The sequence below is a fragment of the Delphinapterus leucas genome, chromosome 7, assembly GCF_059928025.1.
Source record: "Delphinapterus leucas isolate spDelLeu-1000000601 "Yukka" chromosome 7, BTC_Dleu_Yukka2, whole genome shotgun sequence".
Lineage (NCBI taxonomy): Eukaryota > Metazoa > Chordata > Mammalia > Artiodactyla > Monodontidae > Delphinapterus > Delphinapterus leucas.
The window spans coordinates 395,624-653,909 of record NC_143135.1 but is presented as its reverse complement, the minus strand read 5'-3'; the positions used below and the strand labels follow the sequence as shown (position 1 = coordinate 653,909).

General features: G+C 61.5%; 21 protein-coding genes, 1 non-coding gene and 1 pseudogene across 81 annotated transcripts; 11 read left to right on the top strand and 12 right to left on the bottom strand.

The window, feature by feature from the left end:
• Positions 1-8,008: 8,008 nt before the first annotated feature.
• Positions 8,009-30,787, top strand: CHID1 (chitinase domain containing 1). Of its 3 annotated transcripts, XM_022565333.3 has the most exons (13): positions 8,009-8,098; positions 10,688-10,841; positions 11,355-11,504; positions 11,764-11,896; positions 12,452-12,496; positions 13,272-13,378; positions 13,792-13,853; positions 16,703-16,795; positions 21,686-21,787; positions 22,319-22,474; positions 30,158-30,238; positions 30,415-30,457; positions 30,613-30,787. In XM_022565333.3, exons 2-13 carry the CDS (start codon positions 10,731-10,733, stop codon positions 30,709-30,711), a joined length of 1,182 nt encoding a protein of 393 aa, XP_022421041.1. In that variant the 5' UTR covers positions 8,009-8,098; positions 10,688-10,730; the 3' UTR covers positions 30,712-30,787. The 3 variants fall into 3 exon arrangements, 2 of the variants coding, with proteins under 2 accessions (XP_022421041.1, XP_022421042.1); XR_002643414.3 differs by lacking the exon at positions 30,613-30,787 and having other exon boundaries at positions 22,319-22,539; positions 30,415-30,431; XM_022565334.3 differs by lacking the exon at positions 12,452-12,496.
• Positions 30,788-33,167: 2,380 nt separating this feature from the next.
• TSPAN4 (tetraspanin 4) lies at positions 33,168-53,114 on the bottom strand. 6 transcript variants are annotated; one of them, XM_022565341.3, is made up of 9 exons: positions 52,999-53,114; positions 48,286-48,381; positions 44,893-44,972; positions 37,101-37,292; positions 35,748-35,822; positions 34,762-34,863; positions 34,533-34,664; positions 34,379-34,462; positions 33,168-33,642 (listed from the first exon to the last, which is right to left on the bottom strand). In XM_022565341.3, exons 3-9 carry the CDS (start codon positions 44,953-44,955, stop codon positions 33,574-33,576), a joined length of 717 nt encoding a protein of 238 aa, XP_022421049.1. In that variant the 5' UTR covers positions 44,956-44,972; positions 48,286-48,381; positions 52,999-53,114; the 3' UTR covers positions 33,168-33,573. The 6 variants fall into 6 exon arrangements, with proteins under 6 accessions (XP_022421049.1, XP_022421045.1, XP_022421046.1 ...); XM_022565337.3 differs by lacking the exon at positions 52,999-53,114 and adding an exon at positions 52,666-52,953; XM_022565338.3 differs by lacking the exon at positions 52,999-53,114 and adding an exon at positions 50,614-50,972.
• On the top strand, positions 50,757-53,096 carry LOC149748653 (uncharacterized; annotated as a pseudogene).
• POLR2L (RNA polymerase II, I and III subunit L) lies at positions 53,094-54,745 on the top strand. 2 transcript variants are annotated; one of them, XM_089914295.1, is made up of 2 exons: positions 53,094-53,362; positions 54,474-54,745. In XM_089914295.1, exons 1-2 carry the CDS (start codon positions 53,103-53,105, stop codon positions 54,580-54,582), a joined length of 369 nt encoding a protein of 122 aa, XP_089770421.1. In that variant the 5' UTR covers positions 53,094-53,102; the 3' UTR covers positions 54,583-54,745. The 2 variants fall into 2 exon arrangements, with proteins under 2 accessions (XP_089770421.1, XP_022421051.1); XM_022565343.3 differs by having other exon boundaries at positions 53,264-53,414.
• A 1,241-nt stretch (positions 54,746-55,986) lies between these two features.
• Positions 55,987-60,816, bottom strand: CD151 (CD151 molecule (Raph blood group)). 3 transcript variants are annotated; one of them, XM_022565328.3, is made up of 9 exons: positions 60,683-60,816; positions 59,661-59,729; positions 58,711-58,824; positions 58,428-58,619; positions 57,926-58,000; positions 57,349-57,453; positions 57,088-57,246; positions 56,831-56,917; positions 55,987-56,746 (listed from the first exon to the last, which is right to left on the bottom strand). In XM_022565328.3, exons 3-9 carry the CDS (start codon positions 58,792-58,794, stop codon positions 56,687-56,689), a joined length of 762 nt encoding a protein of 253 aa, XP_022421036.1. In that variant the 5' UTR covers positions 58,795-58,824; positions 59,661-59,729; positions 60,683-60,816; the 3' UTR covers positions 55,987-56,686. The 3 variants fall into 3 exon arrangements, with proteins under 3 accessions (XP_022421036.1, XP_022421035.1, XP_022421032.1); XM_022565327.3 differs by having other exon boundaries at positions 58,711-58,820; XM_022565324.3 differs by having other exon boundaries at positions 58,711-58,795; positions 60,683-60,815.
• Positions 60,817-61,283: 467 nt separating this feature from the next.
• Positions 61,284-66,026, bottom strand: CRACR2B (calcium release activated channel regulator 2B). 5 transcript variants are annotated; one of them, XM_022565322.3, is made up of 9 exons: positions 64,860-65,074; positions 64,670-64,781; positions 64,060-64,243; positions 63,450-63,596; positions 63,231-63,321; positions 62,999-63,091; positions 62,623-62,789; positions 62,347-62,418; positions 61,288-62,115 (listed from the first exon to the last, which is right to left on the bottom strand). In XM_022565322.3, the coding sequence occupies exons 1-9, from the start codon at positions 65,022-65,024 to the stop codon at positions 61,932-61,934; spliced, it is 1,215 nt and encodes a 404-aa protein (XP_022421030.1). In that variant the 5' UTR covers positions 65,025-65,074; the 3' UTR covers positions 61,288-61,931. The 5 variants fall into 5 exon arrangements, with proteins under 5 accessions (XP_089770414.1, XP_089770417.1, XP_089770416.1 ...); XM_089914291.1 differs by having other exon boundaries at positions 61,287-62,115; positions 62,347-62,789; positions 64,860-66,026; XM_089914290.1 differs by lacking the exons at positions 64,670-64,781; positions 64,860-65,074 and having other exon boundaries at positions 61,287-62,115; positions 62,623-63,321; positions 64,060-64,624.
• Positions 66,027-67,951: 1,925 nt separating this feature from the next.
• On the bottom strand, positions 67,952-73,819 carry PNPLA2 (patatin like domain 2, triacylglycerol lipase). Of its 2 annotated transcripts, none has more exons than XM_022565331.2 (10): positions 73,740-73,819; positions 72,641-72,978; positions 70,603-70,835; positions 70,455-70,520; positions 69,923-70,132; positions 69,616-69,676; positions 69,320-69,505; positions 69,083-69,215; positions 68,753-68,875; positions 67,952-68,658 (listed from the first exon to the last, which is right to left on the bottom strand). In XM_022565331.2, the coding sequence occupies exons 2-10, from the start codon at positions 72,825-72,827 to the stop codon at positions 68,388-68,390; spliced, it is 1,470 nt and encodes a 489-aa protein (XP_022421039.1). In that variant the 5' UTR covers positions 72,828-72,978; positions 73,740-73,819; the 3' UTR covers positions 67,952-68,387. The 2 variants fall into 2 exon arrangements, with proteins under 2 accessions (XP_022421039.1, XP_022421040.1); XM_022565332.3 differs by having other exon boundaries at positions 69,329-69,505; positions 73,740-73,817.
• Positions 73,820-76,222: 2,403 nt separating this feature from the next.
• On the bottom strand, positions 76,223-78,462 carry RPLP2 (ribosomal protein lateral stalk subunit P2). Its single transcript, XM_022565342.3, has 5 exons — positions 78,250-78,462; positions 77,941-78,064; positions 77,392-77,440; positions 76,440-76,538; positions 76,223-76,335 (listed from the first exon to the last, which is right to left on the bottom strand). The coding sequence occupies exons 2-5, from the start codon at positions 78,061-78,063 to the stop codon at positions 76,259-76,261; spliced, it is 348 nt and encodes a 115-aa protein (XP_022421050.1). The 5' UTR covers position 78,064; positions 78,250-78,462; the 3' UTR covers positions 76,223-76,258.
• LOC115804161 (small nucleolar RNA SNORA52) lies at positions 77,227-77,361 on the bottom strand. Its single transcript, XR_004025019.1, has one exon. It is a non-coding gene; the product is annotated as a small nucleolar RNA SNORA52 (small nucleolar RNA).
• A 2,280-nt stretch (positions 78,463-80,742) lies between the features above and the next one.
• On the top strand, positions 80,743-86,543 carry PIDD1 (p53-induced death domain protein 1). Of its 5 annotated transcripts, XM_022565311.3 has the most exons (17): positions 80,743-81,124; positions 81,468-81,847; positions 81,950-82,042; positions 82,282-82,695; positions 83,036-83,245; positions 83,332-83,386; positions 83,557-83,758; positions 83,836-83,961; positions 84,156-84,335; positions 84,414-84,561; positions 84,677-84,812; positions 84,894-85,044; positions 85,137-85,260; positions 85,338-85,456; positions 85,535-85,648; positions 85,758-85,957; positions 86,157-86,543. In XM_022565311.3, the coding sequence occupies exons 2-17, from the start codon at positions 81,544-81,546 to the stop codon at positions 86,413-86,415; spliced, it is 2,835 nt and encodes a 944-aa protein (XP_022421019.2). In that variant the 5' UTR covers positions 80,743-81,124; positions 81,468-81,543; the 3' UTR covers positions 86,416-86,543. The 5 variants fall into 5 exon arrangements, with proteins under 5 accessions (XP_022421019.2, XP_089770412.1, XP_089770413.1 ...); XM_089914286.1 differs by having other exon boundaries at positions 85,338-85,648; XM_022565313.3 differs by lacking the exon at positions 81,950-82,042 and having other exon boundaries at positions 80,744-81,124.
• Positions 86,544-89,129: 2,586 nt separating this feature from the next.
• SLC25A22 (solute carrier family 25 member 22) lies at positions 89,130-95,131 on the top strand. Its single transcript, XM_022565314.3, has 10 exons — positions 89,130-89,207; positions 90,231-90,372; positions 90,469-90,594; positions 90,803-90,858; positions 91,649-91,739; positions 92,615-92,736; positions 92,853-93,027; positions 93,110-93,264; positions 93,357-93,432; positions 93,511-95,131. The coding sequence occupies exons 2-10, from the start codon at positions 90,353-90,355 to the stop codon at positions 93,659-93,661; spliced, it is 972 nt and encodes a 323-aa protein (XP_022421022.1). The 5' UTR covers positions 89,130-89,207; positions 90,231-90,352; the 3' UTR covers positions 93,662-95,131.
• A 99-nt stretch (positions 95,132-95,230) lies between these two features.
• Positions 95,231-98,723, top strand: CEND1 (cell cycle exit and neuronal differentiation 1). Of its 2 annotated transcripts, none has more exons than XM_022565317.3 (2): positions 95,231-95,626; positions 96,995-98,723. In XM_022565317.3, the coding sequence occupies exons 1-2, from the start codon at positions 95,304-95,306 to the stop codon at positions 97,530-97,532; spliced, it is 861 nt and encodes a 286-aa protein (XP_022421025.3). In that variant the 5' UTR covers positions 95,231-95,303; the 3' UTR covers positions 97,533-98,723. The 2 variants fall into 2 exon arrangements, with proteins under 2 accessions (XP_022421025.3, XP_030618995.1); XM_030763135.2 differs by lacking the exon at positions 95,231-95,626 and adding an exon at positions 95,641-95,991 and having other exon boundaries at positions 96,995-98,720.
• Positions 98,724-105,214: 6,491 nt separating this feature from the next.
• Positions 105,215-110,470, top strand: GATD1 (glutamine amidotransferase class 1 domain containing 1). Of its 4 annotated transcripts, none has more exons than XM_022565304.3 (8): positions 105,226-105,387; positions 106,916-106,992; positions 107,448-107,553; positions 107,921-108,028; positions 109,058-109,152; positions 109,861-109,954; positions 110,123-110,234; positions 110,317-110,470. In XM_022565304.3, the coding sequence occupies exons 1-8, from the start codon at positions 105,324-105,326 to the stop codon at positions 110,321-110,323; spliced, it is 663 nt and encodes a 220-aa protein (XP_022421012.1). In that variant the 5' UTR covers positions 105,226-105,323; the 3' UTR covers positions 110,324-110,470. The 4 variants fall into 4 exon arrangements, with proteins under 4 accessions (XP_089770398.1, XP_022421013.1, XP_022421012.1 ...); XM_022565306.2 differs by lacking the exon at positions 105,226-105,387 and adding an exon at positions 105,435-105,503; XM_022565305.2 differs by lacking the exon at positions 110,317-110,470 and having other exon boundaries at positions 105,222-105,387; positions 110,123-110,238.
• Positions 110,471-113,327: 2,857 nt separating this feature from the next.
• On the bottom strand, positions 113,328-122,172 carry TALDO1 (transaldolase 1). 2 transcript variants are annotated; one of them, XM_022565302.2, is made up of 8 exons: positions 121,967-122,172; positions 118,347-118,470; positions 116,556-116,663; positions 116,196-116,327; positions 114,244-114,419; positions 113,958-114,155; positions 113,619-113,764; positions 113,328-113,534 (listed from the first exon to the last, which is right to left on the bottom strand). In XM_022565302.2, the coding sequence occupies exons 1-8, from the start codon at positions 122,130-122,132 to the stop codon at positions 113,502-113,504; spliced, it is 1,083 nt and encodes a 360-aa protein (XP_022421010.1). In that variant the 5' UTR covers positions 122,133-122,172; the 3' UTR covers positions 113,328-113,501. The 2 variants fall into 2 exon arrangements, with proteins under 2 accessions (XP_022421010.1, XP_022421011.1); XM_022565303.2 differs by having other exon boundaries at positions 122,036-122,171.
• A 16,117-nt stretch (positions 122,173-138,289) lies between these two features.
• On the bottom strand, positions 138,290-156,191 carry EPS8L2 (EPS8 signaling adaptor L2). Of its 9 annotated transcripts, none has more exons than XR_016393716.1 (22): positions 156,064-156,189; positions 153,549-153,609; positions 153,386-153,441; positions 152,521-152,585; positions 145,253-145,414; positions 144,692-144,841; positions 144,523-144,602; positions 144,267-144,409; positions 144,114-144,184; positions 143,819-143,945; positions 143,538-143,626; positions 143,364-143,438; positions 143,005-143,153; positions 142,754-142,886; positions 142,527-142,639; positions 141,093-141,198; positions 140,346-140,459; positions 140,007-140,076; positions 139,701-139,881; positions 139,456-139,588; positions 139,218-139,369; positions 138,790-138,880 (listed from the first exon to the last, which is right to left on the bottom strand). XR_016393716.1 is itself a non-coding variant. In XM_089914259.1 (21 exons), the coding sequence occupies exons 2-21, from the start codon at positions 153,590-153,592 to the stop codon at positions 138,305-138,307; spliced, it is 2,637 nt and encodes an 878-aa protein (XP_089770385.1). In that variant the 5' UTR covers positions 153,593-153,609; positions 156,064-156,191; the 3' UTR covers positions 138,290-138,304. The 9 variants fall into 9 exon arrangements, 7 of the variants coding, with proteins under 7 accessions (XP_089770385.1, XP_089770389.1, XP_089770391.1 ...); XR_016393717.1 differs by having other exon boundaries at positions 138,800-138,880; positions 139,224-139,369; XM_089914259.1 differs by lacking the exon at positions 139,218-139,369 and having other exon boundaries at positions 138,290-138,880; positions 156,064-156,191.
• Positions 156,192-158,037: 1,846 nt separating this feature from the next.
• TMEM80 (transmembrane protein 80) lies at positions 158,038-163,692 on the bottom strand. 5 transcript variants are annotated; one of them, XM_089914273.1, is made up of 6 exons: positions 163,658-163,686; positions 163,105-163,498; positions 161,585-161,604; positions 160,600-160,693; positions 160,419-160,511; positions 158,038-159,082 (listed from the first exon to the last, which is right to left on the bottom strand). In XM_089914273.1, exons 2-6 carry the CDS (start codon positions 163,328-163,330, stop codon positions 158,877-158,879), a joined length of 639 nt encoding a protein of 212 aa, XP_089770399.1. In that variant the 5' UTR covers positions 163,331-163,498; positions 163,658-163,686; the 3' UTR covers positions 158,038-158,876. The 5 variants fall into 5 exon arrangements, with proteins under 5 accessions (XP_089770399.1, XP_089770401.1, XP_089770400.1 ...); XM_089914275.1 differs by lacking the exon at positions 163,105-163,498 and having other exon boundaries at positions 163,658-163,692; XM_089914274.1 differs by lacking the exon at positions 163,658-163,686 and having other exon boundaries at positions 163,261-163,632.
• Positions 163,693-163,860: 168 nt separating this feature from the next.
• DEAF1 (DEAF1 transcription factor) lies at positions 163,861-190,628 on the top strand. 6 transcript variants are annotated; one of them, XM_022565294.3, is made up of 12 exons: positions 163,862-164,876; positions 167,039-167,136; positions 168,524-168,653; positions 168,940-169,086; positions 169,602-169,741; positions 170,628-170,693; positions 174,250-174,376; positions 175,111-175,239; positions 175,600-175,728; positions 177,384-177,631; positions 183,760-183,849; positions 187,134-188,965. In XM_022565294.3, exons 1-12 carry the CDS (start codon positions 164,588-164,590, stop codon positions 187,173-187,175), a joined length of 1,635 nt encoding a protein of 544 aa, XP_022421002.1. In that variant the 5' UTR covers positions 163,862-164,587; the 3' UTR covers positions 187,176-188,965. The 6 variants fall into 6 exon arrangements, with proteins under 6 accessions (XP_089770393.1, XP_022421002.1, XP_089770392.1 ...); XM_089914266.1 differs by lacking the exon at positions 187,134-188,965 and adding an exon at positions 186,039-187,127; XM_022565293.3 differs by lacking the exon at positions 187,134-188,965 and adding an exon at positions 190,208-190,628 and having other exon boundaries at positions 163,864-164,876.
• Positions 190,629-193,788: 3,160 nt separating this feature from the next.
• DRD4 (dopamine receptor D4) lies at positions 193,789-196,880 on the bottom strand. The gene is made up of 4 exons (XM_022565296.3): positions 196,581-196,880; positions 194,872-194,984; positions 194,195-194,799; positions 193,789-194,071 (listed from the first exon to the last, which is right to left on the bottom strand). Exons 1-4 carry the CDS (start codon positions 196,848-196,850, stop codon positions 193,869-193,871), a joined length of 1,191 nt encoding a protein of 396 aa, XP_022421004.3. The 5' UTR covers positions 196,851-196,880; the 3' UTR covers positions 193,789-193,868.
• Positions 196,881-206,763: 9,883 nt separating this feature from the next.
• Positions 206,764-208,018, top strand: SCT (secretin). Its single transcript, XM_022565393.3, has 4 exons — positions 206,764-206,931; positions 207,034-207,135; positions 207,216-207,308; positions 207,526-208,018. Exons 1-4 carry the CDS (start codon positions 206,846-206,848, stop codon positions 207,647-207,649), a joined length of 405 nt encoding a protein of 134 aa, XP_022421101.1. The 5' UTR covers positions 206,764-206,845; the 3' UTR covers positions 207,650-208,018.
• Positions 208,019-208,694: 676 nt separating this feature from the next.
• On the top strand, positions 208,695-214,920 carry CDHR5 (cadherin related family member 5). The gene is made up of 13 exons (XM_089914285.1): positions 208,695-209,435; positions 209,794-209,844; positions 210,965-211,057; positions 211,191-211,292; positions 211,378-211,761; positions 212,101-212,191; positions 212,330-212,427; positions 212,535-212,735; positions 212,840-212,953; positions 213,030-213,114; positions 213,201-213,509; positions 214,020-214,195; positions 214,467-214,920. Exons 1-13 carry the CDS (start codon positions 209,127-209,129, stop codon positions 214,902-214,904), a joined length of 2,451 nt encoding a protein of 816 aa, XP_089770411.1. The 5' UTR covers positions 208,695-209,126; the 3' UTR covers positions 214,905-214,920.
• A 1,210-nt stretch (positions 214,921-216,130) lies between these two features.
• On the top strand, positions 216,131-219,274 carry IRF7 (interferon regulatory factor 7). 4 transcript variants are annotated; one of them, XM_022565266.3, is made up of 9 exons: positions 216,131-216,226; positions 216,414-216,732; positions 216,820-216,982; positions 217,077-217,284; positions 217,603-217,664; positions 217,765-217,918; positions 218,248-218,775; positions 218,854-218,972; positions 219,062-219,274. In XM_022565266.3, the coding sequence occupies exons 2-9, from the start codon at positions 216,713-216,715 to the stop codon at positions 219,227-219,229; spliced, it is 1,422 nt and encodes a 473-aa protein (XP_022420974.1). In that variant the 5' UTR covers positions 216,131-216,226; positions 216,414-216,712; the 3' UTR covers positions 219,230-219,274. The 4 variants fall into 4 exon arrangements, with proteins under 4 accessions (XP_022420974.1, XP_022420976.1, XP_022420975.1 ...); XM_022565267.3 differs by having other exon boundaries at positions 216,146-216,164; XM_089914269.1 differs by having other exon boundaries at positions 216,156-216,226; positions 216,351-216,732.
• Positions 219,275-219,801: 527 nt separating this feature from the next.
• On the bottom strand, positions 219,802-249,447 carry PHRF1 (PHD and ring finger domains 1). 15 transcript variants are annotated; one of them, XM_022565255.3, is made up of 19 exons: positions 246,889-247,006; positions 244,884-244,964; positions 243,157-243,272; positions 242,759-242,857; positions 239,074-239,288; positions 238,015-238,098; positions 236,292-236,410; positions 231,256-231,353; positions 230,815-231,053; positions 230,157-230,283; positions 226,664-226,791; positions 226,037-226,218; positions 225,525-225,644; positions 224,840-224,994; positions 221,634-224,219; positions 221,254-221,399; positions 220,781-221,056; positions 220,563-220,691; positions 219,802-220,150 (listed from the first exon to the last, which is right to left on the bottom strand). In XM_022565255.3, exons 3-19 carry the CDS (start codon positions 243,248-243,250, stop codon positions 220,007-220,009), a joined length of 4,941 nt encoding a protein of 1,646 aa, XP_022420963.1. In that variant the 5' UTR covers positions 243,251-243,272; positions 244,884-244,964; positions 246,889-247,006; the 3' UTR covers positions 219,802-220,006. The 15 variants fall into 15 exon arrangements, 13 of the variants coding, with proteins under 13 accessions (XP_022420963.1, XP_089770378.1, XP_089770379.1 ...); XM_089914252.1 differs by lacking the exons at positions 244,884-244,964; positions 246,889-247,006 and adding an exon at positions 249,309-249,447; XM_089914253.1 differs by lacking the exons at positions 244,884-244,964; positions 246,889-247,006 and adding an exon at positions 249,309-249,447 and having other exon boundaries at positions 242,759-242,854.
• A 5,234-nt stretch (positions 249,448-254,681) lies between these two features.
• Positions 254,682-257,371, bottom strand: RASSF7 (Ras association domain family member 7). 2 transcript variants are annotated; one of them, XM_022565372.3, is made up of 6 exons: positions 257,301-257,371; positions 256,606-256,736; positions 255,734-256,446; positions 255,445-255,573; positions 255,287-255,368; positions 255,059-255,204 (listed from the first exon to the last, which is right to left on the bottom strand). In XM_022565372.3, the coding sequence occupies exons 2-6, from the start codon at positions 256,727-256,729 to the stop codon at positions 255,173-255,175; spliced, it is 1,080 nt and encodes a 359-aa protein (XP_022421080.1). In that variant the 5' UTR covers positions 256,730-256,736; positions 257,301-257,371; the 3' UTR covers positions 255,059-255,172. The 2 variants fall into 2 exon arrangements, with proteins under 2 accessions (XP_089770396.1, XP_022421080.1); XM_089914270.1 differs by having other exon boundaries at positions 254,682-255,368.
• Positions 257,372-258,286: the final 915 nt, after the last annotated feature.

Below are 258,286 nucleotides of genomic sequence, written 5' to 3'. Positions count from 1 at the left end.
ACTCTCCACCGCCATCCCTTGACAGCACCAGGTGACCAGGGCCCAGTCTTGAATCCGATTCCTCACTGACCAACCACACCCTTTGCCACTGTTGGCACCATGAACCTCTGCAGCCTGGGGAGGTGGAGGTGAGGACGGCCACTGCGGCCCACCTGCAGCACACTGCAGGGCCCTAGGCAGGCACAGAATCCAGGGAGTTTGTTTGGAGAGCAAGGGGCCCTGCCGAGCTCTCCTTCATGAAGCAGAATGGCTTTGAAGAGGATCCTTCCTCATCTGGTATCACCCAGGCCCTGTACCTGGAACCAGCCCAGACCCACCCTGGCTCACTTCCTCAGCTCCCGCTGAGAGGCCAGGCCCGGGTGGACCCTGGCCAGGAGGACGAAGCACCCAGGCTCTGGTCCTTTGGGACCCCTGGGGGGAGCCAGAAGCCATGGGGACCCGAATCCTTATAAGGCAGCAACTTCACCACCTTCCAAGACCCTCCAAAGGGCTGGCCAGCAGAGGGCTTCCTGAGGGAGAGACCCCTAGGGCCGGCATCCCCAGGCCGGGAGATTATCCTACCACAGCCAGGCCAGGGGACTCAGAGGAGGAGACTGTGACCCACCCCTGGCAGCCACTCACAGGTCAGGGCAATGCAGAGAGGCTGCAGGGGCTCATGCGGGGCATGGACAGAGGGCAAGCTCAGCCCAGGGTGCAGGGGCTTCTGGGAGGAGGAGCTTGGAGATGGGCAGGCATCCCACCTCCTCTCACTGCTGACCCTGGGCTTCCCAAGCCTCCTGGGATTGCTTCCCACCAGCGTGTGTGTATGTTGTGGGGTGGTCCCAGAGCCTGGTGAGACACACAGCTGGCTGTGCGAAAGCCCCCAGCCTCCTGCCTCCTGCCCCGCCTTCACTGCCCTGCAGATCACTTAGTCGTCAGGCTTCGGGCCTGAGTCGATGCGGCCCTCCCTGACCACGGTCACTTCTCAGCGAGGGACAGGTCACTTTCGGCAGCATGCAGTGCTTCGTTTCTTGGGGTGTGTGAACTGGACATGTGTCCCATTGTAGCCATTGCTGGTTCCCAGGCTCTCCTTCCGTGTCTAGCGGGAGGGGAGGGCCCCAACACTTGCATCGTAAAGGAGAAGAAATGAAAGCCAGGGAGGCCAGAGCCCAGAGCCATGGCGTCCAGGGGGCTCCTGTGGCGTTAGCTGGCTGTGTCTCCTCTTGTACCTGGGCCTGTCAGTTTTATGAGTGACCCAGTTTCCTTCCCATAATCTCTGGAGTGCGTTGCAGACAATAACCTTCCAGAAAATTGGGGTTGGCAGCCTGGTCCAGGCGTGGCTAGAGGCCCTGAGCAGCCATGCGTGTTCAGGGACAGGATGTGGCGTCCTGGGGCCCCAGTGGCTACCTGTGTTGACCAGGAATGATATGCCAATGATATGAACTCTGTGGTGGGTGGGGACTTCGAAGGAAGCCCAACCACCTGGCGGACAGGGACGGACTCAAGCCCCTGACCGCTCACCTTAGGGAGGTGGGAACCTGCCTATGACAGCGGGTCTCCTCTCTCGCAGCCATAAAACTGAGCCCAGAGCCACACACGGCAGATTCGGATTGTTACAAAAGAGACGCAGATGGCACAGTGGTTAAGAATCCACCTGCCAATGCAGGGCACACGGGTTCGAGCCCTGGTCCGGGAAGATCCCACATGCCGCGGAGCAACTAAGCCCACGAGCCATAACTACTGAGCCCTTGTGCTGCAACTACTGAAGCCCATGCACCTAGAGCCCGTGCTCTGCAACAAGAGAAGCCACCACAATGAGAAGCCTGCACACCACAACAAAGACCCAACACAACCAAAAATAAATAAATAAATTTATTAAAAAAAAAAGAGAGACACAGAAGGTGAATCTATGGCCTCCCCGGCTGCGCTCAGTAAAAGCTGGCACACTGGTGGGGCCCAGAGAAGGGGGGTAGGGGGAATATGGCAGACCAGGGGACCCCAACCCCTACTTTCCAGGAGCCCCCATCACCCTTCACAGCCCCTTTCCCCTCTCTGGGCAAAGTTGTCCCCATACTTGAAGACCATGTCATGACATCCCTTGAAGGGGTTACTTTGTAAGAGAAAAGTCAGCTCCCCGCAAAGCTCCCTGGCTCGGCTCCATCCCTTATGACTTGGGAGAGTCAAGTCCCAACACAAAGTCAAACCCGGGGACTTCCCTGGTGGCACCATGGTTAAGAATCCACCTGCCAATGCAGGTGACATGGGTTCAAGCCCTGGTCTGGGAAGATCCCACATGCCACAGAGCAACTAAGCTTGTGTGCCACAACTACTGAGCCCACGTGCCACAACTACTGAGCCTATGTGCCACAACTACTGAAGCCTGCATGCCTAAAGCCCGTGCTCCGCAACGAAAGAAGCCACCGCAATGAGAAGCCCACACACTGCAACAAAGAGTAACCCCTGCGCACAGCAACGAAGACCCAACCCAGCCAAAAATACATACATACATACATGCATACATACATAAATAAATAAATAAATTTATTAAAATAAAAAAAAGTCAGACCCGGATTGGAAAGGCTTAGCTGCCAGGAGAACTGCAGGAAGTTGAGTTTCTGTTGACCGAACTCTGCAGAATGTGTATAGGATGGATTCTGAGAGAGTGGACCAGTCCCACAGGGCACCCAGCGATCTGGGTCAGCTGAGTCTGCCTGGGCAGCCGACTGCCTGGAAGCTGGACTCAGTGGCCCTGTGTTAAAACAAGGTTGAGACGCCAGAAATTCCTGCTTATGATGCAGAGAAAGGAATTCAGAGATGTATTATCTCCCAGTTCTGGAGGCTGGAAGTTGTTGATCAAGGTGTCCTCAGGGCTGGTTCCTTCTGAGGCTGTAACTGAGGATCTGACCCAGACCTCTGTCCTCGGCTTGTAGACGGCCGTCTTTGCCCTGTGTCTCTTCACACCATCTTCCCTCGATGCATGTCTCTCTCTGTGTCCAAATTTCCCCTTTTAACAAAGACACCAGTCATGTTGGACCCGGGGCCCATCTTACCCAGCAGGAACTCATCTGAATTAATTACATCTGCAACGACCCCAAATAAGGTCCCATTCTGAGGAGTTCAGCATGTGAACTTTCAGGGGACACAATTCAACCCAAAACACACGTTTGGTGACATGATTTTGAACCCTTGCCCCTCCTTTTCCATCCTACCTACTTGGAGCACGGTTCTGATGGCTGGAGCTCCATTTTGGACCACACCCTGCACTGCGCTAGCTCGCAAGCTGCCCGTGTTTGTGCCACAGTGGCTGGGGGCTCTGCTACACCGGCCGAACCTAGATACTAATTAACACCTATTCCCATGCCCGAGGGTTCTGTGTCATTGGGGTTTCTGGTGCTCTAGGGGCCTAGGACATGTCGGGATGCCCCTCACCATCCTGTCCTGTGGCTTGTCATCAAGACCACTTCACGTCCATTCCCCTTGGGCTTGAAGGGGCCTTACAAGCACTGTCAGTCATCAGCCTCAGGAGCAACGCAGCTGACGCCAACCAGGGGAGGGGTGGAGCGTCCCCCCAGGATGCTGCCAGTTCAGGCATCCTGCTCACCCCCAGAGCAGGGAACCATGACCTCCAGTCTCCCTAAGGTACCTGTTGAAAAATACACCCCTTGACCTTAAAGGCCGGATCAGCCATGCTGGGCCTCATATTGTAGGGTGTTTTGTGGCATCTCAGGCCGACATTCACCCACTGCAGCTCCTTCCTCTAAGGGCCCAGCCAGGGTGGGCTGATGGAATATAACCCAATTTTAAGATTAGCCTGAGAAAAACAACTTTAAGAAAGAAAACATACCTAAAAATGTCAGTTCAGGCCTTTCAGCACCACTAGAGTAGTTTCCTGCAGCTGCTATAAGAGATAACCACGAAGCTGATGGTTTAGGAACAGCAGAAATGGATTCTCTCACGGTTCTAGAGGCCGGAAGTCCAAGATCAAGATGTGTGCAGGGTTGGTGCCCCTGGAGGCTCTGAGGGGGACTCCATTTCCCGCCTCGTCTAGCTTCTGGTGGCTGCGGGACCACTCAGCCCGTGGCCTTCTCCCCTGCGCCTGTATCTTGGACCTTCCTCTCTCTCCTCTTATAAGGATCCCAGTCATTGGACTGAGGTCTCACCCTAAATCCAAGATGAACTCCTCCCGAGATCCTAAGTCACATCCGCAGAGACTCTATTTCCAAAAAAGGTCACCATCACAGGTGCTGTGGCAGGGACGTGGACAGCCTCCCAGGGTCCACCACTCCACGTGCCCCATGACAGCCACCAAGAAACTCTGCCCATTTGGCTTCGTTGACACACATACCACCCCTCCCCTTCATTATGGGGTATTTGCACGTGGGGTGTGGGATGACGAGAAGCATTAAAACCCATGACTGACACCACAGAGCACGCAGCCCTGTGCACGGCCACTTGCCCATCGCAGAAGCCTACCTCGGGGTTTAGCACCTGCCCGGCCACTGACTGGACACCTACACGCCAGATAGCACAAGATGCCCAAGTCCCAGCAGTCACCCCGGTCCCGGCCAGATGGGCTGGTGGGGGTGGGACACAGCAGATCTGCTGTGCTGGCTCTGGAGCCATATCTGGAAGCTTCTGCTGCACGTGACACGCCCTGCTCCCTCTCCCTTCTTGCTCTGGACTTTGCTTATCCCAGCACCAAGGGAGGGTGTCTCCATCCACGAGCTCGAGAAGGGCTCGGCAGCAGGAAATCCTTGCATGCGTCCCTCTTCCTGGCCCTCCGGCCTCAAAGCTGAATGTTTCTTGGCCCAGGAGTGATAGGACAGTGATAGTGGCTTGGGCCCTGCCCTTGGCGTGACCCCCAGCCAAGCCTTCCCCATTAAAATAGGACAAGTCACGGATGGCCCCTGCCAGGAAAACAACTTACCTTGTGCTGACTTGGCAAATGAAGAGGGGCTCAGGGTTGCCCACGGGGCCAGGGACCCCATCCTCGCCCTACCCGGGAGCACTGGCCACCCCAGGGAAGACACAGGCCTGACCCCAGAAGCCCCATGGCCACCGGGCACCTCCAGCAACAAGGTATGAGTGCTCTTGGGGTGTCGACCAGGTACTGGGCTCCCCATAGTAAGACAGAGATGCCCTCCAGGCCCTCCTGGAGAGGCAGCCTCAGACTGGGGATCCTCGGCTGGCCGGGTGCCCCCGAAGTGGGGTGCTCTGGCCCTGCAGGTGTCCCCAGAACGTGGGGGAGGGGCCCAGTGGCAGCAGGAGAGCTTGCCTCTGAAGGCCCCTCCACGGGGCCTGTATCTGCCCTTGCGTGTCCTCTGGTGCCCACTGCGACAGGCGGGGGGCAAGGAGGAGGATGGAGCAAGCGTGGGCCAGACCTGGGCTCGCAGCGCAGAGCGTGGACCTGGCAGGGCAGGCAGCTCCTCAGGCTGCCAGGGCCTGAGGAAGGGCCAGGGATGGGGGCTGAGGGTTAGGGTTTCGGGCCTGAGCAAGGAGTTTATACTCAGATTTACATTAAATTTAAATAATTAGGATTCGACTTATTAAAGTTATAATTTCAAAACCTAATTTTTTAACCTGCTAAGTTCCGTTTTACAAGCCCTTATTCCCTTCATAAGCCTAGCAGATTTTATGGTTGTTTTTAAGGGGCCTCTGCATAATATTTTGTGCCATCGACATATTCAAGCATTTTCGGCATTTCAAACCGAATTTATAAATTAAGTATCTTTCACTTCCATTTATGTACTCTAGCTTGTCTGAACTGACAACAAAATCTCAGGTGCTTCAAGAACTCATACACTCAATAGATTAAATATTTAAAATGGTGAACCCCAAGTTGTCCCAAATGTTCCAGGAACACGCACTACCAAATGTGTTCAAGTTTCACTTCACCTGTAAATGCTAACACTTTGGTTCGGATTCTCTTAACCCTTCCTATGCCTCATTCTAAATCTTCCTGTGGCTGGACCCATTTAAAGAAGTCAGCTTTCAACCTAGGTGCTGGGGCCCCTTGGCACCAGCTCTGCCAGCTGGGAGGCTGACAGCTCTGTGCTCACAACTCCAAAGACCCCCAAACCCTGCCCAGTGGGGGCTCTGAAGAGGGGGTCTGGCGCCAGGTTCGCTGTCCCTCCTTCCTGCCTGCTCTCGGGGTCTGCCGTGCAGGACCAGAGTGAACCCTGAGTGGATTTTGCAATTCTTTTCTTATTTTTTTAAATTTTTATTTATTTATTTATTTTTGACTGCCCTGAGTCTTCGTAGCTGCACTTGGGCTTTCTCCAGTTGCGGCGAGTGAAGGCTACTGTTCGTTGAGGTGCACGGGCTTCTCATTGCGATGGCTTCTCTTGTTGCGGAACACGGGCTCTGGGCGCGCGGGCTTCAGTAGTTGTGGCGCATAGGCTTAGTTGCTCCGTGGCATGTGGGATCTTCCCGGACCAGGGCTCGAACCCGTGTCCCCTGCATTGGCAGGTGGATTCTTAACCACTGGACCACCAGGGAAGTCCAACTTTGCAGTCCTTTAGCTCCAAATATCTCTGCTCTCAAGGGATCCTAAGGCGACTAAATGTCTTCCTCACTAAGAGAACTTTGCCCTTGCTGGGATCTCCTTGGCATTCCTAGGGCTGCATCCAGCATTGCCTCCTGGGGCTCTCTCCGGAGCTCTGCCTGACCTGGGGTCACTACCCACAGGTCAGGCCTCAGGGCTGAGATGGGTGCCAGGAACGCAGAGATGCCCAGTGACACTTGACGGTTGGTACGTGACATGCCTCATCACACCCACCAGCCCCCAGCCCCTGGGAAGACCGTGGGGGTCGTCTGGTAGAAATAGGGGGAAGAGAAAGAAGGAAACCTGAGTAGGAAGAAAGAGAACGAAGTTCAGTTCGGGGAGTAACCTCTTGAGCAGCAGAAATGGGGAAACAGCCCTGCAGCAAGTCCCAGGGCTGGCCGAGCAGGGACGGGCTATGCGGTTTTCTGCAGGAAACTGCTGGGAACAGCTAGGGATGGGTGGAGGAGCTGTCAGCATGTATCAGGTGTAAAATGCCTTGTGATTAAAACCGCTGGCCACTGTGCCCTCAATCTGTCCCAGAGGCGCACTGACTCCCCTTGCTGGGGCTGAAAGGTTGGGGGACGGGGGCGGTTACTGTTAGCCTCTGGAGGGTTCCAGCTTTGTGGGATTTGCATGTGAGAAGTGCCACAGTTCCTGGAGGCGAGGACAGAGAGAGCACTGACTCTAGAATATGTGGGATTTACGATGTTCAGGGGCCATCCAGAGGGCCTGGAGCACGTGTCCCCGCTCCAGACAGCGTTGTGGGCACCACCGGCCCCTGGATGGTGACCAAAACCAAAGAGTGAGAAGAGCTCACCCAGGGCGACACGGGGGCTGACGGAGGAGGGCTAGGCTGGCAGGCGGCCACCAGGCGGTAGGAGGAAAGCCTGGAGAGGCGATTCCCGCGTTCAAGAGAGAACGTGGAATTCCGGATGTCTAACCTGCGCCGCCCTCCGGGCCACCTGCGGCCCTGGAACCCACGGCGCGCCCTCGTGGTCACCCACGTGGTCGCAACGCGGACGTCGCACCGGGAGCCCAGCCCTCCACCGAGCGTGCGCTGCCGGGGCGTAGGGACCGCGCGCTCCCCCGAACCCAGACCCCTGCGCCAGCTGTCGAGAGAGGGCGTTAGGTTCCCGGGCGAGTCCGGGTCACGCGGAAGGCCGGGGTCGGCGCGCGCGACCGCCTCTAGATCCTGCCATCGCCCAAGTCTGGACCCCACCCGCCCCGGGCGGGTCTCCTCCTCTTCGCCCGCTTCCCCGCCCTGCCCAGTCCGGCCCACCCCGCCCCTTTCCGCCCACATCGTCAGCCCCGCCCTGTCCACCAGGCTCCGCCCCGCCCCGGTTCCGCCCCTCGACCTCGCTCCGCCCCCATTCCCGCCCCTCTGCCCCGGCCCCGCCCTCCCCGTCTAGGCTCCTCCCCTCGGCTCACCCCCACCCTCCCTCTCGGCCCCGCCCCCAGCGTGTCTTGCGTGGCGGTGGCCCGGAAGCTGGCGTGGCGCGGCGGCGGCGGCGTGCGGGCTTTATGAGGCGGGACTTCCGACGGCGTTCGCGAGCGTCCGGTCTCCGGGACATGAAGGTGAGCGCCGCGGCGGCGTCTGGCCGGGGTGGTGTCCGTGTCCCGCGTTCCGGCGTCTGCTTCCCCGCCTCCTACGGCCTCCGTTCCTCTCCGCGGAGTGAGCGCGCGGGGGGTGCGTGTGAGAGCAGGAGGCGCGGCACGAGGGAGAACGGGTGTGACAGCGGTGTGGACGAGAGGGAGTGGTATGAGCGGGTGTGAGGGAGTGTGACAGTGGGTGTGACAGCGGGTGTGGACGAGAAAGGGGTGTGACAGCAGGTGTGGACGAGAGGCGGTGTGTGAGTGGGTGTGACAGCGGGAGTGGACGAGAGGGGATGTGAGAGCGGGTGTGAGTGCGTGTAAGAGCGGGTGTGGACGAAGGACGCGGGGCGGGAGCTTGCGGGCGCGAGCGGCAGCACGTGGCGTGGGGCCGGGACCCGGGGCACGATGGGCCGCGCCGGGCTGGCTCCTTCTTGACCTCGACCCGCTAGTATCCTCCGCTCCCCCGCTCCCCCTGCGCATGGCAGGCTGCCTCAGGGTTCCTCCGCTGAGGGAACAAGGCGGTGGCCCACAGTGTGGACAGAACCCGAGGTTAACGTCCGCCGGGGCTGGGGTCTTCCTGCTCTTACGACGCCTTCACTTCCAAGTGCACTCGGCCCTCCCCGCAGGAACACAGCTAGCTCCAAAATTTGTGCTCACGGGCGAGAATCTGTGACGGACCTTACCCGCGCTGTGGGGACGGCAGCCTTCTGTTCACGGGACAGTCAGCTCGGGGTCCTGCCAGGTGTTGGTGATGGTCGCTCAGGGCACGGTGGTCAGCATTTCTCAAATTGCACATCACTGAGCAGAGACAGGTTTGATGGATTAAAACCAGTATCTTAAGAATGAAGTGGAGGGCTTCCCTGGTGGCGCAGTGGTTAAGAATCCGCTTGGCAATGCAGGGGACACGGGTTGGAGCCCTGGTCCGGGAAGATCCCACATGCTGCAGAGCAGCTGGGCCCGTGCACCACAGCTACTGAGCCCGCGTGCCACAACTACTGAAGCCCACGAGCCACAACTACTGAGCCTGCATGCCACAACTACTGAAGCCCATGCGCCTAGAGCCCGTGCTCCGCAACAAGAGAAGCCACCGCAATGAGAAGCCTGCACACCGCAACAAAGAGCAGCCCCTAGTCGCCGCAGCTAGAGAAAGCCCGCGCACAGCACCGAAGACCCAACGCAGCCATAAATAAATAAATTTATAATAAAACAGGACCCTGCTGTGCGTGTGCACTTTGTGACGTTTGTACTAGGGGGTCATGAGCACCGTGGTGCCCTCTGTATTCTGGCGTCTGGGAGTGCAGGGTATTAAACAGCGCTGCAGTGAGCATCTTGGAGCGTTTTCGACATAAGTGGGATGTCCCCCAAAGTGGGATTTTTGAAAAAAAAGAAACACATGTTGGAAAGTATAATATTTGTGACCACGTTGTCACCCGAAAAGGTCTGATCAACATGAATTCTCAGGAACAGCTCTGAGAGTGAAGCTGCCCCAGGTCCTCAGGTCGCATCAATCTGTTAGTCCTTGCCAGTGCCTGGGGGTGGGGGGGACCAAAACGCACAGCTCGCTGTCTTACCTCAGCGTCCGTTCCTTTGGTTGCTGGTGATGGTGGAGGTGGGGTCTGTGTGTTATGGGGAGGGGTCTGTATTATGGGGTGTCTCTGTGTGTGACACCTTTTCACGTCCTTTCTGTATTTTATAGTGGGGCATTTTTCATTGGAGTGTTTTATTTTCAGTTTGTAAGAGTTCTTTGCGTGTCATGTGTAGATGAGGAATAGAAATTCATTGTCAAGTATGTTCCAAGTATTTTCTTGTTTTGCGTATTATTTCTTTAAATTTGCTTTTCGTTGGGACTTCCCCAGTGGTCCAGTGGGTAAGACTCCGTGCTCCCTGTGCCGCGGCCCGGATTCAATGGCTGGTCAGGGAACTAGATCCCACATGCCTCAACTAAGAAGTCCACATGCTGCAACTAAAAGGTCCCACATGCCACGACGAAGGTCCCACGTGCCGCAACTAAGACCGTGCACAACCTAAATAAATGTTTTTTTAAAGCAAATAAATAAATTTGCTTTTTGTTTCCTAAGTGAAAGCTTCACGTTTTTACGTAGTAAACTCTATTGATGTTTCCTATCATAACCTTTACTGTTGCTGACCTAGGTGGAAAAGCCTCCCCTCTCCAGTCCCTGTCCCTGAGTCTACGTACACAGGCACCCAAGTTTTCTTCTAGTCCTTTCCATAGCTCTGTTATTTTGCACTTAAGCCAGTAGCTCGTAGCCAGAATATTTTTGGGTTTGAGGAGGGTGGAGAGCCAATCTTTTCCTAGTTGGCCGGCTGTGGTTAGGGCGGCCCCGAGGCAGTGGGGCAGGGCTCACCGGCCTGCAGGAAGGAAGGCCCTTCCTGGGTGTCTGAGGGATGCCAGGGCCCAGCGGTGCTGACAGCTGGACTCTGGCCATTGGGGCTGGCTCAGTGCCCAGCTTAGGGCTGGGAGGCCCCAGGCACCATTAGGACCATTGCTGCAGTAGGCAGAGGGGACACCCTTCCTGCTGGGGGTCTCCACGGGCTCTGCTCTCTCTGCAGCCCCCTGGACCCCGAGGTTGGACCCTGCTGTGACACGCCCACCATGCAGGTGCTCCTCGGCACACTCTGGCTTGCCCTGGCCTGCGGCTCTGTTCACGCCACCCTGTCAAAGTCAGATGCCAAAAAGGCTGCCTCGAAGACGCTGCTGGAGAAGGTAAGGGCAGTCTGGAGATGGGCCAAAGGGCTGAGCCATCGCGCCTCCTTGCCCGCTGGGGCTGTGAGCCGAGAGCTTGGCCTCTGGGCAGCCTGCGCTGTGCTGCCCCAGGGCTCTGGCTGGCTGGCCTTGGCGGGAGCAGCTTCTGGTGCTGGGGCCCGAGGGTGCGCCTGCCCCCGCTGGGCCGACCTTCTGTGACGTGCCACGTTTCCGCCCTCACCCTGCCTCCCTCACCCTGCCTCAACCCCTGTGCTCTTCCCTGCTTCACTGAGCAGATCAGACAGGAGCCACGCCGGGTTTGGCTGTGTCTTTGTGCCTTTTTTCTGGGGCAGCCCTGGGGAGGCAGAATGAGTCTTCCGGGCCTGTCAGCTCCTCAAGGCAGGCCTTTCCCTGCGGTCTCCTGCCCAGCAGCTCCGTGTTGATCCTGGGACACACCCCTGCTGAACAAGAGGACCGCTGCTGTCCCTGGGCTTCTGCCTGCTCACAGCTTTCTCCCTGCTCCTTCTGTTTCAGACTCAGTTTTCAAGCAAGCCCGTCCACGAGCGGGGTCTGGTGGTGACAGACCTCAGAGCCGAGGATGTGGTTCTCGAGCATCGCAGCTACTGCTCAGCGAAGGCCCACAAAAGGCATTTTGCTGGGGACATCCTGGGCTACGTCACACCAGTAAGCCGGGCCCTGGGGTGGGCAGGGAGGTCCCAAGGGCAAGGTGGCTGCTCAGGTCTGTCTGCGTTCTCACCTCCCCTGGCCGCTGCCGCCATAGGGGTGTGGCGGGAGCCATGCCTCCCAGAGAAGTGGCCGGGATCGCGCCAAGCGTCCTGTTCCCCGTGGTGCGGGCAGCCTTGCGGTGCCCCCATCCCAAGGTGGCTCTCAGGCCCTCTGCCCCAGCTGCAAGCAGGCTCACCCATTCTCCGTTCTCTGCCAGTGGAACAGGCACGGCTACGATGTCGCCAAGATCTTCGGGGGCAAGTTCACCCACGTCGCGCCCGTGTGGCTGCAGCTGAAGAGGCACGGCCGTGAGATGTTTGAGGTCACGGGCCTTGACGACGTGGACCAAGGTGCTCGCCCCGCTGCTCGTCTGCGCTCACCCCAGGGGTCTGGGAGGGTGTGAGTGTGTGCGAGCGTGGTGACTACCTGGCATCGACCCACATCCCTGTTGCCCTTGGGGGTTTGTACACAGCGTCCAGGGAGGAGGCGTCCAAGACAGTGTCCAGGAGGGCGCGAGGCCTGGCTGTCCTGACAGCCATGTTTTGCACCTGTGTTTGCACAGATGTCCTCCCTTGTGGGTTCAGAGAGAGGAGGTGTTAGCTGGTGGTGGGGCTCCCCGAGCTGGGAGGGCAGTGTGTTGGAGGACACGGCTGGGCAGCGTCAGTGCCTGGCCCCTGGATTCCCCTCAGCTCTGAGAGATGGTCCCAGGCGCCTCGGAGTCGTTGCCCCCGGAGCAGCCACTTGCCCCTGGCCCTGGCGGTCCTGCAGGGGGAGGAGGGGCAGTGCAGGGCCCGCAGACTCTCCCCTGCCCCCCTCCCTTTGTTCTCCTCCTGGTGGGTAGGGCAAGTCTTCACGTGGGCAGGCGGCTGTGTCCCCACATTGACTGGCTTCTCCACGTCCCACAGGGTGGATGCGGGCAGTCAGGAAGCAGGCCAGGGGCCTGCGTGTGGGTGAGTCCAGTGGGCCTGTGGGGTCAGGGCTGTGGGCCCTTAGGCCATATGCCACGGGTGGAGGTCCTGGAGCCCCCTGTGGGTGGGTCAGTGGCCCCGGGGTCTTCACACCTGCCTGCCTGGTAACCCAGGCTGAGCTGCCTGGCACGTCGGTCACTCTCCCGACGGCTCAGAAGTGAGGCCGCCCCAGCCCGGCATTCATGACCCTCAGTCCGGCCAGAGCCCTGTGGCCCTCCCGCCCACCCAGCTCAGCCCGCCAAGGCCAGCCCGCCTTCGCCTGTGGTCCTGCCCTCCCATCGCTTCATTCACCCAGGAGTGTTTATCGAGGGTACCTGGGGGCTGAGCCCAAGGGTGATGCTCACCCTGCCCTGCCCGTCCTGGAGCTCATGGCTGGCGAGGAAGGGACCCATTGCAAAGTGCAGTGGGGCTGGGGAGGGAGGCTTGGGGGTCTAGGGGCACATAATAGCTGAGCAGGAGGAAGGGGACCTGCAGCTGGGCCAGCGGGGAGCCAGCGGAGGCTGGTCCAGCCGGAGGCAGGCAGGAGGCGGCGGGCGGGCCAGCATCCGGGCACTCGGGGGCCTGGTGTGCCGGGAGGAGAAGGTGCGCACCTCCGTCCTTCCCCAGCGCCCCCTGGTGCCCCTCCCTCACTCAGCCACCTTGCACTGGGATGACCTCACTGGGTGCCTGGCTGTGGTCACTCCGCTCTGGAGGCCAAGGGCCAGCCTGTGGGCAGGGCCGGCACAGAGGGTCACAGTCTCTGCGGGTCTGTCCCCAGTGCCTCGGCTCCGGTTCGAGGACTGGACATACGAGGACTTTCAGAATGTCCTGGACAGCGAGGACGAGATAGAGGAGCTCAGCAGGACCGTCGTCCAGGTGGCCAAGGTGACGCCCGGTGCCTGCACAGCCACCACCGGCTGCCGTGGGCTCCCTCTGGCCACCATGCGTCTCGGGGGCAGGGGCTTCCCTTGGGCAATGCCCAGCTGCTGGCTACCCTCCTGGGAGGGAACCCATCCTGGTAGCTGGTGCTGGGCTGCAGGGAGGGGAGAACCCTTCAGGACCCTGGGGTCAGGTTTGGGGGAGGCACCCCAGTGGACAGGGCACACGAGAGCCCCAGCTCCTCTGCTCCTGGCTCCTCTGGGGACCCCCACACCGCCACCTTCAAAGAGGGGCTTCCAGGCCTGCAGCCTGGCCCTCAGGCTGAGGCCTGGTTGGGTGGGAGGAAGCGGGGCTGGCTCTGCGCCTCCCTCCCACCCCTTCCTCCTGGGGCCCTCCTCACCAGCCCCCGTTCCTCTCAGAGCCAGCACTTTGACGGCCTGGTGGTGGAGGTCTGGAACCAGCTGCTCATCCAGAAGCACGCGTGAGTGGGCTGTGGGCAGCGTGCGGGCCCCCAGGTGTCAGGAAGAGGCTGGAGGAAGGATGTGGGGGGACCTCGTGTGGGAGGAGGGCCTGCTTCCCACAGTCTGCACCTGGGGGTGGGGATGGCACCCCGAGAAAGTCGGACAGTGGCTCCAAGAGGCCCGGGGGCAGCTGCGGGCAGGTGGCCAGCTGAGACACCCACACGGTTGGCCTGATGGAGCCTCCAGGGGACTTTGAGAAGAGGTGGCCGTGCAGGGCCAGGGGCCCTTGGAGCAGGTGGCCACAGAGTCCTCTGGGAAAGGGATCTGCCGCCCAGGCCCACAGGCTTTGCATCAGCCGGCCTGGGAGGATGCCGCGTGGTCCCCTCGAAGCAGCGTCCACCCTGCGCATGAGGCTCACGGCCAGAGTGACCCAGCAGGGTGGGAGAGGGGCAGGTCCCCTGCAGGAGCCGCTGCCCCTGGTTCTGTACGTGTGCCAAACCCCTGGGGTAGCCCTGGGCAGGGCTCCTCTTCTACCCTCCCGCAGCTGCAGGCGGTGCTCTGCCTGCTCGAAGACAGCGTCCGTGGGGTCTCCTGCCTCTCAATGCAGGGGGAGGCGCATTGTCAAGGGGTCTGTGCAGGGGGACAGGCCTCCTGCCCGCGGCCCAGAGGAAGCTGCACGTGGAGCCAGGCGTGCCGGGGCCTCTCTGCCTGGGTGGGGGTAGGGAGACTCCACTATTGGCCTCAGGAACGGGGGTGGCCTGGACCCAGGCCGCCAGCCACGGTGCCTGCTTCTCGGTGCTCAGATCCCCGCCCCAGTGGGTGCTCCTGAAAGGCTCCGTCTCTGTCCACTTCTGCCCTGGGAGGGCCCCAAGGCTGGAGCAGGAGGAGGATGGGTGGAGACAGCCAGGCTGAGAGCATGGAGGATACCCACGTCTGTTGGGAGCCGACGCGGCACCTGCACGTTGGGGGCCCTGGCTTTTGGCCGAGAGACAATCCCCCCACCCCCTCGGCTCTGCCTCCGTCCTTGCTGGGTGGTGGCCCTGCTGAGGAGGCCTTATGGCGCCTTCTGAGGAGGGGGTGCAGCTGGGCAAGGAGGTGCCGGAGCAGCCGGCAGCGCCTCCGTACCCCAGGGGCTCCTGGTGGGGGGCCCGGAGGAGGGCGGAGGCTGGCCAGCCTGGTAGATGGCTTTGGACACTGCTGCCTGGGAGCTGCTTCCGAGGACAGGCCTGGCCGTGGCGGGCATGACAGGGACGTCCATGCTCCTGTGCCCACCTGTCACTCTCTTTAGGCTTCTGTTTCCTACCCAAAGCGCCAGGTCACCCTGGGAAGGCCTGTTTGGTGTGATGCGAGGCAATGGCACCTTGTCCACGTGCCACCCTGGGCTGCGGGTCCCCCAGGCCCTCCCGTGAAAGCCTCCCGGGGAGGAGCGTGCAGGGCTGCCTGGCGCTGGTGAGAGGCCCGTCTCCTGCATTCACACCCGGCGAGCGGGCGGGCGGGCAGCCGAGGGGAAACCCCAGGGACTCTGTCCCAGCAGACTGCCCCCGGTCCCCGCCGAGCAGGTGCTTCCCCTGGGCCATGAAGCCACCTCCCGCCTCTCACAGAGGGGCAATCCCCTGGGTGGTCCCAGAAGCCAGGAAGGCACCCAGCAGTGACAGGTGCTGACAGCTTCTGGCCTCAGGGAGGTGCCGGCCCCCTCCAGCCCGTGTGCTCCCCCGAGGGTGCCCCTGACCACCTACAGTCAAAGCCAGGGTGGAGTGACCGGGATTGCTCCCGCTGAGTAGGGGCCACCTGGGAGGCTCTGAGAGGCTGCCACAGTTCAGTGGTCAGTGCGCACCAGGCCCCATGGCAGCCTTGGCAGTGTGACCGGCAGCTGTGCTTGCCCCACCCCCTTTGCTCTTTGCAGACTTGCTCTGGGGCTGGGGGCCGGGGCAGCCCCTCTGACCTTCCTGCACTTGGTAGTGGCGGGGGGTGCTTGCTGCCTGTTCTCCAGACGGAGGTGGCTCCTGAGGGGCTGCAGCAAAGGACCCAGGTCGGTCACTGGGCCCACAGCCTCCCAGGCACGGTGACGGTGGCCTCCGGGACTGGGGTGTCCTGACGAGTGCTCCCAGGCTGTGCCAGAGCCACTGTCCCGCCGGACATGCTGCCCGCCAGCTCTAAGATACTGCCACCTACCACACGCCTAGGGTCCAGGCGACCCCGTGACATTGCTGTCTCCTCTGTCCCCTGCCTGGTGGCCCGCTGCCCACAGAGACGCTCCCCCGCCTCCAGGCACTCCCGGTCGAGCACACGCCAGCGCCCCCTCCTTATTTCCCCCTGGGGCCAAGGCACACAGAGTTCTGCATCCCGGTGTGTGCAGGGCCGGGGGTAGCTGTGCGAGGGGGCTGGACCGGCCGCCACCCTGGGGTGGGAGGCCAGGGCCCCCTGGGCACAAGGCCTCATCAGTGGAGCCGCCCCAAAGTCCTCATCTCAAGGCACCTCCCGGGTGCAGCAGGGCTCTCAGCACGGCCTGAGGCGTTTCGTGGCCCAGGCTGACCTGGCCACCAGCAGGCCACCATGCCAGGTCCACATGGGTCCTTCCTGACTCTCTGCCCGGCTGTGTGTCTGGGAGGGTCCAGAGGTGATGGGGCACCACACTGATCCCTCTCTGCTCTCCACCCTACTCTTGTGGGGACGGAGGGGGCTTGAGTGTGAGGAAGGATGGGGGCTGGGCAGGCAGTTTAGGTGGAGGGCGATCCCCGCGGTGTCTTCCAGGCCCCCCAGTGCATCCACCCAGGAGCCCGTATCTCCAAGGCAGAACGTGGCCGTGAGGGGCGTCTGCCTGCAGCGGGTCTTGGCCCAGCTGCCCCTGACCTGTCCTCTTTCTTTGCAGGGGCCTCATTCACCTGCTCACCCACGTGGCCGAGGCACTGCACCAGGCCCGGCTGCTAGCCTTCTTGGTCATCCCGCCCGCTGTCGCCCCTGGGTAAGTGCCGTGCTTGCTTGGCCAGGGGAGGCCCTTCCTGGTCACTGCCCAGCCCCGTCCAGGTACACGCTGGCCACCGCATGTGCGGACAGGGACCCTCATCAGTACACTCGGACACCTCGGTGGCCTCAGTGCCCTCATGTCAGCGGGTCAAGGCTGCATCCTTACACCTGAGCGCTTGAAACCGTGTCGTTTAGACTCGCTCCCCACCCCCGCTGGTCCCTGGCGAGGCCCCGGGCACTGCGGTGCAGGGCCTTTGCAGCTTTAGGCCCCAGGAGGTCACGGCTCCCACCGCTGAGCCCAGCTGCTCATATCCTACCTTGAGATGAGGGCTTGGGGGCGGCTCCACTGATGAGGCCTTGTGCCCAGGGGGCCCTGACCTCCCACCCCAGGGCGGCAGCCGGCCCAGCCCCCTCGCACAGCCACCCCTGGCCCTGCACACACCGGGACGCAGAGCCGGGTGAGGCAGCTCTTCCAGAACCCCCGGGACAGGGAGGTGCGGGGCCCGAGTGCCAAGTCAGGTGGCCTGGCTCCCACGTCCAGCCTGTGCTGGGCGCGGAGGAGGCCAGATCGCACAGTGAGGACTGAGGGCAGCTCAGAGCCAAGTGGCAGGTCGATGGCGCACAGAGGCCCAGGGGTGCTGCCTGCACCCTGCCTGGCCTCCGCTGGCTCCCAGGGCAGCCTGGGCCCTCAGTGCGCTGCTCTGGAAGGACCGCTGTCCATGCATCTTGCCACCCCGGCTGTCGACTCGCTCTGCAGTGCAGGCCAGTTAACAGGAGCAGGTGGGCAGCTCTGGGACCCGAGCTCTCTGGCGACCCTGACGCTCACAGGCCGATAGCCCCACACAGAGGAGCCTGCGGGCGCTCCAAGGCCAAGGCCGCGGCCACCACAGCAGGCACCTGCCGCTCCCAGGTTGGCTGCCCGCCCTTTGCTTGGCCCTCGTGCCCCCAGAGCCCCCACGCGTCACCAGAGGCCTGGGCGGTGGTCCCACCCAAGCCCAAGGGCCTCGGCCTCCCTCCCGACTCTTCTCCCCATCTTTCCAGGGCCCTCAGCCTTGTGTGTGCTCCTGTGTGCAACACACGCGTGTGATAGGCTGGCAGCAGCAGGGGCCACCAGTCCTCCTAGGATGGGGGGCCCCGTTCTGGAAGAGCCAGGCGTGGCAGACACTCACAGAGCCTGTGGGCTCGGCTGCAGATGTGGGCACCCGTTTCCGGGGTCTGCTGGTTTCTGTGATGGTTCGGGGTGGGGTGCTGTGGCCGATGGAGCCCCGGTTGCCCTTTGTAGTCAGGGGCCGTCGGCAGAGACAAGCTCCTTGGAAGCTGGGGCAGCCCTTCAGTCTCAGCTGGGGAGAGGTTGGTTGCCTGGCTGGGGGTGGTACCCAGGGGCCTTGCTTGCAGCCCCTCCCTGCTGACACCCCGCCACTCCCCAGAGCCTCGGGCCTCGCAGCTTCTGACGGGTGCAGAGAGCAGACTCCCAGACTATGTGCTGGAGAGTGTGTGTGTGTGTTGAGGGGGGTGACTGGGCCAGACGCCCATGGAGGGGCTGGTCTCTGGGCTTGGCCTGGAAGGGCGGGAGGGCTTGGGGCAGGGTGGGGAGCAGCTTTCCGACTGGCGCCCTCTCTGCCCAGGCGTCTAGCCTGAGCTCCTGTCCCCTAGGCAGGAAGTAGATGGTGTGAGCCAGGGCCACTCTCTCACCCTGCAGTGACCAGGGGAGGAAGTGCCCTCCACCTGGCAGCCGAGGAGGTGACCGGAGGGAGGAGACCGTGGCCAGGGCTGGAGGCATGGGTCCTGGGCACTGCCGCTGAGCTGTGGCCTAGTCTGGCCTGCCCCTGCTGGCAGCCAGGGGTGTGTTTGGGGGGGCTCGGGCCTGGGCTGCACGCCCCCGGCTGGCGAGCAAGCCCTGCTCTCTCCAGAGGCTCTGGCGGCCTCGGAATTTGTCTCATCGTTGACTTGTTCTGCCGTGCTTCTGGATAGCAGCCCCAGCAGAGGAGCCTGGGAGCCGTAAACAGTCTTTCTGGGGTTTTCTGCAGCATCGGTCGCCTCACAAAGGCTGCGCTGCCCCCCACGGGAACAGCCGCCCCAGGAGGGCTCTGTGTGCGGCGCCAGGGCCGGCGTGCCTTTGCTGCTGTGCGCCTTGGTCTGGGGCCTCCCTCCAGGGGCTGCTGGCACAGCGGCCATTCTGACCTTGAGCCCTGCTCCCGAGGTCGCGGCTCGGCCCCCATTGACGTTCCAGCACCAGTCAGCTGATTTAATCAGAGCCCTGGGCCGTCCTCGCTCCGGAGGGGGCTCTGAGTTAGTTCTCACCCCGGCTTCTCAGGCTGTATCTTCTGAGAATCCAGCACTCCCGGAACCCTCAGGAAAGTACTGGCCTCAGGCATGGAGGGCTGGCTTCCTTCCCAGGACGTGCCCTGCGGTGAGCTCGCACTCTCACGGGCAGGTGCCCACCTTGACGGGTGCTGCAGCCACCCCCGTAGTTTCCCATGGTTTCGGGCAGGCCATCTCCCCACAGTCAGGAAGGAGATGGGTGGGGGTCCTTCTCTGGGCGAGCCTCCTCGTATCTGGGGGGAAACTGCCTAGAGCAGTGGTCCCCAACCTTCTTGGCACCAGGGACCGGTTTCGTGGAAGACAGTTTTTGCACGGGCAGGGGGCGGGGGTGGGCTCAGGCGGTAGTGGGAGCGACGGGGAGTGGCGGATGAAGCTCCGCTCACTTGCCCACTGCTCGCCTCCTGCTGTGTGGCCCGATCCTGACAGGCCGCGGACCAGTGGCACTCCGAGGACCGGGGGTTGGGGACCCCTGGTCTATAGGCCACGCCGTGTCCATTGTCTGTGACCACGTGGAGAGGGGAGGCCAGGCCACACGATGTCTACCAGGGCCACCTCATCCTGCAACGCCCTGAGGAGACACGGGTGCTGCCCTAGCCCCGCCTCTGGCAGCTTCAGGGTCTCGGGGGGGGGGGGGAAGGATCCCGTGGGGCAGGCGGGCCTTCTGGAGGGGAGGGGTGCCTGCAGTCAGACGGGTAGTAACTCAGTGAGAAGCACCTGGCAGCCCCGGGTGCCCAGACACGAGGCGTGGCCAGAGGCCATGAGGTGGTCAGAGCCTTGAGAAGCAGAGGGGCTGGTGGGCCAGGGCGGCCCCTGCAGCCCTTTGGACCGCGCACTTGATGTCGGCAGGAGCCGCGGCCCCCAGCACAGTGGGCGCAGGCTGCACAGGGCAGAGCCTGCCTCTGACGGGGCTGCAGCTGAAAGCAGCAAAGGTGACGGCTCGGGGAGTCGTGTGGGATGGGAGCCTGCACCAGGCTCCTCCCCGAGCAGCGGACTTCTTGGAACAGTGTGACTGGGAGAAGGGGCTTGGAAAACTCCATTCTCCCTGACCCCCGTGGCCGTTGTTGAGAGTGTTTGTCTAAGAAATAATCGGCCAGTGAAAGTGAGGCTGTTTGCTGTGCTGAGCAGGTTTGAGCAGAAGGGTTTCTTTTTATGGGGTGAGTGAGGCCAGCAGGGTAGCAGGCCTCCTGGTGCCCGCCCCCCCCGCTGAGTTCGTTGCTCCTGCCCCTCTGCCTGCCTTAGTCCTGTCCCTCGCCGGCCTCCCCTTCACACCTGGTACCAGCGCTTCCAGGACCCCTGGGGGTGGGATCCCCTCTCCCAGTTGAGCAGGGAATGTCTCCTGGAAGGCCCCGGTGCTGCAGTGACCAGGACGTGAGACACAGGGGCATACTCCCTGCTGGGCCACTGAACTGCTCCGCTCGCAACCCTGCCTCCCCTTGTGAGCCATCGAATCCAGAAACGGTAGGGCTGGTGTCCATGGGTTCCTGAGCGAACGTCCACCTGCGGACGGGTGAGCTTTTGAATTGTGGAAACATCTTCCTGGAGCTGATGGCATCCGCTCTTTGTGGGGTGCACCAGGCCCCGAGGTCCCAGGCCCTCCTCACACAGGCCTGTCTCCATCTCTGGGGCTGAGCCGGGAGGAAAACGCCGCCTGCCGGACCTGGCGCCTTCTAGCTGACTTTAGAGGGCCGGTCTGGAGTGTGGCCACAGGGAGCATGGCTGTCACTGCCCGGTGGAGCATCTGCTCCCCAGGTGTGTCCCCGAGCTCCCTGCCACGGCAGGTGCCCACCACTGAGTGTCGCTTTATCCCCCTCGGGGGCAGGCTTTGGGGTCCTGGGGTCGTTGGCTGGTGCTGCTGGTCCTTAGGTCCCACAGGTGCCTCATGTCTCGGGGGGGCCTGGGCCGGGCTGCCTGGACCCTGTGGAACCAGTGACCATGGCTGAGGTCCACACGGTGGGCCACCCCTGCCCCTGCCCAGGGATTGGAGGTGCTGGCTGAGAAGAGGGATTCTCTCTCTGCTCACATGTTGGGGGGAGCAGAGGGCCCCGACCCCCTGGGACAAGGCTACAGTCCTAGGGGCTGCTGCAGGCAGAGCGGGTGGGCTAGCAGACCAGGTGTGTCCAGCAGACAGGCCACCTGGGCTCCCGCCTGCCCCAGGCCTGAGGCCTTGGGAGGGAGGGCGCTCTGCTCATAGCACCGTGCTCGCAGCTGAGATGAAGCGGGGCTGGCCTGGGTCACCTGTGCCCACATATGGATGGGCCCTCCCGGAGCTGGGCTAATCGCAGTCTCCAGTGCACTGGGCAGGAGGGGAGCCAGGTCTCTGCTGGACCTCCAGCAGCAGGCTCTGCCCATCAGGACCCAGCTGCGGGCCATCCCCTGTAACCGAGCGCTGGGCCACTCTGCAGGGAAAGTGACCTGAGGTGTCTTCCTGGCGTGGGGGAGGAAGGCGCGTGAGCTGGGAGCCCACACGGCCGGCTTGCCGTGCCGTCTGCTGAGCCCAGGTGTCAGCTGGGGCGGGGCTGGAGGGGCTGTGCGAGCTGGGTGTGGTGACCGCGCCGTCTCACTGCAGGACCAACAAGCTGGGCATGTTCACACACAAGGAGCTTGAGCAGCTGGCCCCCGTGCTGGATGGCTTCAGCCTCATGACCTATGACTACTCCATGGCACAGCAGTGAGTGGGGGCACCCCGGGGCCCCGTGCGCTCTGGCTTGGCGCAGAGATGCTCCCATGACCGGGGGCCTGGACGCTCAGGCAAAGTCCAGCTTCCCACGAGCCTGCTCAGGGCCACGCTTTGTCAGCTCTCAGTTCCAGGCACATGAAGGGCCCGGTCTCGTATTCCCAAAGCCCGCAATTGGCCTTGCATTGGGCGACCTTCTCATTTTTGGAGTCACGTGACACAGGGCAGCGGGCAGCCCCATGGGAATGCCATCCCGGGTGTCCATCCACGCCTATGCGATCCTGGCCGCCACATGGTGGCTGTGGTGCTGGGCCTGCCTCGCTGCCCAGGAGAAGGTGCTCCCATGGCCGGGGGCGTCGTGCTGCTGCCTCTGTCCATCTCAGGCTTCACCTGAGCCTCTCAGCTGACTGCAGGGGCCCGCCTGTCTGCTGCCGTCCTTCCCACTCCGTGTGTGGGCCCCACCCCAACCTGGGGCGCCCTGAGGCCTCTGCCTGCCGCTGAACCCACTTCTCCTTGGCCCCGCAGGGCCGGCCCCAGCGCACCGCTGTCCTGGGTGCGAGCCTGCGTCCAGGTCCTGGACCCCAAGTCCAAGTGGCGGAGCAAGATCCTGCTGGGACTCAACTTCTACGGCATGGACTACTCAGCCTCCAAGGACACCCGCGAGCCTGTCATCGGGGCCAGGTGAGCCGGCGGCTGCCCCATGCCGGTGGCTTCCTGTGCCGTCTGCCGCGGCACCCTCGTGTCAGGTGTGTGTCTCCCAGAAGTGAGGGGATGCGGTGAGGAGGAGGCCTGGCAGGGTCTGACCACGTACCAGGCGCCTGCAGGGTGCTGTCCCAGTGCCCTCTCTTCCCCTGGGTCGGCGGGGGTGTGGCCCCCATCTGGCCCGAGCAGCATGCGGCCCCCCCGCCTCCTCTCCTTCAGCCTGAAGGACGCCCTTTGTGTTGCTTGCTATGCATTTCTACCAGTGTTGAATCCTCTTCCGTTTTATCTTGCTGGGTTTTGGGGAGATGTTTGTGCCGGATGTGGGGTTCTGGGTTGCCAGCTTGTTCCAGGACCTCGACGGTGTTGCTTCGCCATCTTCCCGTGCATTCTGTCCCACGAGACACTTGTCACCCGGTTACTCCACACGTATCACCACCAAGCACCACTGCGCTCTGATTACCAAGTGCCTCCATGTAGGCTTCTTTACATTTTTTCCACCTGGTTTCCGTTGAGTTTTTTAGATTTGTGTATTTATCCTTTTCATCATATGTGGGAAGGTTATAGTCTATATTTTCTAGTATATTTCTTGTCCCTCCCTTTCTCTCCTCTTCTTCCGGGCCCGTGAGTACTCGTGTGTTAGGCCAGTCTGTTTGTCCCCCCATCCGCTGACACTCATTTTATTTTTTTGGCCTCTGTTTTCTTCTGTTCAGTTTTCCTTGCGGTCTTCAAGCCCACAGACCGTTTCTTGGTCGCGTCTCATCCGGGGCTTTTCCTTCCCACGTGTCGTAGTAGCTCTCTCGTCAGGCAGTGCGTTTGGAGCTTAGCCTTTGCGTGTCCTCTCAGCACTGTGTGAGAACGGTTGCCTGGCGTTGGGCCCGCCTGGGGTCCAGTCAGCACTGTCCCCTTCCCGTGGTCCCGTCGAGCCAGCTCTCCGTGGGCCTCTGCCCCGGGCTGGACGCTGTGAGTTTCGTTCTCTTGGCTAGGTGTTGGGCATCTGGGGTTCCTGACCCTCTGCTTTCACTCTGGGTGCCGTCACGTCCCCTGGACACCAAGAGTTGTACGCTTCTCTGAGGGACCTGGTTCCGTCAGCAGAGACGGTCCCGAGGCTGTGACCTGAGCGCGTGTGCCCACTGCTCCCCACTGTTTGCAGGGTCACCTGCAGGCTTGCTTGCCGCAGGGACACGCGTGTCAGCCCAGGCAGGGGTCAGGCGCCAAATGCCAGCTGCCCGCCGGGCTGTCCGCGCCCGTCGTCCACAGTGACTCCCTCAGGTCTGCCCTGGGGGAGAGACAGAGGCTGCTGGGTTGGCCCGTGCCTGGACTCGTGGGTCCTGGAGGGCTGCTCCCGGCCTGCCCCCGCAGTGGGGCGGGGCTCCCGTTTCCTGGGTCCCCTTTGTGCTGGAGGCAGGGCCTCCAGGACGAGGAGAAGCGGATTGGGCCCCTCCAGGGGTGGGACGTCGGAGTCAGCCGTGCCTCCCCGACCCTGTCCGGTGCTCACAGCTGGTGCTAGGGCCTGGGCTCCAGCGCAGGCCTGGGAGCCCCTCCTCCCTGGGGCCTGCCCCTCTGCTGGGGGAGCCCTGTGGACGGCGGGAGCCGGGCTGGCGGGCGCTGCCCTGGAGCAGCCCAAGCCTACCCCATGTCCCCGCAGCAGAGGGGCTCTCGGCCCCCGGCGCCTGTGCCTTGGATCCGCCCCGCCCATCTGTCCTCCCTGTCATTGCTGCTGTCTGTTCCTTGTGTGCTGCCCCGTCACCACCACAGCCTTTGCAGACGTGGGGCTCCTGGGAGCGTCCCTGACAGGGTGCCCGGCTCGGGGGGCATCGGGCAGAGCTGCGTCTGGAGCTCGGGCTCCCAGCACCAGGCCCTAGGGCTTCAGGAGCTGGAGTAGGAGGGCATTTTCTCCTGCTGCAGAGGTGGGGTCAGTAGCCAGGGTCACCCGCGTGAGGCAGAGCCAGAGGGACCTGGCGCCCCACATCTGCTCCAGCCCCCGGCTTTGCTGGCCCGGGCCTACGGGCAGGGCAGGAGGTGTTGGGGCCTACAGGCAGGGCAGGAGGTGCCACCCACCTCTGCTCAGGCCGCCACACAGGTACCACGGCCGGGCTTGAGCCACAGAAGTGTCGTCTCCAGCCCTGGAGGCTGGAGTCTCAGACCCAGGTGTGGGCAGGGCTGGTCCTCCTGAGGCCTCTCTCCCCGGCGTGTAGACAGCCGTCTCCTCCCTGTGTCCTCACGGGGTCGTTGCTCTGTGTATGTCTGTCTCCTGACTTCCTCTTATAAGCACATAGTCCTGTGGGGTTAGGGCCACCCCAGGGTACCTCAGTCATCTTACATTAAACATTTCTTTAAAGGCCCCACCTCCAATTATAGTCACATTCTGAGGTTCTGGGGGTTAGGACGCAACATATGAATTGGGGGGACACGGTTCATCTCTAACACCGCCTGAGGAGTGAAGAGCTGTAATTTCCTTACTAAATGTGTAGCTCACGAGGTGGAGTTTTTGCAGCCATTAACCCAGCTCGTGGGGCCCGGCGACAAAGGCACCACGCGGCCCTTGCCAGTTCTGAGGAGGGGCTGAGAGGCAGAGGGGGGAGTCTGGTTATGAAGGTGTGTGTTTAGCAAGAGCACAGGTGCGCACGTACACACACGCATACAGGCTGCCCCCAGCCAGGGACGGAAGGCTGCATCGCCCCATCCGGGCCCCACCCCAGCTGGGCGTGTCCCCCCACCAGACGTGCCCCCACTGACGACAGCCAGGCCTGGAGGCAGAGGAGGGTGGAGAGGCTTCCCCCAGGCCCGGGGGCATGGCTGCGCTTTGTGTCAGGGACCGCCCAGCCCAGATGTCCTGGAGGCCGCCACCCACCTCACCTGGACCAAGCAGGTGCCGGCTCAGCAGGGCCGCCCAAGGGGCCGAGCAGGCTGAGTGCCGGGCGGCAGGGCTGCGGCCCCCCCTCAGGGGCGCGTGGAGGTCAGGCAGTGGCGCCTGCTTGGGTCCTACCCGCTGAGTTTGTCCTGTGGAGGGGCTGAGGGGGCCCGGGTGGAGTCGACAGGCCCATGAAGGGCTGACTGCTGTCTCCGGGGGTCGCGTCGGCGTCTGGGGGGTGCCGTGGTGTGGGGATGCCCGGAGTCCCCCCCATGCGTGGGCGGTGGGGCTGCTCCCGGCCTGAGCTGGGGAACTGGCACGTCGCCGAGCTCCTCTCCTTCCCCAGGCCTCAGCCCTCCCACGGGATGGGGCCAAGGTCGGGCGGGTGCAGTGAGACCAGGTCTGGCGGCTCCCGGACGCTCCTCATCCCATGGTGGGTGGGCCCGCAGGACCCCCCACACCCGGCGCCCGCACCGAGGCTTCACCCTCCCGTGGCCCGAGTGCCCCCACCCCACCGCTTCCTCCTCCCTCCCAGGGCCCTGGCCGGCCATCTGCCGCCTGCTGCCCGCACCCTGGGCGAGCCTTGGACAGGGGGTGGGGCCCCCAGCTGGCCCCTGGGATTGCACTTGACCTCCTTTGTCCACAGCCTGATTTCTTCCAGCCCTTTCCCGGTGGGCAGGGCAGGGTTGACCCCTGGGCTCAGGGCCTTGGGGCTCTGGGGGTCATGGGGAGAGGCCTCTCCCAGGGCTGGTCAGCAGCCCTCCCCCTCCCAGGGCCAGGTAGTTCGGATCTGGGGAACCAGATGGGCAGGCTTAACGAGGCCACCTGCAGGTGGATGCCTGTTCAGGGGAGGGAGGAGAGGGGAGGGCTGCCTCTTCAGGGGGTGAGCCGTGTTCACCCAGGTCCGGCCCCCCCAGAAACACAGCTCACCAGGATGCGCCCCTGAGCCGGTCTCCACCCTGGAACTCACTACAACAGCCTCTGTTCCCTGAGCAGATGACAGGCCAGGTGTGAGGGGCAGGTGAGCCCCATGGCCGCCGGAGTCTCTCCATCTCTTCCGCTGATAGAAGCTCAGGCCAGCCTGGCCCAGGATTATCTGCCCTCCCGTCTCAGCGTCTCCAGCGCTGAGACCCTGGCCTTCTGTGGCAGGTGTCCCTGGCCCCCTCAGGCAGTGGGGGATTAGCGGCCGCACCATCTGCTCCCTCGCCCGCGGAGCAGGGGCCGGAGGCAGGGGCGGGAGGCCGGCAGCTCTGTCAGGCCGGGGCTTGGCCTTCTGGCCTCCGTCAGCCAGGCCTGCCTTCTGTGCCTGCCGCAGGGGGAGGGGCGGAGGGCAGGCTGTGTGTGCACATTCTGGGTTCTCCACTGACCCCCCAGCCTCTGTCGGCCTTCCCTGGGTGACAGCAGACCCCATCACGACCACGGCCGGGCTTCTGTGTGCGTGGCCTCGTCACTCCCCAACTTTGAGGAGTCTGGGCAACTGTGAAACACCCCAGGAGGGGCCAGGGCTCCCCCGCCTGCAGGCTCACGTCACCCCACGTGCAGCTCTGCATGCTGATCCGTGGGTCCCAACGGCTGCCGAGCCCCCATTCTGGGAGGCTTTCCCACTGCCCTGGCGGCCAGGGTGCCCGGCTAGTCCCGTGAGCGCTCTCAAGCCAAGTGGGCACCCATACTCCTGCATCTTTGGGACCTACAGCCCCACCCCGCCTGGCCTCTCCTGCCCCTGCCTCCCAGGGACCTCAAGAAGAGCCAGCCCCAGCAGAACACGGCCAGACGGATCCCCGAGGGCAGGCCATGTCTGGCAGAACCCCTGCCCCTGCTCAGAGGCCTCTTTTTGGGCCAGGGCACCAGAGGTCAAGGGCCCAGAGGCTCGGGGAAGCTCTCCCTGTGTGTCCTGCGCCGGGGTCTTGCTCTGCCTAGGGGCGACTGGTGGTGCCTGGTCCCAGGGCTGCCTGTCGCCACTCCCCCGTGGCTCTGGGCCTTCTCCGTCCCTGCGCCGCGCTCTTTGCTGAGGTCCTTTGCTTCTCCACTGGCTTGTGTGATCTCGGAGCCTGTCCTGGTCCTCTCCAAGCATCCTGCTCTTGCTTCCCAGCCGGGGTCTCCCCATGCTCCTTTGACCCTGCCCGCTTTCACAGTGTCTCTGCTCAGGGTATCTGCCAGCCCTTGCGTCGGAGGCACAGCTGGGAACGGTCCCACTGCTTGCAGGTGGGGGCCTGGGACCCAGGGGTGGGGGCGGGGGGCACCTCCTTACGTCACCCGCAGCGGCACCCACTGGATCCCCCGTGTGGGCCTCCGGCGGGGGGGCCCTACCCCTTCCAAGCGCCCCTTTCCGGCCCAGCCTGGGAAGGCCATCACCAGGGGCCGTGGAGTCCTGGCCACATGCTGCAGGGGCTGCAGGGGAAACCAGGTCAGGGCGGACCGCCCTTCTCGGTGCCCAGGAAGGTCACCTGCCCAAAAGGTGGGCCAGCAAGTCAGGTGACCCCCCGGGGCATGCCCAACCCAGGTCCTCAGGCCGGCTCGGAAGTGGTGCCATCCGGGGCAGGCTCCAGCCGTGGGTCACAGTGCCAGCGGCCTCTCCACCCAGGGCACACAGGTGGCTTAGACTTGGCCAGGTGAGGTCAGGCTCTTCAGTTCTCGTGGGGTCACAGCGGAGAGCACAGGGCACCGCAGGCCCCGCCAGCCGAGGCAGAGGCCTCGCTAGGCTTTCTTCCTGGGGCGGGGTGTCCCCTTCCTCCTCTGCCCCCCCATCTCCCTTCTTCCCCATCACCCACATCTCACCCACACAGCCTGATCACCTCTCTTCGGGTGGTCTCTGCTCGCTCCTCTGGAAACTGGGGGACGTGCACCTCGTCTCGGTGCCCTGAATCCTCCACCCACCCGTTTGGTGTGTCTTCGTCTACGATTCTGTCTGCCATTCCTTGAACTCTTCACTCCAAAGCCCGAGAACTTTTTTGAGTGGGGGCGGTATGAGTCACGCACCGTACACCCCCCACTGCAAAGCGCACACCTGTGCGGCACTTAGTCCGTTCTCAGGGTTGTGCAGCCGCCACCTCCAATTCCAGAACGCTTGGTAGCAGCCCCCCACCCCACCCCACCCCTGGGGCACTAACCTGCGTTGCCTGTGGACTCGTCTCGTCCGGACATTTCGTGGAAACAGAGTCACCCGGCGTGTGGCCAAGGCCTTCCGCTTTAGTTCAGGGAAACGCTCAGGGCCCATTGGTACCGATTCCCTCCGTTCATCCCCACCCCGCCCCGGCTTCCTCCTCCTCCCAGGCAGGCCCCTGCCACCCCGACCCTCAGCCCCCGTGGCCCTGCTCTTCCTCCTGGACCGCCTGCCTGGGAGCCGCCTGCACAGCTGTCCCTCCGCCCCCACCCTGGCTCACACCCCACTCTGCTGCTCCACGTTCCCGGGGCTGCACCCAGGCGAGTGTGAGGGCCTGTGTGGTCCCCGCCCTGGCACCGCCAAGCCTCGGCCTTCAGAGGGGAGGGACCAGGTGCTCTCAGGGGTCTGGCTGAACCCCCAGCCTCAGCCGCCCCCGCAGCCTCACCACCTCCAGCAGGTAGCAGATTTTGAGGCGAAGCCCCGGAGGAGGAGTGCACAGCCAGAGCTCCCCAGACGTGAGGGCCCAGAGCCACCTGCCCGCCAGCATCTGCCCTGGGCCTCGGGGGCTCAGGGACAGGCTGGGTCGGGATGCCTCACCCTTCCCCACACATCCCATCCCCGCACATCCCACACCTGTCTCAGCCACGTAGCCGACGCTGGATCAGAAGCTGCAGATGACATCAAGCATCCCAAGAGCGTTGCGCTAATTAAGTATAACGCAATAATCTTGGACGATTCGAGCTGGTTGATGGGGGGCTCTGTTCAGCCCCGACCCACTGCCGATGTGCAAGGTGCAGCCTGGAGCACCGCAGCCCCCTTCCTGGGCCCAGGCTGCAGGTCTCCGGCCTGTCTGGGCATCGGCTGCGTGCCAGGAAGACACGGGGTGAGCTGGAGACCCCAGTTGTCCTGGCCATGCGGCACCTTAGGCACCGGCCTGTCCTCTGTGTGTCCTCTGTTGGGCGGGGAGGGGTTCTCAACCCCTGCTCCTGGCAGTGAGGTGGGGCCTGCCGTGGGCTTGGGGCAGCTGTGTCCACAGCAAGGAGGCAGGCCGAGGACAACTTGGCCTCTGAAAGGGCCCAGAAACCACTGCCCTGGACTGTTGTCCGCCCCCCCCCAGGGGCGGGGGGGGCAGTGCCGAGGCTGCCCCCAGTTCTCGTTCATCCTCAGGCCTGCAGCTGGCCCCAAACCTCCCCCGCAACTGCAGAAGTTGCTGCTTCTCCTGCAGCAGGTGCAGTCTCCCTCAGGCCGACCCCGGGAGCGCCTGCCCGCACCACCGGCCCAGCAGGCGCTGCGCCCACAGCGCGGGGCCCGCGCTCCACCCGCACACCATGCCGCCAGCTCAGGGCGCGGCGTGAGCTCTGAAGCACGGCCACGGCCTCTGCTCACATCTTAGCAGCCTCTCGGGGTCTCTGTCCTCCTCCTACCCCCAGTGAGGACCTGGCTGCTGCAGCCCTGGCCCGAGTGTTCCAGACCCCGTCCCATGGTCCTGCTTCCTGACTTTTCTTCGTGTCTGGGCCACACGCGTGGCCCTCCCACCTGGCCCAATGTGCTGCAGGCACTCCGCAGACCATCGGGGGATGGGATGACACCCCGCATCCTGCTGCCCTCTGGTGGCCTCACCCCTTCCGTGATGGCAGAGGCCACCTCCACCCTGTCCAGGTGCTCGGGTGGGCAGGGGAGGGCCCCCGCACCCACACCCGGCCTCCCCCAGGTACATCCAGACGCTGAAGGACCACCGGCCCCAGATGGTATGGGACAGCCAGGCCGCAGAGCACTTCTTCGAGTACAGGAAGTGAGTGTCCGGGGGCAGCCCCAGGTGATGCGGGCCTCGAGCTCGGCCTCTGCCCCTGAGGGCCGGCCTGGCCCTAGGAGGGGCACCTGAGGCTTTGGCTGGAAGGGGGTGGGGCTGGGAGGAGCAGAGGCGGGTGGGAGTCGGGCTGGCGGACTGAGGGTTCTGCTGTCTTGCAGAAGCCGCGGTGGGAGGCACGTCGTCTTCTACCCGACGCTGAAGGTGCGTGTGGGTCCTGACGCTGGTCATGGGGGCAGCAGACACAAGCCCTTCCCCAGCAACCCTGGTCCTCAGCTTGGTTGTGGTGGGCAGGGGTTGGCAGGTGGCCCACGGTGGGGCAGGCGGGCAGGGCGGGGCCGACACTCGCACTGCTTCAGTCCTTGCAGGTGCGGCTAGAGCTGGCCAGGGAGCTGGGCGTCGGGCTGTCCATCTGGGAGCTGGGCCAGGGCCTGGACTACTTCTACGACCTGCTGTAGGCCTGGCCTGGAGCCGGCCTGAGCTTTTCCAAGAGACAGAGGGAGTGACAGGCAAAATACAGACTCTTCCATTTTCCGTGCTGTGTGCGCTGCGGCCTCGGGCGGGGTCAGGGCGGCCTGGGACCCCAGGCGCCTCATCAGTGATGGGGCGGGAAGTCCGGGGGGTGGGGGCAGCAGGCTCTGAGCATGCAGGCCCCTCTGGCCCGGCCCTGGCTGTCTGCCCGCTGGTGGCCGGTGACGGCGAGACCCACAGTCCCCACCCCACAGGCTAGCAGGGAGTCCTGCACGGCCTGCAGATCGCTGTGGGTTTGGAGGCTCTGGGACAGCCCCAGGCTCCCCGACACTTGGACACTCCGGTGGGCGTCACCCCAGGGCCGTGCAGAGGGGCCCTGGCCTCCCCCTGCAGGTGCTAGCTCAGCTTGCCTGCCTGGGAGCCCGATGGGCACCACACAGCGAGGGTGGGGGCACCACGGCGGAGACCGGGGCTCCGAGAGGCTGGCCGTGTCCCACAGTGGTGCTGTGGGCTGTGTGGTCACTGTGGAACGACAGCTTGCCGCAGGCCCACTGCCCACTGGGAACGGCCATGCTCCCAGGAGGGAGCAGTGGGAGAAGTCCTGGGTTGCCAGGCGTTGAAGGACAGCGGACCCCCAGCCCTCGCCCCCTCGGTGGGCCGCTGGCTCCAAGCAGACGAATCTGCACGTGGTGGTGCTGCTGGCTGGACCCCGCCGGCCAGACACTGTGCGTGAGCCCAGGGTGCGGCGGCTGTGGGACGTGACTGGGGGAGGGTCCTAAGGGACATGTATCTGTCCTCGGGGTCAGGGCCTGGCTGGGCCCTCGGCACCTGTCCCAAGGAAGAACCCTGCTGCTCGTGGTGGGGCTGGAGGTCTGGACTCGTGGCCCCCTAGCAGAAACTAGGCTGGCTGGCGGCAGCCCACCTGGACACCCCACTTATACCAGCGTGGGCTTCAGGTGGGCACTTGGGATGGTAGGTCAGATGCCCCCCCACCTGCCTGTGCCAGCCCATCTCCCCAAGGCCCTCAGTCTCACGCTGCCTGCCGCACCCCTGGCTGTGGTCCCAAGGGCGGGGCTGTAGGCCGGTCCCCACAGCTTCAAAGGCCTGGTTGGGAGGGGAGCAGGAGGCCGTCGCACTGGGAGTGGGCGCTGGGCCGCGGTGCGGGGCGGTCTGCAGGGGTTGGGGCATGAGGGGGCAAGGCCAGTTGTGGGCCCACAGCGTGCTCGGTGTCTGGGGGTGTGGAGCCAGCTGGGTGACCGGATGCCGGGTGCCTGGGAGGCTCCTCAGCCGAAGCTTGGAGGACGGGGAACCAGCGAGGGGGGAGGGGCCTGGGACCCCACGACGCGCGGGGATGACCGAGCACAGGCGAGCAGCGGCTTTCACCGAGCAGAGCTGGCGAGGTGCGAACGGGGGCCTGGGCAGAGGGCAGAGGGCGCTGGCAGGGCGGGGGGGACAGCTTGGCTGTACTGTGCTCACTTCCTTCCTGCTTGTTTGCTGTGGTGCCTGAGGACAGTTTGGTTTCGGTGCGTGAACCGCTGACTCTGTTACTTCTGCTGGAACGGTCCCCGGCGTTCTGGTGGCTTCCGTGGAGTGAGGACCGGGGAGGCCGGTGGGGCGTGGGGTGGGGGTCCAAGGGCCAAGAGGGGCCGGGCACCCTGGTGGTCTGGGTTGTGCCGGGGTCAGTGCCTGGCTAGGCATCACCAGGCAGGTCTGCCACACAGCAAGGATGCAGAGGGGGTGGGGCCGCGGGGCCGGCAGGAGTATGGGCTGGAAACTGAGAGTATGGGGTGCCATTTGGTGGGTCAGATGCCCCACAGCTTGTGAGGCCCTTGGGAGGGGACCACCCCCCAGCCTGGACCCCCAGACCCACCACCCTCCTCACTCCCCGTCAGCTCTGTCCTCAGGAAGCCCCGCCCCACCTCTGAGGTGGTTTGACACAGTTTGACCGTTTCTCTGATTCTGGGTCTTGTGACAACTGCTTCACTGCCAACAGCCTACTTACTTGCAAAATCCGTGAGTGATACTTAAGGGACAAAGTTCCCAGGAACGAAACAGGAATAGAAAGAGAACAGGAAAGATGGAGCTGAGCTCCATTTTGGGAGGACACCCCTGGGGGAGGGGGAGGCCCTGAGGCTGGATGGGGGCCACCCCACGTTGGGAGAGGGGTGTCCGCAGCACGGGCCGTGGGCGGGTCAGTGAGGCTCAGGGCTGTCCTCTGCCACGGCTTGGAGCCAGCCTCACTGAGGTTCTCTTGCCATCCTCTGCGGGCGCAGGGGCCACCGTCTACCTGGCCAGGGAGCTCCCCCCGCTGGGCCCATGCACATCCTGGAGCCCCACTCCAGGCACCAGGCCGGTATCGGTGGCCGGAGGATCCACGGCCACACGGGGCCTGTCTGGTGTGGCCCCCCCAGGGTCAGGGCAGTGAGAGACACGGCTCGGGGGCTGCTGCCCACACACTTTATTAAGACGCACGCAGAGCCGGCCGCGGCCCCGCTGTGGAATGTGGGTGGACGGGGCTGCAGACCCGCCTCGAGCACCAGGACCAGTGGTCAGTCCCTCGCCTCCCACCCCAGCCCCCTGCCCTGCACAGGGCTGCGGGGGAGCACACTGCTCTGGAGGGTACCTGGGTGTAAGAAGCGCCAGAAGCCCCTCCCGACTGCAGCCCCGGCCGCGCGGCGGCGCTCACAGGCCTGGCTGGCAGCCCTGGGGGCTCTGGCTGCCCGGTCCTCCCGCCCCCATGCCTGGGCTGGTGAGAGGTCCTGTAGCGGGAGACGCAGGTGGGGACACGGTCATCTCCCCAGGGGCGACGTCCTTCGGCAGCGAAGCAGGGGTGGCGGGCAGCTGGCAGCCTACGCACAGTAGGTGTCAGCCTTCACCACCTGGCAGTACATTGTCATGGCAAAGGTCAGGCCCAAGATCTGTGGGGAGAGGCGGGGGCTGGGCAGGGCTGCTCCAGGGACGACAGCCCGCGGCAGGCACCCCAACCCCAAACCACAGCTTCCCAGGTGGCCTGGAGCCCCCTTCCCTGGGGAAGCCTCGGGTAGAGCCTGCCCCCCACGGGCCCACGGGCCCCTTGGGCTCAGCCCCAGACCCGCCTTCCCTTTGGGTTGGGCTTGGCCACCCTGGGCTCCGCTGGGGGTCTCAGGGCCTACGGGTTCCAGGCTAGGCCCCCGGCAGCTGCCCTCTGCCCCTCACCCCTTAGGGAGTGTCTGTCTGGGACCCCTGTCTGCACCCCCAGGGTCCTGGCACTCGGGTCTTGCATGGGGGTTGGGGAGCAGAGGCGGGCTGGCTGGACTTCACACCAGGGCCTGGGCTGCCCACTTCACTCCGCACTGGGCAGTCCTGTGACCACCAGCCACCACGGCCACTGGGTAGGGCCTGCAGGAATGGGGCTGGCACGTGGGCCCTTAGTAGAGGCGTCCGGTCTGTGCTTCTGTCCACGCGGAGACGGCAGGGCCCTCTGCTCAGGAGTCCGGGGCAGCCTGTCCTCTGAGGCGTCCAAGGTCACCTCCCTGTGGACGTCGTCCCTGACTGTCCCCCTGTGAGCCCCACCTCTGCCTGGGGACCCACACTCTGCTGCTTTGTTCCCTGGGCTCAGGGCCTTCACACACATGCTGGGGGGCCGGGGCCCGGGCCGGGCGGGTCCCCGCGCACCTGAACCAGTGCTGTGCACAGCCCGAAGACACCCACGGCCAGCAGGTTCTCTTGGAGCCACACCTTCACCGTCTCGTAACACGGCTGCGGGAAGAGCAGGCGTCACAAGGGCGCGAGGCCGGCCCTCCACCCCCAGTCCCGGGGCCAGGCTCACCGCCTTCCACCAGGTGCCGGGCGCGTGCAACCCGCAGCTCTCGCTGAACTCCAGGCAGCAGGAGTCCGGCACGCGCGTGGCGTTGTAGACCTCGAACCAATCAGTGTAGTTGGAGACCCCGCAGCAGCGGAACTGTGGGAGAGGTGAGCAGGGACGGTGCGCCGGAGGGGGACACGTCCCTGCCCCGGCCATGCCCCCCGCCTACACGCCCGGCCACACCCCGACTCACGTCTGTCTGGATGATGCTCCAGGCGTTGGTGAGGCCCACGTTACCCGGGGTGCCATACAGGTGTAGGCCCTTTTTCAGGTCCCGCTGTGCATACCTGTCGATCTGCAGGACAGCAGGGCCACCCTGTGGCCAGCTCCACCTGCCTCGTCCAGACCCCGGCCCGCCCCGGCCCCCTGTGCCTTTTGTCCCCCTCCCTGCGGTCACCTCCTCCCAGAAGTGCCACCAGGCTCTGGCCTTTGCCCCAAGGTCTCCCTGGGCCTCCCGTGGTGCCGAGCACGGGATCCAAGTCAGACACGTTAGTTAACGTACAGATGGAGACGGACGGGCACAGAAACCTTCGGGGCTGTGTCTGCGCACACCGGTTACAACCCACACGGCTCCGTGCTGCCAGCCGAGAGGGCCCAGATCTTGGTTCCTAAGAGCATTCGTTCTCCAATAAAGGAACCAGGCTCCCTGGAGAAACGGCCGATTCCAGGGCTGGGGCGGGGAATCCCCAAGATGGGCCTGGAGCGTCTTCTAGCACCAGAAAGGAGGGAGGTGCTCGGAGAGGCACGTAAGGGGCGGGAGCCGACAGAGAGCTCCAGCCGCCAAAGCCAAACCGGATGAGCAAAAAATAACAGTCTTGGCGTATAACCCAGAGGATAAAACACACGTAAATGAGCCCTCACTTGTGTAAGTGAGCAACTGAAGGGGAGTGGGGGATGGGAGCTTTTTCCCCTCCAGCTGACACGCAGCTGAGACAGTGGGGGACCCAGCCCGGGCCTCCTGGGAGCTCAGACACCTTTCTGGAGCCTCCAGGCCCGGCCTCCTGGGGCTGCAGTTAGAAGCAAACCCACGGCCCGGCTCCCAGTGTCTGTCCACGCAGAGCTGGGCGTCCCTGGCGTGGGTTCTCGGCCCTTCCTGCCTCCTTGCCGCCCACGGCGCCTGGGCCTCGCTGGGGGTGGGGGGAGCACCCACACCCACACCCGAAGCGGAGGCAGCCGTACCTTGTCGGTGTAGGCGAAGAAGAGGATGGCGAGGGAGGCCTCCAGCAGGAACACCAGCAGCAGCAGCACGAAGAACTGAAGGTTGGGAGGCCACAGCCTCAGCGGGCCAGCCCCCAACCTGAGACAGGCGCCCCCAGCCAGGTCTGCAGCCTGGGGACCGCCAGGCCCCTGGCGCCTGCCCCACCTCCCTCGGAACCCTCCCGTCTCCATCCCAGGGGCCGTCGTCTCTCGCTCGACCTTTAAGCACACGTGTGTGGCCCGCGTCTGTGTCCTTGTGATGGGCAGCCGGGTGGAGGGACTCCCCGGGAGGCCCCATCCAGGGAGTGGATCCAACTGCAGTGACCCCCCCCAGCCCCCAGGTCACGTCCCCCAGGGCAGCTGGGGGGGCAGTGCCCACTCAGGGAGGACCAAGCTGGAGGAGCCACGACCCCTGACTGCTCAGACCGCTCACAGAGTGGCAGACTCCACTCGGGCACCCACAGAGGCACAGCCCTGACGCCACAACCAGGCTGAGCAGTGGAGCCTGCCGGCACCTCCTTTCCCGCCACGTTGCTCCCCCAGAAAGGAGGGCGGGGGGCAGGGCCAGAAGCCAGGATAAGTGGGGCACACCGCTCTTTGAAGCCCCACTGGCCCCATGGGGCCCCTGAACAGAGTGGGGAGAAGGGACAGGGCCAGGGGAGCGGGCCCGGTCCTCTCCTGGGGTGCCCGATCTTGTTCCCCCTCAACCTGGGCCCACGCTGCCCCAGCAGGCACCAGCCTCCGAACTCCAAGTCACCCCGTGGGAAAGGCCAGGGTCAGGGCCCCCCCCGCGCCCCAGCTTCCTCCTTCATCCAAGGGGCCGAAGCCACACCCTACCCACTGCTCCGAGGGGTCCAAGCCCTGACGGGAACATCTGGCATGTGCTGGACACTTGCGGAAGCTGCACAGATGGGGGACGTGCCCTCTGAGACCCTCTGGAGGCCCCACCCGTGACGAAAGCCCCATTTGAAGCAGGTGATTTAGGACCTGGGTGACAGCCAGAGGCCTCTGTGCTGGGCACACTGATAGGTAGGGAGCCCGGCCCAGGGATCATTTTCCTCCATTATCTGTGATTAACATTCCCGCCTCTAAATCCGTCTCCAAAGCTGAGGGTCCTGGGGGACCAAGAGGGCTGGGACAGGAGCTGGAGAGGGAGTCGTGGGAGAGGGGGTCTTGGAGGAAACAGGCCCAGTATCAGCTGGAGGGGCCCTGCCCGGCACACGTGTGTGTGTGTGTGTCTGTGTCTGTGTCTGTGTCCCTCAGGGGAGGCCTCCCCCGAGCACCGCACCCCCCCCCACCGCGTCCTGCCCGGCATGCCCCTCCCCCCGGACTCACAGTGAGCAGAAGGCATTTGTTCTCCTTGATGGCCCCGATGCAGCCCACAAAGCCGATGGCCATCACAAAGGTGCCGGTGACAATAAGCAGGTTGGCGGCTGACAGGGACGGGAAGGAGGAGGACAGGGTGGCGAAGTTCCCCTGGGTGGCCGCCAGCCAGATGCCGACACCGAGGATGCCGCAGCCTCCCAGCTGGGCCCAGGACAGGGCGAAAGGGACAGGGGGGCAGGAGGTGAGCAGCCCACCAGATTCCTGTGGCCGAGCCCGGGCACCCTCGCTGCCCTGCTGACCTCCCAGTCTCGTCCTGTTACAGGGGCTGGATACCCCCACACACACCCTCGGCCCCAGCTCTTCCCTAGGAGATGCAGTCCCTGGAGCTCCTGCCGGCCCGCTCCCTGGCCCCCTCCCCTCGACCACTGGAGCTTTTATTGAACTCCGTAATTGCTCATTATTACAAAAATCGATTGAGACAGGAGGAAGAGGCAGAGAAGGGCAGGCGGTGATGAATCCGGGGACGGGTCTTGGCCTGGGGGGGGCGGGGGGCAGGGGCGAGCCAGCGCAGCCGCCGAGGGCGCTGTGGCTCCAGCCTCCGGGACTCTTGAGCCTCTGGGTCGTCTCCAGATGAAACGGGAGCACGTGTCCAGGGCTGGGCCGCGGGCGGGCGGCCCCCACACATGGCTGACCGACCCCTGGACCTACAGCAACCTGGGCTTTGGGAGACCACCTGGGGACTGATGCCTACGGGCTGGCAGCCCTGGGGGCCCTGCCCCACTCAAAACTGGGCATCACATGGGGCCCCGCACCCCCCGGGCCCAGAAGCCTCCTCGACATCTGGCCTTGACCCTGGCAGGGACCCCCCACCCCAGACTCAGGCCGGATGGGCCCTGAGACCCCTGCCTGAGGAGGCTTCCGCCTCCCCGTGGGCCTCCCCTCGTGTACTCACCCCACCCCCACCAGCAGGCAGCCCTGGCTACAGGGGTGGGGATGGGGGACGCTGCTCCGCTCTCACTAACCCACCGGGGAGCACACACCGTGCGTGAAGCCGGGCCGGCAAGAGACCGCAATTATGGGGCGGGGGGCGGTGGTGCAGCTCCCAGCCCAATAGCAGCAGCAGCCGCGGGGTCCCTGAGGGGTGGGCGCGCCCGCGGCTCTGGCCCAGGCCTCCCGCTGGCGTCTAAGGTCCCTCTGGGCCTCGCCCGGAGCTGGCTAAGCAGGCCAGGAGAGCCCCAGTGGGGGTCCGGTCAGCTTAGGGCAAACACAGGGCTCCTCTCTGACCCCCACCCCATCCCTCTTTGCACCTTCCACCAAAAACAAGAGCTTCTGTCTAAAAATTATAAACCACCCACTCTGAATGCTCCTGGCTGAGGGTGGGGCCTGGGTGGCAGCGCTAAGCATCCCAGACAGGACAGGGCTCTCGTGCCCTGGCCTGCATCCCATCTGAGCCCTCCTCGGGGTGGGGTGGGGGCTGCAGCTCCGGGCGTGTGCCCGGGGGTGGGGTGGGGGGCGTTGGGGGGGCCAGCAGCCGGGCTGGGGGCACTGGCAGCGGGTGACGGCCCAGAGGATCCAGCCTCACCGCAGAGCTGGGCTTGGGCACAGCTCCAGGTATGGTGGGGTCTGCTGGCTGTACGGAGATGTGTGTGCCCTCACCTGTGGGATGGGGATGACCCCCGTGTGGCAGGCCCCGGCCAGTGGTGCGGGGACAGAGCTGTCCACGGTGCTGACCGCTGGCAAGGCCACCATGAGGGAGCAAGGCTGGCCACCAGCGCCTCTGGGCACCCACACCTGCCCAGGGGGTGCCGTGATGGGACACAGAGAGGCTGGGACACGTGCTGGCTCCCTCAACCCTCCCACCCGACCTGCAGGTGAGGAACGGGGAGCTCTCCAAGGACGCCGGGGGGAAGGCTGAGCTGGGAGCAGCCAGCGGGGCCCTTGCAGACCTGCGCAGGCAGAGGGCTCCCCTGGCCTCTGGCCGGGACTGGGGCAGGGGAGGGACCCTGGGGCAGAGGCCAGGGAGGGCGAGCGTGGGGGCAGCCTCCCCTTGGAGGGAGCTGAAGTCGGGCCACTCTGGCTGCAGGAAACAGCGACCGGCCAGGCTGTCCTGGGCCCTCGCCCAGCCCACACACGTCCGTCCCCTGCAGAGCCCAGCAGCGCCCCCTCTGGGAGGGTTACGTCTCCGGGCTGAGCCCCCAGGCCAGGGCCCCAGCGGGGTGGGTGGGGCTGCCTCTGAGCAGAGAGGAGAATTGTTATTTAAAACCAAAGGGCTGCCCAGCTGGCTCTGCCTTCAAGGGCAGCGCGGATGGCTCCAGTCAGCAGGAAAATGAGCCCCTCCGAGCTCCCTGGCCCCGTGGGGACGCGTGGAAGGGCACGGGGAGGATACCACAGCAAAGTCGCTGTGGAGGCGGTGGGGGGGGGGCATCCGGGTCGGGGGTATCCTGGAGGAGCTGGGCGCTGCCCCCAGCCTTGGTGGAAACAAGATTTCTTCAATTAAGACTCCACAAAGCATCCTCACCTCCAGCTCCGAGGTGGCAGGAGAGACACCCGCCGGCTGTCACCCAGGTGCTGCTGTCACACGCACTGTGACGCGGACACACAGCCCACGTCCCTCACCATCACACAGTTTCACCCACAACACGCACACACATCACCGACACGCTGCCCCGAAGCCCCAGGCGCCCCCTTGTTCCAGCACATCCACAGTCACCAGAAGCCCAGCACTCACGGGACGCATGCACGTGGCTAATAAAACTACCTGTAATTTTGAAATCTGCGTAGGCAGCTTTTAAAACATTTTGGCAGGAAGATTACAGTCTCCAAGTACAGGAGAAGATGGGCCCTGTTGGACCCAGACAGGACATCAAACTCAGGACAAGTGGGGCTGAAGTCCGGGGAAGGCTGGGCGCTCCAGGTCCCTCCCAGGACACGGTGGCCGGGACGTCAGCAGTGGGGCCATCCCCACCCTCCCCGTGTCCCACGCTGCACATCCCCAGCCCCGCTCATCGCTGCCTGGGCCAGACAGAGGCCCAGGCGGGGCCCAGGAGCAGACCCCAAGCCCACGACAGCCTGGGAGACGAGCCCAGCCCGCCCACCGGGGTCCCCCGTCCCAGCCCTGCAGTCGCCGGGGCCTCCCTGTCTCTCTCGCACACACCTGGGGCGCACACCCTGCCCACCTGTCCCCACCGGAACCCAGCCCATTGCCTGGCATATCCTCCCCACTTCCTGCTGTCTCTCTTCTTGTCCACACATTCTGGGGGCTGGCCTAGGTCTTGACAGGTGGGGCCACTTGGTGAGGCCCATGTGGGGAGGGTGCCAGCCGGCCCTCCACTGCTGCCCCTCCAGCCACATGGCTCAGGGTGGCAGAGTGGCAGATGGCTGGGCAGCTGGCCAGGTCCTTGGAACGGGGTGGAGGGCTGGGTGCCCACAGGGGCCAAGCCTGTGTCCAGAAGCCCCTCCCCCGGCAGCCTGCACAATCTTGGGGTGGGGGCCGGGCATGGTGGGGTGACACGCCCCTCCCAGCCAAGAACAGCCACAGGAGACGGGGAGAACACCTCTCTACGAAGTTCAAGAATGGCAAAATGTATCCCCTGTGCCAGAAGTGAGGTCTGCAAGGGCCCAAGGCCGGGGCTGGGGGGACTGAATGCAAGGGCTCAGGGAGCATCCTGGCTGGATGCCGTTCCCCAGGTGACAGCTCCTCAAGCTGCCCACTGACATCTATGCAGCTGACTGTCATCGGCTTCCTTAAGCTCCAGCGAGCCCCACATCCCCCCAGGCTCCAGCCCATCAGGGAGGTGGCCCCGCGGACCAGGGACCCCCTGAGGCTGGTGTCCAAGGAGGAGGAGCGGTGCCTCAGGGCAGCCGGGGAGCAGACAGGGGGCAGGGCCTACGATGGCGAGGTGCAACCGGGCCCCCAGGCCTCTCCCCTGCCCCCGGCCCTGCTTAGTGGCTGAGGCCACACCTCTCTGCCCCAGACAGAACTCCCAGGGCCCCCGACCACCTGCTGCCAGCAACTCCCTAATGGGAGCAGGACGATTCAGAAGCGGATGCTCACGCAGGACCGACATCTTGTGGCGTACTGACCCCTGACCTGACCAGGACGGCCAAGGACCCCCGCTTCGGGCTGCCCACCCACCCCGGCTCGGGGTCCCCAGGCAGCAGGACCCCCACTGCCCTGCCCCAGCCTCTTGCAGGAAGAAACCAGAGCCAGAACACACAGACGCCCTCAGCACCTCCAAAAGGCTGGGGCCAAGGGAGTCACGGGGTCTGAGGTCTGCAGGCCCCCGGCCCTGCGCCGGGACCTCCGGCAGGGCACCCTGCACGTGCCTGTTTCCCTGACTGCGGCGGGGCTGGGGGAGGTGTTCCCACAGCCCTGCACAGCCCTTTGCCAGCATCTTCCACCAGTCTCAGGGCGTCTTGCCCAGAGGCCAGCGACAGCAGACCAGGCCTCGGTCTGTAGCTCATCAAAGGGGAAAACCAAGGCCCCCCCTGTGGTGCTGCTGGGGAAACTGAGGACCCCAGGAGGGCAGGACTTGCCCAGAAGCCTGGGCGGCAGGCAGGGCTCAACCCCCAGCCCAGCCAAATAGACAGACCCTGGCCACACTGCAGCGGGAGGCGGAGCAGGGAGGGGCCCAGATGCAAGATCAGGAGGTGCGCCTGCCAGGGAAGCAGGGAGCCGGGCCCTCAGCTGGGCAGGTGCGGGTTGGGCTGCACGGCTGAGGCCTGGGTGCGGCCCCCCGGCCAGGGGGGCCCAGAAGCACCTTCCCCTTTCAGAGCCAGCCCTACCTCTGCCCAGGACCGCCCCCAGACCAACAAGACCGCCCCTGGGGCCACAGAAACTGCCCCTGGGGGAGCCCCGAGCACCCACCCAGAGCTGGAGAGGGGGAGGGAGAGCGCCCCAGGGGGCTGCTCAGCCCCCACCCCCGCACACAGCCCTACTCACCAGGAGACACCCCTGACTCAAGGACCCTGGCCCTAAGCTGCCCACCACCTGTGCACGCCTGCAGGAGGGCAGCTGTGTCCCCAGTGGAGCTGTCCCTGCCCTGTGAGGGCCTGGATGCCGCAGGAGGGCAGGTGGAGGTCTGGGGGTCGGTCGGCACCGGGGCCTCTCCTCCCCTGGGCGCCCCCTGCTGCCCGCCGGCACCTTCTTGGCTCCCTGTCTCAGGGCACCCGAGCTGCAATCCCTGGTGACAACGGGCAAGCGTGTTTCCTCTCCCGAGATGGGCCAATGACCCACAGGCCACGCAGGACCAGGCAGATCCACCCCAGTACAGATGGGTGATGCTTTCCAGCGCCAGTGGTACCTGAGGCTGGAGGCCTCAACCCTGCCCTTCCAGTCCCCATCCAGAAGCCCCCAGGGAAAACCCCACAAAAACGGAGCACAGAGTCAACTAACTTCAGAGCCCGCCCCTCCCCCATCCTCAGCCGGGGGCGCTGCCCCGCACTGGGGACAGAGGGGGAGGGGCGGGCTGGCGTTGCTGGAGGAGGCGAGCTTAGGCCTGGGAAGGGAGACCTGCCAGGCGTGCAGGTGCCCAATGGGGCCAGGTGTGGGTGACAGGGCCTTGCGGGGGATCTGCCTATGGACAATGGGGGCTCTGAGGTGACTCCTGAAGGAGAGGGGTGCCCAGCACGGGCTGGGGGGCAGGAGGAAGCCACGGGGAGGTCACTGCCTCTTGGCCTCCAAGCAGGTCCATGGGCCGCAATCCTCACTCCCACCTCCCCTCAGCTCCTCCCAAGTGGGAGATGGTGGGGGCGGGAAACCCACCCCTCCTGCGGGGACTCCGCACCCCCAGACAGCCAACGAGCCAGGCTCTGGGGGAAGGGGTGCTCTAGCCCCACCCCACCCACCTGCAGCCTCTGTCACCAGCAGCAAGGGCCTAGTTGACAGCTGCGCAGGGCCCGGGGGAAGGATGTCCCGCCAGCCCCCCGACCATGCTCACCACCCCGGCCTCGGCGTGTTTCCCATGGGCCCCCTCTCTGACCCCCAGGCCTCGAACCCCTCTGGGCACCAAGGTGGGGTGTGGAGAGGCCAAGACAGCACACTGGCAGGGGCCCAGTTTGCTTGGCTGGGGAGTGTAATTGGATAATAAAAGGGAACTGGATTTTCTAGCCCAGGAGGGGATCCCAGGGGGTTCCTGAATTGTTCTTTCCTGCGATGAGGACGTCATCCACGGCAGGAATCAGTGGAGTGTGTCCGCCCTGCAGCTGGTACGGAGGCTCCTTCAGGGTTCACAGGGCAGATGCAGTTCAGCCTGGGGGCCCATAAGGGTGGGCTGCTCTCAGAGCACAGGCCCCCTCGAGGGGCCCCCTCTCGTTTACCAGGCAAACAGGTACCCGGGTCACTGGGGAGGTCAGGGAAGGGGAGAAGCAGGTCCTGCCCACCACCTGGGACCATCCCCCACACCCACTGCCCATCCCCCAGTCAGTCCACCACCCTCACTGCTCACCACCATCACACCTACGGCTGCCAGCTCTGGTCCCACTGTCACCTGCAGCCTTCTGTCACACTGCCTAAGGCACACTGACCCTGCCAGCAGCTCACTGCTCACTACACCTGTGCCCACTGCATCTGGTCAATGTCCCCCGCCAAGAGAAAACAGTCGCCTCTGCACATGCCTGGACACAGCTCCAGCTGTACCCACCTCTGCCTCTGGCTCCTGGCCTCTCAGGGGGCTCCTCCGCTCTGGGCCCGGGCCTTGCCCCTCCCAGGAGCCCCTTGCAGAGAACAACTCTTCGGGTGACTGCCTCGGGAGGGGGCAACTGGGGCAGGAGCCCCCCAGGCTGCCCACGCCTCCCAGCAACCCTCCCACTTCCCAGGCCAGAGTCCAGGAGAGAAGGGATGTGCAGAAATGCAGCCCCGGTTTCTGAGCATTTCGCCTTAACTGGACCTCATGCAAATGAGCTTACAATTGACAGCCTCCTTCTGGGGTCCAGAGCCCAGGCAGGCGAGAAAACCACGCCCCCTCATTCCCAGTTGTGGCAGAAGGGTGGGAGCAGAAAGTGACCTTGGCATCAGCTCTCCACCAACCCTCCCCCAACCCAGCCAGTGGGGCCCAGGCCTGGCCAGGCATGCTCTAGTTGCTCAGGTGTGACACCTGCCACAGCCCGAGCCCAACACCCTCCCTGCCCTTTGGGTCTGGGTGGCAACTGTGTCCTCCAGTTTGGGGGGACAGGGGCCACCCTGTAGCACCAATACCTCTACCCTGGACACAGGCACCTCCTCTGAGCAAACCCAACCCACCTCAGCGAAAGTTATGAAAGCCCCGGTCTCCCGCCGACTCCTCATCCCGCCCAAGATCTGGTCCAGCCGGAGAGCTCACCCACATACACCCTCTCCCTTCCCTGCTTCGGGAGGCTGGGGACCGTCTCCCCTACCCCCTGCCCAGCCCCTCCCCAAGTGCGGTCCCTGGAGCCAGGAAGGCCGGTCTGCAGGGGAGGCGAGTGCAGAAAGGACATGGTCTGCGCCCACGAAGAGGGAGGGAAGGGGCGGGAGGGGAAGGCACCAGCGGCTCAGCGCACGGACAGGAGCTCACACCCGGTAGAGGCCAGGCGCAGGGCCCCATCCCGACCTGCGGCAGGTGCGGGACACGGCCGGTCTCAGGAAGAGACAGAGAGGGGAGAGGACGCGGGGCGGCCGCCCACAGGGCAGAGGCCCGGCGGACCCCAGCGGCACCGGAAACACTCCCCAGGGGCCGGTCCAGCCCTGGCCCCCGGCGACCCCAGGCACACCCCCCAGTCCGCGTCGCGGGTGTCCCCCCCATTCCAGCGCGAGCAGCGACCCCGGGGCCCCGCCGCCACTCACCCAGAAGAGCAGGTTGAAGGCGAACATGAGGTACTTGACGCCCTGCAGGCAGCCGCGCGCCATGCTGCAGCGCTTCAGCTCTAGGAGGAAGATGAAGGACAGGTCCAAGTAGAAGACCACGTACTTGCTGCCCTTGGGCGACGTGTAGCGCGCCTGGGCCGCCTTGGGGCCAGGGTTGGCGTGCAGGCCAAAGAAGGGGCCGCCGCGCGCGAAGCCCGGCTCCTTGCCCGGCGGCGACGGGCTGCGCCGGTACGTGGACTCGTCCGTGCTCGAGCGGCGCATCGCGCGGAGCCGCCGGGGCCGTCCCACGCTCCGCGCCCCGGCCCGCGGTGGCACCGGGCGCGGCGCTCCGCTCGGACCCGCGGCGGGCCCGGGACACCGGCCGGCCCGCCGCAGCCCCGGCCCCGGCCCCGGCCCCGCCCCGCGTTCGCCCGCCCGCCCGCCTGCCCGCCAATCCTCGAAGGCCCCGCCCCCGCGCGGACCCCCTCCCCGCCTCTCCGCCCCGCCCCTCAGATCCGACCGCTCCGCCCCGCGCCGGCCAATCGCAGCCCCGGGACGGTGCCCCCGCGCCGCCCTCGGCCCTCGGTCCGCGCCTGCGTCCCTCGCTCCCCTCCCCTTCCCCGTCCGGCCCGGGAAGCGCGGTAGGGAACTGGGGTCGGGCGTCCAAGCAGCTCTCAGGCCCGGGTGCGACGGCCCGGGCCTTGCCCAGAAGCCGCAGCGCGCCAGGACCCCAATGCCGGCCGGGCTCTGAGGCCTCCGACCGCAAGCGAAACGCAAAGCGCTATACAAATGAGGGGTGACCCAGTTGCTGTCTGGTGGCGACTAGCGGCATCTCCGGCCCGGGCCCCTGGCCCAGATCGAAGTAGCGCGGGGAATGCAGCTGGAACCCACCGGGGGTGCACACTCTCCAGCGGCCCACCCTGGGCTGAGCGCTGCGCGGGGACCCCAAAGCTCCCGCAGCTCACATAGGACAGGGGTCAGCCTGGGGGATCCAACCTGGTGGGCGGTCCTGGGAGAGGGAGCAGAGTTGCGGTTTGAAGGACAAGCCCCTCAGAGGGGCCAGGGCGAGGGAGAACAAGCGGGGAGGCTGCTCTGGGGCACCCTGGGTGCCCAGAGGGTAGGTCACTCTGTAAGGCATGAGGGGAGGTTTTCAGACTTAAAGGGAGGGGCCGGACACACAGGAGTGCAGGAGTCATCACTGGGCACCCAGAGACAGGCCGCATGCAAGGCTGGCGGCCCACTCCAGGCCCAGAGCTCACGCAGGCCCCCCTGTCCTGCCATGGTCCCATCTCCCTGGGCAGGGAGCAGGCCCAGCCTCACCGGCATGTGACATGTGTCCGTGATACATGTCACACAGGACCCCTCTCTGGTTGGACGCTCTGCTGCCACTGTCGAAATTCTCCATGTTTTGTTTTTTTTTTTTTTTTGTGGTACGGGAGCTTCTTACTGTCGTGGCCTCTCCCATTGCGGAGCACAGGCTCCGGACGCGCAGGCTCAGCAGCCATGGCTCACGGGCCCAGCCGCTCCATGGTACGTGGGATCCTCCCGGACCGGGGCACGAACCTGTGTCCCCTGCATCAGCAGGCGGACCCTCAACCACTGCGCCACCAGGGAAGCCCTCTCCGTGATTTTTGACCAAGAGGCCCTGAACTTCATTTGGCACCAGGCCCTCCCAGACACATCCACACAAGCCAGGTGACAGGGACACATGATGCTCCAAGGCCCCTTGCACTGGCGGTGTGGTGTGCACACGTGCTGCCGTTTAGACAGACACACACCAGGCGCAGCCTAGAAGTCAGAGGTGGGGAGACTCCCCTCAGCTGTGCCTCCACAGCCCACCCATTGGTGGAGGCCCTGGGCTGTGTGGGGAGGACCTCAGCATGGGGCCCAGATGCCTCCTCCCCATCTGCCCTGGGCCTCTCAGCTCAGCAGGGGAGCCAGGCTTGGGGGAGAGTGGCCACAGGCCTGGATGCAGCCCGCACCCTGGACTGGGTCTTCCCAGTCACTGAGGCCGCCCACTGGTGGCGTCCACACCATCGGATGGTCCCAAAAACTAAAGTCCAAAGAGGGAAGGACTCGCCCAAGGTCAGCAGAACTCAGATGGGAGAAGAGAGGAAAAGAAGTCAGGGAATAAGAAGGAGGAGGAAGGTGGGGGTGGGGGGAGGCCCGTCAGTGACAAAGTGACAGACTGAGAGAGTGAGAGGTGCCCGAGGTAGCATGTCTGGGGGACGTCTGCTGGGCTGGGGGCCCAGTGAGGTCTGGCAGCCCTGCGGGGCCCTGAGGACCACTGCACCAGCCCTGCGCTGCCCTGGCGGGCTCTGAGGAGAACTGCAGCTCAAGCCCCAGGGCAGTGTCCTTGCAAGATCCTCCCTGAGCCCAGCTGGCCCTGGTAGGGAGTGGGGACAGGAGAGCCCCAGCATCCCTGCCCTGCCCACGTGCCAGTCAGCCTGGGGCTTCCCACAGTCCCTCCACCCTGTTCTCCGCCAAGGATTCTTTGGCGTGTCTGGACCCCTGGAAAGGGATACAACAGTGACCACGCACCAGGGGCCCAGTGGAGAAGTGAGCCTTGCAGGGCCCCCATCTGGGCCCTGTAGAGACCACTGGCCGCAGCTCTGCCCAGAGAGCAAGTGGCAGCCGGTGACCCCTGGAGATCCTGGGGAACTCCAGCAGCATCTTGCTATCTTTCCCTTGGCCCAGCTCAGCCAGCCCCACACACCCAAGCCAGGGATGGACACTCAGGGCCCCGAGAGTCGCAACGCACGAGAGGGCCTGCGCTCACTATGCACACTGGACACAGGAGAGCTGACGAGGGCTGAAGGACATGTCTGTCTCCCCAGCCTGGTCACAGGGCAGGGCCTCTGAGGACAAGGGTGGGGTCCTCCCCCCGTTGCCCGTCCTCCGCTTCATCACACTGCAGCTCAGGGCGGGGGTGGAAGGGTGGCCTGGGTTCCCACGATGGGGCCCAGCACCCAGGCTGCCCTCTCCCCAGCCTCACTCAGCCAACACCATGCCAACGCCCCCAGAACTCCTGCCAAGCCCTCTCCTGTTTCTAAAACCTGCACCCATCACCCCAGGTGAGCCTGTGAGTCTGAGCTGAGATTAAACCAGAAAACCACCAAGGATGCCAGGGACAATGGCAATGAGGACGTGAGCACATCAAGGCCACCAGTGGGGTGCTTCCCAGCCCCCAGGGACCCTGTCCTCAAAGTCCAGCCGTTCCTCCAGCAAGGGGACCCCGGTGAGACATGCTGAGAGGGTGACAGCTGGCTGGCTCAGCCTCGGTCTGTCCCGGGACCAGGAGAGTATCCAGCCAGCAAGGCCCTTGGGCCAGGCGTGGGGGAGACCAGGAGGCCACCCAGCGCTGCCCCCGCTGCCCCACGGGCCGCGACGTACCTGGGCTTGTGGCAGGGAAGAAGGTAGGTGGTGCCCGACGCCCCTGAAGGCTGGCCAGGCGGCAGGTGAGCAGTCAGCAAGGCCAAAGCCGGAGCTCTGTGGAAGGAAGACAGGCAGAATGGAGGCCGTGCTGCACCTCACTCCCAGCCTCTGAGGGGCTCTCCACTCAGGACCGGGTCCCTGCAGGGGCAGCTGGGGGCTGGGTGGCGGTGCACTCAGACTCGGGGGGCCAGAGCACCAACCAGTGGCCCAGACCAGGGGGCTGCACCCCACCCTCCGGTCACTCAGTCCTCTGAGATGCCCTGGCAGACACAGGAGTACCCACATGCGGACATGCACACAGAGAAGACACATGTTCAGAGTCAGGGACACACACACGGACTGAGGGCCGTCCAGCCCCCAGCGGTCCTGGAGCCCTGAGACCCGCCGGCATTGTCCACTCATTCTGAGGTGCCCTGCACCCCACGCCCTCCTGGGTTCCCAGCAGACAGATGCCATGAGCCACCAGCCTTACGCTCTCCCCAGGGAGCCAACAGGCGATGACTCACACGGGGCTGTGAATCTGCCGTTGGCGCTCAAAGGGGGATTCTGTCCTCCCCTACCAGCCAGGGATTGCGGCGGGGGGTGGGGGGGGGAGCAAGCTCACACGCCCAGCCCATCACACCTCACCCCTCAGACCAGAGGCTCCTTGAAGCCTGAGGGTGGAGCAGATGTCTTTCCAGCGGCCCAGGGGCAGGAGGGGACAGCCACACTGGCACATGCCCACCCCGTCACAGCCATGCCCTCGTGGGCAGCCCACTGCCAGCCGGTCCACTCAAACCCACACCTGGGGCAGACATGAAGCCACTGAGCGGATGGAGGCCCCGGCAACGTGAGACCTGTCCCTTCATTTAGGGGGACGAACAGCACCCACCACGGTGGGGCGAGGAGGCACGTGGGCCCAGGGCCCGGGACCACCCCCCCAGCAACCGCTGTGCCCGGGGAAGACACGTCCGTGGAGGGGTTTCAGGCCCAGTGATACATTGAGGGCAATGAGTGGGAGGGACGCGCCCCTCCCGTGTTCTTTGATGAACCCCCTGCCCAGGAGCTGAGGGGCCCAAAGCCCATAGCCACACCGCAGAAGCAAAAGACCACGCATCGCAGGCCACCACCCCTCCAGGCCTAAGGCTGCGTCTGCACACCCTGCACCCCCAGACCCGGGCGTCAGGCCCTACTGGGCAGCTCCACCAGCACCCCTCCTGGCCCCCACCCCAGAGGCACCCCTGGACCCTCCATGAATAACCTCCCTGCCTCCTGGCCCCCACAATGCCCCTCCATGAGTCCGGGGCCCCCAGCCCCATCCTGGGCAGCCCAGCCACAAGCCTGTGGTCAGGGTATGGGTGCAGGGCCCGACAGCACCGGGCTGGCCCTGTCCCTCACCCAGGCCCAGCCTTCTCCTCCAGGAAGCCTCCTTGCCCCACACCCTGCTCTGGGCTTCCTTAGAGCACAGGTTCAGACATGCCTGTGTCCCCCGGAATGGCACGTGCAGCCGGCAGTCAGGATGCGGGCTGAATGAGAAGCCCGTGACAGACACTCCCGCAGCCGTCCAGCCCTAGGCTGGGCCTTCTGAATTCCCCGGGGCCCCAGGGCGGGGACAGGCAGGGATCTGGGGGAGCGCGAGCCACACAGAGGTCGTGGTGCCTACCTGGCCAGACCAGGGTCTAACTCAGAGAAGGACCTCCCCGAACGCCAAAACAGAGCTTGCCCCGGAGGCCTTGGAGGCCGGGGGTGGACGGCAGCAGGGCCCGGCCCGGAGCACACACCCCAGCGGGCAGCACAAGCCGCGCGGTGTTGGCCTTCCTGCTGCCACTCCGACCCCCGCAGGCCCCAGAGCCCACCCAGGCCCGCACCCCCTCCCGCCTCCCCCCACCCAAGCTGCAGCCCCTGGGGCTGGGAGACACACCCTCCAGGGGAGGGGTCCCCGAGGAAGAGGCCGCGGAGGGGCCCCAGGCTTTCCCTGGGCCCACCGAGGCCAACCCCAAGCTCAGGGCCGTCCCCTGCCAGTCTGCTGCTCCCACCGCCCCCAGGCCCCGGGAGCACCCTTCTCCGGTGCCCACAGTGTACGTGCCCCACCTCAGCACTGACACCCCACCCGCCCCCTCCTGAGCGGTGCCCTCGGGGAGCCCCATGTGGGGCCAGGCTGGCAGAAAATCACATGACCACGTTCCCAAAGGCCATGGGCCCGGCCTGTCCACAGGGTCATTAGGCTGGGCCAGCTCAGCCTCAAGCATGCCTGCAAATACCACCACTCTCGAATACCACCCCGGGGGCTGGGGCCCAGAGGGTTACCGTAGATGCTGCAGGCGGGCGACCTCGTCGGACCCTGGGGAAGCGTCCGAGCACCCCGCTCACCCCACCGCGTGAGCACGAGTCTACCCAAGGCAGCCGGGGCTCCGGGCTGAGCCTGGGACCCCCAGGCCCACACAGCCAGTATGGGGACCCTCCAGCTGGGCAGCGTCTGGCTCCACCCACGCTTCACAGATGGGGAAGCGGAGGCTGTGATCCAGGACCAGGGGCCAGGGTCAGCTGACTCCCAGCCTGTTTCCAGGACAACACTCAGGGCCAGAGGCTGTCTGCAGCTAAAACTTCAATCGCTGATTTCCCCTTGTCCCCTGCCTGCCCTGAAGTGACCCTCCTCTAGCAGGAAACAGGGCTCTTGGGTTCCAAACCACATGTGAGCACAGCCCTCCCTCCCTGTGCCCCCGCCCCTGGGGGCAGGACACCCCATTCTCGGAAAACCAGCGCCTCACTCTCCCTGCCCCACCTCCGGCCCTTCCCAAAGGTCTGGGTCACATCTGTGCTCACACCCCACTGCCCCTGCAGGCAGGCCTGGCCCCGCTCCCCCTGACCCTGTGTGTTGGGCTCCCGGGGCACCCTCCTGCCCCTGCCCACCCTGAGGAGAGCCAGGCCCACGCCCCAGCCTGCCCCCCCAACACACACACGAGGGGGCCAGCTGAGCAGGGGGCAGGGCTGACCTCTGAGGCTCCCCTGGGTCCTCAGGTCTAGCCTGACCAGGCCTGAGCCAGGGCAGAGTGGAGACGGAGGGTCAAGTGCCCCAAGGGGCCTCTGTGCACATGTGTGTAGGGCACCTGCACACAGGCAGCCACACTGCTCCCCACAGCCTCTCCTGGGAAATCAGGGAGCTGGAGGGAGGAGACTCCCCCAATCTACACACAGCTCTCAGAATTCCAGGAATGTCAACTTGGCTCTCGGGCCCCTCAGTCTCTGGGAGTAAACAACTTCTGGGGCCAGAGCAGGATGAGGCAGACCATGGGCCCCTCCTCCAGGAAGCCTTCTGCCCACACCCGCTCCCGTTCCCGAAGAGCTACCCAGATGGCATCCCAGATCCCTCCCCTGTTTCCCTCACCTCCACAGGTGCGGCAGCCTCTACAGCTGAGCCCAGCTCCAACCCCAGGCCACTGTGACTCAAGGCCCCTGCCCCCGCCGGGGACAGGATGTGTCCTGTCAGCCTGGGAAGGGGGGGCATTGGGCAGGGAGGTGGCCTCTGCTCGTGGCTCCGCACGTGGCAGGGTGGGGGATGGCAAACGTCACTGGGGAGGCTCTCAGGGCCCAGACTTCAGGCGGGCAGAAGCTCTGATCAACCTCTTCAGGACACTGGGGACCCCCATCTCCCTGCCCCTCAACTAAATCCCGACTCCGTCACCCACCCTGAGAGGACTGTCAGGCCCCACCCACCCCAACCAGAAATCCAGATGCCCCAGACCAGCAAATGTGCCCAGACTCTGCATAGGTGCCTAAGTTACAGGGGTCACTGTGAGACACATCCACCTTCCTCAGCCCAAAGCTCACCTCCTCCAGGGAGACTTCCCTGCTTCTCATGGCACACAGCCACAGGATCAGGGGGCTCACCCCAGGCCATCTCCAGAGACACAGCCTCCCCTCCCTTTAAATCCTTCATGGCCCCTGCTCCATCACCTCCAGCTCCGACACCTACTCTGTCCCACAGGTACAGCCTCCAGGCCTCAGCCCATGGGTCCCCTTTGCCGGTATCTGTCCTGCTCCCTCACACACACTCGGGATCCCTTGTCAAGCCTCAGCTCAAAGGACACCACTTCCACGACGACCCCCTGACCACCCTCCGGTCCTCAGAGATCCGACGCTCCCAGATCGCAGGCGCCCGACTCATCAGAGCCTGGCCTGGGACGGGTGCAGCCAGCCCCATCCCGCACCCCCTCGCAGCCCCTCCCCCGGGAAGAAGGCAGGAGGGACAGGGGCGAAGCGGACCGAAGCGGCGCTGGGGGTTGGAGCGGCCGGCTGAGCCCGCCACCCGCCGGGTCACTCGCACCGCGCCCTCCCGCCGTCAGGGATACGGGCAACTACCGGGCCGGGACCGTTACTGTGCGGGCGATCGGGCTGGGCGGCGACTCCGAGGGTCCTCCAAACTCAGCGCAAAGACCCCCGGGTGTCCACGGGCAGCGGCTCCAGATGGAGAGACCCTCCCCCCTTCCTGGTCCCCACTGGCCGCCGGTCAGCCGCTCTCCTCGCCCGCAGCGGGGTCGCCGCGCCCCGGCCCGGCCCGCAACTTGTTGCTGAGACTCGGCTCGTGCTCTGCGCTCGGGGCCTGAAATTCGCGCCGGCTCGGCTTGGGCCTGGGCCCGGCTCGGGCGCGCGGGCCGCGGGACCCGGACTGCATCCCCGCCGGGGGCGCTATACCTGCGGGCAGTCAGCTCGTCGCGCAGCTGTCAGTCATGCGGACACGAGAAACGCGAACGCCGCCGCCGGGCCCTTACGGCCCCGCCCGGACGCCGTAGGCCGGGATGTACCAAAGTGGCAGGCGGGGGGCGCCGCCTGCTCCTGCCGCGGCCGCACGGGCCTCGGAAACTCGTCGCGGAGGGAAGCGGACGGCAACTGCACCAGGGCGGGCGGACGGCCGGGCACCCCCCGCGCCATGGGCGCGCCCAGGGCGGGGCCGGAGCCGAGGGCGGAAGCGCCGCAGGATCAAGGAGTTTGGCAGCTGGCTGCTCCGGTGCCGCCATGATCATCCCTGTGCGCTGCTTCACGTGCGGCAAGATCGTCGGTAACAAGTGGGAGGCCTACCTGGGGCTGCTGCAGGCCGAGTACACCGAGGGGTGAGGCGCCGGGCCGGCCTGGGAGGGCCTCCAGCGTGGTCGGGAAGCGCTCCCCGGGCCGCCAGCCTGCGGGGCATGGGGGGTGGGTCCCGGCCTGAGGGGCCTGGGGGGCCGGGGCCGGCCCGCGGGGTCGGTGTGTCGGGCCGGTGTCGGGAGGTCCCAGTCTGCAGGGCGGGGGCTACTCACATCAGATTCCAGGTGACCCTGGGCGGGGGAGCTTTCAGTCTCGGAGTCTTTTCCATCCCTGTTCTCCGGACCCGCTCTCAGGAAAGCGCCCCCACCCCCGACCTCTTAGTTTGGGGAGGGGAGGGAGTCGGGCGTCAAGCTGCTGCCGTCTGGGGACTCCTAGGTATCCTGGCGAGTCTCGCCACCTCCACGGCAAATAAGCCCTCAGCCGCCTCTGTCCACCTGCTCCCTAACGTCTCCCCGCTGTTAGGCCCACCCCCGTGTACTGCAGACTCACTGGCTTTTTTAGGACATAGGACAAGCTCCCTGGCCACACAGGCCTCATCATTAGGCTATTGTGGGGGTCCCTCTTCTGTGCTTACTAACCCTCAGCACTGCAGTTTCCACCGTGCCTGTCGGGGTCTCTACCCTGGACTAGAGTCTGACCTTGGGCCCCTGTGTGGACAGCCCCATCCTCATCACATTTGAACCTCTGGGTCCCGGGATGTGCCAGGGAGGCGTAGGCTCTTAGTGCAAGTGTGTCGGATGAACGGGGAAGCGATAGATGGCCTTAATATTTGCGCCAAGTTCCAAGGAGGCTGCTGAAATGACCAGAGTGCAAGTGAATGCTGGCAGCCTGCACGGGATCCCTCCCCAGGATGCCCCAAGCAGGGGCCACCCGACCTGGCCTCCCCTTTCCCAAGCCACCGCATTGTCTGCACACCAGAGGCCTTGAGGGTGACGGGCGGCGTCTCTGGGAAATGAGAGAGGTGTTTCCCTCCCTGACATGGGGAGCAGAGCCCGTGGCAGCTGAGCAGGGCTTGCTCCAGCCGGGGCAAGGTCCTCCATCTGCCAGGACAAACGGGCTGCAGCCAGCTTTCTCCTCGCCCTCAGGGATGCTCTGGATGCGCTGGGCCTGAAGCGCTACTGCTGCCGCCGCATGCTGCTGGCCCACGTGGACCTGATCGAGAAGCTGCTCAACTACGCACCCCTGGAGAAGTGACCCCTGCCCGGCAGGCCGCGTCTCGCCCGCGGCGCGTTCCCTGGAGGTGTGGGGAGCTGGAAGCAAGGCCCGCGCACCCGTGGCCCTGTCTGCATGGGTCTCCCTCTCTGGAAAGAACCGTCCAGTAAATGTTTTTGAGGACCACAAGGAGGTCCTGACAGTTGGCCTGGCTCCGTGAGGCTCCCCGCTGCCCGCTCGCTCCTGTGTCCTGCCTCGAGCATGAGGCCGCTTGGGGGTGGGTGCGGCCCTCACGGCCTGGGAGGAGGGAGGGCCATCCCCAGGGAAGCGCTCAGCCTGGGGCTGCTTTCCTCCAGGGCTTGCACTCGGCTCCACACAAGGCACAGATGTCGGGAGTGCTTGGGTTGGGGGCACGGGGGCGCTGGTATCCCCACAGCGGTGTTCCGGGCGCCCTTTAGGCTCAGGACAGACGCCCTTTACCTCTTCCTCCCCGGTGTCTAAAGAACCTCGAGGTTTTCTGAGCCCTGAGTAGAGTGCCCGCTGTGGTTAAAGATGCCCGTCTTGACAGTACTGCTGCCAGCAGCTTCCAGGCTGCACACAAGGCCAGCAGCCCGCTCCCCTCCACAGACAACTCTGAGATCCCCACAGTGGGTGGGAGGAGCCCTGCCGGCTGTCTGGGCTGGATGGGTTCTCGGTGCCCCAGGCACTGACATGCCATCCTGTGAACCAGCCGGAGAGCTGCCTCTCGGAGGCCTCTGTCCTGTTGTGGCTCAGGCTGAGGCTCAGAACGGGAAGCTGCCACCTTGGTGGGGGTCAGGCAGGCCCTGGTGCCCTGCAGCAGGCAGAGGGCAGGGCCGTGCAGTTAGCGAGGGAGGCACCCTTCCCCGGGGCTGGCCCAGCTGCCTGGACGCCTTAAGTGGGGTCCCCTGAACGTACGTGAGGGGACCACGGGAGGGAGATGGGGTCCGTGCAGCGGTGTGAGGAGCTGGGCGGCCCCTGGGCGACAGGGCACGATGGCCACGCCCTGGCTGCCCCTCCAGGCCCAGCACCCCTTCCAGCCCCAGCTCCCACTGCCAGCACACATCCTTCCAGACACGCCCCGGACTCGCTCCTGAGACACCAGCCCCAGCACCTTCTCCCGTTCCTGATTCCTGCGCCGTGGCCAGAAAGGCCCCTGGAAACCACAAGCAGTCCCGGCTACTCCCCGAGGTCTAGCCCCACTTCCTCTGGGGCTCTGGCCACACCACCAGCTTTGCATCAGAGAGCGGCTGAGGTGCTGCATCAAAGCCTGTCCCCAGCCACCTCTCCCTCGAGTCCCCTTGGCCCACAGCTGGCCCCCTGTCCTCCTCTGTTGTGGCCCTGGGTGGGGGGATCTGTCCACTCTGCTGGACGTGATGGCCCTGGGGACCAGAACTGTCTGTGTCACCAACATAGAAAGTTCAGCCATCCGCTCCACAGACGTTTATTGAGCACCTACCACACAGCAAGAGCAGTCCTAGGCATCGTCAGGCGGCAGTGAATAAAACCTGCAGGACGCCTGCCTCCAGGGAAGAGGTGACAGCAGTGAACTAGTGATGCAAGGCCTCTAGACGGTGGTGAGAGCAGCGGGAACACAGCGGGGGGAGCGGCAGAGGCTTGGCGCTGGGAGAACTCTTGCTTGGTTTTCTCCAGGGGCTGGAGGTGGCTTGCTTAAGGAGAAGCCCCCAGTACCTGAGGGGCCTGAGGGCAGGCACACGGGGCTCCTCACCTGCTGCCGACCGGCTCCCCGCTGGGCCAGCCCATTGCTGCCCAACTCGGCCCCTCTGACTGAACCCAGGCCTCAGGGAGCAACCCGAGGCCACAACCCCGGCCCCCACCCACCCACCCAGCCCAGCAGACAGGCAGACAGGTGGGGCCGACCCCAGGCCTTGGGACTTTGGTGTGCAGCTAAAGGCACTTGAAGCTGCCTCCGGGGTTTGGGGCTCCCCAGAGGTCACGGTGATGGCACAGTGCGGGGGGCAGGGGGGGCCCAGGCATGAGAACACCAGGGGGAGACCCTGGCACGCAAAGGGTGGGGCCCCGTGCTGGACCGCAGCTCCCTGGCCGTCAGTAGTCAACGCGTGGCAAGAAGCTGCAGTGCACATGGAGGGCCGGCCCGCGGGCAGGATCAGTAGTGCTCCAGCTTCAGGCTCTTGTACAGGCAGCACGTGAAGATCATGCCAAACACCTGAGCATGGGGCCAGCATGAGCGGACGTGGCCGTCAGCACCTCGCGTCCCAGCACCCGCCGGCCCGCCCTGCCGTGCCCGCACCTGCACGCAGGCGATGCCGAGGCCCACGGCCCCGATGATCCTCAGGTGCTCCTGGATGAACGTCTCCAGCTTAGTGATGCAGCCGCCCTGCAGGAGCGGGCCAGGGGTGCGCGCTGAAGGCAGCAAGTCGTCGGGCCCCCTCGGGTGTCGGGCCACACCAGCCCCCAGCATCCCGGGACTCCCCGGGCCCAGGCACGACAGAGCAGAGCCACTGCCCTCAGGGCCCTGGGCGGCTCAGCAAGCCCCAGCCGGCCTACCTCCACCTTGTAGATGTTGGAGGCGTGGTCGCGCTGCCCGCAGCCGGCCACCACGGTCTTGCAGCAGCTGTCAGGGACCACGCGGCCGCCTGCCTCGCCCGAGCGGATCCACTCGCTGTCCCGCCAGTCCTGCGAGTTGTTGCTGCCACAGCAGTGGAACTGCAGCGAGGACACGGCCCAGGCTGAGCCCTGACCGCCCACCCCTGCGGCTGGGGCTCCCGCACGAGTCTGCGGAGGTGCCTCCCTGCGCCACCCACCCACCTCCTGCTGCAGCTTGTCCACAGCGCTGGTCACACCCTCGTGGCCCAGCTGATGGTACCGCTTGGTCATGGTGTCCTTCAGGTTCTCCTTGAGCTCTGCGTTCAGCTGGGGTGAGGGGGTGACAACTTCAGCCACAAAATCTAAGACTCTCCAAGGTGGGGCAGAATGGCAATGGGCACAGGTGGGAGAGAGGCGCAGGGTCAGGGCTGGGGTCAGACGCATGGCTCAGATGGCCACGGGGAGGGCCGCGGGCAGGGAGGGCGCTCCAGATCCTGCGGACACCTGCCTCCCCCGCCAGGGCCCCCAAGCAGGCAACTTGGGTGCTGCAGGCAGGCTGTCCATCCCCGTGATCCACCCTCCCCCTGGGACCCAGTCTCCACCTCCTGGGCCTGATGCCACGATGCTCAGCGCTGGAGCCCGTGCGGTCCTGTGTGCATGTGCGTGCCCTGCCTGTGTATGTGTGTGTCCCGGTGTTTATGTACACGTCGCCTGCGTGTGCGCATCCATCTCGCACGTGCGTGTCCCCGTGTGTGCCCGTGCCCGTCCACGTCGACCACGGCCTGTCTGTGCCCCTCACCTGCTGGTAGTAGACGTAGGCCAGGGCTCCCGCGATGATCTCCAGCAGGAAGATAACGAGGAGCAGGGTGAAGTACTGGGGGGCGGTGCAGGGGCTCCGTGAGACAGGGCGGGTCACGGACACCCCCAGTCCGTGAGGGCTCCCCGGGCCCAGGCACAACAGAGCACAGCCACTGCCCTCAGCTCCCAAGCAGCCACACGGTGAGGGCTCCAGGCAGCAGGCGAGCGCTGGGGGGCCGCCAGGACCCCCAATGCTCACTCCCAGGTGTCTTCCCTCTGTAGGCCCAGCTGGGATGTGGGCACTCACAGGACTGGGCAGGTGGGAAGGGACGCCCCCCCAGGTGAGCACAGCAGAGTCCATCCTGCGGTGTCACACTCGATCCCCGTCAGTCCCTTCTAACTCCCTCAAGGACCCAGAGCCAGCCCCCGGCAGCCTGGCAGGGAGCCCTGGCAGGTACCCGCAGCCCCACCCCCACCCCCAGTGACAGCCACACCCTGCTGACCAGACGCAGCAGGTCCCTCCGCTCCTTGAAGGTGGCGCAGCAGCCCAGAACCCCGGTCACCATGACGACAGCGCCCGCCACCACCAGGATGTAGGCTGTGGCCAGGTAGGTACCCGAGGCCAGCAGGCTGATGTAGTCGCTCTTGAGGGCCAGTGTCCAGATGCCCACGGCCATGACGGCCAGACCAGCCAGCTGTGGGCAGTGCACACCGGTCACCACACCTGGCCCCAGGTCTGAGCCCCAGGCCAGGCTCCTTTCAAGGCTGGGGAAGGGGGTGCCTCACCCAGAAGCAGCAGTTGAAGGTGAAGAGCAAGTACTTGAGGCAGACGGTGCCACATGTCGTCGTCTTCTCGCCGAACTCGCCCATCCTGCGGCAGGGAGGCGGGGGAGGGCCTGACTGGGAGGATGGCCAGACACCAGTGGGGACAGAAGGAGGGGACACAGATGTCCAGACCAGCCCCAGGTTGGGGCTAAGCCAACTGCCTGCCAGGGTGAAGGCTCTGGGAGAAGGTCCATGGCAACCAGGATGCTTCCTGCGAAGGCCGCTCAGGAGCCTCCACCCCCACTGCAGCGAGGGCAGATGGGGTGCCCACAGCCTAGCTGAAGGCCGGGGGGCCAGGCTTCCCTGACCAGAGCCCCGGGCATGGTGAGAGGGGGCCTGGAGGACCCCCAACCATCACGGGCTGACTCACCCCTCTGGCAGCCAGGGTAGGAAGCCCCAGCAGGCACCTCGGGGTGAGCTCATGCAGGCTCCCCACCCCGTCCCAAGCATTCCCCGGGCCCCACGCCACAGGTTGGCAGGAACCCACCAGCTGCTGGGGGGAGGAGGCCGCTCCAAGACAGACCGACCTGCCCCTCGCTAGCCTAGTCCCACAGCCTTAGGAAAGCCCTTCAGGGCTCTGTGAAAGGACAGGCCTGCCTTCTTCCCAGCGGGGGCAAGTGGAGCTGGCAGACACACACCCGCCCAGACCTGGGGGGTTCTTCCTGTGCCAGTCCTCATTGCTGGAATGGGGACAGCCACACCGACCCCAGGGAGAAGTGGAGCTACCGGCTGTGCTCCTCCCCAGAGGCACCCCAGGGCCACCCCACCCACTCTGTTCTGGGGTGTCCGCACTGGGCGGGGAGTGGCTGTGGGACACAGATGGCAGCTGAGCGCCCGGGGCCATGTTTCCAGACAGACGCAGCGCCGCCCCGCCCACAGCCAAATTTATATCCACCCCGCCCAGCACTCACCTGGCTGGTGGGGATGTCTCTCTCGTCTGTAAGGCAGGCGGACGGAAGTTCCCGCCCGAGGAGCCTCCGCTAGAAGGGCAGGGACAGGTCACAGGTCTGGCTCAACCTGGATGGTCAGGATCCCGCCACCCCTCTTTCTGGCCGACCCAGGCACTGGACCCGAGCTGGCCTTCCAGAGCAGGCAGCGTCCACCCCCTGCCCGTGGCTGAGAGGGGAGCGGCCAGGCCCGGTATTTTGGTCTGGGCCAGGGCGGGGCAGGGCAGAGGACATTTCTGGACAGTCCGATCCAGGGAGGGACCGCACGCCTTCTCCAGGCGCCCACTCTGAGCCTTGGCACCAGACCTGTCACTGCCCCTTGCCCCACCAAGCAGCAGTAGCTGCAGCCTGGAAAGAAAAAGGCACAGAGCACTAGCACAGCCGGGGTGTGGAAGCCCCACGTGCCGCAGACCTGCGCCTGCCCTGGGGTCCCGGGGAGGCTGCTTCCAGACACAGATCCGGCCCCCACGGCCCGCCCGCGGGCGACCGGCTGAGGAGGGGCCCCTCTTTCCGGGAGTGCCTGGCGGAGATGATCCCCAAGGGAAAGGGCCGGCCAGAAATAGCTCCCGCGGCCCGGGACAGAGCCGCCCCACCCACGTCCCCCGCGGCCCAACCAGCCCTTCGGCGCCCCGCCCCGCAAGGTGGGGGACCCCGACTCGGCTCCAGCCAGGCCGGGTGAGGAATTCGCGATGAAGTCACCGCCGCCGCCTCCCCCACGCCGGGGCGAGGCGAACGGCCCGCCCACTCGCACCGGGCGGAGGGGAGGGCACCGGTGTCTGCGCACAGTGAGCGGGGTGCTCGGGAGGAGCCCCTGGCCGGAAGGGGCCGCCAGGCCCGTCCGGAGACCCGGGAGGCGCCTCGCCCTCGCCGCCCGGCGGACCCTCTTTCCGCCCGGCCTCCAGGCGCCCGTCTCCCTCCGGAAGCGGCCTGCACGGCCGCCAAGCGCGCGGCTTCTCCCGGCCGGCCGGGCCGGGCGGTGCACTCACCGGCCACGCGTCCGAGTCGGGCCGGCGGCGGCGGTGGCGGCGCAGGCGGCGGCGGTTCGGAGCGCGGAGAATGTGCGGCCGACCGGGGGCTTGCGAGCGCGACGCGCCGGACCGCTCAGGTCCCCGCCCCGGGCCCGGAGGCCCCGCCCACGGCCGCGACGCCGGGCAGGTCCGAACAGCGCTCGGCGCGAGCGGGCGGAACACCAACCGGGGCGGGCCCCGGGGCTCCGCCCGAGGCGGCGGGGGCCGGGCGGGCTGCGGCCCGGGGGCGCCCACAGCCCCGCTGGCCCATGCCCTCGGGAGGAGCTGCGCTGGGGGAGGGGCGGGAGGCTGCAGGAGTCGACGGAACAGATGCGGGCCTGGGGGGAGTCTCTGGAGGTGCGGTCAGATGCAGACAGGAGCCTCTCTGGGCGCCGTTGGGAGGACGGCCTGGAGGGGAGGCCTGGGGTCAGTGTGAGAGTCCAGTTTGGAGGGCATCGCCTGGGAGTGGTGGAGGGAGGTGAAGGAGAGAGGGCAGAGGCTGCCCACCCGCTGCGCTGGGGAGCTGAGAGCGGGAGTAGAAAGGGAAGGGGAGTCCCAGGTGGGCCCTGAGACGGCACAGTCGCTGGGAGCGGCTCTGCGTGGACGGTGGCAGCACTCATCCCCAGCTCCCTGCCCGAGGCTCGCGCTGGCAGGGCGGAGGGGCAGGGGGACAGCTCAGGCCTACCACCGGCGCCTCCACTCAGGACTCCAGTGGGCTGAGCTAGCCCACCCAGGACTGTGTGAGGACTGGCATGGGGAGGGGGTGGCTGACTGAGGCTGGGGGTGGGCAGGGAACCCCGCCTGCTGCTTCCTGGGAGTCAGTGGTCTCAGTCCCTTGGTTCCTACAGCTTTGACGGACAGTGAGGGCTTGGGGACATGACCAGGGACACGCGTGGATGATGGAAATCTCATGCGTGTACCTCTCAAATGTTGTGGCTCCCACACACACACAGGAGGCCGAGGAGGTCGAAGTCAGTGGACTTTATTTGGAAGAGGGAGTTTTCTGCTGGTTTTGATGGGATGGGGGTAGGGTGAGGATCGGCAGGGAGGCACGGTGAGACCCTGACCACCCAGGATTAGTTCCTTCACGTCAGCAAGTCAGGCAGGCCAGGCAGCCTACTGGGTAGAACCCACAGCCAGGATGGGCAGCCCCCAGCCACGAGGAGTCACCTTCAAGGGGCAGCTTCTCCGAGTAACCAAGTAACACCCAGTGAGTCACTCGGGCTGGTCAGCGGGCACTGGGAAGGTGGCCAGAGCCGCGTCTGGGGGGGCGAGCCCAGCTACTACAACAGCAGGAACAGCAGCAGGGGGGCCCCAGCAGGGGGGCCGTGGTCAGAGCCTTCCTGCGGCCACTGACCAGCCGCTCGGCCTCACAGACGTCCCTCTCGTCTCGTAGCCTCGTGTTCAGCTCCCTGGGGAATAGGAGTCCAGGGGTTCTGAGAGATCTGAAGAGGCAGCATTCCTAGGTGGGGAATGCAGGCACGGGCTCTGGCGCTCCCTCAAACCAGAAGAGAGGTGTCTGCCTGGAGCTGCAGCATGATGGATGGAGGGCAGACACAAGGAAGGACTTCCTCGCAGTGGGATGGGGCAGTGAGAGGGACTGTTTGGGAGCTAGGAGCTGGGCTGACCCCTTCCTGACGCACCTGAGCAGTTCCAGTTGCCGCAGGAGGCTGAGCTTCTCTTTCTGCATGTTCCTCGAGACCGCGACCACGTCTCTGCAGGACGGAGGTGGTAATTTGGATGCAAGGAGGCTCCTCGGGGTGCCCCACGACCCCCTGGAGGACCCTGCCCCACGGAGACCCTGGAGGCGGGGTTGGGACGGGGTGGGATGGAAGCCCTGGGCTCCAAACGCGACCCTTCTCGCGACCCTTCTCGGAGTCCGCCCCTGAGGGCCCAACCCCATCCCCGCCCCCCAGCACCGTTGGGTTTGCTCCCGATGGCCCAGCAAGTCGCTCTCCAGTCTGCGGAGCTGCTCTTGCACCCCTTCCAGTTGCGCCCGCAGCGCCTCGTTGGCCAGCCACAGCTGGGCGTTCTGCGCCTGCGCCTCCAGCTGCTCGGTGGTCCGGGCCTGCAGCTGCTGTTCCAACTGGGGTGTGGGGGGATCGAGGCTGGAGAGAACCCCCGCACGTCCCCGGGATGCTGCGTTTGCCCTTGACTCCCAACAATTCCGGGGCTGGGAACGTAGGCCCAAGGGCCTCAAGGACGCCGGGGAGTAGCATGGGGGACGGTGAGGATGAGGCCTGGGCTGGACCGCTGTGCACGCCTCCCGGCCGGGACCGCCGGGCAGCCGCTCACCTCTCGCTGCCGCAGTCCCGCGCGTTCCAGCTCCTGCTCGCGACTCTGCAGCTCCAGCTCTAGGCGGCCTCTCCGCTCCTCCCGGGGGACGTCCTAGGACGCGCGGGGACACCTGAGCCCCCGCGGCGGCGGAGCGGCAGGGGCGCGGGTGGTACCACTTCGGAGAAGGCGGGGCCGGGGAGACCCGCGCGTCCGGGGTTGGGCTGGGCGCGGGGCGGCGCTGCGGGCCCACCTGACTCCGCAGGCGCCGGCGCTGCTCGCCAAGCTGCCGCTCCATATCTTCGTACAGACATCGCACCGTCCTCTCGTGCTCGCTCTCCCGCCTTCGGGAAACCAGGGGTAAGACAGCTGCTTAGAACCTGCCAGCGGTACAGCCCTCGGCCCCGCCCCTACCACCTCGCAGAGCCCCTCCGCCTGGCCCTCAGGCCGCCCCCAGCCCCCCAGCCCTCACCGCCGCAGCGCCTGCTCCAGGCCCTCCCGCTCTCGGGCCGCTTCCTCCAGGCAGGCCGACGCCTGCATCAGAACGTCCTCGAAGGAGCCCAGCAGTTCGGGTCGCTCACGCTGCAGCTGGGTCCAGAGCGTCCGAATTGCCCGCTGCCTGGGGGTGGGGGTGGAGGTGGGCGTGGGGGTGGGGGGTGGGAGGGCAGAGATCGAAGCTGAAGCGGGGACTCCCCACCCCACCCTGCAGGGTAAGAAGCCCCCAGAGGCACCCGTAGTCTTGCACAAGCTGGGCATCCCTCTCCTGGGTGCTTTCACCCCTGTGGGGGTCTGTGCCTGTGCGGGGCTTGTGTGGCCAGGAGGAGTGTGTGCGTGGGGTTGTGTCCTTGTGTACACAGGGGCGTGCCTGTGCTGGGCGCAGCCCCGGCTGCTGCCTCCTGAAATGCAAACTCTGTGGGAAGTCAGGCCCGGCACGCAGTAGTCGCAGCTGGGAGAGAAGGAGCGGCCCAGACCCGGTCTAGGGACCCTGCCTGGGAACAGACATGCAGGCGACGTGGACAGGCAGCATGCAGGCGGACAGAGAGCAGGTGAGGGTGACGGGAGCCGGGCCAGTGCCGACTCACTCGCCCAGGACCCGGGCCACCCCCAGCTGCTCCAGCGCAGAGCAGAATCTCTCCTCGTCCTCCTCCTCCAGGGAGCCCCCGGGGCCTCGCACATCCGACCAGCCTGCCTCGAAGGTTTCCTCTGGAGCCTGAGGAGCCTGGGAGGGCAGAGCACCCGGGGCAGGCTCCACCCCCACCAACTTCCCTGCGGGCATGGGAGGGAGAGATCACCCGGCTTTGGGTCACCACCCCCAGCCCAGCCCACCCCCGCCCCCCGCATATCCTGCTCTTTCTCTGAGCCCAGTTTCCTGTTTTTCTTCCTTATTCTGGTCTGATTCTTGTCCTGGGAATGGGAGGTGACAGCTGGGCTCGGGCCAAAATGAGGCATGCCTGGCTCCCAGTCCCACCTGGGTTTGGGTCAGGGAGCAGGTCATCTCCACATATGCCACAGCATCTGGGGGGCTTCCCGTGGTGCCTGAGTGTACAGACACCAGCCTGTGCTCCGGAGGGAGGCCAGGGAGAAGCACGGCCTGCCACCCATGTGGGCTGTGGGCCCCAGAGAGTCCCATATGTGCCAGCGGAGGGTGTCTGAGCAGCGGGGTAGGGGGTGGGGCTCAGGGCCCGGGCTCACCCAGGCCAAGGCAGAACTCCCGAGCGGTGAGGAAGCCAGTGTGCGCCTGGTCCAGACTTTCAAACACAGTCTCCAGCTGTTCGGGCGTGAGAGGCAGGTCGCTCTGCAGGCCCTGGCCGGGCAAGGATGGCAAGGCTGAGTAGCCAAGGTCAGCCCTGGGGTGGGAGGCCTCTTGGAGCTGGGGGCTCACCTGCAGGTCGTGCCGGGTGATGAAGCCCTTGGCCTCCTTGTCGCACAGCAGAAACAGCTCCTGGGCCTGCTCTAGTGTCGCTGCCAGTGGCCCTGGGGCGTGCCCCTTGTCCCACCCCTCCTCCTCCTGGTTCTCCCCAGCCCCAGGCTTCCCGGGGCTGGCCATGGCGGGGGTCTCAGCCTTGGGCGCTGTGAAGCCAAGGAGAAGTCAGGGCCTGAGCAGAGCTGAGAAATGAGGGGAGAGGAGAAGTGTAGGCAGAAGGGTGAGGGGCAAAGGTGGCTGAGGGCTAAGTTGGAGCGGTGGGGATGGGAAGGTGGAGGCCCAGAGAGGAGGGGCAGCTGGGGGAGGTGTGGCCCAATTGCAGGTGGTGGGGCTGGCACAAGGTGGCATGGGTGGAGCCTGCAGGCTCAGGGCCACCCGGGGAGCCAGCCGGTGCACGAGAGGATGTGCTGGGGGGCGGGGGTGGGGGCGGGGGGGGCAGCTATAGATCTTGTGATGGAAAATGAGGAGGTGGGGGCTTGGGTGAGAGAATGGTCAGCCACAGAGAAGCTGAACAGGTCCTGGAGTCGGGGCCTGGAGACCGGGCGGGCCGGGCTGGGCCAGTGGGAGTGTCAGCCTATCCTGGCTGATAGAGTCCTTAGCCTCTGAGTCTGGGCCTCTGGGCCTTGCTTCCAGCCAGCTGGCAGGCGGGGAAGCTCCTCCCTCCCTGCCTGCAGCCCCGCCCACCGGCACCATGCCCCAAGGGGTGCAGGTGCAGGGTCCAGCCTGGGCCACGATGCCTTCTGTGGCCCTTGTCAGGAACAAGCTCAGAGTCTAGCTTAACAGGCTCTCCTGCTGGCACTATGCTCTCCACCAGACTGGCCTCCCTCCCCATGGGGGCGCCCTGCCCCCTAATCAGACCACCTGTCATTCCCACGACACCTGGACCCCAGAGTTCCCAAAGCTAACCCCCAGCGTGGCGACAGCCCCCCACCTGGGACCCTCTGGTCCTCGCCCCCCAGTCCAGGACTGTGATTCTCTCTCCCCACCCATTCCTGGGGGATGCGGGAGGCGACCTCCAAAGAGGGCAGGGCTGAGAAAGGCGGAGAGGAAGGGACATAGGGGCGGAGACGTCTCCGCCTCACGCCGTCGCCTTCCCCGGGCGGGCTCCACGGGACCGGGGGACCATCCCAGCCGGAAGCTGCGCTGTGGCCGGCCGGGGAGCGGGGGGGAAGGGCTGCCTGAGCCCCCGCACCCTGGGGCCTAGCCCACTCTGCCCCCGCAGCGCGTGTCCCAAGGGGCCCCGGAGCCCCTGACCACGACACGCGGGGATCGGCGCGCCTGGCGGTGACGGGGGGTGCGGGGCCAACGCGGGCAGGGGGACGGGCCGGGCGGCTACCTGCGAGCTTTGCCACCGCACCTGCTACTCACCAGGCTGTTCTCCTGCGGGCACCGGGACCCCGGCAGCGACGGCCCTGGCGGAGCCGCCGCCGCGTCCCCACCGTGTCCCCGCCTCTCGGCATTGCCCCGGTGGCCCAGCGCTCGCCTCATAGCCCGCCCCGCCCCTGCATACGGCCCGACCCCCGAGTGTCTGTCCTGGCAGAGTCCGAGCGCATAGTGGGGGGATGACCCTGGGGACCCTTCCTGCACAGGGCCAAAGTTGGGGGGCAGTCCTCAGGATCCCGATTTAAGGCGCCAAAGTGTGTGCACGAAAAAGGCAGGAAATAGACCAAAATATTTTCAACGCTTTTCTCTAGAAGTGGGGTGACTTTCCTTTCTCCTCTATACTTCTCCAATTTTCTTTTTCCATTTTTAAACAATAAACACGTACTATACAAGAAAATGGTACTTAAATCAGCGGCATAGATGCCTGTGCGTGTGAGGGTGAGTGGCTGGGGGTGGGGGAAGCAGAGGGAGGTCCTCGTCTCAGCAGGCGCCCCAAGCACTCCTTTGGGGGCATAGCCCTGACTCAGGTTCCTGTTGGGGGAGGGCTGCCAGAAGGTTCTGGGTGGGGCCTGTGTGTGACCTTCCTGAGGTGGGGAGGAGAAAAATCCCGTCATCTTCCCAGGGGTCCTCCTCCCCGGCCCCAGCCTGGCACCCACCTGGAGGGGCTGGCCTCGCAGAGCTGTCCGGACAGCGCTGGGGGGCTGGAGGCCTCTGCCTCTTCAGGGGCCTGGGATCCTGCTGAACTAGAACAGGTTGGACCTATAGGACAGGACCTTGAGACCAAGGTGGGGGTGGCCCCTGGCACAGGTGCACGGGGACTTGCTGAGCCGGCTCTCCCAGTCCTGCAGTCGCGCTACCGACCGTTATTGTTGGCTGGGGGCTACTGCCGCTGCCCCGTGCCTCGAGGAGAAAGGGCAGGAGGGCAGGTGCCGGCTGAACCCGGCAGGACTAAGCGCTCTGGACCTCCAGCCAAGTGCCCAGCTCTGCTCAGGCACCCGTCACCCCATGGGCCCTTGTGATCACCAAGGAGGGCTGGTTACATCCCCTCAGACTGCCCAGGCAGGGCAGAGAAGGCCTTCAGGAAACCTCATCCCCCCCAGAACAGGATCCAGCCCCCTTTGGCACAGACCTCGCCCCGCCCAACATTCCAGATCCCTCCTGTATACCAGCAGGAGACTGGGGACACAGTGGGGGGGGGAGGGGAACAGGGGAACGAGGTGTGTGCACCTCGCAGTGAGGCTCATGGGTGACAAGGGCAAGACCCGCACCACCCACAGAGCCTTGGGCCAAACACCCCCAGTGGAGCAGGCCCCCAGAGCTCGGTTTGGGAAATCAGCGCCACGCCCCCAGGGCACCGTGGAGCAGAGGTGCAGACACCGCCTCGGTAAGAAACTGAACAGTTCTGTTTTTATCTTGCAAGGATCTTGGTCCCCAATACTTCCACTGGCCCTTAGAAAGCTGTGCCCAAGGGTCCCAGCCAGAGGAGCAGGCTGAAGCCTAGGAAGCCCGCAGTGCTTTGAGGGGGGAGCCCCAGGCCCGGCTGGCAGGGCCGGAGTGCCAGGCTCCAGGAGAGTGGGAGCCCAGGAAGTACTGGCCTGTGGCTGGATGCTGTGGGGGTCAGCTGGGGGCGGCGGGGGTGGGGAGGCGTCACCAACGAGTGAAGGAGGTAAGGCTGAGCGGCGGCCTTTATTACATCTGCTTTGGCAAAAATAAATAATTCACACACATTCTTCAGCCAAATGAGAAAAATGTAGAGGGAGGAACAGGTGCAAAGTTCTCAGGAGTAATACTGCACTCGCGGGTGTGGGTGTTGGGCAGGGGCCGCAGGTGCAGGAGTCCCCAGCCCCAGGGCGGGGCCTGGAAGGGGAGGTTAAGGCACAGACAGGGGGCCCTCTGCGAGGGGAGGGCTACTCCACTCCCCTTCCTCCTCAGTGCAGCGAGTTAGTGGTTGGTTGACAGCAAAGCCCCCTCGGGCAGCGTGAGGGACCCCCATCTCCTCTCTCTGCTGGCCCCAGGGCCCCGCCTCACGGGGCAGGGAAGCCGCGGGGGGGGGGGGGCCCGGCCCTCGGCACCGGGGGCGGGGAAGGCCGGAGCGGGCGGCTCTCAGCAAGGGGGCGAGCCGGGCGGGTGCTGCGGGGGCACGAGGGCCGCGCCGGCAGGGGTGCGCATGCGCAGGGCGTCCTGCGGGAAGGCCACGTCGGTGCAGAAGAGGCCCAGCAGCAGCCGCCGCTGGCACTCCTCCCACTTCGCCAGCACGTCCCCCAGCGACAGGCTGTTGCGCATCCAGCTGGGCAGCGCCTCGCTGTAGACGGCACAGGACAGCGGCACGGAGGGCAGCGACCGGGTGCGGCGCAGCTCCACCTGCTCCGACAGCCTGCGGGCGGGGAAAGGACCGAGGGAGGGAGGGAGGGCTTTCGTGGGGGCCCCTGAAGCTGCAGGCGGGGTGGACAGGACAGCAAGGAGCTCACCTGGAGGGCAGGTGGCTGCCCAGCTTCCTCTTGGCGCGCATCACCAGGTACTGACAGATGCTGCCCGTCTGCTCCTTCATCCAGCGGATGTCCTCGGGAACGTCGGGCAGCCACTCCAGCAAGCTGGGGCGGGGCACAAGGCATGGCCTCAGGGGCTGTGGCCCAAACCTCACACCCGCCCCACCCCACCTCCGTCTGTGCCTGGCTTCTGGGACCCCGACGTGGCATCTCTGCAACCCCTTAAACCGGCCGCCTTTTTCTTCCCTCGAGTGCCCACCACCCGGGGATGATCCAGAGTTCGTCCCTGCACCCCTTCCCCCTGCCCCGCACCGGACGGTAAAAGACACGGCGCTCTCCAGCGGCAGAGTGTAGGGCACCATCATGGCCGTGGCCAGACGCACGGGCAGCATGTTGGAGAGCGTGGTCAGCAGGTCCGTGGGTTCCATGCAGGCGTCCAGCAGGGCTGTGGGTGCAGGAGGGAGGTTGGTGCGAGGTCGGTAGGGGAGGGAGGTGGAGCCCAGGACCCCTCTGCCCCCCGTCCCCCCAGGTCCCCCCGCTCCCGCCAACCCCACATGCCCTCGTTGAGCCTCGAGGGCAGGTGCTCGAGGATGTGATCCTCCCCAGGTGGCTGCAAGTGGTCCTTCACTCCGGTCCTCTCCGTGGCCACCTCGGCCTCCTGTGCGTCCTCATCCTCGGGGGCAGGAGGGCGGGCGGGAGGCAGCGCCAGCAAGGGGTTGGGCCGGTTCAGGAGGCCTGGAGGGGGGCGGGGGGGCCTGATAGTCGATCAGCACGGCTGAGGCCGGCTGGCCCACAGAGGACGGCCACGCAGAGCCCACCCGGCTGCCCAGGCAGCCCCCACGCACCGTTCCGCCGCAGGAAGCGCAGGCCATCCCTGTAGCCCTGCTTGCACATCTCTCGAAGCACCTGAGGCAGAGGGATGCATAAACTGGGGCAGGGGAGCCAGACGTGCCTGATAGAGTCCCCAGTGTCCCTGAACCACCACCCCACCCTGCCCCACTGCAAGCTAACTTGGATTCAGGACCAGGTCCAGGGTGGACAGAGGCTGGACGGGTTGCCCCAGTGGAGAGGCTGTGCGGGCCGTAGCCGGGAGAGGCCCCCGGGGAGCCGTCCCCGGCGCCCCCGGTGCCCGGCGGGGAGGTCTGGCCTCACCAGGGGCTCGGGCGGGAACAGGGCCTTGGAGAGACGGTAGAGGTTGCGCAGGTTGAACTGGATGCTGGTGTTGGTGACGCGCAGCTCGTGGATGTTGGTGGAGCTGTCCTGTGGGCAGATGTCACTCTCGCCCGAGAACGGGGACACTGTGATGGTGTTCTTGAGCTCGTAGAGCGGCAGGTTGTCTGAGATGCCGCCATCCACGTAGCGCTGTGGCAGGGACACGGGGTCACACGGGGACAGCTGGGCTGCCCCCCCGTGGCTATTTCATTTGGGCGTTTCACCCACTGGGCACTGGCCACTGAGCAGATGGCCAGACAGTGGGGGGTGGGGAACAGCCACAGGAAAGGTGCATCTGCGCAGGGCTGGCCTGGCTCTTGAGTAACTCTGGGGGAAGTGAGGCAACGGGCAGAGGCAGGAGTGAGGGGCCGGCGTGGGGAGGCACAGATGGCTTCCTCCCCGCCTCCCTGTCCCACAGCCCACAGAGGAGCCGACTCTTGTCACCCAGGGAAGGTGCCCAGCAGATACTCACTACCCCCTGGAGGGAAGGAGGAATGAGGCCACAGTACACAGGGATGAAAGTGCTGCAGACGTTGGCCTGTGGGGCAGGGACAGAGGGAGACAGTGAGCAGGGGCCTTGGGGTCCCTACTGAACCCCCAGTGTGGCCCCCAGGGCCCACCTGGATGAGCTCCTCCTTGGAGTTGAAGTGGGTTATAATGACGTTCTCGCCATCGGAGACGCGGGTCAGGGAGATGCCCAGGCGGCCGCTGGCGCGCTCGTGGCCGTCAGCAGGCAGGGTCTTTAGCAGGCAGCCCCGAATGATCTTCACCAGGTTGAAGGAGGGGTGCAGTGGGCCCAAGAACCGCTTCCGGGCCTCTTTCGACACCTCAATGATGTTGGCACCAGCCTCCCCTGGAGCAGCAGGGGCAAGGGTCAGGGGCCAGCACTCCTGGGCTTCGCACACTCCCCAGGGCTCCAGACCCAGGGTCCACGGCACAGACTCTCGGCACCCCTTTCTACCCTAGAGGAGTCTCAGTGTCCACCGTGGAGCCTGGCCCACAGCTGGGGCTTCTGCCACCTGCTCCTGGGGAGAGAGGGGCTGCTGGGAGGGCAGACAGCTGGGGCCACGACTTACCCTCTGCCCGTATTTCCCAACTGCCCGCCCTGATCTGTGAGTCACTGGGCCTGGCATGACATGGCACCCAGCCCCCACCCCGGGGAAGGGTAGAAAGCAGAGGCTCAGCTCTGACCAGGCTCAGCCTTCACCCGCTTGGCCGGATCCAGATGCACTGACCCCAGCGCAGCCCAGGGGCCCCACAGGCCCAGGGGCCTGAGGTGGGACGTAGCGGGGCCGCATCACTCCTGGGGAAGCACACTCGCATCCCACTGCAGCCAAGAGCAAGCAACCCCCCGACATTCCTCCTGGGGGCCCATGGGCACTGGCCTGGGACAAAGCCAGGGTGGGAGCAGGCCCAGGGCTAGTCAGGGAGTAGCAAGGCCTTGGGGAGGAGCTGAGGACCATCCCCCAGGTCAGGAGGGGGGCAGCGTGGAGCCAACACCCGCCAAGTTGTGGGGACTCCAGCTGCCCAAGACCACTCCCACCCGTGAGAAAGAGGATTCTTGGGAGTGGGGAGGGGGAGGCGCCATGGGACCATGTCCTCAACGAGGTACCACGGACCTGAGACCAGCACCGCGGTCTGGGAAGCACTGGCCTGAAAGCCTCCGTGAGGAGGAGGGGCAGGGCCACAGTGGTGAATTCCCAGGTCCCAAGAATGCAGAGCTGTGCTCCCTCCACCCCACCCTCCTCAGGGGAAAGGCCACCGGCAGGGTGCAGAGAGCACTGGACAGGCTCCTGATGGGCAGGGCATTCCGCTCCTGATGGGCAGGGCATTCCAGAAGCTCATGGCCCCTCTGTTACTTTGGCTGCCCTAGTCGGCTGGGGGCCGGGCAGCACTCCCAGGACTCCTGGGGGACTCCGTGTGCTGCAAACATCACTCGCGCTGGCCGCCGGAAGCGTGTGGGTGGAGGAAGCCGACTCCGGGGCTGCAGAGTCCTAAAGCACCTCTCACCCCACGGGGTGGGCAAAAACGTCTGGCCGCAGTCCACAGAGGGCCCCAGGCCCACAGTGGGCCGTGCGCCAGGAAGGCGAGGGCGGCAGAGAGCTTGCGCTGGCCGGGCCCAGGTCTGACCTGCCGGCTCCTCCTCTAGGCGCCCTCGGGAGGCACCAGGCCACAGTGCCCGGACGCGCTCCTCAGAGGCCAACCCTTTCCCAGCCCCGGGGCCATGGCAGTCCGGAATGCCGTAGCCCCAGGAGACAGTGACCGCTGCCACCCGGCCGGATGCCCGGGGCAGGAGGACGGCCTAGGCCTCTCCCCCGACTCTCACGGTCCCGCCCACGAACTACTTTCTCTTTCCAACGAAAGAGCTCGTGCTGCACCTGCCCGCCCCCCAACCTTTGCGCCCGAGGGGCGGGCCCTAGGCGGCAGCCTCCGCTCAGAGGCGCGCAGGGCCCTACCCCAATCCCCGGGCACCCTCGGAAGAAAACAAGGCAGGCCCCGCCCCTCGTCGGCGTCCGGCATTGGAGCCTCGGTCGGGGTCCCGGGCAGAGACCCCAAGGCCCCCACTGTCCCCGCGGCCCGGACCGCTGCTCTGTGCGGACGGAGCGGGGCGCTCCGCGCTCACGAAGACCACACGCCAGCCCCCGCCGGCCCGCTCACCCAGGCAGGCCCCGGTGACCAGCGCCGTGGCCGTGAGCGCCCCGGCCGAGGCGCCGTAGATGTGCGTGGCGTTGGCCACCAGGAAGGACGCGTGCTCGCGGAGGCAGGAGGCCACGCCGATGTGGTAGACACCGAGGAAGCCGCAGCCTGCGAACGAGATGTTCCATGTCGTCTCCCTGGGGAACATCGCGGCGGCCCGCCGGGCTTCCGGGCTCCGCGGGCGGCCGGCCTTGCTGTGCGCCGCGCGCTCGCCGCTCGCTCTGGAGCCGGGGCCAGAGCCGGCCGGCCGGCCCCGCAGTCGTTGTGGCTCGCGGTCTCAGCCGGGGGAGTTGGAGAAGCTGCCGGGGGAGGAGGCGGAGGCGGTGGCGGTGATTTTAGCGGGGGGCGGGGCGGAGCCGGCACGCGCGGCCCAATTGGGACGCGCGGGGAACGGCCGCGCCCTCGGGGCGGGCCCTGGAGCCCCGTCCCTGGCCCCGAGGGCCCACCCAGGCCGAAGCCCGGCCCCGAGACCACGCCCCTCTCCGGAAGCCCGTCTCGACCCAGAGACCCCGCCCGGAGCCCCGGCCCAGGCTCTGAGACCCCGTCCCCGCCCCACCACCACCACCACCACCTCGCCGCCCGCTGTCCAGGCCACTGGGCCCTGAGACGCGACACCTGCGGCCCCGCCAAAGACACTGGCCAGGCCCGGACGAGAGTCCACAACCTTGACCTCCCGCTGCCTCCCCACCTCCCCACCCCGCCATCGTCGACGGCGGGAGGGGACACCAAGTGGCCCAGAGGTGTGGAGATGGTCGAGCTCAGGTCCGGGACGACCGCAGTCTGAGCTGGATACCCACGAGGGGAGGGCCCTGCTGTCTGGGCAGCATCCGCCCCCTCCCTCGGGGGTCGGCCTACAACACCAACCCGGGACACTGCGGAGCTCGCCGAGGGTCAGGGACCTGAAGGACGCACCGACTTATCCACAGACTTACCCATGAACATACAGGGCGCACGCGAATCACACATAGACTTCTAGAGATAACACCGGCGTGGCAGACCCACACCGGACATCCCGACCCAGCCCTGCCCGCCACGCGCCCAGCTCCACCTTGGCACTAACCTGGGTTCGACCTGCGTCCTGCCCCAGCTCCTCAGGCTGTGGGGTCTACGTGGGTATGACTCAAGCCCTGTCCCGCCTCACTAATTGCCCCAACAGGTGGAACATTCCTGGTGATGTCACCTCCTGCCAGCTTCCGCATTTTTCTCCTGGACTGTAGGGCAGGCCTAAACTGGCTTGGATCCAGGGGCCAGCCCTGCACCTCACCCCACCTCCCAAACGAGGGGCTTGTCTGTGCTGGGCAGTGGGCAGCCAGTGTGCATCCGTCTCCCCAGGAACACTAGCTCCTCTGGCTGGAGCTTGGCTCAGGACCCAGCTTGGGGCTGCACGACCCCCAGCCCCGAGGCCCAGGTGAAGCCAGAGCAGGGCCTCCCCAGGACAGGGCCTTCTGGCGTCATGCCACCCAGTCCTCCACCTCTGTGCCCCAAGCCACCCATGCTTAGCACCATGTGCGCCTGGCATGGGGGCCAGCACTGGTGCCCGTGAGCAGTGAGCAAAGTCTACACAAACCCTGCCCCACTTGGGGGAGGGAGTGGGAGAGATGGTTTCTATTAAGTTCAGATAAGGACTGAGAAGGGCGAAGAGGTGTGTGGACACTATTAACATGGGAAAGCAAAGGGCCACCCACCTACAGGACGTTCAAAGGCCCTGGGTGGGGGAATTAGGAGAGGGGAGCCCAGGTCTGGGTGCTGTGGATGCTGGGAATGGGGAAGGCAGGGGGATGAGGGAATTTGACTTAGAACCCCAAATGCTTGGGTGGGATGGAGGCGCAGGGCAGAGGATGTGGCCCCATAAGGGTGGCTGAGCCCTTGGGGATGCTGCTGGATGCAGCAGGGGACAAGGGGTGTGACACAGTGGGGATGGAACAGACCCCCAGGGCCAGCCTGCAAAGTTCAGGGGTTCACCAGGGTGCCAAGGAGGACTGGGACGGTGCAAGCTGAGCCAAGAACCTAAGCAGGCCATCCCTGCAACCTGCTCCAAGGAGAGGCCAGAGCCCATGCCCTCCCCGTTTCCAAGGAACTGTGGGGCTTGGAGGGTGGCACTACCCCAGTGCCGGGAGACCTCTGCTCCCATTTCCACACCCTGGCTGACTTGTTTTGGGTACATATTCCTCCCTCCCACCAGGCCCCAGGAGCTCTGCAGCCAGGAACAGGGTGGATCTTCCTAGAATCCTGGCTGGGGGTGGGAGTGGACCTGCCCCCCTCCCCGTCTGCACAGAGGAGAAGCCCTGGTATCTGCTGACTGCCAGGGAGGTGTCATGCCCCCACTCCCACGGTGTCCTCTGGCCCACATAGGGCCCTTCTGCTCAGCCTCCAAGGCTGGGATTGTGAGCTCTGCCCCTGGACCCTGCGTCACTCCTCTGGTGGGCCGTCTCTACCCTAACCTTGGACCATGGCCCCTTGCCACCTGTGTCTCTGGGTATCCACAGCCCCACCTCTCACCCCACTCATACTTTCCCCTTGCAGCCCACACTGCTAGGACTCCTCATTCCCCCTTAGCCCCATGTCCCACACCCCCTCCCCCGAGGCCCTCTTCTAATCCCCACTTCTCTGGGTAGCAAAAAGGCCCTCAGCCCTCTCCCTCCACCCATGAACACCCCTGCCCTGGGGCCTCTTCCTGAGGGAGGGCCCCCCACGCACCCGGCCCTGCTGTCTCGTGCCACCCTCATTTCTCTCCTCCAGAACTACAAGCCCATAGAAGCGATTCCTTCCCACCGGCCTACCATGTGGTGGGCACACGGCAGGTGCCCACCACACCACAGCCTTCAGAAAGCAAAGCTGAGAATCTACTGGGTGGCCTGGCACTGGTGGGCGACTGCCAATAGCTGCACTGCAGGGCCAGGATGGTGCTTGGGTGGGCAGTGGGAGGGCCTCTCCCCTATGCCCCACATTCTAGGCCAGAGCCTGGCAGAAAGAGCATGGGCAGGCCCGACAAGCAAGCACGCAGCCCAACACTGCTGCCCACAAACCACTTCTGAATCTACCCAGCCAAGGTACTGGCCCACCAGACAGCTGGGGACACAGGCTCAGAGGAGCTAAGTCCAAGTTGCTCAGGGGAGAGGTGGAGCCGGGGCACTGACCCCCACACTGACATCTGGGGACCACACACCCACCAGCACATCTCCTGTGCGTTAACTGAGGCTCTATCAGCCTTGCGGGAGCTGCTGACCTCAACTAGCCTGACCCACCTCACAGAGCAGAAACCACCCACCCCGGCTTTTCAAGTGTTCATGGGTGTCCCCCTGAAGGCCTCATTTCCTAGGAAGGCCCTGGCAGTCCACAGGAGCCAGGACCATGCCCAAGAAGGGGACTCAAGGCTTGGCCACACTCAAGACACACAGAAAGTGCCCCCCGTCCAGGCACTCCACTCCTGGCTCTTCAGGCAACCCGCTCCACCTCATCGCGCAAGGGCCTTGGTTCGTCCCGGGATGAGACTAGGATGCAGACACCACACTCTGACGAAGGGCTCACAGGCAGCTCAAGAAATACGTCAACAGATTTTTATTTGCAGAGGTGTGGGCTCTAGTCAAACAAGCCGAACCCCATGTCGTCATCTGACTCTTCTGACTCCTCCTTCTTCTCCTCCTTCTTCTCCTCTGCTGTGGGGAGAAAGAGCATGGTGAGAAATGCCCGCGGTGCAGGCCACACTCCCAGCAAAGACCCCAGGGTGTCTGCAGAGACAGCTGCCTGAGCCTCCACTTACCTGCGGCTGGGGCAGAACCCACAGCAGGAGCTGCAGCTCCTGGGGCAGCAGAGACGGCCACAGCCCCGCCAGCTGGCACGCTGGCCAGCTTGCCAATACCTACAGAAATCAGAAGGGAGAGGTGAGACCACAGCAGGAGCCCGGCCTCAATGTTACTCAAGAGTAACGAGGGCTTCCCTGGTGGCGCAGTGGCTGAGAGTCCGCCTGCAGATGCAGGGGACACGGGTTCGTGCCCTGGTTCGGGAACATCCCACATGCCGCAGAGCGGCTGGGCCCGTGAGCCATGGCCGCTGAGCCTGCGCTCCGCAACGGGAGAGGCCACAACAGTGAGAGGCCCGCATACCACAAAATAAAAAAAAAAAAAAGTAACCAAACACTTAGCCCAACGTATTAGGATCCACGTCATAGGTTCCTGTTCTCCGACACAGGAGAGTCTGTTGCCACTGCCAGAAACTGGCTTCTAGGAGTCCCTCCAGCAGGGCTACAAGACCACAGCGCCCTACCCTGGAGGTAAGCTAGACAAACATGTTTACAATCAGGCAGGTAAAGTCCGCTGCCCCAGTGTCCAGCAGCGAGCTCACAGATCAGACTGTCTGCTGAACTGGTTTTGCCCCGTCACGGACCCAAGGACAGAAACAGCTCCCCAAGAGCTCAACTTCCAGACAAGTCCCACATACTCCAGTCTGATATCACAGGGCAGGGGCCTGTGGTCAGCCCTAGCACCCCAAGAAGGGGTGGAAAGACTTGTTTACAAAAGCCCAGTGAGAGCACGGGCGCCCTGTCCCGGAACTGTCTAGAAGCGCCCGCGGCTTGAGCCCATTGAAACCCCGCTCACTCCTCTGGGTAAGGCTTCTAAGGTGCTCTGGTCCACAAGCGAAACCTGGCAGGTCACAGGCTGACCGGCAGGAATTAGAATGGACCACGAAAACGAAAGCCCCGGACAGAACCTCACCCTGGGCAATGACGTCCTCGATGTTCTTTCCGTTCAGCTCACTGATGACCTAAAAGAGACGAGTGGCCTAGTTTACGAGAGGCCTACCATCACACCCCTGGACCCAGCACAGCCGTCACGACCGACGCAGGACAGGTGAACTGAGACGCCCTGCATGTAAAAACTAACACCAAAACTTACTGCTGAGAAAAGATGCAAAATGTCTCTCTTTACACTCAACACATGTCAAAATAACTTTCACCAAGTTGGGTGAAAGAAAACCAGATCAAGATGAACATCACCGCTCTCATTAAAAAAAAAATTAAGAAACCTTCAATTACACGTGACTTGTGTTTCTACTGAGCCACGCTGAGATCTGGCTTCACCCCCACTTTTTCTTCCTTCGGGCTGTACCAGTACATCAAGGCAACCCCAAAACCATATGGGCTGGCAGAAATCAACAGGAACCTACACTTTCCCAAAGGGAAACGCCGGGTCGGGTAAGGGAGGGGTCCCTCTGTACGGAGTACAGAGCAGACCGGGGGCTTCGGGCCCCAGCGAGGCGGCTACCTTGTTGAGCCGGTCGTCGTCCGCCTCGATGCCCACGCTGTCCAGGATCTTCTTGATGTCCTTGGCGTTGGGGGAGGAATTGCCCCCGAGGGCGGCCAGCAGGTAGGAGGCAACGTAGCGCATCCTGCGGCGCGAGGAGAGGGCGGCGGCGTTATGGGGAGACCTCCCGCCCCCACCCCGGCCCGTGCGCGGCCGCGCGTGGCTCGGTCCGGGGACCCCGCAGAGGCTCGGCTCGCGCCCTGCCCCGCCCGCCCTCCCTCCGCGGCACTCCCGGCCCGGCCCGCGCCCCGGCCTGCCCGCCCCACTAACTTGGCGGCGGCGGAGAAGCCTCGCGCGTGCGACTTCGGCGGCGTTAGGCACGGAAAGGAAGGCGCCGGTGCGGGGGGCGGGGATAATTCGCTACCCAGAAGCCTCCGGAACCTGCGCGCAGCGCCCCTTCAGGGCGCCTCCTAGTGATGTCAGACGGTGCCTAGCCCAGGAGGACGCAGGTGACGCCATTATCCCGTCTTGTCCCGCAGCCACCACCGCAAAGGCGAAAGGCAGTTCCGGGACGCCTTCTTGTATACAGTGGGGTGAGTGCCCCCGAGATCCCTGGGGGAAGCGGGGCAGAGCGAGACGCGAGTCCGAAGTGCAGAGTTTTTCCCTTTAGGGCTCCCAGGATGCCACGCGGCGCCTACAGCTCCCACCATGCAGCGCAGCCTTCACGCCCAGGACGCATCTCTGCGGGAGAGGCTGACGCGGCCGGCAAACTACAAGTCCCATGGTGCATGGCTACCGGAAGCGTGGTTACGCTGCTGCCTGCGCGGGCCGCACGTGGCCCGGGCGCTATTGCCCTGGTCCAGCCCGCTGCCTTTCCGGGTCTCAGGTGGTTCCCAGCCGCGGGAACAGGAGTTCGCTGTCCGGCTCGCCCAGTGGGGTGGGCGAGCTGCTCCGCGCGCTCACACCGCCGATCCGAGCTGCTGCTTCCCCCCAGCGCCTTGGTGGGAGCTCCAGCCGAAGCTGGGAGGCCCTGTCACCGCCGTCCCGAGGAGCGGAGCCAAGAGTGCCGAAGCCCACGTGACTCCCCCCACCCCCACCCCCTGCCCTGGCCTTGTGGGCTCCGGACAGACCTCAGGGTCCACACGGACGTAGCACACGTCACTCATTCACTCTCCGTGTCAGGAACCCTGCTGCAGGCTGGCGTCAGTCCTGAGAGGGAACAGGCCCGGTTCTGCCTCCGCAGAACTCAGGTTCTAGTGCGCGGACACACAAAGTAAATAAACGAGGCAGTCCCAGGCTGACACTGTCACGGGGCTGAAGGATGAGAAGGAGCCGGCCCTGCGAAGATGTGGGGCGAGCATCAGCCCCCAGGGGTCAGATGCAAAGGCCCAACTAAGGTGGCCGGAGATGGGTTCAGAGGCAGCAGCCAGCCCATGCGGGCTCTGACAGCAGGTGAACCCGCGTGTTAGCGCCAAGCACTGGTTTGTTAACGCAAGCCAAACGGTATCCTTATCGTATAGATGAAGTCAGGCGTAGAAAGGTTTTCTTGCTCAGGGTCACACAGCTGCGGTAAAGTGGGGAAACCATTTGGGAAGGATGGGACTTTACTGCAATCACACAAGCAAGTGTTGTGATTGTTTTTATTTAAATTTTTAAATGGTAAAATAATACATAACGTAAAACTTACCATTTTAACCATGCAATTTAGGGGCACTACGTGCATTGACATTGTTGTGCAATCATCACCCCCATCTAGCTCCAGAACTTCTCAAGTTCTTATACACATTAAACAATAGCTCCCCATTCCCCTCCCCCAGCCCCTGGCCCCCACCATTTTACATTCCTTTTCTATGTATTTGACTGCTCTAGAGACTTTACAGAAGTGGAGTCATACAGCATTTGTCCTTTTGTGTTTGGCTTGTTTCTTTAGAGTAATGCTCTCAAGGTTCAAACACGTTATAGCATGTGTTAGGATTTCATTTCTTTTTAAGACTGAATAATGTTCCTGTGATTGGTTTTTTGTTTGTTTGTTTTAAATTCTTCTGGCAGCTATGTGGAAACTGAAGGGGGGATAGGAGCTGGGGAGAATGGAGGCCTGGTGGGAACTGCCCATCCGGGTAGGAGGGATGGCGGTAGCTGGCGAGGGTGGAGGAAAGAGGGTGCACACGGTATCATTTGGGGCAGAACAGGCAGAAGCAGATGTGTTCATGTGTCCGTTTATAGGCACCGACTGTGCGGGGTGAGGAAGCGGGAGTGGGGAAGGTTCTCTTGAGAGTCAGACAGACCTGGTTTGAGGTTCTTGGCTTTGGCACTCACCAGCTAGTGGCCTTGGGCAACATCTGATCTCTCAGAGCCGCCTTTTCCTTCCTTGTGAGATGCGGAAAGATAGGAGGCAGCATGTGAGGAGGTCCACTGCTGGGGGCATGTGACCCACAGTGATCACCCTAAAAGGAGGCCCATTGCAGCTGGGGCCCAGGCTCTGCAGGGCTTGAGAGGAGGTCTTTGGGGCTGGCTAGGGACATTCTCAGAGCTGTCCTCTGGCAGGAGGTGGTGTGGGGCAGCAGCTTTGATCAGCACCCAATACCCCCTGCAGCTAGAGATCGCACTAGCTCATTTCAGCATGGGGCCGAGAATGCACAGCCCTAGAGCTGAGCGGGCCCAGGGCCCGAGAGAACCTCTGAAAGGTTGGGTTTGGTGGTGCGCAACGCGGGCCCTCCCACGGAAGGCTGGACGGCAGAGGCACGCAGGCCTACAGGAAGCTGAGTGCAGCAGGGCGGCGACCGGCGGAGGGCGGGCGGGCGGGCGGGGCGGGAGGGACACAGATCCCGGCCTGCGGACCCTCGCCGGATGTGAGGCGAGCTTCCGATGCGGCGGGACCCGGAAACGCGCCGCCGGGAGCAGGTGACGCGCGGGTCGCGGGCGCGCCGGGGAGGGCGCGCTCTCCCGCCCGGGACCCTACCCGAGCGGTGGGGGCCGCGACTGCGCGGTGCACCGACCTTCTCCGCGGACCGAGGTGCGAGCTGGAAGTGGCGGGGAGCCCACCTCCAGGCGCCAGGAAGTGGGGTCCGGTCCTTAGGAACCCCCTCACACTCGCTGCTCTGACATACGCGGGCACGATCACCCGGCCCTTGCCTGGAACACCGGCCCCACGTGTTAGATGAGAGCCGGGACCTCTGGTCAAAGCCGAGGAATGTGAAGGTTGGAGGTGGGGCTGGACCCAGAGGGGGTGGGGGGTGGAATAGGACCTGACACCTCTAGGAGTCCCTTGTCAAGTTTCCAGATTTGGGACGTGAAGCCTCACTTTTCCCCTCTCCCTCAAGCATGTCCCCAGGCCCCTCTGCACACAGAGGTCTCCCTGCTTGCTGCCTTCCCAGCCTTGGGGAGTCCTATTCCCCGGTCCCATTTCAGCGATTATCTGTCCAGCAGCCTAGGCTTTGGGCTCTGGACCAGCTGGCCTGGCTCAAGAGCTCTCCCCAGCCAGAGTCCCCCTTCCTCTGGCTAGAGGACGCCCAGCCCCCTCCTACCCGCTCCTCCCCCTGACTCTGCAGCCTCCCTGGGCCCTGCCTGAGCAGGCCTGCCTGGCAAGCTGGGACATGTCTGGCCCCCGAGGACAGCCGGTGGGCGATGGCTGCAGTGGCGGAGGGGCTGGAGCCCGAGACAGCGGCTGTAGAAGATGCGGCAGGAGCCGTTACAGATGCTGTGGATGCGAGGCTGGGGGCGCCCCCTCTCCTGGCTGGGAACCGGCTGAGCCTGGACCTACACCCCAGGGGCTGCCACCGGCTGCTGCACCTGTGTGCCCAGCAGGTCCGTCAGTTGCTGGAGGTGGAGTTCCTGCAGCTGAGTGGCCACGAGGACCCTCAGCTGCTGCAGGCCACCCTGGCCCGTCTGCCCTGGAGCCTGCCACGCCTCCGCTCCCTGGTCCTCAAAGGTGAGCCCCACCTGGTCCCAGCCGCATCGCTGGCTCCTGACTCTGCTTCTTGGTCCTGAAAGGCAAACCCCGGTCCCAGCCTCATCGCTGTTCTTTGCACAGCACTGCCCGACCCCTTTTACCCCGAGAGGAAGCTGGCTGAGCCTGGGCTCCTGGACCTGGCAGCTGCCAGTGGGGTCTCCAGCAGACCCCAGTGTGGGTATTTCTCCTGGGGTGGGTCACGGGTGGTGACTGTCAGCCGAGACGAGGCTGTGTTGTCTGTTGCTGCCTTTCATTTGCTGGTGACTCTCCAGTATCTGTGTCCATCTCTCGCTGTCTAAGTGGGGTTGGGGTGGAGGTCTGTGTTTCCATGCACCTATTTCCCTGGCTGGCAGGACTGAGTTGGGACCTGGGACTCTGGCTCTGAGAGCCATGTCTGCCTTTCCCCCACCCAGGTGGGCAACATCGGGATGCTCTGGGTGCCTGCCTCCGGGGATCCCTCGCCACGCTGCCCGCCAGCCTGAGTGGCCTAGCCCACTTGGCCCACCTGGACCTGAGCTTCAACAGCCTGGAGACATTGCCAGCCTGTGTCCCGCAGTTGTGTGGCCTGGATGCCCTCCTGCTCTCTCATAACTGCCTCTCAGAGCTGCCTGAGGCCCTGGGGGCCCTCGCCGCCCTCACCTTCCTCGCTGCCACCCACAATCACCTGCGAACGCTGCCCACAGCCCTGGGGTCCTTGTCCAGCCTGCAGCGCCTCGATCTCTCTGAGAACCTTCTGGATGCTCTGCCCCCTGAGATCGGAGGCCTGAGCAGCCTGGCCGAGCTCAACCTCGCCTCCAACCGGCTGCAGGGCCTCCCTGCCTCCCTTGGTGAGTCGCAGCCTTGGCTCCCCGGGCCTGATGGGCCTGATGGCCCGTCGGCCACTGCCCAGCCTGCCCTGTCCCACAGCCCTCTCTGCTGCGCAGGGCCTCGCGCGCACAGGCTGGCCCACCTTGAGCCTTCGCCCTCCTCGGCAGCCCTTGCTTGCCCCCCACTTCCCTGGCTGTTGAGGCTCCCTGTGCAGGCCTGCCCAAGCTCTCTCGTCCAGCCAAAGGGCGGAGACTGAAAGGGCTTCTCTGGGAGGCCCCAGCGCGAGCGGCCTGGCCTGGCGCTGCAGGGCTGGGGTGGCCCTGTGTGGCCTCTGCGGGCCCTAAGCTGGCACCCCTGCAGCGGGCCTGCGGTCCCTACGGTTCCTCGTTCTGCACAGCAACCTTCTGGCCTCGGTACCTGCCGGCCTGGCCCGTCTCCCGCTGCTCGCCCGGCTCGACCTGAGGGACAACCAGCTCCGGGACGTCCCCCCCGAGCTACTGGATGCCCCCTTCGTGCGACTGCAAGGAAACCCCCTGGGTGGGCCTAGCCCCGACCCCCACAGTCCTCCAGGTAGGCTCACTGGTGGGGACGGGGGCAGACCACAGACAGGACGCAGGTGTCATCACCATCCTAACAGCCCATCTGTCCTTCCACAGGGACACCCGTGGTCCCAGAAATGCCCAGGCTGTTGCTGACTTCAGATCTGGACAGGTATGGTGTGGAGGAGGGGCCGGGCTGCAAAAGCGTCTGTCCACCCTGTCACCCTGTCACCCTGTCCACCTGCCTGTGCCTTGGGGGTCTCCTAGAGTTGCCCAGGGCGCCAGACTCAGACATGTGGGACCCTGCTGCGTCTGACCCGATGTCCATCCTGTCTCCCTCAGCTTCGCCGTGACCTCCCTGGGCTGCTCTGTGACCCTGGCCTGCGGTGTCCGCCTGCAGTTCCCTGTGGGAGCCACTGCTACCCCTGTTACCATCCGCTATCGACTGTGGCTGCCAGAGCCCCGCCTCGTCCCTCTGGGTCCCCATGACTCTCTGCTCAGTGGTGTCCTGGAGCTGCAGCCCCACGGGGTGGCCTTCCAGAAGGTACGGCCGGGGCGGGTCGGGGCAGGTGAGGAGGGCCCCACCGTGGCCCTGGCACTCACAGCACCCTTGCCTGGCAGGACGTGGGCCTGTGGCTGCTCTTTGTGCCCCCACGGGCCCGGCGTTGCCGTGAGGTGGTGGTCAGGACCCTGAGTGACAATAGCTGGAGTGACCTGGAGACCCACCTGGAGGAAGAGGCGCCCAAGGTGAGGGCTGTCCAGGCCCATCTGGGAAGGGAGCATCTCTGCCCTTGCCCAACTGTCCCCCCCCAATGCCCGGCGAAGCCCCGACTCTGTCCCTCTGCCCCCCCCACGCCCGGCGAGGCCCCTGACCCTGTCCCTCTGCCCCGCCATGCCCGGCGAGGCCCCTGACCATGTCCCTCTGCCCCCCACACGCCCAGCGGCTCTGGGCTCACTGCCAGGTTCCTCACTTCTCCTGGTTCTTCGTGGTTTCGCGCCCTGTGTCTGACGCCTGCCTGGTGCCACCAGAGGGGACATTGCTCTGCTCCTCAGGACATCCTGGGGTCAAGGTCACATTCCCCCCTGGGGCCACTGAGGAGCCCCGTCATGCCCGCATGCAGGTACGGGCAGGGCAGCTGCCACGGGTGGCGGGTGGTGCCTGGGCACAGAGGTGATCGCTTGGGTGCCCTCTGCTCCAGGTGGTGCGCGTGGGCAGCAGAGAACTGCCGGCCCTGCTGGGAGAGCCTGAGGCAGCCGCCAGCCCCCTGCTCTACCTCTCCCAGAGCGGCCCCCCAAGCTTCCTTCGGCCAGTCACCGTGCAACTGCCTCTGCCCCCCGGTGTCACAGGTGAGAGGCGGCTGTGTGGCCTCCTGGACTTGTAGCCACGGGGTGGGGGGGACAGTGCTCAGAAGGGGGGCCCCGGGCAGGGAGGCCTCAGCCTGTGGCCCCCTGCCACCCACAGGCCTGAGTCTGGACCGCTCGCACCTGCACCTGCTGTACCGGGCCCCTCCCGCGGCCACCTGGGACGACATCACGGCGCAGGTGGCGCTGGAGCTCACCCACCTGTATGCTCGCTTCCAGGTCACGCGCTTCTCCTGGTCAGTGCCCCCTCCCTCCGCCTCTTCGGTCCCCCACCCCTGCCCCGGCCTGTGCACCCCGCTCACCCCCAGCCTTCCCAGGTACTGGCTCTGGTACACCACCAAGACCTGCGTGGGGGGCCTGGCGCGGAAGGCCTGGGAGCGGCTGCGGCTGCACCACGTGAGCCTCATCGCGCTGCAGAGGCGCCGGGACCCCGAGCAAGTCCTGCTGCAGTGCCTGCCCCGCAACAAGGTGGGGGCGGGGGCAGAGGGCTGGGAGGGCGGGGTGGGGGCCAGGGGCCAGGGCAGGGCAGTGGGCTCGCAGCCAGTGGGTCGCCCCTGCAGGTGGACAGCACCCTGAGGCGGCTGCTGGAGCGCTACCGTGGCCCGGAGCCCTCAGACACCGTGGAGATGTTTGAGGGGGAGAAATTCTTCGCTGCCTTCGAGAGGGGCATCAACGTGGATGCCGGTAGGCCCCCTGCACCCAGAGAAGGGACCCTGGGGTCTGCCCCTACAGTCCCTGCTGAGCCTACCCCCTGCCCCCAGACCGTCCAGACTGTGTGGAGGGCAGGGTGTGCTTCGTCTTCTACTCACACCTGAAGAACCTGAAGGAGGTGTACGTGACCACAGCGCTGGACCGGCGGGCTCAGGCCGTGAGGGGCCAGGTGGGCCAACGGGGTAGGGCCCCCCGGGCTGCCTGGGCCGAGGCCAGAGCACTGAAGCCCACCTCATCCCACCCACAGGTGTCCTTCTACCGAGGAGAGGTGCCAGAGGAGGTGCCTGAGGAGGCGGAGGCTGCTCGGCAGAAGAGGGGTGCAGACGCCCCGTGGATGGCCACTCTGCCCCTCAAGCTGCCGGTGCGGCCTGGCGGGGGGAGCGTGTGTGGAGGGGGAAGGGGATGGCCAGGGGTATGGGCTGGAGCCGGGGGCGGGGCCAGGGCTCACTGCCACTGCGTCCTCCCCACAGAGACTGCGGGGATCCAAGGGCCCAGGGCAGGGGGCTGGCCTCTCCCTGGCACCTCTGAACCTGGGCGACGCCGAGACTGGGTTCCTGACACAGAGCAACCTGCTAAATGTGGCCGGGCGCCTGGGCCCTGACTGGCCAGCCGTGGCCCTGCACCTGGGTTTGCCCTACCGTGAGCTGCAGCGAATCCGGCATGAGTTCCGGTGAGTTCTTTTGAGCCTCCCTTCCCGCTGCTGGCCTGCCTACTGGAGGCTGGCTGAAGTTCTGTCCAGGGGAGGTGGGGGCAGGGCAAACAGTCAGGAAAGGGAGGGTCTGGCCGCCCCTGGCCCAGGGAGGAAGGAACCCATCTTGGGAGGGTGGTCCTGGGCCGGGCCCCTCCCTCACCGTTCCCTGTCCCCCCAGGGACGACCTGGATGGGCAGATCCGCCATATGCTCTTCTCCTGGGCTGAGCGCCAGGCCGGGCAGCCAGGGGCTGTGGGGCTCCTCGTGGAGGCCCTGGAGCAGAGTGACCGGCGGGATGTGGCCGAAGAGGTGCGGGCTGTCTTGGAGCTTGGCCGCCGCAAGTACCAGGAGGGCATCCAGCGCACAAGCCTGGCCCCCGGGGACCTCGGCCCACCTGGCTCTTCAGCATCACAATCCCCCGAGCCTGCCCAGACCTAGAACCTACCGATTTTGGGCTGGTCTCTGACATCCTCTGGCCAATGGTTAGAGGCTCCCACTTTCAAACTTTCCCTGGGTATGGGGCCAGTGACCCTCTACTCCTTGTGTAACAAACGTGCACCATCCTGGCTGCTGTCTCAGAGCTCAGTTTATTTGCTGGGTGGAGAGGCAGGTGGAAGGCACGGGGAGGCCAGATCAGAGGCCTGGCCCCTGCTGCGAGGGGGCCTGTGCATAGGCTTCCCCACAGCCCTCGCTCCTGCCTGTCTCCGGCCCAGCGCCTCCTCTTGGTCCTGATCTCTGGGAGACAGGGGGCCCCAGCTACAAAGTAAGGGCCGCAGCCCCGATGGATACAAAGTCACCCTGTGCGGGATTGCATATCTGCCCTTTGGTGGCGGTGAGGGGCAGGGGCTTGGCCAGTTCAGTCCCCTCCCAGCACCGCTCCTCCCCTAGGACACCTCGTCCCAGCGCACCTCGCCATCCGCTGGCCCGACGGGAGTAGTCCCTGGTCACCGGCCCATGCACGGGCGCGAGGCCGGACACGCAGGGAAGACCCTTGGGGACCTAGGGTGAGGGCTTGGCGCTGGGCTGTGGCCCGCCGGGCGCAGTGGCCGCGGCGGCCAGGAGAGGGAGCCGGAGACCGCGAGCGGGCCGAGGACCGGGGGCGGAGCGCGCGCGGCGCCGAGCGGACGCGCCCCCGCGCTTAGGTGAAGCCGGGCGCGCGGCGCGGCGGGGAGGCGAGAGCGGCGGCGGCGGCGGCAGAGCGCGCGGTGAGTGCCGGCGGGGCGGCTCCCATCCGCGGCGCCCACCCGAGTGCAGCCCGGCTGCGGGGGCGAGGGGTACCACGACGGCTGTGGGAGGTGACATCTGCCCGGACGAGGCGGCTCATGCGGGGCCCGCGCCGGCGGATGCTGCGACCCGCTGCCGCTGGAGTGTGGGAGGCCGTGCTCGGCCCCGGGCGGTGCCGGGCGCGCTCCCCGCGCACACGTGTCCCCGCGGGGTAGGAGACAGGGGCCGGTGGCCAAGGAACGGAAGCCCGGCCGTAGGGGGGACACACGTGGGGCCCTGCTGGACGTATGGGGACACGTGCTTGGCTGGAGTCGCCATCGCCTGGAGGGGGACAGCGTGGCGGTCCGGGCCCCGTCCGGACCCCCTCCAGGGAGACGGGGAGTTGAGCCAGCCTCCAAGCGGAGCCCTGAACTCCCACCCCGCGCCTCCTTTGTCACCGGCTTGGCGCCCCTCCAGACGGCTGGACAGAAAGCACCTCCCCGGGGGGAAGGCGCTGGGGAAGATTGAATGGGGAGCAAATAGCCGGTCCCAGGCTCTGAGCCTCACCCCCACTGCCTTTTTTGGGGGTGGGGAGCTCAGCGGCTTCATTTGTGGGAGATTTTACCTCTGGAGGGCCTGGAAGCAGCAGCATCGTCCTGTGGGTGGTCTCTGTGAGCTGCGGTGTCCACAGCCTTGCCTGCAATCCCAGTTTACCAGGCTGCGGGGAACCGGAGGGGGTACAGAGAGGGCTGACAGCCCTGGGGCCTCAGGCCTGGCTGGGGCTGCCAGGTTTCTATGGCAACATGGGGGCGCAAGGGGAGGGCCCTCCAAGCTGTCTCATGAGCAGGGTGTGGGAACACTGAGTGAGGACAGAAAAAGGAGCATCCAGGGTCCGGAGGACCCCTTGCCAGTCGTCTCCCGGCAGAGCCCACCGCCCCCACTGTTCTCAGGTCTGCACCCGTCTTCCCCACTCCAGCCGGCAGGGTGTGATGGGGGACCCCAGGGCTGCCTGTCTTCCTGGGGCAGCTGCTCGCCTCCCCACCTTGGATAGTCTGTCTGACTTCCGGGGCCCCCATCACCCAGATGTCCCTTACCCCAGACGGGAGGCAGGGCTCATTCAGTCCCCATAGGGCAGGATGTGGACCTTGCCCGCAAGGGTCTGGGACAGCGGAGAGAGACGGCTGTGGCCAGTCTACACCTGGAGGGTGGGGGAGGGTGGGGGTGGGAAGAGAGGGTCAGGTTGAAGTGCAGAGGTCAGACTCCTCTCTGCAGGCTGGAGCACGGAGAAGCAGGTCCTGGCACTGAGGCCCTGGGCGAGTCGGGGGGGTGCAGCTTGGCAGGGCAGAGGGCTCTGGGAGTACTGGTTCCCATGCTCTCTGGACCTGCCAGGTGAACAGGCCTATGGGTGGCAACCAGTAGCCTCTGAGGCCCAGCCACCCCCTCCCTGGCCTTTCCAGCAGACAAGCATGTCTTTCTCTGCTCCAGCGTGAGTTTTCCCTGAAGTTCACCTTCCCTCAAAAGACCCACAAGTCCCACAGGCACGAGTGGACACAGACCCATCTCCACCCCATGGCACCAGATCCCCCATGCCTGGGCACAGAGAGAGCCCTATCCTTGGGGTCCCAGGGCCCTAGGCAGATCCAGCCTGCAGGCTGCAGACAGAAACCCATGGGGCAGCTGGGGGCACGGTGGTCGGGGGCTGGGGTCCCTGTGAACCGGTTGCGTGGCTTGGCTGGGTCAGCCCGAGTCTGACCCACTGCCCCACGGGCTGGCGGGGGCTCCGAGGCCAGTCCCTGCCTCCCAGAAGCTGTCACACCCCCTTCTCGTCCCTTCTCCCACAGGGGCAGGGAGCCTCATCCCGCCCAAAGTGAAAGAGAAAGTCACCACCCCCCTCAGGCCCGCCCCGCCCCGCCCCGCCCCGCCCCGCCGCCAATCCCCGCAGGCGGCACCGCCCTCGGCCGCTGGATCTCCTCCGCCCGCCCGCGGGCTGTAGTCGCGGAGGAGGAGCCGGTTCGGTGCACCTTGGGGTGAGCGGGACCGCGGCGGGGGGCGGAGGGGCTGGTGAGGAGGCAGGGGACATCCCGGCCCAGGAAAGCTGAGGTGAAGGTCACCAGTTCTCGGGGGGGCGACAGGTGTGAGCCAGCCGTGTGACCCTGGGTGGCAGCGCTTCGGGTGGGAGCCAGTGACAGCTGGCCTCTGAGGGGGCCACAGTGTGGGGGGGAGGACCCCACAGCCCAGTTTTTATGGCTGTGCCCCTGCATAGGAGGCCCCCGAGGCTGGCTCTGGCTCCCCAACCCTGCCCCTAGAGAGAGGGGCCTCTTGTCTCTGCACCCCTGGAGCAGCTGGGGGCCTGGCCCCAGGGAGCCCCGGAAGGTCAGCTATCCCCCTCCCAGAGGTCCTGGTCGCTGGGTTCCTCCGTGTGTGTGGGTGTGTTGGGTGTGAGTCTGGGGGTGAAATTCCTGGGAGGGTGGGCACAGGGCTGGCTGTGGCTGTGTTGGCGCTTCTCCGGTCACCAGGGGAGCGGATGGTCTGAGGGTCCAGCGTGGAGTTGCCACGGGAGTGGGGGCAGCACCTACCGGGCAGCTGTGAGCTGAGCCCTAGTGTGGATGCTGGGGCGCTCTCACCCCCCTCCTGAAGAGGGCAGGTGCCCGCTGCCTCTGCTCAAGGATGGGGGCCGTCACAGCCCAGTCCAGGGGCGCCCTGACCGGCGTGTTGGCCCCGTCCCCTGCTGCTGCCTCCCCAGAGGCGCCTGGCCCTTTAAAGGGCTCCGCGCACGTGAGCGAGCGAGGCCAGCTGGGAGCACGCAGCCGGTGGGGGCGCCTTGAGGGGAAGCCGGGTGGCCCAGGGATGGGGCCAAGGGCCAACGCTTCGCCGCACACTGCGCGCCCAGGACGTGCGGAGGGCCCCAGCCTGGGAGGGGGCGCTGGGGGGAGGGCTCGGTGCCCCTTCAGGAGACCTGGGAGGGAGGCTGGGGAGGCTTACTCCTCTGGGGTGCCTCTGAGCCGTGGGTCTGCCCACCCCCGCTGATCCCAGTTCCCTGTTTCTTCTAGGACAGAAGTGTTGGTTTTCAAGCTCCCCTGGAAGTAGAGGACCGCCCCTCCTCCTCCTCCAGCACCACCTCCGCTGTCTGGCATCCACCTCTGCGGCTCCTACCTGAGTGCTCCCGAGTTAAATGGCCGATAAGCAGATCAGGTCAGAACCCCACCCAGCCTCACCCCACCCCTGCCCTCCCCTCCCCGCCGACCTATGGCCCAGGAGGTCGTCCTGACACTCCCTCTGCCCACACAGTCTGCCAGCCAAGCTCATCAATGGCGGCATCGCTGGGCTGATCGGGGTCACCTGCGTGTTCCCCATCGACCTGGCCAAGACGAGGCTGCAGAACCAGCAGAATGGCCAGCGCCTGTACACCAGCATGTGAGCCTGCGGGGAGGCGGGTAGCAGGCGTGGAGCCATGGGTGTGGGGCAGACTTCTGCGCTCGGCTCCTGGGTCCCCCCCATCCCCTTAAACCAAAGGGGAAACTGAGGGGGGGCAGGCCTGGGGGAGCGCCTCCCTGGGTCAGGGCTGGGGCCGTTGCTGGATGCCAGACTGATCCCCTGCTCGCTCCCACCCCCTGGGCTGTAGGTCTGACTGCCTCATCAAGACCATCCGCTCAGAGGGCTACTTCGGGATGTACCGCGGTGAGGCTGGGGATGGGGCAGGCCTGGGTAGCACCCTCCTGCAGCCCCAGAGGGGTCCTACCGTAGCGGCGGGGAGGCAGGTGGGAAGCCAGGGCAGGGCGGCGTACCTGTGCCGGGTGTGACGGTGTGGACCTGTCCCATGGGGGCTGGCTGCACTTGCACCAGGGGTCATCAGCCGGGCCCTGGGTGCTGGGGGGACGGGAGGTGGGATCTCTGGGGCACGGCAGTTCTCAGCCCCGTCCCCCACTCACTACCAGTGCACAGCATGGCAGGACACTGTCTCTACCACAGTGGCTGCAGCCCCCTCCCCTGCCTCCCGGGACGGGTGGGACCCTGTCTGTGCCAGGAGATTGGGAGGGATGGGGTTGTTACTGCAAAGCAGCTTAGGAGACAATCTCCAAGCCTGGATTTGCCCAGATGCTGTGCAGCCCTGAGTCCTCGCCGCTGAGAGGGGCTCGCCCCTGCCTCCCCATCTCTGACCCGCGCCAGGCCGGACTGTGGCCTTACCCAGAACCCCAACGCGAGCACGTCTGTAGCCCAGGGGAGGTGTCCCTCAGGGAGGCCGCCCACTGGACTGGGAGGGTTACGGGGGAGGCTGAGCAGAAAGCCCGGAGAAGGCACTGCCTGGCCCGCCGGTCCCGCCCCTGCCAGGCACAGATGTGGGTGAGAGGGCAGGACGCAGCCCAGGAGTGACCGGGGGCGGGCTTTGTCAACTGGGAGGCGAGTGCTGGCGGAGAGCCTCCCCAGCCCAGGCCACTGACCTGTCTGTGCTCCCCCGTGTGCCACACAGGAGCCGCCGTGAACCTGACCCTCGTCACCCCCGAGAAGGCCATCAAGCTGGCAGCCAATGACTTCTTCCGATACCAGCTCTCCAAGGACGGGTGAGGGGCTCAGCCGGCTGCTGGGGGCCAGGGTCGTGAGGGGGAGGGGTCTGTGCTTCCAGACAAAGGACGAAGGCTCTGTCCTCCTGGGGGCCCCTCACCCTGACCTTGCAGGGCCCCCTCCTCCTCCTTCCCCTCCCTCTCCTCCCCCTCCTCCTCCTCCCCCTCATCCCCCTCCTCACTCTCCTCCCTCTCCTCCTCCTTCCCCTCCTCCTCCTTCCCCTCCTCCCCCTCCCCCTCCTCCCCCTCCTCCCCTCCCCCTCCCCTCCCCTCCCCCTCCCCTCCCCTCCCCCTCCCCCTCCCCTCCCCTCCCCTCCCCTCCCCCTCCCCTCCCCTCCCCCTCCCCTCCCCTCCTTCTCCTCCTCCTCCTCCCCCTCCTCCCCTCCTCCCCTCCCCCTCCCCCTCCCCTCCCCTCCCCCTCCCCTCCCCCTCCCCCTCCCCTCCCCCTCCTTCTCCTCCTCCTCTGTCCCCAGATGCTGAGTCAGTGGTGCCCAGGCCCCAGGGGTCCTTGGCCCCCAGCCACTGCCTGCTGCCCCTTGTAGGTTGGGATTTCGGGGGCACTGACCAGTTTTCCTCATCACCCAAGGGTGGGGCTGAAAGACCAGTAGTCCCTTGGAGCACTTGAACCGCCCCCCCACTGCATTTCTCTTTGCTCAACAACGGCCCCTTGGCCCTTCCCTGGCCTTGCCAGGAGCCATCTGTCAATTGGGCTCACCGCCTGTTGCTGGAGAGCCTGGAGGGTGTCTGAGGCTGCGGAGGTCTGTACCCCACAGGGCTGCCTCCGCCTCCACCCCTCCCATGCCCCCTCACTCCTGGGTGCACTGGGAGGCCCCCGGGGCCTCTGACTCTTCCTTGCAGCCCCACCCTCTTTACAGCAGGCAGAAGTTGACCCTGTTCAAGGAGATGCTGGCGGGCTGCGGGGCCGGCACCTGCCAGGTGATCGTGACCACGCCCATGGAGATGCTGAAGATCCAGCTCCAGGACGCGGGCCGCATTGGTGAGGGCGCGGGGCGGCGGGCAGCTGGGCGGGGGAACTAGCCGGGCCCCTGCCCTGCCGCCACCGCGTGCCTCGTGCTGAGAGGGAGACCAGCAGGCCGTCCCCTTTCTCCCCAGCCGCCCAGAGGAAGACCCTATCTGGCCAGGCCCAGCTTTCCGGCCGGGGGGGTGCCCAGCCCCCCGTGGAGCCTCCAGCTGCACCCCGGCCCACAGCCACTCAGCTGACCCGGGACCTGCTGCGGAGCCACGGCATCGCCGGCCTCTACAAGGGACTGGGGGCCACGCTGCTCAGGTAGGGGGGCAGGGAGGGTTGGGGGCGGCCCGCCCACCTGCCCCCCACCTCCCAGCCAGTCACCACCGCCCTCCCTCCGCAGGGATGTCCCCTTCTCCATCGTCTACTTCCCCCTCTTTGCCAACCTGAACCAGCTGGGCCGGCCGGCATCTGGGGAGAAGTCTCCTTTCTACGTGTCCTTCCTGGCCGGCTGTGTGGCTGGGAGCGCGGCTGCCGTGGCTGTCAACCCCTGTGATGGTCAGTGCCCAGGCCTGGGCCCGGGTTGGGGACGGGGCTGAGGAGTGGGGTCGGCGGTAAGGGGCCCATACTGACCCGCACGACCCCTGCAGTGGTGAAGACCCGGCTCCAGACGCTCCAGCGCGGCGTCAACGAGGACACCTACTCGGGGTTCCTGGACTGCGCCAGGTGGGTGAGCCCCCAAGGGGTGTGGGGCGGGGGTAGGGCAGCCCCAGCCCTGCAGCTCTGACTCCCCTCCCCCGACAGGAAGATCTTGCGGAACGAGGGCCCCACAGCCTTCCTGAAGGGTGCTTACTGCCGCGCCCTGGTCATCGCCCCGCTGTTCGGCATTGCTCAGGTGGTCTACTTCCTGGGCATCGCCGAGACCCTGCTGGGGCTGCCGCGAGTCCAGCCCTGAGCCTGGCAGCCACCCCACGCCCTCCAGCTGAGCGGGACCAGAGTGGGGCCAGAGCCAGGGAACGCACCCGGATGATGCGAGAGTCTCTCCCCACATGGACGTGGGGGTGGGGGGAGAGGAAGGGGTGCAGGGTCCACACAGTGTGCACACGTGGGCCTGGTGGGGTTCTGCCTGCACAACCGCTGGGATCAATGTCTTATGTAGAAAACTCAGAAATCTTTACATTCCTGGAGCCAGCCCTGCCCACCTTGGCCCCCCTCTGAACACCCCCAGGGACAGAGCTGGTCTCTGGACTGGGGGCCCCCAGGCCTGGGCTGGGCAAGCTGGACCCTCCCCTCCAGTCTACCAGCTCCCGTCCCCGAGGCTTGGCCCCTAGTCCACAGGGGGGACCCTGCACAAACCTATTTATTAACTTGCTGAGCACAAGTGGCTTTGTCCATCCCTCCGTCTGTCCGTCCAGCCTCCCCTGCTGCTGTTCTCGCCTTGGCCAGCCTTGCGGGAGGATTGGGCTCTCCTGCCCCCCATATTGAGCCAGGAATCCTAGGCTGGGGGTCACCCTGCGTTCTGACTCCCAGGACAGGTTCCCCGCCCCCACCGTGGGACCCAGCCTCCCTCCTGGTAGGCCCCTCGGCCTCCAGCCCAGGCTGGGGACCCAGGGGTGTGAAGTTGGGGCGCATGTACGAATGTTGTGGGGAGTAGCTAGTGGCAGCCCTTTGCTGGCCTGGCCCCTCAGGGATGGGGCTGCTGGGGAGACTGCTGCCTTTCCCCACATGGCCAGGCGCGTGCGTGTGCGTGTGTGCGCGTGCGTGCGCGCACATGTGCTGTGTGTGCCCTAGACTCCCCACTGCCCCCGTCCAGAGATTCATTTCTCCGGCCTGCCCGCTCCTGCTGCACCTTTAGTAGAGCCCTCTCCTGAGACCACCGCCCTGGTGCAGAGTTGGCCATAGGGAAGGGCAGGCACGAGGACCAGTCGAGCCTGGGAGCGTGTGCTCCTCTTGCAGGGGTGCCAGGAGCTGCCCCTCCAGCCTTCCCAGTGCCCACACTGCTCTCTGGGCCTCTGCATACGGCCCCCCCAACAATTAGTAAAGCTCCGCCCTCCCAGCGTCCCCACCCCCACCCCCCGCCCCACTGATATTGTGAATTGAGGCAGAGGCTCACCCTGCCCTGCCCTGTCCCCAGCCACGTGATCGTGTTGGTGATTGGTCTGACGTGCCGGTGCTGTGTTCCCCCACCCCCCGGGCCCCCTCTCTGGAGGCCCCTCCCAGTGACACTACCTGGGGCTCAGGCCTGGGCCCCGCAGTTTGCGGTTGCTCCTGGGAGCTGCCCTCTCCCGTCACAGCTGTACCTTGGAAGCTGCTGCTGCTGCTGCTTACAGAATTATATATTTTTTCTTTCGAATTCAAGAGTTTTAAGAAGTTGTAACTTTTTGTGTCTTGTCATGTAAGAAGATAAATAAATATTCTAAGTAGATGTCTCTTCTCTGAGACTCTGGTAGGGGTGAGGAGGGGAAGGGCGCCCTCCTCTTCTGGTAACTGGCTCCCCTCACCTGGCAGTCCTGGGTCCGTCTGCCCACCCACTGACGGGCACACTGGCTGGAGGGGGTCCTGGGTGGAGTGGCCTCCTGACTCCCTCACAGTCTGGGATGGGGTTGCGGAAAAACCAGCCTCAGCCCCTCACCTCCCTGACTCTAAGCTGCCCTTGGGATCAAAAGCGGAGCTGGGTTTGGGGGCCCCAGAGGTCTCAGCCAGCTCGGGGCGCTGTGGTGGCCGAGAGCAGGTGGGCGGGGCCAGCGCTGATGCGGTCCCGCTCCCCTTCCTGCGCCGGAAGCAGTGCATTGTGGGAAACTCCCAGTCCTTCCTCCGCAGCCGCCGGCCGCCGCCCGCCGACCGCCGCCCGCCGCCCGCCGACCGCCGTGGTCCCGCGGAGAGCGCGCTGCGCCGAGGTGGGAGCGCCGGGAGCAGCAGCGTAAGGCGGCGGCGACTCCACGGCCTGGGGTCTGGGGTGGGGTGAGGGCCCCGCAGGAAGAAGCAGCGGTTCTCCGCTATGAAGGTCACCGGGGGCCCTCCGGGGCCCTTGCTGTCTTGGGCACAGCGGCCTGGAGGGGGAGGGGTAGCCGGGTGACGTTAGTATGAGCCAGAAATAACCAAGGGTCTGGGGGAGGTGGAGAGTGGACCCCCTGCCCTTTGCAAACTTGATGCCCAGCAGCTGGGTGCCCCTCCAGAGTGGCAGGGGTGAGGGGCTGCTGGGGTTCCCCGGGAGGTAGGACAGCAGCTGGGCCTTTCATCAGGACACCCACATCACGCCGTGACCTTCAGGCGACCTTCACTGTGGTTAGTGTGCATTACCAGGGTGGGGACCCGGGGCTGCCACCCCCCACGCAGGCTCCCTCTCCCTGAGGGTTGAGGTGGGAGTTCTCAACCTCCTGGAGAAGCGGCGGACCGCCGGTGTCCGGGTGTCCAGGGAGGGAAGACTCAGGTCCAGAGTGACGAGGCCCCCAGTCCCCCTGCCCTCCCCAAACACTGAGGATCTGGGCCAGGCCTTCCCTACAGCCCAGAGCCCCCGTCCTCTGCCTGGCCCAGATTCGGGGGTGCTGAGGCTGATGACAGGGCGCCTGCCGACCCCAGACTCACACCAGGGATTCCCTCCACTCCCAGAGGCAGGCGTGGCCTCAGGGTCACGGAGGACTCCCTGCTCTTAGGCCAGAGCAGGCAAGGCCGGTCATGGGCGGGGGGGGGTGCCCGGCGCTGGGGGGAGTAGATAGCTGGCTGGGAGGCACAGGCCTGTCACTGCCACCCTGCCTTCTCCAGCCTTCTGAGAAGACACCCTGGTTTTGTCACATCCAGGTCCTGGCGGCCTGGGGCCCATTCCTACCCCACCAAGGCCTGAGAGCCCAGACTCTGGGCTCCCACCCTGCCCTGCCTCCCCCCCAGCCCACCCAGCCCTGAGAAGGGTATGTAGTCAGTTCTGCCCAGGCCCACGGGGCTGCTGTCCACCTCCCGTGACCGCACGCCCTTCTCAGGGCTGGGTGGGCTCTCTTCCCCACCCTGGGTGAGCGTGATGGACACGGCACACGTGTGGGCAAGACTGTGTCACAGATGAGGAAACTGAAGCCTCTGGCTGGTCTCATCCCGACACCCCGGCCCAGAGGGGCCCAGCCCCTGCTTGTGTGCTCGGGGGGCTTCTCAGAAGGTGGGTGAAGCCGGAAGGAGGCTGAGCCCTGGAAGAAGAGGGTCCAGAGAACTGAGCAGGGTCTCTATAGGGACCAGGAGCTGGGAGCTGGACAGGACGCCAAGTCTCTTGTCCCAGCCTCGTTGGGTCTCCCCCACCCCCCAGGCTCATAGGATGCCCAGAGGTGAGCTGTCCTGAGCTGCTGCGGTCTAGACACCTGCCTGTCCACGCACGCCCCGTGCAGCCCGCCAGCACACCCACCATGGAGTCCAGAGGGAAGTCGACCAGCAGCCCCAAGGCCGACACCAAGGCTGCTGCTGAGGCCCGAGCACCCACCGCCGCGGACGGGAAAGCCCCCTCGGCTAAGCCAGGGAAGAAGGAGGCCCAAGTGGAGAAGCAGGAGCCTCCAGCGGCCCCCACCCTGCCGCCTGCCAAGAAGACCCCGGCCAAGGCAGACCCTGCCCTCCTCAACAACCACAGCAACCTGAAGCCGACCCCCGCAGCCCCCAGCAGCCCCGATGCAGCCCCCGAGCCCAAGGGCCCTGGGGATGGGGCTGAGGAGGGCGAGGCCCCCGACGGGGGCCCACGGGGCCAAGGCCCCTGCCCTTTCGAGAACTTGACCCCCCTCTTTGTGGCTGGGGGCATGGCTGTGGCAGCTGCAGCCCTGATTCTTGGTGTGGCCTTCCTGGTCCGAAAAAAATGATGGCTGGTGCCCAGGTGGGGGCACAGCCACTTCCTGTACAGACCTCGGGAATCTAGTGCATGCCAAGTTCACACACAGCTATCTATACATACGTAATACATATACTTGTGTACCCCCCATATACACGCAGAGGAAGAGAGAGAGGGACAGGCCCCCTGCCAGCAGTGGAAACCAAGCCCCCTCGGTCGGTCAGTCCCCAGCACTTTCCCCTCTGAACCTGGGGGCAGAAGGAGCCCCGGCTCTGTGGGGTACAGAGCAGCACGGGTGGAGCCCTGACAGGGTGGCGGCTTAGGCTGGACCAGGGCACCTGAGGGCGGAGGAAGGAGTGGGCTGAGTGTGGCCCGCCTGCCCAAGCGTGCCAGCCTGTCCCAAGGGCCCCAGTGGTTCTGTGGGCTTCCTGGCAGCAACTTCCCAATGAGCCCCCAGGGTGGGTGCCCCCAGGGCTGGGCAGGGGTCTGGGATGGGTTCTGACCTGGGTCCAGCCTGCGTGGGGACATTAAAGGGTGTGGCTGTTTCACTCTCCCCATTTCTGCTCTTTGCTTGTAACTTGGGGTGGGGCGTTCATCTGGGTGGGCTGACTCCGGGGGGCTGACCTCAGGCAGGCGGCCACATGGGCGGAGTTTCCGAGCCACTTGCCCGGTCACCTGAGCCCTGGCTGGGTGGACAGACAGCCCGAAGGCTGGTGTCAGGAGGGGGTTCCCCAAGTTTACCTTCTAGCTGGGCCCCCACATTTCCTGCCCTGACCCCCATCCCACCGTGCGGCAGTTGTCCTGTGGGCAGCTGAGAGCTTGGCAGGGAGGCAGCTGTGCCGGCCTAGCCCCCCACAGATGGCGTCTCCTGCCTCACCCAGCGTCCTCGGGGTCTAACAAGCGTATACATGCAATAACACAGGTAGAGTAGAACCGCTTGGCGGGTGACCATCACCCACGTCCGCTGCCTCATTGTGCCTGCAGGGAGACCACGCGTTGCTGGGCCCATGGCACGGTGGCAGTGGGCACTGTGGGAGCCCGATGTGCCCTTGCCTGGCCAGCTGGCCACTGAAACCCCAGGCCTGAGTGGAGGCCGAGTCTGAAATAAACTCTAATTATCTAAAGGCTGGGCTGGCGTCCTCACCTGCATGCGGCCGGGACAGGCTGGGGCTGCCTGTCTGGGTGTGTGGGGTGTCATGTATCCACACCGAGGGCCTTCCAGGGAGGGACAGGGACCCCCAGGTGCCCCTCACCAGCCCTTCCTGCCACCTCCGTGCCCTTGATCCTGGTGAGCTCTACCCACAGCCCCGCCCAGGGCCTGACCCCTCCCAGACAGCCACAGCCAGGCCTTCCTGCAAGCCCTGACGCTAGATGGACACCCAGGGGCTGCAGGACCCACCCCCAGGCCCAGGCTGCCGGCCACAGCATGGGGTCGAGCTGTACTGGAGTCACGTTGGGAGGGGAATGGGGACCTTGGCCCTCAGTCGTCCTCTCCAGCTGGGGACGCTTTCTCGACCCCTCTCTGCAGTGAGCTCACCACTCCAGGGGGGTGGGGAGGTCGCTGCAGGGAGGGGGGTCCCTCCTCTCATCACTTTCCGCCCGCAGCTCGCTGCCCACCCTGGCCAGGTGTCCAACTGGGGGAGTCGCGCGGGCGTGGGCTCGTGGGGAGGAAGGCCCCCTGGGCTCCAGAAGTGCTCTGCGGGCTTTGTCACCCTGGGCCCCACGGACTTCCTCAAGCTGGTTGGGGGCACATCTCTCCCTTCTTTTCCAGGTACTCATCCCCCATTGGTGCACCCATACCTCAGGCCCAGACAAGTCCAGAGCCCTTCCTTGGAGTGAACACACTCCAAACAGACCTAACACCCTTGCCCTGAGCCATCTGGCCTGAGCTTGGCCACAGAGAGCAGGCAGACGGTGCCCACACCCGCAGCCTCCAGCCCGCCGGCCCCACAGGCGCCGGGGCTGCCACTTGCCTACCTTCTCCAGCCAGCCAGCCCCCTCTCCCCTTCTCTGTGTTCTGCTTGCACCTAAAATGCAAACAAACGAAAATCCTTCTGCCATTTTAGGGGACTTGGGGCGGGACGGAGGTGCCTGTGAAGGTGAGATCTGTCACCTTCAGCTGGACACCCAGGGCTCGGTCCTCCCGATGCGGTGATGTTCTCCCCGTGTTGCTGTCTCATTTTACTTCTCCATTCTCTGTTTTTTTGTTTGTTTTTTGCGGTACGCGGGCCTCTCACCGTTGTGGCCTCTCCTGTTGCAGAGCACAGGCTCCGCACGCGCAGGCTCAGTGGCCATGGCTCACGGGCCCAGCCGCTCCGTGGCATGTGGGATCCTCCCGGACCGGGGCACGAACCCGTGTCCCCTGCATCGGCAGGCGGACTCTGAACCACTGCACCATCAAGGAAGCCCCCTCGATTCTCTATTAAAGGATATTTAGATTGTTTCAGAATTTTTGCAACTTTAGACAAAGCAGTAATGGAAATCCTTGTCCTGCCCCGGTGCCCTGTGTCTCTGGGCATCCTGCGTGCACATCTGACCTTTATTTTATTGTGGTAAAATGTACATTATATAAAATTTACCATTTTATCTTAAACTTTTCGGTGCACAGGACTTTAGCATTAATCCCACCCACACTGCTGTGCTAGCATCACACCATCCGCCTCCGGAAATCATTCATCGTCCCAAACTGACAGTCTGCCCCCATTAAACACTCACTCCTCATCCCCTCCCCCCACCACCATCTACTTTCTGTCTCTATGAATGATGACTCTGGGGACGTCATGTGAGTGGAATCAGACAGGATTTGTCCTTCTGTGTCTGGCTTATTCACTGAGCATAATGTCCCCAAGCTTCATCCATGTTGTAGCCTGTGTCAGGATCTCCTTCCTTTTAAGGCTGACTATCCCATTATATGCATGGACCACCTTTTGTGTGTCCGTCATTCGCTGATGGGCACTGGGCTGCCTCTTCCTGTAAGGCTGCTGTAAACACGGGTGTGTGCACACCTGAGGCCCTCCCTGCGGTTCTCCTGGGACTCGCCCAGAGGTAGGCCACATTGTGTATGCACCTTAAACTCGGCTGCCCTGTCTCGTGCCCATGGGTCGGCCACGAGAGCAGAGCTCCCCTCCCTTGGTGACACAGGAGCAGGTGAAGCACTCAAGGTTTTAAAGCCCATCTGGGGACTTCCCTGGTGGCGCAGTGGTTAAGTATCTGCCTGCCAGTGCAGGGGACACGGGTTCGCGCCCTGGTCCGGGAAGATCCCACATGCCGCGGAGCAACTAAGCCCACGTGCCACAACTACTGAGCCTGCACTCGAGAGCCCGCGAGCCACAACTACTGAGCCCGCGAGCCACAACTACTGAGCCCGTGTGCTACAAATACTGAAGCCCATGCGTCTAGAGCCCACGCTCTGCAACACAAGAAGCCACTGCAGTGAGAAGCCCGCGCACCACAACGAAGAGTAGCCACCCCTCGCTGCAACTAGAGAAAGTCCGCGCGCAGCAACAAAGACCCAACACAGCCAAATATAAATAAATTAAATAAATAAATAAAAAATAAAAATAAAGTCCGTCTGAACAGGGGAAGCTGGCCACTTCTGGTTGTTTCTGTTTGCACTGATCCAACTGCTACTTTTCACCAGGTTCTTGGCCATCTGGGCCTTGCCTTTTCTGACTTTTTGTTTTTTAAGATTTTTATTTTATTTATTTATTTTTGGCTGTATTGGGTCTTGGTTGCTGCGCGCGGGCTTCCTCTAGTTGCGGCGAGCAGGGGCTACTATTCGCTGTGGTGCGCGGGCTTCTCATTGCAGTGGCTTCTCTTTGTTGTGGAGCACGGGCTCTAGGCATGCGGGCTAGGTAGTTGTGGCTCTCAGGTTCAGTAGTTGTGGCTCACGGGCTTAGCTGCTCTGTGACATGTGGGATCTTTCCGGACCAGGGCTCGAACCCGTGTCCCCTGCATTGGCAGGCGGATTCTTAACCACTGCGCCACCAGGGAAGTCCTCTTCATGTGTTTTATACTGCAAACCTTCATCAAATGGCAGTACCTGCATTCAGTGGCTGGCTTACACCTCACTCTGTTTCCTGCATCTAGAAGTTCCAAAATCTCAGTTTATCACACGGAACTGTTGCTCTCTTTACCATGCAAGCTTTTGGAATCTCGGTTAGAAGGATGTTCTCCCTTGTTGTAGTCTAATACTCTTGGTATTTACTCACGTTTAGGCCTTTAATGCATCTGGACCTTAGGTTTTGTGTGGAGTAAGCTGGAGAGCTTGTGGTCTTTCTTTCTCACCAGCAGGTGTGATGAGCCAGCAACAGGCAGTGGACGGTCCCCCTAGCCCCACGGTGACTCTGTCTCCTGCTGTCACTTCCCACACAGCCAGGGCCTATCCTGAGCCTGGGTCTGCCTGCACCTGCCACAAGGCCACGCTGTAGTTTTGTGATATCACTTTGTAACCATCTCCTGTTTCTTCTGAGGCTCAGCTTCTCGTTCATAGCATCTCTAAGCTTGAGGAATGTAGGCATGCTTCCAAAATGAGAAAAACAAAACAAAACAAACAAACAAACAAAAACAACCTCTTGGGGATGCCCAGGCTAACTTAAGTTACTTTTGTTACAGAACTGCTTTTATATTTATTTATTTGTTTGTTTGTTTATTTGGCTGCATCGGGTCTTAGCTGCAGCGTGCAGGCTCCAGAGGCCACGGGCTCGGTGGTTGTGCTGTGCGGGCTTAGTTGCCCCGCGGCATGTGGGATCTTAGCTCCCTGACGAGGGCTCGAACCCGAGTCCCTGCACTGGAAGTCAGATGCTTAACCACTGGACCCCCAGGGAGGTCCCAGGACTACTTTTAAGGTCTAAACAAAATACCAGCTATAAAAAGCATTTAGTGTATAAAGAGTACACACTGTAAATCCCGCTCGAACTTACAAGGACACCTGAAAACCAGGAGAACTCAGATGGCAGCAGCGTCTCCAGGGACGGAGGCCCCAGTGGGCTGGGCACTGAGGGAGGGGCTGCTAGGATAAGCTGTGTCACACGTGGGGTCACCGTATAGGGACGCAAAAGGTGTAGGGGTCCAGTTTGCTTTCCTCTCTAGCACCCTCTCCTCTCCCGAGAGTAACCTCCCTTTGGGGACCCCACCATGGCACGCATCCTCGGTGTGCCCGGGGATGGGGATGCCAATGCCTCAGGGTCCTGCCCTCTGCAGACATGGGCATGGCCAGGTAGGGGCCTCTGGAAATGCTCTTCCTCCAGCAGGGCAGAACAACCGAGGCCTGGGGAGGGCAGAGGTGCGGGCGGCTCGCTGCTGCGGACCCTCCCACTGGCTGCTGCATCGGGCCTCTCTGACTCCTGGGCCTTCAGCGCACCCCTGGCCCCGAGGCTCCCTGACCTCAGGGAAGTCCCAGGGCCGGGCAGGCAGAGACTCCCTGCGCCCCAGTGACTGGTCCCGCCGTGCCTGGGCTTCCTGTCTGGTGCCTTCGGCCCCCGGAGCTGGTGCTGGCTGTCCGAGGGCTGCTGAGAAGAGCGAAAGCCGCACCACCTCCACGTGCCACGGCCCCCGCCCCCCGGCCCCGGCATCAGGCACCTGTCCCGGCAGGAGAGAAGTGCACGTCTGTGTGTTGCAGAGGGCGCTGAGGGAACGTCCCTGGGATCCACCCCGGCACATGGGAACAAAAAGCCTGGGTGTAAGTCAGCCCCGCCTTCAGCCCAGTGGTACCCGGAGGTGTGTCTGAGGGGAACCCCATGCAGACCCTCCTCTGGATCCTCCCAGGTGACCGCTGCTTCCTGTCCTGATGTCCTGGGCATTGGGATGGGCCAGCTTGAGACAGAACCCACCTCCCTGTCACATCATCCCACTCCAGGCCACAGATCGCCACTGCCTGTCCAACTGCCTGATGTCCTCCAGCCAGGCCCTGGCAGCCTGGGGTCAGACAGTGGAACCAGCTGATCTGTCCTCTCAACAGTACTGCGGAAGTCCCACCCGAGGGAGAGGGACCCTGTGCCCAGCCCGCTGCCCTGGTCTCAGCCGCCCCAGACTTTAGGGGCTGGTGCAGGGTCTGCATAACCCACAGGTGCTTGAGGTCTAAGTCTCTGGATCCACCCTGCCCAGCCTCGGCCAAAAGAGAACCTGGAACTGAGGGGTCTTAGCCCTGCTGGGAAGAGGGATGCATCCTGGGCCTGGGACATGGGCCACTCTGCCCGCTGCCTGGGTAGCTGGCCTGCCCGTGACACACCCACCCTGAGAGAGCCCCAATCCCAAGTCCTTATATGGGAGGCCCACTGGGCAGTCAGGCTGAGCTAACAAAGGGGCACTCAGGGCAGTCCTTGCATAGGGTGTTCTCAGAACAGGAGAACTGGGTAGACAGTGCCTTAGTGCCCATGGGCTTTGACGGATGGTTAGGAGTTTGACGGGCAGAGAGGCACTCCAGCATTCCAGAGGTAGGAATAGGAAGTGCAAAGGCCCCCAGGGAAAGGCTCAGGCGTGCTCTGAAAAGAGGAAGTTGCCAGGTGAGCAAAAGCAGGGGTGACCTGAAGCACTGGTCAGCAAGCCCCCCAGGAATGGCCCCCCACTCACCCAGCCTTGGCTTCCAGGGTGAGCAAGTTCCAGAGACAGGAATGAAATGCTGGTGCAGGACAACAGGACCTTGTGATCCCCACGTACCTTGTGCCTCAGGGTCCCAAACAAGTGCAAGAGCCCAGGTTCAAGGGTGTCACAACCCCCAACAGCAGAGCCCCTGTGCCCAGCCCCCAGGCCTCCCCCACCTTCACCTGCCCCACCCAGGCACTCGCTATTGGACAAGGAGGTACCTGAATAGCATGTAGATGATGCCGGGGGGGTGGTGGGTGAGCCTACACCTCAGGTGTGACCCAGGGCAAGAGCTGTGGGATGAGGCTCAGCAGGACGGGTGGGGGCTCTGAAGGGGGAGCCCCAACCTCTCAGGTCTAGATCCTTCCCAGGAGACAGTCACCAGGCCTGGGCTGCTGGCTGCAGATCTGTCTGGTCCCCAGGCCCTCCTGCATCTGCTCCAAGAGGAGGAGTCACCTGCCAGTCGCTCCCCTGCAGCAGCTGCCATCACCCCCAGGTGTGCACGGCCACCTGGCCCAGATGTGGGCCCTGAGGCCAGGCCTGAGTAACAGGCCCCACCTCAACCGCAGGGGGTGGGGTGTGAGGGACAGGGGCCGCCCCCTGGGATGGGAACCCACTCAGGAAGGGGCAGCGAGACTGCAACCCCACCTGGGGGGCACCCCAGTCACCATGACAGGTCATCTTGTGTGTGTCCTCCCCACTGGCCCCGGGGGCAGACACGGAGAGGCAGGCCACTGCCAGACCCAGAATGAGGCTTCTGGCTTGTGAGGCTCCATGCCACCACCGCTGCCTCTGTGCAGGATGCTCCTCCCAACTCCACATGCCACGTGGGACCCGTACCCTCGCAGGCTGGCCTGCGCGGCCCTGGACTGGGCTTGGGAAGGGGAATGAACTGTGCTCCTGACCGCGGTTAGGAGTCGGGCCAGGGGTCTGCTCAGGGCTGCTGAGGGATCTGGCCCGAGAAGACCCTCGGAAGCCTCTCCTGCGGCCCCGCGCCCAAGCTCAGACCTCTCTGCGGGCCCGCCTGGGCCACGAGGCGGACGGCGTCGGAGGAGTGGCCCGGGCGGACCTTGACCTGGACTCCGACCCGGACCAGGGCTGGGAGGGAGAGGCGGGGCGGGAGGCGGGATGGCGCATGCGCCCGGCGCGGCTCAGCCCAGCCCCCAGGCCGCCGCGGCCCTTGACCTTGCCCCTGGCACGCTCCGCGCACGCGCAGGCCGCACAGGCCGTGGCTGGGCCCATGGCGTCCGAGCGGCTCCCGAGCCGGCCAGCCTGCCTCCTCGTGGCCAGCGGCGCCGCCGAAGGTGAGGCTCGAGAGGGCGGGGCGGGCGGGGCCGGGGGCCGTCCGCCGCGAGTGCTTCCGCCCGGGCCGGGGTTCTGTGGAGACGAGGACCGGGGATGGCGGCCCGCCGCGGGTCTGGTCAGTACGCCTGGCCGCCGCTCTGGGGGAGCCGGGGAGGCGGGGAGGCGAGGGCAGTGGTGTCTCCTCCCCGCACCCTCCCCGCTGCCCGCCGGCCCGGCACACGGCCCGGAGGACGAGGGTGGGGAAGGGACGAGTCCGATGGGCTCGCGGGCGCCGTGGCTGGTGGGGCCCGGTTCTCGCCCAAGGCCCCCGGGTGCTCAGGGGCAGCAGGGGAGCAACGAGCCGGTGAGGGTGGCTGGCGCACTTCCTGGGTGCTCCCCTTGCCGCCTGCATCGCAGAGGAGTGATGAGCCCAAGGTCGAATGGCGGGAGGTGGAGAACCACGGTTGGGACCCAGGGTCCGACTCTGGAGTCTGTTGCCGCCTTGACTTCTGTGGCTGCCCAAGTGGGCGAGGGAGTGAGGACTGCGGGTCATGGGGTCACAGTGTGCTGAGCCCCAGGGCCCCTGAGCTGTCCCCAGAATGAGGGATGGAGGAACTGAGGGACGCCCCCCCCCCCGTTCAAGGGTGAGCCATCGAGAGTGGGGTTCAGTCCTGAAGACGTAGGTGGCTGGTCGGAGTGCAGTAAGGGCGAGGAGGGGTCGCACTGGCTTGGCTGTGCCACGGGGAAGGGATGCTGAGGACATGGGGTGGGGGGCACAGCTCTGACAAGGCTCCTGCGCTCCGTGGGCAGGACGAGCGGACCCTCCAGAGTCCCTTCAGGGGACCCTGGGGCGGAGCAGGTGGGGGTGGGAGGGCTGGAGGAACTGGGCAGAACTGGGGAGACCGTCTTTGCCCAATCTGTGGACTCTTTACGATGAATGTGTATTAATTTGTAAGATTGAATAAAGGTGAAGGCGAGGTTTCGGGATTGGGTCCCTCGACTAAATAAAGGTGGAGGGACGCAGATCAAGTCCCTTTAGAAGCAGGCGTCTCTGGTAGGGGGGGGCCTCAGCTCCCAGCGGCCGGGAGCCTTCGGACTGGGCGTGCGCAGAAGAGGCTGTGCGCAGCCCCGGGGCCGGGGCGGTAGGCGGGATCCACGAGCTCGGTGAGGAAAGGAGCCAGCGTCTCCCCGGCCTGTGCACCGCGCTTCCTGCTGACACGTGCTGCGGCCCACCTCCACGGCCACAGGCCTCGCTCACTGCCGCTCCTCTGTGGCTGCGATCGGGGGTGGGGCTGGTGCTCAGCCCCTGTGGTTCGGTGCGTAGACAAGCAGAGTGTCAGGGAACCTCATGCATGGGTTTGCCTTCTGGAAAGGCCTTTAGTGGTCAGGCTGGGGAGACAGCCCCCCTCGGGGGGCCAGGGGGGCTAGGGCTGCTACCTCAGCCATGGGAGGGGTGGGCCCCGGGGTGAGATGGGGTGCGGGGCTGCTCCCCAGGGTGGTCCGGGGCCGGGAGGAGCCCTACACCCACCGGGCTGCATCTCCTCACAGGCGTGTCAGCCCAGTCCTTCCTCCACTGCTTCACACTGGCCAGCGCCGCCTTCAATCTGCAGGTGGCCACCCCCGGGGTAAGTCCAGCCACCCTCTTCTCCAGGACAGTGTTCCACCCCCTGGGAGGAGCCGGGAGCCAGCTTGGGCTGAGGGCCCAGGACCCCGGTGGCACCAGCTAGTTCTGTTCCCCATTTTCTGAGACCTTTGGTCACGTGTGAGTGAGGGTGGCACAGACCTACCATTGGGAGGACTTCTCGGCCCTCGATGGTGTGGAACTCAGGGTCACAGAAGTGACCCATCAGGTGTTTCTCACTGCACCAAGGGTCACCCCTGAGGTGGGTGGGACACTTGCTTCCACTTCATAGGCAGGAGACTGAGGCCACTCAGGGGCAGGAGGGGGTTGGGTGTGGCGAGGCTTGCCGAGGGGCTGGGTGGTCGGGTGCCTTTGTCCCGAGGCACTGCTGTCAGTCCCAGCCCTTGTCAGCATTTTCTTGAGCCAATAGCGGGGGCGTCTCATGCTGGGCTCCTGCAGGGGAAGACCATGGACTTCGTGGACGTGAACGAGAGCAACGCGCGCTGGGTGCAGGACTTCCGCCTCAAGGCCTACGCCAGCCCCGCCAAGCTCGAGTCCATCGACGGTGCGGGGCCTGGAGGGTCTGGGTGGGGGGTGGTTCCAGCTGGGGTCATGGCCCCAAAGTGCTCGCTCACTCTGTTCCTGGAGCATCCAGGGGCTTGTCACGAAGCACTGTGGCCATCCGGGACCGTGTCCAGTCCTGCGTCCTGTGGCCAGAGTTCTCCAGCTCGGTCTGGGGGAGGGAGTTGGCAGGCACACAGAGGTGGTTTGTGAGCCTCGGGAGCCTTAGCCCACGTGGGGGTAAGTGACACAATCCTTGTGACACAGTGGCTGGCAGGAGCAGAGAGGAGCTGGGCTGGTGGCCGTGTAGGGCCTGGTCCCAGCTGGCGACCTCGCTGTCTGTGACTGACTGGGCTGTGGTCTCCCGCCAGGTGCCCGGTACCACGCCCTCCTGATTCCCAGCTGTCCTGGGGCCCTGGCTGACCTGGCCAGCAGCGGGTCCCTGGCTCGCATCCTGCAGCACTTCCGCTCCGAGAGCAGTAGGTGGCCCCCAGGACTGGGGTTGGGGTGTGTATGCAGATTCGTGGGAAATGGGGCTCCACCGACAGGGAGGAGAGGCGGGGAGATGCCCAGTGAGGGGCGTGGGAGGTGATGGCCATGGACTGCGGGGTTCAGGTTTTGTTGCTGGAGATGCCCAGTCATTTCAGGAGCCAGATAGGGTAGGTGTGAAGAGCCATGATTCTGACCAGTGAGCGGACAAGCTTAGACGGCGTGTGTACACACACACACACACACACACACACACACACACACACACACACACACATTCAGGAGGGGCATCCCTTCCCCATCCCTCCTTCCCCGACTTTGTGCCCATCAGGCCGCTGCCCTTGTGGTCCCTCTGCCTGGTTCCCTCGGGGGCTCATGGCTGGGGATGCTTACCCCCCCAGATGGGCAGGCAGGATGCTGGCTTTGTTCCCGGTGGGGTTTGGGCTCGGAGGCTGGCAGGACTTCTGCTCTGTGGAGACATGGCGCGCTGCCCTGGCCTGGCATTGGCGGTGATGGGCAAGTGGCTGCGATGGGGCTGGGACGCTCGTTAGGGCGTGTCCTCTGCTGGTGGGAACGGGGCCTCCTGTCCCCAGGCAGTGATTGTCTGGGCCGCCTCAGCCGTGGGAACGCACTCATGCCAGGCTGCCCTGAGAGGGAGCCTCAGAGCCAGGGGCCTGCGGGGCAAGAGGAGGGCCGGGAGCCTCCCCCGCCGCATTCAGAGGGGGGGTCTCCCAGGCGGGCTGCCCCGCGGTGCCTAGAGGCCAGGTCGGGGCCTGGAGCCAGGCGGGTGGTTCTGCGGGGCAGAAGGTGGTGGCGCTCCGGTGTGACAGGTGGCCTGGCACCGGACTTCCTCCTTGTTGTACCTGTTTCTTGGCCACGGGAACGACTTGAGGGGATCTGGGTTCTAAACAAATCCTAGTTCTGAGTTGTATCTGGGGAGGGGAGCCAGGGAAGTGGAAATGTTGGCAGGGGCCTGGGCGGCTTCCAGTGCCTCACTCTGGCCTTGGCCCTGCTTCCAGAGCCCATCTGTGCTGTGGGCCACGGCGTTGCCGCCCTCTGCTGTGCCACCAATGAGGACAGGTCCTGGGTGTTCCAAGGCTACAGCGTCACGGGGGTGAGTGCTGCAGGGGTGCTGGGCTGTGGATGGGTATGGAAGATGTGCACACGCATCCGAGAGCAGGGGGACTGGCTGGGGGCCTGCTGGGGGGCCCAGGGTCCCCTCCGGTGGGGGCAGCAGTCATTTGCCCAGCTGGGGCTCTTGGTTACCAGCATGGGGCAGGGGTGGGGAGCAGGGGCCCTTCGGGGCCTTGTTTCATGCCTGTTGAGTATGTCACTCCTTTCGGGTCCAGGAAGCGGTGCCGCCACTTGGGCAGAGGGCCTGGCTGGACGTGGAGCCAGAGTCCGGGTCCTGGGGCAGGTCTGGGGGGATCTGCCGGGCGAGGACTGAGGCCTAGGTGTGGGGGCTGCACGGGGCCGGCCTGGCTGGTGGCTGGGAGAGGACAGGAGGAGAGGGCCAGGGGCTCTCCTCTGGGGGGGACCTCGGTCACCACCCCTCGCGTGGCTCTGTGCTCGACCCCCAGCCCTTCTGCTCGTTGAAGGGCTCTGCCCTGAGGTCACCTGCCCGGCTCATTCTGGTCACCCGTGTGCCCCGATGCTGGGCGAGGTGGTGACAGGCAGCTCCCGCCCTACGGTGGCCTTGTCACCTCAGGCCACCCCACGGCGGGAGAGCCTCAGCCCCGGCCCCTGCTGCGGGCCCCTCCACCCTCAGCAGCCCCCACGTGGCGGGCGTGGCCCCCTGAGCCTGGGTGCCCTGTCCCCGCAGCCTTCCGTGTACGAGCTCGTCCGGGCGCCTGGCTTCGCCCACCTGCCCCTGGTCGTGGAGGACTTCGTGAAGGACGCGGGGGCCTGCTTCAGTGGTGAGTGGGGGCCCTGGCCAGGCCCGCCTGCAGGGGCTGAGTGTCCAAAGGACCTCGGGGGCCAGCCCTTGACCACGAGTCCCTGGCCCGGGAGGGCAGGTGCGGGAGGGTCTCGGGAGCTGGCCCAGCACGTGGCCTGAGGCCTGGGCCTCCGGGGGTCTCCTGCAGCCAGCGAGCCTGATGCCGTGCACGTGGTGCTGGACCGCCACCTGGTCACTGGCCAGAACGCCAGCTCCACCGTCCCGGCCGTGCAGAACCTGCTCTTCCTCTGCGGCAGCCGGTGAGGGGCCTTGGCCTGGGTGGCGGGTGGGACGCTGGCTTGTGACTGGCCCCTTTGCCTTGACCTGGCCTCCGTCCCGCAGGAAGTGAGGTGGCCCCAAACTGAGCCCGGCAGCGGATGCCACCACCTCCAGATGTCCCGGGTGTCCCCAGAGGCAGCTGGACTCTCAGGCTTCCGGGAACCCCATCTTCACGACACCCCATCCTGGCTTGCTGGGGGCTCTGAGGATCCTCCCTGAGGGGTGAAGGCTCTGGGGGAGGGGCTGAGCCCCCCACCCTGCAGAGTCTCCTCAGGGAGGGGTGGGGAGTGCCGAGGGCCCGCTGGCGGCCGGGTGGCCCTGGAGCATTCTGAGTGCTCCGCAGAGGGTCGGCTGTGGGGTCCGGGCTGGGGCCTTGGCTCCTGTGCCCGTCCCTGTTCACCCTGGCGGCGGTGGGGGGGGGGGGGGGCAGAGGCTGAGCCTTCCTGGAAGCTGGGTGGCTGCCGGCTGGGATCCCAGGGTCCCGCTTCTGTGCTGAGGCTCCTCCCAGGCCTCCCTGCGGTCTTCCCAGGCCTTTGGGCGTTGCTGGGGGCTGGGTGGGGAGGGGCCCGCTGGCTGCTGCTGAAGGACCTGCTCTCACCCTAGCCCTTGCCTAGTGCACAGTTTCAAATGTGGTGGCGACCCCGTGTTAAGGCCAGGATGGACCTTGGGGTGGATGCTGCAGTGTCACCACGTCCCTTCTGATGTTGAGAAACATTTTTTTTTTTTTGAGAAACACTTTTAATTGTGGATACAACACACGGCCCTGCCCAGGTGGCCTCGGGTCCTGACGGCCGAGCCTGGTTTTGCAGCTGCTCTGCCTGTTTCAAGGTGGACGTGATGGAGCCGAGTTCCACTTGGAAGGAGGCCTTGAGTGGGGCTGGCTGGGCTGGGTTGGCAGGGGCGGCGGACAGTCCTGGGGATGCCAGGTGGCTGTCCAGCCAGCCGAGTCCCAGTGCAGCCTGGTGGCTCTCCAGCTTCCCCAGGGCACCTGTCCTGGCCTGTGGCCCTTGGCTGGGGCCTCCTGGAGCCGCTCTGGCCCCGTGTGTGTCACCATCCTTGTCTCAGCCTGACTAGCTCTGCCGCATCCAATCCCTCAGAACAAAGGAGGAGGAAGCAGGGCGCCCGAGTCGGAGGCGATGCTCCCACATGCTCCTTTCTGTCCGGCATCTCCCGGCGTCAGGGCTCCTGCCACCTGCTGGCCTGCTCTGTGCACACATGGGGCCTGGGCAGCCCCATCGTTCATTCCGTGTTTGCAGTCGCCACATCACGGAGTCATGGACGTCTCTGGACAAAAAGTTTTTTTCAAATGATGACGCCTTCTGACTGTGCAGACCAAGACCCAGGCGGGCTCTGCGGGGGCCCCTCCACAGCCCTGCTCCCTGGTCGCTGATGCTTTCTGAGTCTGCCCCACTGGCTGGTCCTGGGTATGCCAGGTCCAGGGCACTGGGGTGGCCACTGGGTGGGTGCAGGTGCCTGTGCCCCCGGGGGTTCCCCACATTCCCGGGGTGTTTAAAATAGACCCTGAGGTTTATCCAAGAGAAAGAAAGACCTACAACTCTACAAAAACAGTGCGTGAACATCTGTGGTGTTTTTCGCGATAAGCTGTAGCTTCCATAAAAGGAGCATTCTTACTACTGGACAATATTAACGTCCATGCGGTGGACCCTTGGAAACATGCTCAGCAAAGGAAACCAGACAGATATGAAAAATCCAAAAACTCAGTGTGGATCGGTCATTTGTGGCTGGGAACGGGGGCAGATCGGGGGACAAGCATGTTCTAGGGTGCTGGCTGCACAGGGTTGTACCCGTGAGCAGGTGGGCTTCATGTCTGTCACTGGCATCCACGGTCTCCATCCTGAGGCCCCAGGCCAGGCAAGATGGTGAGCTGAGACCTCCACGTCCTCCTAGGACACAGCCCTTTGATCAGCTCGCTCAGGGGGAGGGGGCTGCAGGAAGCCTTAGCCCCCTGACCCGACCTGGCCAGGCAGCTGGGGGGCTGGGGGCGAGAAGCCCTGCCCACCTCAGCAGGTCCCTGTGCTATGGCACCCAACCCAAGGCCACCCCCTCAGCACCAGGATGGGTGGGGCAGCCTGGGCAGGCTAGGTGGCCCGAGGGGTGTGGCCCAGGGTGGCACCTGTCCCCGGAGCCCTGCCTGCTCAGCAGTGCCCCTGCGTTTGGGGAGGGTGGCAGCTCCAGAACCGCAAGTCCCAGCTACCTGCTCCAACCCCAGCAGACGGGGGTTCCAGGAGCCCCACTCACTTGCAGGGAGCCATGGGGAACAAGCCCAGCCCAGCAGGTGCCCCCAGGGCGGGGGTGGGGGGCACAGGGTCTCCCCGTTGACCCTCAGCCAGACCCAGGGCAGCGTCCCACAGGGCTGTCCTGACACCTGGCTCCACTGGCGCAGGACTGGAGGGTCCGCCGGGGCCCCTTCCACCCACCTCGTGCTCCCAGGCAGTCTCACCCAGACCCTGTGTCCCCACCCCCACCCCCAGCTTCGCTGTTCCAAGAACAGAGGCTGGTCCCAGGGTAGAGGAAGGGGCTCCCCTGTGGACCACCCATCACCGCCCCCCACCAACCCCTTCCCAGAAAAATCCAGAGGGTGCAAGTAAAGTGTCTTCACAAGCTGTGCCCTGCCTCTGCTCGGGGTTTGAGGTTTGGGAGCCCTGCTCAGCGCACGCTACGCTGTCCCCACAAGGTGGCGCCATCGCCCCACCTGTGCCTCCGCCCCAGGGCAGCGTGGAGAGGCTCAGAGGCATGGGGGCCGTCCCAACAGGTCCGGACAGCCGGAAGCTCTGACGCAGAGGCTCCTCTCTGCGGGCCCGGCCCCCCGCACAGCTCCAGCGGGCCCCTGGCACCCTCCCACCCAACTCTGCAAGCACAGCCTACAAGCCCCGGGGCCGTCTGGCTCCAGACACAGAGAAAGTGCTCAGGCAGTCCCTGCCTTCTGTGTCCAGGCTCCCAGAAGCAGGTGAGGGGCTGTCACCCCTGCCTGGAGGCCCCCAGGGGGCTCTTGACCCAACCCCGCCTCCATCGGGCCAGGCTGCAGCCAGCGGAGAAAGGACGCACACACGGAATGAAAAGTGACACCTTTAATGCGCTGAGCAGAATTTTACATAAAATTGGAAATCTGTGATTAATCCCCGCTCCGATCAGTAAAAAAAAATCCAAGATTCGTCGCAAGGCATATGGGCAATTAGGCCCCAATTCAAAGTCGGCGGCATATCTGTGGTCCAGCCTCAGGTGCCAAGCTATTTTCCGTTCTCCGCGCTGAACATTCGTTCCTAGAGATGGGCAGTGTGAGCTGGTGCGCTGTCCGCCCCCACCCCCCGGCCCGGCCCCTCCCAACCGTAACCCCGGGCTCTCACCGCCAGCATCCGCTCCAGCTTCACAGCGTCCGCGGCGAACCTGCGGATCCCGTCCGAGAGCTTCTCCACGGCCATGCGGTCCTCGTTGTGCAGCCAGCGGAAGGCCTTCTCGTCCAGGTGGACCTTCTCCAGGTCACTGGCCTGGGCTGGGGGAGGGCACGCGCCGGGGCCTTGGGCTCAGAGCCGCCCTAAGGCCCCTGCCTGGCGCGGCCCCCACGGATGGTGGGCTGGACAGCAGGTGAGTGCAGGCTGGCCCTGCGGCTCTAGGCTCCACACCCTCAGGTGACGGAGGCACCGGTGTCCCCATGGGGGCCTTGAGCGGGGCGGGGGGCTTCTTACCTGCCTTGACCGAGAGCGTGGGCGCCAGCTTGCTGTGGTCCTTGAGCAGCTCCCCCAGGAGCTGGGGTGAGACGGTGAGGAAGTCGCAGCCCGCCAGGGCCTTGATCTCGCCCGTGTTGCGGAAGGAGGCGCCCATGACGACGGTCTCGTAGCCGAACTTCTTGTAATAGTTGTAGATCTTGGTGACGCTCTTCACTCCTGGGGGGACATGCCCAGAGCTGCCACGCCGGCCGTCGGCAGCAGACAGCGCAGCACTCCTCCGCCCCTGCCTCCCAATGCTCCTCACCGGGGTCCTCCAGGGGCTCAAAGGACTTCTTGTCCGTGTTGGCCACGTGCCAGTCGAGGATGCGGCCCACGAAGGGGGAGATGAGCGTCACCCCCGCCTCAGCGCAGGCCACGGCCTGGGCGAAGGAGAAGAGCAGCGTCATGTTGCAGTGGATGCCGTGCTGCTCCTCCAGCTGCCTGTGGGCGGGGGAGGGCGGCGTGAACAGCGGGGACACAGCGAGAAACGCTCGCGATTCAGTAACTGCAAAGGCAGGAACAGGGTCGCCCCATCCTCATCAAGAGCAACTCTGGGGCTTCCCTGGTGGCTCAGTGGTTAAGAATCCACCTGCCAACGGAGGGGACACGGGTTCGAGCCCTGGTCCGGGAAGATCCCACATGCCGCAGACCAACTAAGCCCCGTGCGCCACAACTACTGAGCCTGCGCTCTAGAGCCCGCGAGCCACAGCTACTGAGCCCATGTGCCACAACTACTGAAGCTCATGAGCCTAGAGCCTGTGCTCGTCTACAAGAGAAGCCACCGCAATGAGAAGCCCGCGCACCGCAAAAAAGGGTAGCCCCCGCTTGCTGCAATTAGAGAAAGCCCACACGCAACGAAGACCCAATTCAGCCAAAAATAAATAAAATAAATTTATTTAAGAAAAAACAAAACAAAAAACCCCCCCAAAAACTCTGGAGGAACTTCCCTGGTGGTCCAGTGGGTAAGACTCCACGCTCTCAATGCAGGGGGCCCAGGTTCGATCCCTGGTGGGGAAACTAGATCCTGCACACATGCTTCAACTAAGAAGTCCGCAGGCCTCAACAAAGACCCGGCATAGCCAAAAATAAATAAATAGATATTTAAAAACAAATATGTGTGGAGTTGAAATCAGTTCGTTTTACTAAAAACAAAACAAAACGAAACAAAACTCTGGAACATTCACCAGGGCTCTCTCTGGCTAGTGAGTTGTGGGTGACCAGAACTTCCTTCATCAAACCAGCAATTCAAAACAGGGACAAAGGCAAGAGGTTCCCTGAGAGCCACAGGCCCGGTCCCTCACCTCGTCACAGAATCAGCTCCGACCACAGCGCCATCCTGCCTCAGTCCCGCCCAGAGCCCGCGGCCTCCCCGGCCCCACTGCTCCCCCTCGCCCTTCTGGGTCACCCTACAGAAAGTCAGTCACCCACGTGACGTCCTGGGGTCGACTGTGAGAACAGGGCCCCGGCCCCACTCTGCAACATGCCGGGACGTGGACTGTGACAACTGAGTCCCTGTCCCAATGGACAGTTTCAGAGGCACCTCTGCTGCCTGGCCGCAGAAAGGTGGTCAAGAAGTGCATCTGAGGGGGGCACAAGGCAGCCTCGACAGCCGACACCATGACCACAGCACCAGCAACTCCGCCCTCCAGTGTGCGCCCATCAGAGACAGCACCAGAGCTCGAGCACACGTGCTCACAGCAGCACTACCCTCGACAGCACCAAAGGCAGGACAACCACGCGTCCCTTGAAGGATGGACTCAGAAAATGCAGTGTATACACACGAGCGAACAACAGCTTTAAGAAGAATGCAGCCCCAACACACGCACAGCACGTGTGAACCTTGAACACATGCCCAGCAAGGGAAGCCAGACACGAAGGCCACGTGCTGCACGATTCCATCACGCGGAAGAGTCCAGACAGGTGCGTCCAGAGGCAGAAGGTCGCAGGAGTGGAACAGATAACACAGGGACCCCGCTGGTGCACAAGGGGCGCTTCCAGGACAGCCGTGCATGGCCCTGCGGGGCCGGCGCCAGAGCAGCTCCCTGTCTGTACCTGCTTCTACCTCCTTCGCACTGAGCACAGCTGCTGGGAAACGACTTACGTTCTGTACACGGAAGACGACGTGAGGACAACGTGTGGCATCGCACGGGGCCTGCTCCCCGAGGCCCACCCGGGACGGGCAGTCCCCACCAGCTCCCTCCTCACGGGGACGCTTACTTTCCAGCCTGGATTCCTTCCCAGGTAGACGACAGCTTTATCAGAATCCGGTCCTTGCTGATCCCAGCCTCCTTGTACAGGTCAATGAGGCGCTGGGCGCGGGCCACCATAGCATCCTTATCGAAGGAGAGCCTGCGGGGGCAGGGCCGTGACAGGGGTGCCCAGCAGCCAGCCAGGGGGTGCGTGGCGTGCCCAGCTCAGAGCAGCTTAGCGGGACTGATATTCAAGCAGGAGCCGGAGACGAGCAGCTCATCGTGGACCAGCAGCCACGGCAGCACCTGGGCGCCACGTGGGGAACCACGGACTGAAAGCAGCTGTTGCCCTCTGTCCACGTCACCTGTGTCAGCCCTGCGTCCTTACCTTGCATCCACTTCTGTGGACACGCGGCCTGGAATTTTCTTCAGTATTTCTACTCCAAACAGCACAAAAAGTTTATCAGTAGCATTTGTAATCTGTTCCTCTTGTGATCTGAAATTCCAGGGAAAAAATGAGGTTAGAAGCTTGTTAGATTTAAATGTACAGGGTTCTACAAAACAAATTCTGTTATTCATTTCCCAAATTCTTTTCCCTCCATCTTTTTTCTTAAAATAATTTTTTTAAATGGTGGTAAAACACACAGAGCATAAAACTTACCATCTTAACCTTTTTTTTTTAACTTTGGCCATGCCACACAGCTTGCAGGATCTCAGTTTCCTGACGAGGGACTGAACCTGAGCCACGGCAGTGAGACTGCAGAGTCTTAGCCACTAGGCCACCAGGAAACTGCCCCCATCTTAACCTTTTTTTTTTTTTAATGAGGTTTGTTGGTTTTTTTTTTTTTTAAAACTAATTTATTTTTGGGCTGTGTTGGGTCTCCGTTGCTGTGTGCGGGCTTTCTCTAGTTGAGGCGAGCCGGGGCTACTGTTCGTTGTGGTGTGTGGGCAGATTCTCATTGCAGTGGCTTCTCTTGTTGCGGAGCACGGGCTCTAGGCGTGCGGGCTCAGTAGTTGTGGCTCGTGGGCTATAGAGCGCAGGCTCAGTAGTTGTGGCACACAGGCTTAGTTGCTCCCCGGCATGTGGGATCTTCCAGGACCAGGGCTTGAACCTGTGTCCCCTGCACTGGCAGGCGGATTCTCAACCACTGCGCCACCAGGGAAGCCCTATCTTAACCATTTTTAAGTGACTAGTTAGGGGCACTGAGTGCATTCACATCGTGGTGCAACCATCCCTGCCTTCCATCTCCACGTTTTCATCCTCCCAAACTGAACCCCTTCATCTTTGGGAACTTGAACAGAACAGTCTTTCCAATCGCTTTGAAGCTGCCTGGGCAGGTGAGTAAGGTACATGATGCTGTTCCAAAACGGACCAGAAAGATCTCCAGCCCGCGTGTCACAGGCTGGACACGGGAGCAGGGCCAGTCTGGTGATCACTAAGGGCACAACCTTGTCACCGATTCCAGGAATACCAAGAAGGGACAGGGAAGCAGCCAGGATGGCGGGGGCAGGGCGGCCCAGTGCAAGGAGCAGCCATCACACACACACCTGCACACCGCCTGACCTCAGCACACAGGAGCACCAGAAAGGGACAGGCCAGCCCAGCGTGGCTCCTCCCAGAGGTCACTGTTTCCTGCAGGCTCACTCTCAACTGAGCAGTATCGCCCAGATGAAAATTTAAAATGACATCCGGCAAAGGCCAATCTACGGAGAGGAAAGCCGGTCTGTGGCCGCTGGCAGAGGCTCCAGGGAACCTTCTAGGAGGTGCAGATGCTCCAGGACTGGGCTGTGACTGTGGCTGCAGCACTGCATAAACTGGCCAGAATGAATCGGACAGGGCACTTAATGAACCTCACTCCAGCAGAACTGCTAAAACATGACAAAAAGCCAGAAAGCAGGTCCATGGTTGCCAGGGCTGGGGAGACTGACTGCAAAAGCGGGGAGGGACTTCTGGGGTGGTGTCTACATGTTCCTGCAAACAAAACTCAGTGAACTGTATTCGCACAATGGGTATTGCCTGCTACGTGTAAATAACATGTCGGCTATTTCTTTCCTGAGAAAAAAAAACAGGAAAGCAGACAGCATTCCCTCCCTGAGTCTAAGACACCTGAGAACTAAACTCAGGGAGGGAAGGAAGCAACCAGACCAGCTGAGGGCTGCTGCCCAGACCCGCACTCACCCGCCCAGCCTCCGGCCGTGGGCGATGGCCTCCTCCACCAGCTCCTGGTAGGTGGGCATCTGCGCCGCGGCTAGGATCAGGGACGGGTTGGTGGTGGCATCCTGGGGCTTGTACTCATCGATGGCTATAAGGAAATAATTGTGGAAAGCAGGGAAGTAAGTGGAGTGCTCGCTTCCAGCCAGCAACCCGAGCCAACCCCTGTAAGCCCTAAACATGTAAACAGAGTCAAGCATGTCTTCTGAGCCAGGGTGTGGCCGCACTTCACACGGAAGGCTGGCCAAGAGGCAGCTGCGTGCACGATGAGAAAGCAACAGAGACTAAAGCCAGGAAGCAGATGTGCCGAGGGCCCAGAGCAAGAAGGGCGGTGGCTGCCCGACAGCGTCGTCGGCACCCAGGTCTGTATTCTCCTCTAACACACTAGCACCTTCTTGGTAACCAGGCTAGGAAGTCCAAGGAGTCTCATGGCCCAGGCTCACGGGGTAGCAGAGTTCACGTTCACCAAACTCAGCTTCCAGGATTAGCTGGTTCAGTAAGTTGACTGGGCAAGTTAGTATTGTCAAAGTATCTTCTGATGACAAAACCACAGAGATGGAGAACAGCAACAGGGAAGGGGGGCGGCTCTCAGGGCCGAGGGAGGTCTCTGTGGCTGGGGAACAGCTGTGTCCTACCCATCCTGGTGGCTACAAGAACCTATGAACTATAAAACCGCCCCAGGGGATGCCCCCTCCTCTATGCAGGTGGAAACCGGTGGACATGGAGCCGGCCTGAAGCCTGTTCACGGTGTCATGCTAGTGCTAAGTTCCTGGTTCTGATGTCACCACGGCCACACAAAATGTCACCACTGGGGGACGGTGGGACTCTATGGGCTAATTTTGCAACTTCCTAAAAGCCTATAATTATTTCAAAATGACAAGTTAAGAAAAAGTACTCTGGAGCAGAACTTACACAGATGTGTTAAAACCCAGAGTAATGCACTGAAAATGGTCCCTTTCATCATATAAAATTATACCTTGATAAAGCTTTTAGCAAAATTAAAAACAAAACCAAGGGGGCTTCCCTGGTGGCACAGTGGTTAAGAATCCGCCTGCCAATGCAGGGGACACGGGTTCAGGCCCTGGTCCGGGAAGATCCCACATGCCACGGAGCAACTAAGCCCGTGCGCCACAACTACTGAGCCTGCGCTCTAGAGCCCGCGAGCCACAACTGCTGAGCCCATGTGCCACAACTACTGAAGTCTGCACGCCTAGAGCCCATGCTCTGCAATAAGAGAAGCCACCGCGATGAGAAGCCCGCGCACCGCAACCGAGAGTAGCCCCCGCTTGCCACAACTAGAGGAAGCCCACGTGCAGCAATGAAGACCCAATGCAGCCAAAAATAAATAATTTTATTAAAAACAAAACAAAACAAAACCAAGACCTATCTGGGGTCAACAGATGGACTTCAGACTCCACGGACCCTTAAACTGAACGCACAACCGGGTGTGGGGCGTCGTTCTGGGAAGAGCATCCACAGCTTTGACTGTATTTTCAAAGAGGCCCACGACTCCCTGAAGGTAAGAACCTTCAGTTCATAAAGTGACCACAAACCGAATTTACAGGAGCTTCCCTGGTGGTCCAGTGGTTAAGACTCTGTACTTCCAATGTAGGAGGCCGTGCGTTTGATCCCTGGTCGGGGAACTGAGATCCCACATGCCAGGCGACACGGCCAAAAAATAAAAATAAAACAAGAACACAAATTTACAACTATGTAAGATTTATGGATATACATTATCAACAAATGTATTTTTTAATAAAGTTCTTAACATTCACTTAGAAATCTTTTTTTTCTAAATTTATTTATTTATTTATTTTTGGCTGTGTTGGGTCTTTGTTGCGGTGTGTGGGCTTCTCATTGCGGTGGCTTCTCTTGTTGTGGAGCACGGGCTCTAGGCGCGTGGGCTTCAGTAGTTGTGGCTCACCAGCTCTAGAGCGCAGGCTCAGTAGTTGTGGTGTAGGGACTTAGTTGCTCCGAGGCACGTGGAATCTTCCCAGACCAGGGCTCGAACCCGTGTCCCCTGCATTGGCAGGCGGATTCTTAACCACTGCACCACCAGGGAAGCCCTCACTTAGAAATCTTAAATGTCAGCACTTGGGCTTAGATATTTCTAAAAAGAAAGAGGGGGAAAAAAAAAAAAGCAAGCGTTCCTCAGGGTCCCTCCTGCCTTGTTGGCCCTACACTGACAGGTGTAACAAGACCAGCCATCCTGCGGCTGCTGCCTGGTGGGACCCGACAGGAAACAATATAGACCAGGGCTTTTGTCAACTCACAAAGATGGGAAATATTCCATGCTAAGAAGGTACAGAAATACGTGCCGCCACTTTTCCAGCACGCTCTATCCTAGTGATGTCATTGCCAGAGGCCTGAATCAGGGAGGGAGGGGGTAGAAAGAAGACCGTGGCCTCCCAGTGAGCAGGAGCTGGAATCTCCAGGGCCCCCAGCTCTGACCAGGCGGGGACCTTCTGGCAGATGGTTTAAAGTACAGGTTGGACTCAAGCCCATCACTGTTTCCAGCGTTTATACTGAAGCAGCTAAACATGCTTACTCACTCTCCTAGACTCTGCTAGATAAAGACTTACTCTTACCAAAGAGGAATTAAAGCCTGTTTCTCAAGTCACCATGAGAAAGCAGAAAAGAGAGGAAGTCCCTTCCGTACTGTGTGCCCCACAACACTCGTACCCAGAGAATTTCATTATTTTCCTGAAAATCTTAATTGTTCACAGCCTAACAGAATGGAGGTTCACCTAGTCTGGGTTTCCACTGCAGAGGGAGGAAAAGCTAAGTCCCCAAGCTGCCTCCAAGGAACGTGATTCAAAGCCAGGAAAATCTGAATCTGGGACAAGCTTTGCTTTCCTCGGCGAATGGGGTTTTATCCCCGCAGCTCCTTGGCCCAACGTGGTGAACGTCTAACTGGCCCGCACGCGGCCGCAGGCACCAGCGTGCACAGCTGTCCCCTGGGCAGGGGTGGAGAGTGTGTGCAACAAGAGGTTTCAAAAGCAGGTGGGGTCATTCTTAGTTTCTGGTCTTTCTGGGTCCAGAACTAACTCATGTTCCTGCTCAGCGGTCAACATTCGCGCAACAGAACTACCCCGTGTAACCACAAACGGTCCGCAGCTCCAAGACGGACCTGGAGTCTCTCCCCAAATCAAAGCATTTGGACACTGTCCCCTGACGCACTGGCGGCTCACGGCGGGCTCCCGCGAGCTACCAGCAGCGCGGAGGGGACGGCGGCCCCGGGCCGAAGGCGAAAGGGGGCCGGGCACGGGTGCCGAGGGCGGGGAGCGAGGGAGAAAGGGGGCGGGAAACGCGGGGGCGGAGAGCGAAGAGGGGTCGGGGCACCGGGAACGGGGGAGAGAGCGAAGAGGGGGGCGGAGGGCGAAAGAGAAGGGGTACCGGGAATAGTGGGGGCAAAGGAGGGAGCCGGGGTGAAGAGGGCGGGAGGCGAGGGAGAAGGGAGCGGAGGGACCGGGTAAGAAGCGCCGAGGAGAACCGGGGCCAACTTCGCGGCCGGGGAGGCCTGGTGGCCCGGCCCGCCCCTCACTTGCAAGCTCGCGCCCCCGGCACCTCGCCCCGCCTGCCCTCACCCCGGGGCCGGCCGGCGCTCAGCGCGCACGAAGCCCCTCTCTCGGAGCTCGGGGCCAGCGCAGCCTCACCGTGGAAGTCGCCCGTGTCGGCCACCACGGTGGTGAACTGCTTGAGCTGGTCTAGCACGCTCTCCATCCTCTGCCGCTTCACCGGGGACCCCGACATGGCGAGCTGGGGCGGGAGCGGACGGCCCACAATGCCCCGCGGGCCCTCCCCGCGGGCGCGGCCAATCCGAGCGCTGCGCCGGAGGGCGGGCCTGCGCGCCTGCGCCCGGGCAAGGCCCCGCCCCCGAGACGGCGCCCCCGCCCGCCGGAGCTGTACCTGACTTGTGCGGCTGAGGTCTCCCGGAAGATGCGCCTCTAGGGCGGTGACCCCGGAGCGATACGCTCCCCGGGGCGATGTGTGCCCAGGGCGGCGGCCCCGGAGCGACGAGTCCCGCCGGGAGAAGCGTCCTGGAGACGGTGCCCCGCTCCCGGGGCGGTGCCCTCAGAGCGTTGGTTTCCCTCGGAGGGATGCGGCCCCCCGCAGCTGTGACCCCGGAGTGATGCCCCCTTCCAGTGATTCACCCCTCCAGTGATGCTCCCCTCGGGGCAGTGATACCCGGAGTGATGCGCCCCCTCCGGAGCGGTGCCCCCCCTGGAGCGAAGCACCCCCAGGGATGCTCCTCGCCCCCCACCCCCCGCGAGGAGTTAAGGCTGAGGGTTAAGCAGAGTCACAGGGAGACCTAGACGCCCCAGACCCTGCATCTGGGCCGAGGCCTTCGGGGACCATGAAAAGGGCCGCTGGGGGTGTGGGCCTGGGTCTGGGTTGCCCCCCCGTTTCCCAGCCCTCCTGAGGCCTGGGGCACGCAGGGTGCACGTCCTCCCTTCAGGCCTGGCTGCTCCTCCAAGCCCTCCTAGGTCAAACTGGGCCTGGTGCCTGGGGAGGGGCTGGGAGAGGTGAGGTGGCCTGAAATCAGGGCCTGTGGTTTCATTTTCCGGAGCCCCAGGATGGGCCTTTGATTCTGGGAACCCACATCTGGGAATCTGCCCCAGAGAAGTAGTACTAATTTCAGAAGTGTGAAATAAAATTCACGTTTTATGGCAAGACAATAAAAATTAAAACATGAAAAATTTTCTCTGCCCTTTGGCCCCCTCTCTCCCCTCAGTGTGCATTGTGTATCTGCATTATGCATGGACCATCCTCCCCCATAGGCAGAAATACCTGCTCAGGGACTTCCCTGGTGGTGCAGTGGTTAAGAATCTGCCTGCCAATGCAGGGGACATGGGTTCGAGCCCTGGTCTGGGAAGATCCCACATGCCGCGGAGCAACTAAGCCTGTGCACCACAACTACTGAGCCTGCGCTCTAGAGCCCACGTGCCACAACTACTGAATCCTGCGTGCCTAGAGTCCGTGCTCCACAACGAGAAGCCACCGCAATGAGAAGCCCACGCACCACAACGAAGAGTAGCCCCTGCTCGCCGCAACTAGAGAAAGCCCACGTGCAGCAACGAAGACTCAACACAGCCAAAAATAAAGAAAGAAAGAAAGAATCCACCTGCCAATGCAGGGGACACCAGGTTCGATCCCTGGTCCAGGAAGACTGACATGCTGCGGAGCAACTAAGCCCATGAGCCACAACTACTGAGCCTGCACTCTAGAGCCCGCGAGCCACAACTACTGAGCCTGTGAGCCACAACTAGTGAAGCCCACGTGCCTAGAGCCCGTGCTCCACAACAAGAGAAGCCACTGCAATGAGAAGCCCGCGCACTGCAAAATGAAGAGTAGCCCCTGCTCACCATAACTAGAGAAAGCCCGTGCGCAGCAACGAAGACCCAACGCAGCCAAAAATTTAATTTTTTTTAAAAAAAGAAAGAAATACCTGCTCAACCACAAAGAGCAACATTCTCCTAGCATCAGCAAGACAACTCCTTAAAAGATAACATTTCTTCTTGACCTTGTAAGGGGCCACAATGACACTTAGGTCTGGATCGTGTAAACTGTCGATAATACATCATTTAATATACAGCCCTCTGTCTCAAAACACTTGTAAAACTGTGCCTGGACTTCTAATGGGTGGAACAGTTCTTGGAGCTTTCTGAGGGACTATTCCTGAGGTTATAATCCTCAATTTGGCTCAGATAAAATTTTCCATTTCTTTCTTAGATCAACTGATTAATTTTTCATCAACAGAAGGTGTCCCAAGAGAATTAAGTACGAAATCAGTCATAGGAAATGTAACTGCTGGCTGTTATGAGACTGGCTGCCTTTCTTTCTCTGAATTGAGTTCTCTGTATATTCTCGATTAAGTCTTTTGTCAGATGTGTTCCTCCAAGTCTGTGGCTTACCTTTTCATTTTCTTAACAGTGTCTTTGATGAGTTTTAATGTTGCTGAAGTTTAACGTATCAATTTTTAATTTTATGGTTAGTGCTTTTTTTTGTACTTTCTCTTAAAAAAAAAAAAAGTCTTTGTGTACTCCGAAGGGACAAAAATATGTTCTTATGGTTTATTTATTTTTTGCGGTATGCGGGCCTCTCACTGTTGTGGCCTCTCCCGTTGCGGAGCACAGGCTCTGGAGGCGCAGGCTCAGCGGCCATGGCTCACGGGACCAGCCACTCCGCGGCATGTGGGATCTTCCCGGACCGGGGCACGAACCCGCGTCCCCCGCATCGGCAGGCGGACTCTCAACCACTGCGCCACCAGGGAAGCCCCTGGTTTCTTTTTTTTAAATAAATTTATTTATGTATTTATTTATTTATGGCTGTGTTGGGTCTTCGTTGCTGCCTGCGGGCTTTCCCTAGTTGCGGTGAGCACGGGCTACTTTTCGTTGCGGTGCATGGGCTTCTCATTGCAGTGGCTTCTCTTGTTGCGGAGCATGGGCTCTAGGAGCACAGGTTTCAGTAGTTGTGGCACGTGGGCTCTAGAGCACAGGCTCAATAGTTGTGGCGCGTGGGCTTAGCTGCTCTGCGGCATGTGGGATATTCCCGGACCAGGGCTCGAATCCGTGTCCCCTGCATTGGCAGGCGGATTCTTAACTACTGTGCCACCAGGGAAGTCCCCCTATGGTTTCTTCTAGAGACGTTTCAGTTTTGGCTTTGATGTCAGGGTCTTTGATGAATCTCAAATTGGTTTTGTCTGTGTTATGAGGTAGATGTCAAGAGTCATTTTTCTCCACTTGTCTTATCACTCGTTGAAAGGACCTTCGTTTCTCCACTAAAATTCAAAAATGGGAAATACAATTCACAGAAGAAGAGAAATTCTATTCATCAGAGAAATGCAAATCAAAACCACAATGAGATGTCTCCATTCTCTCCCTCAAATAGTGAAAATTAAAAAGCTGACAATACCAAGTGCTGGTGAGGACGTGGCTCAACTGGAATGAACATGCCGCTGTTGGGGATGCAAAATGGCACAAAAAGAACTGTTCGGAGAACAATTGGGTGTTTTCTCATAAAGTTAAGCATGTACTGGGAATTCCCTGGCGGTCCAGTGGTCAGGACGCCACGCTTCCACTGAAGCGGGCACGGGTTTTATCCCTGGTCCTGGTCAGGGAACTAGGATCCCACAAGCCTCGCGGCATGGTCAGAAAAAAAAAAAAAGTTAAGCATGTGAACCAGTCCTCTCACTCCTCAGTGAAAAACATTTGCACAAAGATTTGCACAGCAGCTTCACTGATTAAAGCTCCAAACTGGAAACAACCCAAATGTCCATCAGCAGAAGCTCCATGCCGGGGAGCTACCTGACCATGAAAAGTAATGGGCTAGTGACTCCTGCAGCAACTCAGAAAAATCCCACAAGTGTTCTGGTGAGTGAAAGGAGCCAGACACTAAAGATTCCATTTCTGTAAAGTTCAAGAACGGGCTGACTGCTCCTGGTAATACCAGTCCCCACAGTGGCTGACTCAGGGGAGGCCAGAACAGAAAGAGAAAAAGCGTTATCCGGCCGAACTTGGGTCTGCTCGCCTGCTGAGCAGCAAAGCCAATCGTGTGACACGGGGCTCTGGTGAAGGAAAGTACAGCGTTGATTGCAGGGCTAAGCAAGGAGAACGGGCAGCTCCTGCTCAAAGACCCCAACTCTCCGGGGGCCAGAGCAGCACGTGGACTTTCTTCTGATTGGTTGGTGATGAGGTAACAGGGTGACATTTCAGAAATCTCAGTCATCAACCTTCTGGTTCCAACCAGTCTGGGGTCTACAAGCTTGTGGTCTGCAAGTAAGTCACCATCCACCCGGGTTGCGAGCGTCTTAGTTCCTGAAGAACAACCCAAAGAATTCCATCAGATTGTTGTGAGAATCCCTTGAGGAGGAGCTAAGGTTCAGTTTTATCCTGAGCTGACTGTTGTCTCTACTTTTCTTGTTTACCTGCTTCTCCCTCACTTCCCTAATTAGTAACTGCCTATCCCTGCTCTTTGAACTCAGGAAGGGCTTGGGAGGCTAGAGCCTTTTTCTACAAACAAGAAATGAGGGACACAGAGGGGCTTTTGTACCCGGGAGGGCCCCGCAGGGTCCTGCTTGGTTTCAGAAGGGGGACCAGGGAGTTTCCTGGGGTGGCGCGAGTGTTCTCCAGTCGAGGTTTCGGAGTGAGGCAGGACCACCAGCAACACCTCCCCCTGGGAACTGTCTGAAAAGTCTGTTTTCCGGCTGTCCACAAGGCCTTGCTGATGCTGGTGCAGGCCAGGGTCTGAGAACCTCAGCTCTGTATATTTAAAGGGCAGTGGTCACTCAGAGTAGACAAGGAACAAAACACAACAAAATACAGACCCTCGGAAACAACACCTGCCTGGCATCTACTGGTTCCCAATACAAGACATCCTGGGGTGGAAGGTTGCAAAGATGTGGGGCAGAGTCTGCTGGGCAGTTGCCTGGCGGGGCGTCTCTCCAGGGGTCCCTCTCTCTGCCTTTTTCCCACATGGGCCCCACCCAGGGGAGGGGGGAAAGGGGAGACTCCTTGGCCTCAGCCAGGTCCTCAGCACAATTCAGATCTCTGTGGGCTGAATCTCAGTTGATGGTGGCCTATTTCCCAGAGGTGCAGACGAGTAGCTGGGCCAGGCAGGGGGAGGGGGTCTGGCCAGGCCGGGGCTCCCGGGGCCATGGTCACTTCCACGCGCTGCGGGATCCGGGCCAGGAGGGAGGTGCTGAGGAACCTGGCCCCTGACACCGTGATGACTCAGGGAACACCAGAAGTTCCTTCCAACCTTGTGATGAAATACAATTTATATTTTATGGCAGGACAAGAAAATTTAAAGATAAAACTCTTCTCTACCTGCTCGGGCCTCCTCCCTCCCCTTTAAGGTGAGTTGTGCACCTGCATTAACCAGACCTCCTCAGGAGATCACATTCCTTCTTAACCCTGTAAAGGGTCACCCATGACCCATTACTTGCTCTGTACGCTTTATCCCTGCAGATCTGGGTTGTGTAAACTGTCAACACATCATGTAACCCTTTGTTTCAAAAACTTGAGCCAAAGTTTCAAGTTTCAAGTTTCAAGAGGTCTAACTGTGCTTTGACCTCTAATGGGCGGAACAGTCCTCAGAGCTTTCTGAAAGACTGTGTCCTGGGTTATAATCCTCAGATTGGCTCAAACAGTTTCTTTTTCTACGTCATTCTTAGACTGACTATTGATTAATTTTTTCTTTGACACTAATGTGGAGGGCTGTGATGTCCAGGGAACTGCACCCTGGCTGGTGTTTACCATGCACTGAATCAGAGAAGGTGGGATGCATCTGTGTGCAAACCTGAAACACCATCCACAGCTTCCCTCATCCTCCATGATTACCGGCTTTGCCATTAAAACCCCCAAATCACCACCAACACTGCCAGTCACCGGGATGCATCCCAGGGGCACTGAGAGCTTCGCTTCCCACGTATGTTGGGCTCGGGCTGCTCTGTGGGTCCGAACTCTCGCTGGAAGGCCGGCAGTGCCAGGCCTGGACTGAGAGTGTGCCCCACAGGAGGCCAGGAGCAAGGGGGTGGCTGTGAAGATGGTGAGGAGTGATGGCTGACGTCCCCCTCCACCAACTCCATGACCTTAGGGTGCTGGTGTGGCTCAGGAAGGGGGCCTCTGGAGCCTGGAAAACCCACAGGTGCTGTATCACTACATGGACGTTCTAACGCAAACCCAGCCGGTGGCTGCGTGAGGCCAGTGGCAGGTGTAAGTTTGGGGAGACGAGGTACAGCTAAAGCCTCAGGGTCACAGAAGGAGCAAAGTGTGGAGTGAGAGCGGGGGCTGGGGATAAGGGCCTCGGGGGGCCGGCTGGCCGGCTCTGACTTCTCCAGAGGGGGCCTGGTGCCTGGCTCAGCCCCTTCCCAGGCGGTGGAAGGTAGGGATAACCCCAAGGTGCTCTTGCATGGGCTGCAGGAAACCTCCCAGGAGCCTTGGTGCCCCCCAGGGGTCCCCACCCAGGTGCCCGCCCCACTGATCCCTGGGGACAGGCCAAGGGTCAGGCTGGGTCAGTGGGCAGGAGGCTGCCCTGGGGAGGTCCAGCCTCACTGCGGCCATACGGGCCGGCGTGTACAGGGAGAGCTCCAGGACTCCTGTTCCAGCAGCACCAGGACTGTCCTGTGGCCCAGCCAGGGCCATGGCACCATCCACTGGGAAGCCGGTCGGATGCCTGGAGGCAAAGAGAGGGTGGCAGGGAAAAGAGAAGTGGCTGCCTAGATGCCAGCGAGGAGCACATGGGGCAGAGGCCGTGGGCCTGTGAGTGGTGGGGGCATCAGGGAAGGCCCCCCTGAGAAGCTGGCCTTTGAGCAGATGCCAGGGTCTTGGGGAGAGCCAGGCAGGGCACTGCGGACGGGACACAGCCAGTGCAATGGCCCTAGGCCAGAGTCGCCCCCTGTTGTAAGAGGTGTACGAGGTTGAGGTCTGGAGGAGTGGGGGGGTCCCGGTCCTTCCTGAAGACTCGTGTCAGGAGCCTGGGGGGCTGGGAGCGGAGGAGGGATAGGACTCAGGTTTTAAAGGTCCCTCTGGTGCTGTGTTGGGAGCAGACTTAGGGGCAAGGGTGGAAGCTGGAAGCCGTGAGGGGCCACTGCTCTCCCTGGGGGCAGGGACAGGGACCAGAGGTTGGTCATGATGGAGTGGGTGCACGGTGGGGAGAGGATATGTTCTAGGCAGCCACTGACTGCCCGTTCACCCTGGCCAGGCATGACAGTAACCACCTGCACAAGTTATCTTACAACAGGAAGTCCTAGTAAGGAATGCAGAACTAAGAAGCCACCACCAACTGGAAGACCTCGGGAAAGGACAAAAGGAGAGAGAAGACTCCAGTCCACACGTCCTACCAGCCTCTCAGAAGCCTCCTCGCTGGAATCTGTCTTGGAATCTTGGCTGAGCGATGGGCATGCTACCAGGAAAGACCCTGAGTCAGAGTGATTGGCCAGAGACAACCCGGAAACTAACCCCATCACCATAAAACCCGAGATTGCAAGCCACGTGGCAGAGCAGTCCTCCTGGGCTCCCTCACCCCGTTACCCCCGCTGCTCTCCACCCAGGCGCCCGTTCCCAATAAAGCTTCTTGCTTTGTTGGCACGTGTGTCTCCTCGGACAATCCATTTCCTGGTGTTAGACAAGAGCCCACTCTCGGGCCCTGGAAGGGGTCCCCCTCGCTGCAACACCAGGACAGCCAGCTGCTGCAGTCCCGCAGGCTGTCGGGGAGGGAGGGCATCAGGTGGGGGCAGGGGTCTCTGGTTTGGGGGGTCTTGGTGCTGAATGCGAAGCAGCAGTGGGGTTAGTGGTCTGGAGCTCAGGGCAGGGGTTGGGCTGGAGAAACATGTTTGAGGGGAACTGAGTGGGGCATCTGAAGCCTGGAGGCTAGAGGGACCACCCAGGGTAGAGGGGGAGGAGATGGAGAAGGACAGGGCCCAGGGCAAGGTCGAGCCTGGACCTGGGAGGAGCTTCTGGAGAACTGGATGCCCTAGGGTGGGGGAGGGGCACTCTAGGGCCTGGGGTGTGGCCTCCAGTTGGGACCTCAGTGCTGACCTTGCCCAGGGCAGCTGCAGTGGAGGGTGGGAGGGAGAAGGAGGGATGGGGTGGACCCTCGAGGCTTTTGGGGGTCTGCTGTGAAGGGAGCAGGGCTAGTGAGCGCTGGGATCCAGGGCATGAATGCAAGCGTGGCCTTTGTCACCAGATAGGATGTCAGGGGTGGTGGGAGGAAGGGCAGCAACCTGGGCAGAGACAGGCAGTGGGCAGACGGCTGTGGCACAGGGGGTGGGGGGTGGCTCTGCAGACCACTCTGCATCCTCAGGGATGTTGCAGGAAGCAAGTCCACCAGCCAAGACGGTGGGGGCGCTGGGGAAGGGGGACGGGGTGTGGGCCGGTGAGATGGGGCAGACCTGGGTGTGGCTGGTGGGTGCAGCCTCCCGGCTCTGCTGGGCAGGTATGGGCGGGCCGGAAGGTGGATCTAACCTCTGGGGTTCAGTGGGGGAAAGGGAGCTGCTCAGGGAGAGGAGGGCCGTGTGGTCACAGCGGATGAGGCGACAAGGGCAGGTCCTGGGGGAGGGGTCGGGTGGGGGGGTTGAGTCAGGTGAGCAAGGGCGGGTGTGGAAGGTGAGTCAATCGTAACAGCGATGGACGGAACCAGAGCTCAGTTGTCTACGCTGCCTAAGAAATTGTCCTGGAGCAGAGTGGCTTAAAACAGCAAACATTTCTTTTTTCTCGGTTTCTACGGGCCAAGAATACAGGAGCACCACGATTTCTTAAATATGACACCAAAAGCACAGGCAATTAAAAAAAAAAAAAAAAAAAGGTAAGTGGAACTGATCTCAGGTGGCCTCGGCCTGCAGAGGCTTGAAGCGGGATCTCGGTGAGAGTGTGGAATCCTAACCACTAGACCATGAGGGCCAATGGCCAGTGACAAGGCCCTGGCTTGTCTGCTTTGTAGAAATGAATTTCAACAAAGAGACAGAAAGTACAGAAAAGTGTTTATTAGGAGGAAAAAGAGTGCGTGTGGATAGACACACGGGTGGGCTGAGAGGGAGAGTCATGCCCTCTTGGTGGTTTGAATCACTTATATGGGGCATTTCTTCCGGGTTTCCTCTGGTCAGTCATCTTGCTTTGCCTGGCTCTGAGTCTGTATTTGGTTTATCTCAGGCTCCTCCCCTGTGTGCGCATCTCTTAGCCAAGATGGATTCTGGCGCAGAGCCATGTGGGTAGGTTGACATCACCTATTATGGGGTGGCGCCCCCTCCCTTTTTGGTCCCTGAGGAGCCTTTCTGCACGTGTGGAGTCAGGAAGGTCTCCTGGACCTCGAGAATGAGGAATATGTGGTCTTTATCTCTTATCTGGACAGGACTCAGCTCCTCTCTGCTCCAGCCATTCTCTTTATCTTGGAGTATCTGTCCACAGGGGACAGACTCCAGCTGCTCAGCCGGGGGCCTGTCTACCTCCTGCCTCAGAACTCATCAAAATTTAACACTTCAGGACTTCCTGGTGGCGCAGTGGTTAAGAATCTGCCTGCCGGGCTTCCCTGGTGGCGCAGTTGTTGGGAGTCCGCCTGCCGATGCAGGGGACACGGGTGCGTGCCCCGGTCTGGGAAGATCCCACATGCTGTGGAGCGGCTGGGCCCGTGAGCCATGGCCGCTGAGCCTGCGCGTCCGGAGCCTGTGCTCACAAAGGGAGAGGCCACAGCAGTGAGAGGCCCGCGTACCGCAAAAAAAAAAAAAAAAAAAAGAATCTGCCTGCCAATGCAGGGGACACGGGTTCGAGCTCTGGGCCGGGAAGATCCCACATGCCGCAGAGCAACTAAGCCTGTGCGCCACAACTACTGAAGCCTTTGCGCCTAGAGCCTGTGCTCCGCAACAAGAGGAGCCACCGCAATGAGAAGCCTGTGCACAGCAACGTACAACGAAGAGTACGTACAACGAAGCCCGTACAACAAAGAGTAGCCCCCGTTCGCCGCAGCTAGAGAAAGCCCATGCACAGCAACGAAGACCCAATACAGCCAAAAATAAATAAATTAATTAATTTTTAAAAATTTAACACTTCGCATCAAAGGACACAATCAACAGGGTGAAAAGGCAACCCATACGAAGTGAGAGAGTGGCATGGACATATACACACTACCAAATGTAAAATAGATAGCCAGTGGGAAGCAGCCACATAGCACAGGGAGATCAGCTCGGTGCTTTGTGTCCACCTAGAGGGGTGGGATAGGGAGGGTGGCAGGGAGACGCAAGAGGGAGGAGATATGGGGGTGTATGTATATGTATAGCTGATTCACTTTGTTATACAGCAGAAACTAACACATCATTGTAAAGCAATTATACTCCAATAAAGATGTTTAAAAAAAAAAAAGAAAAGGCAACTCATGAGTACAGGAGAAAAAAATGTCAAATCATTATATCTGATGAGGGATTGATATCCAGAATGTATACAGAACTCCTAAAACTCAACAACAAAAACCAAACAACCCGATTCAAACATGGGCAAAGGACTTGACTAGACATTTCTCCAGAGACACACAGGTGGCCATAAACACATGAAAAGATGTCCGACATCACCAATCACCAGGGAAACGCAAACTACAACCACAGAGAGATATTACCTACACCCATGAGGATGGCTATTCTTACAATAACAGAAAACAACAAGTGCTGGCGAGGATGTGGAGAAATTGGAACCCTCCTGCACTGTTGGTGGGAAGGTAAACTGGTTCAGCCACTATGGAGAACAGTATGGAGTTTCCTTAAAAGACAAAAGATAGAGCTACCACACGATCCGGCAATCCCACTTCTGGGAGTATCCTGTCGACCAAAAAACAGCGCAGGAAGCTGCAAATTAGAAAAGGGAGTTTATGTGGGTCTTAAAGGTTGCAGTTCAGGAGATACAGACTCGGGTAAAACTGAAAGAGTGTTCTGGGGAAGAGGGAGAGCCAGGGCCTTATAAAGACAAAAGCCACCAGGTTGTGAAGTTGTCTGCTGAGAATTCTGATTGACTCTGGCGTGAGTCAGGAAATATTTGTCCTTAAGGAATCACGAGTTATCCTAGGGTGAGGGTCCAATAAGTACGTGAGTTTCTGGCAGATGCTCTGATGTCTGCATGTGGACAGCGAGTGGTCAAACGGTCCGATTCCATCCAGGCTGAGATGTGCATAAGCCTCGCTACCTCAATGGCTCCCCGGCTCAATTTTCACGTGTGCTTTTAGCAAACCCCACCCCACTTTCATTTTCCTTCCACAATCCCCAAAGGACTTGAAAGCAGAGCCTTGAGCTCTGTCTTCACCCATGTTCACCCATCATTCACAACAGCTAAAAGTTGGAATCAACCCAGGTGTCTGATGACGGATGAATGGATAAAAGACACATGGTACAACCGTATATGATATTGTGATTTATAATCAATATGTACTTTGTGTCCCTGTTTCCTGGCAGACAGCTCCCAGAGCCCTGCTCTGAGCAACGGGAGCATCTTTCGTTACAATATTTGGTCTTCTGGCCTCAGTCCCTGAAATCCCTCAGAGCCACGAAGTGAAATGGGTGTTATTCATAACAAGCCTCTTTCCACCACTACTGGGTTTATGGTAAGAGGTGACTACTGGAAATCCCCTAAGGATGGGGATATGGTTGCCAGGGAAACCAACCACAATTAGAGGGTTGGAGCCTCCATGAAAACCCCAAAGATGGGGGTTCAGAGAGCTTCCAGGTTGGGGCCTTCCACGTGCCAGGCCCCAAATTCCACAGGGACAGAAGCTCCTCTGTTGGGAGCCCTTCCAAACCTTGCCCTATATACATATCTCTTCACCTGGCTGTTCATTCATATCCTTTAATATCCCTTATAATAAACCCGCGATCTAGTAAGTAAACTGATTTCCTGAATTCTGTGAGCCGCTCTAGCAAGTGAATCCAACCAGAGGAAGGGGTCGTGGGAACTTCCGATCTGTAGTCAGTTCGTGAGAAGCACAGGTGACCTTGCATTGGCGGCTGAAGTGGGGTCTCTCTTTCTTGTCTCTGAGCACCTCTCCTGTGGGTTCTGCAGCTTCTGTCTCTCCCGCTCCCCACACCCCTGGGGGTGTCCTCTGGGGACATCCCAGCATGGCCTGGTGGTACCCTGGGCCTCAGCCCGCATCCACTCTGCCCATCTGAGAGGTGAAAGTGGTTTCTGTGCCTTTTCTGAGGGCCGAGTTCAAGTCTCTGCTCAGGGACAGTCGCAGAGAGCACCCTCCCCAGCTTTGCCCAGTTCCTGTCTCTGTCCTTGGTTGTCAGTCTCCCAGTAGATTCCATATCAACGATTCTTATGCTTTGGGGCCTCAGGACACTTTTATTATTTATTTTAAATTTATTTATAAAAATATTTATTCATTTATTTATTTATTTTAGTTGCACTGGGTCTTAGCTGTGGCACACGGGATCTTCTTTGCAGCATGCGTGTGGGATCTAGTTCCCCAACCAGGGATCGAACTCAGGCCCCCTGCGTTGGGAGTGTGGAGTCTTATCCACTGGACCACCAGGGAAGCCCCCTCAGGACACTTTTAAACACTTAAAAATTACTAAGGCCCCCAAAGAACTTTTACTTATGTGTGTTATCCATCCATATTTACTGTATTAGAAAATAAAACTATGAAAATTTAAAGACCTGCATTTATTCTTCCTTTTAAAATAATGATGACAGACTTGTAGAAACCATCTATACCATGGTTTACCTCAGCTGAGCCTCTAAACTCACTTCCAACCCTTTAAGTGCTCACCAATCCTGAACGAATTATGTCTTGAATTTGCCTAATTCTAATCCAGACCCCAAACCTCACACACACCTTACCCTTGCCCCCCAGATCCTGCTAAGACTCTCAAGGTAGCTAAGCCACGTAGCTTTATCGATTTGTCCCTTGGTAGCATTTTGGGGAGCCAGCATTCAACACATAAAGAATAGATTTCTGAGAAATAGTTTTTTAAAAATTCAGTAGGAAGAGTGGCATGAATACACATTTCTGCGAACCTCCCTGACGTCAGGCTCCTCAACGGCAGCTGGACATCGTCACCGCATCTGTCTTCTGTCAATTGGGAAATGTCGTCTTGGTCGAAGCATCCAGAGAAAATCCGGCCTCGCCCAGACTTGCAGCTGGAAAGGCAGGAGCACATGAACAGCCTTTTGGGATCCTCGCGGACTTTCTCCTCTGCTCCGACACCAAACCCCAGCACATGGCATCTTTCGGGGCGGTTGCAGTCTGGACCGGGAGCCCACCCTGTGCACCACTCACTGGGGCTCCGGGGACCCTCAGTCCATCTCGCTCCATGGACGGGTCTCTGGCCGCCGTGATGCTGTAACATGGCGCATCGGTCGTTTGGAAAACGCTGGTTCAGAGTCTCCCATTCCATGTCCACGTGGAACTCACACCAACATCACAAGCTTGGAGAAAGGCCTTCAGGTCGGGAAGCTGTCTCGCTGATGCTGGCACGTTCCAAAATTCTCATTCCCACTAGAGAGCTCGAGTTTACTGTGGCAACAAAGACTGTCTGCTGTTTTTCTCATTTTGGAGAAAACGTCTGCCAAGAACCCCGGTGTGAACAACGACGGCCCGTCGGTCAGTGGTTCTCACCCCTCGCCCGTCACCCGAGTCCAGCGCAGCGGGACGCTTGCGCCACGGCCCAGACTGAGGTCAGTTAAATTCGGAGCGTTTGCTGAAAGCGCTTCTTTCCCTGGGAGAGTGTGTGGGGAAGACGGGGGGCCCTGCCCCGTGGCCACCCCGGGATCCTTGCTGAGCCAACAGCTTCACCCACTGGGGCTTTTGCGCCATCTGTGCCACGGGAGCCCAGTGAAAACGGCAGCTCACCTGGTGTTAGCTTCCGAGTCTGCGGTAACAAAGTATCATAACCTGCACGGCTTAAACACCAGGAATTCACTGTCTTCCAGTCTTGGAGGCTGGAAGTCCAAGGTCAGGTGTCGGCAGGGTTAGCTCGTCTAGGGCTGTGAGGGAGCATCTGGTCCAGGCCCCTCCCCCAGCCTTGGTGGTTTGCTGCAATTTTTTTTTTTTTTTTTTTTGTGGTACGCGGACCTCTCACTGTTGTGGCCTCTCCCGCCATGGAGCACAGGCTCTGGACACGCAGGCCCAGCAGCCGTGGCTCACGGGCCCAGCCGCTCTGCGGAATGTGGGATCCTCCCGGACCGGGGCACGAACCCGTGTCCCCCGCATTGGCAGGCGGACTCTCAACAACTGCACCACCAGGGAAGCCCTGCTGCAACCTTTGATGCTCCTCATCTTGTAGAAGCAGCGGCCTGACCTCTGCTTCCATCTTCAGGTTCGGGTTAGACTTCTCTGTGTGTATGTCTATGTCCAAATGTCCCTTATTTATAAGGATACTAGTCATGTTGGGTCAGGACCCACCCTCATCACCCTATCCTATATGAATTTGGGGGGAAACAGTTCAACCCGTAATATACCACTGTCTTGTTATGCAGCTTGTGTAGCCTCCAGGGCCCCCCAGGGACCTGTGGACCCCACCTGGAATGCCGCGCCGTGCGGTTTAACTACTGAACAGGTCGAGAGCTTCTCAGCTCTAATTTTGCCTCTCGCGTTAGCCTGACACTTCAGGATGTCAATCGTGGTGGGGCCGGGTGGTTGGTCGGGACCCTTTTCATGCTTTCGTGCCGTCCTCACCTGTGAAGCCGACCCTGCCGAGCAGCACCTTGCACAGGTGACAGGTGCACCCCTCACCTCTATTCTGTTCCCAGCAGCTTGATGTAGGTGTGAAGACATCTCACACCCTATGCTATTTTGTGCAGTAACCTTTTGGTGAATCAAATATTTTGAAAACGTTAAAAAGAAAGGAAAAAGAAGAAGCTCCACCCAAAATGTCATGGGAAGCCGCTCTTGCTTCCTGGCCAGGCCTGTGTACGGGAGGAGAGGAGGGGACACAGAGCCATGCCACGCGGGTGGGAGGAGGGCCACAAAGACGAGCTTGTCCCCAAGACAGAGACGGCCTTGTTGGGGGGGACATTTGCTGGAGGCACAGCCGGGTGCAGAGTGGGTGCTGGGCGGGCAGCTCCCCAGTGTGACGTTCCCCGCTCCACCCATGGTCAGATCCCCCGCAGCCTCCGCTGGGGCTGGTGCCATCCAACCCTCCCTCTGCCCTGCTTGACCAGGGCAGGGTGGGAGGTGGGGACGTGAGTGGTTAGGGACACGCATCAGGCCAAACTGCATTGGAACCCAGGCCCTGACCCACTCTGGGGCTCCAGGCAGGGGACCTGGCCCCTCTGTGCCTTGTTCTTGGGAGGGTGGGGAAGCCCCTCCTGGGAGCCCAGAGGCCTGAGCAGAGAGGCGGGGCCGGGGCATCTCAGAGCAGCTCCTGGGTAGTGAAGTCTGGCCTGAGGCCCCGGGGGAGAGGGCACTGAGGTGCTCATCCCCGCTCTGAGGCAGGGGCTCAGCCAAGCAGGGGGCAGGGCAGGGTGTGGGGAGGCTGTCAGATCCGGGTTCCCCACTGCTGGCTGCTCTGGACCAGCAGGGTCTGTGGGTTTCTGGAGGAAGGCTGATGCCCTCAACCCTCCCTTTTCATCTTGGGGTCCTTGTCTGTGGGGTCCTGCCCAGGCCTGGGAGGACAGAGCCTCCTCTCGTGGCCTGGGCTTGTGGGGAGAACCTTCCTTTCCCAGGGAGACGGGGCCGTGGTGGTCAAGTCTCGGTGTAGCCCAGAAGGCCCCAGACACCCCCAGTTGCCCTTGACTGGGCTCTGCTGGACAGACTCGGCCCAGCACGGCCTGTCCCAGTTGGGAGTCGGGGTTTCCGAGGCCTGGCCCAGAGAGGGACAGTCGGCCCACCATCTCCCACCGTGAAAGGTACAACCTGCCTCTGGGTCCAAGCTTCCTGTAGTTGCCCATCAGGTAGAGACCCCGGAACCGAAGCCTCTGGACACCCTGATCCAGGGTGGGTCCACCGGCTGCTTTGGGGATATGCAGGTCAGACGCCCCTGACCTAGCCAGGTGCTAGGGCACCCCGGCCGCCACACACCACAGGCAGGGCCGCCAGCAGAGAGCACCAGGGGCCTCCAAGGGTGGGGCCCAAGTTCGCTCGTGGCCAGGTGGCCAGAAGCCTGCGTGGTGCGGAGAGCTGCCCACTGTGTGCTCAGGGACCCCTCCGCTCCTGCACGGACCCCGTCCCAGCTGGCCATCTGCCCGGCCCTGCAGGCCCACGCCCTCTTCTGGGGCAACTCCCTCAGCTTGGGCTAAGATCTCTAAATCTAGCTTCCGTCTTGCTCCTGTGACTCACGCCCCCTCCCTCCCTGGAGGCTTGGCAGCCCTGCTCCCCACTACTCCCACTCGGGCCTTCCGGACGGACATCAGTGGGCAGGGCCCCCCTCTCAGCCTCCAGCTCCCAGGAGTGTCCTCTGGGCTCTCTCGCAAGGGTGTGGAGGGGAGGGTGTCCTGGGCCGCCCACTTGGGTCAAGGGGTGAGCAGCTCACTGGGAACATGCCCAGCCCCGCCTGGCCACAGCCTGCCTCTGCTCGGGAGCTCTTCCAAAGGCGCAATCCCGGGGGGCTCCAGGAGACAGACAGACAGACACAGGGCTGCTGGGAGGCTTAAGTGCTTTAATGATATGGATTCTGAGCCGTGGTCACCTTTCCTCGCTGGGGTGCGACCCGCAGAGTCCAGGGCTCCAAGAACCACCCCCCAGCACACAGCACGCCAGGCAAGGCTGGCCTGAAACTTGCTCAGAGAAAGTTCCCTTCCGGCTCTGCGGAGGGGGGAGCGGGCAGGGCTGGGGTGGGGGTGAGGGGTGCCCAAGGCCAGAACTCGGGTGAGTGGTGTCCAGTCCATCCTTGATCCTCCAGGTGGTGAAGGGAGAACGGCATGCCCCCACCCCAGTGGGGCCGGAGTCCCCCAGCCCACCCAGTTCAGAGCCAAGGGCAGCTGGGTGGCTGGGGTCTGCTGCCTTGGTGGCCGGCAGCCGGCCAACTGGAGGTATGGGGATGCAGAGGTGGCAGGGGGCCGTGGGGACGGCGGCAGGGCCTGAGTCACCTGCGCTGGGAGAAACCCCTGTGTGGACGGAGGCGGCCAGAGGAAAGTCCCCTGCCCCCTCCCAGGGTGCGTGTGTGGGTTCTGTGGCCTCAGGGAGAGCTGTGGGGAAGGGCAGGGCCGGGTCTGGGACCGGCACAGCTCTGGCCTCAGTGGGCGGGCGGACGAGGGGCTGGCACCACCTGGTGGCAAGTTTGGCTATGGTGGGCATCGGGGCAGGTGGGGAGTGTGGGCCGGGGCACCGCGGAGCTGGAGGACAGGCCCCATGTGCCACGAGGCGGGCGAGCCGGTCCCCAGCCGGCACGACTCTCCGTCCGAGTCCACGGTCCGAAATACGTACACGTACAAAAATAATACTCCAGCCGCGGAGGCGGTCCCCGCCGCGGGCCGTGTGCCCTGCCGCGGGCCTTAGCTGTCTTCCTCCGCCCGCCTCTGGTTCTTGGAATGGAACTTGCTCATGAGCTCCTCCAGCTCCGACCCACCTTGCTGCTTCTGGGGGAGCCGGGGGACCCGCAGGTCAGTGTCCCGCCAGCCCCCCTTCCCGGGGCGCGCGGGGAGCGAAGGGCGGGGCGGCTCACCTCCAGGACGGCCTTCTGCACGGTGAGCTGGCTGTACACGCGGGCGCCCTCCTCCCCGCACACCTTCCGCAGCTCGTCCTTGTTGAGCGAGAAGAGCTGGGGCCCAGTCAGGATGCCCAGGTTCTCCACGATCCTGGGGGCGGGGGGCAGGGGGCGGGGAGGGAGGCGTGAGGGCGGGGCCCTGACCGTGGGCGCGGCGGCCGCCGCGCCCGCCCCCTGCCCGCCCCGTGCGCCCCTCGGCTCACCGGGCGCTGAAGGCCTTGGCTTCCAGCCAGGCGCGGACCTCGAGGGGGCCGGACTCGTAGGTGAGCGGCAGGTGCACCGGCTGGCTGCGCTCCACGCGGAAGTGCCGCGTCGGCTGCGCCTTGATGTGGCTGATCTTCTTGATGAGCTCGTCGTTGACCTCGTCCATGTGATGCATCAGCTCTGCGGGGCGCCAGGCGGCTCAGGCCTGCCCCGCGCGTACCCGGGGCTCCCCTCCCCACCGCCTCCCGCGCTGACTCTGGGCCCCCCCACCCCCGCCCGTAGGGTCTGGCGGCCCCATCCCTCACCGCCTTTGTTCCCGGCAAAGCCTGGGGTCAGCTTGTGGGTTGGGCTGGCAGGACCCCAGTATTTCACCCCCTGCAGGGTGAACAAGAGGGGCGGTGGGGGCGCCGTTAGGTCAGCTTATCATCCCTCCCGGCACCCCTCCCCGCCCCTCCTCCCCCACCTCCCAGGACCTGCCCAGCCCCCCACCTTCCCAGACTCAGCCCGGAGCCGGGGAGCCCCCGCACCAGCCCCTATAGTCGCGGGGTCCAGGCTCCGGGCCCGGTCTTTCTCTGCCCACCCCCCACCAACCCCCCGCCACCCGGCCTGACCCCGCAGCAGGACGGAGCAGACCTCCGCCTCACCTGCTCCAGGAGGGTGTCCTCCGGCCGGGTCTCGGCGAGGATGTTGCCCGGCACATAGCCTGCCTGGCCGCTGCGATTTCGAAGCTTCCACCACTGGTGGTCGCCTTCCAGCACCTGTGGGCGCCGCACCCCCGCATCACCCCTGACCCACAGCGCCCGCTCCGCCCCGGCCCCGCCATAGGCACCAGTGCTGGGTGCTGGGACCGCCGGTGTGAGCCCCTGTTTACCGATGGGCCAGAGAGAGTTCCAGAGTCCCCCCTGAGCCTGCTCCCCCCTCCCCATTCTACACACCCCCTCCAGGTGCCCCTGGCCCACCTGGCCTCCCACCCATCCATAGGGGCCACCCCCCTCCCCGTCCCTCCCAGCAGCCTCCTGAGTCTCTAGTGTGGTTGTGGATATAGACGCCCCCCCCCCAGCTGCTCCACTTTCTGTCCCCCAGCGGGTGGCCTGGATTCAGGACACAAAACTCGGAAAGTGCCTTGAGGGGGCTCCCGGGGTGGGCATGAACGACAAGCCCCTGCTGCATTGGGGGATCCCCCACTCGGCACAGGGAGGGCCCACCCCACCCTTCAGCCCGAGCCCAGCCCAGCCCAGGGGCCCTTGGGCTCCCTCCGAGCTCCCCAAGACAGGGAGGCCCCTCAGCCAGGCTGTGCTGGGGCAGGTGCCAGGCTGCTGACCCAGAGTGGAGCCCTGGGGTCAGGCAGATCCCACCTCTGGACCACCGCCCGCTCCCCGGCCCCCACTCACCTCCAGGACCTCGTCCTTGAGCACCGACAGCTCGTTCGCGTTGCGGGCTGTGAAGTCGTAGAGGACCTTGACGTACTTGGCCATGGCCGGTGCGGGTTCGTAGCCCCTGTGTGGAATGGGAGGGGCTGAGGCTCAGGGCTGGGCTGGGGTCTCTTCCTGGGCCTGGGGGAGGGCCAGGGGCAGCAGCTTCCCAGGTGAACGGCTGCGTCCTGTTCTGCGGCACAGTGGCTGCGGCTGTCAGCTGGGATGGAAACTGTGACAGCCCCGTTGCGTCTGGGGCCCCCTGTGTGGGGGGGCCGGAGGCGGACGGGATGCAAGGGTCTGTGGGCACAGCAAGGCCTGCCCTGCCCTAGCCCCTAGCCCTGGAGGCCTAGGGGTCTCCAGGTCCAGCCCCCCAGGGGATCTAGAGCCAGGCGTGTACCCGAGAAAGGACAGGCTGTCCCTGGAAAGTGGCTGACCATCGGGGGAGGGCCGGATGCTTTCAGAGCCATAGTCCCTCTGGCACTGCAGACACGACGCAGGGCCGCCCGTGGGCTGCAGGGTCCCAGGGTGTCCCAGCTCCTGCACGGAGCAGGCCTGTGCCTGCCACCCGTGCTGGGCCATCCCTTCTGGTCAGTCTGGCCCCTGATCACGAGGGCACCCCTCATACAGGTGCAGGGCTCGGGACCCTGGGGAAGTGGGGGCTCTGGGGCTGGGGCAGCCTCTGGGGCCCTGGTGGGGGGCTGTGTCAGGATTGGCCAGGGTGGACTGGTCAGGGGCTGGAGGTAAAAGGATGAAAATGTTTCTTGAAGGTGGCCCCAGGCCAGGGACCAGGGCATCAGGCTGGTGGGGCACAGGGAGGGGCACACTTGTTCAAAACATGGATTCCAGGCCCCTCCCCTCCTGAGACTGAATCCTGGGGTCTGGTGGGTAATGAGCTCCCCAGGCAGGTCCTGGGCGAGGACTGAGAACAGAAAGTAGGAGGGGAGGGGAGGAAGGATGGGGACTCCCCCAGGCCTTGGGGCTGTAAGACTTGGTCTGTGGAAATGTGTGCGGCCAGAGGGAGAGAGGCCGTTCCCACCCAGACCATCGGTCTCCTCCTCCGGCTCTGAGGCTGGGCCTAAATCAGCCCCACCAGGGCAACTGGGATCGTTGAGACCATTTAAGTTCAGTGGTTTAGTACATTTCTAACCATGATTCTAAAGCATAAACGTGGAGAAACAAAAAGAGATAACGTATTAGGTACGTCATCTAAGCACTTTATGGGTGCTTTCGACATTTTCCCCTCAACTGTACACCACAAAGTTGAAAGGAAACCCGGCTCTCGTGTGGAAAGCGGTATTTTGACCGTCGTGAAAAAGGCGTTTGCTGCCACCTGGTGGCAGTGTACCCACAGCAGAGCCTCCGTGATTTGAGGCGTGAGCGTCACACTCCCTCACTTTGAGCAGAGCTTACCTGTGAGCATGTGGGGAGCTGACTTGGGGGAGGACGTCTCCCTGGGGTGTGGGCTCAGATGCGAGGCCATGCTTTGGGGAGTTTCTGAAGGACGTGCGGCTCACTGGAGTTGGCTGTGGGGAAGCGGACACTGGGACTTGGTGTGAAGCAGGGGCTGGGCCAGGAGGGCGGGGTGGTGAGGGCAGTGGGCGGGGCTGGAGTGCAAGCGGGGCTGCAGGTGCTCTGACCTCATCACCGGGGGCTGACGCCAGCCCCTCCACCTCCCAGGGGGCCTCCTGCAGCACGTCCAGTGGTGGCTCCCAGCCGCTCTGGAACTTGGGCACGTAGGGGGGCACCTGCGGCTCCCGAGGCCACTCGGAGCTGGGGAGGGAGGTCCTGGGGTCAGCTGGGCCCACCCACCAGAGCTGGCCCCACCCAGGACCCCCAGGCCGCCCGCCGAGGGACCCATCGTGGTGTGCGCCCCATGCCACCACCCTACCGGGGTCGTGTCCAGGTCTCCCCCAGGGACTCCCACAGCGCCATCTCCTTGGGGACCAGGTGGCCGCGCAGGAAGCCCACAGTGTCTCGGGAGAGCAGGGGGCTGTAGACGGAGCGAGCAATGTCTGGGCCACCACAGGTGCTGACAATCTGGGGCACAGCGGGGCGTCAGAGGCCCCCCTACCACCTGCGCCTGCCTGCAACACCACTGGCCTGCCCACTGCGCCCCCCACTCCGAGTGCAGACGCCGGCCCCAGCCCACTGCCCAAGGTGGGCACTTGCTTCCCCCCAAGTCAGGCGCAAGCCCCCCAGGCCCCCACTCCCCCGCCCCAGCCCCTGCCTCCCCCCAGCCCCAGGCACCAGATCCAGAGGCCCGAAGAGGAAGTGCACCAGCTCGGCTGCGCTAGGATTCTGGATGTGCTTCTGCAGCTTGGCCTGTGGGCAGGGAGCAGGCCGACTGTGGGGTGGCACCAGGGACAAGGCACGCCACCCACAATAGCAGCTCGGAGGGATGGGGTGGGCCGCTGTACTCACGAGCAGGTTGATGGCCAGCTTGGTCTTCCGGAAACAGTCAACAAACTCGGCCTCGGAGGGGGGCCGTGCTCGCAGCGTGAGGACGCCCTCTGGACAGGGGGTTGCGGGGTGAGCCTGGCCGGCCCGTTGCTGCCCCGGCGGGTCTGGCCTCAGTCTAGTGTTCCCCACCCGCTGAGACTGGGCCTGGCTCCACTCAGTGGCCACTGGGCTCCCCACCTCCACTCCTGTGTCCACCCCGATGCCCCTCCCCTGTCCGGTGCCCCCCACCCCCTGCCCCGCACCTGCCGGCCCCTTCTTCCCCTTCTTCTTTCCCTTCTTGCGCTGGTTCAGCTGCTTGAAAGCCTCAGCAGCCTTCTGCAGCCGAGCCACGAACCACTCGATGTCGTCCAGGGCGCAGTTGAGGATTTGCTGGGGTCAGAGCAGGGGCAGGGGTCAGCCTCCGGAGCCCCACCCGCTGCAGGGACACCCCCACCCGCTGCCTCTTGGCCGCTGGCCTGGGGGAGGGGGTGGGTGCTGGCTGGGGGTTGGCCCCAGGAGCCCGGAGTGAGTGGGAGGTCCTGCCGGCCTGAGACCCACCGTCTCCTTCTCGATCTTCTGAGCCAGCACGGCCCTCGGTTCCTCGTCCTGCGACTCCCAACGGCGAAAGCCTGTTCGGGAGCAGAGCTGCTGCTGACTGAGCCCCCCCACCCCAACCCTGCTGCCGCCCCCAGCCCATCCCCCTCGGCCCACCTGGGTCTCCGAGCGGCATGGGCAGGCCCACTCGGTTCTTGGTGGAGGGCGAGTCCCTGCCATGGCGCTGGAAGGGGATGGGGGTCGGGCCCTGGGCCGGGGGCAGGACGGACTGCCGCTGCCGGATCTTCTCCTGGTGGCCCCTGAAGTGGGACGAAGGGCCGCTGAGCCTGGCCGCGGCCCCAGCCCCAGGCCCGGCCCCCCCCCCGCCCCTCCTCCCCCCCGCCCCTCCTCCCTCCCCTCCTCCCCCCCCTACTTGAGGGTCTGTGGCCGCATCTTCTTCCCCAGGCGGCAGTCGGCCAGCGCGCTCTCGATGTCCTCGTGCACCAGCTCCGCCTGGGGGGACGGGGCGTCAGGCTGGCTCTCCGGAGGGATCTGGGCTCCCCGCCCCGCGCCTATCCCGCCCCCCACTGCCCGGCCCTCACCTCCACCTCGTCGCAGTGGAAGAAGTGGACGTCGGGCTTGCTCTGCTCTGAGTCCTGGCACACAAGCAGAAGCACCGATGGGTAGCGTAGCTGGTTCAGCACCGTCTGGCTGTGCCGCACGGTCGGCAGTGGGAAGTTCTCCAGCTCCTCCTGGGGGACAGGCGGCTGGGACCGGGCTCGCCATGGTGCATGGCGAGAGTCCCAGACACAGAGGAGGGCTCACGGCCATGGGCACGGGGAAGACCCGAGGAGCGGATGCCGGGGACACGGGCTGACTGTGGGCATGGCCTGTAGCGTTCACGCCACGGATATGGCATGGAAAAGGAACGTGGCCTGGACATGGACATGGACCCCACGGGGCAACGTGCACACAACGGGCCCCGCCTCGGTACAGCCGGTGGAGAAGCTCTGCGAGGTGGACGTGTCCCTGTGTGACGTGGCTCCCCTGCACTCTCGGCCCTCGGCCTGCTCCCTCTCCCACAGAGGCCCAGTGTGTCTGGGTCACTGCCTGTGCCTGCCTTGCAGGATGGGCGAACGCCCTCCCTCCTGCTGCCACCATACCTGGGATTCGATGTCCAGCAGCCGCAGCGACTGGTCGTTGACCTGCAGCAGCATCTCCTGTGTCCAGATCTTCTCCTTGGAGCTCAGCTGCACCAGCTTCCGGATGGCATCTTCCACGGACACAATGGCCTCACTCTTGTCCATGATGAACGTGGCCAAGTGCTGGGTGGGCAGGCAGGGGGTCACTCCGGGTGGAGCCTTCCTGGTGCCAAGAACCAGGGCCAAGGGGCTGTGCCCTGGGGCTCTGAGGGGCTAGGGCCAACCTTGGGGGTCTGAGGGGGTCACAGCCAGCCCCGGGGGTCTGAGGGGCCATGGCCAGCCTTGGGGATCCAAGGGGGCCACGGCCAAACCTGGGGGCCTGAGGGGGCCACGGCCAGCCCTGGGGGGTCCAAGGGGGCCACAGACAACCCTGGGGGTCTGAGGGGCCACGGCAAACCTTGGGGGTCTGAGGGGGCACAGCCAACGCTGGGAGGTCCGAGGGGGCCACAGTCAACCCTGGGGGTCTGAGGGGCTACAGCCAACCTTGGGGGCCTGAGGGGGCCACGGCCAGCCCTGGGGGGTCCAAGGGGGCCACAGACAACCCTGGGGGTCTGAGGGGCCACGGCAAACCTTGGGGGTCTGAGGGGGCACAGCCAACCCTGGGGGGTCCGAGGGGGCCACAGCCAACCCTGGGGGTCTGAGGGGCTACAGCCAACCTTGGGGGTCTGAGGGGGCCACAGCCAACCCTGGGGGATCCGAGGGGTCATAGTCAACCCTGGGGGTCTGAGGGGGTCACAACTAACCCTGGGGGTCTGAGGGGAACATCCCTGCCCTGGGGGTCTGAAGAGACAAAGCCCCACCTTGGGGGTCCTCTGCTCTCCTTGGGGGATGTCTGTGGGGGCCATGGACGTGCCCTGGCAAACCCCTTGGCAGCCCTACACACACAGCCCCCAGCCCACCCACATCCGCCACTGGGCTCCAGGACCAGGCTCCCTGCCCCTCCAGCAGCCCTGGTGCAGGCTCACAACAAGGCCTTGGCACATGCCACCTCTGCCCGAGCCCGGTCTCCCTCAGCCCGCTCTTCCTTCCAGACTGTGCGCGGACACTACCTTCCTGCCTGCCTGGCCACGGGCTCACCGTCAGCACGCCCCCGACCTGCCCTCGTGTTTATCACCATCCGACTCTATGCTGGACACGACATGCTTCTTCGTTTGCTTTCTGTCTGCTGCCCCCCCCGGTGCCTGTGACAGTGCTGGGCCCCCAGCAGGCCCCCAGTGAATGTGATGGGAATGAACGAGCAGCCCATGGGGACCCCTGGCCCGCCCCGCTCCTCTCTCTCCAAGCCTGGCTCAGGCCCCTCCTCCTTCCAGGATCCCCCATGTGTCCTCGCTGACCTTTGCTGAATTCAGTAGACAATGCTGGGGCAGCTGGGTGAACACTCACAGAAACTCCAGGCAGTTAAGGCTTAACCACAGAACATGGAAGCATGAAAGTGCTAGTAGGAAATACTAGGTAACTTCTGATAATCTCAGGAAGGCCTTCTTCACTGGGGGACTTTGCTAAGCAAGGAAGAAAATCCAGATGCTCAGAAGACAAGGCCAGGACTTCCCTGGTGGTGCAGTGGTTAAAACTCTGAGCTTCAACTGCAGGGGCGTGGGTTCGATCCCTGGTTAGGGAACTAGGATCCCGCATGCCACGCGGTGGGGCCACGAAAAAAAAAAAGGTAATAAAAAGACAAGACCAATAAATTTGACTTAATAAAAAAAAAAAATTCTGCCTGAAAAAAAGTACCACATACAAAGTATATAAAAAAACCCCACAGATATAATAATAGATATAATGGAGGTGATGTAGGCTAATTTTCTTGATACAGGAAAAGGCCAACATGCATTACAATGACAGTTCTTACTTTGTTAAAAGCTCTATTTTGTTTAATAATTAAGGATACCAACGATAAATGAAAAAAGAATGAAAGAATATGTAAATAAGTAAAAGATTAACAGCTCAATAGAAAAATTGACAAAAGGTATGAACACAGAGTCTATAGGAAAATAAATATAAGTAACCTTTTACTATAGAAAATTATACACAGGGGAATTTCCTGGTGGTCCAGGGGTTAGGACTCTGCACTTTCATTGCTGAGGGCCCGGGTTCAATCCCTGGTTGGGGAACTAAGATCCCACAGGCTGCACGGTGCGGCCAAAAAGTATATATATATATACACACACGTATATATGCAGACTCATTCAATACAAGAATTGCAAATTGAAGCTGGAGACTATGACTTTCGGAATGAGTTTTCGCTTATTCTGTTGCCCAGCACTAACAAGCCCTTGTGGGTTACACTGGCTGGTTAAGACGTGGAGAAGGAGGAACCCTTGTTCCGCACTCGCCTGGCTGCTCTGGGGAGGAGTTGATGACACTGGACCAGCCCACATGCTTCCCTCTTACAATCTCAAGGCAACCTGCACACATGTAGAATGTGGCACGGGTACAAGGCTGCTCCCTTCACAACTCTTGGAGGCCAACCTACATGTCCATGGGCAGGTTAGAAAGAGACTGGGCAGGGGAATTCCCTGGTGGTCCAGTGGATAAGACTCTGCACTCCCAATGCAGGGGACCCGGGTTCGATCCCTGTTTGGGGCACTAGATCCCACATGCACGCTGCAACTAAGAGTTAGCATGCCGCAACCATGAGCCTGCATGCTGCAACTAAAAGATCCCACATGCCGCAACGAAGATCCCACATGCCGCAACTAAGACCTGGTGCAGCCAAAATAAATAAGTAAATAAATAAATATTAAAAAATAAAAAAGAGGGACTTCCCTGGTGGTCCAGTGGTTGAGAATCTGCCTTCCAATGCAGGGCACGTGGGGTCCATCCCTGGTCGGGGAACTAAGATCCCACATGCCGCAGGCAACTAAGCCCACGTGCTCTAGAGTCTGCACGCCACATCAAGAGAGAAGCCTGTGTGCAGCAACTAAGATCCAACGCGGCCATAAACAAATAAACAAATAAATAAATATTTTTAAAAAGAAAAGAAAAGAAAGAGAGTGGGCAGAAACGTGCAGTGACTATCAGGCAGCCGGTCTGTCTGCACGAGGCGCACCGTCAGCAAAATACTGCACAGCCAAACCGTCCCAACCACACTGCCCACGCGCTCCAAGTGACTGAGAACATACAGAGTGCATTCTCTGCCCAGAATGGGATTCCATTAGAAATCAATAACAGAATGATAACTACAAACCCTATTAATTGGAAATTAAGCAACACACTTCTAAATAAATCATGGGTCCATATTTGTAGAAATTAAACAGCACACTTTTCAACAACAAATGAGTGAAAGAGGAAATCACAGGGGAAATAAGAAAATATCTAGAGACAAATGAAAATAGAAACACAACATATCAAAACTTATGGGATGCAGCAAAAGCAATGTTAAGGGGAAATTTATACCTATAAATGCATACATGGTTAAATGTTTAAAAAGAAGAGAAGTCTAAACAACCCATGGGTCAAAGAAGTTACAAGAAAACTTAGAAAATGTTCTGAGTCGCAGCAACATGGGTGGACCTAGAGATGATCATACTAAGTGAAGGAAGTCAGGGGCTTCCCTGGTGGCGCAGTGGTTAAGGCTCTGCCTGCCAATGCAGGGGACATGGGTTCGAGCCCTGGTCTGGGAAGATCTCACATGCCGCGAAGCAACTAAGCCCGTGCGCCGCAGCTACTGAGCCTGCGTGCCACAGCTGCCGAAGCCCATGAGGCTAGACCCTGCATTCCACAACAAGAGGAGCCACCGCAATGAGAAGCCCACGTACCGCAACGAAGAGTAGCCCCCGCTCACCGCAACTAGAGAAAGCCCGCGTGCAGTGACGAAGACCCAACGCAGCCAAAAATAAGTAAATAAATAAATAAATTTATTTAAAAAAATAAATAAGTGAAGTAAGTCAGGCAGAGAAAGACAAATATCATAGGATATCACTCATATGTGGAATCTAATTTAAAAAAAATGATACAAACGAACTTACTTACACAACAGAAACAGACTCACAAATTTCGAAAAAAACCTTATGGTTACCAAAGGGGAAAGGTGGGGAATGGATAAAGTAGGAGCTTGGGATTAACGTACACACACTACTATATATAAAATAGATAACCAACAAGGACCCACTGTGTAGCATAGGGAATTATATTCAATATCTTGTAATAACCTATAATGGAAAAGAATCTGAAAAAGAAGGAATACATGTATATGTATAATTGAATCACTTTGCTGTACATCTGAAACTAACACAACATTATAAATCAACTATACTCCAATAAAATAAAATTTTAAAAAAGAAAATATTCTGAGCTGAACAATAATAAAAACAAGCACATCAAAACTTGTGGAAGAAAAAAAAAAAACTTGTGGAAGAAGATAGCTACAGCAGTACTTAGAGGGGCTTTATAGCTTTAAATGAATGGCAGAGAAGAAGAAAGACTTGATATCAATGGTCTGGGCATTCCTCTTCAGAAGCTAGAAAATGACAATCAAATGAAGCCCAGAGTAAGTGAAAAGAAGGAAACTAAGAGCAGAAACCAATGAACTAGTAAAATACACAAACAACAGAGAAAAATCAACAGAGCCCAAGGTTGGTTCTGAAAAGACTGATGAAATTGATAAACCCTTAGCAAGACTGACCAAGAAGAAAATAGAGAAAACACAAATGATCAATAACCAGAAGGAGCGAGGGGACATCACTACAGATCATACGGGCATAAAAGTGAGTTCATAATAAAAGAAAACTTCCCCCAAAGGAAGCCCTGTATTCAGGGCCTCACAGGTGGATCCTAACAAATACTTAAGAGGGAAATCACAGCAACCTTCCATAAACTCTCTCTGAAGAGACTAGAGAAGCAGGAAAATTTCTCCACTCATTGTATAAGGCCAGCAGAACTCTGATACCCAAACCTGCCAAGGGCACTGCAGGAAAAGAAAATTGTAGACCAATGTTCTAATAAATATTAATGCAAAAAAATCCTTAATGGGCTTCCCTGGTGGCGCAGTGGTTGAGAGTCCGCCTGCCGATGCAGGGGACACGGGTTCGTGCCCCGGTCCGGGAAGATCCCACATGCCGCGGAGCAGCTGGGCCCGTGAGCCATGGCCGCTGAGCCTGCACGTCCGGAGCCTGTGCTCCGCAACAGGAGAGGCCACAGCAGTGAGAGGCCCGCGTACCGTAAAAAAAAAAAAAAAAAAAAAACCTTAACAAAATAGTAGCAAATTAGTCTTGTCAAGTCAATACATGAAAAGGATAATAAACCATTAGTAAATGAAGTTTATCCTAGAAATGCAAGGTTGGTTCAACATTTTAAAAAATCAGCATGATTCATTACATTAACTATAGTAAATACATTTCAATTGAGAAAGCATTTGATAAAATTCAACAACTTTCATGATAAAAGTTCTCAGCAAACAAAGAATGGAAAGGAACTTCCCCATTCTAGTAAAGGGTATCTACAAAAACATACAGCTTATAAAACGGGGAATTCTGAATACTCTCTTCTAAGATTGGACACAGGCAAGGATGTCCACTATCATTACTTTTATTGAGCACTGTCCTGGTAGTTCTAGCCAGAGCAATAAAGCAAGGAAAACAAAGTGGCTAAAATTAAGAAATTAAGTACTGTATTTTCAGACAAAATGATTGCGTACATAAAAAAATCCAATGAATCTATAAGCAATTCCTGAAACAAGTAAATGAATTCAGCAAGGTCTCAGGATACTCAATCACTATACAAAAATTCAATCGTATAAAACAAATGCTGAGACATCCCTGGCGGCACAGTGGTTAAGAATCCACTTGCCGATGCAGGGGACACGAGTTCGAGCCCTGGTCCGGGAAGATCCCACATGCCACAGAGCAACTAAGCCCGTGCCCCACAACTACTGAGCCGGTGCGCCACAACTATTGAAGCCCACACGCCTAGAGCCCGTGCTCCGCAACAAGAGAAGCCACCGCAATGAGAAGCCTGCGTACCTCAACGAAGACCCAACGCAGCCATATAAATAAATAAATAAATAAACCCACAAGGCTTCGGTGCCCCCCCTCCCATTGCCACCACCTCTCACCCTCCCTCTTGGCCTCAGCTTCATCATCCGGGAGGGGTCAGCAAACCTGCCCACATCCCCAGCCTTGCTGGCTGCTGGGCAGGCAGGAGAGGTGGCCCCAGCCTGGGGTCCTTCCACAGGCTAGCTTGGACCAAAGTCTAGGAGAAGGGCTGGGAGGCCCCGCTGGCACAGGTGGCTCCTCACCAAGGAGGGCAAAGTCCTTCCCACAGAGAGGTGGCAGAGCTGCCCTTGGACGCTGAGCCTGCAGCAGTCATGAGCTGACCACACAAGATGGCCCCTGCCTGCCCAGGTTGGCAGGGAGGGCTGATCAGCAACACAGCCCAATGCAAGAGCCCTAGGGACTCCCACGTCTCATTGCACCCACTGTATAGAGGAGAAAACTGAGGCTCAGAAAGCAGTGACTCAGCTGGCTTCCATGGGCATGGAAGGTTCTAAGGGGAGGGACGTTCTTACCTTCCTGGTCCAGGCCCCCCACCTTCCTGATCCAGGCCCCCCACCTTCCTGGTCCAGGGTTCCCCGCTTCCTGGTCCAGGGCTCCTCACCTTCCTGGTCCAGGTTCCCCACCTTCCTGGTCCAGGCCCCCCACCTTCCTGATCCTGGGTACCCCCCCTCCTCCCACTTCAGCCATTCCCAGCCCTGCTGTCCTGCAGGTTTGGACGATGACCAGGAACCAGGAACTTGGCCGGCTGCCACGAGCAGGAAGGTCATTTTAAAAACGTATTTCCTGAGTTCTAAGTGTGAATTAAAAGTGACCTAGGAGCAAAGGCCTCCGGAGCTGGCGGCTCATCTAGAGTGCAGTTACCCATCTCGACTGTCCAGGCTGAGTGGGATTAGCCATCGAGGACGTCCCTGCAGGAGCTCAGAAACTCCTCCCTCCTAGTCTAGCTCCCTGTTGTGAGGCCAGGATGACAGTTTCCCTCCCACTGGGGTTTCCAGGGGCACCCAGAGCTGTCCTTGCCTTCCTGTGTTGCCCCTGGCATCCCTCTCCCTGATGTAGCTCCAGGGTTCCTGTGCCCCTCAGACCGGGAGCTCCCCAGGACTGGAGGGAGGCTCTGGGGGTGAGCCCAGTACAGGCTGCCTGCTGTGGGACCACTTCTCCCCCGGCCTCAGTTTCCCCACAGGCCCGGGGACCCCAGAGCACAGAGGACAGGAGTGCCCCGTGGGGTGAGGGGCTCACCTGGACGTGGTACTGGGAGGTCTCGTGCATGATGACATTGGAGTTGGAGTACTTCTTCCTCTGCTCTGAATAAGGAGACACGGTCACTCACCCCTGACGGCAGGACCCCAGGTGGGGCCGCAGGGAGGGCAGAGTGCAGGGGAGGAGGGCTGCTCTGTGGGCCCTTTGTGGCCTCCAGGAAGGACACAAGGGCACAGAATGGAGGGATGGCCCCTCCTGGCAGAACATGGAGCTCCCTCGGTCCCCAGGAGGAACCCCCAGCTCAGAGTGGTGATGGCACAACTGTGTCTGGGGTCTGTCCTGGAGCGGATGCAGGAGGCTCAGCCTCCTTTCCTGGAGGCCCCCTGCCCACCTTCCTGCGGAGGGGTCTGGTCTAGGGCTTCCCCCAACTCTAAGAGCTCCCAGCTCCCATCTCCCTGCCTCTCCCTGTCCCTCCCTGGGGCTCCTTGCTTTCCGGAGGTGGCACTGCATGGCTGGGGGAGGGTCAGAGCTGGGGGAGGTGGGGGCCGGCCAGGCCCCGCCCTCCCAGAGCAGACACCTGGCAGTCAGTCCAGCAGGAGCCCCCGCCCCTGGAGGATCGGGTGGCGGAGAAGAGCACAGAGAATCAATATTGATGCTCCCTGAATTATTAGTAAGGCCTCTCCCCTTACTGGCTCACTGTGGGGAGGGCTATTCAGTGGCCAGAGTTTGGGGGAGGGACCTGAGCACCTGCTGGTTGACTAGGGTCCAGGGGCCTTCTCTGGGTGCCCAGGGCTGACCTGCGTCTCCCCGGGTGGGGGCCTGGCACAGCCCTGGGGAAGGGAGTGGGCGAGACCCTCCCAGCCGAGCTGGCCCCCGAGGCCTCTTGTCCTCAAACCTCACTCACCAAACAGGTCCTTGGCACTCATCTTGGCCACACCGTCAGACCGGCCCAGGCTGCCACTGCAGGGGAGGGGCTGGTGAGGGTGGGGCCCATGCCGCACCCCTCCCTGGGGACTACGGGTGGGTAGCGGGTGGTGGGGGCCTAGTGGGTGGGGGTGGGGGCTCACTTGGCAGCACCCGGGCAACAGCTCACGGACCCTGATTGGCTCATGGCGTCCTCGACGGTGGCTGGCGGTGAGAGGGCAGACCTCAGAGTGGCCTGAGTCCAGGGCTTAGTGCCTGGCCCACACCTGAGTGCACAGGGGAGCCAAGCTGACACCTTATCGTGACCTGGCCGGGGCCTTGCTACCCCAGCACAGGGCCTGGGTCCCCTCCCCATCCCTCCCTGGATCCAGGGCCTGGAGTCCCGATGGCCTGGCCAGATTCCCCAGGGTGCCTGGGCAGGCAGTCCTCAGGAAGCAGAGCCCGGCCTTCCGGACACACCAGGACCACCCCTGCTCCACAGCCCAGCTGGCGTTCACTGCAGCCCCATCCCTCCCTGGACCCTCGGTCCTCTACAGGGACCCCCAGGACGTGCCAGCAGAGGGGTCCCACCCCCAGAGGCTGTCTGGAGTGGGGCTGCGAGGAAGATGTCCTGGGGGCTCTGAAGGGGGGTCGGGGGAAGAGGCACCTTCCAAGCAGAGGGAACAGCATGTTTAAAGGCCCTGAGGCAGGTGGGAGCCAGACAAGGGAGAAAGGCAGCAAAAGATGAGGCTGGAGCCCAGGGCGAAGGGTAGGGGGCCCGGGGACCCAGAGCCCAAAGTGAAGCGCAGACGGAGCCCACCCTCTGAGGGGTGAGCAGAGCCTGGTGCCCCTGGGCCAGGCTGACATGTCCTGTGGGATTCTGTGCTCCGTGGGGACCTCCGGGTCCACACTGTGCCACATCAGATGTCACCAGTGATGCCATCCGTCTGCAGCTTCAGTGTTTAGGGGGCTGCAGGGTTGGGTCGCAAGCCAGGGGTGCTGGTATCCAGGGCACCAGTGCCTGGTAGCTTGACCAGGTACTACCTACAGGGAAGGCTCCCAGGAGGTGTGAGGGACCCGGGGGCTTCAGGCTACCCCCACCCACATGCCACCGAGGGTCCCGGCTTGGCCAGATTCCTCTGTCCATCTGTCCGTGGAGAATGCCCGGAATGCTCATGACCTCAGTAGGTGAGCCTGAGTGTTTGCTTAATGGGATTCCTGGCGGGCTGAGCCGAGGGTGCTGGGCACGTGTGTCCAGATACACACACACACCTGGGCGAAACCGAGGCCTGTGAGCACACAGACACCTAGGTCGTGACATTCGGCCTCCCCTAGGGGGCGGGGTGGGGGGCCTCAGGGCCAGCCAGGGAGGTGGGTCCAGGCATCTGGGTTGGGGAGCAGCTGGGGGAGAGGCCACTTACAGGCCGGCTCCAGCGGGGAGTAAGGGGCTTCTTCAGCTGACTGGGGTGGGGATGACACTAGCCCTGAGGGCCCCAGGGCCCAGGCTGCGCTTTGGTTTCACTGTGGCCATTTTCCGGGTGCAAAGGAAGGCCGAGTATGGTGCCTGGTCAGGCAGGGGAGGGGGAGGAGGCCCAGCAGGGCAGGGAGGGCAGAGGGACCAGCTCCAAGTTCAAATTCCAGCTCGCAGCTGACCAACCTTGGGGAGGAGTCAGCTTAAGGCCCAGGGAGCCAGGTGGGGCCCGGGATGGGGGAGACCCTGGGGCTCTGGCTGTGCCCAGGTCTGGGCCCTGCGGGTTGGGGGAGGGAAACGCCTGGGACGCTGTAGGTGGGGAGCAGGGCGCCGAGCTTGCACTTGGGAGGCAGAGGCAGGCGGAGAGCTGGGTGGCGCTGGACCCCTGACTGCACTGGGCAGGGCCAGGAGAGGCCCCGCCACAGGCCGTGGGGGAGGTGCGGGAGCAGAGGCGGCGCCAGCTGGGCTGGGCCTCCCAGCGCAGCTGGGGCTGACCACATCTGGGTGGGGCAGAGGGGGTCGGTGGCGCACTTCAGAAGCACCAGGAGCCCTGCTCACCCGCCTCCCCTGCCACCGGGACACCTGAGGCACACGGGCTGCCCCAGGCCAGCCCAGCCCAGGTTGGAGGCACACAGGCCCCGGCAGCTCGGCCCCCAGCCTCCTCCCTGAAACTCCCACACCCCAACCTTAACCGAGAGCCTGACGCCGGCCCGATGCTTCCCTGGCCCTGCGTTTCAGCCTGCCTCTGACCCACAGGAAGCCGGCTAGCACGCCAGAGGAGCCCCCAGCCTGCCCCGGCAACAGTGGTGCAGATCCTTTGAGGGGCAGGGGCTGACCTCCTCAACACCGCTTCACTGGAGGAGGGGGTTCACGCCACCGAGCCCCAGGGCTGGGAGGCGGCCGGCTGACTCAGAAGCCACTGGCTTACAAACATCCCCAGCGCACGGCGCCGCCCCAGGACCGGACGGGGCGGGCCAGGCCGCGGGAACCCGGCTGCGGCCACCAGCCCAGGGAAAGCCCGCGGGCCCGGCGCGGCCCCTCGCGCCCGATGCCCCATGCGCCCCGGCCCGGCCTGCAGACCCAGGCCAGGGCCCCGCGTCGCGCTGCCACCTGGGGAAACTGAGGCCCGGGCAGCCCGCCCTCCGTGCGCTCGGCTCCCCTGTGGCTCCAGGGCCAAAGCGGGTGCGGGCGCCAGGCGGGGCACTCACCTGCTCCTCTCGCGGCCCCGCGCCTGGCCGCCCACTGGTCCCTTAGTCCGGGCGTACGTCCGCCCGTCTGTCGGAGCCTGGTTCCAGAGGAGAGAGGGACGCGCGGAGGAGACGGGGCGGGGCGCGGGGAGGAACCTGAGCGGCAGGTTAGAGTCACCGTGCGCGGGCGGGCACTGGGCAGGGGCGGGGGTGGGACGTGGATGCCCCGCCCACCCCGCCCCCGCTCCAGACCCCGCCCCACCGCGGCTCCCCGCGGACGGTCCCCACAGCCCCCCGGGTCCCTCTGCGCAAACCCCACCCCTAAAGCGGGGGCGCTGGTGGACGGGTGGGCGGGGCCCGGAGCCCATCCCTCGCTGGGGTGCTCTGGGCGACAGCGCGCCCCGACGCTGCTCTGAGATCTACCCGGGGCAAGCCCAGCTGCCTGCACCCCAGAGGGGTGGCGTGGAGTCCTGGGGAAGTCAGACCTGCCCCTGCCAGGTGCCCCCAGCCTCAGGTGCCCCAGGACCCAGGGCCGAGTCCCATCCTCTTCCACTGGGGTCCCTCTGGTATGGAGGGAGCGCTAGGGCCAGGCTTTAGTCTGAGTGAGTCTCAAAGGTAGGACCATGGGCCAGAGGCCCTGCAGTCCAGCTCCCTGAGCTTGCCAGGTCAGGGGCGGGGATACCTCCTCCACGATCTAGGAGCTCCTGAAGTCTCTTTCCTCGTGTCGCCCAGCCCAGTGTGGGCACCTCCTGAGGAGCGGGGTTATCCCACGGCCGGGGAGGGGGGCGTCGGGATGCCTGTGGCATATGCTGTCCTTGAGTGCCAGGGCAGCGTTGGTGTGAGGGCACTCCGGGCAGTGACCCCCGCTTTAGGCCAGGCCCCAAGCTCTGCCCGTTGTTCTGTCTTTCCTCCTGCTGAACTGACCCCCAGGATGGCCGTGCCCACCAAGCTGGGTAAGGAGGGCAGGCCAGGTGGTGGTGGGCACCCCCAAGCACCCCAAGGCTCCCGCTGTTGTCCTGGGGTGGGGGGAGCAGGAAAGGTGTGCCAGGACATGGTCCTAGAAGGCCGCGCAGCTGGTGTTTGCCAGGAGCCCCAGCTAAGGAGACACAGTGTCCTGGAAGGCCAGCGGCATTGTCCCTCCCCATATCGCCAGGGCCTTCCTGCCTGTCTGGGGTGTTACTGGTGAGCTCGCACAGGGGCACAGGGAGTGGCCTTCGTCCTCCAGCCCCGCCCTGCCGCAGAGCCCTGGCAAGGCCTGGCTTCCTGGTTCTGTCTCCCCTCTGCTGACGACGTCCCCAGAGGGGACGGCACGCCAGCCCTTCCAGGAGTCTGAGCCTGAAAGGGCAAAACGTGGGAGGCACGCAGGGAGGGGAGCAGCTGAGGTGGGAGTTCTCTGCTTCTGAAATCAACGTGATTGGGAGCATTGACGCCCTCAAGAATGCAGTTGGGGGCCTCGAGTCCCAGGCTGCTCGGTGGCCACCTTGGGTGTGGTATGCCCCGTGGCCAAAGCAATGGGGATGCCAAGGGCCTGGCCCGGACTCTCGGGCAGGCTGTGAACCGGGAGGACAACAGGTATCTTGCTGCCTGGGTCTGCAGGGGAGGGGCTGAGTTTCCCAAAGACAGCAGGTGTGGCCATCGCGGCCTCCCCGAGCCCATGTGGGCGGGAGGGGGTGGGGCCCTGATGAGCGCACAGGAGGGTAAGCAGGGGGCGCCCCCACTGGCCTTTGGGGCTAGAGGCGCACGCTGGTCCTGAGCTAAAGAAGTTGGCGGAGCAGAGAGCTCTCTGCTCCCACTGGCCGCCTAAGGGTAAGACTGACGAGGATGACCCCACCAGTCCCCCTCACTGAGGCCAGCCCCGGGGAGGCCCAGGCTGGGGGAGCGCAGCTCCAGGGCTGCTGCGGGGGGCCTGCAGCGGGCACGCGGCCTGTGCCCTGAGGGATGAAGGGAGAACCCTGGAGGAGACAGGTGGCTGCAGCCAGGAGCAGTTCAGAGAGGTAGAGAAGCTTCTTTATTTAAAAATACCGTGAAGAGAGACTATCCAGATGCTCAAACACAACGTTACTCGAGACCTAGAAAACGTGAAATTGAGGCCAAGGGAAGTCACTAGAAAACATCGGCGCAGACCCCTTCCAGGAGCACTTGCAGAGGGCCTGGGACCCGGACAGCACCCCTACGGGGGACTCTCCAGCTCTCCTCCCCCGCTGTGCGCTGGGGCTTCCAGGTCACCTTCGCCTTTCTCCAGAACCCCCAGGGGAAAGGTGTCACGGCTGAGGGGAAACCGCCCAGCCCCGAGCTGCCTGGCCCTCGGCAGGCGCCTCCTGTGTGCGGCAGAGCGCATCACCTGCCCGGGGCTCAGCCCGCAGAGCAGGGCCCCTGGCCCCTGTGCCACCCCGAAGCTGCAGGGAGGGCAGGGATGGCCGATCCCGGCCTGAGAGGGAGATGCCACGGACACCGCGAGGGCACTGGCCTGGCTGCCTGCCTTCCGAAGGCCTCGTTCCCCTCTGCACCCCGGATGTCGGTGGCTGCTGAAGCCAGACCCCCACCAGCCCGAGATGTCCCCGCGATTCCCTGCAGACGGGCCGGGACAGCCCCACCCCTGCTTCCGCCACACCCAGCCCCTGCCCAGCACCTTGTTCTGCCCTGGTTCCCGACCCCGCCTCCGCCTCACAGACCCTCCACACCATCTGACCCTCTAACAAACACTGAGGCAGGTCAGTACGAAGATGTCCTTCCCGCTCAGCAACCGTCAGTGGGGGAGGTGACGGCTGGGGCACAGTCTGGCTCTGAGGAGGGTCTCCTGCCCAGGGCTGTCCCGCGGGCCGGGCACCGCCCACCTAGCCCTCGAAGGCGGCGATGGCCACTGCCTGCAGGACGGCCTCCAGGCCGTGGAGCGCCAGGAGCACGGCGCTGAGGGCCGAGTCTGCCCACAGCACCAGGGTCTGCCAGAGCAGGAAGTAGACGGACAGCAGGGCACCGCCCACCGTGAGGACCAGGCTGGCGGCCAGCGGTACCTCGGCTTCCATCAGGTTGCCCTTGGTGCCTGGAAAGCAGAACAGACGTGCTGGGTGAGCGCCGGGCTTTGGGACGCACGGGCCCGGGAGCGCTGACCCCCTCAAGAGTGGCCGTGAGACCCGTGCCAGCTTTGACCACCATGTGATGCTTGAGGACTTGAGTGAAAGATCCCACTGTGACCACTGCAGGGGACTCTTCAAAGTGTCGGAAAGCAAACACAAAAAGGGGCATGTCTTCCTTAGTGAGGAAGAAAGCCAACCGAGGCTGTGATGTTCTACTCTTGGTCTTTGGGTCAGTTGTGTGGGTGGGAGAGGGGATTTGGTTTTCTAAAGACAATTCCAACTGCACTCTGACACCTCTTCCTAATTCCACATTGACTGAGAAGATTTTGCTTAAAATTTCCAAAAATAGTTCACTTTGGGCTAAGGTCGTCGTGGAAAATTTCACGCACATTTACAAAAAACAAAGCAACTGCACGTTTTACAAACAAATGGGTCAGCATGGAAGACGCTGATCTCCAGCTGTCCCGGCCACGGTGCCCAGGGTGCCCCTGGAGCGTGAGGGACTTGCGGATGCCCAGCGACTCTAGTGCCATTTGCCACCCTCCCATGGGCATGGGCTCGTCTGTGTCGAGGGTGTGCGTGTGCAGGGGCCCGGGATGTGCCGGCTGTTCTATCAGCCATTCCAGAGGCAGGAGCGTTTCTCAGACGCGTCAGCGGAACACACAGCGTGATCCCGTTTAGAAGAGGTGTGCTCACGTCTGTGTGCCTGTGGCTGGGAATGGGGAGACGTGGGCCCTGATGGTGAGCTGTGGAGGGAGCGGGGGAGCTCTCTCGGGGCTCCTATACTGTCTGAGCTTCAGGACGTGAGGGGAGTCGGCCGAGCAAGATTCTGGCTGGGGGCCTCCAGGAGCCACACTGGGGAGGCGAGGGAGCCTTCACCCTCCAGGCCCTGCTGCCCTGGTGGGGTCCTGACAGAACTTTCCAGATCCTTCTCCTCCTGACCACTGAGGCCAACGGAAGGGGAGGAAGGAGGTGGGGGTGAGTGTTTTAGGGCCCCAGGGTTGATGACTGAGCTGGGTTCTAACCTCAGTGCTGTTTGTTACCTAGCAGCTTGTGTACAACATGCTACCAAACAGGAAGCATCCCCACCAAGGACGTGGCCAATATTCTTCGTCTCGTGGACAAAGCTTCTGGACAAATTAATACTTAATGACACTGTGAGGCGAGGCCTGCAAAACCATGCGTAAGCAGTTTAAATCAAAAGTGTCTCTAAGAACCATGTTACAAAATGATCAACATGTAAAGGTTCACACATAAACCTAGCAACAATCTCAAGTACTATGTGGTTTTCAGTCAACTCACCAAAGTATAACCGAATCGCTTCCAGAATCCCCATCAGAAAGAGCAGAGTCAGGTCGAGGACCAGGTAACTGTGAGGATAAGTGAAAACCTGGCCTGGAGAAAAACGGGCAACAAAGCTGAGCCCCTGTTGCAGGACACAGGGTACCCACACCTTTGAGCTGCCTTTTCGCACGAGACTTACTTTTATACACGGCCAGCAGGAGCGTAGCTAGGAAATAAAGGGCATAGTACATTCCACTCAGATAGAGCAGCATCTGAAGAGGGAGCGATGAGAGCTGGCCAGCGGTTAAGGACTCTCAGGCCCAGCAAATGACCCTGCCCAAGGACACCCACCTGGGGAGAGTGGACAGAAGGGGCTGCTCCGCCACCTGTCCAGAGGCCCTGCAAACACGTGGGTCCAGCCCAGGCACCTGCGGGTGGCCATGAAGACGTGGCCGATGGCCCCCTGCCTGGCTTCCTTTGACACCCCTCCTGGTGCCACCACACCTGGCAGGGCTCCTGTGGGCTCCGGGGTGGGGCTGGGGCTTCCCCCCAGGGGACATCCTAGCCTAGAGCAAGAGGACTGGGCACATCCTTGGTGACTGCAGGCAGGACGGCCTCGGCACCCCAGGCTTCCTCAGGTGGCATCACCCTGACCTAGGTCCCAGTTATAACATTGAGAGCAAAAAGTGACCTTTTTCACTTTCTTCAAAGAAAATGTCTTTCTCTCTTTTGGGGGGCAGTTTAATACCCACTAGCAACTTTCCTGAGCTCTGAACACTTTGTATTTGTTTACGCTAAAACAAGTCTGTAAGTTTTCCAAGTGAGGGGTTTTTGCGTTCCTGCCCCACTGGGCCCGGAGGGAGTCAGGCAGCCACCCCTCGGCGAGGGGCTGGGCAGGAGGCACCAGCGGAGGAGGTTGTATCAACTCTCTCCACCTGTTAGTGGACGCCCTTCCCACTCAGTGGAATGACTACTCAGAACTTATAGGGAAGGTAGGGCTGGGGGCTGGGGGCTTAAAGCAGCAAAAGGCAGGGGCCAAGAGCCGACTTCAGGGGCCTGGGAGGCCTGAGTCTTGGGCTGATGGAGGGCCACAGGGGTGCGGCAGCGGGAGAGCCGACTTCAGGGGCCTGGGAGGCCTGAGTCTTGGGCTGACGGAGGGCCACAGGGATGCAGCAGCAGGATACCACCGTGGAGGAAGTTCTCCCTGGAAGAGAAGGTACAGTCAGAGAGGTCCCAAGTCCTACCAGGATGCTCCAGCGGCCTGTTCTCCTGTTGCCGCGGATTTATGGCCCGCAGCTAGGTTCCTTTCCAGCACCTCTGCACCCACTGTCCCTCCAGGGAGGATCTGACCATCTGCTTTTCTGAACCTGAGGCTGGGAGTCAGGGCGTACCCACAGGCGAAGCCCAGATCCACACCTGAGGCCAGATGCCAGGAGAGAAACCAGACACACAGCTTTTCTCATCTCATATCTGCCACACGTACATAGATGAAAACGTTTTTTGATTCAGGTTACAAGTCTCTGTCATTGATAATAGACGTTTGCTTTCCTCTGGAATTTTATTCATGGCCCCAAATATCCCTCCCCGAATAAGAATCTCCTAAGCCAGCAATCTAGTCCCTTCCCAACCCTCTCCCGCCACACAGCAGTTACACATTCTGCCCGCGTCTTCAGATGACAGTGTACGGTGACGCGCCAATAACAACTCAGAATTTGCCAGCAGCGAGTAGGACGGTGCTCTCTCCTACTCCATTTCCTCCTTAGTCCCCAGGGGGCAAGAGAGAAACTCCCAGCCTGGGTGAGCCTTTGCTTCCTTGGCAGATTCGAGGTCCTCTGGGAGTCTCACTTAGGTGGGGGTCTTACATGGGTCAGCACAGGACACGGGTGATGGAGAGGCAGCATGTGCTGAGCACGGGGAGCCTCAGAGGGTGCCGAGCACAGATCATTAATAAACCTTCATCGCGATATGGGAAGGGTGCTCTCTAAACCCGATCCCTTCTTTTCCCAGGCCCAAGCTAAACTAGGCTGCCTCGATGCCTGTCATTATTTGGGTGGATTTCACGTTGATCGGGATTTTGCTCCCTTCTGACCCTTCTCTTGACAGTTCGCTTCAGAACTTCAGATCTACTTGCCAGCTGCCCATTGTTACGCTTGAGATGATGGGGCTCAGGGAAAAAATGCTGTTGAAAAACCTTCAGCGCCACGGGATTTAAATAATTGACATGAAGGGTAGCTACAATTAGATATGCTGCGCTAACGATTTCAGACCTACAGAATGAGGCTCATTCTGACTAAAGATAACCGTGGCTTTTAGAATTTCGCATTTTTTGTCAATGATTCACTGTAATAACAATGTGGCCGTCAGAAGTTAAATGTGAAAGCAAAGAGAAAGAATGTTTTTCCTTGGGTGATATACGAGGGGTGTGAAGCGGATCGCTCTGGTGTAAACGTAATTTTCCACCAAATGAAAACGCGAACCACAGTACCCGTGGCCTTGCACAAAGGTCTGGCGCTTGGGAACCCCGGTGCCGGGAAACTGTCTGAAGCTCAGACCACAGAGTCTGCTTCTTTGTCAGCTGCCCAGCTCACCGCTCCCGTCTAGTCCCAGCCTCTCCTCGCACGAGTAATTTCGGAGCCTGACAGCTGAGATGTGGAAATTGGCCTTTTCCATCCGGCCGAGTGAGCGCCCGGGGCCGCCCGCGTACCTCGCTCTGGTTCCACGAGCTGTGCGGTGCGGGCTCTTACAGACCCAGCGGTCAGGACTTCGAATGGGCTGCCGACCGGCCGGCCCCCCGCCGCCCCGCGCAGGGCGCCACCGAGACAGGAGCCCGTGAGCCGGCAAGCACGGCAGGAATCCAAACCTTCGCTCCAGAAGCCGGTCCCACTGGGCCCGCAGGCGGGGCCCACTCCAAACCGGGGTGTCCCCTTCATGCCGGCCCCGGACGAGCCCGTCCCGTTCGCTGCCGGCCCGCTGGGTCGGGGGGCGCCGACCGTCCCCTCGGGGGGGCCGTGACCTCACCGCCGTGGCTCCACTGCCCCGCGCGTTCACGGGAAGCGGCGGCGCGGACCCGGGACGGGTTCTCCGGGCCAGGATCTCACCTTGTGGACACATGAAGTCCACCGGTTAACGACCCCGGCGAGCTGCGCCCGCAGCTCGGCCTTCCCCGCACCAGGAGGAACCGAACCAACCGAACCCCTCTCCCGGGGCGACCTCCGAGAACCCCCTAGGCCTCCGCGACACCGCACCCTACCCCTCACCTCGCCGCGAGGCCGCCATCTTGCCGCGGCCCGCCCCGCGGCCCGCCCCGCGGCCCGCCCCGCGGCCCGCCCCGCGGCCCGCCCCGCGGCCCGCCCCGCGGCCCGCCCCGCGGCCCGCCCCGCGGCCCGCCCCGCGGCCCGCCCCGCGGCCCGCCCCGCGGCCCGCCCCGCGGCCCCGGCATCCTCTCGGAGCCGGACGCAAACGGCGCCCCTTCGGCCATTTTCGCTTCTGCTCCCGAACGGGCTCGACGGCGTCGCGTTTCGGGACTTGATCCCGAACTGTGGCCGAGGCCCGATTAGCCCGTCCGACAGCGCTCGGGCACTTTCGGACAGGAGGAGGCGGAGAGCCGAGGCTCGCTCGTGAGGATCCCGGCTCGGGACCGTTCGGCTCCACTCGGCTCCTTCTCGGGCGGGCTCGGCTCCCGCGGGCGGCGGGTGCAGGCGGAGCCTGCAGCGCAAGGTTCTCTAGGCCGGGTCGCGTTGCGTCGGAGTCCGGCGGAGTCGGCCTCACAGTAGGGGACCCCGATGACTGGGGACCACGACCGGCGCGGCCTTCTAGGCCCTGAGGAGGGCTAGCGCAGAGCCTCTCGGAAACCCTCGTGCGGCCTCGGACCAATTCGGACCGACTCGGCTCCGCGCTTCGGACCACTTCGGCCCCCCTCGTTTCCGGACTCTAGGCCTCGGCTTAGCTCGACTCGACCGGGCCGCTTCGTGCCGGTTCGGCCCCTGTTCGGGCGGCCCCGGCTCGGCTTGGCGGCCGGCTTCGGGCGGGCTCGGCTCAGCTCGGCTCGGTTCGGGCAGCCCTCCTCGGTCAAGCTCGGCCCGGCTCGGCCCGGCTCGGGCGGCCTTCTCGGGCGGCGCGCTTCGGGCTCCGTCCCGGCCTTCGGGCGGCCCCGGCCGTCGCCTTCGGGCGGGCTCGGCGGAGTCCGGATGGAGGACTCGGACTCGGCCGCCAAGCAGCTGGGCCTGGCCGAGGCGGCGGCGGTGGCGGCCGCGGCCGCTGTGGCGGCGGCGGCCGCGGCCGCGGCGGGAGGCGAGGCGGAGGAGCCGGTGCTCAGCAGGGACGAGGACTCGGAGGAGGACGCAGACTCGGAGGCGGAGCGCGAGACGCGGCGGGTGACGGCCGTGGCGGTGATGGCCGCCGAGCCCGGGCACATGGACATGGGCGCCGAGGCCCTGCCTGGCCCCGACGAGGCCGCCGCGGCCGCCGCCTTCGCAGGCAAGTGCCGCCCGCCCGCGGTTCCCGCGCACCTGTCCGCACCTGCCCCACACCTGCCCTGCACACCTGCCCCGCACACTCCCGCATGACCTGGCGGCACCTGCTCCGCGCGCACTCCTCACACTTGTCCTCCACGCGCACCTGCCCTGCCCACGCCTGGCTGACTGGCACACCCATCCTCCCCCAGCACATGCCTCGCACCTACCTTGTGTGTCGTGTGGTCCCTGCACACCTGCCCCATGGGAGCATCCTGGCCCTGCCCTGCCGCATACTTGCTCCCTGAACTCCTTTCCTTCCTTTCAGTGCTCTGCGCTACTTCCAGAACCTTCTCAGCACTTGCCTCTTGCCTTGCGTGTCCTCTCCTCCTCTGTCCTGGGTGCTGGTGACACAGGGGTCAGACACGGGTCCTGTCCTGGAGGAGCCCGGGGTTGGGTGCATCTGGTCACCCAGAATCCTGAGGGCCTGCTCAGGTGTGACTTTAGCCCTGGGGAGCAAGGCATCTCACTTAGTCTGGGAGGGCCCGCAGCCTTTGGGGGCAGTCCCCTCTGGCCTGTCCGTGGGGCCCCCCATTTCCTCCTTTACGGATCTTCCCTTCTTCGGGCACCACCCGGGCTGCTGGCCCACGCTTTTCTTGCCGCACAGAACATTCTCATTTTCAAGGTTCGTGAGCCATGCCCCAAAGCGCCCTTTAGAGGTTGTGTCTCCCCGGGGCACCGTCCCGAAGGAGGTAGAGACTTTCCTAAGCATTGTTCTCTCCCACTTGGGCTCCTGTGTGGCCGGCAGAGCCGGGCACTGGAACCCCTGGGGAGCATCCTAAGGCTCTTCTCCCCTAGGGAATTTCATGGGTTTCAGAACTGGACAGCGGCCTCCCCAGCCAGTGCTCCGGTTTTTCCGGCCCTGGAGGAGCTGCGTGGGGCCTGCAGCCCGTTCTCTCACTGCCCCGGTGCCTGTGGTCTGTCCGGGATCCTCGCAAAAGGCAGGGAAAGAAGGCTTTGTGGCCCTTAAAGGGTTCCATTTTCGTTGCTAAACTCTGGTTTAAAGTTGAGATCTTGGATGGTGAGGTTTTTCTTCAGCTTTGTGTTGTTTTTGCACGTGTTTTTCTGAATGCAGAAAGGGAATGTGATGCTATTCACACGTTGGAGACACGTATTGACATCACGTGTTTCTTTCCTGCAGAGTTTTATCCTTGTGTTTTTCCAGTGTGTTAAAACTTGTTGGTTGTGAATTACCGAGGCCAGGTGATTCCCGGGTTTCTGTAACTCAGCAGGACACGTTGCTGGCTTGAGGCTGCCTCCCGGGCTGCTGGCGAGCTCTTTAGACCTGAGCTTGTGTTCAGACCCCTCGGGCCCGGGCTCCCTGGGACACGGTGGAGGAGACAGATGGGGAGCAGGTGTTTTTAGAGCAGTTTAGTGAGCTCGGGCTGATGGAATGTGCAGGACTCTCGGTCAGTTTGAGCACCTCCCCCAGGCCACAGGCGCTCTAGGTTTGGGACATTCCGGAAGGCAGCGCCACCCCTGGTGGCTGGGGGAGCATCAAGGGAGGGCTGTCCGGGGCAGCCCGTTGGGAGTGGGCCATGGGCAGTGGGGGGAGCACGGGGGGCGGGGCGCGGTGGCGCCCCCATGTACAGACACTGCTGGGAGGGGCCGGGCTTAGAGTTGGGGGGCGCGTGGGGTGGGCACAGGCAGGTCTGCCGCTTTTCAGGAGGAAGAGGTCCGTGGCAGGTAGGGGTGAAGGAAGGGGAGGGAGGGGTAGACGTGAGCCTTCCTGCACTGACCTGCAGGAGAGGGGCCAGGAGGATCCCCACCGGAAGGGAGGGAACTCTAGGATTTTAGGGGCCTCTTTGGGGTATGGTTTTAAGTAGAAGGGAGCGAGATGCCAGGGCAGAGCTGTGGCCAGCTCAGTGGGTGCGTGAGGGCAGGCGTGCCCTGTGGTCTACACTGTGCGTGGCAGGCTCTGTGGAGAGGGAGAGGTGGCCTTTTGTCCTTGGAAGGACCAGATCATTCAGACTGGTCTGGAAACGTTGGTCAGGCGTTTCGTGTACAGCGTGAGGCCTCCCACGGTAGCTCAGGTACTTGACCTGGACCCACCGTGGGCCGCCCCCCACCCTCGCCCTATCCCCAGTGGCCTCTGGCTGGGCCCTGAGTCAGGCCCCTGTGTTGCAGAGGTGACCGCCGTGACAGTGGCCGACGTGGGCGCCTCGGCGGACAATGTCTTCACCACGTCGGTGGCGAGCGCTGCCTCGCTCTCGGGCCACGTGCTGGTAAGCCGCCACGGGAGCGCTTCTGGCCCGTCCCCCAGAGACCCTGAGCCTGCCCTGTGCCGACTGCCTGGGGAGGGGAGGGGAGGGGAGATCTCACGGTTTCCTTCTAGCCTGGATCACGCACCTGGGACACTGTACACCTGAAAGCAAAGTGGTTGTTACTGAGATAGTGACAGACAGAAAACTGTTGCTCCTGAGTGTAAGGGCAGCAGGTTGGTGAAGGGCTCAGGGGTGCAGATCTAAGAGTCTTGGTTTATTTCTTCTGGTATCAGGATGCACACAAGCTGATAGCCAGGCAGTGACGTGGTGCCTCTGGCCGGTGTCCTGCCTGACAGCAGACTCTGTCACGTTCTCGTTTTCTAGGAGGGGCTGGAGCCAGAGGGTCGGGGAGTTAGGGGCGGCCCCAAGTCAGCGGGCTCTGAGGACAAGAAGACCCAGAAACTAGTGTGATCCTTCTGGAAACTGACAAGGAGAGGGGGTCTCAAGTATCGACATGTCTCACATGCCTTCGTGAGAAAAATACTTTGTGGTTCTCGAATGAACACAAAGCATTCTGTTGTTCCGGTCGAGAGCTGTACGAGTTCAGTGATTCAGATGCAAGCAGTGTAGACGCCCTTACTGAGGCGTTGACCCTGCAGGCCTGTGAGAGCAGGCCAGGTGTGTGCATGTGCACGCCGGGTGGAGGGCCCGCAATCCCACGATAAACTTCTACTCACCTCCCCTGGTTTGAAGGCCACATTTTCAGATGTAAGAAAAGGTCTTTGTCTTAGTTTTATCCTCAGCGTGAAAGCACGAGAGTGTCCCAGGCCTTGATGTGGACGGGGTGCGCCGGGGTCTCTAGTCCACTCCAGGGCTGTCTGAGTGAGGCCATGAGCGTGTGCCTGTGGGCAGTTGGGGTGGGCTTAGCACCCGCAGGGATAGGAAAGGGGCCTCTGGCTGGCCCAGAGGAGGCAGGCGCGGTCACGGCAGCATCCAGCCCCAGTGGAGAGGCATGTAAGCAGCGTGGCTTGGGAAGCCCTGTGTCTGGGTGGGCTCGGGCATGAGAAGGGGTCCTGCAGTGGGCCTTGGCTGTGCTTATGAACTTGGCCTCTCGGAAACCCTCCCCTGAGGCCTGCAACCTCAGAGACTGCCCAGGCAGACGGGAGGGCATTTCCTGTTCCAGGAACACATTTATCCCTTAACTTGGACAAGCCATGTGAGCATTCGCTCAGAGCCATGCAGACCTAGTGTCGCCTCTTCTTGGCCTTGGCTCTGCATCTGAGAAGCATGAGGCATGGTGGGCCCCCCGGTGGCGGTGTCAGCTGGAACCTCTCTGTAGGACCATGTCCCGGTGTGCAGGTGTGCGCCAGCCGCTGTCACTTGCGACTACTGGTGTTCTTTCCCCCAGTCGGGCAGGACAGCCCTTCAGATCGGGGACAGTCTGAACACCGAGAAGGCCACGCTGATCGTCGTGCACACGGACGGGAGCATCGTGGAGACCGCCGGGCTGAAGGCACCCACTGCCCCTCTCACCCCCGGTATGCCCTCCTGCTCCAGGCCTCGGGGGCAAAACGCTCTGAGAGCTGGTGGAGTTTATCCTGGGGGTGAACTTTATCTTGTGGTGAATTTCAAATTTCAAATACTATTTAGTTTAAGTATAAAAAGTGGATTTTTTCAGGCAACAGAAGAGTTGCCCAGAGTTGCAGGGGGCGATGCTGCTGAGCTGGGGGAAGAACCTGTTAGAATCAAGATGTTTTTTGTGCCTTTCTGTTATTTGGGGTGCGTTCAGGGTCTCTCATTTTCATGATGCTTTCTTTGCTCAAGGCCCTCAGTCTCCTCCGACTCCTCTGGCTCCCGGCCAAGAGAAAGGTGGAACTAAGTACAACTGGGACCCATCGGTGTACGACAGTGAGCTGCCTGTGCGCTGTCGGAACATCAGTGGCACCTTGTATAAGAGCAGGCTCGGCTCAGGTGGGCGCGTGCGGGGTGGGCCCAGCTGTGCACAGAGTGGGCCCAGGTGGGCTTGCGTGGGGTGGGCCCAGGCTGCTGCTTATTTTGTTTTGCGGATCGCCTTCCTTTTGCATCCCCCACTGTAAGTTGGGGCCAAGGATGGCCATAATGACGCATAAACTAGTTAAGCAAACGGGCAGGTCGAGGAATGGGGTGGCCCGTGGTAGGAGCAGGGCTGGACCATGTTCCCTAAGGTCCTGGGTCAGCTGGGCGACCCGTAGGTAGAAGGCTCTGCAAGTGGGAAGACGTCATGAGCTCCGTGTGGGATACGGTGGAGTGTGCGGTGACCGTGGACAGCAGGTCGGGGCTCAGGCATGCGGTGGGAAGCGCTGCCTGCAGATGTGGGCTCGCCGTGGGGCACCGAGGGAGTGGCTGAGAGCAGGCAGGCCCGGGACACCGAGGGGGAGTGGGCGGGAGGGGAGATGGGCCTGGCCCAGTGTCAGCGGGAACTACAGCGGGTGGCTTCGTCCTTTCAGGAGGCCGGGGGCGCTGCATTAAGCAGGGGGAGAACTGGTACAGTCCTACCGAGTTTGAAGCCATGGCAGGAAGGGCCAGCAGCAAAGACTGGAAGAGAAGCATCCGCTATGCGGGGCGGCCGCTGCAGTGCCTCATCCAGGTACCCAGGTGCCGCGCTTCCCCACCCTCCCTGCTCAGAGCCGCAAGCCGCAGGCCCGGCTCCTGGAGCATCGGCCGCAGGGCTTTCCAGGGCTCACAGGCTGGAATCAGATGGGATTCGAGTCCCCCGCTCACTTGCTGTGTGAGTTACGTCACCTTTCCATCTGCTTCCTGATGTTTCAGATGGGATGTTGAGGGTGTTGGCTCCACACCTTGCCGTGAGGAGTGGATGAGGCAGCGTAACAGCTTCCGCTTGAGTGCGTGTGACTTTTGTTTATTTATTAACAGGAGAAAATCAAACGGAAGTTTAATAACACGTATACATGGGAGAGACCGAGGAAAACTGAGTAACTCTGCCTGTGACGTTTAATTAATTAATTATTATTTTTTTGCGGTATGCGGGCCTCTCACTGTTGTGGCCTCTCCCGTTGCGGAGCACAGGCTCCGGACGCGCAGGCTCAGCGGCCATGGCTCACGGGCCCAGCTGCCCCGCGGCATGTGGGATCTTCCCGGACCGGGGCACGAACCTGTGTCCCCTGCATCGGCAGGCGGACTCTCAACCACTGCGCCACCAGGGAAGCCCCCTGCCCGTGACTTTTTAAAAGACACCTAACTTCTCTCTCCTTGAGCTCATCCATGAGAGGAGAGGGCTCCTCGTTGCTGTTTCCGGCTTAGCTCTAGGAGGTTGATAGAGAAACCACGCCTACACTCCCTGGCAGGGGAGAGATAGATGCTTCCACCAGCAGAGATGTGTACGAGAGAAGGTTCTGGAAATGGTGGGGTTTTACCTTCACAGGGGGATCGGGGTGAAACTGGTTGAGATCTGGGGCTGTTGACTCACTTCAGAGCTGACTTTCTCACGTGTTGCGGTACTTTTTAAATTTCAGGATGGGATCCTAAACCCTCATGCCGCCTCCTGCACCTGTGCCGCCTGCTGTGATGACATGACCCTGGTGAGTGGGCCCCTGCTCCCCTCAGCTCCTCTCAGAGCTGCTTCCAGCTTAGTTTCTCCCTCAAATTCTGGGTTTTGACCATTACTCTGAAGAGTGAGGCCTCAAGTGGGCTCTGAAGAGTGAGGCCTCAAGTGGGCCTTGGGGCTGCTCAAAGAACGTTAAGGGAAACTTTCTTAAATAACGGAAAGCTCCTATAATGTCACCGTCTTTTTTTTTTTTTTAACCGTCTTTTTTTTTTTTAAATCTATTCATTTATTTATTTTTGGCTGCGTTGGGTCTTTGTTGCTGCGTGCAGGCTTTCTCTAGTTGTGGCGAGCGGGGGCTACTCTTCATTGCGGTGTGCAAGCTTCTTATTGTGGTGGCCTCTCTTGTTGCGGAGCACGGGCTCTAGGTATGCAGGCTTCAGTAGTTGTGGCTCGCGGGCTCTAGAGCGCAGGCTCAGTAGTTGTGGTGTAGGGGCTTTGTTGCTCCGTGGCATGTGGGCTCTTCTCGGACCAGGGCTCGAACCCATGTCCCCTGCATTGGCAGGTGGATTCTTTAAGCACTGCACCACCAGGGAAGTCCCTATAATGTCACCGTCTTAACTGTACTTTTTTTTATGGTGACAAGTATATATGTGCTGTTTTATGTTTTTCATTTTTAATGTCACGTTATAAAAAATACTACACTGAGCTGATTTATATAGAGAACTTTTAATGTCTTTCGAAGTCTTTTCTTATTCTAAATTCTTAACTGTTTAAATAAAAGGGATATTTGCATTCGTTTGAACGTATATTGCTCTATAGCTTTCAAAGTGTGATACTAATTTGTTATATGTGGACTACCAGTTTTGTTTCAATGTTTCTATTGTTGAATATTATTTTTAAATGTCCTAAAATTAACTAGGAAGCTGCATAATGAGATTTCTTTTTTTAATATTGATTACTCGCCTGGTTAATTAGCAGCAGCTATGGAAGAAAACTTAATTGGAGAGATGTTGTTGAGTGGGAAAACCAAATATTCTAAAATTGTCTAGTTCGTGTGTAGATCACACATGAGTCTAGTAGAATGACCAGTAGGATATTTGTGTGAGAATAAGATACTTTTAAAGTTTGCTTGGGAAGATTGGTAGGTGACATTCTTGGAGATCTTCAGGGGTAAGAGGAGCAGAGTGGGGGGTCAGCCCCATCGGGAAGCATGGAGTACCTGGTAGGGTTGTTTACGGTCACTCCAAACGCCGAAACCCTCAGGTGTCACCTGACGGCACATGTATGGGACGTGTGTACTGAAGCTAGAAACGGCCAGCAAGAGAACTCCGAGAAGACGTGGACCCGCGGGCTGGAGGCCTCAATGCAGTGAAGACGTCCTTCTCCCCACACTGGTCTGTGGGTTTAACACGGGTCTCTTCAGAGCCCCGGCAGGATCTTGTAGACATCAACAAGTTGATTCTAAGATTCATATCAAAAGGCAGAGGAAAGGGGTAGCAACACGGTTTTGAGGACAAAGACTACAAGTGGAGGAATCACAGCACTTGACTGTCAGACTTGCTGTATTGTTTCTGCGGCCAAGACCGTGTTTGGCAGAGGGGGACCCATCGATCTAGGAGCAGACCCACCGTCCACACACAGACCTGCAGGTGTGGGAACAGTCGGACACTCACAGGCGTAGAAGTGACCCTTGACCTAAACATCACACTTTATATACACACGAATTCAAGATGGATCATACAGCCAAATGTGTCCAAAACTAAACTACAATTTGTAGAAGAAAATCTACCCTGATCTAGGGTTAGACCACGGATTTCTTCAACATGGAACCAAAGGCACAATCCATGAAATGAAAACTCATAGGTCAGACTTCATCAAATTGAAACATTGCAGCTTCTGCCTCAGGAGTGGTGCTGTGCAGGGCTCCAGGGACCCACTCCCCGGACGAGTAACCCTAACTGGTGAAAATGATAAAAAGCAACCACTTAAGGTCTCTGGAGATTGTCCTGGGGGCATACAACAAAAAAAGAAACACTTATCCAGGAGAATCCTGTGAGTCTGGCGTTCGCGTCAGGCCCTGCTCCCTCCCTGCATCCCTCCGGCTCAGCCCAGGGAAGCTCCATCGTCCCGGCCCCGCTCACCCCTAGGGTGGAGGTCCACGCAGCTGAGGCCAGCCGAGAAGACCAAGCAGCTCGGCGAGCAGGGCTGACGGCCTGAGTGCCGTTTCTGCCCTGCTCCAGGGCAGCCCGTGGGGAGGAGGCCGGCAATGCAGGAGGGCAGCCGGCTCAACTTCCCACCGGGAAGTGATCACCCTGAGAAGCCTCCTCAAAGGTTTGTCCTTAAAGCCACCCAGTACAGGAGCCTAACGTGACTGGATCTGACAGTGGAGCCGTTTGCAAAGGGTAGAGCAGTTAGGTGGCTGGGTCCAACAGCTGGTGCGGTAGCTTGGTCACTGCCGCCTGGAGGCCTTTGTCCAGGACTGCAGCCAGGAAGCCCTGGAGGGAGGGGGAGTCATCTGCATAGCCACTCAGTACAGCACCTAAAATGTCCAGTTTCAGCAAAAATTGTGAGACATGTAAAGGGCCAGGGATATGTGAACCACACAGAAGAAAAGCAGCAGACGCAGGCACTGCCCGTGGTGGGGGCAGCAGATGAGGCTTCCAAGCAGCCTCTGTGTCTTCGGGGCTGAAGGAGACACGTCAAAGCGTCGTCAGCACGGGTCTCAGTCTGCGGGGGCTGGGCAGGAGGCCAGGGCACTTCAGGAGCGGGCGCTGACTTTCTCACAGTTGTGGAGGCAGGCAGCCCAGGTCAAGGTGCTGGTGTGTTCCTGGCGGGGCTCCTCCTGGCTTGTAGGCTCTCGCTTACTCAGCTGCTCCTACAAGGGCACTAATCCCGGCGGGTCAGGGCCCTTACCCTCAAGACCCCCGTTGCCTCCTTACTCCAAATACGGCCACCCTGATGGTCAGGGCCTCACAGGTGGTCCTGAGGACACAGTTTACCCTAGAAGGTGACGGCAACGTCTCAACACGTGGAGAAAATCAGTAAAGGGAGGAGCCACCAGGGAGAGCCCGGTGGAGATTCTGGGGTTGACGTGTAGGACAGAAGCTCACTTGCGCGTCCACAGCAGGTTTGAATGGGCAGCAGGAAGGGCCAGCGAGCCCACAGGGGTCTTGGGCGTGAGCTGGGAGGCTCACCTGATCTTCACGTTTTCCTGCTGTTTCTGCTCCATCAAGGTTCTCTCCTCCCGCGTGTCGGGGCCTCAGGGTCTGCGGGGCGCCCCCTGCTCCCCATGGGCCCTCTCCTTTCTCCTTCCTTGGTCCCCACTTGTTTTCTGTCTTCCGGGGATTCCTAAAAATTCGGTGTCGATATTACTCTCCTGTTGGAAGTGCTGTTAATTCACACGTTCTCTCTGAAAGTACCTTTTCTGTTATTTTAAGCCGTTTGGGGCCTAAAGGGAGCTAAGGGAGCTTTGCACGGTTCCGTCTTCTGGCCGCAGTCTGGGCATGTCTCCTGGCAGGTCGCCATTGGAGAACAGTCCCAGGTGGCGTTTCCACGCATCTCACTTTGCCTCCCGCCCCCCCCTCCCCCAGAGCGGGCCCGTCAGGCTCTTCGTCCCCTACAAGAGGCGCAAGAAGGAGAGCGAGCTGCCCGCCACACCCGTCAAGAAGGATGCCCCCAAGAACATCACCCTGCTTCCCGCCGCAGCCGCCACCACCTGTGAGTCACAGTGAAGCAGCTGTCGCCACGCGACATGCTCTTAGCGTGTCCTGCTCACGCGTGTGGCCGAGGGGTCTGGGTCAAAAGCAGGCACGGCTGCCGCTCATGGGGGCTCCCTGGCCTCTTCGGTCCCGGCCTGTCCTCGGCACGGACTTCACTTCGCGCAGCCCCCAGGCCCTCTCGCCGCCCCGGGGCAGGCGCGGCTGGGGCACATGTAGGGAGGGCGGGGGCGGGGGAGGCGCCTGCTTCTGAAACCGAGAGGAGGCGAGTTGGGCTGAGTTGGGCTGCGGTGGTGGGAGAGGCCTGGGAGGCGCCCGGTCGCTAGGGGCTGTCAGCAGCCCGATGGCTCCTGCAGGGGAGGCGCCCCATGTCCTTGGGGCTGGTCGGCAGGAGGAGACAGAGCCCCCAGAATGCCGGGGGCCCCGCTGTGTTTTCTCTTCAGTTTTGACGAAAATCTTTTTCTTAATTCAAGCTACAAAGTCCTTCTTACGTTCTTTTAAATTTTATCTCTTGCCTTCTGACGAGACAGTACATCCAGGTGCTCAGGACACACAGCAGGAGCTGCGTCTGCTGGGGTGGGCGTCTCTGGCCCCCCCCAGGCACCGCCCCTGCAGAGGTGGCTGTGGGCCGGCGGACGCTGCTGTGGCCCCCGCGCACCCCGCCCCGGCCCCTGGGTTTTTCTGCAATGTGCCCAGTGGGCCCAGCACGCGGTGACAGCTCTCCTGCTTTTCCAGTCACCGTGACCCCCTCAGGACAGATCACTACCTCTGGCGCGCTGACCTTCGACCGAGCGTCCACCGTGGAGGCCACCGCGGTCATCTCGGAGAGTCCGGCCCAGGGCGACGTGTTTGCGGGAGCCACAGGTGAGTTGTCTCAGCGCCTGGCAATGCGGCCCCAGCGGGTCGCTGGCAGGAGCTGTGGGGACCCCCGCAGGCAGGGGCGGCGGGACCAGGGCCTGAGAAGCTGAGGCTGCTCACGGAGCCTAGACGGGCGCCAGGGGGCAGAAATGCCCCATGTGCACGTGGAATGTTCTGGTAGCCGCCTCCGGAAAGTGAAAGGGAACAGTGGAAACTGGCTTTTGTACTGTGTTTTATTTCATGCAGAACATCCCAAATACTGTCCCTCTGACAGTTCACGTCCTCCACTTCCGCGGCTCAGGAGCTGCCCTGTTGGACGTGCAGCACAGCTGGGTCTCACGCCATCATGTCCCTCTCCCCTGACAGTACAAGAAGCAGGCGTGCAGCCCCCATGCAGGGTCGGCCACCCGGAGCCCCACTACCCAGGGTATCAGGACAGCTGTCAGATCGCACCGTTTCCGGAGGCCGCGTTGCCAACATCTCATCCCAAAATAGGTCAGTGTGGAAGAATTCTCCACGAGTGGCCGTCATGTGCAGAATCATCCTTCTGAAAGGCTTCCTAGGTGAAGTGGGGTGTGGGGCTTCAGGCCTGTGTTTGTAAAGCAGGTTTCACTGGAAGCTGCTGCTCATTTCTGTGTGGGGTGAGGCTGCTCACGTAGCGGCCTGTGACCTGCAGAGCCTGAGATTCGGCCAGGCTCTGACCAGGACACTGTGCTTGGGGTCTGTCCCGTGAGGGCGCTCGTCCGGGTGGCCTCAGGTGAGAGGGTGTGTGCATGTCTGCGACTCGCCTCGCCTGAAGCTTAACGGGGACATCGCCCCACGTGTGCATTTTGAGCAATTTGTCACTGACGGCACGTTTTGGACACATTTCTATGTCAGGACACTTTTTTACAGGGAGCATCGTAATCCCAGCTGGTGGACCTTTGTGTTTTTTACAGTTTCCGCCAGAGACAAGACAGCAAGATAGAAATTTGTCCCCGAGTTCTAGAAAACGCCCCTTCTCCTTCTCCTTTTCTTGTCTCACCGCTCTCTCCTCTTGCTGTGACACCCCTCCCACCCTTAAAGCTCGCCTCCGTTCTGCCTCTTCCCCACACCTTGCCTCAGACCCTGGCCCCAGGCCTGGTGAGCCTCCTGGCCGGGCTGTGGCCCTGCTGACTGCGGGGTCTGGGCAGGGCCTGGATGGGGAGTGCCCGCCCCATGCGGTCGGCCGTGCCCTGAGCAGGGCTGCGAGGCCTGGGCGACCCGTCCCCCGTCTGCTTGCTTGTTTGTTTGCTTGTTTCGGCATGGACGCGTGGCTTCCTGTTCCATTCAGGGTGTTGCAACCTGTTGCTGGGGCGATTTGTATTGGGACGGTCCCTGACTTGGCTGGCAGGGGCCCCACGAGCGGCTGCTGCGTCCTCTGTCCACCCTATCACGCTGCCTGTTTCCTTATGTCCGGGCCCAGGGCCCTGCCCTTGCGGGGGCGGGGCAGGGTTCACAGCAAGGTCTGGCCATGGCCGAGGGGGCAGGCGTCGCTCGTCCGGCTCCCGTGCGTCTCCTGCAGCCTGTGTCCAGTGACCTCTAGCTGGGGGCTGGAAACGGGTCTTGGTGGGGCTTTTACACCAAGGACTCGGGTGACGCTACAGTCAGGTGTTCTTCTCTGGGAGGATGTTAGACATTCAGCAGCACAGCCTGGGTGTCTCTGCCCCCAGGCCCACCGGGACAGGGGTGGGGAGCCCTTGCGCGTCCGCGTGTGCGAGTTTCCACTTCCCGTCCAGAACAGTGTCCCTTTGAGGTTCCCTCCCGCCTCCATGACTTTCTTCTCCAGCTGAGGGGACCCTGTCTCCTACATCCCTCATCAGCCCCCCGGGGACCACAGACGTCCCCGAAGGCTTTCTGTGTGAGCAGAAACGAAACCAGGAGGTTTTAGTTCTTCCGCCTGCTTTACTTTTTATGTGATGTAACAGCCCCCCCCCCCCACTGGCTCTGCACAAGCGCTATGGTCACCTCACCTGCAGCTGTTGTGTCATCCATGGACGGGGGGCTTGAAGGGGGGCCGTGGGTGTGATCTGTTCGCCACCCTACTTTCCCATGTTTGATGAGCGTGCAGAGGCACGTTGAAGCCAGGAGATGGGTTAAGTTCTTGTTGTGTTTTGCTTTCCACACGCTAGTGTTGACATCCTTGCCCGCCCTGGCGGTGCCTCCTTCCACCCCCACCAAAGCCGTGTCTCCCGCTGTGGTCAGCGGGCTGGAGATGTCGGAACAGCGGAGCTGGCTGTACCTGGAGGAGATGGTCAATTCCTTGCTCAGCACCGCGCAGCAGCTGAAGACGTTGTTTGAACAGGCCAAGCAGGCCAGCTCCTACCGAGAAGCCGCCGCGGCCCAGGCCAGAGTCCAGGCGGATGCAGAGCGGAAAGAGGTACCATTTGCACAGCGGGTCTGTGGCTGCCACCTGCAGAGCCCGCCCACCTTCCTGGGCAGGGGGACCTGGAGGCCCACGTACAAGTGAAGCTTCTCTGGTAGACAAGTGGCCACCGTTACCTGTCGGGCGTTTTTGTCCCTCACACACACCAGCCGTTGTTTTTGAGTGCCCACCTGTTGTATCTACACCGTCCAGGAGAACGGACGGTGATGCGTCTTCAGTGTCACTTTGGTTTGTAGGTGAGTCGAATTGGTTTATTTCCACCAAATCCATATAAGAAAAAGAATTTCAGTTAGTACTACTTTTTATAGGTAAAGGGGAAAGAAGAGCTTTTCAGGTGCAGTTTTCCTTTTTTTCTTTTTTTTTTTTGGCCGCGCCACCTGGCTTGCTGGATCTTAAGTAGGGGGCTCTCATTGCCAAGAGGCAGTGGATTGCAAGCCTACATGCGTTTTTTATGGAGTTGCCTTTACTCGCTGTGCCCTAGCCAGCCGCTCCGCATGGTCGCCTCTTCCTGCACTTCACTGACCACCTTCATCTTCGCTTCTTTAATATCCTGGCCGATGCTGACCTTTGGGTCAGCTCAGGATCTGCCTCTGCTCACTCCTTTCCTCTTGACTGTGGAAACTCTGTTCCTTCCTTCACATTCCAGTCATTTTGATTGTTGGACCTTTTGGGTTATTCACGGCAGAAGCTCTGAATTCTGTTGGATTCTCTCTCTTCCCCTGAAAAGTGCTGGACTTGGTTCTCAGAAGCAGCTGAGCTCCTGGCTGGTCTCCTGAACTCTGTTGTGTGAGGGGGAGTCTGTCTCGGTTACCTCCGCCCGTCACATCTCTAGTCCTGGTCTGGGTGGGGTGGGGGGCGGCATTGCTGCCCCCTCATGTGCGGGAATGCAGGCCCTTCTGTGGGGGGGGCACCAAGATCCCTGCTCAGCGCCGCCTTCTGGGCTGCTATTTCTGTCGGCTCAGCCCCGTGCTGGCTGCCTGGGGGCGGCAGGTGCCTGTGGCCATCTGTGCTGATCTCGGTCTCCCTTGGCTTCCAGCCATCTGGCAGCTCCATCTTCAGCCCTCTGCCCACCCCCCAGCCCAGGTGACCACGGCCCCTTGCTGTGTCCCCACACACCTGGTGGGCAGGGGAGGCCCTGAGGGAAAAGCTGCCCCATCTGCGGGGGGCCTTCCCCCTCCCCCCTCCCCCTCAGGATTGGATCCACCGCCCCCCCCATTCCTGCCCCACCTGCCTGGGCCTTTCTCCCTGCCCCTCCCCGGGGTTCAGTACCCTGCCACCCCCATTCCTGCTTGCTTTAGTTGCTTTAAAGCCTTCAGATCATTGTGTCTTGTGCTCCGTGGTGACTGCTCTGGTCACCAGAAGGGCAGCTGCTCCTTCCTTTCTGGGTTTGGAGGCTGCACACGCAGAGCAGGAGTGCGCTCTTGCTGCTCGGCAGCCAATTCTTCAAAAATTTAATTTCTGCATATTTCATGTTTGTAAACAATTTACTAGTCCTGTTTTTAAAATACTTGATCGTATCTGGTTTTTGCAGTTATAACCAACGTCTTAATCACAAAATGCACTCATATGTTCACACGTTTCTGATCATATACTTTAGAAAAGTCCCCAATATGCATAACGAAAGGGCATTTTTTTCTTCGTTGAAATATGGTTCACATACTGTGGAATTCACACCTTTAAGGTGCACAGTCCAGTAGTTTGTTCACAAATTTGTACGGCCATCACCACCATCTGATCCCAGATCATTTCCCCTCCCAAAGAAGCCCCGGACCCGTTAGCCGTCACTCCCCACCACCCGCAGGCTCCAGCTGCGCCAACCTGGTTTCTGTCTCTGTGGCTTTGCCAGTTCTGGATGTTTCTTGGAAACGGAATCACACAACATGTGGCCTTTTGTGTCTGGCTTCTTTCACTGAGCAGCGTGTTTTCAGGGTCCGTCCACGTAGCCTGGGTCAGAATTTCATTCCTTTTTATGGCTAAACATTAGTTGTCGCACCGCATGTTTCTTCACTCAACCATTGGTGGACATTCGGGTTGTTTCTACTTCTTGACTCTTGTGGACAGTGCCCTGAACATTTTTGCACAGCTGTTTGTGTGGACATGTGTTGTCACTTCTCTTGGGTGTGTACCTGGGAGCAGAGCTGCTGGGTCCCACGGTGGCTCAGGGTTCATCACTTTCTGAGGAGCCACCAGACTTTGCCAGGGCAGCTGCCCATCCTGCATCCACCACCGTGTGTGCCGTGTGCCTTGCCCACGGCCTCACCACCACCGGTCCCTGATGAGCACGGCGGGGGGGCGACCCTCACTTCCCCCGGGGGTTGGCGAGGATGCCCCCTTGCTGAGACTATGGGAGTGGAGGAGACCACAGTGTCCCCCCTATCAGGCCGGCTGGACAGCGGGCGGGCGGGTGGCTTGAATCTGGGGTGGCGCCGACGGCACAGAAAGCCGAACCTCATCCCAGCAGGGAAGTGCAACGGGAAAACGGTTTAACTTTCAGTTTTACATTTTTCATTAATTTTTGTGGACCTTTCCTTCACAGAATAAAATTACAAGTAAATTAGACACATCCCTTCCCCTCTGTGAAAATTCTCCAAAGACAGGTGGCATGAAAAAGACGGAGCGAGGCGTTTCCACCTGGTCGGTCCCGAGGTTACTTTCAGGGCACCGTGTTGAGTCAGCTGCGTGGGTTTTGTCTTTCACGTAGGAATAGCCCACAGTCATGGCCACACTCATCCCACATTTAAGGGTCCAGGAGCTGAATTCCTGTTGTGCAGAACTTCCCCCTCGACCCACCGTGGGACACGTGCTGACGTGCGTGTCCGTCGGGTCAGCCAGGAGCGTCTGCCGCAGCTGGATCGCTGAGTACCCCACCGTGAAAGGTTGGGCTTTGCATTTCATTTGTAATTTTATGAATTTCTAAGAAAGAAATACAACGTGAAATCCTTTTATCCTTAAAATCCTGTTTGGCGGAAGGATGCTCAGCCTTTAGTGAGGGGCTTGAGCCTACTTCCCCTGCCAAGGCATCCGACACGTTCCCACATCCTGAGCTTTGAAAATGACTGGAGCTCTTACAGGTGTGTTTGTCCTCTCTCCGGAGCTGTAGGTGTGACGTGTCCTCCAGTAGTTTTCCTGTAAGCTCATCACGTGGCCGGGGGAAGCTAGGCATCCGTCCTGTCCGACTGCCACCAGTGGGTGGACGCCAGTGTCCTTTTGTGTGCTGGTGTCACGAGGCTCCTCGGGTGACCTGGTTAAGTTGCTTGCAGACGTGGGTTGACCACCCTGTGCACCCTGTGTGTTTACCCTTCGTAACGTGCAATGTGTCTGATCCCTGTGGCCCCGTGATGACTACAGCGCCTCGACACTGGGTTCTTGGGAACCAGACTCCTCGGAGAGCCTGTTCCCCAGGATCCTCTGGGGGCTTCAGGGGGCTCGGGGGGGCTGAGAGGCCCCGACCTGAGTCACGTGTGAGTGAGGGGACGCAAAACGTGTCCCTGAAGCAGGTGGCGGCAGCGAGAAGCGGCCGGCGGGGCCCGGGGGACGATGAGCCAGGAGACCAGGTGGGGAGCACCGGTGGCTGTTGTGGAAAGGCTGCTGGACACCCTGACGTCGCCAGGGTGAGACGGAGCCCCCCAGCTGGACGGTTGGGGGAGGGCTGCCCCGGAGAACTCTTCTGGAAGGTCCTGTCCACGGCAGCCTCCTTAGGGTGCTGGGGCTTGGTGGGGAGGACCGGACGAGTGAGGCCCCGGGACCCCTAGGAGGAGGCTGAGCCCTCGCTCCCTGGCTCCCTGGGAGGGCGCAGGTGCTGGCGGCCAAGAGGGGGAAGCAGGGCTGCCTGCTTGGACGCTGTCTGTGGAATTTCTTGAAAAGTCACGTTTTAGCCCTGCTGAACTATTAAGGAGATTTTGCCAGTTTTAACCATGGGGCATTTGTGTTGTGTGTATATAGTTAGCTCAGCAGAGATTAAACAGGGCGGAAGACCAGACGCCCTTCCGTTCAAGGGCGCTGTGTCCATCCAGCACAAGCCAGCCACGTGGCTGCAGGGCACCGGGCCGCCTGCCACGGCCCTGGCTGGGGGAGCGCGCGCACTCTGGGCCCCATCCCTGTGCTCTGGCCTCTGTTCATGCCTCCCGGCTCCTTCTCAGGCCTTCGATGATCTTCCCAACTTCCTTTACTAGAGGGAATTGTGGCCCGAAGAGTAGCAGCGGCGGGCGGTCTGGACGGTGCCTCTGGCTGCACCGCAGACGCTGTTCTCAGTGCTGGAAGAGAGCCGGTGCCCGCGGGTCAGTCCGGTGACACCTCTTCCAGGCTGCAGACGTGCCTCCTGGCCGAGCCAGGGCGGGGGGAGGTCTCTGGCTTCTCTCTTCTTATCAGCCCCCGGCCCCCCTCGTGGACTCGTCTCACTCCAGGGCCCCAGGGCCCAGGCCCAGCACATGCGCATTTGGGGCAGGTCGGAGGGTTCCATTTGTGGAGTGATTGCCCCTTTTCCTCCCTTAGTCACCCGGGGTGGCGGTCCGCCTCCTGGACAGCGGTGATCTAGGAATATTTCCAGAATTCTTCTCCGTGGGGGATCTGTCTCTTGTACATTTGTTTGTACCTTTGTTTCTATCAAGAGGGGCTCACAGCACCCGTGTTACTTGTTTTGCTCATCCGGTTTGGCTTTGGCGGCTGGAGCTCTCAGTCGGCTCCCACGTCCCTTACCTGCTGCTCAGAGCACCTCCCTCCTTTCTGGTGCTAGAAGACGCTCCAGGCCCATCTTGGGGGTTCCCTGCCCCAGCCCTGGAATCAACCGTTTCTCCAGGGAGAACTGGTTCCTTTATTGGAGAACGAATGCTCTTAGGAACCAAGATCTGGGCGCTCTCGGCTGGCAGCAGGGAAGCAGTGGGTCCGACCGGTGTGTGCAGACACAGCCCGAGGGCTCTGTGGCCATCCGTCTCTGTCTGTGTGTCAGCCGGCGTGTCTGAGCCAGATCTCCTGCCCCAGGTTAGCTTGGGTTAAGAAGTAATTCCCAAGGGGATGTGTTGGGAGCCCGGGGTCGGAAGTTCTTGCCGCACAAGAGCGACTCCTGCTTCACAAGGTGTACTCACGACACAGGCTCTTCATGCAGTTAAGAGGTATTTATTGAGCGGTGGCTGTTTTCTAAGAACTGTGCTGGTGCCAGGAGCACCAACATGGCAGGTCCAGGTGAGCGGGACTCGCAGGCTCGCGGGGGACAGGGTGTGACACGAGGCCGCTTCCCTGAGGACTTCCAAGCTGAGAGGCAGGAGGGTCCATGGGGCCCCCAGCCTCACAGGCAGCCGCACCTCTGCTCCCACTAACTGTGAGACCTTTGCTCTCCCTGGAGGAATTTCTATGTTTGGTTACAGACTTCGGTTTTTTTCTGTAAGTATTTTGTTCTTTAAAGTAGGGACAGTGGACAAGCTAACTTAGTAGTATCTCAGAGTCCCCGTAATGTGCGTGTTTCCTGAAGCGAGTGAGGCGGGTAGCGGGGGTTCGGGGTGGAGCGTGTCAGTCAGCGCTGGGCAGAGAAGGGAGCTGCAATCCAGAACAGGAACCAAGAAGCAATTTGCTGCTTTGCATATACTCTCGGGGGTAGCGGTGTTATGAACGGGCATCTGGTGTGGCTCATGGGTGTGCAAGTCACACACTCACCCGCTGGCTGGGAGCAGGGGCCTGGCTTGCAGTCAGTGCAGCCAGGTGCGCCGGGCAGCGTGGGTCACGGCTGCACACACCAGCGCTAGCGGTGCCACTGGAGCCCCCTCCCTAGCTGCTTAGAAGGAGTGGCTCCTTCGCGTCTTGTGGGGAAGACACACAGAAGACCCACCTAATGGAGCTGCGTGGCTGGGCCGGGGGTGCCTGGGCTGTGGATGAGGGTCCGGCTGGGGGACTGCAGGGCCTGACCGCTCAGGAGACGATCCTGACAACTGAGAATCCTGGCCTTCCTCAGTTTGGTTTCCTACACGTACTTGGTGGCAATGAAATCCCCTGGTATTTGGAGCAAGGTTGGCGCATCGGTGTGATCCGGAGCCCTGCTTCCCGCTCAGCAGGTGCCCACCCTGCATCTGGGCAGCGGGGGGCGGGGACGCGGGTCGCCTGTCCCTGCGACTGACGCCTGTGTCCTCTTGCAGCAGTTCTGTGTCAACTGCGGCCGGGAGGCCCTGAGCGAGTGCACCGGCTGCCACAAGGTCAACTACTGCTCCACCTTCTGCCAGCGCAAGGTAGGCCCCCCACCCCCGTGCCACCTCCGCACTGTCCCTGGGCTCCGGCAAAGCCCCGAGGCAGCCACACAGGCCGTGGCCATGGAGGCCGCTGCTCCCCAGTGACCTTGACCTTGTCACGGTCAGTGCTCCCCAGCCCTGGACGCCTCGTCATAGACCCTGAAAGTCAGTGCGGTTGTACGTGTAGGCGTCTGATTCTGAGAAGATTAAAGAGTGTTCTGGAGTAGCAGTTGCTAGTTCAGGTTTTTACCACTTTTCTCACCCTTACTCAGAGTGAGGGGCCAAGCCGTTGACTGGGGCCTGTGGGGTTATCCTCTCCTCTTAGAAACTTTCCACGATTAAAAAAGGTAACTTGGGCTTCCCTGGTGGCGCGGTGGTTGAGAGTCCGCCTGCCGATGCAGGGGACACGGGTTCGTGCCCCGGTCCGGGAAGATTCCACATGCCGTGGAGTGGCTGGGCCCGTGAGCCATGGCCGCTGAGCCTGCGCGTCCGGAGCCTGTGCTCCGCAACGGGAGAGGCCACAACAGCGAGAGGCCCGTGTACCGCAAAAAAAAAAAAAAAAAAAGGTAACTTGCCGGGTGGACAAATAGTAAAAAATCCCACCCCTGGTGCCTGTGACTTGGAGCTGCATCTGCGGACACAGCCTCTGCTGCACAGGGGACCCTGTGCCTGGAGGCTTCCCAAAGCGCCCCATCCTCAGATGTCCTCGGGAGGGAGGTGGGCAGGAATGACCCCCAAGACCAGGGTGTGTGGGACGTGGCATCTTCCTCCTCTGCGTCTCAGGGCTTCCTGGGGGTCTGCAGGGGTCAGCACAGCGCGGAAGGTGTGTCCAGGGGCTCCCAGCTACGCTCCTGAGCCCTGGCCCGTTCCCGGGGCGGGAGACTTGGGAAAGAGACCCGCAGGTCTGCTTTCCTTGGTGTCACCTATGGCTCGTGTGCTGAGGAGAGGGCCCGCATGCCTGCTGCGCTCGGGGACGCTGGGAGGAGCCCAGGCAGCCAGGAGGAGCCGGTGGGGTGGACGGGCTTCTGCTGGCTCGTGATCCGAGAGGGCGGCTGATCGGTGACTCTTCCCTGACTTTGAACCATCAGAGGAAGATTCGTGGGTTTATTTCTTGATGGAGTCATTTTAGCCAGATAACACTTTGTCTAAATGCAAGCTGCCGTCTTGGAACCTCTCTTGGTGAATTGGGCAGTTATATTTCAGGTATAACCTTGTTGACAAAGACTCCATTTCTTCCGCTGACTGTGTTAGGTTTGTGCTCCTGTGACTCGCTGCCGTGATAAAGGCATAGGCTTTGGTTTTATTGGGTTGGCCACAAAGTTCCTTCGGTTTTGAAGTAAAAACAAAAGACACATTTTTCATGTTTCCCAACAACTTTATTGAACAACGTATTCACCGTTTTGTTCCACTACCTTCTGCCATCTTTCGGGCAACTTCATGATTCCATCTTCCCAAAACTTTTCATCTTTTTGAGCAAAGAACTGTTCCAGGTGCCTTTTACAGTCTTCCCGGGAATTGAAATTTTTTCCATTAAGAGAATTTTGTAAAGACCAAAATCAATGGAAATCCGAAGGGGCAATGTGTGGTGAATACAGCGGATGAATCAGAACTTCCCAGCCAAGCTGCAACAGTTTTTGCCTGGTCATCAGAGAAACATGCGGTCTTGCATTATCCTGATGGAATATGATACGTTTCCTGTTGACTCATTCCAGATGCTTTTCGTCGAGTGCTGCTTTCTGTTGGTCTAATTGGGAGCAGTACTTGTTGGAATTAATCGTTTGGTTTTCCAGAAGGAGCTCATAATAGAGGACTCCCCTCCACTCCCACCATATACACATCACCTTCTTTGGGTGAAGACCGGCCCTTAGTGTGGTTGGTGGTGGTTCATTTCGCTGCCCCACGATCTCTTCTGTTCCACATTATCGTACAGTATCCACTTTTCATTGCCTGTCACAATTTGTTTTAAAAATGGAACGTTTCCATTACGTTTAAGTAGAGAATCGCATGCAGAAATATAGTCAAGAAGGTTTTTTTCGCTTAACTTATGTGGAACCCAGACATCAAAGCGATGAACAGAACCAAGCTGGTGCAAATGATTTTCAAGGCTTGATATGGAGATTTTGAGTATGTCGGCATCTCCTGCATGGGTATAACGTTGATTGTTCTCAATTATTGTTTTAATTTGATAGCTTTCAACTTCAACTGGTCTACCCGACTGTGGAACATCGTCCAGCGAGAAATCTCCAGCACGAAACTTCGCAAACCACTTTTGACACGTTCGATCAGTTACAGCACCTTCTCCATGCACTGTGCAAGTCTTTTTTGGGGGGGGTTTCAGCTGCGTTTTTACCTTTCTTGAAATAGTAAAGAATAATATGCCGAAAATGTTGCTTTTTTCCTTCAATATTAAAATGGCTACACAAAAATTCACCAATTTTTTTTTTTTTTTTTTTTGCGGTACGCGGGCCTCTCACTGTTGTGGCCTCTCCCATTGCGGAGCACAGGCTCCGGACGCGCAGGCTCAGCGGCCATGGCCCACGGGCCCAGCCACTCTGCGGCACGTGGGATCCTCCCGGACCGGGGCACGAACCCGCGTCCCCTGCATCGGCAGGCGGACTCTCAACCACTGCGCCACCAGAGAAGCCCTGATAACCTTTTTTTAAATGCATGGTGATATGACAGCTGTCACAATACAGTCTAACAAAATTGTTTCGAATGAAGTTAAAGACAATTAAACGCTACTAGAGCCATCTTATGGAAAAAAAACACTCTTTGGCCAACCCAATATTTACAAAAATCAGTGTACAGTGAAGTTCAAAAACCGTTAATTTTCACGTGGGATCCATCGTGAACACTCGGTAGGACCTGAAAAAACTTAAGCTCTGGGCTCCTTGTAATAAATGGTGGTGCCGACAATACAGCTTCTGGGCCTGCCAACTGTGCTCCCCAGAATTCTGTGTGCTCCCCAAAGACCTGGAAAGGTAGTTAATGTTACTCACCTTCTTACAAGTTGGACAAGGGCCATGAATTATTTTGGCTTTTACGTGCAGACTTTATTTTCTTTGCAAATCCCGTGTCAGGTGTGTGTGTGTGTGTTTTACATCTTCATCGAGGTAGAATACATACCATAAAATCCACTAATTTTAAGGGTACGATTCAGTGGGTTTTAGTAAGTTTGCATTTGGGCAAACATGACAATTTGGTTTTAGAACTTTCCATCACCCCCGAAAGCCCCCTCGGCCCACACCCCAGCCGCTGGCAACCACGAATCTCTTTCTCTGTAGATGTGCTTCTTCTGGACATTTCACGTAGCAGGAGTCGTATAACATGTGGTCTCCCGCGTCTGGCTTCCTCTGACCAGCGTGTTTTCAAGGTTCATCCACGTGGAGCCTGAGTAGCGTCCACGGTGTGGCTGGACCTCGTCTTGTCCTCCAGTCCTCAGCCAACGGACATCTGAGTGGTTCCCGCCATGTGACTGTCGTGAACACTCACGAGCGAGCTCCAGGGTGGAGACAGGTTTTTGTTTGTCTTGGCTACATGCGTACATGGATTTGCTGAGTCATATGGTAAACTTGTGTTTAACTTTAGTAAGAAGCTTCCCAACTTTTCCGAAGTGACTGCACCCCCTCCAGTGGCGGGTCCATCCGTGTCCACAGCGCTGGCTCTTGCTTTCTGGTCGTAGCCCTGCTACCGGGTGTGAAGCGACATCAGTGCGTTCAGTCTGCATCTCCCTGATGTCTAAGGGTGCTGAGCATCGTTGTGTGTGCTGATCGGGCGTTGTATATCTTTTGGGGGGAAATGTCTATTCAGATCTTTTGCCCGTTTTTAAATGGGATCGTTTCTCTTCTTATCGAGTGTGGAGATGTCTGTGTATATCCTGGATACAAGTCCTTTATCAGATATGTGATTTCCAAGTACTTTCCCCCAGTCTGTGACTTGTCTCTTTATTTCTTAATAGTGTCATTTGAAGGGCAAAAGTTTTTTTAATTTTGATGAAATCCAGTTTACTTTTAAAAAATTTTTATTATCTATTATTTTTTATTTTTGGCCTTGCCATAAGGCTTATGGGATCTTAGTTCCCGACCGGGGATCAAACCCGGGCCCCCTGCGGTGGAAGCATGGAGTCCTAACCCCTAGGGAAGTCCCAAGAAGTCCAGTTTATTTAAAAAACATTTTTAATGGAGATCATGCTCTTGGTGTCATATCTCAGAACTTTTGCCTGACTCAAGGTTAGGAAAATCTCCTATTTTCCTCTAAAACATTTATAATTTTAGCTCTTTTTTTTCTTTTTTTTTTTTTTTTCGGCCGCATAGCATAGCTTGCAGGATCTTAGTTCACCAACCAGGGATTGAATCTCAGCCATGGCAATGAAAGTGCCGGATCCTAACCACTGGACCACCAGGGAACTCCCTTTAAGCTCTTACTTTTAGATTTATGACCCATCTTGAGTTAATTTTTAGGTATGGTGTGAAACACTGTGGACTTGAGCCCAGCACACATGAAGTTTTACGTACTGTATAGACTTACAGAGTCAGGTAATCTACATAGTCAGGTAATTTACAAACTAAAATTTTATTCTTTTGAGTCTAAAAATAACAGGTGCTGGAGAGGGTGTGGAGCAAAGGGAACCCTCTTACACTGTTGGTGGGAATGTAAATTGGTGCAGCCACTATGGAGAGCAGTATGGAGGTTCCTTACTAAACTAAAAATAGAATTACCATATGACCCAGCAATCCCACTCCTGGGCATTTGTCCAGAGAAAACTCTAATTCGAAAAGACACATGCACCCCAGTGCTCATAGCAGCTCTGTTTACAATTGGCAAGACATGGAAGCAACCTAAATGCCCATCAACAGAGGAATGGATAAAGAAGATGTGGTTCATACATACAATGGAATATTACTCAGCCATTAAAAGGAATGAAATGATGCCATTTGCAGCAACGTGGATGGACCTAGAGATTAGCATTCTGAGTGAAGTAAGTCAGGAAGAGAAAGACAAATACCATATATCACTTATATGTGGAATCTAAAATATGACACAAATGAAATTATTTACAAAACAGAAACAGACTCACAGACATAGAGAACAGACTTGTGGTTGCCAAGAGGGAGTGGGGTGGGGGAGGGAGGGGTTGGGATTAGCAGCTGCAGACTATTATCCACAGGATGGGTAAACAACAAGGTCCTCATGTGTAGCATAGGGGACTATATCCAATATCCTGTGATAAACCATGATGGAAAAGAATGTGCAGAAGAAAAAGTATATGTGTATAACTGAGTCACTTTGCTGCACAGCAGAAATTATACAACACTGTAAATCAACTAAGCTTCAATAAAAAATTTTTTAAAATTTATTCTTTTGATATACAGGCAGACCTTGTTTTATTGCACTTCTCAGATGCTGTGTTTTTACAAATTAAAGGTGTGCGGCAGCCCTGCCTTGTCAGGTGGAGGTTATCATTTTTAGGAATAGAGTGTCTTTGAATTAGGTTTGTACAGTCACACATTTAATAGACTACAGTGTAGTGTAAAAGTGATCTGTATAAGCCCCGGGAAACCTGAAATCTTGTGTGACTTGCTTTATTGCTACATTTGCTTTATTCTGGAACTGAACCCGCAATGTCTCTGAGGTATGCCTGTAATGATTTGAAATTTTACTTTTTTATTATAAAAATAAGGCAACACGTTGTAGAAAATTTGGAAGACGTAGGACAGCACGAAGATAGGCAGCTGGAGCCCTGCCCTCCGGGGCTCACTGCTGGTCTCTGTTCTTCCGAGTGTGTGTGATGTTCATTCAAGTCTTGTCATGGCTCACCAAACCCTAACCTCTCCGTGCGTCTTGGGGCCCGTGTCTCCACTAACCACGCCCCATCGGGCCCCCAGAGCGAGCCCTGCTCCAGGCCAAGTTCGGCTCCATTTCCCGCCCGTAACGGGCGATGGCAGCTCCCACCCTGACGGGGGGCGTTGCGGGGCGGGGGGGTGGACGTCCTCCCCGACCTCCCTGGGGGCCGTGGCCTCCCAGCCCCTCTGTGGACACGTGGCTGGCTCCGGCGCAGTCCTTTCACTTTTGCGATGATAAGTAATACGGCTGGGCAGCAACATCGGTGACAGGTATTCCTCTGCAGGTGTGAGTGTTTTCGTTTAGATCCCAGGGAGGAAGCAGCAGGATCAGAGTGTGGACGTGTCTCAAGGGTCATCCTGGGTAGTTGCCTTCGGAGCGGGTCCCTAAACAGGAGGGTGGGCGAGGCTGGGAGCCCCCTGCCCCAGGAGGGCTGGCCGCTCAGCACGTGCACACCCACTCCCGGGCACAGCCTTCTCACTCTGAACCGTAACACGGAGCCTGTCCTTCCTTTCAGGACTGGAAGGACCACCAGCACATGTGTGGTCAGTCGGCAGCTGTCACCGTGCAGGGGGACGACGTCCATGTCGCCGAGGGTGTGATCGAGAAGGTCACCGTGTGAGGGCTCGCGGGGCCTCTGTGGCCAGGAAGGAGCCCCGAGGACGGGGGCCGCTGAGGACGAGGAGGAAGTTGCTGGCCAGGTTACGAGTGGACGTCGCGTGACCGGCGCCCGGGCAGCGCGCTCCTGCCGCCAGGCCCCGAAGCGGGCGGGCGGACGGCCGGTGGACGCGGCCTGGGCCCTCCATGCCGCTCGCGGTGCTTTTTTTTATCCCTTGGATGGTGAGCGTCCGGTCTTCCCTACGGGTGTGTCGTGTTCCGTAACACGCGTGTACATACATGTGTCTGTCAGTAAAGTTGGCGCCCCTGCCCCATGCGGACTGGTGACTCCAAGCTCCGACCTCCCCGAGGCCCCGGGGGCCCGATCATGCAGTTCGGAAGCCGAGACCGTATGGGGCCCAGCCCGGCGGGACGGGAGGCTGGCACCTGCTGCCCAGGAGCTGGGGCCCCAGAGCTGCCAGCCGGGAAGGCCGAGCCGCCGTCCAGTCTCAGGGACGGCTCGGCGTCTGGACGTGCCACCTTCCCTTTGCACAGAGCGCGCCCGGGACCCCTGGGGACCCGCCCAGGGTGGCTCTTGCCTGCGCCCGGCTATCCTCGCCCAACTCTTGCGGGCTGGGGGCCTCGTCCCTGGCCTTCCCGGCGCCCTGCCCAGCCTGTCCCCAAGCCTGGGTTCCAGGAAAGCTTGCGGTGCCCCGTCTTCTGTGCACTGAGAGATGGACTTTGACCCCGACGCTCGCCTCACTGTTGCATCTCCTTCACACCTCCGGCCCCGCACCTCCCGGCTCCTGCTTCCAGAAGGTTCTTCATAGCACACGGAGACTTGCCTTTTGGGCCACGGGCTCCCCGGTGAGCCGAGGGGGTGGCACCCACGCCCGTCCCCCCGCGCCCAGCCTGGCTCCAGGTGGGGAAGGACCTGCCCCCAGAAGCCCCTCTGCCTCCGTTCCGTCGGCCTCTGCGGGCTAAGCGGGTTTGTTTGGGTTTTATTTGTTTTGTCGTCCCGCCTCTCCACCACCTTGGGGAAGGCCAGGCCCGGCCCCTGGGGTTTGCACAGCATGAAGGTGGTGGGAAGTGAGGACGGGGGGTGGGGGCCACGTCGGCCTCAGCAGAAGGGGCTGCACCCCCAGAAGGAACCCCCCCCAAACCTGAAAAGGCTAAAATGGCGACTTAGGTGGGCAGCGCCCACAGGGAAAGGCTTCCAGGTCCCTCCCTGGCGTCCAGCTCCAGGCAGCGGCCTCCCTGTGAGCAGATTCGGAGGCCTTGGGACCAGGCCCTGCAGGGAAGCCATCCTGGGTGAGGGTTTTCTGGGATCGGGGCGGCTTCTCCTCCCCTTCTCCTTAACGTAGAAGCCTGGGGACCGCACGTGTTGGGGGCAGTTTTCCAAAGTGTATCGTTTCTAAGCCTTTGAAGCTATCTCTGCATAACCCCGGCCATCAGGCTCCTTCTGGAAATTGCCATCCAAGCGCCAAGGGTGCGTTGACACCCTCAGTTCTGTGTCAGCACTTCTGATGGCTTCTGCCAGACGCAGCCGCGGGGGCCAGGCCAAGGCTTCTGACAGTGTGCGGTGCGGCAGCCGTCCGGGTGCTGCGGGTCCTCTGAGCTGAGGCTGCGGTGACGCTTGGCATCAGTGGGCCTGGGACCCTCGAGGCACCTGCTGAGCCCCCGGGTCAGCCAGGCTCTGTATATCTGCACCTGTTCCCCCAGTGCCCGCCTTGTCCCTGTGCCCACCTTGTCACTCCCTAGTGTCCACCTGTCCCCCCTGTGCCCGCCTTGTCCCCCTCTTGGGGGACACAGGAGTCTGCCCACAGGGCCAGTGGGGACAGCGCCGGACACCAGCAGATCCCAGCCCATCTGCAGCCCCACCTCCGGAAGACATGCACTTACTGGCCTGGCCTGTCGGGGGCACGGTCACCCCCTCTCTAGTATAGGAGATGAGAAGGGTACATGGAGGGGGACGTGGCCTTGCTCCACACAGACCCCTGGGCTGGTGGGCATGGCAGCTGGTGCCCACGGCTGGCGGGCAGGGGTGCTGCTACTTGAGACCCTCTTGGCAGTGGCAGACACCAGCTCTGACCACCTGGAGTGACCACAGAAGGCCCAGCAGGCGCACGTCGGGGCACATCAGAGATGGGTGGCAGGGCACGGGCGTGGGGTGTGGACCTGAGGGACGAGCCAGGTGGCAGGGCCAGCGGCCGCAGTCAGGGGTCCTTTGCTCCGACCCTGACCCTGACCCTGCCGTCAGCCTGATGGTCCCTTCAAGTCTGAGGTTCCCAGGAGGGACCACCAGCCCAGCTCTGAAGCAAGTGTCTTGCCCGGGTGAGGCTGTGCCATCTGGGGCTCCTCCCGGGAGGAGACCCAGGGTATCCGCTGCAGCCATCCTCATGCTTCACAGGCAAGAAGGTGCTGGAAGCTGAAGCAGCCAACAGACCTGGGGTCCGGCCCTGGGCCCCCTCCCCCACTCCCATTTTGTGTTGGTTCCTGTGTGGTGCAGGGACACAGCACCCCATACTGGCCCCCAGTCCATCAATACTCGGTTCCTCGAGGGCCAGTCTCTCCCAGGAGGATAGGGGCAGGCTGGTCCTGGGGGGTGGTTAGGTGGGGCTTCTCAGGGGAGGCTGCAGCTGAGAGTCTGAGCAGGAAACGGTGCTCACCCAGAGAGGGGAACAGGGTGGCCCCCTCTCCACGGAATATTTTAGCACGCTGAGGGTGGGCCTGATGCCGTGGCCCTCACAGCCCATAGTTTCTCATGTTCAGAGGAGAACTTGACACCGGCAGTGGCCGGCTTGGTCACAGTTCCTGACAGGAGCGCTCAGCCACAGTACTGGGAACAGCGGGTGCCCATGGCGGGGGACTTGGGAGGGTCCAGGTGAAGTCCAAGTGGGGCTGTCTCGGGTTGAGGGGCGGGCCACGCTGTGGGCGGGAGAGGGGCAGCCACTCCCTGCTCTGCCCACTTGCTGGGCAGAGGATGGCTGAGTGCCTTGTGGGCCTGCACTGGCCCTCCCTGGAGGGAGGCTGCCCCCGTGAGCCCACCCAGCACCCAGGCCCCCTGTTCCTCCAGGCTTTGGGCATCTATGGGCAAGTCAGGAGCTGGCAGGGAGCTGTGCTCCGACCTTGAGGCAGCTGCCAAAGCAGTGGCAGGGGCAGGTCAGCTGCATTTTGCAGGGACAGTGGATGGGGCCACCAGGACGAGGGGAGGAGGCTGCTGGCCTGGGAACAGCTGTCGGGTCGGGGTGGGTTGCAGCTGGCCGGGTGTGTTGGGGAGGGAACCTGTTCGGGGAGGGTGTGAGTCGGGGCAGTCTTCCCAGGCAAGGGCTGGCCCTCTTCCCAAGGCTTCTGGGGCAGGGCAGACCTGGCTTGGTGGGGTCTCTTCTCTGGGCTTCCTCCGAAGGAAGGAAGGGGTTAACTGGCCGGATGAGGGTTAGTGGAGGCCTGGGCTCCTCCTCCTTGCCCCTCCCCCGCCTCCAAGAGTCTTCCCAGCAGGTGTTGGGGATCTGTTTAATAACTCCTACAAACCCTCAGGCGAGGCGGGGTGCTGAAGAGGGGCTGCGGTGCCAGCGGTCTGCTCAGTAGCAGAGGCGCAGAGCCTTGCGGAAGACGGTCCGGAACCCGGCGTTGAAGACGGTGTAGATGACGGGGTTGAGGGCGCTGTTGACGTAGCCCAGCCAGGTGACCGCGCTCACCAGCCGCGGGGGCACGGCGCACATGGGACACAGCGCCCGGGAGATGTGCACGACAAAGAAAGGCGTCCAGCAGAGCAGAAAGGCCCCTGGGGGCGGGGTTGGGGCTGCCGTGAGCGGCTCCCTGCCACGCCCCCCGCCCCGGGCACCGCCTCACACCCTGGGCGCTGCAGTCTTCCCCTCTCTGCCCACGTCCCCTGGCCGGTACCCACCGACCACCACAGGCAGGACTCTCATAGCTTTGCGCTCCCGGCCCGAGATCTTGGCGCGTCTCCTCCTGCGGGCCCGCAGCGGGGGTTCGGCCGGCATGGCGTCCGAGGGCAAGACGGCATCCGAGGCTGGGGTGGCGTCGGGGGGCGGGGTGGCGTCGGGGCCCGGGATAGCGTCGGGGGCCGGGATGGCGTCGTGGGGCGGGATGCAGTCTGGGGCCGGGATGGCATCCGGGGGCACGGCGGCATCGGGGGCCGGGATGCCGTCGGGGGGCGGCGGGCCGGGGCCGCTGGGGCGGCGGGGCGCACGGCCGTGCAACTTGGCGCGGCGGGCTGCCTCCCAGCGCCGCAGGCCCCGGAACGTGGCCCAGTAGAGCAGCAGCATGAGCGGGCAGGGCAGGAAGAAGGAGCACACGGACGAGTAGACCACGTAGTCGCGGTCCTCCAGGCGGCACACGGAGGGATCGCGGCTGCGCGCGTCGTTGAGGCCGCACAACACGGGTGCCGCCACCGCTGCCGACAGCAGCCACGTGGCGCCGATAAGCAGCAGCTGGCGGCCACCGCGGCTCTGGCGGTTGTAGTGCAGCGGCACGGCCACCGCCACGAACCTGCGGGGAGCGTGGTGAGGGCGGCGGGGCCGGGGCGGCCCTACAGGGGACGGGGCGGTGGGGGCGGCCTACCTGTCCACGCTGATGGCGCACAAATTGAAGATGGAGGCCGTGCACAGCATGACGTCCATGGCCATGAGCGCGTCGCAGAGGCCAGGGCTCAGCAGCCACACGCCGCCCTGGACCTGGGCGCAGGGAGGGGCCCCGTAGCAACAACAGACACAGGACGCTACCCTCCCCCAGCCGCCTGCCCAAGCTGTCCTTCTGACCCCCAGTGGTCCGGGAGCAGAGGGGGCTGAATATCAGAGGGGAGGGGAGTAGAGGGGAGGGGAGTGAGCCGGAGACAACTGGGCAGTCCTGCCCGCCCCTCAAGCTGGGCGCCAAGAGATGACCCCCTTCCTTTCTCTTAGAACTGAGAAAGGCCTTGGGGGGGATCCTGGGGGGCATAGTCACCTGAGGACTGCGATCTCTGATGCTGTGGGGCCCCTCCCTGCGCAGGTGGGGACCCTGCGGCCCAAGAGTGTGAGCCCAGCACCCCTATACAACCCCCCAGCCCCTGCAGACAGCTAAGAGTCAGTGTCTGTGGAAACTCGCTCTCTGGGCCTCTGGACGTGTCATTTCACTCCTGTCCCCTCACCCGTAAGAGAGGGCGAGGATGGCACCCACAGCATTGTTACAAAGTAAAGTCCCCGGCGCCGTGCCCGGCGGTCCCACCAAGGGCAAAGGAGCAGACAGCCGCCCCCCTCTAAATCCCCTCCTGCTGATTTGGGGCGATTAGGAGCTTAAGAGCCGTCATTGTGACGTCTGTCTGCAGCTCGGGGTGGGGGGGTGGGGAGCGGCAGGTCACGTCTGTCCTTGTCCTGCTAGCCTCTGCCCCAGCCCTGCCCAGACTCACTGTGTCCACCTTAGAAAAATCAAGCCTCCCCTCCCCCATAGCCCAGGACGCTGTGTCCCCAGCTCAGCCCTAAGCAGCTTTTCTCTGCCCAAACTGCAGAGTGGACATGGCTGGCACCAAGGGGGACCGACCCAAGGGCCAGACCTGCTCTGGGGCTGGAGGCTCCTGGGCCCAGGACCCAAGGCCCACACCTGCGCCTTCCCTTGGTTCCACTGTCAGGCCCGGGTGTCCCCTCGCTCCAGCTGTGCTCACTGCCCTGCAGCTCCTGGCAGCTGAGCGTCCCTCCTGCTGGGAGCCCAGTCGGTGCGTGAGTGAGGGTCTCCTGCCCTGAAGTGTGCTGGTGTGTGCCCGCCTGTGGTCCTGCCTGGCTGTGGTGTGGCCTCGTGCAGTGACGTGTGTGTCTCTGTGCCCCAGGGGGAGCCGGCATGGGGGTAAGCCTGAATCTGCCTGTCTGTCCAGGATCGGCGGTGCCAGCTCCATGCTCACCCTTCCACCCTCTACACCTGGCTCCCCTGGGGGAGTGGAACCCCGCTGAGGGGGCTGAGTGGGGGGCTGGACTGCCAAAGTCGCCTGTTTCTGGGTTCTCTGCTTGAAGGACAGAGGCATCTCTTGGGTAACAGACACCAAGACAGAAAGGGAGAAGAGGAGAGAGGGGCAGAAGAGGGAGGGTGGACAGACAGCAAAGCGGGCAGATGGACAGCGAGATGGGGGAGGGGAGTGAGGCTCGGAGGTGCTGGAGGCTCCGGTCGTCCTGGGACCAGGCACGGCCCCCAACTCGAGGCTCTTGAGAGGCTAGGCGGCAGGGTCACGCTGGGTCCTCGGTGTGGCTCGGCACAGGGAACAAGGAGCAGGTGAGGGTGCACGTGCGGTCGCGACGCGGGCTCACCTCGGAGTAGACGAAGAGAGGCAGCACGAGCAGGGCGAGGAGGAGGTCGGCGGCCGCCAGGCTCAAGATGAAGTAGTTGGTGGGCGTCTGCAGGGCGCGCTCGGCCGCCACGCTCACGCACACGAGCGAGTTCCCTGCGAGCACCGCGCCGATGAGCAGCACGCCCCCCGCCAGCGCCGCCGCCGCCCCGGGGCCCCCCGCGCCGCCGCCCGTGCCGGGCCCGCGCCCAGCCAGCAGCCCGTCCGCGTCCGCGGCGCTGCGGTTCCCCATGGCGCACGGCCCCGCGCGCCCCGGCGGGCGCTCAGCACCGCGGACAGTGCCCAGGTCGGGAGCCGGAGCCCCGCCCCTCCGGCCCGCCCAGCCTGGTCTTAGTCCCGCCCTGTCCGCCCGGCTCGATGGACCCCGGGGCGCTCTAAGTTGCATCCAGTCTTTGCCCATCTTGGACTTGTGCGCTCCGAGAGACCGGCAGGTGGGCAAATGCAACGACCCAAAGCGACCCGAATGAAGTGATATGATTGGCACGGGCGGGCCCAGCATCGCTCTGCGCCTGGAAGGGTTGGGGGGCGACGCGCTGGTCTGAGCCCCGAGAAACCGACGGGGTTGGAAGGTCGGCCCGACCATCGCACGAGACTCGCGGGCGCCCATGCCAGCGCCATCCCGCCCGGCCCCAGAGAGCCCCGGCGTCCCTACATGGACCCAAGCTGGGCGTCACCTCCCCAGGGACCCTGCTGGAGGCCCTCGAGGCAGAGGTGGAGCCACTTCTCACTCCATCCGGTTCAAGCATCTGGGGAGGACAGCCTTTTCAGGCCACCACCCCAGCCTCCCCCCTGGGGCCCCCTGATGATCGGCGGTGCCAGCTCCACGCTCACCCTTCCACCCTCTACACCCCAGCCTCTTGGGCCCCTTTGCGTCCCCCCGCAATGATTGCAGACCCCAACCAGGGGCCCTGCACTCCCCCACCCAAAGCAGCCTCTCCGTCAGTCTGGACCACACTCAGTCACTCTCCACCCACACCCACTGCCCCTCATCTTCCCCCCAGCAGCTGAGTGGTCAGCCTCAATTCCGGCTCCATCACCTCCGAGCCTGTGACCCTGAGCAAGCTGTGCACCCCTCTGAGCCTGGAAAATGAGCTCACCCCACAGAGCCTGAAAGGCCGTAACAGGAGGAAAGGCCATGATAAGCCCACAGGGGGCTTAGCAGTCTCCAGAGTTCTGCGTGCTCTTCAGACATGTTTTACCTGAGTCACTTCCTTCTTCACAGAGAAAAGCCCCAAATGAGAACCCGCTCAACCTGCACCCTCCACTCCTACAAACTCACTAGACCCCGGGCCTCCCTGGAGCACTGGAGGTGGTTTTCCCTCCCTCCCTCCCTCCCAAGGATGAGCCTGGGGCCCCATGTGCCCATCACCCTCCACCTGCCAACATAAGACTGTAGGAGCTTGAGGGGCTCTGGGTAGAGGGTCCCAGACCCATGCAGGTAAGACTGTGTTGTATCCATGGGACACAGAGTTCATGGCAGAGATGGCTGTGCATGACTGAGAGGTCAGCCCAGACCATCTGTCTCAGATTATAAAAGTGAACAGAGGGGCTTCCCTGGTGGCGCAGTGGTTGGGAGTCCGCCTGCCGAAGCAGGGGACACGGATTCGTGCCCCGGTCCGGGAGGATCCCACATGCCGCGGAGCGGCTGGGCCCGGGAGCCATGGCCGCTGAGCCTGCGCGTCCGGAGCCTGTGCTCCGCAACGGGAGAGGCCCCAACAGTGAGAGGCCCGCGTACCGCCAAAAAAAAAAAAAAAAAAAAAAGTGAACAGAAAGAACATGCAAGGAAAATGTGCAGTGAGAATTTTTATTATGGACTTCCTGTGACCCGCAGCCTGGTCACTAACGGAGCCAAGAAGTGGGCTATGCAGCTGCATCACTCGGTGGGACCATCTAAGGCACATCCTGGCCCCTCGTTTGCATCTGTGACTCCCTCCGCCCTGGGAGGGCCAGAAAACTCAGGATGGACCCGAAGCGCAGAGGTGCTGCCAGGAATCAAGGATCCTGATTTCAAAGACATCAGGAGACACAGGGGCCAGCTTGAGGGACTGGTAGTGTGTGTATTAAAGAGAAAACAAGGATGTCATGATATACTCATGACACGAGCCATGGCCGCTGAGCCTGCGCGTCCGGAGCCTGTGCTCCGCAACGGGAGAGGCCACAACAGTGAGAGGCCCGCGTACCGCAAAAAAAAAAAAAAAGAGGGTATCCTAATGGTCAATAAGCAGATAAGCACATGAGAAAGTGCTTAACATCCTTAGCCATTGGGGACATGGCAATAAAAATCACAACGAGGGGACTTCCCTGCTAGCGCAGTGGTTGAGAATCTGCCTGCCAGTGCAGCGGACACGGGTTCAAGCCCTGGTCTGGGAAGATCCCACATGCCGTGGAGCAACTGGGCCCGTGAGCCATAACTACTGAGCCTGCGCATCTGGAGCCTGTGCTCCTCAATAAGAGAGGCCGCGACAGTGAAAGGCCTGCGCACCACGATGAAGAGTGGCCCCCGCTCGCCCCAACTAGAGAAAGCCCTCGCACAGAAACGAAGACCAAACACAGCCAAAAATACATAAATAAAAATAAATAAATTAAAAAAAATTATCTCCATAGTCAAAATAATTCTTTAAAAAAAAAAAAAAATCACAACGAGGGAGTTCCCTGGTGGTCCAGTGGGTGAGACGCCACGTTTCCACTGCAGGCGGCAAGGGTTTGATCTATGGTCAGGGAACTAAGATCCCACATGCCGTGCGGCACAGCCCCGCCCTCCCCCCAAAAAAAGAATCACAAAGACTTGTCATTGCACACTAAAATGGGGGGAAAATGTCAGATATGTAATTTGAAAATATTTCCTCCCAGACTGTAGCTTGTCTCTTCATTCTCCTAACAGTGTATTTGAGTTAATTTTTTTTGTGTGTAAGGTATGAGCTGAGGTGATTGATTGATTTTTCTTGCCTATGGATGTCCAGTTATCCCAGCACAACTTGTTGAAAATATTGTTTTCTCTCCATAGAACTGCCTTTGAACTTCTGTCCAAAAGCACTTGATCATATTTGTGTGGGGCTATTTCTTGACTTCTATTCAGTTCCATTATCCAAGTGTCTTTCCTTTCAACAATAGTACAGTCTTGATTACTGTGGCTTTATAGTAAGTCATGATATCAGGTAGTGTGGGTCCTCTAAAGTTGTTCTTTCACAAAATTGTTTTGACTACTCTAGTTCCCTTGTATGTATGAATTTTAGAATCAGCTTGTCTATATCTACAAAAAAGTCCTGCTGGGAATTTGACTGGGGGACATTGACATCTTAACAATACTGAGTCTTCCAATTCATGAACATAGTATATCTCTCCATTTATTTAGATATTCTTTGATTTCTTTCATCAGTATTTTGTACTTTTCAGCATACAGATCCTGCACATATTTTGTAAGATTTGTACCTAAGTATTTCATGTTTTCTGGTACGATTGTAAATGGTAGTTAAAAATTTTTTGGTTTCCAGTTGTTCATTGCCAATGAGCAGAAACAGTTTTGTATATTGACCTTGTATCTTTTTTTTTTTTTTTTTTTTTTTTTTTTGTGGTACGCGGGGCCTCTCACTGTTGCGGCCTCTCCCGTTGCAGAGCACAGTCTCCGGACATGCAGGCCCAGCGGCCATGGCTCACGGGCCCAGCCGCTCCGCGGCATGTGGGATCTTCCCGGACCGGGGCACGAACCCGCGTCCCCTGCATCGGCAGGTGGACTCTCAGCCACTGCACCACCAGGGAAGCCCGAACTTGTATCTTTTGATGTTGCTAAACTCACTATTAGTTCAAGGATTCTTTTTTTTTCCTTTGGTTTTCTTCAGGATTTCTACATAGATAATGATCTTGTTCATGAATAGAGACAATTTTATTTCTTCTTTTCTTATCTGGATGACTTTTCTGTCTTTCTTTTTCTTTCTTTCTTTCTTTCTTCCACTGTAGTTGATTTACAATACTGTGTTATTTTCAGGTTTATAGCAAAGTGATATATCTATATAATCATAGATTTAAATGTAAAACCTAAAACTATAAAAAATTTGGAAGAAAAGATGGGAGAAAATCTTTGTGACCAGGGGTTAGGCAAAGAGTTTTAGACATGACACCAAAAGCATGGATTTACAAATGAAAAAAATAGATAAACTGGACTTCACTAAAATTAAAAACTTTCAGTCATAGGATGGAAGAAAATATCACCAAATTGCATTTCTAGCAAATGACTTGTATGCAAAATACATAAAGAACTCTCAAAGCTCAACAGTAATGATACTACAGGAAAGAAAACTGCAGGTGAGTATCCCTTACAAATATACATATAAAACTCTTCGACAAAATATGATCAAGCCAAATCCAGCAGCACTTTTTAAAGGATTATACACTATGACCAAATGGGGATTTATCCCAGGAATGCAAGGGTGATTCAACAGACAAAACTCAATCAATGTAATACATCACATTAATAGAATGGAGGAATAAATTTAATCATCTCAGTTGATGCAGAAAAGTGCATTTGATGAAATCCAACACACTTTCATGATAAAAGGACTCAATAAACTAGGAATAGAAAGAAATTTCCTCAACACGATCAAGGCCATATATGAAAAACACAAAACATCATACTCAGTGATGAGACTGAAACCTTTCCCTTGAGATCAGGAAAAAGACAAGGATACCCAACTTTGTTGCTTCTATACAACATGTCCTGGAAGTTCTAGCCAGAGCAACTGGGCAAGAAAAAGAAATAAAAGGCACCCAAAATCGGAGAGAAAAAAGTAAAACTATTTCTATTTGCAGATAGCATGATCTTATGTATAGAAAATACATAAGGAAGGAAAAAAAAGGAAAGGAAAAAAAAAAAAACCTGTTAGAGCTAACAAACAAATTCAACAAAGTTTCAGGATATAAGATTGACATATAAGAATCAGTTATATTTCTATATATTAGCAATGAACAATCCAAAAATGAAATTAAGAAAGTAATTCATTTGAAATAGCATCAAAAAGAATAAAATACTTAGTAAAAAATTTAACCAAGAAGGTGAAAGACTTGTACACTGAAAACCAGAAAACATTGCTGGAAGAGATTAAAGAAGGCATAAATAAGTCAATCTAATGTTCACGGATCGGAAGATTTAATATTGTTAAGATGGCTTTTCTCACCAAATGATCCCCAGATTCAATACGCTCCCAAGTGAAACTCCAGAGACTTTTTTTTTAAGAAATCCAAAACTAAAATTCATATGGAATTGCAAAGAAACCCAAATAACCAAAACATTCTTGAAAAGGAAAAAACAAAGTTGGCACAGTTGCTGATTCCAAAAATTGCTACAAAACTACAGGAATCAAAACAATATGATACTGGTGATAAGGACAGACATAAACATCAATGGAATAGAATCGAGGGTTCAGATATAAACCCATACATCTGTGATCAATTGATTTTCTTTTTAAAAAATATTTATTTATTTATTTTTGGCTGCATCAGGTCTTAGTTGCAGCACACAGGATCTTTTGTTGTGGCGCACAGGCTTCTCTCTAGTTGTGGCGTGTTGGTGTGATCAATTGACTTTTTTTTTTTTTATGCAGTACGCGGGCCTCTCACTGTTGTGGCCTCTCCCGTTGCGGAGCACAGGCTCCGGACGCGCAGGCTCAGCAGCCATGGCTCACGGGCTCAGCCGCTCCACGGCATGTGGGATCTTCCCGGACCGGGGCACGAACCCGCGTCCCCTGCATCGGCAGGCGGACTCTCAACCACTGAGCCACCAGGGAATCCCTCAATTGACTTTTAACAGGGGTGTCAAGACTATTTAATAGGGAAAGAAGAGTTTCTTCAATACATGGCATTGGAACAACTGGACATCCACATGCAAAACAATGAAGTTCAATCCTTACCTCACACCATATACAAAACTTAACTCAAATGAATCAAAGTCTAAAATATTTGATCTAAAACTATACAACTGGGAATTCCCTGGCTGTCCAGTGGTGAGGACTCTGTTCTCTCACTGCCGGGGGCCTGGGTTCGATCCTGGTTGGGAACATAAAATCCCACAAGCTGCATGGTATGGTGGAAAAACAAGAGTCTTACAAGAAAAATAATTAAAATTAAAATAAACCTATAAAACTCTTAGAAGAAAGTGTAGGGGCAAATCTTCATGACCTTGGATTTGCAATGGTTTCCAAAGAAGGTACACAAATGACCAAGAAGCACGTGAAAGATGCCCTACGTCACTCGTCATTGGGGAATTGCGATTCGGAAGCACAGTTTCATAGAATTCTAAAATTGATCTAACAATTTGATGAAGTTTTCATTAGTCTCCTAACAGTATCTTTCTGTAAACCTTGACAAGTAGATCCTAGAATTTATATGGAAATGCAGAGGGTCAAAAATTGCTAAAACACTCTTGAAGAAAAACAAGGTGAACAGATTTGATCTGTCAGCTATGAAGACTTATAAAAGTACCGTAACTAAGATAGTGAAGTAGTTGAGGCATTGTGGCTAAGACAGTATGAAGGATGACAAAATCAGGCTGATGGCATATAACAGGGAGTGTGGACCTAGACCTAAGTGCACATAGATGGTTGGTTCACAGTTACAATGACATTGAAGGGCAGTGGAGAAATATGGTCTTTCAGTAACTAATGCTGGACAACTGGACAGCCGCATAGAAAAAATGAAACTTAGTCACTGCCTAACACCATGTGCAACATAAATTCCAGATCTATATTCGGAACATAAAATAATGACGCTTTGGGAGGTAATATATGGGGTTATCGCCCATATATTATGTTGTTATCTTAATTAAGCAGGAGACAAGAAATAGGAAAGCACTGTAAGTTTCACCATATTAAGAACGTTGTCTCCCTGTGTCCACCAGCCCTAAACTATTTACAACTTTTTCTCAATCCTGGCCAGTTTCCTGCTTTGAAAGACCCTTCTTAGAGCAATTGCGCCCTTATCCCAAAGCCTGATAACGACACCCCTTGAGCCATTCTCAGCCCACGCTCTTTCTGGCTTGCGTTTGTTAACTCAGATTCGTTTGATCAACGGGCTCCCTTGGCGACGATCTCTGTAGGGTCCTCGACAATTGACAGTCCTTAACTTTTTGAGATATATGCTGAAATCCTTACAGGTAAAATGATACAAGTTCTGAAAACTGCTCCAAAATTAATTTGAAAAAAATAGAGAAAATCAACAGGGATAGATAAGATTTATCATAAATTGTTGAAGCTGAGTAACGGTACATGGGCGTTTGTCTACTTTTGTATGTTTATAATTCTCTATAATAAAAAAATTATTTTTTTTCTGGTCCTTAAGAGGAGATGTTCATTAAGGCCACAGAAAGGCTGCACTCTGTTACCGTGGGTCCCAGGCTCACAACGTGAAAGCATCCAGCCAAACATAACTTAAGTCACACTGGAGTTTGCAGTTCTGTGGAAGGCAGGGAAGAGCAGTGTGGTCAGAGATTTGAGAGAAATAATTCTTTTCAATACCTTCCTAGGACACTCCTAATGTAGAACTAAGAGTAGATACAATTAACTTAAACTTGACATTTAAATCTTGGTTAAAACAAACAAACAAAAAAAGAGTAGAGAATATTTTCTGTGCTTTAGTATTCAGAGAATAAAACTGTGTCACAGTGAGAGAAATTCTTCTGCTTCGAAAACGCTCCCTCCTATGTTCTACCGTGAAAAAATAAAGCTGCGGGGCTTCCCTGGTGGCACAGTGGTTGGGAATCCGCCTGCCGATGCAGGGGACGCGGGTTCGTGCCCCGTTCCGGGAGGATCCCACATGCTGCGGAGCGGCTGGGCCCGTGAGCCATGGCCGCTGAGCCTGCGCGTCCGGAGCCTGTGCTCTGCAACGGGAGAGGCCACAACAGCGAGAGGCCCGCGTACCGCAAAATAAATAAATAAATAAATAAATAAATAAAGCTGCATATTCTTCCTCAGAAACCTGAATCCTGAAACTGGCCATTATGAGGATCCCACACACAGAGTGATGTCCGATTAGAGGCTTCAAATAGCTATTCACATACGTTGACTGTTTTCTGTGCGTTTGTAATGAGGACCCAGCCAGGGTTGATGTCCTGGAAATCCCTGGGGCTCTCCCTGAAATCTGTGGGTTGAACGTGGCGTTTAGTCATGTAGCTTGTGTTGTGTGTTTCAGAGTAGGGTCCAAACCAGGCAAGGTGTGAGCGGACCCGTCCATTCCTGCTCCAGTTCCCATCAGGGTCCGGTCCTCGTTACCCGTCGCATTTCAGCATGAAACGCTGAGGCAGCCACACGTGGGTGTGGAGGACACAGGCCAGGACCGTCTCTGGAGAGATTCTGAGCGGCAGAGACAACTGGCGACAGCCATGCAGGCGTGATGGAGGCAGCGAGTCACAAAATCCTCTGTGCCGTGCACATGCAGGACACAGCCCGCCTATCCTTGCCTCGGTTCCATCCGGGTCTGTCCTTCTATGCTAGTGACTGCTGGGGACCTCGAGCAGGTGCGACTGAAGTCGCTCAGGGCAGTGGATGTGACCACAAAGGGCAGCAGGAGGGGGTTCTTTGGGGTGATGGACTTGCTCTGTATCCTGATTATGGTGGTGGCTACACAGATCCATACATGTGTTGAAATTCATTTTTTACAGTATGTTAATTTTTTAGAAGTCAATTTTACTGCATGCAAAAAAATTTTTTTAATAGGAAGATCTTTCCTATGAAGATCTGCCTGTTCACTTAAGTGTTTGAGGTGCTAAGACATCTGACTGGTTAAACGACTACTCACAATTTTGAGTGTTCTCATGAATGTCATTAATCGGTCAATGTTGTTAAAGTTTAGCGGTTTTAATTTGCCAAATTTGTGCAAGAAGAGGCCGCAGCAGCTGTTGCAAATACATGTACAGAAAACAACAATGAGATACACACGCCCTGGTGTGAATGCAAAACGGTGCGGCCACTTTGGAAGACAGTCTGCTGCTTTCCTATAAAGCAAACCATAACCTTACCATGGGATCCAGCAATCACGGTCCTTGGTGTTTACCCAAAGGAGCTGAAAACTTGTTTCCACACAGAAACCTGCACACAGATGTTCACAGCAGCTTTATTCATAATTGTCAAAACTTGGAAGCAACAAAGATGTCCTTTAATAGGTGAGTGGATAAATAAACTGTGGTCCATTGGACAATGAAATATTATTCAGCACTAAAAAGGAATGAGCTATTAGGCCATGACAAGCCATGGAGGAACCTTAAATGCATATAAGTAAGTGAAAGGAGCCAATAAGAAAAGGCCACAGACTGTATGCTTCCAACCTTATGACATTCTGGAAAAGGTAAAACTATGGAGACAGTGAAAAGATCAGGGGTTGATGAAGGAGGGGTGAACAGGTGGCGAGCAGGGGATTTTTAGGGCAGGGCCCTGGGTGGTACTGTCTATAATAGCAGACTCGTGTCAAAACCCACAGAACGTACAACACCCAGGTGAATCGTACTGTAAATCATGGGTTTAGTTAATAATAATGTACAATACTGGTTCATCAATTGTAACGAATGTCCCAAACTAATGCCTGGTGCTGGGGAGGCTGGGCACGTGCGTGTGTGAGCTCCTGTACTTTCAGCTCCATTCTTCCCTAACCCTAAAACTGCTCTAAAGAGAGTCTACTAATTATCTTTAAAATGCATATAAAGTTTAACACAAGAACTACTGGCTTATAAGAAGTCCCCTTACTCGATCTGTGATTTACGTGTAAGGGTTTCATGGGTGCTGGTTGTAAAAGGCCCGAAGCAGGCTCAGGTCTCCCGCCTCCAAAAATGCACCCAAAGGCCAAGGCGCCCCAGGCCCGGGTCTTGCGCGGCATCAGCCCCCGCCCCCCGCCCCCGGCCCACCTGCCCGCCGCTCCCCCGCCGCCCCGCGCCCGGCGACTGGGAAAGGTCACTGCACGGGCCGACACCCCACAGGTCCCGCCCGCCGCCCCCGCGGGGGTCCCCTTGTCCCCGGGCGCCTGACCCCAGCGGGCCCGCCGAGGGGCGCCGCCGCGGCGGTGGGGGCTGGCGGGCGGCCGGGGCGACAGCTGGGGGGGCGGCCCTGACCTTCCCGCGCGATCGATGGGGCGCGGCTCGGGCGGCGCGGAGCCGGGGCGGCGCTGACCCCCGCCCGCCCCGCTCCCGCTCCCGGGCGCCGCTATAAAGGGGCCGCGGCCCGACGGCCGCTCAGCCCCCGCCCGGCGCCCACCATGGCCACTCGGGCCCTGCTGCTGCTGCTACTGCTGCTGCCGCCGCCGCTGCTCCGGGGCTGCGCCGCGCGCCCCGCGCCCCCCAGGTGAGCCCGCGGCCCCGGGCCCCGCGCCCGCCCGCCCGCCCCCACCCCGCCCCGGGCCTGACCCCCTGACCCCACCCGGCCCCCTCCGCGTCCCCTCCGCAGGGCCCCGCGACACTCGGACGGGACTTTCACCAGCGAGCTCAGCCGCCTGCGGGAGAGCGCGCGGCTGCAGCGGTTGCTGCAGGGCCTGGTGGGGAAGCGCAGGTGAGGGGCGGCGGGATGGGGGTGGACCTGCCAGGGGGCTCCCCAACTCCAGACTAATTCTGACTTGGGGTGGGGAGCAGCGAGCAGGACACAGAGAACAGCACAGCCTGGACCAACTCTGCGGAGGGCCACCTCTGCCTGCTGTGGTCCGACGCGCCCACCCTGCAGGCCTGGTGAGCACCAGCCCCATCCCCCCATCCCCCATCCCCTGCCCCATAGCCTCTCTCCCTGGGGCACCCCAGGTCCCGGGTACAACTGGACACAGCAATGGCCCAGGGGTCTGGGAGGGTGAAACTGTCAGCGCTGGTGACCAGAGAAGGCCCAGTTTCGCCGGGTGGGCAGCGGTCTCCAGCACCAAGACCCCAACCCCTAACCTGGCTGTCTCTGCAGGATGCCCCTGAGGCCCCCCGAGGATCAGGCCTGGTCTCCCCAGATGCCTCTTGGACTGAGGGCTGGGGTCATGGTGTCAGAGCCGGCCATCCCTGCTGCTGAGGGGACCCAGATGAGGCCCTGAGGAAGAAGGAACCTCCCAAGGGGAGCCTGGACAGGGGAGGGGGGCGGAGGAGGGGGGGTTGCAGTTGGCACCAATAAAGGAGCAATTCAGACCCTGGCCCTGTGAGCCCGCTCTGTGCGCCGTCTGGGTACCATCGAGGAAGCTGCTGCAGGGCACGGCTGCCAGAGGGAAGGAGAGACCCATCCTCGGGATTCTAGGACCGTGGCTATGCCCAGCTGCCCTTTCAACCTGGGAAGCCAGCGGGGAGCCTCATATTTCCGCTTCCTTATCTCCTGCCCCATCCACTGAGCTCCCTGGAAGCCGCCCGGCACCTCTGGTATCCACACAGCAAACATTCAGGGGCTCTGGGAGATGTCCCAGAGATCCTGCCCCGGGGGGCAGTGGTGAGGGGGCAAGGAGGCTCGGCCAAGCAGGAAGAGGCGACAGGCAGGACCCAGGAGGCCACTCCCCAGTGAAAGGACCTGAGCATGAGTCCTGGCTCCCGGTCCAGGCATGCAGTCTGGATGGGTGGCTTGACCTCGCGGGGCCTGTGGAGCAGGGCCGGTGATGACACCCCAAGTGCCAGGCTGCAGGAGGCCTTGTAGGACCACAGGCTCAGGGTTGCTCTGCGAAGGTGTTTCAGGTGCGCGTGGCCTGGGGCCTGGAGGTGCGAAGGGCTCCACCCGACCCATCACAGCAGCCCCTCCCCCACCCAGTGTCCTCTCCCAGCTTTTGGGCTTAGGGGGCTGAGGAAAGATGGAGGTGGGGCAGTTGGGGGCCTCTGCCATGGGCCCCTCACAAGCATGCCCCTCTGTCGGGGCCCAGGGTCCCCCCCCAGCTGCCAGCTGCCCCGAAGCACTGCCATCCTTGTCACTGTGACCCCGCCCAGCCCCCTGGAAGAAGCTGGCTTGTTTCTGGGACAGGCAGGGGAGTCCCTAGGACACATATAACCTTTCCCTTCCAGACCTGTCCCCTAAACTCGGGGACAGGCGGTGGGCCCGGAGGGGAACACCTGTGGCCTGAGCCTGAACCTCCCGGACCACCTTAGGAGCTGTGCCCACGAGGGTTCTGGCAGAAGGGCCCAGCAGAGGGGCGTCCCAGGTTGGGGGGCAAGTACAGCAAACACAGAGGCCCACCCCAGCCCCAGCCCGCCCAGGCCCCCAGTGCCCGCCCACCAGCTCTGGGTTCCTCTGTCTTGGGGTCTGTGGGTTGAGCCCCTGTCAGCCCCTGCATGTGGCCCGGTTCCAGCCGCGTAACCACCTGGTCTGCCCCTCCTGGCAGCCGGCGAGGCCTGGCCGGCGGCCAGCGGGGGCCCCCTTGGTGGAGGCCAGTCCTGTGGTTGGTTGGCGGCAGTCGTTGTAAAGGATCATAAAGTGGGGCGGCGCCTGGCAGGGGCGAAGGTCGCCCAGGCAGAGACTGCGCCAGCAACACAGCCGCTCAGAGGGTCCCAGACGCCAGACGGGCCCACAGCCTCCCCCGGGGCCGCCCACCTGCCGAGATGGTGACTTGGGCCCTACTGCTTCCTCTGCTCGTGGCCGTGGCCCAGGCCCAGGGTACTGGGGGCAGTGGCAGAGGGGCGGGGCGGCAGGCAGGGTGCTGGCAGGCACCGACCCTTCCTCTCCAACTTCCAGTCTGCTCTGTGGAAAAGACCTCCTTCGAAGTCGGTGAGAACACGAGTCCCGGGCAGCTACTCCTCAACATCACCGTCCCTGAGGGCCAGCAGGTGACCCTCGGACCCTCGTCCACCCGTTTCGCATTTCGGATCCAGGGGACTCAGCTGTTTCTCAATGTGACCCCGGACTACGAGGTATGGATGGCGGGCCCAGGGCTGGCTGTGCCCATGGGGTCAGCGGGGGTGGCCGACCCTCCATGGGACCCAGGCGGCCACCCACACTCCTCCCCAGAGAAGGGCTCTCTGGGGCTCTTTGGGTCTCAGTTTGCCCAGGGGGCCTCTCGGGCCCCCAGGCTTGGCTGAGGGCTGGCCCTGAGGGGGTGGGGCCCTCGGGGGACGAAGCTGCCTGGGCCCCGCCGCCCTCTGGACTCAGCATGGATGACAGGGACCCTGGGCCAGCACCTGCTGCTCTCGCTCTGTCTCCTCACCTGTGGAATGGGGCGGGGGTTGGGCCAGCTGCCCAGATGATTCCCACACCTGCCCGCCCCCGCAGGAGAACTCAATGCTGGAAGCAGTCCTGGAGTGCAAGAGGGATGACACTGTGGTGAGTCTGCCCCCCAGAACCCCTCCGGCATCCCCACATCCCCACCCTCCCCGTGATGTCAGAGGGCTCCGGCTTGGACCTCTGTGCCCTGCTCTGCCTGGCCCACGGTCACTCCCTGGCGACCTCACCCAGTGGTGTGTTTCAAGTGTCACCTCTGTGCCAGCAACGCCCACACTTCCCCCAGCCCAGACTGTGCCTCGAGCCGCAGACTCACAAACCCGGCCCCGGATGGACATCACACCCCACAGACACCCCCACCCTGAGATCCAAGGCCCCCCCAAAGGCGCCTCGCCCTGCCAGCTCAGTCCTCACTTCCCCCTCCCCACGCCGGTCCTCCAGCAAATCTGCCGGCTGACTGGGCCTGACACCAGCATCTTCTGCTGGTCCATCTGTTCCCCTCTTGGCCCCGCCCACCCCAGTCCACTCTCTGAATGGCAGGGGAACGATACTATCCGGTAAAGCAAGCAGCGGTCCCTGCCCTCCCAAATAAAGCGAATAAAGGCCCAGCGGCACGCCGCGCCCCCAGCCCCCCACCCCGGCTGCTCCCTGTCACCTCCTCGGAGAGGCGCCCGCCTCCCTGGCCCCTCGCACCAGTCAGCTGTGTGGTCTCCCTGAGCCCCGTGGGTGCCCCCCGCCCAACGCCACAGCACACCACCCGCAAATACCTCAGGATGAGCCTCTAGCGGACAAGGCCGCTTCTTCTTAACGGAAAGGCAGGGGATCCTCGCCAGCGCAGCATCCAACGCCCACACCCCCCAGCTCCAGAGCAGTCTTTCACAGCGTCCTGCCAGCAAGGTCCACCCAATGCAGCTGGTTGATGTTTTTCTCACGTCTCTTTCAACATATGGTGTCCTGACTTTCCGTGAGACTTATGCTTGAAGAAATTCGATTGTTTTGCCGTTTTCCTCATTTGGGGTTTTGCTGGTTGCGCCCCCAGTGCCTGCGTTATTTTTCTCCAGGGCATTCGCACCTTCTGTGCTTTAAAAAAATTGCTTTCTGTTCCTTGTCTGTAACGCCTGCTGGAGCGGGAGCCCCAGGCAGAGAGCTGTCTTGGGAACTGTACCCCAGCGCCTAGAATGAGCTCACGCCGCTGGGCCGGGGACCCTCCTCCCTCCCCCAGGTGACCAGCCTGAGGGTGTTTGTGTCAGTGCTGGATGTCAACGACAACCCGCCCAGGTTCCCCTTTGTAGTCAAGGTCCAAAGGGTGCCGGAGGTGAGTGGAAGGGAGCAGCAGTTCACACCACCTGGGGCATCTGGCGCCTGGGATGGGGGGCAGAGGGCTAGTGGCTGGGGGTCTCACCCTGGGGACACGGGCGTGGCCAGACCGACCCCCCTCCGTACCCCAGGACACTAAAGTGAATGCCGTCGTCATCCCCGAGACAGAGCTGAAGGCCCAGGACCTCGACAAAGATGACATCCTGTTCTACACCCTCCAGGAAGTGACCCCGGTCAGTGCCCCCAGCCCTCCCCTTTGGGTATCCCCACCTCTGCGCATCCTCCCGGGGTCCCAGGCTGAGTCCCCCACCTCCCCAGGGTGCCAGCGGCTTCTTCTCTTTGGTGGGCGCGAACCGCCCAGAGCTGCGGCTGGACCGGTCACTGGACTTCGACAGGTGGCCGAATATGACCTTCCAACTGCTGGTCCGGGTGAGCAGGCCACTCCCGCCCTCATCCCGGACGCCCACGGCCCCACCCGAGCCGCTCCAGCCACAGGCCCCCAGGCCTGACGGCAGGGCTGCGGTGCTGCAGGACACGCGAGAGGAGAACACGGAGCCCAGCCACACGGCCACAGCCACCTTGGTCCTGGAGGTGCAGCCCGCCGACCTGCGGGCCCCCTGGTTCCTGCCCTGCACATACTCTGACGGTTTTGTCTGCGTCGAAGCCCAGTACCACGGGGCTGTGCCCACAGGCCACACACTGGTACGGGGGCCGTGAAGGACCAGGGCAGCATGAGCACGGGCCTGGCTGCCATGGGGTCAGAGTGGGTTGTGATTTTCAAGCAAATGTGAACGATTTTTCGTAAACCAATCTTGCCCCACCCCGTGGTGGCAAGTGGGACACAGGGCCTCTGAAATTCAAATGAGGAAACAGGGTCCAGCTGTCCTCAGGGCAGAGCCAGCCAGGCCCCTGGGACCCAGTCCCTCACCCCAGGGACCGACCTGGGTCCCTGACTGCCCCCTGGGGCTACTCCAGATCTCCCTGAGGGGAGCGGGAGGGGCACCAGTTCCACGGCGTACCCTCCCCTCCGTGTTCCCGCAGTCAGGACCCCTCATCCTGCATCCTGGGCCCATCTACGCTGTGGACGGGGACCGGGGCATCCATCAGCCCATTGTGTACAGCATCATCAGGGGTGAGTGGGCACCAGCCCCCAACTTCTCTCTCCATGCAACACCCTGACCCCGTCCCCACATGGGCAGAACCAGCTGTGACACTGGGACTTCAGGCCTCCAGAGGGGACTGCAGCCAAACCCTCCCGCCGTCCTCCCAGGAAACGAGGATGGCTCGTTCTCCATTGATGCCAACACAGGCAACCTCACCATGACCAAGAGCATCCCCAGCCCCAAGACCTTCCTTCTGCTGGTCAAGGTGGGTGCCCGCACAGGGCCAGGTCTCCACGGGCCCTTCCTGGGCCCCTGGCTACAGGGCTCACCCCTCAAGGACCTGCTGGTCACTGCGGCCTCTCCAACCCCCAGGGCGAGCAGGCGGATCACGCCAGGTACTCGGTGACCCAGGTCACAGTGGAGGCCCAGGCCGCCAGCGGGAGCCCGCCCCGCTTCCCCCAGAGCCTGTACCGTGGCACCGTGGCGCTCGGCTCTGGGGTGGGCGTGGTCATCAAGGATGCAGCTGCCCCCTCCCAGCCTCTGAGGATCCGGGCCCAGGATCCTGAGTTCCCAGTAGGCACCGCCTGGTCCCTGGGTCTGCCCGGCCTCCTGCGTTGGGGGGGTTGGAGCGGTCTGGGGAGCAGCCTGGGCTCAGGACTCACTGGGGCCACGTCCAGGACCTCAACTCGGCCATCACGTATCGGGTCACCAACAACTCTAACTTCAGAATGGACGGGGAGGCCATGCTGACTGGCGCTTCACTGGTGCACGCCGGGGTCTTCTATGCAGAGGTGAGAGGCGGGCAGTATCTCCGAGGGCCAGGGGTCAAGCTGGAGCCCAGGAGGGACAAGCCCCCTTCCTGCCCAGGTTGAGGCCAGGAACACGGTGACCTCAGGCACAGCGACCACGGTCGTGGAGGTTCAAGTCTCAGAACAGGAACCCGCCCCCACAGGTGAGCCTCCCAGGGACCCCGGGTCGACTCAGGGAGGGCTTCTTGCTAGGGGGAGTGGCGAGCCTGAGCCCTGGCCCTGGCCCCAGGCCCCCCCACGTCCCCAGAGACAGCAGGAACAACCAGAGCCTCCAGCGGCACCACGTCGGAAGCCCCTCGGCCCCCTGAGCCCTCTTGGGGGTCCTCCACGACCAGCTCTGGTGGGGACAGCAGCCCACACCCCTCCTCAGGCACAACTCTGAGGCCTCCGGCCTCCTCCATGCCTGGGGGGCCCCCCAGTGCGGGAACCAGCCCCTCCTTGCCATCAGCCTCACCCAGTGGGGGCTCAGCACAGACCTCAAAGCCAGGAACCTCTCTGCCAACGTCCCCTGGACCCAGCAGGACCCCCCGGCCTACAGGTAGCACCACCATTTACCCTAGTTACCCTCATGCTCTCTGACTCAGGACTCTGGGCGGTCGCTGTGGGGTAGGGTCTACCCCAGGTCGGCCCAGCACGACCATGGGGACCACGAAACCCCAAGGGGGGTCTGGCAAAGAGACAGGTCCTGGGGGGCCCCAGGAGGTAAGCTAGGGAAGATGTGTGGAGGGTAGGGCAGAGGCCAGACTTAGGATCCAGCGACACCCCCAATTCCCAGGGCCATTCAGCCCACGGGCCCCGTGCTACCCTCAGCTCCCTGTCTGGCATGTTGGCCCCCTACCACCCACCTGGAACTGGTGGGCACTGAACCCCTCCCCGCTCCCAGTAGCCCGGCCTATCGGGGCTCCCTGGTGGGGGTCAGTGGCGCCCACTCCTCCAAACATCATCTCCGGTGGCCAGCCCTAGCCTGCTCTTCGGGTGTCCCGAGCTTGCCCCAGGCTGGCCCGGGAGTGCTTGCGGTGGGACAGCAAGTGGGCAGCGGTGTTGCCAGCAGGGACGTCTGGGACCTATGCAAGACGCGTTGAGGACCTGCGCTTCTCGGTGGTGGATATGGCGGCGCTGGGCGGGGCGCTGAGCGCGCTGTTCCTTCTGGCTCTCATCGCCCTCATAGTCCTCGTCCACAAGCACTACGGCCACCGACTCAAGTGCTGCTGTGGCAAAGCGCTGGTGAGGCCCTCGGGGTGGGGGAAAGGACAGGAGAGAGGACGGGGGGCGGTGGAGAAGCGGCAGGATGGAGAGAGAGGCAGCGTGGAGGCCAGGAGTCCATCCGGGCGATGCAGGGCAGAGGTGAGGAGGGACGGGGCGTACACACCATAGCCCACAGATGGGGGGAAGGGCAGAGAGAGGCAGAGCGTCTAGCCGCCTGTCTCTGGGGGAACAGGGGTGGTCTGAGCCCAGGCCTGGTCTGGTTGATTGCTGGTTCCCGCCTGCCCCCCAGGAGCCCCAGCCCCAAGGCTTTGACAACCAGGCCTTCCTCAACAACCCCGACGAGGCCAGCTGGGCACCGGCTCCTAGCCCCTCATCCAGTCCCGTCCCGCCGGCTCCCCCAGAGCCTGCACCCCCAGAACCCAAGCCCCCCAGCCTGGAGACCCTCCGCCGAGTCGCCGAGTCCCCTACGGTAGCCCTGGATGGGGACGGCCCGGCTGCTGTGAGGTCCATCCTGACCAAGGAGCGGCGGCCTGAGGGTGGCTACAAGGCGGTGTGGTTCGGCGAGGACATCGGGGCCGAGGCCGACGTGGTGGTCCTCAACACGCCTGCCTCGGAAGTGGACGGTGCTGGCGACGAGGGCAGCGAGGGCAGCGGCGACGAGGGCGCAGAGGCGGGCCTGCGCGGGGGTGCCCAGGACGCGCCTCGCTCTGACTCCATCTACCTCTAGTGTGGCCGCCCCTCCTCTCCCGACGAGTCTGGATCACTGGAGTCGGCTTGCTGGCTCTCCCCCCACTCCATTGCGCAGAATAAAGTGACATTTTCGGATCTGCTGGGACGCGTGGGGTCTGCCCCAAGGGGCTGCCAGTGGGGGTTGTCAGGACGTGGTCCATTTGCTCCCGCCCTGCACTGAGTCCTCCTCAGAGGGACCGCCAGGGGCGCCGTGGGGGCGGAGAGGGGTGGGCGGGGTCGTTCCCTGCCCAGAGCACTGGGTGCTGTTTCCCGTAAACCACCTGCTGCGCCCGCGGGGCTTCCCAGGCTCGGTGCCAGCTGGTGGCCAGGAAGTTCCTCTCCTTGTCTAACCACAGCTGACCCAACACAGGCTGACCCAACACAGAGATTCTTCCCCTGGGGGAGGCAGAGGAGCCACGTGGCCAGGAGCCACCCTCAAGGACACTCGTTTGGGAGAGCGTGGGCCCGGGGACCTTCCAGGGGGTCGCACTCCTGCATCTGTGGCCTCCAGTGAGGGCAGTAAACACGCTGGGGTGCCCTCGGAGGCACGTGGTCCCGGTGGCTGGGCTGTGACGGGCGGTGCGGGGTGGAGGCGGGTGGTTTGGCCCAGTGCGACAGTGGCCAGCAGGCCCTGGGCCCCGGGCAGCAGGTGGGGCCAGTGGGTGCACAGGACAGAGGCTGTGGACGCGACCCAGAGCCACGGAGTTGGGGACCGAGCCCCCTCCACTGGCTTCCTCAGGGTCGACCCTCAGTCAGGACTTCAGCCCCGACCACCGCCACTGTCCCTTATGCATCACTGGCGTTTTTTCCTCACGAAAAGGCATTTCCGATTCCTTTCCAAATATTTTAATCTCGACAGTATTTGAGTATTCTTGCCTGGACAACTGTCACTGGTAAGAACCCAAAGAGCACAGCTGCATCTCCTCCCACGCACCCCCCTCACCCGCTCGTCCGCTCAGGGACCTGACTGGTTTTGTTTCTGATCCCGGGGTCCCCAACTTATCCCACTGCTTCTCCCACCACGTTGGTTGCTGGCGCCCCAGCCCCCCGCAGCGCTGGGTGAGGGAAGGGAGCGGCTGGACTCCGAAGGGGCTGTGCCCTGCGGCAGCCAGGACCCCAGTGCCGCCCCCGCCCCCGCCCGCGGGAGCACGTGACTTCCCCGGCCCCGGCCCCGCCTCCGGCCCCCGCCACCATAAAAGCGCTTGCTCCGGAGCCCCAGCGGAGCCGAAATTTCCCGCGCCGGCGGTGCCAGTACCAGGTACTCGGGACTCCCAACCCACGCGGAGCGAGAAAGGCAGCGACGGCCGCGTCGGACCCCAGGTTCACTCCGCGGAGCAGTGACCAGGAGGGGGCGGGCAGAGCGGGTGACGGCGAGGGGCACGGGTCCGGAACTGGGGGACCTGGAGGCGGAGATCGCGGTGACGCGCGGGGTGGGGCGGGTTAGGTTTCGTTTTCCCGCAGCGCGCGGTTTCGTTTTCCTACGGCCGTTCCCGTCGCGCCCCCGCAGGGCCCAGCCCGGACGCCGGCTCGACACCTGTGGCCCCTCGTGTGCCCGAGGCCCCGCCGCATCTGTAGCCACACCCATCGCCTCCTTGGCCAGGACTCACCTGGGCAACACCGTGGCCAGAAGTCCTCAACTTCCATCTGTGACCCCAACACTTGGGACCCCAACACCCGGGACTACCTGCGGAGACTCAGGCGGAACCCTCCTCTCACCTGCGCCATCCCCCGACTGCCCCCGCGACCCCAGCCCTCGCCGCGGAGGGCGCGCCGCTCTCTCTACGCCCGGCCCTTGCGGAGGGAGCAATGGCCGTGGCTCCCGACGGGTGAGCCCGCCGCGCTGCCCGCTGCCGACCCCACCCACGCCCCCAGTGGCCCGCGCGCGCCCTGACGCCCGTCTGCTCCGCCCGCAGGGGGACCCCGCGCGTGCTCTTCGGAGACTGGCTTCTGGGCGAGGTCAGCAGCGGCCGCTACGAGGGACTACGGTGGCTGGACGCGGCCCGAACGCGCTTCCGCGTGCCCTGGAAGCACTTTGCGCGGAAGGACCTGGGAGAGGCCGACTCGCGCATCTTCAAGGTGGGACCCCAGCCCCGCCCGGGGCGGGGGAGGGCCGGTCCAGGCCCAGGCCCGAGTGTCCGGGCCGCGTAATCCACTCAGTCTCGCTCCCCAGGCCTGGGCTGTGGCCCGCGGCAGGTGGCCTCTCCGCAGCAGCGCAGGTGCCCGGCCGACCGCCGAGAGTGCGCTCCGAGCTTCCTGGAAAACCAACTTCCGCTGCGCGCTGCATTGTACGCGGCGCTTCGTGATGTTGCAAGACAACTCGGGGGACCCTACCGACCCTCATAAGGTGTACATGGTCACCCCCGGGCCGGCGTGCGGAGGTGAGGAGGCCACGGCAGGGCTGCCGGCAGGGAGACTTGGCTCTGTCCCGGGAGCAGCCGCTGGGTCGGATTTTCGGTTTTAGAAAACTGGCATGGGAGAGGCTGGTGCCAGATTGCTGGGGGATGGCGGGGCCGGGGTGAGGGCGTGTGGCGCGGCTAGCGGGGACTGGGGATTGCTGGGAGGAAGCTCATGGGCCTGTTGGGATCAGTGAAGGGGAAGTGCGGTTGAGCTTTGAGGAGCTGCCCAGGGATTCACACCTAGGTGTCCCACTCCAGAGTCGCAAGTCCAGTGTTCCCCCAACCCTAATTCTCCCTCAGAAAGCCCAGGCATTATTAGCCAGGGGGAGGACAAGGCCCTTGAAGATGCCCCACCTACAAGGGTAAGGTCACTGCCCTCTTGGATCCCACTTTGGGGCCGCCCCCTCTCACTGGGCTGGGGAGCTGCTGAGTTATGCTGGGACCGTCTGTCCTCTCCTGCAGGATGGGCTGGCCGGGCTGAGCCCTGAGCCCTGTGCCCCAAGCCCAGCCGGAGATGCTGGGGACCTACTGATCCAGGCTCTGCAGCAGAGCTGCCTGGAGGACCATGTGCTGAAAGCTGCGTGTGGGGTGGAGCCGATAGCCCCTGGGGCTCCTGGTGAGGGGCTGTTGGAGGGGGATGCTCTGCCCTGCAGAATTCTGTGTGCCAAGGGGAGAGACAGGCAGGACAGCAGAGTCCCCGGGGAGAGAGGGCCCGGGGGAGGGGGGTGCCCAGCAGGGACAGTGCTGGCCAGAGGTGGGCCATCATCCCTGCTGGGCACAGCTGAGCCTCCTCAGGTCCAGAGCTCCCTGCTTGGGAGTTGTGCCTGCCACAGTAAATGTGGCGCCACAGCCCCAGGCCTAACTAACAGGAGCTAGGGAACATGTGGAAGGAAATGGGAGGAGCTGGCGGCTCGGGTGCCAGCTCAGGCCTGCCTTCCTCTCCAGACACAGGCCCACCCCCAGCCCCCTGGCAGCCCCGAGAGGCGGAGCCCCGCACCACAGCCTCCCCCAGTGCCTGCACCCTGATGGCAGGGCATCTGCACGTGGCTGGTCCCACCTGCTCACAGCTCGGTCTGCACACACTGCCCAGCTTGGGGGCCCTGGACTTGACCATCACGTACAAGGGCCGAACAGTGCTGCAAGAGGTGGTGGGGCGCCCGAGCTGTGTGCTCCTGTATGGCCCCCCCGATGTAGGTGGTGGGGCTTCAGAGCACCAGCGAGTAGCCTTTCCCAGCCCCGCCGAGCTGCCCGACCAGAAGCAGCTCCACTACACAGAGAAGCTGCTGCAGCACGTAGCCCCCGGCCTGCAGCTGGAACTGCGGGGTCTCAGGCTGTGGGCCCGGCGCCTGGGCAAGTGTAAGGTCTATTGGGAGGTGGGAGGGCCCCTGGGCTCGGCCAGCTCCTCCACCCCCGCCCGCCTGCTGCCCCGGAACTGCGACACCCCCATCTTTGACTTCAGCACCTTCTTCCAAGGTCAGTGATGCACCTGCCCTGGGGCTGAGAGCATCCCCGCCTCCCCCCACCCCCCCTCACCAAAGCCCTGTCCTGCAGAACTGGGGGAGTTTGAGGCCTGCCGGCGCCGGGGCTCCCCTCACTACACCATCTATCTGGGCTTTGGGCAGGACCTGTCAGTGGGAAGGCCCAAGGAGAAGAGCCTGGTCCTGGTGAAGGTGAGGTGGAGGGTCCCTGGGGTGGGGGTGGGGGGAGGGAGGGAGGCTGCACACAGCCCTCCCCCCACCTGACCGCGCCCTCCCCACAGTTGGAACCATGGCTGTGCCGGGCATACCTGGAGGGTGTGCAGCGCGAAGGCGCGTCCTCTCTGGACAGCGGCAGCCTCAGCCTCTGCCTTTCCAGCTGCAACAGCCTCTATGATGACCTGGAGCACTTCCTGGAGCACTTCCTGATGGAGGCGGAGCAGCCTGGCTAGGCTGGGCCCCCAACCCCTCCCGATCTAATAAAAAGATCCCAAGAACCAGTGCTGATGTCCTGACCAGGGGCAGGCTTGAGACTGAGGCTTGGGAGGGGCACTGTGGATGCGAGGTTCACCCTACTTCACGGGAAGCCCGTGACCTGTGGGCCCAGGAAGGGAGCCCCCTGCCCCGTCCACGTAGGCCTCCTGTGCACACCCGTTCTCCTGACTTCACAGTGAAGAAACTCAGGGCATGCTTTAGAGCCAACAAACTGCTCCAAGAGCGCAAGGGCCCTCAGGACATGTGTCCCCCCTGCCCCCAGAGGGGGCAGCACCTGGGGCCCCTCTGCCGTGAACAGGGCTCCCCATCTGTGCTGCGCCCAAAGCCTGTCCCTGGCCTTCGAGACCCGCCAACACTGCTCTGCTTGGGAGGCGGACCCAAGTATAAACCCGAGCAATTACAAAACACAGCGAGCAGACGAGGGATCCTGGGGCCAGACGGCTGCCTGTGGGAGAAGCGCCGCCCGCCCGCCCCACCTTTGGTTTCTCATCACCAAAGGCTTTGCCCAAGTACTGAGCCAATCAAGACATTTCTAAAGATAATCCGTTTTTGATAAATTAGAACACAATGGGAACAGTGTGTGTCTATAATGTACATATAAAAGTCCAGTTTTAAACTGTGAGCAAGACACGTGCACAGACCACGTGCGATCACAGGAACCCTGGAAACGGGAGGGCGAGTGGCCCGGAGTTTTCTGCTTCGGCTACTCCAGCCAGAAGGGCCCCGGGCAGGCCTCAGCCCTCGGCACCCTGGGCAGGCGGCTCCTCACCGGCCTCGGCCCGCCGGTGTCTGCGCATATGCCTGTACTTGTCCACGTAGGCCTTCACCAGGTTGCCCACCTTCACGGGGTTGATCTCCCCACTCTTGCTGTGGCAGATCTGGGGGAGTGGCGCACAGTTACCCGGATGTCCCTGCAAACCCGCGTGGTCAGGGATCATGGGGATGGAGCCCTGGGGACCACGCCATGAGGGACAGCAGGCAGCCTGACGTGCGCCTGCCTGCTCTGCCCCCCTCAAGGGCTGCTGAGGGTCCCACTGAGATCAGCTGGCATGTCCATCTCTCAGGGTCTCACTTCCTACCCACGAGCTGGGTTAAACATCTTGTGTCATTTAGCCTCTTTAACTAAAGTCACGAGGACACAGTCGTAAGCCCCTCACAAACACCAGCATTTTATACCCCCGAAGCATCAATGAGGCGTGGCTACAACTGGCCTGAAGCTGCGCCCAGGATGTGGCCGAGCGACCCTGGGGCCGGAGCCCCTCTCTCTGGGCTCACGGACCCCACACCCACCTTCTGCACGGCCTTGCGCAGAATGTCCTTGTACTCGTCCTTTGTCACCTCCCTCTTCTGGTAGAAGGGCTTGATGGCCAGCTTCACCTCCTCCACAGCCCGCTCTTGCACGTGCAGCTTCTTCATGTACTGGGGGGGACACTTGTGAGACCACTGGCCCCTGGCTTCCCACCCACCCACCCGCCTCAGTCCCTGGAGGAAGGAGGGGCGGGACTCACCTCCTCGTTCTTGGTCTTCTCCGAGGCTGGCCTGGGAGCAGCTGTTCTCTCCTCGGAGCTGTTGGCAGCGGCGGTGGTCACAGTGGCAGCATGGCCAGCCGGCTCTGAGGCTGCAGTCAGGACGGTGGGCACTGGGGCCGGGCTCTGGGCCACCCCGCAGCCCATCAGGGGCAGGCTCCCCTGCAAGAGGAACTGGACCGCGGGCTGGCTGACAGGTGCGTATGGTGGGACACTCGAAGGCAGAGCCGGAGTGGGGGGCAGGTTCAGGCTCTGTACCTGGGCGAGAGCACAGCCCGCTCAGCCCCTGCAGAGCTCGGTGCCCCAGTGCCCAAGGCAACGTGCTCCCAACCCCCACTCCCGAACCACTAAAAGCCCCGGCAGAAAGGGGCTGGTGCATGAGGCCCTCAGCCCCAACCCGGCCCAGCTTGAGTGGCCTGAGCCCAACGCCACATCCCTGCAGGCCAGGCGCCCACCTGAGAAGGGTCAGCATCAGGAAAGCCAGGCTCTGGAAGCACATAACCAGGGGGAGGGGGCTCAGAGAAGGGAGCCTGCTGGAACGCAGCCACGGGGCCCGCGTCCTCGGTTTCCCGGGGCTTCTGCGGCCTGTGAAGCGGCGTCCCTGAGGGCCAACACAGGGGGGTGGGTGCTCTGTGGCCACGCCAGAAGGCTGTTTCCTGGCTGGAAAATTCCAGAAAAGCATCCCAGCAGCAAGGACCACAGGTCAGGCCGTGGCCATCTCCCTGCATGACCAAGGAGGCCCGTGAGCCATCCAGGGAGAAGACTCCGTGGTGGTCGCTCTGAGCCATCCTTGTATCCCGCCCCGTTGCCCCACCCCGCCCAAGCGCCTACTCACGCAGGCCTCTGTCCTCAGCCGGGGCACCGCTCTCCACCTCCTGGAGGTCCCAGGTGACTCTCTTCACCAGCGCCTTAGCCCGCAGCAGGGGGTTCTGAGAGGGACCCTCCTCCTTCCCCGCAGGCACCCCACCCATGGCTTGGCCTCCCAGAGCGCAGGGAGCTGTGGCTGCCTCGGCCGCGTCCTGCTGGAGCAAGTGCTCCTCTCGAGGGCCCTCCATCCTGGGCAGGGGCTGCGCCACATCTTCACCGTGGATCCGAGACACCTCCCTGCGGATGATGGCCACGGCCAGGCCAGCGTCGTGCTGCTGGCCAGCCGGGGGCCCAGTGGGCTTGGGCAGGAGGCCTCGCTCTGGGGAGGAGTCCGTGCTCTCTGGGGAGGGCGGGGAGCTCATGTCATCAAGCTGCATGAAGATGGCTTCGTTTGAAAAGTCCTCGAAGAGGTGCCCTGCCTCCACGGAGTCACCGTAATCCAGATCCTCGGGGGGGTACTCGGCTGGCACCTCCAGGACTGGGGGGACCTTTGTGGGGGGCTTGTCGGCCTCAGACCCCTCCAGCAAGGCATCTGTTCCTGCCAAGGCCAGGGGCCTGGCCGGGGGCTCCCTGTCCAGCCTGGGCTCCCCCTGGGGAAGGGGTGTCGGAGAAGCCTCTTTCGGAGCCAACTTCCTCTCCGGGGAGCGGGGGCGGGGCCGTGGGCGCTTCTCACGGGACCGAGGCCGCCGGTGCTCCCGGGGCCTGTGCTCGGGGCTGAGTGACCTGGACCTACGCCGCCTCCTCTCCCAGGAGCCTCGCCTGTCTCGGAGCCGCGCGGCACTCTCCCTGTCGGGCCTCTCCCTCCTCTCCCGGGGGTGCCTGGGCCTCCGGGCTCTCTCCAGGCTGCTGTGGGGTGAGCACTCCCTCCCCCGAGACCCCGACCTCCGCCTCTTCTTCCTCCTGCCCTCGCGATGCTCGTGGGAGGAGCTGCCGGGGCTGCCGGAGCGGGAGCGGGACCTCCGCCGGCCTCGGCCCCAGGAGCCCCTCCTCCTCTCCCTGCTCTTGTCCTTGGCCTTTCTCCGCTTGGTGCGCTCGCGGCTGCTGGAGCGGTCGCTGGAAGACCTCCGATCCCGGGCCTTGGGCCGGTGCCTCTTGGCCTGGTCCTCACCTGCCGGTGGCGACGCAGACCGCGAGCTCCTGTCCCCCGAGCGCGACGAGCGGGACCCTGAGCGGGCCCTCCGGTGCTCCCTGGTGGCGACCCTCGGCCTCTGGGCTTTCTTCCCACCGCGGGAGCTGGACCTGGAGCGGGAACGGGTGGGGGACCGCAGCTCCACGACCCTGTGGGTGGTTGCGGGCAGGGCGTCCGGACTGGGTGGGGCGTCCGGCTCCACCGCAGTCACACAAGTCACCGTCCGCCCCTCTGAGCCAAAGAAGGAGCTGCGGGGTGGTGGGTCCTCGTCCCCCCAGGGCTCTGGCGGGGACGGCCTCTGTGCTTGTGCCATGGGCTCCTCCTCGCCCTGGAGCTCGGGCAGGCCGCAGGGCCCCTGAGGGGGCTCGGGCTCCTTCCCCATGCCAGTCTGCACCGTGTAGGAGGTGACGCAGCGCACGGGCAGCAGCACGGGGGCCTTGGGGCTGTCAATGGAGATGGTGCGCGTGATCTCAGAGGGCAGGAGGCCAGAGCCCGGGTGCTCGGGGCTGCTGCTGGCCGAGCTGGAGTCAGAGCCGGTGGGGTTGAAGGGGTCATAGATCTCGCTCTTCAGCTGCTTCGTCTTCCTGACGGAGAAGAGGGGCACAGGGCTCTCTCTTCTCTGCACCTTGCTGTCCACGGGCCGGAACGTGTTACAGAAGCCGGGGCTGAGGACTCTGCCGGAATGGGCTGTGTTCCCAGGAATGTTGATCCTGAAGCTCTCGAAGGTGGAGCCGACACCCTTCCCCCGGGAGGGGCCCAGCGGGGCAGGGGGCTGGGGGCCGCCCCCCGAGCGCGTGCTGGGCTCCTGAGCGCCCCTGCTGCTGGGCTCACCCTCCGCCCTGGCGCCACAGCCAGGCTGCCTGGGGCCCTCCCTGCCCGTCAGCCGGCTGATGCAGGAGCTGGGAATCTCGACACTCTGCCCGCCGGCAGGGACCTCGCCCACCCGCCTGTCGTCTCTCCTGATCTTTGGTATCCTGGGGAGCTCGGAGATGTCCGTCCTCCTGGGAGCTGGTCTCGGGGCCTGTCCCAGCACCGTGCTCTCGGAAGGCGAGTTAGAGCTACCATTCGAGGTCTTCAATGCCGCAGACCTAAGAGGCGGAGGGTGCTTGCTGTCGCCGTTAAATCGGGGGCCGTCACTTTGTTTTAAGCTGGGTCTGCTCACGCTGGACAAGGTCTGAGCCTGGCCTGACTGAAGGGTCACCAAGGAGTCCAGTCTCACAGCTGCCCCCAACGTGAGCGCAGGGACATGGGCGGGGGTGGGCGGGGCCGGGGGTGTGCCCGGGGTAGCCCTGCCTGGACAGCTGGACCCCAAGCTCTCTGGCCCGCTTCCTGACTGAGTCCCTCTGGGCTGCAGGCAGGCCCCAGACCCGGCGCCTTCTGCCCCTCTGGATGGACCAACTGAGTTTCGCTGAAAAGAAACTGGCGCTAAAAGACAAAAGGCAAACAGCCATCAGTCCCCACCCCCATCCTTAAAAAGCTCCACCCTTCTCAGAATACCCTCCCAACGGTGCACGGTTTCCACTCCCGCTCACTCTGGCTGGGCACAGGGACGGGGCTGGAGGCTCACTCTGCTGCTGCCCAGCAGCCCCTTCTGCTTCATACACTATCTTCACGCTATTTGTGGATCAGAAGGAGCCTGAGCCCGTGACGGACACTTGAAAACAGGGTAGCACTCCAGTCTACCAATGACCACGCCCATGCAGCCTACCCTGCCCTCCATGGCCAGATCCCCCCGGGCCCGAATCCCGCTGGGGCCCAGATCCGTGGAGAGGGCTCCACGCTGGTTCCTGGGGCTGTGAGAGCAGACGGCAGCTGCGGACAGCAAGGAGGGCCTGTGGGCTGCCTGGTAACTCCCCCAACAGATAGATGTGTTATCAGAAAGCGGTGGGACAGGCATCTTCAGTCCCTCAGGACCCTCACCTACACTCGGAAGCAAACCCTAGAGCCGCTGGGTCACACCACACGACTGTCCCTGGAGGAACGCATGTCCTCATCTCCAGGCGCGCAGAGGTGGGGACGGCGGGCCGTGCGCAGAGGCTCCTCACCTGCCCTCTTGGCGCTGAGGGAGCCATCGCGGTGGATGACGATGTCGGCGCCGTTCATCATCAGGAAGCTCTGGCCTGACAGGATGCTCCCCAGCAGGTCAGGGCCGGGGTCCGCATCCACTTCCGGCTGGGGCGCCATGGCGGGAGCGCTCCTCCTGCAGGGCAGACCCGGGGCAGGCCCAGCGGTCACGGCCCTCCTGCCCACGCGCCTCCACACCCAGGCAGCAGGCAGTGGCCCCGAGGGGAGGGGTGAGACCCACCCGGCAGCTCGGACTAAAGGAAGATGGGGTGGGGGGGGTCGAGTCGTCCGAGGCTTTGGCCCCGGCTCCACTCACTGACAGGCAGGAGCTCGTGAGCAACGCCGACTGGTAGAGTTGGTTAAGTCTTTCTTTTGGAGGGTCAAACAGAGAAAAAGCTTGGCTCCCTGCCCGGCCCCTCCCTGCTGTGGGTTCTGCAGCAGAGCTAGGCACACGGAGGCAGCCTCTGGGGCTGTCACCTCGTCCCTGTGCCCTTGGCTTGGGACTGGCCGCAGCACTTCCTCAACCAAGAGCCAGAGGACAGGCCACAGGAGAGGCCGTGGGTGCCAGGTGGCAGAGCGCCAGCCCAACATGGAGCCTACGGTCCTGGCACGCCTGGGGCCCCACCCCACACCACCGCCCCGGCCATCCTGTCCCCCAGGACACACCTGGAGAGCCCCATGGAGACGGGCCTGGCCACAGGCTGGTGCGACCGCAGGGCTGACCGGGACAGGATCCTCCTCTTGATGCTCAGAGGGGAAGCAGGGCTCGGAGATGCCTCTTCACTGCTGGAGGAGGACACATGCCAAAGGGCACGGGGTGACCCTGCACATCGAGGCCCAGGGGGCCACCCCCCTACCTCTCAGCAGCGTGTGGCACAGGCGGGCTAAGCACTACCCCCACGGCAGCCCTCGAGACTCAACAATGAACCCAGGCCCCGTGCAGCGGTTTTCTGTCAGCAGCTGCCCGAGTCTCTGAGCGGGGACGGGGTGGGGGACAGGCGAGTAAGTTAGATCTTTCTCCAAATTAGGGGACGAGTAGGTACAGAATTCTGAGAACAACTCGGAAGCAGGAATTTCACAAATGCGAATTCTGAGGCTGAGCCATGCCTCCACCAGGAGCGACATGCCCACGGGCCTAGGAAAAGAGTGAGCCCCCCCAGTTCCCCCTCTGCAGTCACCTGTCGAAGGGGTCCAGCTCATAAGGGTCTCCAAACAGGGAGAGAGAGGCTGCCCCGATGTCTGCACGCATCAGCCCCAGAGAGGGGTCTGCAGGCTTGTACACCGAGGGGATGCAGGCTCCATGGGCTGGCCTGCGGAGGCCCAGCGTCCGTGCGATGCGGGAACGAGCTGTGGCTTCATTCTGAACCCAGGGGACAGAGGGAGAAACACTGATCCACAGGGCTGAAATCTACAGCCTCCATTCCAACTACGAATCCGCAGCACCAAACACAGCCGCCCGAGTAGCCACGGTCCTGCAGCCTGAGGGTAACGTGTACTCATCACACGTGAGGACCCCGCCTGGGCCTCACCCCCACCCGGCTCACACCGGATGCCGGCACCCCAGGGCACAAGCGCCTTGACGGGTTGTAGCCCAGCCCCTTGCGCCCCCCGCGGTCCCAGGAGCCGCTCTGCGGGGCCCAGAACACATCTTGTCTCAGCCCCATCTTCAATCCGTGCTACAGAAACGTGCATATTTATCTGTGAGTCTCTAAGTAATTATAAAAAAAGGGTCCTTCTACGACTCCCACTATCTACCCACACACAGGACTGAAGCTCGCCCAGCGTGATCCCCCATCCGACGCTACCTTTATCTTCTTCCCTTTACTCTTCTTCACGCGGCCCTGGCGTTTCCTGGACCTCGTCCCCGAGCTCCTGCTCTTCACAGATGATCTGGACTGGGTTTTCTTTCTTCCCGACACTTTCCTCCGTCTTCCTACAAAGAGCACATTGACAGCGCGCACTTCACTGTGCGCCCCACCCCAGGTGTCCCCCCCAAGACCCAGCGGACGACAACTGTCCATCCCGGCCTGGGGCCTTCCTCTTTTTATTTTTTTTTGTTATAGGGTTTTACATACTTCGCCACAGAGGAGGGGAGGGGGAAGGCAGTGCAAAGCAAAAACAGAGTAGGTCTGAGCCTACTTTGATTTGTAGACCTCATTATTAGAACCGGCAGATTATTTTACACAATTATGAAACAAAATTAAATTAGAAAACACAAACCCTAATAATCAAAAGTAAAAGGAAACACTGGCTCCCAGCTCTGTATCCACTTGGTGGTCTCACCCCGGAGAAGCACTCTCCCAGAGGCTTGGAAACAGATGACCTCACGGTACGTGTCCAGTAAAACGTATCCTGAGGATTACATTGCAAACCCAGCAGCGTTCCGTCCCCCTCAGCCACCCTGGGGCGCTACGGGCTGACTGGGGACGAGCCATGGCAGCCACAGGGCGCCCTAGTTCTGTGATGCTCCAGCACCCCCGAACTCTCAGGAACCCCAGCACAGAAACAGCAGGTTCCGAGAAGACGTGTGCTGTTAAAGCACTTCCGCTACACTTGAACCTGTGATCTCGCGATGAAGCTAAAAGCCCTACCTGATCTCCACTGAAGGATGCTACAAGCAGCTCGGGGGTTCTGAGAACTGCTCAACAAAGGAAACAGACGGAGGCGCCAGCGAGCCCGTGCTGTCCACGGAAACTGCACTCCTGGAAGCAGCCCGTCAGGAGGAAGCCTCTCCTTCACCTCCTCCGTCACTTCATGGATCTGAGACCTGAGCCCCGGGGCTGCCTGACTGTGAACAGAGAGCCTGGCGGAGCTGCCCGCTGGGAGGACCCCCAACCCCAACCCAAGCAACCCTTCAAACACCCCACCAACCCAACGAAACGCCCAACTGCACCTGAGCCAGCCTCGGGGCTCCAGCCGCCCAGCCGGAGCAGGTGAGACCTGCCCACGAGGGATGCGCCAGGATAGGAGACCCTGCATCACCCCCAGTCAAGAGGACACAGAGACACTTAACAGGCAGCCACTAGTGCAACACAGATCTCCTTTGGCTCGAGATTCAAGTAAACTATTTTTTTTAATTCCATCACAATTTGTGACACAATTAGAACTTTCAACCCCGACCAGCTATTTCACCGTGTGCTGCGCAATCACTGCTCATCTCCTCAGGTGTAACAACGGCCTCGTTGTTCAATCAAAAGAAAGACTCCCTCTTCCAGAAACATATTGTGAGACACTTAGAGGTAAAATGAGGAGCTGCTTCAAAATAACAGAGGGGGAGGGGGTGGAGAGAGACGAAGCAGCCCCGGCCAGGAGTCACCAGGCCATGGCAAGACGGTCACAGGGTGCTGTTCCTGTCTCCCTGCGCTTCCACAGTGTGACTACGTCTGTAAAAAGTGCGAAACATTGGGCTTCTCTGGTGGTGCAGTGGTTAAGAATCTGCCTGCCAATGCAGGGGACCAGGGTTCGAGCCCTGGTCCAGGAAGATCCCACATGCCGCGGAGCAACTAAGCCTGTGCGCCACAACTACTGAGCCTGCGCTCTAGAGCCCGTGAGCCACAACTACTGAAGCCCGCGCGCCTAGAGCCCGTGCTCCGCAACAAGAGAAGCCACCGCAATGAGAAGCCTGCGCACCGCAACAAAGAGTAGCCTCCGCTCGCCACAACTAGAGAAAGCCCGCGCGCAGCAATGAAGACCCAAAGCTGCCAATAAATTAATTAAATAAATAATTTTTTTTAAAAAAGTGTGAAATATTCATAGCAAAGATGTAACAGCCAAGCGTGGGGGCCACTCGGGACAAAGGGAGAAGTGAGCCCGTCTCTCCAGGAGCTGCAGCACCTCCAGCTCTTATCCTGGGACGGGTCTGTGAAATGCAAGGGAGCAACTGCTGGGACTGAGAATTGAGACCCTGGACATGAGAGGAGATCCAGACAGAAAATACGAGAAGCAAAACCTCTCTCATCCTGAACTTCAAGGCAGTGATCAGCGTGACCTCGGGGTACAGCTCCTGGCTCCATCTACTACACGGGGTTGCGAACCAGGACCACCCACCGGCGGCCCTTGGGTGTCTTCTCTGTGCTCAGCTCTTCGGGGGCGAGGGCTCTCCGGGAGCACATATGCGCTTGGCACCTGGCAGGGTCACACAGGGCAGCGGAACCAGACACACACACGCCCGCTGGGGATGGGGAGGACGAGCGTGGGCAAGAACGCAGCGCAGCTACAACGCGCACGTTGCTGATGGGAGCGCAGGGGGTGAGTCACCTCCAACACACGTTCACTGGTTGCACCAACTAGTCTACTGCTCTCTACCGACCCAGAGCAGTGGAAACACCTGCCTGCAGGAAAGATACTCACAGCAGCTTCATTACAGAACCAACCCAAATGCCCGGCACAGGCAGGTGGACAAGCTGGGGTGGTTCGTGCCGTGGCATGTTCCTCACCAATAAACAGAAATTAACCCCAGACACCCACTACACAGGCCCCCAATCACTGTGCTGAGCGACAAACCAGAGCACACACTCAAGACCTCACGAGTGAGAACCGAGGATGGCACAGCTAGCGCCAACGACAGGACGGCAGGTGCCTGGAGGGGCTGCCTGGGGAGTGGGGGCACCGGCTGGAAGCCTCGTCGGTCTCACCGGGAACCATACGCCCAGAGTGGGTGTGCTCATCACAGAAAACGTATGTCTCAATAATGTTGATTTTTAAAAGACCACAGATTGCAACCCACTGAAAAAAACAGGAAACCACATCTACTGGTTTAAATGAATAGTCAAGGAGAAAAAGGAAAGCTCTCTTTGGAGAATTCCAACCCATGAATATAAATGGAGCACAGACCCAGAAATCGCCAAGGATGTTAAACTGGGGTGAAAGCTTCTCCCCAGGCAGGGATGTCGACTACCAAAGAAAAATGGAACTTACTGGGACAAAATTACCGAGACTAGCACAGAAAAGGACTAGAAAGCGTGAACAGCGCCAAAACCAGCAAAGACACTGAATTCATCATTTTAGCCGTTCCCACCCAGAAAAGCCAGGTATGGGACTTCACCTGTGTGTTGCCCAATTTAGAGAAAACATCGCGAATCTTCCACAAGGTCCTTGGGGACTCTTCCCCGATCAACTTTGGGGAGGCTGTGCCACCCTGATGCACATGCAGGGCGCTGCTGCATGAACAGCACCCTGGGGGGGTTCAGCGGGAAGGACCAGACCCAGACCCCTGGGCCTGCAGGGCCTTCTGCGCGACGGTCTGCGGAAACCAGGCTACAGGAATGGCAGCCACCACTGGAAGCCAGAGCTTCCTACCTGCTTTCCTCCTCCGACGGGCAGGGGCTCGCAGCCCGGGGTGCTGGTACACGGCTGTGCTCAGCCCAGCGGCCACAGCTTCGATGGTCTCGTCCAGCAGAGGAGACATGAGGTACCTCGGGACGTGCTGCACAGCACGGGACGGCGCTGGTCAGGGGGGCCGGAGCCGCCTCAGGCCCCTTGAGGGAGCCCTGAGGAGCCCCCTGAGCCCCCGGGAGGCTGGACGCCTCAGCCTGGCAGCAGCAGACATCAGGCAGGCTGCTGGGGGCTCCCCAAGGGCCCAGTGGGAAGTGGGGTCTGGGAAGGCCTCCCGAGGAGCAGGCAAGGATGCAGAACAAGGAGGGCTTGCGGGCCTCAGAGTGGAGGGCGGAGGTGCCAGGAGGGACTGTGGGCATCTGTGGTGGGGTCCCGGGACCACGTTCCCCATGAAGTCCTCTCAGCTCCTCTCAGTTCAGTACTACGGCCTTGGCAGGTGACAGCTGCAAGGCAGGGGACCCCCGGCAGCTTCCACGATGCACCCATGGGCCGGGCTACCAACCACTGGCCGGACCCGACTGCCCAGCACCCCCAGGGCCAGCTCTCCACTGCTGCCGCCGCCTCAGGCCCACCTGGCTTTGTTCCCTGCACGTGGCCAGGATGCGAGGCCACCAGCACCCACCTGGATCCTCCTGGCTGTGGAGATCCGGTTCCGGTTCACCGTCGCTCGGACCCTCTCGCTCTGCCGTGTCCTGGCGATGGCCCGGGTCCTCCCTGCGTGTGGCTGAAGCCGGCTGGTGGTGGGCACTATGTCGGCCAAGAGCAGGGAAACCTCCTCCTCGCTCACGGGACCCGCGTCTTGGAAGAAAACACCCCGGGCTGACGTGCACTCCGCTGAGCCCTGGCCCTGGTAGGAGGACTCTGGGAAACGGGGCACAGGGGGTGTCTTCCTGGAGCTTGGGCTCCTAGACCCCCATCAGCCAACCCCGTCTCCAGCCCGTGCCCCGCCCAAGGAGTGCAACCGAAAGCCACCCCTGCTGGAGAGCCGGACGCAATCTCCCTGGGACGAGGGGCCGGCCCCACAGGAAGGGTCCGGGCCACCTGGGGGGGGGCAGTGTGTTACCCGCAGCAGGGGCGGCCCCGGGGGCAGCACATTCCGGACAGAACCACTCGTCCACTGGCACCTCCTGGAGAGGGGGGTCCAAACACTCCATGTGGTACCTAGGAAACGAGACGGTGTCCCCAGCCTCACTGTCCCAGCCAAGCGAGCCCTATGACAGGCCACCTGACAACACACCCTGCTGTGATCTCGTGGCCCCCCAATCCACGTGTGGAAGCCCTACCCCGCAACGTGACGGCACCTGGAGACGGCCTGTGGGGGTGACGAAGGTTAAGTGAAGTCATGAGGGCAGGGCCCTGACCAGGGACACAGCGCCCCCTCCCCGATCGTGAGCTCTGCCAGGACTAACTTGGATGCCCCCACCCGAGGCCAAGGGGGAGTCCGCCTGCTCAGAGGGCCTGCGCGCTTGGAGCTGCAGACACCTGTCTTCTCACTCTCCCACTGGCATTCTGGGTGGATGGACCCCCACCACAGGCTTCTGGGCATCTCTGCCCTCCAAGGGGACCCTGACGGCCGCCAAACTCTCCCCAGGGGACGTACCATCTGGAGGGACAGAGCTAAGAGAGCGGCAGCTGGACCCTGACAGCGGCGGGGTGGCAGCCACCATCTTGGGAGGCCAGTCTCCGAGGAACTAACACCCCGCACGGCAGCGCCACCCAACAGCGTCTGCTTTTCAGTTGCTGGAGGAGCCACCGCTAGCATGGGCCGCCGGTGCCGGAACCCTCCAAACTCCATCCCAGTGTCCGAGATGGCACCGAGCCAGGCCAGGTGGAAACCAGCGCCAAGCCCACACTGAACACCCAAGCCCAGGCTGGACTCGGCTTTGAAGCCGCGTGCTGCTCACAGCCCTGCCCTGCGTGAGGGTCCAAGACAGACCCACAGGGCGAAGCTTGCCCCGACCCCCTGGCTGGACCTCACCCGAGCACCCCGGGGACGGACGGCGGGAGGCTGCTCCTCCTGGGACGCGGCAGGCTGGCACCAAGGACCGGGGAGCACCCAGAACCCCAACTAGGTTTCAGCCTGAGAAGATCCTCCAGGATGTGGTCTCAGGAACAACATCCAAGAACTGAGTGGCAGCTTCTGACAGCGTCCCCAGGATCGAGCGCGGTTCAACCCTGTTCTCGCCACCAAGCCCCAGGGCCTGGGAGCGGAGGCTGGCGGGGGTGACAGGCACCCCGCCCAGCCAGTCTGCACTCACTAGTCCCTCCACGGAGGAGATGGCTGAGGGCTCAAACCCAGAAGAGCCCCATGATCGCCCAGTAGGACCAGCCTGCAGCGCTCACTTGAGCACAAGGATGACCTCCTCCCACCGGGAGAGCCACAGCCATGCGGCACAGAGAGGTCCTCCCTCGAGAATAAATACCGCTACATAAAACACAAATGGGGGAACTCCATGGCGGTCCAGTGGTTAGGACTTGGCAATTTCACTGCCAGGGTCCGGGTTCAATCCCTGGTCGGGGAACTAAGATCCCAAAAGCCACGGAGCACGGCCAAAAAAAAAAAAAACCAAGGCAAAACCCCCCACAGATAATCTGTACCTTGCTTCATATAACAGTGAAAGAACCTGGCATATTCATGTATCTATAGACAGGCTTGTGAGCTACTCATTTAAAAATGAGGAACAGGGCTTCCCAGGTGGCACAGTGGTTAACAATCCGCCTGCCAATGCAGGGGACACAGGTTCGAGCCCTGGTCTGGGAAGATCCCACATGCTGCAGAGCAACTAAGCCCGTGCGCCACAACTGCTGAGCCTGCACTCTAGAGCCCGCGAGCCACAACTACTGAAGCCTGTGCTCTAGAGCCCGTGCTCCGCAACAAGAGAAGCCACCGCAATGAGAAGCCCGCACACTGCAACAAAGAGTAGCCCCCACTCGCCGCAAGTAGAGAAAATCCACGCGCAGCAACCAAGACCCAACACAGCCCAAAATAAAAAATAAATTTATATTAAAAAAAATTTCAGTTGCATCTCCCATTATTAAAGAAAAATGAGTAACAGTGATCTTAGACTTGTAGACTTGTGACTTTAGTTGAAAGACTTAACTGTGAGAAAATTTAGCTAATGGCAAATATTAGCAGTGAGGATATTCAGAAGCATACGAATCGCTATATTTTTTATCAGTTTTAATGTTTTAGGTCTATCACAATTTTTATGTACTTGTTTTATCTGTTAAATTCAAGCACATAAAAAAAACAAATAAGTTTATAAATATACTTTACAACAAAAAATATTTTTGATGAGGTTGCAAAAATCCCCGAGTCACTGTTAAAACTACTAAAACTGGGGCTTCCCTGGTGGCGCAGTGGTTGGGAGTCCGCCTGCCGATGCAGGGGACACAGGTTTGTGCCCCAGTCCAGGAAGATCCCACATGCCGTGGAGCGGCTGGGCCCGTGAGCCATGGCAGCTGAGCCTGCGCGTCCGGAGCCTGTGCTCCGCAACAGGAGAGGCCACAACAGTGAGAGGCCTGCGTACCGCAAAAAAAAAAAAAAAAAGACCACAAGTAACAAATGTTGGCGAGGATGTGCAGAAAAGGGAGCTCTCTTGCACTGTTGGTGGGACTGTAAATTGGTGCAGCTGCCATGCAGAGCAGTATGGAGGTTCCTGAAGAAACTAAAACTAGAACTACCATATGATCCAGCACTTCCACTCCTGGGTACTTAACTAAAGAAAATGAAAACACTAATTCAAAAAAATACATGCACTCCAGTGTTCACAGCATTGTTCACAAAAGCCAAGATATGGAAGTGACCCAAGTGCCCATGAACAGACAAATGGATAAAGAAGAAGTGGTGTACACAGACACACACCCTCAGCCATAAAAAAGACTGCAGTTCTGCCATTTGCAAAAACATGAATGGACCTGGAGAGTGTTACACCTAGTGAAATAAGTCAAAAGAGAAAAACAGATACTCTATGTTATTGCTTATATGTGTAACGTAGAAATGAAATAAATCACCGTATATAATAAAACAGAAACAGACTCAGATATAGAGAACAAAGTAGTGGTTCACAGTCAGTAGAGGGGAGTCGGGGAGCAAGACAGGGGTATGGGTGGGATTAAGAGATACAAGCTACTCTGTACATAATAAGGTACAAGGATACACTTCACAGCACAGAGAAGTAGAGCCAATGTTTTATAATAACTTTAAATAGAGCATAACTGATAAAAATTTTGAATCACTGTGTTGTACACCTGAAACTAATATAACTCTATAAACCAACTATACCTCAATTTAAAAAAAAATGCATGCTATGTTCCACTCAATTTTGTTATGAACCTAAAATTGCTCTGAAAAATAAAATCTATTAAAAAAAAAAAAAAAAAGGACTGTAGCCTCCATTTAAAAGCTTAAGGGTGTGGGGGGGCTTCCCTGGTGGCACAGTGGTTGAGAATCTGCCTGCCAATGCAGGGGACAGGGGTTCGAGCCCTGGTCTGGGAGGATCCCACATGCCGCGGAGCAACTGGGCCCGTGAGCCACAACTACTGAGCCTGCGCATCTGGAGCTTGTGCTCCACAACAAGAGAGGCCGCGATAGTGAGAGGCCTGCGTACCGTGATGAAGAGTGGCCCCCACTCACCGCAACTAGAGAAAGCCCTCGCACAGAAACGAAGACCCAACACAGCCAAAAATAAATAGATAAATATTAAAAGAAAAAAAAAAAAAAAGAAAAAACGCTTAAGGGGGGAACTCCCTGGCAGTCCAGTAGTTAGGACTCGGTGCTTTCACTGCTAAGGGCCCGGGTTCAATCCCTGGTCAGGAAACTAAGATCCCACAAGCCACGCAGCAAGGCAAAAAGGAAAGAAAAAAAAAAGGGATAAAAGCTTAAGAGAAAATCGAGGCTTTGTGAGTGAAAGCTCCGACAGCCTCATCCAGGGCTCCCCAGCGTACTCAAGGCCACTGGAAGGCACACAGGCTCGTCTGGCACAGGGAACCCAGGCCAAGAAGGCAAGGCTGGTGACAAGGGCCAGGCCAGGCCAAGGGGTGTGGCGGCCAGTACCAGGCCTCTCCTTCCCACCACGTGTGGGCTCTCAGGCAGCATCCAGCTGTCCCAGGCCCCTCCTTCTCAGGCCCCGAGCAGCCACCATCACTGGGGAAAAGGGTGCAGTCTGCGTGTGAGCAGCGTTCTGAATGCTGCCACCCCCGTGGCCTCACTCGGTCATGGAGTGTGACAGCAAGAGCCGTGAGCTGGACACACGGGTCTGCAGGTCACCCAAGGCTCTGCTTCTGCCCTCCAGCCCCAGACCGACAACAGGCTAGAGGGGACCCGCTCAGACATGGCCAACTTCCGGGACTCCAAAGGGGCAAGGAGCAGCAAGGTCAGGCAACCGTGTCACCAAACACGGATGCAGGCTGAGACTGGTGAGAAAGGAGGGAGGAACGCATTGCATTCTCAGCCGTGTGAGCACCGAGGGCGGGGCTCGGAGGAAGGTGGGAGATGCTGCCAGGCCTGGGGAGGGTGACCTCCTGTCTCAGTGCAGGGAGGTGGCAGGTAGTGGGCCCCGGTGGGCAGCCCAGGCAGTGTCTGCATTGGGACAAGAACAGGCCCCACAGGTGCCCGTCCTCCAGGGCTTGTGCTGCTCCAGCACAAGGAAAGGGCCTGACGAGAAGCAGGGGACCCAATGGTGTTGCGGAATGACAATGAAAGGGGCTCCACGGACACAGGGGTGGCTGGCAGCCTGGCTGGAAGCGCGTCCCACTGTCCTGCCGTGTGAAGCTGCCCTGGCCCCTGGCCTCGCACAAAGGGTGGGTCCTGCTCGTGTCCGCCCCCGGCCCAGCCAGCCCACACCCCCATTTCTTGCCTCTCCCCCTCGTCCTGAGATACTAGGTACATCCCTGCAAGCGGCCTCAGGATATCGTCTGGAAACAGGTGGAGGATATAAACAACGATGGGGGGGACGAAGCATGCGGAGCCCAGGACGCAGCAGACGACCCTCGGGGGGCAGGTGGCACTGAGCACAAGCACAGCTGGGCAGGTCCCTCTAGCGGGTCAACAAGACCAGCTCTGAGCCGAGCTCAGGGCACCCAACGGGAGGGGCTCACCCAGCGTCGCAGCCGTCGCAGAGCAGCAGACGGTCCTCCCGGTCGCTCCTGCCGCACACCCCACAGAAGGTTGGGTCTTCATCCTCGTCCTCCCCAAGCCTGGCGCTCTCCACTGGGATCTGGGGACAGGACAGCATGCTCAGCACATGGCAAGAGGGACCCAAATCCCAGAGCCGTTTATATCATGGTTTGCAATGGACCCAGAGCAGATTCACACGGGCTCCGTGGGCCCAGAGGTTCTGAATTAACAAGCACCAGTGACTTTTGTTTTCTAACCATCTCAGGGTAGTTAGCCCTGAGAAAAAAAACGATTCAACAGAAAAAGTCTGACCCACAGAAGGGCCCCAGAGCAGAGTGGCAGGTGAGACAGCCAAACATGAGGGCTACGCTGCACGGACCACGCGGGTGGAGAACAGGGAAGCGCCGGGCTCTCGTCCCCCGAGAACTGTCCCAGGACCAAGCAAAGCACAGAAACGTGACTGCCAAATGACACTCAAACATGCGCTGCCCCATGACGATCACAGCTACTCCTCATCGCTGCCGCCAGCCCGAGCCACCTCCACAGGCTGCCTCGGTCTCCTGCCCATGAGTCCCACTGAGAAACAGCCCCTGCAGCTCACTTCCCCACGGGTGACTCGCCTGAGCCACACTCTCTGCCTTTGTTCCTGCACCAGCCAGGGACTCGGGACCCTCCCGCGGCCTCCTGGACTCTGTGCTGGGTCTGAGCCGCTCTCGGATCTCCTCCAACTGGACCTGCTGGCATGTAAGTGGGCCCTCCACCCACCTCCCCTTCCCACACAGGAGGCGCTCGGGGCCAAGGACTCAAGAGGCAGGCACTCAAGGAAACAGAGCTTGCCTGCGGGGAATCTGCCAGCGCTCCCCAGAGACCTCGGGCAGAAGAGCAAAGCGCCCAGGGCAGGCCACAGGAGGCTCCACCAGCAGGACGGGACGGGAGCTGCCGGCCCCGGCAAAGACTCCAGGAGAAGTCTGCTCACCCAGAGCCGGAGTCCTCACACATCCCTGGCTCCGCAAATAAAAAGGCACATCTGCGGCTATAAGACTCACTGAGAAGATGTAAGGCAAGTCTCTACGAGTCTTTCTTTTTCTTCTTTTTGGCCGAGCCGTGTGGCTTGCAGGAACTTCCCCGACCAGGGACTGAACCCAGGCCATGGCAGTGAAAGCGAGGAAGCCTAACCACTAGGCCACCAGGGAACTCCCTCAACAAATCTTTCTAATGCTGCTCCTCAACAGAAGACGACGTATGGAGGCCTACCAGTCCCCAAACAGCAGGTGAGCAAAAGCACGCTTTCAAGAGCAAGGAAAACACCTTGTCCCCAGCCCTCGTGCTCCTGCCACGCGCCTTCCGAAGTCTGGTTCCGAGAGAGCTGGCCCCCTCTCCCAGGTCTGGGGTCCACACCCTGACCTTCCCGGCCTGCTATGGCTGCCGTGGCTCAAGAGGAGAGAAGCTCGGAGATGCAGAAAAGGCGTGTGGGAGTGGAGAGGAGGAAGTCTGGGAAACCGCTCCCATGCAGAGCCCAGGCTGGCCGGGCACACGGCACCACCTCCAGCACCGGGTTTCACGTTCATGGCCGCAAACGGCCTTTTAGTCGATTTCTAAAACACACGTAACTAATATTTCAGGAAAGCAACTTGCCTTTTGAAGGCATGTTTTCCCATGAGATGGGGACCAATGTAATACACAAAAGGGGGCGCCTACACTTACCTTCTTCAAGATTTTACCGCCAAATTGAGCTCGAATACAAATACATTTAAATATAGTTCGATCAACTGGACAGGAATTGGCATTCTGTAAGAAAGAAAAATCATACTTCAACCTTATAGAATGACTTTCACTATTAATACCATCTGAAAATAATTTCATTTAGAAGTCAAGACTTCCTTTTACATTAAAAATCTAATTTGCAGAATGCCTGTGTAGGCTAGGCCCTGTGCTAGGCGGCTGGGGATACAGCGGTGAAGAAAAGAGATAGAAATCAAATCCCTGCCACGTGGGGCGGTTCTCTTGGAGGGCCAGTCAGTGCTAAGAAGACAAGAGGAGGGCAAGGGGTGGCGGGACAGCTGGGTTACTGGCCAGCAAGCAGGGGGCGGAGGAGAAGAGGCTGGGTGCTTGAGGCAACGCCGTTACTGTCACCCTCGCTGGGTAAGGGCAGGCACGGTGCGGCGAGACCTGCCGCGTTCCCGGGGTCCGAGTTGGTGAGGGTGGGAATAGAAAAGAATCAGGCAGGGCCGCTGGTCCTCGAGGACGGTGAAAGGCACGGGGCTGTGGGCCACGCGTCCTTTGACTCATTACTTCTTTGAGGTTTTTCACAAAGTTCAGAAAGTAGGGAGGGGGCAGTGCTTCTAAAGCTCACCCTGCAACACTGCACCATCTGGTGAACCCCATGTGCTTTTACTGCTAATCACACGACTCAGGCTTTCCTGGGTCTATGAGGTGACCCCTCAGCACGTAAGCACCGGCCAACTCGGCCTGAGCAGGCTGCCCCTGGGCCACTAAGGATTTCTGGTCCCCGAGGGGCACCGGCCCATAAACAACCCTCCTGATCCAGCGCTCCACGAGCATATCACCCCACAGCGAGCTTCACCGACCACCCCGAGGGCCTAGAGCTCGAACGAAGCAGAGATCAAGCTCGGACGCCACCTGGGGCTCCAACTCCTGTTGTAGAGCAGAGACCCAGACCCTTGAGAGGCCGGCCACAGGCTGGGTCACACACACACAGAGGCTAGCCCGAAGGGAGGAAGTGCCCGAAGAGAAGCCACGCACCTTGGACCACTCCACGATGCAATCGAGGCAGAAGTAGTGGGCACAGCTCTCGGGGGTCCCCACAGCCTGGTCCCCGAGAGCGTTAAGACAGATCGGGCAGCTCTCCAAATCATCATCAGAGTTCAGTGCACCGCGGGCTTCCAGCGCCCCCCGAGCAGCCGCTGCCGCTGCTAGCGGGTCCGCACCGTCGCCCTCTTCCTCGGAATCCTCGGAACCTTGACGAAGAGGCAATGTTACAAGTCCACAAACCGGAGTACAGGAGGCATGCAGGCCGCAGCCGCACTCGGGTGAGCAGGGTCCCGAATCCCACACACGAGGGACAGACCCACTCCTGCAGCCCCACCAGGACAGATGTCACCGGGCATTTTAACCCGAAGCTGCTTCCAAGCTCAGGGGACACCAGCCCCACCCCCCCAACTTGGAGCCGAATCAGAACCCTCGTGAGGCAGGCAGCCTCCAGGGGCCAGCCCGCCTCTCGGCTCAGTGCAGTGGCCTCCAGAGGGTGCCACGTGCCGTCAACACCCTTCTCAAAACAGTGTCAGTGAGCCACGGCCCTCAGGAAAGGCCTCTCCTACAGGTCTTTCATTTTTCTTGCTTCAGGGATTAGAGAGCATAAATTCCTAACCCAGCAAGCTGGCCACAACAGTCCTGATCAATTTCTGAAAGCTTCTGAAGCTGGGGTTAGGCCAGCAGAAAAGGAAGGAGACACTTGCAGTTCACCAAGGCAGAGTCAACAGGTGCATTAGTTTTCTCTCCCCACTGAACTCCACTGAAATAACACTATTTCACATGGACAAGAGAAGCAGGCTAGAGGTGTGGCAGGCAGGGTTCTTACACACCCCTGAGACCCTGCTGTCTCAAGGCAAAGGGAAACTAGAACATAACCAAATGAGCTCTTTAAAAGCAGTTTTCTCTGGCTGGTTGTAGAACGTTGCGGCCTATCCACTGAGGGGTGGCTCCCAGGAGCTGAGTGACGACGGCCTCCCCTGGCAGCCGGCCAGAGAGAGGACTGGAGCCCCATGCCCGCAGGGATCTGAAATCTGCTGACAAGCCGTGACCTTGGGGGGCACCCTGAGCCTCAGATGGGAACGGCAGCCCTGTGACCCTTGATGTCAGTCAGGTGAGAACCAAGCAGAGAACTGGCCACCGGTGTCTGGACTACAGACCCATGGAACCACTGAGCACGCGGTCCTCAGCTGCTGTGTTCGTGACAATCTGTTACAAACCAAGAGAAAACTAACAAAACTGGTGTCCACAAAATTTTGGAGAATGACTTTGCTCAGCTTCCTGCCTGGCTAAGGGCGTGGAGGCTGAAGGATCTGGTTCTTCCTCCGGAATTCCAGAAGGCTCAGGAACTGAAGGGAAGGCAGAGAGCTGGCCATCTGAGGGCCACCTGACCCCTCCGCGGTGTCCCACCCACGGAGGACGCCTCTGAAGTGCCTGAGGGGCAGCGACCACCAACGGAGAGGCGGCTAAAGACACAGGCAGGTGCCAAGACCCTGGGCCACCCGCCTCCTCACCCCGTCTCAGGGGCGGCCGGACCAGGCCCCAACCAGACGAAGAACCAGGCCAAAGGAGGTGCAGACATGGGTGCCAGCCCAGCATGGCAGCTGGCAGCACAGCACGCCTGGGAACCCAGCGCAGGTGAGGGCACGGCTCACACGAGGAGGGCAGGACCACACTGGAAAGAGCTGGGAGCAACTGAGATGAGGCCAAGTAGGGAGGGGCTGCGAGCTGAGCAGACCAGGACGCATGTGCACCGCCTGGAGAGCGGGCTGAGGCAGCAGGTCAGAGTCCCAAGTCCTCATGTTTCATCCTAAGACTTGAACAGATAATACCTATCTAAAGTTGAAAACTGAGCAAACAGCGACACAAGCAAGTGACTTTCAGGAATCAACACTAGCGCAGGAAAAGCAAAAAGATGAGTAGAAAGAGCTGCGGAGAGAAGGGGGACGTGGCAGATACCAGGCCCGTAAGGATGCAGGTAACTCCCTTTGAAGACACTACGTTTGAGACCTCTTAAATTCTCACCAGCCACAGAGATACGCTCCTTGCCTGTGAGTTTCACTGACCGGCGCGGAAAACTAAGGGTGTCTGGTGGAGTTTTACTGCCCATCAGCTATGGCCGTGGCCTCCAGGTGCCTGCCCGCCACTGGGCACCTCCTCATCACCCGCGGGCCTGCTGGGCACTGGGCTCTACGCCAGCTGTCCCTGCACGGCACTCCCCACCAGCCCATGTCCCCCATTACCCGGCTAACCCTCCTGCCCTTCAGATCACAGCTTAGATGTGTCTTTCTGGAAGCTTCTCCTCACCAGCCCAGGCCCACAGGGGCTGAGGCCTCCCCATTCCCATGACGTCCCCGTAAACACACTCTTGGCATCTATCACCTGACCTAACTGCTCCTTTACACCGTTGTCTCTGCTGCTAGGCAGTTAGCTCGGGCAGAGAGCCCCGGCTGGGCTCCCGCCTGCCCTCCAGCCTGCAGCCCCCGTCCTCTGGCCTTCAGTAGAGCCTCAAACCTCTGCTCGAGGGATGAAGTGACAAAGACCTGATGTCCTCTGCCTCCAGCCTGGTCAAGGCCACATGCCTGTGCCCAAGCCCCAAGCCCATCTGCAGAAACAAGCGAAGAGCCACAACGTGACCTGCAAACTCAGCACAGAACTTCACGTGCCTGCACAGAAGTCAAAATCTAACTCTGGAAGAATATGTCACCAACACACGCGCGGTAGCAAACTCACACTGATGTGCTGTGTCAGTGTTCTTCCTTCACAAGCACTGTCCCACACGTGAGGGGTTACCTTTCTGAAACATTCTAATGTTCATAAACACAGGAGTCCAAGGACTGTGATAAAAAGACTAGGCAGATGCTTCAGGACCACACACGTCCTGAGTGGATGGCTGTTGTCAGAAGGAAAAGAGCCGTAAGCCAAGCTTCCAAAGCCCGGTGCCACATGGGGAGGGGGCTGAGCACGCCTCCCTCTGAGGGGCTGGGACAAGGCAGTCCAGCCTGGGGACCCCACAGGACACGTACCAGCCAGGATGCCCGGGAAGGCCAGGGAAGGAGGTGCCGTGAGGTCCTCAGGCAGCACTATCTCCCCGTGCAGGAGTTCAGAGGCACAAACATCAAGCAATGTAAACAACCTGGGAATTTCTTAATAAAGTCATTCCGTGCATCTGCCAGTTCTCTCAGGGGTTCCATCAAGAGCGAGAGAAGGAGCCACAGGAGGCACCGCCATCCTGCCCAGCTGGTCCCTGGGGTCAGGTGGCTCCTTGGTCAGGTGGTCCTAGGTCCCGGCAAACCTCGGCTCATGCTACCCCTGCCCTGCAGCAGGGGCTGGGGGCCTGCTCTGCCCGCAGGTCCAGTCCAGCTGCATTCTCCCTGGCAACGCCCTTCGCACTGCTCCCTGTTCTCAGGCATTTTAACCTCCTGCCGCCACCAGGGAAGAGACCTATCCGCTGTGCCATCAGTCCAAATACATCAAAGCGAGCCAGCTTCCCAGCTGAAGACGAGACCCACTGCAGGGGACTGCCAGACTGCTGTGCTAGGGAGTTTCACCCCCAGTGTTCACAGCCCCAGGTGGCCAGCGCGGTTAAGACAGCAACTTCAACAAGGCCGTTTTATAACAGCAATCCCTGTCACGAGAGAGGGGACACGCAGGGCCGCTCGAACGTCAGCGTTCTCACCAGATCCGTCTTCCAGGTGCCCCTCCTCGTCCTCGCCATCACTGTGCTCAGTGCACGTGTCGTCCTCAGAGCCCCCACTGTGGGCATCACTGCTTTCTTCTAGATGGACAGGTAAACACAGGCCCGGGGGGCAGCGTCATGGCTGAGGCAGGTTGGAAGATGCACAGGGGTGTTCAGAGGACACCTGCCCACAGGGCGCCGAGCACTGCCCCCAGGGATGGGGGGGGTGGGGCCGCATGGGGACGTGGGGAGGGAAAAGCAGCATCTTTTGCTCGATTTACATCTGTATTGATTGCATTAAAAATAAACACCAAACAATGTGCCGCTTGTGCACTTGAAGAGCAAAGCATGAACACTTGCTCCCCAGCTCCGTGTGGAGCGGCGGGAGGGCAGCTCACCAGCATCGCTGGTCAGGGTGGCAGGACGGAGTCTCGGGTGGCCATCGGGCCCCGGGCTTCGGTCCACAAGCTCGTCCAGGCTGTCGTCATCCATTGCTGGACATTGGAGTTCAGCTCTGAAAGAAACCAGGGTCAAGTAATTCCCCGCTGTCCCAAACGTTATGTAAAGCTCCCTGCTGAGAGAGCAACAGTCACTCTCTACACGTCACGTCCTGGTGACACATGTCCACCCGTAGCACAGGAGATATAATACGCTCAAAACTGTGCATACACACAAAAGAGACTGGCTCCTATCTACAGAGCCACGTTCAAAGTCAGATCCCAATTTATAACGAACCTAACTGAGCCTCAGACTGGCCATCTTCTTGTTCAGTCAGACACCTACCACACCTCAACACTCCCCAGGTACCACGAGGCCAGGCTTGAAGGAAATGGCTTATCACAAGCTGAGGCAAAGCAGCGCTTTCAATGGGGGATGGTCACCAGAAGGCCCCGGTGCCAAGCAGGGCCCTCTCCCTGCACTCCCCTGGCACTTCCCTCTCAGCCCTGGCTGGCCAGCCCAGGCTCCACGCACCTGACTATGGCTGGGAGGCCAAGGTACCAGCTGAGGTTCCTCTGACCTCGCCCCAGTGCATCCACAGGGCACCGCCAAGTCACCTGACTGCCCGGGAGCAGCACGGGGCCACAAGGAGCAGAGGTCAGGTTCTGCCTCTTGGCTGCCAAGTCCACCTGCTCTTGCGCTCCTGATCTCCAAGTGGGGATGCCTGTCGTGCCTACTCTGCAAGGCCACTGCCAGGATAACACAGATCTAGACCAATGACCTCACAGACATAGTGGGACACAATTACCCTCCCACACCAGGGCCTCTGACTTTGGTCTCCAAATAAGGGCTCCTTTCCCATCAGTGCTACTCACTTCCCAAGTGACCCCGAGAGGAAACACCTCAATGACACACAGTGAGGAAACACTGCCCCCATCCAGGTGGCACAGTGTCCTTCCAACCAAGTCCAGTCTACACGGTCAAAGGAAAGGGGTCACAGGAAAGACCGGAAGGCAGAGGCGCAAAGCAAGAACCAGGGGCAGGGGGTTAGGCTGACAGCAGCGTGCCCAGAAGCCAGGAAAGGCTCTCATTCCTGGATCCTACATGCAGGCTTCTCTCCCATGGGCTGTGGGCCACACATTGTGTATTACACATGCATCACAGAAACAAGGGAACGGGCCGTCACTACCACCATTGTACAGATGCTCCCAAAGAATGATCCCCTGATGGGGCTGAGGCCAGGTTCAGACCCCGGAACGCCTCACTTCCCATACAAAGCCCGATTCTGGGACGATGCTCTCTAAAATAGCGAGGGTATGTCAATGTCATGAAACTGCCATATGATGCTTCTACTGAAAGCAGTCAACTGAAATTTTTAACCCCTGAAAGCCACCACCTTTCTTCTACCTAACATGCCAAGGTTAAGAAAATCAGCAACAGTCCTACTCAACTTAAGGGTCTGCACCCCACTTCTTGGTGAGTCAGCAACACAGCAGGGACCTTCCCTGTCCTGTACCCACATCCTGACCATGTCTTCTGCTGGAGACGCACAGACCATGGTGCCACTGTCCGTCCAAAGGGATGACACTTTTCCCCTGAGCATGATGGCTGCAGCCCATTGCAGGTAAGAAGACCTATTATCCTCTGGCTATAGCTGTCATTCTGGGACACCTGCTCTCATACTTACCCTGCCCCTACTGTGTGCAGCACGGGTCCTGCCCTGGAGAAGCACAGCCTATGAGGGAGGTAAATACTCACACCCAGGAACCTACCGAGGAAAAAAATCAGAAAATGTAACCCCCCAAAGAGACAACAGAGCACAGCCAAGAACAGTTCACACGCAAAAGGTCAAAAGCACAAACAAATAACCCCTGGCCTCTCCCTTGGCGACTGAGACCTAGGCCTGCCTGCCAGGGGCAGTGGCAGGGCCTGGCTCAGAGAGCTGTAGGAGGTCAGTGCGGCCACGATGGGGTCTGGCTTGCCTGAGACACCAACTCCGGAATCAGGATGACTGACTCCCCGTGTCCCTGCACCTGTGGGGATCAGTCCCGAGAGCCCTGTGCTTCTCCATCACAGCTGCGAGGAGAACCTCCAGGCCTCCCGACAACCCTCCCTTCCTGCATCATCGTACACAGTAACTTCTGGCAGCGCCCAGGGAAAAGAGCCGGCTAGCCTCTGAAGGTGCTTTCCAGGGCAAGCGCTGTGCGACCACGAAGGAAGAGACCACCGTTAGAAAGCCCCGGCCCCCCCTCTTCCTCTGTAAGGAACCCTGCACTCAGAACACTGTGCGAGTGGGACCCTGGCTTAGCACCTACTGGCCCCACCAGCAGCCCCAGCTCAGACACGCCTGCTCAGATCCACCATCCCCACCTCTGCTCATATGTCCCAGACCAATGGCCAGGAAGCCCTTTCTGCGGGAAAGCCCACAGCCCCCCGGCTGCTGGCCGCCTTCGGCAGCGCCCGCAGCACTGTGGTGCTCCTGCCGAGCCTTCAGATTTAAGAGAACCTGGGGAAAAATTTAAACCAGAAAGAGTATTTCCCTCTCTTTTCAAATTCAGGGACTCAAAGCGCCTGCGATCCCAACCATCACTAAGGAACCAAAAGACCTTCCGGTGTGGTCACCGGCAGCTATGCCAGGACCAGAACCTGACTGCCCATCACCAGGCCCTGAGCAAGCCTGCCCGGTCCAACGTCTCACACGGGGCCAACTCTCAACTTTCGTTCATCGTCTGCCACAGAGGCTACAAGACCTCGAAACTGTAAACTGCAACGGAAGTCAAAAAGCTAGGGCCCAGCAAGGTCTTGGCAGGGTTGAGACAGACACCAAGAATCCATGCTGGGAGGCTGCTAAGAGAACCAAAGCCAGGCTGGCCCTGTCATGGCCTTGCCACCAGCCTGGCGCAGTCATGGCCTTGCCACCAGCCTGGCGCAAAAAAAGGAACCAGCTGTTGTCATTCTGACACAACATTCTTCTCCTAAGAAAAAATACCGAGTGGTCCAGGGAGAGGGAAGGTGTGCTATGTCCCAAGTCAAACCTCACTTCAGCCTCAGGTTCTGTCCAAGTGACCACTGGCCAAAATGTGGCTCACAGGCTGACTACCACCTTGCTGCTGCAGAAACAAGGTAAGTATATAAACGCCAAAGTTGACAAGAATGTAAAACAATCCTTGTTATTAAAAAAAAAAAACATGGGCCAGGAATCAGGGCTAGGGTTAACACAGTGCCCTGGCTCCGCACTCAGGAGCTGTGTGACGTTGGCAAGTTACTTAACCTCTCCGGGCTCCATTCTATGTATGTAAAACAGGAAGGCCAATACCTAGTCCCGAGAGCCTGCTGCGAAGACTACGTGAGTTAAAGAACGGGAAACCATCCCGTCAACCAAACAGGCCTGTCGAAACACTGGCGAAGCCAATGAAAGCAAAGACGACCAGGAGCTGGGAACGAGTTAGCAAAGGGTCACACTTCGCTCTAGGAAGGCGCCCCCCCGGAAACCCGCCTGCAAGCCCGGGGCCTCCCAGCTTCTGCGCGAGGCCTCCCGCGCCCGCAGGCGGTCACCGCCGCCCGCCAGCCCGGGGCCAGTGCGGCGCAGGCCTCGCACCGCTGGGCAGGCCGCACACAAAGCGCGAGGCGCCCGGGGCGGCCCTCCGGCCGGGGCGCAACAGACACCCGGGAAGCTGCGGCCCAGCACGTACCCGGAACCTCGCGCCCCGCCGGCCGCTACCGGGCGCTCGCCGCCACTGCAGCAGCCGCCGCCCGAACGAGAACCACGACTAGGCCCGAACTCCGCCGCCGCCGCCGCCACCGCGCCGCCGCCGCCGCCACCGCCGCCGCGCGCTCCTCGACCCGGAAGTGCATGGAGCCGGCTTCCGGGGTCCTTCCACCCCGCCTTGGCGGGAACCACTGGGACCAGGGAGGGGAAGAAAGGCCTGAGGTGGAAGAGAGAGCCGCTCCCTGAGCTTGGGGATCTCGAGGCTTTGGAAACACTGTTTATGCGTTATCACAGTCCAAAGAGACAAGCTGCTTGGAAGAACTTGAGGTTTCTAAGTTCCTGCCTTTGGGCTGTTATGGGACTGCCCCTCCGTCGGGAAGCTGGTACAGTCCGACCCTCCGCCCGTCGCCCAGGGCGAATGGGAGCGGAAGCCTGGCACACCTAGGGTCCCGCCCCCAGCCAGGGTCCCGCCCCGTGCGATGGCCCCGCCCCCAAGCCGGGTCCGGCTCCACGCGGCGCCCCCGCCCCGCCCTCCCGCCACCCCCCTCCCATCCCTCAGACGCCAAGCGTGAGCTGCGGAGAGCCGTGCCGGGACGGCCTGGTGGCGCTCCAGGGACGAGCAGCTTTGTGCCGTCCGTTCACTCCGACCAAACACTGATGGACCCTCTGCTCGGGCTCCGCCAGGCGCTGAGCACAGCGAGGACGATTCCCCAGTCCCGTGTCCCATCTTGTCCAGACACAATAAACAATGAACGTTGCGAATCACTGCGCCGCGTGGTGTGTGAGAAGCTGATTCGTGCTCTGATAAAAAGGGCAGAGTCCGGGGCTCCGGGCGCAGGAGGACTGGCCAGTGGTAGTTAGCGGGTGAGACGTGATGGCGGAGGGAGCAGCCGTGGGGAGAGCTCGGAGAAGCTGCCGGGACCACAGAAGGGAGGCCCGCGAAGTGGGCCCGGGCGGGGAGCGGCACGGGAGGGTCCTGAGCAGGGTGACAGGCGCTGGCTGATAGGATCCCCCGGGCGGCAGCGGGTGAACAGAATGGAGCAGCGCGGGCGGGCCCGGGGGACCAGTGAGGAGGCCTCTTTGGCCAACCCCCCTTCAGGGACCCCCGTGGTGCCGGCTGGGGTGGGGCAGCGCAGGTGCGGGAAGCGATCCGCTCCTGGTAGATTATGAAGACAGAACCGAGGGGGGCGCGGTTGTTGAGGAGTTGGATGTGAGATGCCAGGTAAAAGGGGAAACCAGGAAGGGTTCCTGGAAGCCAGGGGAAGAAGGCGCATCCAGGAGGACGCCTGTGTGGAGCGAGGTGGGAGTCACCGGTGACCCGGAGGATAGCAGCGCTGGGGGTCGGAGCAGCTGGAGGCGGTTTAACGAGAAGGCGAGCAGAGTGACGGCCGGCGAGCACCAAGCGGGAAACAAAAGTGGAGGCAGCTGGGAAGAAGGCCACCGAGAGAAGGTTGTTTTGTTTTTTCTTTTTACGAGGGGAGAAATAACCCGCGTGCTTACAGGATCCGGAAAAGACTTTGCAGAAAGGAAGAATGGATGGTGCCAGAGAGGTGAGGGACTCTGGAGGGAATCTTCTCTGTGGGCGTGTGTGTGTGTGTGTGTGTGTGTGTGTGTGTGTGTCGCTGGCACAGCATAGTACCTCTTGGGTGTCACTCAGGCCAGGTACCCAAATCCGGACACTTTAGCTCTCAGCGTAAGTATGGATCTTGTGACCTCGGAAGAGTTTCTCAATCCCTCTGTGCCTCGTTGGCTATAAAATAGTGATGTGGAGGGCTGGATGGGTGGGGTCCAGCATGGTAAACACCCTGCACCAGACACCTCCCCCTCCCTCTCAGCTTGGTCTCAGCCAGTGTCGGCCCTTCTGCACACACATGCCTACCTGCCAAAGACCACTAGATATGAGGACACCGCCCAGCAGAGGATCCCAAATCTGGGTGGGTGGGAGCACGCCACTAAAGCTCCTGGGAAGGAATTGGACAAGCAGCTTGGAGCCCCCTTGGAGCGGGATCAGCCCCTCCTACCCTCATCTGCAGCTGCTCTTGGGGCCTGCTGGAAGATTGTCATAATAAACACATGCAGGGCTTCCCTGGTGGCACAGTGGTTAAGAATCCGCCCGCCAATGCAGGGGACACGTGTTCAAGCCCTGGTCTGGGAGGATCCCACATGCCGCGGAGCAACTAAGCCCATGCGCCACAACTACTGAGCCCGCGTGCCACAACTACTGAAGCCTGCACGCCTAGAGGCCATGCTCCGCAACAAGAGAAGCCACCGCAATGAGAAGCCCGCACACCGCAACGAAGAGTAACCCCCACTCGCCACAACTAGAGAAAGCCCGCACGCAGCAACGAAGACCCAATGCAGCCAAAAACAAATAAAAAAAAAGAGAGAGTAAAAAACCTGTACCTTGCAGCCCTCACTGGGCCCTGGTGCATGCTGGCACACCCTACTCCTGCCCCTCGCAGGCCCAGGCAGGCCCAGACACAGGATGCATGCTCCTCTCCTCGTGTGCACAGGAGGGTGGAGCTGGACAGGGAGCTCCCTTGGTTCTGTCCAGGCCAGGTCAGCCCCGTCCCCTGCCATCAGTCCTGCACAAACACACAGGGCCAGAGCCGGGGAAAGGAGACAGGCAGGGCTGTGATCCCTAACTTAGGAAGGCAGGTGTATCAGTGTCCTAGGGCAGCCACAACAAATGACCACAGACTGGGGGGCTTAAAACCACAAATTTCTTCTCTCACAGTCCAGGAGGCCAGAAGTCCAAAATCTAGGTTGACAGCTGTGCTTTCTCTGAAATCTGTAGAGGGAATCCTTTGTTTCCGCTTCTGGTTTTTGGTCCTTCAGTCTTCCATGGCTTATGGCAGCATCACCCCAATCTCTGCCTCGGTCTCCGTATGGCCTTCCTCCCTGTGTGTCTGTACCTTTCTTAAAAGCACACTTGTCTTTGGATTTAGGACCCACTCAGATAATCCAGGATGACCTCATCAAGCTGCAAAGACCCTTTTTCCAAGTAAGGTAACATTCACAGGGTCTAGGCATTTGGATATAACATAACTTTTTGAGGGACCACCATTCAGTACACTTCAGAGGGTGATAAAGGGTGCATTTGGAACCAGCAGGACTGAGGGGGCACTGCTGGAGGTCGTTCCAGCAGGGCAAGGCAGGAACTGGGAGTCACCCTGATTCTGGCCTGTCCCTGTCCCCGAATCCCAGACTTCTCCCCTCCAAACCTCTGCCTGTCTGCCCGCCCCCAATCACGCCCAGTCCTGAAGGTGCAGGCCCTGCCCACAGGGGGCCACACCCAACACCCTGCACTTGAACTTCTGTACTCAGGCTTCATGCTCCCAAGGTCCCAGGCAGGGTCAGATGTTTCCCTGGAGGCCCACACTCGGCCACCCGGGCAACACTTTTGAAGGAAGAAATGAAATGACCAAGATGGTGGGAAGGGTGCAGGAGGGGCCCACACTGGTTTTGTGGCAACTGGTGGGCTCCAGCCCAGGCTTAAGTGGGCTCCGGGGAGGACAAGAGTGGGGTAGTGAGCTGGGGGGCAGGAGGGCTGCATGAGAGCAGCCGGGGTGGCTGATGCTGAGGAGGTACTGTCCCTGGGCCAAGTCGGGGGTAGAGGGGCCCTTTGTAGCTGCCTGGAGCAGGGAGAATGGGGTCCTCCAGGGAGGGCCAGGCTCTGAAGCAGGTGCCAGAGACTCTGGTTGACTTGAGGGAGGTGGGCAAACGGGAGAGTTCTTGCTTACTTTGGAGGGGACACAAAGGTCTTAAGAGGACCTTAACCCTAACCCTAACTCTCCAGACTGGATGGTGGAGAACAAGAGGGGCTCGGGCACCTCTCTGCCTGATTAGGGGTCCGGATGACCCATGATTCTGCCTCAGGGAGGCTGCGAGGGGAGTGTGAAGAGAAGGGGCCAGGGCCACGACTCCCCTGGCTGCTACCTTGGGGCTACACCAGAAATGGATGACTCCAGGTCTGAAACGCTCCGTTCCCTTGGTTTCTACAAATTTCAATGCCCGGACAGGACAGGTCAGAGGACGGGGGCAAGCTGCCGAGGGCCCTGCGCTCCGTGCCGTGGCCCCTCCGGACAGGAGTGACCAGGAGTCCCCAGGGCCGGCCCGCGGGTGTCGCGGGTCAAACCAGGCAGAAGCGGAGCCCCCTCAACGCCAGCCAGGCCGCCCCGGAGTGGGTGCAGGAGGCGCGGCCAGTAGGTGGTCGCGAGGGCACGGGCCGGCTTACGTGTGCCGGAGCCCGGCCTTCCCGGGGAGGGGCCCGGCTCTCGCGGGCCGAGGGTGCTGAAGCGCCCGGGCTGTTCCACCGCCGGGGCCGGCGTGGGTAGCGCCTCGGGTCGTACCACCCGCACCGGCCGGCGGGGGAGCTGCCCCGGGCGCCAGGCGGCGACGCGGCGCCCGCAGGCCCCGCCCGGCAGGTGGCGGCCCCGCCCAGAGGCCGACGTGCGGAGAGGAACGCGCCGGCCGCGCCCGCGAGGCGCCGCGCGACGGTGGGCGTGGCGTCCCGTCCCCGGCTCTCACACAGTGGCTGCGGCGCGGCAGGGCGGGCCCGGCTCGGCCGGCCATTGGCTGCGGGACCTGTACATTTGCATACGGGCCGGGCGCGGAGCGCGGAGCCTGCGGGGCGCGAGGGGGCCGCGGCCGCCGCCGAAGTTGGGCAGAAAGCCGGCGACGGCCCCGTGCCGGGGTCGCAGGTGACGCGCGAGGGGTCCCAGGCCGGCGGGCGGGAGCTCGGACCGGGCAAGGGCAGCGGGATCGGACAGCCAAGTTGGAGGGGAGGGAAGGGTCGGGGGCTCGGGACGACCCTTCCGCCCGCACGGCGGTCCCTCCAGGCGCAGGGCAGCCACTGCCCACCGCACACTGCGCTGCTCCGGACCCACTGTGCGTGTGACAGCGGCTGATCTGTCTCTGGGCTGCGCGACCGCCCCGTCCCCTCTGTGACCCTGCAGGGCAGGGGACGGCCACATCGGGTCAGAGGGCGCGCGCCAAGGCGGGTGGTGGGCAAAGGCGCCCCGTGGACTGGGTGTGCTTTTCTGCGACCAGCAGTGGGCTGAGGGAAAACGGGGGACATTCAGGGAACTTCGCTGTCCTCCGCACGAGGGGGCTCAGGTTGGACCAGATGCCCTCTTGGAGGGAACTCTCTTTCCCTTGTGTGTCTCAGGGTGTCAGGATGTGCAGGGTTCCTGGGACAGCCTTCCCGATGTCGCCAAGCTTAAGGCAGTCCTGGGCAGGCACGGGTGCCGGTGTTCGACCCTTGGACGTTGGGACAAGGACCTCCAGAGCCAGCCTCTTGAGGGCTACCTCTGAGGACTTCCTTGAGGACAGTGGTGACAGATTTGACTTTTCTGTGCACTCTGCCACTTCAGCGAGGCCGCTAAGGGAGGCGGGGCTCTGAAGACCCTTTTGTGGCACCCCTGATACACCCTCCCAGGGGCGGGGGCTCCTGGAGGCCCGCTTTCCTGTTAGGGATTCTTGAGTTCACCGTGAAAATCCTGCGGTTGTGGAGCCGGCCCAGAGCAGCCTCTGGGCCTGCAGACGCCAGGAGGCCAGGAGCAGGCTCTGTCCCCTCTCCCAGGTGGTGGGGGCTGATGGTTGGGGCAGCCTGGTGGGGAGGTAGGCTTAGTCGGGGCCTTGTGTGGACTCGGACTCCCCTTTGCAGGGACCCTGTCCTAACTGATGGTCGATGTGGTGTGCTGAGTGTCACACCCAGCAGGCTTGGCAGGGCCAGGTTCTGCAGGTGGCAGGGAGGCTGCTGGTGGCTTTGGGGCTGAGAACCAGCAGAGCTGATTTGCTGCCACTGGGTGACGACTTACTCTGGGCAGCCGTCTGTGAACCCTGGTGTTCTCAGCCAGCCCTGGAGGGCCCTGCTGTGCGGGGCGGGGGGCAAGCAGGAACTCTGAGGCCAGTCGGGGCACCAGTGCCTTCCCCCCAACCCAGTCTGGCCCTGCGGAGCGACAGTGAGGATAGCTGCCCGGTACTCACAGCAGGCAGGGTCCTGCCCTGCCATCCACTGGTTTGATGGGAGCTGGGCCTTTCCTCACCTCAGCACATTTCACATCATTGTTTTCAAAGTACAGTTTAAAACTCAAAAGTAAACTTTTCAGCAACTCAAGGATTTGCTTAGTGATCTGAAGCACTTCTGGCAACTTTCGGGGGGTGTGGAATTTTGTTCACCTGGAACAGCCTCAGAGGAAGGTTCTGCCTGAGGACCCTCTCTGAGCTGGAGAAGAGGGCTGTCAGTGTCCTCAGAGGCAGCCTCAGGCCAGGGGCGGGTCCCTGCCAGTGACTTCAGAAGGAACGGGTGTTCCCTGAAAACAGACACGGAGACCAGGGGGCTTAAGTCCGCCCAGTTCTGTGTCTGCCGCCCTTTGGGGATTGGGGAAGCCCACGACACTGGGAAGGGCATGGGCTCGTCCTCCCCTTTCCCCTGTATGTGTAGGGTGGTCCCTGGATGGCACCTGGCCTTGCCCTCTGCTGGCCTACGTGCTCAGCTTGGGAGATGACGCCGTGCTAAGGCTCAGGGCTGGTGCCCAGCGGTCCATCCAACCCTCTGGAGCACAGGTGGGGGCTACAGGTGAAGGGAGTAGGCCCCTCGGACAGTCCCCAGTCCTCCCACCCAGGGCAAGGCCTTACTGGCCCGTGTACTCCAGGCTGCACCCTGTGTGGCCTGTGCTTGGCCCTATCTGGAGTCACAGGTCAGGCAGGAGTGTGGACAGGTGAGGGGATGGGCTGGGGGCTCCACAGAGGAAGCCGGGGCCAGATCCCTTTTGCCACCAGGCCCGTGCAGCCACTCCCATCCCTGCTGCAGCTCAGGCAGGAAGTACCGGCTCCTGGTTACTCCCATAAGCTGTGCGCTTGGTGGTTTCCTTGCTCCTTGCACTCAGGACTTCACGTCCCCTACTGTCGGCCCCAAAGGAAGTGGGGAATGCCAGGCCCGGCTCAGGGGCCACCCCAGAAGAAGGCTGAGTCCATCCCAAAGTTGCCCTCCCCCAAACTAAGCACGAAGACCCCTGTGATCTAGGCTGTCCCGTCCCCTGTTCCTCAATACACATGGCTGCACCCAAGCCTCAGAGCCCCCCAGGTTCTGACCGGCAGAGCTCTCCCATCCCAGCCACAGCTCTCTGAGCTGGGAGCCTGTGGCCCACCCCAGGACCAGGGCTGTGATTTGGACCTCGCCCTGCCCCAATTTCAAGGCTGCAGGCATGCAGCTGAGGCTTCATGCCCACCTGGGGAGTGGAGGTGGGCGGCACACCCTCCAGGGGCCAGCAAATCTCCCTGGGCCTCGCAGACCCAGGAGTCCCCGCAAGCTCTCAGACTCAGGAAACCTGATGGACGGGTCTGGCGTGTCCTCGAGTCCTCATATCCAGGAGCCACCCCAGAGCGGGCAGAGCTTTCTGCTGCTGGTGGGGAGCAGGCCAGAGAGGGAAGCCAGGTGGGGGAGGGGTCCAGACAGAAACCCAGGTCAGTGCTGAGGCTGCTTCAGGCGCCCAGCACCACTCCAACCCCAGGCTCAGGTTGCCAAGGAGAGAAACACCCCCCACCCCCCACCCCCACACACCAACAGGGAAGGGCCACCCCCCCAGGGGGTGGGTGGACACAGCAGCCTGAAATGTGAGCCCCTGGGAGCTCCAGCTTTAGACCAACTGATGACTGGTCCCTGGGAAACCCCCATCTCAGGATCTTTGGCTGCTGCCAGCCCCAGGCAGCTCAGGGGACTATGCAGGGACCCCACAGACCCTGCCCATTGCAGCCTTGGGACACACTTAAGCCACGTGGGGCAGTTTATTGAGGTTTTAGTGTCGGGGTAGGAAGGCAGCACACACACGTGTGTGCGCGCACCCTGCACACACACGGACATGGGGAAGGATGCCTCCCACACGCAAGCGCATACCTACAGGCTGAACACAGGGTGGTCCGTGCACCTCCCTTCCCCAGCAAGGAGCTGTGGCCTTTGGGGCCTAGTGATTTCTGGGCTGGCCATGCCCCGTGCTTCTCCAGGGGTCTGCGCAGATTTGACAAGGACTAGAGCAAGAGTCCTCAGCCTTCCCCTGCCCACTGCAGCAGAAGCCCTAGGGCTCCGAGGAGTCCCATCTCAGACCCAGGGTACCAGGGCTTCCCACTGCATGGTGGAAGGAGTCCTCTGTGACCCCGAGCTCGCCTTCTGTCATCCAGGCTGGGCTGGCCTTGGCTGCCCTTGCTCATGTCATCAGAGCCCAGGGCTGGGCTGGCACTGGACGTCCACTCTGGGGCGAGAGCTGCTACCTCCAGGAGTTCTGCCTCATGGGGGTGACTGTGGGGAAGACATGGGCTGAGAGGGCTGCGGGGGCCACAGAAGGACCTCATCCCACCCAGAGTGGGGGAGACAGACATACTCTCTGGGCTCAGGCTGGACACTAGGGCTGGACTTGGGGGGGCTCCCGGCAGGGGCTCTTCTCTGGACGGAGGCAGAAGATCCTGTGGGAAGAGCGGGTCAGCTTGGAGCTGGGCTGGGCCTCCTGCCAACCTGGCCACCCTCCAGAACCACTCTGACCTGCGTGCCAGGGGGAGCCCCGTCTGGCCGTGGGGACGGGGACAGTGCAGCCCCCGTCTGCCGGATGAACTGCTGCAGGTTACACTGACGCAGCTCCCGGTTCAGCTCCTCCAGCTCCTGGGCCTGGGCCTAGGGCACACGGGACCCTCAGAGGCACATGGGACCCTCAGAGGCGCACGGCCATGGAGCCACACGGCCTCACGCTCTCCCTCGTCTGATCCTGAGACCAACACCCAAATCCACCCTGCGATGGAGGAACTGGCAGGGGTGCGGGGTCCAGCGGGCTCACCTGCAGGGCGTGCTCAGCAGCCTCCAGAGCCCTGCCCACCAGGGCAAGGCTGCCCTGCACCTCCATACTCTGCCGCTCCTGGGCGGCCAGGTCCTGGCGCAGGCGTTCTGCGACAGACGCTGTGGGTGAGGGGGGCCCAGGGGCCTCTGCGGCCATAAGTATCTCGGCCTCCAGGGCGCGGGTCTGGGCGTCCAGGGCCTGCAGCCGAGCGGCATGCTCAGCTGTGGCCGCGCTCAGCGCCTGCAGGCGGGCCTGCCCCTCGTGCTCCCGGGCCTGCTCCCGCCGCAGCTCCTGCTCCCAGAAGGCCTCCTGGCCCAGCTCCGCTGCGTTCCTGCGCACCCTTCGCTCCAAGCCCTGCAGGTCTGCGCAGCAGCCCGGCATTGGTGCTACGGGACCCACAGGCTCAGGGGGCACAGGGCCGGGGGCCAGCCCAGGGAACCCCAGGCTGAAGGTCAGTGCTTTGCAGGGCTCACGGTCCAGTGCTGGTCGAGGCTTTGGGGGAAGGCTAGCTCGTATTGGGCAGCGCTCAGGAGGAGGGCAGCTGTCTGAGGAGGGCCTCCCAGCGAGGCTGGGTCCTGTCCGCCTCAGGACAAACTGGACATCGCTGGCAAACTGTCCACAGGTCGCCTGGGCACCCACGGGACACTCCTGGGGTAGCAGCTGCCGTTCCTTCTCTCTGAGACGCTGCACAAGCACGAAGCGGCCTGTCTGGCCTGGAGTAGGGGGGAGGGGTCAGTCAGCCCACATCCCTTACCGTCTGTCCACCTGGCTTGTGCAGTTGGGGGCAGGCAAGAGGGATCAGCAGCAGCCCCACCCTCCTCGGGGCACCCCAGGTGTACCTGCTGGGCCCATCCGTGCTTCAGGGGACTCACCTATCGCTTGGGCCAGTGCGATGACCACTTCCTGACAGGTGGTCTGCTCTGAAACCCCACAGACCACACGCTGGATGCCATCCACCCACACCTTCAGCTCCATGGCCGCCAGCCCTGAGAGCATCCCTGTCCTGCAGGGAGGGTGAAGGCCACAGGGTCAGGCCCTGCCTGGCCCCAACACAGCCTTGCCCCGCTCTTCCTCCTTGAGGCCTGCCCCTCACCCCCTGAACCGGCTCAGGACTGCTGCCCCTCAGCGTCTGCTGCCCAGCCCCACCTGCAGGCCGCGCATTCCTGGGGGTGGGGCAGCAAAGACCAGTGCCCCCCAAAGGGGGAACCAGTGTGCCCTCCCGCAGCGCTCGGAGGCTTCCCCACTTCTCAGCCTGCTCTCGCCCCGCCCCACTCCCGGAACAAGGCAAATCATTAACCAGACCCAGCCACCCGGCTCGGAGGGTACAGCCCCTCCCGCGGGGCGTCCGCCCGCAGACCTCGGCCCTCCAGACCCACCGCACCCGGCACGGGCGGCCCCTCCCCACTCCCGCCCGTCCCCGCGATCGCCGCGAGGCCGCTGTCCCCGCCTGGGGCGGGTGCAGGTGCGGCGCGGCCCCCACGCCGGCCTGGCTTGCACCCCTCCGTCGGAATCGCCGTCCGGGGCCGCTCCCTGCGCTCTGGAAGTTCCGGGACCCGGCGCAGCTCACCTGGACGCTCGCCTGCCTCCGGAATCCGGACGCGAACTGGCTGCTGCCAGGCGCCGGGCGCCGCCGCAACCTGCCGCCTACAGCGCCGCAGGAGCGCCCCGGCCCGCCACCCCATTGGCCCACGGCCGGAGAGCCCCGCCCCACACACTTCCATTGGCTCCGCGACGCGCACTGCCCGCCCCATGCCGACGCCCATTAGCCACCTACTCTGAGCCTCGCCCCTAGCTCTCCCCATTGGCTCCCCGCCCGCCCCGCCCCCGGCGTCGCCCAGGTGTGGGCGGGGCTCCGGGGAGCAGCGGAGCGGACAGAGCCCGGGTCCACGCACGCCCCAAGCCCGAAAGCAACACGGAAGCGCGTCCCAGACCGCGGTCGCAGGCGGCGCGTGGGGCAGGTGCCTGGCCGCGCTCCATGATTGACTTCCGCAGAAGCCGCCCAGTCTGAGGAGCCTCCCGCCCAGGGAGGGGGCGCCGGCCTGGGACCCCGCGAGCCCGGCCTGCGCCCAGCGGAGCCGCGGAGCCAGAACCGCCCCTCCCCCGGCCTGATGGGCCCCCGTCGGCTCTTAGCGGGAGACAGTGGAGCTGGTTGGCCGCTGCTCCTCTCTGGCTGCTGCCAGGCTGACAATCCTGGTGGGTGAGGGGGCCGCCCAGAGGTTGCCTGGGACAAAGGCCCTGGACTCTTTGAGGTTCCTTCCCCCCACCCTTTCCTGCCCTCAGTGGGGCCCAATGCCTGCCCAAGCTGTGGACACGCTCCTGCACCAGGCCAGTCCTGCTCTCCTGCCAGGAGACCCCAAGCCAGCGCAGCAGCCAGGGCCCCTCGTAGCCTCAATGCTATATCTGTGTGGCCCAGCGGCAAGGGCATCCAGAGGCTGTACTCGCCCAATCAGACGGCCATGGGCGGGGGTGGGGGGTGGGGTGGGGGGTGGTGTCCTCCCTCCCACCACAAGCCCTACCAATTGCAAAAGCTGAAAGTCTGAAGGAATGAATGGT

Excerpts from the sequence above, each read along its gene's own strand:
- CHID1 (XM_022565333.3), top strand. The coding sequence starts at position 10,731 with ATGCAGGTGCTCCTCGGCACACTCTGGCTTGCCCTGGCCTGCGGCTCT. Across the intron at positions 11,505-11,763 it reads TCCTGGGCTACGTCACACCA|TGGAACAGGCACGGCTACGA; the intron begins GTAAGCCGGGCC and ends GTTCTCTGCCAG. Across the intron at positions 30,458-30,612 it reads TCTTCTACCCGACGCTGAAG|TCCTTGCAGGTGCGGCTAGA; the intron begins GTGCGTGTGGGT and ends GCACTGCTTCAG.
- TSPAN4 (XM_022565336.3), bottom strand. The coding sequence starts at position 45,174 with ATGCGCCGCTCGAGCACGGACGAGTCCACGTACCGGCGCAGCCCGTCG. Across the intron at positions 34,665-34,761 it reads GGAGCATCATCCAGACAGAC|TTCCGCTGCTGCGGGGTCTC; the intron begins GTGAGTCGGGGT and ends CCTCTCCCACAG. Across the intron at positions 33,643-34,378 it reads TGTGCACAGCACTGGTTCAG|ATCTTGGGCCTGACCTTTGC; the intron begins GTGCGCGGGGAC and ends CTCTCCCCACAG.
- POLR2L (XM_089914295.1), top strand. The coding sequence starts at position 53,103 with ATGTACCAAAGTGGCAGGCGGGGGGCGCCGCCTGCTCCTGCCGCGGCC. Across the intron at positions 53,363-54,473 it reads CACGTGCGGCAAGATCGTCG|GGATGCTCTGGATGCGCTGG; the intron begins GTAACAAGTGGG and ends CCTCGCCCTCAG.
- CD151 (XM_022565328.3), bottom strand. The coding sequence starts at position 58,794 with ATGGGCGAGTTCGGCGAGAAGACGACGACATGTGGCACCGTCTGCCTC. Across the intron at positions 58,620-58,710 it reads CCTTCAACTGCTGCTTCTGG|CTGGCTGGTCTGGCCGTCAT; the intron begins GTGAGGCACCCC and ends CACTGCCCACAG. Across the intron at positions 56,918-57,087 it reads CCAACATCTACAAGGTGGAG|GGCGGCTGCATCACTAAGCT; the intron begins GTAGGCCGGCTG and ends CCGCTCCTGCAG.
- CRACR2B (XM_089914288.1), bottom strand. The coding sequence starts at position 64,253 with ATGCCCGCAGGGAAGTTGGTGGGGGTGGAGCCTGCCCCGGGTGCTCTG. Across the intron at positions 63,597-64,059 it reads GTGGCCCGGGTCCTGGGCGA|GCAGCGGGCAATTCGGACGC; the intron begins GTGAGTCGGCAC and ends CCCCACCCCCAG. Across the intron at positions 62,116-62,346 it reads CGGCAACTGGAACTGCTCAG|GGAGCTGAACACGAGGCTAC; the intron begins GTGCGTCAGGAA and ends CCTATTCCCCAG.
- PNPLA2 (XM_022565331.2), bottom strand. The coding sequence starts at position 72,827 with ATGTTCCCCAGGGAGACGACATGGAACATCTCGTTCGCAGGCTGCGGC. Across the intron at positions 69,216-69,319 it reads GCTCAACGAGGGCATGTGGG|CCCTGCTGGACGCCTGCATG; the intron begins GTTGGCGGGAGC and ends CTGCACCCACAG. Across the intron at positions 68,659-68,752 it reads GGCAGCCACCTGCCCTCCAG|GCTGTCGGAGCAGGTGGAGC; the intron begins GTGAGCTCCTTG and ends CCCCGCCCGCAG.
- RPLP2 (XM_022565342.3), bottom strand. The coding sequence starts at position 78,063 with ATGCGCTACGTTGCCTCCTACCTGCTGGCCGCCCTCGGGGGCAATTCC. Across the intron at positions 77,441-77,940 it reads ACGACGACCGGCTCAACAAG|GTCATCAGTGAGCTGAACGG; the intron begins GTAGCCGCCTCG and ends CGTCTCTTTTAG. Across the intron at positions 76,336-76,439 it reads GGGTTCTGCCCCAGCCGCAG|CAGAGGAGAAGAAGGAGGAG; the intron begins GTAAGTGGAGGC and ends TTCTCCCCACAG.
- PIDD1 (XM_089914286.1), top strand. The coding sequence starts at position 81,544 with ATGGCTGCAGTGGCGGAGGGGCTGGAGCCCGAGACAGCGGCTGTAGAA. Across the intron at positions 83,962-84,155 it reads TGGAGGAAGAGGCGCCCAAG|CGGCTCTGGGCTCACTGCCA; the intron begins GTGAGGGCTGTC and ends CCACACGCCCAG. Across the intron at positions 85,261-85,337 it reads GGGCATCAACGTGGATGCCG|ACCGTCCAGACTGTGTGGAG; the intron begins GTAGGCCCCCTG and ends CCCTGCCCCCAG.
- SLC25A22 (XM_022565314.3), top strand. The coding sequence starts at position 90,353 with ATGGCCGATAAGCAGATCAG. Across the intron at positions 90,373-90,468 it reads ATGGCCGATAAGCAGATCAG|TCTGCCAGCCAAGCTCATCA; the intron begins GTCAGAACCCCA and ends CTGCCCACACAG. Across the intron at positions 92,737-92,852 it reads CCAGGACGCGGGCCGCATTG|CCGCCCAGAGGAAGACCCTA; the intron begins GTGAGGGCGCGG and ends CTTTCTCCCCAG.
- CEND1 (XM_022565317.3), top strand. The coding sequence starts at position 95,304 with ATGGGGTTGCGGAAAAACCAGCCTCAGCCCCTCACCTCCCTGACTCTA. Across the intron at positions 95,627-96,994 it reads GGAGCGCCGGGAGCAGCAGC|GCTCATAGGATGCCCAGAGG; the intron begins GTAAGGCGGCGG and ends CCCACCCCCCAG.
- GATD1 (XM_022565304.3), top strand. The coding sequence starts at position 105,324 with ATGGCGTCCGAGCGGCTCCCGAGCCGGCCAGCCTGCCTCCTCGTGGCC. Across the intron at positions 106,993-107,447 it reads TGCAGGTGGCCACCCCCGGG|GGGAAGACCATGGACTTCGT; the intron begins GTAAGTCCAGCC and ends GGGCTCCTGCAG. Across the intron at positions 108,029-109,057 it reads GCACTTCCGCTCCGAGAGCA|AGCCCATCTGTGCTGTGGGC; the intron begins GTAGGTGGCCCC and ends CCCTGCTTCCAG.
- TALDO1 (XM_022565302.2), bottom strand. The coding sequence starts at position 122,132 with ATGTCGGGGTCCCCGGTGAAGCGGCAGAGGATGGAGAGCGTGCTAGAC. Across the intron at positions 116,664-118,346 it reads CACGGCCGGAGGCTGGGCGG|ATCACAAGAGGAACAGATTA; the intron begins GTGAGTGCGGGT and ends CTGGAATTTCAG. Across the intron at positions 116,328-116,555 it reads TCCACAGAAGTGGATGCAAG|GCTCTCCTTCGATAAGGATG; the intron begins GTAAGGACGCAG and ends CTGCCCCCGCAG.
- EPS8L2 (XM_089914259.1), bottom strand. The coding sequence starts at position 153,592 with ATGAGCCAATCAGGGTCCGTGAGCTGTTGCCCGGGTGCTGCCAA. Across the intron at positions 152,586-153,385 it reads GAGTGCCAAGGACCTGTTTG|AGCAGAGGAAGAAGTACTCC; the intron begins GTGAGTGAGGTT and ends CTCCTTATTCAG. Across the intron at positions 144,185-144,266 it reads CATGCCGCTCGGAGACCCAG|GCTTTCGCCGTTGGGAGTCG; the intron begins GTGGGCCGAGGG and ends GCTCCCGAACAG.
- TMEM80 (XM_089914273.1), bottom strand. The coding sequence starts at position 163,330 with ATGAAGGGGACACCCCGGTTTGGAGTGGGCCCCGCCTGCGGGCCCAGT. Across the intron at positions 161,605-163,104 it reads GCTCGTGGAACCAGAGCGAG|GGAGAACTTCCTCCACGGTG; the intron begins GTACGCGGGCGG and ends CTTCTCTTCCAG. Across the intron at positions 160,694-161,584 it reads GGAGAACTTCCTCCACGGTG|CTCTCATCGCTCCCTCTTCA; the intron begins GTATCCTGCTGC and ends ACCGCTGGCCAG.
- DEAF1 (XM_022565293.3), top strand. The coding sequence starts at position 164,588 with ATGGAGGACTCGGACTCGGCCGCCAAGCAGCTGGGCCTGGCCGAGGCG. Across the intron at positions 174,377-175,110 it reads CGCCGCAGCCGCCACCACCT|TCACCGTGACCCCCTCAGGA; the intron begins GTGAGTCACAGT and ends CTGCTTTTCCAG. Across the intron at positions 175,729-177,383 it reads AACATCTCATCCCAAAATAG|TGTTGACATCCTTGCCCGCC; the intron begins GTCAGTGTGGAA and ends TCCACACGCTAG.
- DRD4 (XM_022565296.3), bottom strand. The coding sequence starts at position 196,850 with ATGGGGAACCGCAGCGCCGCGGACGCGGACGGGCTGCTGGCTGGGCGC. Across the intron at positions 194,985-196,580 it reads CTCTCTTCGTCTACTCCGAG|GTCCAGGGCGGCGTGTGGCT; the intron begins GTGAGCCCGCGT and ends CCCTGCGCCCAG. Across the intron at positions 194,072-194,194 it reads AGTCCTGCCTGTGGTGGTCG|GGGCCTTTCTGCTCTGCTGG; the intron begins GTGGGTACCGGC and ends CCCCGCCCCCAG.
- SCT (XM_022565393.3), top strand. The coding sequence starts at position 206,846 with ATGGCCACTCGGGCCCTGCTGCTGCTGCTACTGCTGCTGCCGCCGCCG. Across the intron at positions 206,932-207,033 it reads GCGCGCCCCGCGCCCCCCAG|GGCCCCGCGACACTCGGACG; the intron begins GTGAGCCCGCGG and ends TCCCCTCCGCAG. Across the intron at positions 207,136-207,215 it reads GGCCTGGTGGGGAAGCGCAG|CGAGCAGGACACAGAGAACA; the intron begins GTGAGGGGCGGC and ends GGTGGGGAGCAG.
- CDHR5 (XM_089914285.1), top strand. The coding sequence starts at position 209,127 with ATGGTGACTTGGGCCCTACTGCTTCCTCTGCTCGTGGCCGTGGCCCAG. Across the intron at positions 212,428-212,534 it reads CCTTCCTTCTGCTGGTCAAG|GGCGAGCAGGCGGATCACGC; the intron begins GTGGGTGCCCGC and ends TCCAACCCCCAG. Across the intron at positions 212,954-213,029 it reads CCGGGGTCTTCTATGCAGAG|GTTGAGGCCAGGAACACGGT; the intron begins GTGAGAGGCGGG and ends CTTCCTGCCCAG.
- IRF7 (XM_022565266.3), top strand. The coding sequence starts at position 216,713 with ATGGCCGTGGCTCCCGACGG. Across the intron at positions 216,733-216,819 it reads ATGGCCGTGGCTCCCGACGG|GGGGACCCCGCGCGTGCTCT; the intron begins GTGAGCCCGCCG and ends CTCCGCCCGCAG. Across the intron at positions 218,973-219,061 it reads AGAGCCTGGTCCTGGTGAAG|TTGGAACCATGGCTGTGCCG; the intron begins GTGAGGTGGAGG and ends CCCTCCCCACAG.
- PHRF1 (XM_089914252.1), bottom strand. The coding sequence starts at position 249,337 with ATGCACCAGGGCCCAGTGAGGGCTGCAAG. Across the intron at positions 239,289-242,758 it reads GCACCTGGAAGACGGATCTG|GTTCCGAGGATTCCGAGGAA; the intron begins GTGAGAACGCTG and ends CTCTTCGTCAAG. Across the intron at positions 226,792-230,156 it reads CCGTCGGAGGAGGAAAGCAG|GAAGACGGAGGAAAGTGTCG; the intron begins GTAGGAAGCTCT and ends TGCTCTTTGTAG.
- RASSF7 (XM_089914270.1), bottom strand. The coding sequence starts at position 256,729 with ATGCTCTCAGGGCTGGCGGCCATGGAGCTGAAGGTGTGGGTGGATGGC. Across the intron at positions 255,574-255,733 it reads CTGCTGAGCACGCCCTGCAG|GCCCAGGCCCAGGAGCTGGA; the intron begins GTGAGCCCGCTG and ends CGTGTGCCCTAG. Across the intron at positions 255,369-255,444 it reads GGGCTCCCCCTGGCACGCAG|GATCTTCTGCCTCCGTCCAG; the intron begins GTCAGAGTGGTT and ends CTCTTCCCACAG.